The sequence below is a fragment of the Brachyistius frenatus genome, unplaced genomic scaffold (genome assembly GCF_029030835.1).
Source record: "Brachyistius frenatus isolate BFR_SWC_R1_liver_20210118 unplaced genomic scaffold, ASM2903083v1 Contig_28, whole genome shotgun sequence".
NCBI classification, from domain to species: Eukaryota; Metazoa; Chordata; class Actinopteri; family Embiotocidae; genus Brachyistius; species Brachyistius frenatus.
This window is the reverse complement of record NW_027210627.1, coordinates 1,742,590-2,030,947: the sequence shown is the minus strand read 5'-3', so window position 1 is coordinate 2,030,947 and position 288,358 is coordinate 1,742,590. Positions and strand designations below refer to the sequence as shown.

The following is a 288,358-nucleotide window of genomic DNA, read 5'->3' as shown; positions in this document are numbered from 1 at the left end:
ACCGAGTGCCACTAGAGGTTGGCTCCAAAACGCCTCTGGCTCCGTAGACTCCCATTCAACTTCTCTCATAAAATTGTCAGTCAATAAAATTTCTCCATGCGTTATCTCGGTTTTGTTAGCTAAAGTCGTTCCTTCTCATTAGTTTTCTGGTGGTCCATCTGAAAATAATCCCGTCATTAATTATAAAAGAAGCTTCATAAAGCCGTGTTTCTGGGGGCGTGTCTGTCTGATTGACAGTGCTGTGCTGTTACAGCTATCGATGGGGGGGGGGAGACGTAGTATCCAATCAGATGGAGTCAGATCCACTACTCGCTCCTCCCCCAGCTCGATCAAACATGGTCACTACCGGCCAAACTCGAGGCTTCAGAACGGTCGTTCACAAACCAACGGGTGAAGTCTGCTGGTTGCTGCTTGGTTGAAACAAGAATGGCATCGCAAATGTTTGTTGTGTTAAAATTTCAATATACTTGGGCCAGACGCAAAGAAAAAACATACCAGAAAATGAAAACAAAAAAAAACAACTACAGCTGAGGGCTAGTGCTGTGCTATACTGTATTAGCATGCAGATACAAACAAGATAGCAACATTGTCTACGTCAGTGAAATAAAAAGAGACATTGTACGTAAATATATATATGTGTGTGTATATATATATATATATATATATATATATATATATATATATATATATATATATATATATATATATATATATATATATATATATATATATATATATATATATATATATATATATATGTGTTCTTCACATCCAGAAAATAAAACAAAAACATTTACATTCAAACAGCAGTGTGGAGTCAACGCGTCAAGACTACAAAGTTAGATACAGTACAGTACAAACAAAAACTACTGACATTGTCCTCAATGCTTTTGTCATATACTTTACATATTTTACCAAAGTGTCACTGGGGACTTCACAAAATCTTTGGAGAGTCAATTTCACACATAAAATACACAACTGAAATGATACACACATTTTTACTACATTTGCCAAAAAAGCCTCTGGCTTTTCTGCAGTTCTGGTGAAATTACTGTAGTTTCATAAATGACGCATCACTACACTGGACATGACTTCATGAAGGCTTCATAATTCTGTCATTGAACATTAATCACTTGCTGCAAAGCAAGCCACAGATGTAGGTCATGTAGTTGATGTCTGAATGGAGAAACTGTCCTGCAGATCTGACATAGAAAAGTACAAACTGGTATGTGTGATACTACAGTTTGATCTCATACCATAGCAATGGCTTTCAATACTGTGAATATATTCATGTGTCTGAAATGATGCCTTTCCCTCAAACATTGGCCACCAAGAATATGTTTTCTTAAATGATGTTTCTTAGAAATATTGAATTTTCCTGTTCTGTGTAGAATCAAGTTCTTTAAGTCATCACAGTTGGATTGAAGACTGAAAATGGTGACATTTAAAAATGATCACAGATAAACAAATAGCCAGCTATGTAAGTGTTAATTACATTTTGTTGGAAGATGGTTATTTTGAACTATTGTGTGTATTAATAATTGAGTTACTGTATCCGACAAGAAAGAATTAATAAACTTGAAAAATTGGGACATAAGAGGTGTGTTTTGGTTTTCAATACTCCGATTTGAAACGGTAAAGAAAACATGCCCTTTGGGAGGTTGAATGTGACTCTTCACGTAGTCAGACTTGCGCCATTTCTGTGCTGACAGACAAAACAAAAAGGTGACAGAGCCTAATGAGGAGGGTGACGAGTAAAACGGGCAGACAGATACAGTAGCATGTTGAGAGGTCCCAGGATGTAGCCCCGTCCCTCCCATTGTAAAAAACAGAAGTCGTGGTTGAATGCTTGCGAGTACAATATACTCATAAATACTGTAAATATAAATCAGGCGCGCACATGCACACACGCACACACACACACACGTTCAGCTTGACCTCTTCAGAAAAGTTAGATTTACAAAAATATTTACATCAACTGATCGTGACTCGTGTTCCCTGCATTATGGACAATGTGTTAAAAATGCTAAAAAAAAATAAAGACAAAAACAACAATAAAAGGTTGTGGGATGTGGTTGAGTGAAATGACTACATAACTGTGAAAAAGTGCAGTGATTATTGAACAGGTTTGAAAACATCCGGATGCAGCTAAATGCTTTACAAAGACTTAATTTTGTAGTTTTCTTTTTTTTTTTTTAAATATATTTTGCACAGCTTCTCATCCCATGTACTTCTGAATGAGGCTGTGTCCATACTGACTTTAAAGCCAAACCAGAAGGGCTCCAGCAAAAAACAACAACACAGTGTTATCTTCCAAAATTTGACCACACTTATGCTACAATACAGCAGCATTATCTTAAAACACACAATCGTCTCTTTACCTCACGCTCAGAGAGAGAATGAAAATAACCGTTGCCTTGAATAACCACGTTTAGGACATTTATAACAAATCGGATAAAAAAAATACAAATCTGTGCATCCATTTTATTCTGCCGTTAGGAGGATTTGTTTTATTGTGGTAAGCTGGCGGTGTCACTAATTCTCCAGTCAGGTTCCAGGGCAGAAGAATTGTGCTCGACAAGATGAAAGTAATTGAGGGAGTGCCCCTTAGACAAATCAATCAATCAATCAATCAATCAATCAATCAATCCACACAGATGTGATGTTTTTGCTCTTCTGCCATTTTTCCTCTTTAAAGTGTAGCGGAAGCTTTAATAGACATTTAAGTCAATGAATTAGTCAATTCAATTAATTCATCAATGTCATTATTGCCAGACCAACATCTTTTTTTTCCAAAGTTAAAAATATTTTGTAGTTGAAGATTGCATGAGCATATGCTTATATTCGAATGATAATATTTTGACAACGAACGTGAACCAAACCAAAGTTTTTCCCCTATTTTAGTGACAATAAGTTGCACTGTGATGAGAGTACAATCACGCCTCGTACGAACCGATGGGATTATCAAACAACTCTCGCAATTGTATGTGAATATTGTATTGAAATGCATGTAAAAAAATCTTAACCTGTTCCTTAAAAACTTACAGATGTACGCATCAACAAATCTAGACTTCCTGAACCGTTGTTCCTCGTGCCACCAGTAACTGAAGCAACACGGCCTTGCTGATGCAGCGCCCAGCATTTTTTTTTTTTAAACCCTATTCTTTTTTTCAGTCTTAACATGCAAAAATACTCATAGCTCAGTTAAATCTTCAGGGAAAGTGTAAAGACTGCAGTGAGAGGGAATGTGATGTACTTATGTTCAACAGAGCCGGCGTCTGTAAGCTCAACTGTTACATTCAAGTGTTGTGAGCAGATTGTAGAGTACTCGTAACTTCACGATGGCTTCTGTGTAAACATTACGAGCTTCTGTGTGGTTTAAAGGATGCATGTCGGTAAGGATCACTTAAAGACGGTCCAACGTTATGAAAAAAAAAAAAAAAAATTCCCCAAATGTGTAGAATCGAAACGTACAGAGTTACGGTGTGATTCTGTAATCATCATCTGCATTAACTACACGCGTAGCGACAAACCCTGAAACACAAGATACAAAAAAAAAGAAGAAAAGTTTACATGTAGCTGGCAACAAGTCATATTAGTATTAAATGGACTAATCTTGAATTGTGTGTCAACTTTTTATAAATACTGTATGTTATTTATTCTGTTTTCATTTAATAAACAATATACTGTTTAGATAAATTAAGTTTAACATGTGAAAGATATAATATAGCTTTAATATATTATTATGCACCTGTTAGACGTCCTATCGCCGTTCTGGTTCTTTATTGAAAGTAAAAAATTTTTTTAAATGAGGCAGGCAGAGAGTTCTTGGTTTGGCACTAATCGTGTCAAAAGAATTTACAGTGTAACCAAAAGCTTTTTTTTTTGCGCACAACATGACCCCCGAAGGGAAAGCCAAGCAGTCAGTATTCATCCATTTAAAAAAAAAAAACAATTTTGTCAGGCAGAAAAATCGTAACCATATTGTGATTATCGTGAATGTATCTTAGTCCAAGTGAAGCAGTTCAGGTGCAAGTTGGAGACAAAACACGGCGCAGGAGAAGCTGCATTGAGCCCATCTTACAGTACTGTTAAAGGGCCTGTGTTGGCATGAGGCGATTGATTTCCTTCGTGTGGGTGTACGATCCTTTTCCTCAATCATTTCTTCTGACATTATAGCTGAAGGAAGAGGCGTGTTTCCCCCCCCGGTCGCCACGGAGCTCCGAACATGCTGCAGATTTTAAGGGGGGCGTGGCGGGACGGACGAGAGTTTTAAGACGGGTTGTCGGTGTCAGGCGAAGGGGCTGTCCGACTTTAAGATGGAGGCGTCTGCGTCGTGGCAGCCCTTGCCGTTCATGTGTTCTGTGTGACTGTCGATGCTGTAGCAGCCCTGCACCTCGGTGATGGAGGAGGCCGTGTAAGAGGCCGAGCGCAGGGCGTCCGAGTGGTTTCCTACGCTGCTGCCAAACTGGATCTGATACTGGTTCCAGTGTCTCCTCAGAACCGCTTGGACCTGAGCAGAGAAACCACATTTTAGATATTAATGGGAGTCTGAATCATTAATTGACGTAAAAGCTAGAACTGGTACATGATTAGCTCAGAGTAAATTATGCATAAACGCTGTAGCTATAAAGACCGGGGAAGTCTGCCAGCACGGCTCCTCTGAGGGAAAAAACAAAAACAAAAAAACATCCATACCATCAACTAAAAGCTGACTAATTAGCAAACCGTATCGCATTTAAAAAAAAATCTGTACACAAACAGAAAAAAACAACACTGCGATTTTAGAGGGAGTTGGAGTAGTCTAATAATTTTTTCATGGATAACAGTTTATTAATTCACCCGTTCTGTGCAATGTTGAGGTACACTGTGACAACACCCCCGGATGTCACAAGTGGAAAGAAATGCCAGTGATGATTCAGGACTAGCCGTTACGCACCGTTTCCAGTATGCAGTTAAATCAAACTCCTACAGTCGTGGTTACAACAAGGGAAGTTGTGTTAACTGTATACTTAGAGTTCAAGTGGTCAAGTCATAAAAACATTGTGCTCAGCAACAGCAATGTGGACGGCGCCTCGAAAGCTAACGTTTTGGCAACTTAACTGATGTCACGGGTGGAAAAAAGGCCCGACATGCCATTTATGCTGTTTCCAGTCTTAATGCTGAGGTAGGCTAATAGCCTATTTGTCTCTATTTGCATATTGGTATTTTTCTATTCAAACACAGCTTTGGAAAGAAGACCACGTATTATTAAAAACAGAAGGCCGATATAATGTTCAAGCTTTTGGACTGATGTCATCTTTCGCTTTTGATCATGTCTTGAATTCTCTCTGAAGCACTTTGAGACAACCGTGTTTTGATCAAGGATCTATAGGCTGTGCATCCATTTCTTCTCTTCCTGCGTATAGAAATAACAACGTCAGTGCTTCTTTGAGCAAACAATGAGCGCGGGTTCAGAACACACAGCAGCAAATTATACGAGATAGCAAGTAAAATTACTAATCTGTGCTAACTCCTTTTCTTTCCACATCAAAGAGGAGTAATTCAGTGGTTCTTGTGCGCCATTTACAGTACCTCAAGCAAAAACAAGCTATTCTGTATGCAGATCTATCACCTGCATAATTGATAGGAATCTGTTTACAGCCCATATATATAGCTGCTCGCCAACAGAAAAATCTTTAGTGTCTGGAGTGCCTATTAAGCCGCCTCCTCCTCCACCATCCAGTGTAGAGGAGTTTTTGTTAGGCTGCTCCTCATTATTCAGGGAAAGTGTGGAATAGAGTTTGTGTGGATGCATGTATTACAACAACAGCAAAAAAAGGGCATGACCCCAGCTTACTTCTCCATTGAAAAAGCAGAAGATGGTGGCCACAAGCAGACCCTGGAAGAGAGACGACATACAGCTTAGTAAGTAGTTTGTAGACATTATCTAAAGAGCTGTGAAGTACAAAAAAAATTAAAAGGGGTCAATCTGAATATATTTTGAGAGCGGATACGGCCTTGTTGCTCAAGATGTTTTCGCTGCCCGTGCTGGGACGAGCTCAGGATGATCAGATAACACCTTGTCAACATCCAACTAATTTCAGCCCCTTTTTGGGCTCGGATAATTCATGCCTTCCTTCCCGCTGTTCTTTGAGTGGTTCTAGAACATAAACAAAGACCACCTCGGAGGCCAAAGAGAATGTTTGGCTTTTACTAAAAGCTAAGAAAATAATGAGGTTGAACTGCAGGCAGCGGCTCATTTCAGTGACATACATTCCTGAGAGAGAGACAGACTAACGTGTCGTCAGGTTTCATGATACATGTTATATACACTACAAAGACAGCAGGGCTTTACAAACAGTGCATGCAACAGGCAGCAACCTTTGAATACCTTCCTAAAAATATACATTTGACACGCACCTACATATCGATGTACAGCCGTTTGTGTACTCTTTTTAAATGTCCGAAGAAGCATAATGACTCGGTAACGACTTGACTGGACAAAATAACACATGACTCAAGCCCTTAAACCGTCCCTCCAGGAAATCGTGATAATTAACGCAAATTGAAGCAAACTTCGCAATATCTGCTGCTGTTTTCTTGGCACCAAATAAAACTCAGTGCACCGGAGGAAACCAGAAAAAAGCTTGCGTTAAATGTTGTCTTCGCAATAAAATGATCAAATTAAATGCTTTTTATCAAAGGAAGTGATTACATATTACTGCATGTTAAAATAATTGTATACACGCATCAAGTTGTAAGAGACTGCACTTTACCTGCGTGTTGAATTAATTATAATTAAACAGCATTTAAAGCTCTTATTTTGACAGCTGACGTAGTGGTTGTTTTCTGTATTAGTCAGACTGTCTGTTCTGCAAAGCTACGTCAGAGTTGTTTTACTTTTAGCCCCATGGTTTTATAAGTTCAATAAATGGCTAAAAAAAAAGATTCCAACTAAAATATTTCAGTGATGTGCAGCATGATTATAATGAATTATTCCTTTATCAGGCAGTGCTTTCTAGACTTGGAATTTTTTCTAATTCTCGTAATTTTATGAGAAAAAAAAAAAACCTCACTTAAAACTTCACAAATCACACTGAAATTTTTGGAAAAATCCACCGCATAATGAAAACATTTTTTGAATTGCAACAATCACAAAAAAAAAACTGCGAAATCCTGGAGGGACTGACCACTGACCATCCTCTCACCTGGTAGTGCATTAGTATGTTCATGATGTAGTCGTATATTTCCGAGGAGACCCGTCCCTCTGGCTTGTAAGGAAGCAGGACATACTGAATTCCCAGAAGAGGCACCAGGATGAGGGTGGCTCTCACTGCCTTCATGTAGAGACTCGACTCCGCCTGATGGGTCACCTTCAATTTGGTGATGAGAACTCGCACGATGTTCAGGAGGAAGAACAAGTTGACCTGATGAGAGAAGAACGTGTATAAATCAGCATAATATTCTGGCTTTTAGGATAAATGTAAATTCATCCTCTAAATACTGAGCAGTACTTTGTCATAGAAAGGTACAAAGATATAAAAAAAAAAAGTGAAAAAAGGTGCACCCCTTGATAATTGTTGAATTTCTTTTTGACATATTTGAACAAGAACAGCTTTCACCTTTGACTTCCAAAGGAGGTTTTAATGATTTAGCACCTATTGTGTAAACCCTGATTCAAATTTAATGGATTTGAAGGATTGATTACATTTTTTCCATGTAACTAATACTTTTTTTTTAAAATTTGAAACTGACTACAAAATGTAAATTCTCTGTGATTTGTTTGAGTATAGTACCTTACAACAACATTTTAACGAGGCTCACGTGTTTCCTTGTTCAAATGTAATGAAAAAGTCATCAATTTCTGTTAAATATTCATGACTGCATTTGCTCTATCGATAATGGTACAACTCACAGACTCTTAAGTTAATTTCCACATAAATCAGTTCTGAAATTGGATAAGGTTTAAATAAAAACAAAAACACCCAAACCTGTTTTTGGATATGAAACCTGCAAAAAAAATAAATCATTATAAATGTTGTTCGAGGCTGAACATTCAGTGCTCAGAGGGTCTTTAGGGACCAGCATTTCTCTGAAGCATGCCCCACTGTCCTGATTAGGTGAATTCCTAGAAAACAACACTGGCCTGGGGACCAGTGGGTGGATCCTCCGAGGGGCAGATGCATTGATTTCACAAGACAAACACAATTATGCGTGCTATGAAACTGTGGCCTTCTTGCAGCCCCCCCCCCCCACCCCCCGACCTCCCCTGCAGTGTCTACTTCAGAAGAGGACAAAAGCAGCTTTTTGTGCTCATTGTGCAATAAAAACAGTGCACCAGGAGAAACATGGAGCCAATCAGATGATTTGTTTTAGTGAATATTGTAAATATTGTGTTTTACTTGAATGCTGTGAGGAAACAGAGCGAGCCTTTTTACCAAAAGAGCAGCGCAGATGGGACCGTGGATGATGTAGAGTAGCGATGTTTTGGCGCTGATCCAGCAGCTACAAGTGGAGTGCAAAAAAATAAAAAAAAATAAAAAGGTTTACACAATGGTATCAATGCATCACATGACAGCTGACTCATCATGCAGATCAGTGCGTTTTCTGGGGAATTAATTGGCAGTTTGCAACAGTTCAGTGGACAGATTCATTAGAGAAGCTGAAAGTGAGGTTCAATGCTTTGTTGAACTGTGAAAGATGCAGATAAACAAACAGCAGATCATTTCAGACGATCTATACCATTATCAGTCCCTCCAGGATTTTGCAGTGTTTTTTTTAGTGACTGTTGTGATCACAAATGTTTGATTTTGCAGAAGATATTCTCAAAAACTGCGATGTAAAATGTGGAGTTTTTGCAGTAAAATTGAGGGAATTACAAAAAATGCAAGCAGAGATAAAAAAAAAAAATAAAAAAAAAAAAAATAAAAAAAAGTCAGTTCCTGTCAAATTAATCATGCTGTTCAAATGCGTTTTATTTGAAAACACGACTTCATACCATAATACTTTCAGCACAGGTTCTGTTGATAAAAAAAATTGCATGAATTTGCGTTAATTATTGCGATCGCAACATTTCCTGGAGGGACTGCATATTTACAGAATCTATCGGTTTTAGGTTTATGTAATTTTTGTACTTCATCATATTTAGTGTTGTTTTTCTTCATTTATTGATTTAATCTTATATACTGCGCCCCTTTGTAGTGTTCGCTTACTTGTCGTTGTAGTAGTAACTCCGAGCAACGGCATGTATGGAAGCCGGAATAAGAGGAAAGCCTGCAGAAAAAAAAAGAAAAAAAAGAAAAGAATAATAATTAGTAATGAAACAAAAGATCTTTAAAAAAAAAAAAAAAAAAAAAAATGTTATTGTGCTTGTACCCCTACGTACCCCAGCCTAGCAGATAGTACCACATCAGGTGCTGCTTCTCAGCAAACACGGCCACTACGATGAGAGTGTGCAGATATATTCCTTCACACAGCATCCAGAAGTAGTTACAGCCAAACAGGTACAGATGGATAAACTGGGACACTTTACAGCTCGTCTGAGGAGGAAGAACATGCACATAATAAATATGGATGCTGGCTGCACCCAGTTGTGCAACTTCAGTGGAGCTTTTTTTTTTAAATTTATTTTTAAATACATTAACTAAAATGGCAATAAAAAATAAATAAACAATTAATAAATGGGATAAAACATACTGGATTCCTCTGCACCAGCTCCTGGTTGTTTGCCACTGCGGTCAGCGAAACGATGGTGATCACAGAGTTCAGAATGAAAGAGAAGAAGAGGTTTTTGTGGAGGGTGATCCTTTGGCAGCTCAAACTCCTGCACGAAGAGAAAGACAAAGTTATAGCTTTTAACTCGTGCAAAGACTGAGAAATCGGTGTCTGTGAAGCATGCAGAGATATGGGATGTCGCCTCACCTGAAATGGAAGAATATTCCCAGCGAGATGAAGAGCGAGGTCAGCGACAGGCTGTGTCCGATGAGGGCCAAGTAGAGGAGATTCATCGCCGTCTGGAAGGAGACAAAAGCAGGAAATTAGATGATGTGGTTCGGTCTGATAGTTAATCTCCTAATGACTACGTATTTGAGACAAGATAACACTATAGCATCAATGAAAATACGGTGCTTTTGTGGTGGATAATTATAATCCCCAGCTGGTGAATATTAACACTAAAACGGCACATTTTTAGCACCACTAGAATAATTTTGGAACTTTTTTAGACGCACAATTCGGCTCAGTATAGATTTGAAATACAAGTGTCTAAATTTACCTAAATTCAAAATGACACTTATTATATGCACATTAACGGCCTTCTATACCGTCTTCTTGTCTTTGTTAAAACACAGTAAATTCACAGACATTTATGAAAAGATTGTTGCTGATCATGATTCAGTTCTTTATTTTCTTAAATGCATTAATGCAGTTTTATGCGTTGGCTCACCACTCTGCCTTCGTTGGTGTGTTCATTGCAGCGGGTGTAGTTGGTCCACGTTCGGTTGCTCTCAGGATGCAGGAACCAATGACCGCTGTCAGTGCAAATCTTTGTGACCATCTCTGCAGGAAAAAAAAAGAAAAGAAAACACTTCATCCAGGAAGCTGATGTTTACACCATTCATTTCAGAATTTTTAAACCATTTATGCGCTGAATTTTACAAATATTTATTGGTATTTATGCAGGGTATATGCGGGTAGAAGGTTCCTGTGCCTTTTTAAATAAAATGCAAACAGAAATTATTGTTGTATTCTGAAAAAAAAAAAAAAAAAAAAAAATTAATATACAAGAAACTGCTAAAAACAGCTATTTTAGAGGGATTGAATCTAATCGTACAAGTGCATATCCTGATAAAGGACGTGCTGTACTGAAGTTTTGATTCAGAATCTTGGACTAAAAAAACACTGGTGCATTAACACCAATGCAATCATGGAAGGACAATTGATAAATGCACATAAAAGCTTGCGCCATAAAGAGGAGCTATAGCCATCTTTTTTAGACATCTCAAGCATTATAAATGCACATCTATTTACTCAACAGCAGAAGGCCTTCATGCTTCATTGCTGTAACTGGGTTGTATGTTGTCTCCGAGCAGCCTGTAAGGCACAGTTTTCACTGTCATCGCTATAGAGTCCTGGACAGCATTCAGAATTTAAAGTAAAAGTCTGAAAACTATGGATCAGAATTTCATCAATATCAAAGACTATAAAAGTCAGGAAATCTCCACACCTGCTGATTCAGCTTTGTCAAACTTGAAACTGAACCCAGCATTTTTTGGCTCTTACCAGCTCGGCAGATCTCTCACCTGAAGGATCAAAATCCTGGAAGTAGTCCGGGCAGTGCTGCTCGGGTGTAATTCCTGCTTTGGTGTCGTCCCAACACAGCCAGCCGTCCCACGTGCGATTACACATGGGCTCTAAAACCACGGAGATGTTAGTGTAGTCAGTTTTTTCTGATAAAACACTTTCTTTACAATAAAGTTGATGCGAAAGAAATCATGTTCAGTATTTCAATGTCATTTTTAATAATCAATAAATACTCTCTGCAGACCGCTTCGGTGCAGTTTGTTCCTTACATTGTGATTTTAACAGACACTACATATATGCAATATCGGGAAAGGCTTTATTTCACTTTAAAAACTTTCCTATTAAGACTGACAACTTTCTCTTTTCTGTTTGGACCCTTTAACATTTATTAACAGACCACTGAATACACGTGTAGAATTTTTTTCAAGTAGTATTTCAAACTTATTTATTTTGCAATCAAAACAGCTTCCAGGTGTAGAAACTTTAAACGTCGCAGCTACCTTGTCGGATGTTGGTGTTGTCCTTCATGATTTTTTGATAGCACTCAAACTGCGCCGTCACGATCTTGTTCCTGGTGAGTCCCATGTCGTGGTAGACGTTGGTTGGATGCTGCGTGTCGTTCACCTCCATGCTGGCCTTCACCAAAAACTGCAAGAAGGAAAGAAAAAGGGGTATAAATCATTTTAGCCACTTATTATAACCAATTGATATAATTCCTGGGAGGTCCTGGAATAAGTAGCAGAACATATCTGTTGAAAATCAGCATTATAGAACAAAGATTGAGAGACAACAGTATTTTGGACTGTATTCTACGTAATGTCTCTGCTCTAGCTGAAGAAAAATCTTAAATCATATTTGAGAAATAGTGAAATTACCTGAAAAAAACCCTTAAAAGCAGAACTTCTATTGACGTTTTATCAATAAGAACACCTTGACTGATATTCCTAAAGAAATATTACGAATTTTTAGTGTTTTATTATCCTATTCCTGTCAAATTTCCAGGGTTAAAAAAGAAAAAACAAACTGTTTTCTTTCAAGCAAATGCCTAACACGAGTATGAACCGTCTGAACCTTCTTGTAGCTGTGTATGTCAACCCGCTGGGCATGCATTTAAGTAAAGCAGTCATCATATCCTTCTTAATGCTGGAAAAGGGAGTCTAGACAACGTTTCATTAAGTCCATTTGTGCTACATGACATCTACGCAGAGGCATTGCTAATGAGATGCGTCCAGCAGCAGATACCAAAAAAAAAAAAATCTCCAACATAATTGGACCTACAGTAAATAAGCCTGAGGTTCAAATAAGTCATGATGGAAAAGAAGATGCAGTGTTGTTAAATTTAGAAACTGTAGTCTGTGTGTTATCCCCCCACGCATGTATGCAGTGGAGTGTATCGAGTGTTTAAGTGCAGGTCGTCCTACCGTTGATGGATTCCACAGCAGTACGAGTGTCAGCATCCAACTCTGTCCAAAGCCATCCAGCTTCCTCTCAGCCATGTCGGAGCTGGTTGATGATAAGCTGCAGATATGTAAAATAGAAGGAACAATAAAGTTCAACCATTCAAAATACACTCACTGCGTGCACTTCACAGAGCTCCTTATCGCTCATACTGTTGATTAATGTTTTACTAAGTGGCTTTAATCAGTGTGGCCGTGACTGTAGGATTATTGAAACCTTGACTGAACAGCCGCCACATAACGATTCATTCAAAACAACGTGCACAGATTTTTAGATCAATCCAACTGACAGGTAACTGTGTTTGATTTACTGGGGCTCTCACAGAAGCAACATTTTGAATTAATGGGTGTCTCAAAAAAACTAATAAATAACGATTAAAATTCCTCATGTTAGATCGAAAGGAAGTGAATGGCCAAAATGAGGCCATTTTTCCATTTGCTAACCGTTTTTGGCCTGTTCTGATTTCTTACACTCGGAAATTGTTACATGAACAGTTTCAGAGTCATAAAAGTCAAACATGATCAAAATCATTTAACTGGAAACAATGAGCAGCAAATGAACCACAAAGTAAACAAATCAGAATCATTTAACACAACAAACTAATTTGATCACCATTGCTAACTGTGGATTTTGTCACCAACATGCTCCAGAGTTGCAAAAACATACAAAATATCTCACTTGATCTGTGCGGTGGCGGGGTGTGGTTTGGCTCAGCTGCAGGAAGGACTGATTGGGGGAGTGGTTCAGGGACCGGTGCCCGGACGGGGCTTGATTAGCCCCAGCTGAGATCAATCACTGATTGACTCTCTCTTGCTCTTAAAAACCCAAGCAGCAGGACACCGGGGACTCACGCCGGAGGACACGGAGCAGCGGGCGGGCGGGCTGGCTGGCTGCGGACGGTGCGTGCTCGACTGACTGAGAGGAGAACACAACGGAGGTGTGAGATTGGCTGTGTGGAATAAAACACATTAACACACTGTACTTTGGCTGGTTGTTGTGCGTTCGGGCCGGAAGAACCCTTGGTGACGGCAAGATGTCTTTCACAATCTGATGTGTCATCATCTTACCAGCAGAAACTCCTGTCTCATTCATCAGCGTAGGTCTTGGCTGTTAAATCCAACTCGACTCGCAATCAAAGTTTTTTTTTTGTTTCGCAAACAAAAGCTTTTGACTTGCGACCAAAAACAATTTGCAATCAAAAGTTTTTGTGAGACATAAAGAGTCTAGTTTCTTGAGCAGAATTCTGAATTCTGTGAGCAAAACTGAACAAATTTGTTTGCAAATCAAAGATTTTTGTTTTTTTGCCTTGCATAATAAAAGATACCTTCATATAATCCTGCCCAACACCCCACGTGTGTTGAATGTCTGCCCATTTACAAGCAACATAGCATGCCATCACTGTACATGTAGTCACTTTGAAGTTAAATGCTCCCACGATGGAGTATCGTCGCTTGGTGATCAAAGACCAGCACAGCTGAAAAAATAAGCAGCTGGAATCAGTCCAACAAGAACCCTAACGACCCAAGTGAGATCCAGTTCCCTCACAAAAGTCAAACGCACCTCAGCACACCTCATCTAAAATATCACATTCTCACTACTGCCATGTGTTTTCTGAGCTACAGCTCCTTCATAAACTCTCCACCGTGACAGCAGCTGTAAATCTGTTAGTGGTTTGTGTTAATTTCACTTTTAAAGTTGACGCTCACGTCTCATCAAAGCAGAAAATCCTACAAGGTTGTCTTGAGCAAAGCTGCGGGCAGGTGGGATTTCACGTTAAGGCCGCTGCATACCAGATGAGACCAAATTAAAACAGACACATCCCTTCAGGTTGTGCAAATTTACTTTTGGCTTTACTAATGCTCGGATAGCTTCAGACCGTTTAAGCATGTTCGACTGTTAAAGAGTCACGGGTCTGAAACTGTTCCACAGCTGTAGCGACCAATTCATTTATGGCTTTTTTTGTGTGTTTTTTTTGTTATTTGTGCCATAAAAACATCACAGCATCAACCAAGAGTTCCATACTGGCAGCCAAACCAGAACCAGGTTGTTAGCATTGTGATAATACCGGACACAAACTAGTCTAGATTCTTGTGGCAGCAATGTGTTTCAGTGTGAAACGATGCAATAAGCAGGAGGATGGCAGAGACGGAGGGAGAACCTGAAACCAGGATGAGATGCATGCGGGGTATATGGCATGCCGGGGTGGATTACATCTCATTCAGAACTGAAATTTAATAACGTCCTTCATACCCCAAAGGAACTAGGTCATCACTTTTATGTGCCACATCGGAGGTCTAATTAAATTTGGTGGAATGGAACGAACACTGCAGCGGGAGAATAGTAAAATAAAGGTGAGTATTCACAATGCATTTAACTATAAACACAAATAAAAATGTTCTATCACTGATGATAAATTGATGGATTTTACCGCTCGTGACGGCTCAGAATACGAATCTGCCGATAGAAAATGCAAAAAGAGCTGCGAAGAAAACTGCAGTTCAACTAGTGTTCTTCTCCCCAATCAATAATGAACAATCAATCGTGAAACAGTATAGAAGTACAACGTGAACACTATACTGTTGAGTTGATGTATGCTTTGTGATGTGATGTAGTCGTGACATTTGCCGGCACTGCACAGGTAGTTGGAAAACAAACCGGAGTAAATATGTTTATGACGAGATCATCATGAAGAGTTGTTTTTGTTCCGTAAACTGCGTGAATCAAATGTCAGAAAGATGATTTGGCTGTTTGCATCTCTCGATGTGATCAGAACTCTGGAATTTAAAAGGCGTGTGCAGAAAACCTGCTGAGGAAGAAACACCCAATTTAAGATAAGATAACCTAAATCGTCACTGCATATTTCCAACAGTTAAATACCGTGACTATTTGCTCTTATGTTTAAAGTTTCATTGAGTGAAGCAACAGAGGAGCAGGTGGATAACTTTGGATGGAAAATGGAAAAGCATTATAATTATTATTTATTAAAAAAAAAAAAAAAAGAATCACAAATAGTTAAGCGGGGTCTATTTCTATGATCCAGTGAGGCTAATAAATCCGGTCCCCTTGTAACTGCCAGTGCAACCTTCCTGTATTTCAGGTCAGCAACGGGGACCCTTGTAATGCTTTAAAAAGCCTACGGCAATGAAGCAATGAGCCGGGCGAGGTGTTTTAAGCGGCAGTTGCGTTTCAAGACGGCCAGAACGTCACTGTCCAAGACTGAGGATGTCGTGTCGGTAGCTAAGGCTTTTCTTTGACGCTTTTGGGGTTTTGCACCGTGCATTTCCCCCCCGGGGCCAAATTGTCAACACCAAGTTCTACTGTGATGTTCTGAGGCGTCTGAGGGGAAAAAAAAAAAAAAAAAAAAATTCTGTGCAAATGACCTGAGCTGTGGTGCTATGGCAAGTGGGCTCTCCAACATGACATGGAGGAGATCCAGCCCAAGTCACAGATGGCCTTTTGACGCACTCGCAGAACACTATTTACAGGGAGTGTTCGGAGTGGGATCGATCGATGCATCACTGCACAAATGGGTGTTGGTACCAAGCAGCAACCAGCAGTGACGTCACCCATTGCTGTTAGAACCGACGTCATGAAGCCTCAAGTTTGGATTTTGGCCCTGCGGTTCGGAGCCAGAAGTGACCATGTTGCTGGGGGAGGCGTCAGCAAGCAAGGGATCGGACTCCATCTCTAGTGGCACTCAGTGGTATTGCAGCTTAAAGCCCTTCCGCATCTTCCTAACTTTGTTAGCCCAGAAGCTATGTCCGCTTTTATATACAGTCTACAGTTGGTACAAATTATGCAAATGGTTCAACTTTGTACAGCTTCAACTGAACCAAAGGCCTAAAAATTCATTGTTTAGATACCAAAACAAACGCTGACGGAAATTTTGCAGTCTTCGAACACACTGAAAAATAAATGAGGGGGCGAAGCAGGGGTCGGTACATTAGAGAAGGATGTGACCCAGTTAATTCTCGCAGGTCTCAGTGCAGCTCCGTCACCACAGGAAGTGTCTCAGTGGCTCCTCAAGTCTGCTCAGAGTTAAAGCAGCATAATGTCGGGGAGGGGAGGGGAGGGGGTGAGACAGGGGAGGGAGGAGGAGAGGTTACTGAAAGTGGGATTGTAAAACATTATAGTGATGTGCAAATTAGAAACAGCCAAGAAAAGATCAGCTGCTCTGTCACACATGCATGCAAACACACAAAAATGCACATGTGCGAGTACGTGCACCCCCCTCACCCCCCCACACCCACACACACAGATAGACACACAGCGCTCTACTTTGCCAAGTTCCCCAGCTGTTTCTTGGCAGGGGCTGTTATTCATACATTAGCAGTGATACAGAGGATATATCTCGTCAGATGGCAACACAGACGTCAAAGACTGCTTTCCCAATAGTTGCTTCATTCTTGCTTATGGTTAAGAGTCATTTTGATTTGTTTCTCATTTAATTTTCTTGGGCCTGCGTTTGTTTCAACTGGTCATACATGTAACTGATCCTGAAGGTGGTAGAGGGTAAAAAAACAAAAACTCCCCACCCCTCTCATCTAAATGGAATCCATTTGTCGTGGTGGGAAGTTACATTTTGTTCAGTTTCACCATAAAAACCTTGTTCATGACGGAAACAACAACAACAACAACAACAAAAAAACAGATGTACTCTAGATGCATGGTGGACTCAGGATAGATATTGAACGGCTCACAATGAACTCCAGACCGGCTCTTCTTGAATGATCAAATGTTGGGTAATGAATGCCATGAAGGATAAAGAGCGCTCGGTCTTAAATACCGTAGATCGTTTTCAATTATCTCCGAAACCACACATCAAATAGCCAGTCCTTATTCAAACCAAATGAGACTGTGAGAGTAAAGTTTTAATTTTAAAAGTCCCAAACCGACTCTTTTAGAAAGTATGCAACTAACGTATGACAGCATTTTATGCTGAATGGCAATAATTAGTCCCGACGCAGGAAGCGGTGTGATGTCCCAGTCTAACCTCGAACATACTGCACTTCATCCACAATGTTTCTTCCATTAGCTTGAAGCTGATTTAAAAAGTTGTCTAAAGTGGCAAAAGAACTCCAAAACCAGTTCACATCATTACAGTTTGCCATATAAAAATATCAATACAACTGTTTTATAAAACAATTAACAATTGCAAAAATGAGGGGAATTAAAAAAGTTTGTAGACTGTTCCTAAACCGTGGACTTAAAACTTGAGCAGAGCGCACACGTAAAAGTTTAGGTCAAATTTTTGAGGAACAAAAAGAAGTCGCAGGAAGTCAAATCTGGTGAGGATGGACGGTGGCGAACGACAATTATGTTGTTGCCCTGCGGCAACCAACAGTGACGTCACCCGTTGGTTTGTGAACGTCATGAAGCCTCGATTTTTGGATTTTGTCCGGCGCCATCTTGCTAGTTCTGAGCGAGAATTGACCATATTTGGACGAGCTGACTGAGCGAGCGGTAGTTCTCACTCCATCTGACTGGAAACCCGACGATACTACGTCCCGCCCACCCATAGCCGTAACCTGACTGTACCACAGGCCTGTCAATCAAATACGCACGCCCCCCAAAACACAGCTTTTGAGGCTTATTTTCAAATTAATGACGGATTATTTTCATATAAAAAACTGTGACTTTAGCCAGCAAAACAAAAAATAAAAAAGATTGACTTAGAATTTGATGAGACCGGTTGAGTGGGACTCTATGGAGCCGGAGGCCTTTTGGAGCTCCTGAAGCTGTTTTCAGTTACTTTGGTATGGATATCTGTTGTGGTTTTTTTCTCAGAATCTGCAGACATCCTGCCTTTGCCACCACCTGGACCACATTTCTCCTCAGGAAACAGGAGTCAGACATGTCTGTTTACATGACAGAAAATGGTCATCAGAAATATGTAGACAGTGTTAAGTCAAGTTAGCTGTAGTTGCTACGAAAATACACGACCTATGAGAAGTTATCTCTTGATATAAACTGTTCGCAGCTTCCTGAAGGTCAAATCTGGAAATTCTGAGAGTGATTAACTTCCGCTGCCTTTTCCTGCCTGAAGTCTAAAACTATTTGGATATCTCAAATTGTTCATCGTTTAAATTGTTATCGTTTCCTCAGTTTTTTGCAACCAAACACCCTAAAGGTTATCATAATTTCATTAGGATTTTGTTTCTTCTGCCACTAAACAACCGGAAATAAAATGACACAAAGAAGAGATAAATTGGTCCACAAAAGGCCTTGAAAAGAACTAATAGAAAATATTTGTTTTGCTAATTGCAGCTCAAAGCAAAGAGAACAACCTCCACAGAGGATCAACACTCGATTATTGATATGTTTTGGTCAACTTAATCCAAACGTAGACCAGCGCAAACTGTGGGTGGTCCACTATTATCTGTAGTACCTCGGAGTGTTTCGCTCAAGCGGTTAGTCACGTACACTTTGCACAAGAGCTGACATCACCTATTACATCTGGCAGCGTGCAGAAAAGTTACCCGGAAAAAAAAAAGCCCATGCATAACATCTGCTGTCTTCCCACCCGGTGCCAGAGCCCAGCCTGTACTTATCAATTCCCACCTTCCCTGCAGAGATGTTGTGCTGCACTATAAACATCCTTTTGCACTCACAGGATGTTTGGCGCCCCACACGCCAAGTTCCGCCCAGTGGCATTCGGATGTCCATTAGGCTGGTGAGGGGCCCATAACGTCATTACTCCCTCGTTCTATAGCAGGATACGTGCTTAACGCGAGATGAATTGATGGATGCTTTGCTCGCAGAAGCACGGGCGATCAATGCGTGGACTGCCGGTTTTGCATTGTGCGTCTGTTTTTGCCGTTTATGCTGTGAGGTTTTCGCCTCAACATTCACAACGAGACGTATTGGAGTACACATGTGCTGTGAGTGACAAATAAAAGATTCTTCAAGAAAACATTACACTAGTTCTACAACCTGCAGTCCAGCTGGAGTATAATGGCAATTAAACAAGAGAAAAAAAACCTTTGACATTTTTTTTTTTGTCCAAATATGAAGCACATTGATCCTTTTTTTTTTTTTTTTTTAACCAAAGTACTAAAAGACAATCTCAGATGATACTCTACGCCGTAAAATTAATACCGGCACATCTGCTGGGAAGGTAAACAAACAACGTACTGCCGTCTCACTGCAATGTTTGCTCGACTCTGTTATCAGTCTTTGAGAGACGAACACGAAACTGGTCGCTGGGATGCAGCGATCTTGAGAGTCTTGCGCTCGCAGTCCAAACAAGAGATGAGGAAGGGAAGTATCACGGTCATTGCTTCTGGATCTGATTTCAACTGTCAGATCATCAGCCATCCTTTCAATGGACGGTGGGAGTCACGGAGCATTTGGTGCAGGGTCATGTTCCAAGCACACATTTATATAAGCATATAAATAGACCATATAGGAAATTATATTTCCAAAGCAGAATGCACCTCTGAGACTATTCGTAACTCGATTGAAGGTGTAAGAAGAGAGCAAAATTAAGCAGGAATTACATTTTCCAAATAATCAAATTTGAACGAATAGGTGTTTGTTTGAATTCATATCGAAGCCTGTTCAGCATAATTCCTAACTACGTTGCTAAACTGTTGGTTTGCAAAGACGCGGCCTTGACGGAGTGACAAGCTTGCATTATGGTGAAGGCTGGATTCTAATGTAACCGATCGCTGCCATTCTCAACAATGCTTGCGATTCCTCCAGACGCACTGCAGAACATTTTAAAAGCGTCCCAGAGGCGTCTGCCCGCTAAAAATACGCGCCTAGTCTATCATCCAGGTCTTTCAAGTAGGAGAAACAATGTGTTGTATTCCTGCTAATAGGCACCGTGGATGAAATATAGATGCAAAATAATTATAAGGATGAAGGTTTTCACACGTTAGCAGCACAAAAAACTATAAAGGAAAAATGACAAAATCAAGAAGTCAGTTAAATCGGGCAGACAAAGTGCTTTGCTTCTGAAAACCCTTCCAATGGGGTGTGAAACTGTGCTGAGGGTGGAACACAGAAGCATTGCAGACGGAGACATAACCGTGACCGTGAAAGAGCACGTTTAATGTCCCTTCCTCCCATGTTCAAATTTGAATAAAAAAAAATACTAGACCTTGACCTTCAAAAACCTGCAGATACTCTACAAAGGTATTGATGTATGTCGTGTGAGAGGAAACCGAGGCAACAAAAACGCCAACAAACCAATAAGCCAATTAAATAACAAAGACAACAATGTCATCATTATATAGTTTTTACGTCAGTAAGCACTGACAAGTTGATTCTTCAACTGCAAAGTCTCATGTTCCATTTGTAACCTGTGTACGTTGTCTGTGATTAAAGCATAAAAAACACACACTATTGACCCGTTTTTTTTTTTTTTTTAAACTTCTGAATATCAAGATCAGTATTAGTCCAAAAGTATCAGTAAAAATCAAAAATCAGTTGGGCCATAAAAGCTAGTGCTAATCCGAAGACTTCATTGTTCAGCAGTTGGGAAACTGTCCAGTACCTGAGGTCTACATCAGGTGAATGAATGGAGGATGACACTTTTTTTTTTTAGTTTTTTTTTTTAGTTTTTAGTTCAACTTAAAACTCAGAAAGACTTTATAAGAAGAACAACAATAATTTGATCAGCTGGACAAAATGTGGTGATGTAAAAAAAAATACTCCACATTATCACAATGAGCTCCCACGAAGATATTTCAACATGTCCTACGCGTATTAACTGCATTACGTCACACGGATATGAATCTGTTAGTTTTAAATTTCACTGTATTGTCAGCCTTTAACGCCGGAAACGCAAAAGACAGATTGTGATAAATACGAGATTAAATGTGCTCATACTGAGAGCAATCCTCTCTCTCAGGACACTCTGTATCATGATGTGTTCACTTGAACGCTGACGAGCCCTGTTTTGCTGTCCATGCGGCATGTGTCTTTATCAGTGAGGCTTATGTTACCTTAACATCAAACGTGTTTGTTGGCAACAACATGAGCGGTGCAGGTGTCTGCACAGAACATCACCACAAACTAATGAGCAAGACAATACTGCTCATCCAGCTGAGCCCTTCTGTGCATACATGTGTTTGCTGTTAAATCACAACGGTGCAGATAGTTAAACATTATTCACGACCTCTCTTTGATGGTGATAGCGGCTGCTGCATGTTAACTTCCATGTGCCTTGTGGTGTTTGGCTTTTTATGTTTTCATTTTTTTTTTTCTATACTGTACTTTCTTACACATTTACTTATGCTGCGTTACAAATGGGGTCATATTTACCTTGTACAGGAGAGGAGTCCATATGAACGGCCCCCTCGTGGTATTCACGACATCGGAATACAAATTTTCTTTCAGCCTCACGTCACAACTCGTTAGAAAATTTGTGTTTGCTGACATTTACGGAAATGTCAGAGGCCATGGAAGTTCATGTTTCCTTGGATGCTGAGCTAATATGTTGTAATGTAGAGTTTTCCTTCATAAGTTAGATAACAGCCTGTCTGAGGGAAATGTTGACCTTCCCAATGGCCTCATCTTTTCACTCTGTGTCTTTGCATTTCCTGCATTATGTTACGCCCCTGTTAGCTTGCGAGCCTCTGGCTTCTAGACGCCGTCCATTTTACCATTGCCCACGGTGCACATGACCTCCCATGTTGTAACCATGAGCTTACGAAATTCCATTTGAACACAGCATTATTTTCTGATAAATAATTTACCCGTACTAGGGCTGCTAAAAATCGAAAAATTCTCTATTAATTCTATTAATGAACGATGGTTTTTTCCGACTATTTAGGGGCAAAGCTAACCTTTACCTCATCTAATTTATTTGACATGTATAAGAAAAAAACAAATTATAATGGATTCTGACAAGCCCGCTTCGTCTCCTGCTGTTTTCTGTCATTTTGTAGGAACAATGACAGCTAATGATTGAACAGTGTGGATAGAAAAGAGTCGACGAAAAAGAGAGGAAACCCACGTAAAAACCTACATCTGTCTGTCTGCAAGAGATGCTGGTCATGTGAAAACAACGCTGTCAAAACAGGGTTCCTCTGAGAGCTTCCTCTCTCAATCAACAAGGCCAAATATAGCTGGTGGACCTTCCCTCGGGGTCAGCTATACATCCAGATCTCTCCCGTGAGAAGAGAAAAGGCCTGAATTAGTGTTTACCATCGCAGCCCCTCACGTTACCGAGGGCAGGAGATGAGAAACGATCTCCGAGCTGCAAAGGGCATCACCACCAGATGTTGGGAATAACAATAGCGGTCCCGACACAGATGTGAAGGAGGAGTCGGGTCTTTGTTGCATGAAAAGACCTCCTCGAGTACCGCTCCGACCGATGCACGGGGCAACAGGGAGGTCGTGTTGTCGCAGTTTTCAAAGCAGAAAGCAACACCGAGATACCAAAGTATTCATGCCATTGCATTCACGCCCTCGTCAGCATGCCAGCGTCCTCGGGGCAGGCACATGGATCCATTTACACCTGTGGTGCTGAAAAGAGGAAAAGCCGGCATTTTCAAACTAATGTACATATGCTCATGGGAAAAATAAGACGGGAGAAGCTCATGCTGGTGCTAAATATTGTTGGGTGGTGTCAGCTGTTATGAAGCTAGAGTCTATAGTCCTCCGAGCCCTTGAGGCTGTTCGGTCAAAGGAGAGATGACGCAGCCAAGTATCCCGAGGAATTATGAATATTGAAAGATGGTGTCGCACACAATCTTCATCCAATGCCAATGTTCAGTGGCTAAACAGAACATAGCATGTCCTTTTTTTATAGCAGTGGAGAGGGTAAATGTGTCGAGGTGGGCTGGTGTGTGGACATATAGAGATTACGATGGAGTTGTTGTTAACTGATAAACCAAACCCCAATTACTGATGCGAGATTTATTTTTCAAACAGTATCTGCAGTCTTCAACCAGTCTTAACCAATCATTCGGATCATGAATACGACAGCATTTTTCTTCGTTGTTTGGACACTCATCTAAAAATGGTGCGACCTTTAATTCGTGTGCATCGACTTTGTAGAAATATAGTTGCCTTAATTAGTTCTTATTGGCCTCTTGGGCCAAAACAAGATGGAAATATGATCCTGTTATTGAGGTGAAGGGATTAACGTGTGAGCAACAACGTTTCCACATCCAGTAGACACGGAGCAACATTAACATGTTTGTGATTTGTGTGTAGTTCAGAAAACTCTTAACTCCAATGTAACTAACCTCTAAGAAAAAAAGTATTTCATTTAAACACATTTTTTTTTACACTGTCTGTGCTGCGGAGGAACCTAATGAGAGAATTTGTGAGCCAGAACATCAAAAACAATGATAAAAAAAAATATACCAATTGTTGATATAAAAATAGAACTACAAATAAGAGGTACCATGTTGACATATTTGAATGGATATGTTTCAACCAACCTTTCATAAAGTCTCTCACATTTCACTGATTAAAATTTAGCCAAGTCAAGATTGAAATATTTTTTTACAAGTTTGGTAGCAATTAGGGCAACAAAACACGGGTGCTCTTCTGCACACCTGTTGAACATGAGGTAAAAGTTCCACGCACGTCCCTACAGGATGTGGTTTCACGGCCTTATTATCTATTCACTGTCTGAAACTCCACAGCAGGTGTATGAGTCACAGTCCAGAGCTATTTCATGTGGTGAGTGGAAAAACATTCTGAAAAACTGCCAAACACAACAGCATCATCAAACAGCAGACACCGGTCACGGCTCACTGATAGCGATGTTATTGTGTCGGGACAACTGCTTAACACGAGACATGTCCAAAAAACTGGAATCAATCCCCACCTGCCACAGCGTCACTGTTACACCATCCAAAATGATGATAAGAAAGGAGCCCCTGTCAATATAAACTCCCTGTTTTTCTTCATTCTCTCAGCCTTTAACCAAATAACAGATTTTTCTTTCTAAAGGAAAAGTTAGAAATTTCAGAAAATGCACTTATTTGCTTTTTCGTCAAATTAAATGACAATTGACCCCAATTATACATAAAAATGTGGCTGGAGCTAACTGCTAGTTAGCTTAGCTTAGCATTAAGACTGGAACTAAAGGCCAGGGCTGGTCTTCAGTACAATTTTGAGGTACTTCTACTTCACTACATTTCAGAAGGAAATATATTTCCAACAGCTGTAGTTAGGGTTACTCAGAGGTATCCTGTGGAACATTTTTGTAAACAAAGTTCTATTGTCACTGTTACTCACTAAAAACATATGGCATCTCCCTGAGGTTTATTAAACCCAGTGAATCCCCTTCCTTCCTCATGAAACACAACAAAGCCAATCTCTTTTTTTTCACTTTTAATCCTGTATTGTTTATATGTATGTTTATAAAAGAGCGGTCTTGTTTATCCTGCCTTTACCGGCATATTGTTCCATTGCTTTTTTTGCTGCGTTCGTGCATTACTACCATCTGCAGATCAGTGAAAAAAAGAGTGTGGCACAATTGGCAGGACTGTGTCACCAACATGCATGTACACGTGCACGGGAGTCTTCGTGCACGAGTCAAGCAAAACAGACACAGACACAGAAAAAACAGCGATGCGATGAGTGAGTGGATGCGTTGTTGGGAGCTGTAGAGGTGTTCGAAAAAGTCGTCTGATGCAGGACGACTGGTGAGAGACAGTGAGAGGTCGTGCTTTTATAGCCTGGAAGGCCCAGGTGAACCACATCGACTGGCGATCCCATCGTTTAAACGACTCCTTGCCGAGGTCGCAGCCTCTGGGAGTGCGGGGGAAGCAACAATAACTTTGCCAATTTGTGTGGAAGGATATAGCACCCAAGCCAAAGACCTGAATTCTTCTTTCACCACTGCCTGATAAAACAATCCACTGATTAGCACCTCTAAAACTCACAATCTAACATGATCTTGGATAAACCGTCCAAAACTACAGTTTGCCTGGCGGTGCTTTCTGACCAAACAGTTCTGGGGACTCCCTGAGACGAACTACCCATGAACTTCGTTGCGACATACAACAACAACAGTCCGTTTGCTCGTGTTTGGTTCCATTTTTTTAGGGCTTTGCACCCGACCGTTGTTGGTGGCGCACTGGCTCATGTGTTCAACTGATCAACAACCGACGTACAATCGTCTTCAGTTCCTGCCCCGCAAACAAAAAACGGGGGTACTTCCTCAAACAGATATTAAAACAATGAAAAAGTTCCATCGGCCCAAAAGTGACTTTTTCTTAAGCAATTAAATAAATAAGTGAGAAGTAAAACGTTAGTTATTAAAATAGTGAACATACATGAACACGCTGCAGTGTGACAACAGACTGTAGTTGTTGCATGCAATAGCATTGGCTTTAATATCGAGCCCTTGTCAATCAAACTTGACAACAAAGCACGACAAACACCACGTTTACCTTCGGTTACATTTAAAGGGGGCCTTGAGTACTAGGGGTCTCGCCGTAGAAGAAGGATCTTATTCCAGCGGCCTCTGGTCTACGTAAAGGAAAAAATAGGACAAATACCTTGACAAAAATACACCAGTTAAAAATAAGCCGGGCTCCATCGTGCACTGCACCTGCATAGCGGGGTTAGTAATTCTCCTTGGTGCTAATGTAAATGTTTTGATGTGCACAGGGCTACTAGCGGGCTGCGTTTAAAATAGACTAACCTGCTGAGCATGTGCTCGCTGCTTAACCTGGGGCATGCAGTACAGTCTGGTGGGAATGTGTGGCTAATTCCACCGATTCTTTCCACTACACAGAACCACATTTTCACAGGTCACTAGATTTCCTTTGTCAAGTGCTTTAGGTGCACTGACAGCTTGACAGCTTTACACAATAGCCTAAGCTGCCTTTGCAGGATTTTTTTTTTTTTTCCCTCCACTTTCTGTGGGAAATTTCTGCATCCTAACAAGCTGTTGCTCTGCAGAGAATTAAGTTTTACGACTGTGTTTGTTGCAGTGATTAGCGGTCATTAAAGTGGCATGCAGCCAGAGAAGAGGAGAGTGAGGGGGGATGGCGGCGGGGATTTTCAGGGCAAAAACTGCCCTGAGATTAAACAAAAGGCGTTGACACATTCTTCGATAATTCTTTTGGGAGCATGAAAATGGCTCTTTAAATCTGTGGATTTTAATTAGCTCAGTTATCAGCTACATTATAAACCCGAAAAGACACCCTTTGGGTTGTCTCCGCAAGCCAATCAAGCACCATTCCCTAATGCTCCCTGTGTTCAGTGTCATTCTCTCCATCCAAACATTTCCGCAGCTCCATATCTCACTCAATTCTCGAATTTCCAAGGTAAGGTATGACACACTTTGCTCCGGACACTGATCCCAGTGAACATGGACGAGCAGTAAGGTCGTTAGACAGCTATAACTACCAACTAAAATGATGTCACTGATGCATTATTTATTTATTCTTCTGGCAGAACACTTACAACTCTTTTTAGCAATTTATTGGAGTCTGACTATGTAAACAGTGAACCCAGGAGCCTTCAGGGACGAGTGCGAGTGGTTCCCTGTGGGTAGTGCCACGATAAAAATAACTCAGTCAAATTCAACGTCCCCAAGGAAGCTCAGGAATACCCTTCATGTGCCTGCTGCGAGCCCTGGACTTGACCTCCAAGAGTGCTATTCACGTCGTTACTAACAGGTTCAAGTTGCTCTGTATGCCTCGGGTTTGTGTAACAAAAACATTTGACGGCTCACATGTGGGAGCTACGATATACGGAGATGTAAAAACCTCTGCGATATTAGGATTTGTGGAAAATTTCTATCTGAACGATCAACATAAGCAACAACAATGGAGCTACAAGTAGGAATTGTTTTCATTATTTATTCATCTGCTGATTCTCCATTAACAATTTAATTTAATGTTTGTAAATGTAAAAAAAAAAAAAAAAAAAAAAAATGTCCTAAAAGGCCTCTGTGATGTTTTTAATTGGTTTATTTTGAAGCAGTCGAGAACATTAAGATCAAGAAAAAGCAATTGCAGTAACGAGACAATTTGAGGTATTTTTACATTAAAATGTACTTAAGCCATCAATCAATTATCAAGATAGTTGCCTATTAATCATCTTGTCAGTCAGCTAATCAATTATTTATATGTACTACTACTCACAGCAGCAAGCCTTTACATAGCCAGAGGAGACTGGCTTATATTGGGAGAATATTAATATGAATAAAGGCCTTAAAAGTTTATTCTAAAGATAAACAAATACAAATAATAATTACTACTATTAGGAAAAATAAAGTGATATAAAGGCCCATTTAAAGTTCATTTGACAGTCATCCCTTTTTGCTGTCAAAAATAATGTCAAAGTGATTTTAAATACATTATTAACTATTTGTTTTATCAATAAAAAGGAAGAAATTGTTCCTTTTTTTGTGTCTCATTGCTCTGATTAGCAGCAGCAGGCAGGTTGAGGATCGACAGGCAACCAAAGACTTAACTACAGAAAGCAAAGACACAGAAAGGGTAAAGAGATCAGTGGCGATTACAAGGCAACAAAAGACAGTCGCTAGTGTTGAAGAGTTGACAAGTATCGAAACGGACCACGGTGACATTTGCAGGTGAGCTGTTTATTATGTAGCAGCAGATCAGCTCACGAGCTAACTGGCCTGCAAACCGATGTTGGCAGAGCACTTTTTCCTCAGGGGATGTCTTTTTGGATTCTGGTTCGACAAGCTAAGTTGCAGAACAAGACATGATCGCGTAACATGGGTTACTCAAAGACTGTAGCTCTTGTGTTGTGTAGCAGGTTGCTGGCTGGTTGTCTACAGGTGCAAACCAAGTGGATGCGCTTTGAGAGTTTCGCTGCGTTCAAACAGAACTCGCGAGCTCGTGGCTACAACGTGGAAAGTAGTGCTCACGGTATGCTTGGCGGCTTGGTCGTGAGAACACCGCTGCGACGCAACAGAAACATGGAAGGCGTCTAGAAGCTACAAGGGATAACGATTATAGCAAGCTAGCAGAGGATAACGTAATGCAGGAAATGCAGAGACATAATGACAGAGGGAAAAGATCAACGATAACATTTTCCTAGGACGCATTATTTAAGATATAATGAAAAATTTGACTAAAATTACAATATATTAGCTTAACATCCAACAAAAATGCAACTTCTATAGTCTCTGCCATTTCTGTAAATGTCAGCAAACACATTATATGACAAGAGGAGGGCGTTCATATGAACTCTTCTCGTGTACATTGTATACATGACCCCCATTTGAATGCAGCATTTGATGCAGCGTCACCACTCAGCCTTGGTTCGAATATTTTTTTTCCCAGTGGTCACTCACAGACCGTCGTTATCATGAAGCCGTCATATTTGTAAAAAACGTCCACGTTGCCTTCAAAGTAAACTTTTTGGCAATCGCAAATGCGGAAGTCACCAAACTTTTTTGGGGCTTACACGCCAGGTGAGATGATTTTTTATTACAGTGTGTGGGTGCCAGACTTGAGTCTGCTATCCAGTTCTGTGTAATACATCAATGTTCAGTCTTCTGGACATGCAGGAGGCATTCAGGTACATTATGGAGTGTCGTTCACCTGCATTTTAGTAGCATTCTGACCACGACATACAATCACTATGGCGATTATGCATGTAAAATGGAAGAAAATATGCTTTGGCTCATGTTTTTAATGTGTATATACCTACTGAATTGTAAGGCGTTATTATTATTATGCAGCCTCTTTACACAGAATAGCTGGATTGATTAAAATAACTGCATCAGTAACACTGACAAGGAAAAAAAGTGCTACATTAACTTAAGTCCAACTGAAACTGATGTTTTGCAATGAGTGCAATGACAATGTATTTAAAACCAAATTACCAACCCGCTCCAAGAAATGTGTTATGGTCACGCTATGAGTAGTGATAATGGCCATTATAAAGAATACCCACAATAATATACTATGTTTTTCAAAGGGGAACCAAGCAATTTGAGATTTTTATTAACTTTGGAAACCAATTAACGGCGATAATATGGATAGGTTTTTTGGCATAGCTTAGGGCAGCCCGAGCTCGACAATAATGATAGTCATATTTTCACAGTAGAGTAGGTTAGCTAATTGGGGATCCAACAGAAATGTCTGCTGCAGACATTTGCTCGCAGCAGCAGAAAAAACAGGGTGCATGGAGGACAGATCCAGAGCAGTGTAAACTGGTTTGAAAGGGAGCTTTTTTTTTTTTTTAAACCAAAAATCTCTACACTTGAAACCACATTTTATAAACTTTTTTTTGGGTCAAATCCTCCCCAAAAATAAGAAAACCAGAACTCATTTAATACTCATTTGCAGGACTATTCAGTGCTGCAGGTTGGTTCACCTTTGGAAGATAAACAGACAAACACGCAGAGCATCACAGGGGCCGTTTCCTCTATTTTGTATGCTACCAGCCCCTTCCCACACAATAAATCAGGAAGGTTGTGACACTGACAGTTTGTTTAGCTCACATAAACATGGAGCACCCTTAGAAACCGCACAGCCTCTTTCCACTATCCCTCCATAAAGCACTGCAGCTCAAGAGTGCCAATCACTACACGAGGACAAAGTTGCCCAGGTGCTGCTCCCGAACACGGTCGCACCATGACGGGTCCAATCAGGCACCTTCGTGACCTAAAACTAAACTGGAAAAGGGGGGTGGGGGGATATGAGCCTTCATAATGTATGAGTTGAAAATTTAACCTCCAAAGGTTTCACATCACCGAAACTGAATCCAGAACCGGGGCGGAGCGCTGCATATGTACATCATTGTGCTTTTGTGTAACGTGATAACTTCAGCCTGGGGTAATATATACATGCTTGCTGATTTTAATTTGAGCTGAAACACAATAGAGAGTCAACTTGAATGCATCTAAAAGGACTGTAAAAGACGCTGCAAGAACTTGAAATTGGTGATCATAACCCTTAATAAATACTCGAAAGCTGTGCCGAGTCACGGCAGGACAGGGAACGTAACGGGGGAATCGATAAGGAGCCGGCCGCAGGAGCCCACCGGGCCTCTGTGATTTATGAAGGGTTACATTCATGAGAACCAGGTCGCCAGCATTGTTTACAGGATGAATCCCTCACAGAAGCATCACTTCAACACATATGATCCCAGCAAAGTGCCAGACGACAACTTCTAGATGAAAAGCAGAACAAAAATAATCCTCCGTTTGCTGCTTCAGTGCAAAGAAATTATCCGATATTCAGCTTCTTTTTTTTTTAACACTACAAAGCTACTGTATGTCTGAAACAGCAAATCCAGTGTGAATGGGATGCCACCGGCAGCGGCTTTTAAATGCCACTGCTTCGGGAAAACATCCACCATACCATGGAGATCGCGGAGAGCTTTGGGAGCTATGCTGCCAAGACTTTTGTCTCACCCACATTTAATAGCTGTTTTTTTTGGACTCTGGCAGTAAACACTCAGCATGATAGTTTAGAGGGGTTGACTAAGACGGCTTGCACGACATTCCTGCCGCACAATCAGCTCATGTAGTCAGTGAAGGCCCGGGCCACTGGAAGCTGTCAGAGCAAAAGATTTCCTCATCTGACGGCGCTGCCAACTGGCAGCTACAATACGTTCACCGTCCAAAGAGTCCTGACAGCTGTCATGCAAGTAAAAGCTTATTTTTGTTTTATTTCTCAACATGCGTGTCCTTTAATAATTTTGATGAAAGAAAAGTTGGGGTTGGGATACTTGTTATGAGTTTGCATGGTAAATCTGAGGTGCTGTGAGATGATCAACAACATTTTTCTTAAAAATAAAATCAAAACTTTAACTTTAGTGGCTATTTTGTTGTTCTTGTCATAAACATTAAAGATATCAGAATAAAAAAATGGGTCACTGGCTTTAAACTGTCACATTTTTAATGCATTTTAAGGGACCAACAATACTTAATATTTAAGCATGGCTACAGTATTTCCTTAAACAAATATTTTTTGTTTCCCAAACTCTTTCTCTTGCTGCCAAAAATCAACATTGTGGTGGGAAAAGTCAAATAATTTATTAGGGTTATTTCCTGCTGGGTTTAAAACGTGCAATTCAAAGCTTAAAGCAGTTTAAAAGGCAAAACAGCACATATAAGACCTGTTGCTTCAAATCTTCACACAGAGCTGTGTCGACATTATAATAGTTAATATACATAATGATCAGTCTGAAAAACGCTCTGCTTCGTCATTACAAACACAACAAGAACTCGGCAGTGTCATTGCAGTTGTACTGTAACAAATTAGACTTGCTGCATCCACTGAAGTCCAGAAACTCTGCTGTGGAGAACCAAGCGGCTGTGGACTGTGTGTTACCTCTGCTCTGTCACCTCCCTCCTAATGACTCCTGTGCATCTTTCCTCAGCTCGGCATACCCAGCCAGTGGTGACCACCGTCATCACATCCTCCTCCTACACACCATCATCATCATCATCGCCATCATTCAGCAGCATCATCCCTCTCGTTTGCACTGTCCAGCCCACAAACTTCCAACATGTCCAAATCTGCTTGCTTATGTAACCGTGCAGATGATTTAGCAACCAGTGACCGTCCGTTACATCAAAGGTTCAAGTGGCGAATGAACCCTCAATCATTGCTTTCCAGTTTAATCAACGTGAAAAGCCTGGGTGCGTTTCATCTCTTCATATTCTCTACTGGAGATTATTCAATCTATACAATGGATGTCAAGTCTGGTGGAGTCCACATGAGCCATCGGTGGCTGTGTCAACCACAGCTGATTCAGCCGTGCAAGCATCTGGAACATTTTGGTTCGTGTAAATAGGATCAGGCGTAGTTTTATTATCTTTAAAAAGGAGCTTTTGCGGTTTTCCACTAAGCGTGCACGCTACATGCAGAGTAAAACCCCTCAATGCATCACTCGACGTGTACATCGTGAGAAAAAAACCCTACTTTTATCGGATAAAGGTGGGTTTCAATATCTAATAGGAACACGTATGTGATATAAATGATCGTGCACTACGACTAAATGGTGTCCAACCCCCCCCCCCCCAAAAAAAAAGAAACACTGCTGTTTCGTTATATTCTTCTGTCACAGCCAAAATTTCCACATGCGTCTCCTGACTGAGGGACAATGCAGTTTAACTGGATGCTCATGCTGCTGCTTCAAATTGGATTGAGGCCATATAACAGCATATTGTGCTCAAGTAATCAATATATGTAATCCGTGCAGTTACAGTTTTAAATTACCTCGATAATCATGCAACGATGAACTAAACGCCGTGTCAACTAACACTACTCGACATCACTGCGGCTCACTCACATTGCTGGAAAACATGGAAGTATCACAAACGCAACACAATTCTCGCTCCGTCTCAGCGTGTCCTACCTATCAGAGAGTAAAATCCTGCAGCGCTGCAGCGGGGTTGAACCGGAATAAAACTCTCGAGGCAATCAGCCCTCCTCCAAAAAGAAGCGTCTCCTCGCTTTTGGGGCTCCGGTGCAGAGAACCAAACGCGGCGGATCTCCGGCGCTCAATGAGCGCAGCTGAGGCGGCTGTCAGGTTGACGTTGGAAGGCAACCCACTACTTCCTGTTACATCACACTTGGAGCCTACAGCTGAAGACCTGGAATCCGAGGCGAGTCTTGCACGGTGCACTCTCAACTCCCACACTGATACAGGCTTTATAAATGCAGTTCATTGTAATTTATCCCGGAAATATTCGGTTTCCACCTGCCTCGCCGCAGTCTGTATGGGCACCTCAGGAGAGAAAACTGTCTGGAAACGTGCAGAGTTTGCAGCTGTTGACTCGCTTGTTCGCCCCTGGTCCGTACAACCGGTCCGATAATGGGTTATGAGGGAAAGCAGGGCCGTAGCAGAGTTTTAAAAGTACTTAGATCTTGGATCTGAGGCTCCCCATCAGCCCACACAACATCAATAAAAGATGACATCCAGACTTGTAATTATTTGTATTTTACTTATATAGGGGAACTTTGACGGACAAACAATAATATATTAAAATGTAGGCTTTCTGGTGGTGATGTTAGTGGCAAGACATCTTGCAGACTTCATTTGTAGCATATATGAATGTAAGTCCAATATTCATTCTCATTTTAGCTCTCTATTAAGATTTATAATAAACACTCTATATTTCACTTAGTAGTGAGCAGTAAATTGAAGTGTCATCATCACTAACGGCTGCTGAGTTTCTCCACTTTATTTATTTTTTTATTAATTGCATTGTGGGATAGTTAGCAGAAAGAAGTGTGCATCCAATAGACACTACTGTTTTCAATCCAATATGACATTTTTATGGGCATTATATAATGAATAGATCTTTGCAATCCCATTTGAGACACTCACATTAAAAATCAGGTTATGACGGAAGTATAACCTTATTGTTATAATACAGAGCGAAACCTCCCACGGTGTCCACAAACTGCTGAGGTAAATATATGTGTCTTTAGCTGATGAATGTTCCAGCATGTTGACCAGCTTCTAGCTGACTTTGTCTGTCAGCCCTTTGGTTCAGACCCGGTAGTGTACAGTGGATTTATCAGCGCGTCTTTTCGGAAAACGACTTCCTGTTGCTGATCGATACTGTACACTGAATTAAGGAGCAGAAAGTTATAGAACTAAATGAGTGGCTAGACACTGTAATCTCTAGCTGTGAGGAACCAAAGAGCCAGGTGGTCATTTTTCTTCCACTACGGTCAACCCCTTTCACAATACACGCAGACATTTGGTGTTACACTTGCAGTTGTCTCCCCCTCCTGCCAGTGAGAATCATTACAAAAACAGTGTTGACGTGTGCTTACGTCAAAGACATCCTTATATGCAGATTATAAATGTTGGCAGCATGACTGGTTCATGATCAACATTTGAATCCAATTGGTGCGATAACATTTGGAAAAAGAGCTAGACTAGTGCAGGTTTAAAGTGACTGTTGTAGTTGTATTGTTTTGTGAGTTGCAAAATTTATGTCCCAACATAAAAACCTGAATGCGGCTCCATAAATTAAATGCTGGGGAAATGCAGAATAATTCACATGTATTTATCGGTCAGAGGTTTTTCAAATTTCAATAAAACACTCAACAATCATCAGCGTATAAAATAGTCTTGATTGTAGAAAGTGCAAAAAAACTTCCCAGATCCCCTAAAATATTACACAGGACATGACTTCAGTGGTAACTATGGTCCTGTATAGAGGCTGACAAACGTAAGCACTTAGGTCGCTTAACACAGTTGGATTTCCTTTACTATCCAAAAAAGGAATTGTTGACAGTTCGAAGGTTTATGGAACTGATGGAAACTATTTTCTCTCGTCACATACACACGAAAGACTGGTGGGATTATCAAAACAGATCCATAGGAAAGAGGAAGAAGATTAGTGACATTTATTACACAAACTCTTACAGTCCAATGTATTACAGCCGTGGTTATAAAATGAGACAGTAAAAGTGGACACTGTGCAAACAAGAGAAACACTGCGGCTCAGAATAATACATTCTTTACACAACACTACCCCCTGCTGGTTCTCTTCACCAACAACATTAACAGGACTGAACAGTCACAATAATGATCGAAAAGGTATAAAGTCTGAGGATATTAAAGCAGTCATTAGCTTCCTCATGTTGATTTACATTTGTGAGGACATGCTTCTTTTGATTATATGCATTCTTTCCATTAATGCAGGAAAAATGATTGTCCTTCATCTTTAATCTGCAAATGCTGTTCTCATTGATCAACAACAGTAAAGCTATACCAAAAACATTGTAGAAAAAAATATCACTTACACACAGTAAATATAAATTCATTTTGTGATTGTTGGTGCAACTTTGGTGTTTCCCGTAAAGCTTACAGAGATGTTTGTCTAAGGATGATTGTAACAGAATCTTAAAACAATAAAAGCCACTAATATTTGCGTACAAAATAACCACACATGCAAAGCATCATTGCAGAAAACTGCTATGTTTGATATCAGCAAAACAAAAGCTGTTCTTTGTCAGTGAGAGACAAATCTACATAATGATTCAGTCATTAAAAAGCTAATTCAGACATAATAAAAAATTATCTCTACACAAGTACTGCAATCACAAACCAAGTGTTCAACAACCTGTTTTTAATCACTGTTTTTCTTTCTTGTTTGTTGTTCTGGGCTCAAAATTGTGGCAAAATAGGCTGTTCTGAACAGTATGGCTCCTCACCTGCTGTTTAAGAAGCAATATAGCAAGTTATCACTCAAAATCCACATATAGAATGTTTCTTCCTTCTCTCTACGTCTTTTAGTCTTTCATGCATGTTTCTACACCACTGTTTTACCGAAGTAATTAGGTTCTAATCAACTATAAAATGATGAGACGGTACAATGAATGGCCTGTTACACTATTGATAAGTAGCCAACCTTTACATCCTACATGCAGATTTTGAATGATGACTCCCTAAATTGCCTATTAAACTCAGGTGAATGCATGGTGAATTTGACCAAATTGATTTTTTTTTTTTTTTTTACATTTTTATTTAATTAACTACTTAACCCCAAAAGGTGTGTTGCGTGGAATTAATAGAGTTCAGCAAAACGGTATTTTGTGAAGAAAAACGACAACCCGGGTTTTGGCAAACACTATGAGACAAGGGAAATGACTAAAGCTAAAAATAAAGTATGAACATAAATACAGATGACTGCACAGCAGTGCAGGATCTCATGCAGAGCTAAGTGTTCACACTGAGCGATTAAGAATGCTTCCTATGTTTTTCTTCCTTATTCGGATCATCCTCGTCCCATCACCTGCAAAAAGAACAACATGAAACAACAATCTTAACAATCACAATTGTTCTGTCAAAGATGTTCTTCAGTATGACATCTCAAACAACTACTCTGGGTTAATCAAATTCACTTTGACTGTCTATAATAAAACAAGGCACGGTAGTTGATTTTCCGAATGGTAACAGGCTGTTTCGAATCGATCTCCTCAAACACTCCTACCCTTTTTGCTTTTAATGCACTTGTGAATGCAGTGTTTCCGGAATGTGAAGTTGTTGTGGTTTCCCCCGCAGCCGCTGTAGGAAAACATCTGACATCTCCTGGTCTCTCGGTTGTAAGCAAACCTCCTCACTGAATCGTGACATGTCCCTCTGTCCACGGGACTGAAGCATAGATCGGAGGGAGGTCTCAAGTCTGTAAATGACAGCATCAGGCCGATAACAGTTATTCTTATTATCAATCAGTGTGTCCTGAAGCGATATTACACTCGAGATTGTGCTTTAATGACGTTAAAGTGTGACATAAGTGTAATATTGCGATTATACAACAAGTTATCAGCTAAATAAAATATGTAATCTAAATGTATTCATATTGTGGGGCAATTCACTCTCACAATATAAATGTTTTTGTTAGTGCGATCGCCGTTTCCATGGTAACACATAGGTAATGACTAAGAATTGGAAAACAATCAGTCGCGTCAGTAGACTCCTAGATGTATGCCACGTTTACTACGCCAGGAAGTAGTCCGACCCTTAGCAACGACCCTAGCAACAGAGGATTTCTGCTTAGTTTTATTGCTTTCAAGAGATCATTTTTCAAACTGAATAAAAACAGCACAGAAACACAAAACTGCTTAGTTAGCTCAATCTTGTTGTAGGTGAGATATCCGCTGAAAAAAGATATCGACGGACTTATGTATTTTCAAGATTTTAGCACCGTGTCACGTGTTAAACATAACCGGTCAAGCTGGCCGCCGCCAGGATTTTATGTGCGCGATTATCCACGGTGTTATGGTACGGGTGCTCGGAGCGGCAAAAAAGCACCAAAAGAGACCGATTTTGCCAAATGGGTCACAATTAGTAGGCCTATAACAAGTAAAAACAACATTATATTGCATATTATATCAAATGTAATTCTAATTATATATTCCCACTGAGAAGGCGGAGGGATATTTCTAGTGATGAGCTGGATGTGCTGTTATGCTGATTTGAGCACGTTCCAAATGTTCAGTTGACCAATCAGATCGCTGAGTCGGAGCTACTTGTTGTATAATCAACAATTAGCTGGGACCCAGAATTCTACATGTCTTCCTTGAAATGATTTATCACTGCATTTATGCTCCAGTCCAGCTGGACTGCAGGGCCAGGAAGTGGCTGGAGGATATCACGGCCTTAAAGCGGCTGAAAACTAATGACGCCTGTTTGCTTTTCATAAGCTCCGTCTTAGCTTTTAACTCCACATGGGTTCGTACAGTCAGACGCAAAGCTTCGTTCTGACTGGAATAGATTTGGTCCAGTGTCTGCAGGCTATCAAGACTTCAATTGACAGATTCTTTTTTTTAAGTGAGAGTTGTTGTTGTGGCTTCCCACAGGGCTGTGCAAGCTCTTCCCTTTGATTTATTCCGTAGCTTTCTTACGGGTGAGACACAGATTCCTGACTGCAGGAGAACTTGTTAACACTCAGGAGTGGTCTTTTCCACAACTGATGCACACTGATTATCGTTGGGAAACACGGTGACTTCAAAGCTACAACATTTATCTTATTATAACTTAATATGTTGGGGTCAGCTGGGGTTAACAGGGACAATAAGTCAAGGAATTGATTACTGGTAACAAACCTATTCATACTATCTATACAGCTATTACTCTACTAATGTCACTAGTTGTAGTAAAGCATTCACTTTATGACCTAAAAGATTTGACACAATAAGAAATTCAATTAAACTTGTCTATCTAGTTTCTACTGTTAACCATCCCATTCATTCAATTGCAGGGCATCACCATTAGATGGCGCTTCCTTCACAGAAACATACTCGCACTTGAACCAATGTGTGATGACCCCACAGACTCTAAACTGACCTCAGAACTTAAACTGGATCTTAAACTGACTGAACCTGATCTGAAGGACCGAGGAAACCTGAACACTACCAACTCAAGTGCTAATGTCCAACAATGCGTCTGTGTTGATTTTGTAGCATCACACAGCAGCAGGAGCCATACTGTCCTCAAACACAAGATTGGAATCGCAGGATCACTGGATTGTTTTGCATTGCCAAACTATTTTGATAGCTGCAAAACAGTTTTGCAAAAGATCAGGGTTGTATCCAATCGGCAACCAAGCATGATGTCCCCCCTTTGGTTCGTGATTTTGATGCTTCAGTATTTTGGCCGTCCCCATCTTGGTTTTCTGGAACCAGAAGTGACCATATTTGGATAGAGAAACCCTCCAAATCAAAATGATTAATAATGATGTATGAATAGATTAATTGTTGTAACAATAGTTCTTCTCTTTCGACACATGGGTCCACTGCATCTTCTCCCAAGTGTGCACCCTTGTTCTGCCACAAGATGTCAGTCTTTGGTTTCAACATGGAAGCATTTGCTTGGCAGACATGCATCAAAATACATGCCAAATTCTCGAATGCAAATTTTTCAACTTTTATAACTTTGATATTCAAATACTGCAGTTTATCTCAGTGGTGCCACCTGGTTTTTAGTACGGGCAAGAATCAATGCCAGTTTTTATCTTGTGATTCTGTTTAATTTCAGATCAGAATAATAGATTGTTATATCTACATACGTATTGTAGTTGTTTAATTCTAAAAGCGATGTCATCTCTTAGAGGTATTTTGCTGCACACTGGAGATCTCATCGAATAATTGCACCTCAAAAAAACAGATTTATAAGGAGGCAAAACTACTGAATCTTTCCCTCTCAATATTTTCTGACAAGTGTTAAATTGAATTTGTTGAATTATAACTCTTTGAATGAGTTGGCCCGGGTTTCCCTGCGCTCTCCCGCTGCAGCACTAAACAGCCTTGGAGCACAACAGATGTGATATACACTCCCCCACTGCTAACACAGAGAAAATTAGTAAGTGGAAATATATGTGACAAATGGGACCTGGAAAGGAGACACTGATATACATTGTTTCTGCCCTTTGATTTTCACAACAGAAGCAATTTTGCAAGCTGTCCACCATTTATGCATCAGTGTACCCTGATGTTTTTTTCTTTGGCTTTTCACAAAAAGATACTGGTAGCGCACGGTGGTTTAATAGATGGCCTGAATTTGCTTACTTTGAGGTCTGAACATATTTTCTAGAATTCATCGGGGATTGCTTGCTACTCTGATGACAAGATGAGTGATTTAATTATCCCTTTCAACAGTTAATCTATCCCACATGTCTGGTGTAATAAATGAACACTGCATTTACTAATTCTGGCTTTCTGCCTTGCTGTCTGAATTTATTTTTTACGCTATTAGTCACAATATTTTTCTCGCTGATCAAAGTTACTTAAGGGAAAAAGAAAAGTAATCAGCGACACAGCAGGCAGTTGTTTTTGATACAAAATTTTCACCTCGCATTATTTACATCTGTGCGTTGGCCTAAAAAAAAACAAAGTGCAGAGTGTAGAGTCAATAACTAGAGATAACTAGCTGTGAGGATCATGAGTTCGGGTCTCTGACTGATTTCAGAACTCAGGAACTTCAGTCTGTACTTTTATGAAGCAAACATAGATGAATTTGTGCTCGACCCATCTTCCCCTCAATTTGCAAAACATTGGACTAATTTTCATGAATAAACTCAAATTCAGCTCGGTCAGCTTTCCATTGACTTTGGACTGTGTACCATGTCTTAAACTGGCCATGCGATGTGTCTTAACATAACATTTAAAGTCATATTTTCTTACCTCTTGTCTGTTGATTAGTGTTATTCCGTTGCACCAGAGGTTCACTGACAGTCAGTTCTCCTGAAAAACAAATGAGATCAATCACTCAACTCTCCTATAGTGAGTGAACACTGATATCAGGTTCATGTCTGTGTTTAAAGTACACGACTGTAACTGTGATCGTATAAAGACCAGATACAGCAGGAAACAAAATTACTTGGGTCGCTAAAAAAAAAATTCTAAAATACATCTATGAAACCTTTGAAAACTCTAACCAACGGTTTTTTTTTATATGTAACTATTTCTTGCTGAAGACCAGTGTATCCATCTGCCCAGTACTTCTGTACAGATTTTTTTCAGGTTGGATGAGTGTTTGCTTCTTCTTCCAGTCATGCTAAGTTAGGCTAAAAACCTCCATCAATCTTCTCATTTCACTTTAAACTAAGGCTGTGTCTCAATTTGTCCACCTCCATCAGGACACTTAACTATTAGTACACTTAATTGCAAAGTATGTGAATTTCGACAGAGTATTGTTATCTTAAATCGCACACAGCCGTTGTCCACTTACTGTAAATAACGGCCACAACATTTGAGTGCATCACTTGTCAAAATATCTGCCTTCTTTGATAACTTATCTTACTTAAAATGAACGCGTCCCCACTGTTTCACACTTTTATGTAGACATATACAACTTAAGTTGGTAGTTGCAGCTTCTTCAGGCGGTAGTTTCAGTTTCAGGTGGCCCCTCCCTCTTTAGTAAAGTAGCCACGATGGCGACCGTTAAGGGTGACAAATGTCCACCATTTCATATTCAGTTTTTTGACGGGCTGAGTGCACTACATGTTTCTATACTTGTCCACTTGAAAGCACAAAAAATTGTGTAAGTACTGAAGTATGTGAATTGAGACACAGCCTGTGTTTAACTTCTGCAAACCTTTGCCGTGGGTGGATGATTTGAGCATTTACTGGAATTATGTTTACTAGGATCTTCAAAAAACTGAATATCACACACTTGTTCACATGTAGGGTGTGGTGTACATTCAGTTTTACCAGTTAGTACGGTTGGCTGCACAACATCGGCCTTCCTAATGGGCTGCGTGTGGACTTCTGGTGCCGTCGTAGGTTTCGCTATAGTGACACACAAAAAAGGGAGGTACAATTTGAGAAAGTGTCTCCACTGCAACATGCAGACCATCAATCAATATACCTAAAACAAATGTCATTAAATCCCACAGATCAATCACAATTAAAGTAAGTTTCATGTCATTAGTATCAGACTGTATAAAGGGTGTTGGGCAGCAAGCATATCGTCGACAAATGAAGCCAAATAATCATCTGTCTTAAATTACTATCCTTTTTAAAAATAAAACTTATTTAATTGATTTTGTGTACAAGTCTGGCTGCTGGTGTAATTGGTCACAGTCTGGCGACTTGCTTGTTATTTTCCTCGACAATTTCAATATCTAAATGACTTCTAAGGTGGGCCTACGTCTGGCATAATTGAGTTTGCATTGGTAACTTTAAAACTATTTAAATGCTTAATCAAGGTGGAATGTGATTTCATGGCCAGCTAAAATTAATCAGAAAGTTAATTTTCTGAAGGTAGCGCTGTTTTGATTATGTCACCTCTCTGGAATTATTTTTCAATTGTTATGCAGCAACTGTGATCTGCCGTGCTGCGGCCGACGACGGACCCTGAAGTATACATCATGAGACCTTGCATACTGCTTTAGTTAAAGGCGGGAAAGTCATTATTTTTGTCGAGCCAAATTAAAGAGTTTAAAACGACAAGGTAAAAATAGCATAGACTACAATTACAATTCTGTAGCTAGACTTGTGAGGCTCAGACACATTGTGGGGACCTGCCTCCCTTTTGGGCTTTAAAAGCAAGTCTCTATAATGTAAGTCAATGTAATGTCACTGTATATTCACATCGATCAGTTCAAACATCATCCGATTTATACTCTGTAGGTCCCCTTTGTGCCACCAAAACAGCTCTAACTTGCTGAGACATGGACTCCAGAAGACCTCTGAATGTGTCCTCTGGTGTAATGTTGCGTTCAAATGGATCTCCTGAGGTCATGGTTACAAAATGGGAAGTCATTTGCACCATATGCTTGGCGTTAAAGTGGTTAAGTTGGAAAATCACCATTGCGAGGCAATGGCAACATGGAGGGCATCTAGAAGCCACACAGGCTAACAATTTAGCAAGCTAACAGGTGGTAACATTATGCAGGAAACGCAAAGGCACAGAGACAAGATGAAGCCAGTAGGAAGATCAACATTTTCCTCAAACATAGACTATTATGCAAGTTATGAAGAGAAACTCGCTTAGCATCCAATGAAAAAGGAATTTCCATGGCCTCTGACATTTTCGTAAACATCAGCAAACACATCACAACTCGTAAAATTGAGGTTTGGAGTTGATGTGGACTCTTATGGACAGGGTAAGAACAACTCCATTTGAATGCAGCAAAACTGTGGCCCGAGTCAAAGACGCTCAAATCTTTACTCTTGCCATGTTTTGCTGCTTCCAACACATCAACTCCAAGAGCTGACTGTTCACTTGCTGCCTAATACGGTATATCCCGCCCCTTGACAGGTGCCATGGTGATGAGATAATCCGTGTTATTCACTTCACCTGTCAGCAGTTTCAATGTCGTGGCTGATCGGTGTAAATATACATTCCACCAGATGATAGCATCTGTGTCGTTTTCACGGCTGCTGAGCTCAGCGGCCCCTCCTGATTGTATTCATGGTTTCGGCCTACCTGGGTTCTGACACTTTGCCTGGCAATCGGCCATGATCCTGAAATTGTTGGCATTGCCAAAGCAGCCGCCGTAGAAGAATTGCTTGCACTGTTGACTCTTGCCGTCAAAGAAGTAGCGCATCAACAGGCCTCGACAGGGACCCGGAGCCTCTGCTAAATGACACGGGTTCTTGTCATCTAGGAAAGGAAGAGAGAGAACAATTGTAAGAAACTGAGAAAGGACTCCATCACAGCGTGTAATTATCAAGTCTGTCTTCAAATAAATAAATAATCAGTGAAGTTTCTCATCATCAGAGTGCATGTCGATCCATAGTTTTGTTCCCAATTCATCTTTGAGCCGAAATAGAAGATGTGCTACTTGTGCTACTAAGTTATTGAACATAAACTTCTTTCATGGTGGGCTTGTCTTACCAAGTTAAGAAACCAAGAGTCTGATAGAAGTGTCTAACTGTCTCCTGCATTCCACATGATACAGAACTATCCTTACTTTGTTTGGATGGGATCAATAATACTTTTCAGTTTCTGTTATTTGTGTTCAGAACACAAAAGCTCCAACAACTCTGAAATCGACTTCTCTTCAAAAAATTTAATAAAACCAAATAAGGAGAAAGAAAAAAAAAACATGACTCACTTTGCTGCTTCAATGCGGTTTTTAATGTTGGTTTGAATCTATTGTCCTGATTGGTAAATTATTTCTTTTTAAAGTGCGTCACAACAGAGCCAGAGATTCTGCTTATATCTGAAGGCCATGAACGGTAAATTACATATTTGAAAGATGAGTTCAATACAGTTCAGTGAAGCATGCTTTGAAAAGAAAACCCAAGCAAGGAAAGGTCGCAACCATAAAGACAAGTGGAGGGAGGCTATTCAAACCTGTGTATGTCATATAGCCTGTATATGGGGTGCAACAACAACCTACACAGGCTGTGACCCACTTTACAATCACCGGGCAGTCTCTCTGTGCACAGACCACTTCCTGCTTTCTCCAGCGGTGCAGTGACATTTCCACTCCAGTCAGGTTTACGATACGATCCACTGCAAGCTGAACAGTCAACACTTGCAGCTAAAACTTCCTTATGTTCCCTCGTCCCTGGTGAGACACATATTCCCCTCCTCTGCCAGGAGTGTGCTTTCTTTTCTGTTATATCTTTTCTACCACTCACCTCGACTCTTATTCCCTTCTCTCAACACCCGTTGCATACGTTATTACCCCTGGGTCTTGGGTGTGTTGTGCCTCGGGCCTTAAGGCGCCAAGCGACAGTTTGATGCTCATCTAAATTCTGTCTCTGTTAATATGTACAGTACAGTTATTTTTTTGGTATAGTAACACAGTTTTGTTTCACTTTCGAGGCCTTTCCATTATAGATTTAAGCAAAATTACAAGAGAGGGTACAATGACGTTAAAGCACACCCTCAAGTGTAATATTACGATGATACAACAAGTTACCAACTAAATATAATATGTAATCAAAATGCATTCATATTGTGGGGCAATTCGCTCTCAAAATACAAAAGTTTTAGTTAGTGCGATCTCTGTTTCCATGGAAATACATAGGGTATGACTAAAAACTGGATTGCATCAGTAGACTTTTATGTAATCTATGCAATGTTTACATCTCCAACAAGTAGGCCGACCCTTAGCAACGACCTAGCAACAGAGAGGATTTGAAGTCCGTTTTATTGCTTTCTCAAACTGAATAAAAACAGCACATAGAAACACAAAACTGTTCAGCTAGCTCAATCTTCTAGTAATTAAGATATCTGCTGAAAAAAGAAACCCGGACTTCGGTCAAGTTAGCCGTCATATGTTAAAACCAACCGGTCAAGCTAGCTGCCGCTTGGATTTTAGGTGCGCTGCTATGTGTGGTGTTACAGTATGGGTGCTCGGAGCAACAAAAAAGGACAAAGAAAGACCCGATTTTGAGTAATGGGTCACATTTAATAGGCCCATAACTAGTAAAAACAATATTATATTGCATATTATATGCAATATAATTCCAATTATATATTTGTCCGATATGGCAGAGTGATATTTTTTAGTGATGAGCAGGATGTGCTGTTATGCTGATTTAAACACGTTACAAATGTTCAGTTGACCAATCAGATCTCCGGGTCGGAACTACTTGTTGTATAATTGTACTTAAAATCAGGCATCCCAAACTGCATTCGCCGCTACTTCAATCTAAAATCTTGTTATCACCTTCTGCAGTGAGGAGCGCTCAGGATGTTTTGGGAGATTGTGAAGAACCTGCTGTTTATTTGAATAAGCTGTCGCAAAACCTAAAAAAAAGAAAAATAATCTATAAACTCTCGCTACAGGCTCCTGCCTGATTTGAGTTTGTTGCACAATCACAGTATGAAATGCACCACCACAGGTGCAACCTTGCAAGGCGTTACTGTAGTGATCAACATTTCTCAACACGGAGTAGAGAGTGTGTGTCTCACCATGGGAAGTACACTTTGTGGTGTATTCCATGACACAGGCGGTTTATCATTTATTCATTAAATATATGACCATAGGACAACAAATTCTTATGAGGTGTGCAAAGTATAATCATTATCTCCAGTTTCACATCTACAATGACAGTAATGGTGCATTTTACTCTCTGAATGTGTATGCCGAAGATGGTTGAGGCAGTGAAATAAATAAGTAAACACCCTAAACCTCACACACGCACCAGTAGATCAGTGGGAACAAAGACACGCTGTGATAAAACCCACAAATGTTATTTCATATTCTAGTGTGATCTCAAGGGTTCCAGAAATACCAAACACGTCAGGCGGCTTTATCAGGAAATGTGTCGAAAATGATGCTCAGAACAGGAGAAGATTTCGTTTCATGGACTGCTGCAGACCTGGGTTTGAATAGTGTTTTCCTCATTGTAAACATACAGCTTTGATAGAGAGCTGGAGCATAACACACACACACACACACACACACACACACACACACACACACACACACACACACACACACACACACACACACACACACACACACACACACACACACGTTTCTCTCCTGTAACAACACAATCGTCGCTAAATCATACAACCGTTACCTTCAGTAGCAACACATTAGCAACTTGTCAAATTCATTACATTGTGTTCATAGAAAGGGTAATCTGGTCAAGATAAAGTTTGCACAAAAAAAGATTTCAATTTTATTGCATCGAAACAGAGTTGAGCAAACGCAAAAGTTCTGGGACATTTTCTAAAGTACATTATGTGTTTGCCAGGACTTTGTGAGAAGATGCATCATGTGTTCACATCAAGACTGCAACAATTAGCCGGCCAGAGAGAGTGTGATTTACTGGCTCACAAGGCAACCAAACACAAAATCAATCACACTAGTTTGAAGCAAAATTAGAATTCTGTTGAGAGTTCCGATATGTGTGCGACCTGTCTGGACTCACTGCGACTCGGCATCTGAGGACTTTAATATGGCTGACGGGGAGGGCGAGGGGGGTATCTTACATCTACGCACTCTCTGTTTGGTTTATCAGTGGAGCTTCTGAAATAGCCACACTCTACTGGAGGGTGACCATGATTAAAATGCTATCATTGTAACATCTAAATACATTTTATGAGGTGACTTTGACTTAAAAGCACGGGCAGAGATGTGTCAAAGGGTAGTGGTGCTGTTCTGTCTGGAGCAGTGCAGCGATGAATAATTCAGAAACACAATTCTCTATTAAAGCTGTGAAGGTGGAAGAGGTGATTTGTGTTTTGAGGAGAACTATTGGTCAGTTTTTTTTTTTTTTTATTTCAAACGCTGGTTGTGATTCATACGGCCCATCACTGTAGGGAGGTCTGGCTGCTTTCCAAAGACAATCTCAATATTTCAGCAAAACAGACTTCAACATTGAAGACCGGCAATGATTTTGAGAACTAGAGCCTGGATTTTGTGTAAAATAAAAACATGTATTTTAATGTTTGTTTTCACATTTTTTTTGGCTCGTTTTCATGTCATCTGCAGAAAAATGACACGATGTGCAATTAAGCTAATGAAAACTAAAGTTAGGACATCACTTTGGATCCTTCCTTTATCTCCTCAGTTGCTTTCTCTCCTCTTCTTTATTACATTTTCTTCAATACACTTCAACATATCTTGAGATATTTTTGTTGTTGTTACCTCCAAAAGTGCTGACACAGCCTTGGCAAGGCCTTCCATGGAAAGAAAAAGACAGCTGACTTCTAATGCAATCTACAGATTACAGCAAAATAAATGAAATCGGGCCGTAATAATAACAGCGGCCACTGGATGGAGACAGATGTACTCCAATGCAACCATGACAAATACTGACCTCAACAACCACACAAAAAAAAAAAAAAAACATCTTCTATATTTCTGATGACTTTGTTATGATGTTATTTCCTGAAAAGTGACACGTAAATCTAGTTTGTGGGCCAGAAAAAAGACAATGTCACCGAGTGTTAAAGGCCAACGTCTGCAGGCTGAGCGCAGAGGACAGGGAATATGAGTGTGTTATCGCAGCACAAAAATTGAATGTCAGGCATTGTCTCAATAAATTGGAAGGGCTGAATCCCTCTCCGAGATGAGACATGCCAGTGATTTAGGCAGAGCAACAACTAATTATTATCTCCAATGATTATTTGTCATTGGGCAATTTATCTGCCAATTATTTTCCAGATCAATCTGATTAATCACTAAGTGTATGAAATGTAAACTAGATAGTGGGAAAAAGTCAATCCAGTTTTCTAAATATGACATGTTAAACCTCATTAACAGGCCAAACTCAACAAAACTTTTAAATTACTGTCACATAAGGAAAATAAAAACAGAAACTCCTCATCAGTGAGAAGCTCCAACTGTTGATAGTTTCAGGGTTTCGCTTGGGAAAATGACTTTTTTAAAAAGGAAAACAGTCCATCGTTACACTCTCCCCCACGGACACGAGCCTGATCCTTGACTCATGATGTCTTATCTTCTTCCCTCAGGTGCATCTGGTTTGGTCTGATTGAGTGGAAACCAATAAAGAAGGGGCAGGAACCATGGCTCACCTTCTTCCACCTTTCGGCCGCGGCAGGAGCAGAAATCTTTGCTTCGTGACCAAATGAGTTAGAGTTTTGTTTGATGTGGTTTCTGATGGGCCTGGTAGTTTTGTTTAGTTCTGATGTTTGGTTCAGGGTTAGAGGGAAGACACCATGACCTACAGCTCTCTGTAGGAACCCTTCTTTTTATTAATTTGATCCATCCCATCAGCCCTCTGTTGGTTGAATGTTGGCTGTGGTTATGTATTGTTTTTTCTTTGAGTAATACATGTAATATTATATATATATTACAACTCAAGCAGCAATAACATTGGTCACCCACAGCAGTATCATATCATTTGTTCTGTTGGCTATTCTTTCCCTCTTTACTTTATTTACTTTTCTGGGCTGACAGACTGAATATGGGGACAAAAAAACAAACTGCATCGGAGCCACACTGAGTCTCTGACCTCTTCAAAAAAGAGCTATCAAAGGTACAGCAGACCGAGGGAAGACTTTCTGGTCAACTTTCGTTGCAGTAAAACGTCAGGACGAGAGACAAACAGATAAAGAAACAAATAAAAGTACCCCATAAGCCTCAACACTCCTCCGACTGTTTGTAACCTTTATGAGAACATTCCTGTTAAGCTGCCCGTGACGGTGTCATCGCCGGGCGTTAAGAAGGGATAGGCGAAATAAATCAAATCAGTGTGTCAACTCGCAGTGTTTGTGAGAATTAAAATGTCACTGATTTGATGATACCAGCGCCGCTGCAAAGGATGAGTGACGTTACGTAAAAATGCACAAAAATACATTAACCCGTAAGATCTTGCTGTCTGCAAGTTAGAAGTGCAATGACATTTTCAAACCTCTGAATGCATCAGTAGAAAAGTCTCAACCTCGTAGTGTAGAATTTGATGTCTGTATTTCATATTATTACACAGGCAAGCATAGGTGGTGATGATCAGTAATAATTGAAACCCTATATTCTTAATATAGTTTGATTTTCAAATTCATTTACAAAGTCACTAGACCAGACTAGATTAACGTGACATTAGTTTTACTGCAGTGGAGCTCAAGGCGAATTCATTTCCTCATTAATGGCTTCAGATGTTAGAAAGCACGCACACTCATATCTGCTGTTTGTAAAATACTGGTGTGTCCCATTCACACACTGAATACTAATTGCATACTCATACTTGTAGTGTATTGTTTCAGACGTTGGTGTCCAAGAAAAAACATATTTTACTCAAACAGGAAATTATATAAGATGCAGCTTTGGAAAGATCAAACAGAAAAGAAAGAAACGTCCCTTTAAAGATGGCTGTTTTGAGGGAACTTAAAGGTGCCCTGTGGAGATTTTTGTTGTTGTAAACAAACAAAACTGATGTTTACATTCAGTGTTTCTCACAGAAGTGCATTGTGTGTATCCTTGAGGTATTTCTTCATAATATCAAAATCCTGCATTGTTTACATTCCCATATTGTGCACATATAGTTTAATGCAGTTGTTGTGTGTAAAAGTGTTTCCACGGCGCTCTCAGGCGCACGGGGCGCGTCGTCATGGAGACATCGTGGTGGAACTTCTATCAATGCAGCAGCAACACGTGACCACTCGCTGCATTTTCTTTTGTTTTTGATCCCACAGCTGTGACCACTGAACAAATATGAGCTTCACATCCTCCACCTCGTCCAAAAACACTTCCAGTTCTGTGTCGGAAAAATCATATTTTCGGGTTTTCTCCGTTGTTTACACGATTCACCGAACAACCACTGATCCACATGGATAATTTTATATGCATCAACTTTTATCATATGCTTTGCATTGACCATTCATGGTTGAATGAAGGGTGCGTGAGGCTGATCTATGTGCGCACATTTCCAAGGGGATTGTGATTTATAAAGGGAACATTGCGTGCGGGTGGGCGTGCGCACGGTTTTATAAATCTGAATGTTTTTATGCGCACACCGTTTGCTGCTTTTGTACACACGTACACTTTTAGTATGGATGCCACGCAATGTTTTATTAATGAGGCCCCAGGTCTGAAAAAGTGCCTTAAACTGCAGTACCACTGACTGCCACTAGGGGCCGGCTCCAACAGACTCCCATTACAAAAGCGTCAACTTTTCTCATGCAATACAAAGTCAGTAAAAAATTTTTCCACAAGTCGTTATGGTGTCATTAGTTAAATTCACTCCTTCTGATCAGTGTTCTGGTGGTCTTTCTGAAATTCATTCCCTCATTAATTGGATATTAGCCCTCAGAGAGAGGGATGTTTGAGGGTGTGCGGCGGGCACACGGTCCTCGAGGTTCTTAGCATTGACTGTGTACAAAAGTGGACGTAGCTTCCGGGTCTGAAAAATGAGGCCGATGTGGAAGTGCCATGAACTGCAACACCATCAAGTGCTACTACGTGCTGGTTTCAAAAAGGGTTCTTCTCCATGTCGCCAACGTGCATGCAAAAGTTGCAAGAAATTCCTTGCGTCTATTTAATTTTGTCACTTTTCCTGCTTGAACACTCGACAGTCAAAACCCGCTCAGAATTACTTAGCAGGGAACTGGGACATTTTATTTCTTTTCATTGTAGTTTCTACTTTGAGTATTGAACCAAAGTCACCACCCAGCGCAGCAAAAACGATACACTCATGGATGTAAGATTCAATTTAGATAAAAAAGCAACCACTACTGTTATCCTGCGCTGTAACATGCTTTTGTTGTCGCTGTTGCTGTTGTTCAACCATGAACCAATAAAAGCGGTCCTGAAAGTGCCCTTTAGATGCAATCATACAAATGTATGTATAAAAGTACGTTTTACAGCTCGGTTTAACGCGGTGTCGTTCTTTATGATCGAAAAGCGGCAAGTTTCTAACTCATGACACACAGACCAGCTTTATGACCCGACACTAAGTCATCTTTACATTTCTTGAACGTCATCACTGGATCACACTGCAGCTAAAAACTCCGACACACCTGATTTGTCTTGACTGAACTGTTTGTGTGACGACTGCTAAAAAAAAATAATTAAAGCATCAATTGCATACAGCAACGGCTGCAGGATTATGATCCTCTTGTCTCGACTGCATAATGCATCCCACGGGCGAAGGTTACAGTTTTGCCGGTGGGAGAAAGCACTTCGTCACGCCACAGAATAACATGGCATCGAAGTACTTAGATGTGTTATTGCGGGAATATTTTGAATGTCGCTCACGCGCCTTTGTTTTTCCTGCCGCACACGGCAGATCCCATTACATACTTGCGCCAAAGAAAACTGTCGGTCTGCCGTTCTCGAGTTTCCTTTTGTTGACTTCAAGTGTTTTTCGAACGCGTATTTCGCTCACCTGAAGCGTGTCTGAACTGAGCCGGTGCATCCTGTGAGGATCGACTCACAGTACACAGATCGAGCTCCCTGAAAGAGTCTTAATTGTTTGCAGCTTTGATTGCTTTTCAGTGCTGCAGTTTTTGATATTCCTGACCTCTAACAAAAAGCTAAGTGGTGAGTGACGGGATGTGTTGCTGCACAGGCAGGGTTGCACTTAGCAGGTATCACCGTGCTTTTAACGGCAATTGATCAGAGGGGATACAGCGAAGATCGATGAAGGCATTCTGTTGTTCCTTTTTTTTGTAGGCCATTGCCTTAGTTATGCACGCACACGCACGCACGCACGCACACACACACACACACACACACACACACACACACACACACACACACACACACACACACACACACACACACACACACACAGTGACCTTTACCTCTCTACTTTTAGTCATCCTCGGGGTACTCTTACAATGTTATAAAACATGAAATGTAAATGTTGCGTGTGATCCGCAATTTTCTGTTGTAATTGAGCTTTTGTGTGTGTGTGTGTGTGTGTGCACGCGCGCACGCGTGTCCCAGTCACGCCACACCACAGAAAAAATAAGCAGCCTCATAACGTGTTTGAACTTGTGTCACTGCACGAAGGTGAAGAGGACCACAGCAACAAAAAATTTCCATCACGATCTACTGATGCCTGACAATTGGTGCAAAAACAGCTGCTGGGATTTATGCCAATACTGATAACTTTAAAAAGTGCATAAATATCAGTAGTAATAGTAACTTATAGACGCATGTTTCGTTGGTGTGAGAGAAAAATAAACTGCACGTGATGAATATCTGGAAGTTTTGAATGTGCGTTTTGAACCCCATACCTGGGAACACTGCCATACAGACTCTCTCCACCCATCCAGCATCCAGCGGGACACAAGTATTTTTAAACTACATTTTTCTTTTCACTCTAATTGAGCTGAAAAAAGCTTCTCCTCTGAATCAGGATCTTTTACAGCTTGAATTATTCAAGCAGCACGCTGGCACGAACACGTGCAACGTTACAGATGTAAACCACAAGCAATACTTCATTTCTTCATACCCTCTCCGCACTCTGTACACATGGTTGGTGCAGTTCTTCCCCAGTGAGAACTTTTATGTAATCTAATTGCATAATGAATTGTTATATTGCCTGTAATGACAAAATTACCACGTTTGTGGAGGCTGCCAACATAATGTGGGCAGATTCCTGTCAAATCTAGTTTGAGACGTTCAACAGTGCATTGGCATTTTTGGGAATTATGTTTTCTGGTCAAACCACTTGTTCACGAACCACATCCAAGAACAATAATGCTCCAGTCACAGCTAACTATGTCCACCAGTGCCATAAAACCCTTTTGTGTACAGTGGCATTTGTGATTTAAACATGGATGTTAAATTTGAGCAGAGCGCACATCCAATTTTGTGTCAACCTTGAGAAATCGGCAACGGACAGCCTTGAAATGCATCAGAAAGCCGACGGCAAAGAAGCAATGAGCCGGGCGAGGTGTTCTGGGTCACATTCACGTCTCAAGAGGTGCAAGGCGTCGCTGTCCAAGACTGAAGAAGGCGCGCCGGGTCAGGAGACAGCAGGTGGGTTTTCTTTGATATTCACGGGGGTTGTGCTCCATGAATTCATCCCCCAGGATCAGCCTGTCAACACCGAGTTCTACTGTGACCTTCTGAGGTGTTTTGAGGAAAAACAGTCAGCAACAACGACCTGAATTGTTGCGTGATGGCACCTCGGCTGTGCAACATGACAACACGCTGAAAACTGAAACAATCATTGTCCCACTGCTGCACATGTGCAACAGGTACTTTTAGATTTTTTTTTTCTTGTATAATAATGACACTCACAGGGGTCTTTTTTCTATAATGAGAATTTTTACATTTTATGCTTATATACATCTTACTAATGATTATTATTATCGATAATTATTTATAAAAGTATTTTTACACTGTTGTATTTCTGTTTTTAATTAAAGGAAACCTATATGCCCATTTTCAGGCTTGTTTTAAACTTTTTTTCTTTTTTAAATACTTATTTCCTGTCTCTCATACTGGCCCTTTTTCGACATCCTTTATCTGAATCAAGCCATGATAGCTCTGTCTCTTTAAGGCCCCCTCCAACCTCACTTTTCTTTGACTGGCCAACTTCCAGGAAGCCCGCTGAGTTGCAGCACTCTGCCGGTGTGGAGGTTCCGACTGATCCATAGATATTATATAAGTTTTCTCAAGGTCACAAACATCCAGCATCTGTTGCTGTTCAGGGCTTCGTTAACTTTTTTTCATTTGAAATGTTGGATTACACATAAATATGATCAGTGAGAATGAAAATGGATTTTTAAATCTACTGAGGACTCATGAGAACTGTGAAACTCACTTGATAAGAGTTTGAGCACTCTGCTTTTAGTCATGATCAATTAATTCAGCTGCAATGTATCATCAGTTTAGTATTTGTAACCTATAAATAATACAGTGCTGACTGGCACTCTCAGAGGTTTTTCTTTTTCTTTTTCTTTTCATTAACCAGATGCCTTCAGCAAAACTGTTCAGAATTAATGTGCTGGCAACGTTCCATATTAGCCGCATACCAACAAAATGACTTTGTAATAGGATTTTATGCCCAAGGTGGCAATGAAGTCTAATGAGGAACAACAGTCCTCGAAAAGAAAACTGATCAGTTGCCAACAACAACACAACAATACAAAGCTATAATACATCCTTGTCCCGTGTTCAGTGATTATGACAAATAAACCCGTCTGTATCGGTGATGTCTGGGAATGTGCTCGCCGGTAAAAAAAAACTTTTTCTTTCTCACCGGAGTCGGTTAAAGGGTTAGACTCACCTGACACCACGCAGGTCTCCTCACAGGCTTCCATGGTCTGGAAGTTGTTGGCGTTTCCCCCGCAGCCGCCGTATTCGAAGAGCTCACAGCGTCCCGTGTTGACGTTGAAGAAGAAGCGGTCCTTGATGGCCTTGCAGGGTCCCGGATCGTCCTTCAGGGCGCACAGCTCATTGAAGATGAAGAGCTCGGGTTGTTCTCCGTGTGCTGTGGTGGGACGGGAGGACAATTTTTAGCACTCTGCTTGTTGTGGAATTCAGTAAAAAAAAAAAAAAAAAAAAAAAGGATTATTTTTTTTTGGGGGTGTGGGAGAGAAATTAGGTCACAGCATCAAGCTCTAACCCCGGGCTTTGAGATAAGGTAAAGTTGCATGGCAGCGTGATTTCCAAAAGACTTCAGACGGTTTGACAGCTTACTGTCTTTATACACTGAGTTGCAAAGGGAGACGGTGAGAAAGACTTGCAGAGAATGAAAAACTATGTGACCTGACTGAAAAGCCACTCGTATTGCAAAACATTTATTTTGAATTTTTTAGGAAATAACCAAGCGGCAACCAACAGTGACGTCACCCATTGGTTCGTGAACGGTCGTTATGAAGCCTCGAGTTCAGATTTTGGCCGGCGCCATCTTGCTAGTTCGATTTGGAGCCAGTAGTGACCATTTTTGGACGAGCTTGGGGGGAGCGAGTAGTGGGTCTGACTTGGTCCGATTGGAAACCCAGCGATAGTACATCCCGCTCAACGATAGCTGTAACCTGACTGCACCGCAGGCCTGTTAATCAAACAGACACGGACCCCAAAAAAACCTTTTTGAAACTTATTTTATAATAGATGACGGGGTAATTTCATATGGACGTGCAGAAAACAAAAAAAGGAGCGACTTTAGCAAACAAAACTAAGATAACTCATGGATACATTTTATTGACTGAGAATTTTATGAGACTAGTTGAATGAGAGTTTATGGAGCAGTGGAGGCTTTTTGAAGCCGACCTCTAGTGGCACCCAGTGGTATCGCAGCTTAAAGCGCTTCTGCATTGGCCTAATTTTTCAGAGCCAGAAGCTAAGACCACTTTTACATACAGTCTTTGTAAAATAACTTAAAATAAAACCGGTTTTTTTTTACCTAAAGTTCTTTTTTTTTTCTTTTTTTTTTGGCCATGCACTGAGAATAAGGAACCATCAGGGAGCACCTAAATCTGTCCAGCACATAAAAGCAGATCCAGGCAGGTGGCAGCTGGGAAGAAAAGACAGCATGCAGCACACAGCGATTTCACTGCAGCAAATCAGGCTATTTATTGCAAAGACTGAGAGACTGGATCATCGGTGTGTTGAATAATCGGCCCTGTTTTTGGAAAGCGAGCTCGCTCGCTGCGAGGAGGAGACCGAGGTCACATTTTTCATAACTGTCCAGATCTGATGAAGGTGTGGACAATGAAGCTGTGCATAGACACAGCTCCCTAATGTCATTATGTCATAAAAAGCGGGATTTGTCAGATCCAGGAAGACGTGGAACCCTGTGTGCTCGGCTAACTATTGTTGCTGAATGTTAAATCACTATCTCAGTGTGATGCTCGAGAATAAAAAAAAAAAAGGCTTTTTCTGCCCTCAATCCTGCTGTTTTTAGGTCAGGCCTCTGTTATTCTAGCCTGCAGTAGTGCAGTTACTTCAAAAACCGAGAGATCTCAGTCCGGTCTCAGATCTCTGTGGAAGCTTAAGTGACAAGTGTTTAAAAAAAATGTTCTTTCTTCATTGCAAAGCCTTGTAATCAATAACCTTAATCTTATGTGATTTCTTCACAGAATTAATAATGATTTTAGTCTCCCAGTTGTGTGAAATCAATAGTCACGACAAAAACAAAGAAATCACAAAACATACAAAAATTGATTGCTGTTGCTATGGATCCCCAGCATATGCTTGTCATATAGTGAGAGTAATAATTCAGGCAGAAAAAAACTCTACCTATATTACCTGTTGGAGACAAATAAAGCTTAAATTTGATGTCCAACTGGCTGTCACTCACTGCTTCTCAGAGCTTTTCCCACAGCTGCCAGAACTAGAGGAGCACCTTCTCAGATTTATGTGGCAATAATTTGAAGCATGCCACAAAAATGTTGGGGGACTGAAAGACAGACTCCAGAGCGGGTAACGATGGGTCTGCTTTATCCGACGAAACGTGGGTGACAGGCAGGAGTAGACCATTTCAGCCCTCAAAAGTTTGTCTGGCACAGAAAAACTCAGCTAAAATATTTGCGAGTTTGGTGTAAGGTAATCAGCTTAAACTTGGTCTGGGTCACAAAGACTACGCAAGGGTCTATCGCTTTGGTTCAGACTAAAAGAACATGGCCTTTGAGTTTGTACATTCACGGTGCTTAGAGAATAAATTATAGACTGTACATAAAAATGGACGTTCTCTCCAGGCCTGCAAAGTAGAGCCATTTCATAAAGCGCCTTAATTGTACTGAGCGCCACTGCGGGCAGGGTCCAACAAACCTCACTGACTGTTACGTGATGTTCAAAAGCACTCAAATATACTTTAATTCAAAAGGTGGTTTAATGTCAATTCAAGTAAATTCTTTTCTGACAACGAACTTGAAAAACAAAGGTCAAGTTTTCTTTCCTGCAATGTAAAAAGTTCCACGAAAACATCTCCTCTAATGGGAACCACACTGTCCTCTCCTATCGGCACAGCAGTCAACAAACAGTCCCTCAGCCGGGCAGAGTAATGATGGCAGCGGCCCACCACTTCAACCTGGTGTCCTCCTTTTATCCGTCCAGCTCCAGTTTATAGGCAGGCTGCAGGGACACCAATCAAATATTCCCAATCTCCTTCCCTCCACCAGACCTGTTGCCTGCGGTGAGGGCAGTGAGGTTTCCCTGCAGCATCTTTCGATATTTCACATTTACGTTGGTCTTTTTGTGGCTGATAAGAACCGCAGACTGGGTCATCTAGCAGGGAGGGTGTGTGTGTGTGTGTGTGTGGGGGGGGGGTGGCAGGGAGGGTTTACACAACAACACCACACCGGTGATGCGGGCCTTCGTCTGGTACCCAGCCCATTCTGGCTATGTAAACACATATTATTGGTGAACCTCACTGAACAAACTTTACAGAGAAATGATGGCAAGTTGGGATTGTTTGTCCTTGTCTTTGTCACTGAATGCCCGGGAGCTACCATGGCTGCAGCAAAGTAATTCCTTTTAGAGAAAAAAAACAGTGCAGACATGGAGCAGACTGTGAGAGACTGTTCAATGAGGCAAAATTTGTCCATCCAAAAAGGAGAAGGAAGAAAACAAGTCCTTCCTATTGATTTCTGCTCCTCTCGTCTCAGACAGACCAAAGTACAATAAGCAGTGTGTTTCTCCATCATTAGTGTTCCACAGCCAGACTCACACACACTGGGAGGCAGTCCATAAGAAACAAAACAGGAGACAATGATGACAGACAAAGTACAACATTTTTGCTGCAAGGAAACCAAAGAAGAGTGCTTGAAGACACATTAACATGGACTCACAGAGATGCATGCAAGGGTTTAATCATATTTTTTCTTTTAAATACAGACTGCAACTTATAGTACGATAAAAATAAATTGCTAAAACAGTAGAACCAGCACATATAGGTGCACCTATTAGTCAAATTAATAGTGTCTAGTTATGTATTTAAATCTTATTTGACACCCAACAGCAAAGTGTAATTTTGCGTAACCTCATGTTCCCTGACTGGGAATACATTACTACCAAAATACCATTTCCCACAGAAAAATGCATCAGCGAATCTCACACCGAGCTGAAATGAAATGGTAACGCAAGTAAATAAATAGTAGTTACTGGATGTAAGTGCAGTTCAGTTCTATGAGTATGTTCGCACTGTATTTCTTTTTTTTTTTTTTAGGGGGGGGACACTAGATACAGGTAGAAGTTGTATGGATGTACATTGATCTGTGTATATTTTTTCCACATAAATTCAGAATATAACACATTTTCAGTGTCAGGTGTTCCAAATTGCTTTTTCTCAAAACAATTTGAAGCTACCATAAATGAAACACAGCCTTTCCTACAGAATTTTACTTTGGGAAGTCTTGCAGCCTTGCCTATATGGGCAAGCTTTTTACGTGAAAAACCATCTGTACGATTAAGTTCAGTTAGGAGAACAGCAAGAGGAGGTAATCAGACCCTGAAAACTACATTTTTGTGCATAAGATTGGCAAGTGTGATGTGACTGATGTGCCAGCCTTTGTGCATCTTAAAGGTCTACAGTTACTCTGTTTAAAGTTGAAGTTTCATGGTACAGCATGATGGTAATGCAGTTAGAAGTGCTAACAGCCAGACAAATATTAAACATTGAAACAAAGGGAATAAACAACACTAATATCTAGTTTTTCCTCCTTTTTTAAATCCAAAACTCGTGCAAGTGGAACTGGACACCCTCTTGCTCGCTTAGAATTATATAAAGAATCATTTTTAAATTAATAATGATATAAATGGCTTCATATAAGCTATATTATGCATAATACAATTTGCAGACGAGAAAGTATGCAGTCAATAAAAAAAAAAAAAAAAAAAAAGTCAATAAAAGTCGAATACACACCCCTAGCAAAAAGGCTCTAAACGCAAACCTTTCAGAGCATTCTACAAATCCACCCAAAGCTCCAGATCTGTCATCGGGAATCCTCCGCAGTGTTGTAAGTAAATATAGTCCCGTTCACACAATGCATCAGCAGAGTCCTTGGAAGCCTACCAACAAATCAGCCAGCTCCTTAAATTCTGAACCGCGCTGAATGGGGAAGCAGATTCTAGATGCATCACATTTCCATTGGCAGCTGTAGTCCCCTGAGTGATGCTGACAGGTTCAGCTTTGGCCGAGATTTGCACACATACATTTGGATAAAGATCTGAGTTTCTCAACATGTGGACTGTGCCAAGCACCTCTGTAATTCCAGATACGGGCAGGTTGAGTCTGCTCGAGGCCCAGTCCCAGCTTGCCTCGTGTACCCAGAAGATTATCTTGCATCTTCTTTTCGGGGGGATTGAAATAACAACTGTAAAGAAGCCATGAAGCAGCAAACAACAAGACACAGCCCATTACTGAGTGACTCAGTCAAACACAAAACACCAAAGAGCACTCCACACTTCAACCCCGTGCCCTCCCCACTGTACGAGTGTCTTGTAGCATTTGCCAAACTCTCTTGTAAATAAGATTTTGTTCTTAATTTCCCTCATACATTATTAAAGTAAAATCAGTAACACTTTACCATAAGGGTACATGACTTATCATGAATGAATGTATGACGCAAGCATTACTGCATGCATTAATACCTCATGGATGATCAGGAAGTAACATGAGTTCAAAGTCTTGAATTCATGATCTCATACATGGACAACCTATTTATTAAAGCATTAATAAAGGTGAGTACATCATCAATGATTAGGATTTATTAAGCATGATTGTGATGAATTTTTGAACCAAATTTAGCAGCACAGAGCACATCTTAAATCATCATGAAGTAAGCATTAGTTACTTAAGAGTTTGTCATGTTTGTGGGCTCTGAAGTGAAGAAGTGGTGAACATTTAGTCTTTACTATCCAGTGTGGGTAAAACTAGAACCTGTTAAAAGAATGAATGCGAGAACAAATGTTTTGCAATCATTATGATGTCCGAGTTATTACGTCCGTGTCTTATTCATGGTAACCTGGGTAACCTCGTTAAAACCAGGTAAATGGACTGATCCAAAAATTGGCCAATCACAGCGCAAAGCTCATCAATGCTGTTAAAATCCAAACACTGCAGTCAACAATAACTCAGCGTTAGCTTCTCACGACTTGATCGTGATTGCGGCCCGTCAACATGAATGAAAGACTTGGAAGTAATGTTACTTCCTAATGATTTCATGAGGTATTAATGCAGCAATTAATGCACGAATCCTTGATAACTCCTTCCCGCTTAAGTGTGGTGTTATGGTGAAATCGAATTTGTAAAAAGCATGGTGTACTAAGAAAGTGAAGCAGACAGAAAACAGAAAACAGAGAAAAGGAGCGGAGCAATGCCACGGTCTCAACATCTCCTGGTGGTTGTGACATTTGTAGCCTTACCTCTATGACTTTATGCTGCATTAGAGAAAATAGTCCTTTCTTAAAATACATTTTCCAATGCTCAGTCGCGTTTAAAAACAAATATTTGCTCACTAACATGAATAAGTGTAAAACGACAATACCAGAGTATCAAAACAATAAGAAATGAATAAGAGCATGACCTCTATCATTAAGGTACAGGAGGCCTATTTGTGCTGATCATTTTGTTTTTGTTTCTTTTGCAGTGAAATATTTGAACAAAGGATGATTTCAAATGCTGCAATAAATGTTTTAAACATAGTTTTCTTCATCGCAAATTTGTCGTAATAGAGCCTTTTGAATGCACCACCTGGCGGCAATCTGTTATCAATGACATCATCCAGGAGTCTAAAGGTTCACCTGAAGTCATTGTTATTGTTTTCAAATAGTAAAATAACAACAACTTAAAATAAAAGCTCATGACTTTTAGGGTTTGACCGAATAAGAAGTGTCATATTCATTGAACTAGATGATGAACTCCTAGTCTGCAAGGAAAGTACGAATATATAGAATAAATATACATGTACTCAGTCTTTATTCTCTCTTTACCGACTCACTTCATTAAATAGCTCAAAAGTACAAATTTCTTTAAATAAAAGTGATGTTAGATTGCATTAGTCAGAGCAGTATGTTGTTATGAAGAAACCAAAAGGGCGATTCGGCCGTGCCCGTGCAGATAGGACTGAAACCTAAGAGAGGCTGTCAGTGTTTATCAGAGCCGAGCCCTGAGGCCGGCGGACAAAGGGCTGACTGTGAGTCACAGCCTGTCTCATGGTTTTACGGCAGACCTCTCAGTAAATGAGGCCATCCTCATTATGTCTTTGTGTGTTACTTTGTGGTAACACTGTCGTTGTTCGGTTTCATTTATTTATCTCACTCTGAATCAATATATACGTCTTAGAAAGTCACATTAATTGTCTCTGTGTCAGACATTTCCATACTGGGCCTAAATAAATACTATTATGTAATGATCTGAGTAAATAGTGACATACTGGACATGCAGATGCAGAAGCACACTCATACATCAACAGTATTTGTTTACGTCAAGCAGTAACCAACGGTGACGTCACCCATTGGTTTGTGAACGGCCGTTATAAAGCCTCAAGTTCAGATTTTGGGCAGTAGTGAGCCGGCAGTGACCACATTTGGACAGGCTTTGGGGGAGCGAACGGTGGATCTGACTGATCCGATTGGAAACCCGGTGAAACTACGTCCCGCCCACTGACAGCTGTAACCTGACTGCACCACAAGCCTGTCAATCAAAAAGACACGCCGCCAGAAAATGAATAAGGAGCGACTTTAGTTAGCAACACCGCGATAACTCGTGGAGAAATTTTATTGTTTTAGAATTTTTATGAGCGAGATTGAACGAGAGTCTACGGAGACGGAGGCTTTTTTTGAGCCAACTTTTAGAAGCTCTCGGTGGTATTGCAGCTTCATATGAAACATATGCGTTTCCACATTGGATACATATGATCACCACATGTTGCAACATGTGAAAACACGGGGAAAATATGTGGGAACGTTTTTACAAGGGAATCTCCACGGGCTTCATACATTGTAAATGTTCCAAAACCCCATGTATCATGTTGACAATCTACATGCGTCATGTGGTCAAATCCATGCGTTATGCTGGTTCCGTGTTGCACAATTTGTTTTCCACCAACATGTTGGTTTGAAATCTTAGTGACAAGAGGCTCCAACAAATTGGCTGAAATACAAGAGGAGCAGACCTCACGCAAATGAATTGTGACGGTAGATACTTGAGTGGAGGATCAGCTCAATGGTGAACCTCAAAACGAGGGTGGGGAACAGGAAATATATACGGAAACAATGACCATTTGTCATGCAGCTCATTAAAGCTACAGACTATGGCTTTTCAGAGAAGCTACAGAAAAGATGACCTCATTCCTGCAGCAAACAGGAGAGAGTTCCTTCCGATGGCTCTTTGTGTTGGCGAGATCAAAGTGGGCTTCGAGCACCTTCCGAAAGCATTTTCACCAGCAGAGCAAAGGAATCCCACTGAAACACGGACACGTTCGTGCCTCCAGGAGAGGAACGTGTTGCCATTTCTAGAAACGATAAAAAGCTGCGAGAGCTCTGGTTGTGTGGTCGGGAAACAGACTCGGGGGCTGCCCTGAAGCTATTCATGTTTGGGTAGCGGCAGGCTTGGTCCTATATAGCTCAATGCCCAGCAAATAACACAAACTCTGCCTTGTTAAGCGGTTTGATTGTTATTTGAGACAGCAAAGAAGAAAAACTGTGCAGGGCCACATGAAAATTCACACTATCTTGTGCCCATATTATCTCGTCTCTGCGTTTTATCGGGGAGCTGCTAAAAAAGATTGCATTGCTATAAGTTGTGAGGCTGCAGGAGAGCCTTCTTAATGATCTAAAAGGCTGGTAAGAGCCATGCATTTTTAATCAGAGCCTGCATGTTGGTATGGCAGGTGGTGAGGGAGGAGAGACGCAACGAGCGAGATAATTGTTGCTCCGAAAGTCGATAGCGTTTGTGGACTCATTTGTCCGTGCCAAGCCGATTTCCACATTTATCTCGAGTTGCCTTTTCCACAGACAAGCTCTGGAGTTTTTTTGGTTTTGTTTTGCTCTTTCAAACAGTTTCTGGTCAGACAAAATAAAAATCTAACTTTCTGTCTGCCTTTTTTTTTTTTTATGGCTGTAACTTTCTTCCACATATCCAGCAAACCCGAGTAGCTTATTTATTTATTTTTTTTTATCAATCCAACTTCTCTGACTTCTCTCCAGTGTCAGCTCAGTGGTGGAAATCACTCCACTCGGCAGCGGCATTATCTTTGCCTGGCAATATCTAAGTTGAGCCCCTACCTGTTTCCCCACTTGGTCTGGATAACAAAACAACATTGGGAAGCAGAAATCCCTCCCGCTTCGGTGATTCCACCCAAATCCGCGCTCTGACATTTGCAAAAGTCCAAGCGCCGCCAAACCGAACAATCCTGCTCAATGCCAATTAGAGTCTGTCTCCGCCGGTTCTCGGCCAATCAATTGGACAAAGTGTGTTTCCTAGACGACTCTCTAATGGGGACGTGTGCGTGATTAGCTTAACGGCAGGTTGGATATCCGTAAACCTGCTGGTGCCGTTGAAAGAAATCAAGCGTGCATCTGTAGGAGCAAAAACCAGTCGTCTGGTCCCTTTAATTTGACAGAAGATGGTGACTTCTCAGTCCAGAAGGAGCATATGGCAAACAGTGATGTGGGCATAAGTTGGCCATAAGCTGCATAGGCCTCTGGGGGATGGGCGGGGGCGGGGGGGAGGGGGGTTGTACCACAGCACCATCTGCCAAACGGAGGAAGTCCCAGTTACAAAACACTCTGTGAAATATTCATCACGTCACTCGTAATGATTCTCAAGAACGGAGGTGTTGAGACCAGTAATAGGAAATGTTCAAACGTGATGAAACCAACGGCAGTCATTAAAAAAAGAGGACTGGTGTGTTACAATGAGATGAGAATAACGTGTCTGTAACGGCTTGAAGTAAACAGAGGCTTTGGAACAGTGATTTATTTTTTTATCATTATTATTTATTTATTATTTGTGATTTATACCTCAAATCTAACCACATTATTTGAATTTCTATCTGATTATTTATAAACCTGTCCAATTTCAGGAATTGCGTTATTGTGTCGGCATGGTTTTATTAAAAAGAAAAAAAAAAAAAAAAAAAAAAAAAAAAAAAAAAAAAAAAAAAAAAAAAAAAAAAAAAAAAAAAAAAAAAAAAAAAAAGCAGATCTACATTTATTTTGTGGTACAAATAATTAGCGTATCATTTAGCAGCAGTTGTATGCATCATCCTTCATTTTATGTGACTTTACTACGCCAAAAAAATGCTGCGAGGAACAGAAATCAGAAGATACAGGAGAGAATTCAGTCCCTGGCCAGCCGGGCCGCATACTTAAAGGGAGGATATTTTAAATCAAAAGAGACAGTAAAAATCTATGACACTTTCTGAAATATGAATTTGTGTTTTGAAGCTTCACGCATCGGAAAGTTTAGTAAGATTAATTATAAACTGCGTGCTCTTCCGGTCTGTACGTCCGGTGCATGTGAAAGTGGATCAAAAAGATCTGAGACTGCTCTTGTTACACGCATTTTTATGTCCACTGCAACGCGTACATTTAGGATTACCACGAGCTTGAGCAGAGCGCACATCAATTTTTTTATATTTTTTTCGGTAATAACCAATATATCTACCGCACAGTAAGGCTACACACCTATGTCTATTAATGATTGATTGTGTGACGTGAACCATCACACATATACTGCCCCTAGTGGTGTGGCATGCTAATAAAAAAATATATAAACTTGTTTTTCAAAAAAGAAAACCAGAAAAACATCCATATAGTCTCAAACTAATTCTTAAAAATGAATGACCACAAAGAAAATTTCACTCACCTATTTCTTGCATGTATTTACCGCATAAAGTGGAGGAAAAATAAGAACTTACATCTGACATACGACGCCATTTGTTTTTATACACAGCCGTGAAATAGAACAGGATCTCAAAAATGTAAAGTCTAATTCTGATTCACCTGCAGATAAGCTCTAATTAAAATAAGCCACAAAAGTAGATATACGACATAAACAACAAAACAACCAAAGAACTATTGAGCCTTTAAAGACAAATACACACACTACACAGTCTCCTTCCAATCCACTCGTCTCAAATGCAATTACACTCATGAAAACAAGCTATCAAGGCCAATTAGTTTTACAACAGAGTTTTACATATGGTATGAATGTTTAAAAGTGGTTTCGTACAACTGGGGAACCCTCAATTTTCGAAAGAGGAATATAAAGTACATTCAAAAACTGGATAATGCTTCACTCTAATTTTCAATGCAATTAGAGATTTTAGTAGTACTGACAAAAAAAAGCAGTATTTCAACAGCTGTGTGATAAAATACCGGCACAACTAACGTCAAAAACAAAACAAGTAAAATTCCTCACTCTTCATCCTCTCACAATCCGCCCTCTGCTACTCATTCTTATTGGCTATAGACACCTTGTAGAAGAACAACAGCCGTGATGTACACAGGAGGGTGTGATATTAAGTGTTATTGGTACTGGCACCTCTGCTCCTCAATGGCGTGTTTCAGCATCGAAACTCATTTAAAAGACGAATTTCAAAACATCCTGTACTGCAGGCTTTGCAATATTCTGAATGAATTCAATATAAGCTTATTCCCTGTCACTGCTATCACACCGTTACGATGTGTGTGAGCGGTGTTTATGGTCTGCTGTTTGCTATGGGGATAGTTTTTGTTTTTTGTAAGAACCTCTGAAAAATAAGAAGCAACATCAGGGAATCCCATAATTTAAAAAAAAAAAAAAAAGGCGGCCACTCAACGACAGCAGGAAACCTGTTGGATTGCACATCGCAATCATCAAGCCAGGTTGGCAATTTGCTGATTTTGTTCGGCCTCAGGAGCCGATCTTAAAAACTCAGTTTTCCTAAATGTGTCAATACTCGGCATACAATGAAGCTGTCTTTTGTAAGACACTGAACAGACCCTCAAGGATTCTACAGACTGCAGCCATTCATGTTTGTGTCACCTCAGCTTTGATGTGGATCTGATTACACAAAGCTGAATCGATGGGTCAGACAGCGAGCGAGAACAAGTGGCTCATTCCCCCGTCTGTGCAAATGCCATCCTCAACCGATCGAGCTGTAGATGCACTCCTCATTAGATTAGGGGATCAATGCAGCGGTTCTTTTCTGCATTGCAAGTTATCATTCAAACAATACAGATGAGGAAAAAAAAGGAAGTGGATCTTGTGTCGGAGAGTAGAAGTCTGACCGAAAGTTAAGTTTGAAAGCATGCTTTCCGGTGTGGGACTAACCCTGCTGCTGATACTGCAGCTGAGCAAACGATTACATACGAGGGGGTACTGAAAGTTCAGATGAGATTACAGTTTGCTTTTGTTCCATCTCCAGTTTGTCCAAAATAGCAGCATCCGTTTGTCCTCTCTCTCTCTCTGACGCAGGTGTATTTCAAGATTCGCTGGAAAGCAACGATTTGACAGAGAAGAAAATGATGTTCTAAACTTTACAAACCTGGAATCTGTGATCATTTGGGGACTTACTGTTTAAATCAGACAAGCCTCAAAACACATTTTAGGGACCTACGATTGCATTTGAAGTGAATGGAAAGTTAATATTTGACGGAAATATTGCCCACGACGTCAGGCCTACAAATTTACAGAAATTCACACACGAGCTGGAGGAAATGTACAAAGACAACACAACACAAACGGTCCAGCTTAGCCAGGTGAAAAGTCACTTCCGTTTGTGTCTGAACACGCCTTAGCACCGATCACCCTTGGACACGCTTAGCCTTGCTGGGCACTTAGCGAGGTATTTCTGCACAGCTGCAATTTGAGCTAAATGTTGATGCCAGCATTGCAAACATGCTCACAATGATAATTCTAAAATAGTTCACGGATATAATGTGCACCATTTCAGTTTAGCATCAGTTTCCCTAATTATCAGTTGACACAGTACAGCTGAAAATTATATTTTTGCAAGAATTTACTTCATGTATTGAACATTGAAGTTTAAAAAAAAAAGGTTGATTGTCCATCCATCCATTTTCCAAGGTTGTGTTGTGGTGGCAGCAGGTTGCGCAAGTTAGGACAGACGTCACTCGCTCCTGTTTTCTAGCTCCTAACGGGGGATTCTGAGGCGTTTCCAGGCCAGATGGGATATATAATCCCTCCAGCGTGTTCAACTCTACTTCGGGGTCTCATACCATGACGACGTGCCTGGAAAACCTCCAAAGGAAGGCGCCCAGGGGGCATCCTAATCAGATGCCCGAACTAACTCAACTGGCTCCTTTCTACACGGAGGACAAGCGGCTCTACTCCGAGATCCCTCCGGACGTCGGAGCCCCTTTTCCTATCTCTGAGGCTAAACCTGGCAAAGCTCCGGAGGAAACTTATTTCACATGCTTATATCCGCAATCTCATTCTTTCAGTCACAATCCGAAGCTCTTGACCATAGATGACAGTCTGCACGTGGATCGACTGGTAAATCAACCAAATAAAAAGTTATGGGGTCATCAAAGATAATCTAATTTATCCAGAGAGGGGACATTCATGACAATCCTTCAGACCGTTGCTGTCGGTCTCATGGAGGCACAAGATGAAAAGTCACCAAAGTATTAGGATTCATCCTCTGGTGAACATGAAATCTGTACAAAATGTTGAGAATCCATCCAATATGTCTGAAGATTCACATTTATCCAGGTTACGCTATATCCAAGTATTATCTGAAGGCAACTGGACTTGCTAGAAGTTCTTGCAAGGACCTCAAGCGTGTCGTACAAACCAGATGAGCTAAAATTATAGAAGACAATTCCGATTTAATCTTTTAGGTAGTTAAAGTTGACCTTGTGTAAAAAGTAACAAACAATACATTTTTTGTAAAAACAAAAAAACTACATCGGAGAGGAAGATTCAATAGAAGATTTAAGAAGCAGTGTGTTCAGATGCAAACGTATATTATTTGATCTTTCAACAGCTGTCTGTCTTTCTGCGTTGGCCCTTTGATGGACTGCCGATCTGTCCTGCGTGTACGCCGCCTTCACTCAAAGTCAGCTGGGATACGCTCCAGCTCCCCTGTGACCTTGTTCAGGATACAGCTGGTGTACATAATGGATGGCTGTTTCAACTTGCTCAGAAGCCCGGATATGTCCTCATCCTGCTGTTTTAAATCATTTTATTTTATCCGAGTGCGTATACACACATCTCGGTATGGATTTTAAAATGTCACATTTCCAATAATAAATTGTTCAATTGTCACAGTCGTGTTTAAACTGCGTGCAATAATTGAGTCCCACAAGGTTACATAAAAGTAACCATGCTTGAAATATCAGCCGGCAGTGACATATTTCATCTGAAAAAAAGAGCTTGTTGACGTCTTTCTATTATAGTTGGCTTTCGTTGTCTCTTTCTCGTGTTCATCCGTTTAAAGATGTTCTACTAGATATGAAAGTACCGCCCGGATGAAGCTGACGACAACAAAAGCATGGTGGACTGGTGCAGGGTTGTGCAACATCTTTTAATTTTGAATGGACTTGCATTGAACCTGACACTGCTCTGCACCTTGACATGCATTACATTCCCAAGGTTAAAGGTTGTAGGGCTAAATGTAAACAATGGTGACATTAATTCAACCCACTGGCGTAAATATTGACGTAGACAGAGCAATGCGCCGGGGACCCGAAGGTCCATTGCGACAGTCCACTGTTTCAATGTTGGACCCCAATGACATTCAAGACCATGCACAGTGATTGGGTGATAGATATACTGTATATACCCCATTCCTACAATATCTTCTTGTGGTTTGAGACATCATTTATTTCATGTTTTTATATTTGTCTTGTCTTTGTCTTTTTAAAATGTTCCAAAACTGGATAGTTTATTTAAAATACATTTCCACCCATCACTTAGGCTTATTTGATATTTTTTTCTTTATTTTCAAAAGTTATGAAGGCATGCTGGGAAAAGGAATGCTGGGAACTGTTAATTGGTTTGTCCAATGGCCTTGCTCCTTTGTTATTTGTGATAACTTGAGTCAATGTTGTAATGTCAATTTTTTTCTCAGCGGCTGAAGCTGAGAAAATCTTATTTAAGAAACAGCATGGGACAAGAACAACACGGTGGATTGGCTATACCCTCAACAGACCACAGCAGAGCTGAACAGAGTGAACATAAACTCATACAGAGCAGCAATGGAGTGCAAAAACAACATAAGCTGAGTTTCATAGTCAACTTCAAGCAGACAGAAACAGGTAGCCAGGTCTACTTTGTCTGAACTTGAACAGACTGAAGAAAAAGTGATTACATCTTTGGATCAAGTAATGTGTTTAAACGCACCTTCAACAAGTTCAGACTTAGTTCACCTCTTTTCTTTTGTGACATTAGCTTTTATGTTTGAGAGCAATTAGTCTGCAGAACTCCTTATTATAACGGTAGGTTTTTCTCCACCATATGATGTGACGGCATGCTGGGATCGCTTTTTTATGCTGCTTGCAAAATGCATTAAAAAGGAAAGAACACAGTAACACAAGTCATTTAACAACATTGCATATCTCAGGCCACATTTCCATTTTCGACATCTGAACATTGCTCATTTCCATACAGTGCTCTGATAATAACCGTTATCTCACAAGTTCAGTATCCTGCAAGACACATAACTTCCTGAAACTGTCTTCCTTAAATAAAGCTTACATTTATCGTCAATACAACTCAAACAGGAAACTCTGCCATGGCCTTATCCATCGGCAGATTTCCAGCTGAACTCAGCCGCAAAAACTTTCCACACTCTGAAAAGATACCGCTATCTTTTTTTAAACAAAGTAAAGTGAGTGAGTCATGAAGGCACACATAGAGCAGGGCTCCATCCCTAATTAGTAGACATATTCGTGTCATTCACCCCTTGCGCAAAATGCCAATTATGTGTCAACATATAAGAGATTAAAGCTTCCTGTAAGCTACAGAGAGACACTAATAATGTGTCCTCAGCTGCAGACTCCTTCAAGTTACAACGCACCGTGCATGTATACAGCTGAAGAGGACATCTGCACAACAAGCCTGCTTTGTCTGGTTTGACTCCTGGAATGATAAAGCAGTCTCCCTATACTTGACGTTGATTGGTTTGTGCATCTGACGTCTACGTATTGTTAATTTGGTTGGTAGCCTTTACATCAATTGAGAAAAAATAATGAACACATTCAATAGCTTGCCACTATTTAATATTTATTATTCCATTAAAACCAGCAGAATAAGTTGTTTCAACATTTGTATGTTTTTTTCCCCCCAACTTGGCTGATGATTTATTTGTGAGACTAATTTACAGTTAAATACATGAACTAACATGACTCATTTTTTACTTCTCTTGTGGTCTTTTATCATCTAATTTTGTTTAATTTTTGGTGATAACTTGCTTGTACTTCCTGTAATTTGATCCGAAAGTCTGAACCATCGAAAAACTACAAACTATTAAACTATTTTCTATGAAATGTTTCTAAATGTTTCTAACTTACAGTTCCCATGCAAATGAAGAACGACCATCGGTTATCGCACAGCCTCATCATTCCAGTAGTAACAGCCCATCATTAAACTCGACTGTCGGTTTCGGAGTCGAGTCTGCTGAGAGCGAAAAGGCTAACTAAATACTGTCAGGCTAGTCGAGAAATGACCGAGGAGACAGCATCTTCTCTCTAAGTGGAGAGCCAAGGGAGTATCGTTTGCCAATTTCTACAGGCGACAGCGCTCAGGAAAAAAACAGATTAACCTGTGGCTGACGCTCCTCCGGGTGCATTTGTCATCTCCCTGGCCGTGTCAAACTCAAGTGGACAGGTATTTTTCTCTCGCAAGACACCATCCATTCAGCATACTGCAAAGTAGTCTGCCTTTCATCTGGAAGTAGGGTAGCAGTGATTCAAAAGGTTTGATGCCCAGAACAGCTTCCCCCTCCTCCCCGAGAGCAAAATTCGATAAACTTAACATCACATGTGGAAATGTTGTGTTTCTGTCTATTGTTAACTGACTGGATATTGTTCGGAATAATTCACTCTCTGACTCAACGGACATTGTCTCTCCTCTGTATTCTTATCTTTGCGTCATTACACCCACTCATGCCCGAAGAAACACACTCATAGTGCCCTTAGCTGTGGTCACGTCACACACTGACGTGTCCATTATTTTATATTCTACAGGAGGTGAATCAGTGAGGACTTCTGAACTCTTCCTCTAATGTTGGTTAAGTCAAATAAAATCACAAGTTGCTCCCCGTCAATTAAATGACATAAGTAAGCGTCACTGTGGGTTTACGACCCCAACTCAGCTCTGGGGCATCCTGATGTGTACGTGTATCAGAACACATTTTAAATATTAACTAGATGGGAATCTATACTGTAAACTCGCTGTGCTTCATTCGGACGGTAAGAGGTAAAGAAAAAAACGACAACCGTCGTCGTAGCTGAAGGCGTCACCTCGAGCAGAACTCAGACCATTTTTCCTCAGATAACCTACAATGACACAGTGTGGTGGGAGCAAGCTGGCAATATCAATGCTAGACCACAGATGGGAATCAATCAAGTCTATGTTTCTACCTCTTTCACATATCGATCGTTTTGGTGATGTACCAGGCAGAAAGTGTCTGGAAGCTGAGGAAATTTGACAAAGACTGGAAAGTGGCTGTTGTTAATGGGCTAAAAATTAATCTGAGATAGTAAAAATCATATTTTTTGCTGTTTTTAGGACTCATCTCATTTACTCTGATGATCATGATTATCTTAAATAGTTTCTGACAGTAAGTGCTGGGACTTTTTAATGTAAGACGGAAATAAAGTTGTCTACGTTACCATTCTTGAAGAAATTAAAGTCAGAGCTGATTAAAATCTTTTGGATCAAGTCCAAGTTTTTTTAAAGGCCAAGTCCATATCCAGTCTCAAGTCTTTAGAGCTCTAAGTACAAGTTTTTAGTCTGTTTGAAAAACTAGAATTTCTATGACATTCATCCCAGGATTTCATCTTAATGCACCCCTATTAACAGTTCTGGAATGACTTGAAAGGGGCAAGGGACCGTGTTTGAAATGCTAGTGAGCTTTATATTGAAGAACTTTTCATCTCATTATGGTGGAAGAAATGGAAACTGTTATGTTGTCGCTGTATTGGACTGTAGTGGTGAATAAATACACGATACACACCTTACTATTTATACTATATATATAGACTGTATATATATCTGCATTTCATATCCATTGTTTATACTGTTCATACTGTTTATACTGTATTTATCTAGCACATTGCACTGCACTTTTACCGCTTTCTTTTGCACTTCTGGTCAGATGCTAAAACTGCATTTCGTTGTCCTAGTACTTGTACTCCGTGCAATGACAATAAAGTTGAATCTGAATCTGAAAGAGCAGAGCTGTAAGGTACGACTCTCTTTACTTGCTGGTCTACATCCCTGTCTTCACCTGTCATCATCAGGTTCATGACCGAAAGAATAGGATCCAGTGGTGAAAGAAATACTCAGGTCCTTTACATTAGTAAAACTATGAACACCGCAAGTTAAAGTGCTGCATTCAAATCTTAAGTAAAAGTATGTAAATATTCTCAGCTAAATATACTTTAAGTATCAAAAGTAAAAGTACACATATGTAGTGTACTGTTATTGAATTATTATTTCTGTTCAATGAATGTCCATTTCAGTGCACTATTTTTTGGAAGTTGTGTTTATTTTAAGTACTTTATGTACTGTTGGTTAGTTTCATCTACAGTAATGCATCATATTGCATGAGATGATCATATACTTGCATTGTTCACGGTCTGCAAGAACCATGTATCTTTGAAAAAGCCAACAAGCTCAGGAAAACAATGGATATTCCAATGAATCCAAGTGGGTTTTAGACTGGTACATTTAGCTTAAAAAGTTGGGAGCATTTCCTAACCTATAAAGGAACATCTAATCCTTGAATTTAGCAGAAAAATTAGTAGTTGTGGACCTGCCGTTACAATCAAGCCAAAATAAACCCAACTGGGAATCCGGCTGCACAAGCAGCTCTTACCAGTGGCAGCTGTTAACTAAACAAAATCTTAAATTTGTCTAACAACAAGTCTAAAGAAAAAAATTGATGATATAAAAACGTTTATCAAAATTGTTTAAGGCAGGCTGGTCACTCATACTTTCAAGTTGAAACAACCTTAACATTTTTACATTGTTTATAATTAGTATTACTATTTTTACAGTTTACAGAAGAAGTTTCTGTAATCTGAAGCTTTGAATTTTCCCCTTTTTATTCTGGTGCCAGCGGCTGCAAATGCAAGTGTGCATGAGACTACAGAGATGTTCTGAATATCCCTCTTATTTTATTAATTATTCATGTTTCACCCCAAACATTATTTAAACTATGCACTGCACAGCATTTTTATGTATCTATGGGTCAACAAATCAAGTCTCCTCAACCTTTTGGACTCAAGTCAAGTTGAGTCTAAACAGTCAAGTCTCACATCAGGTGAGTCCAAGTTGAGTTATTAAACCTCAGCAACTTGAGTCAAAGTCTAAATATTACACTGTGCTTTTATTAAACACTACGGATGGATTTGGGGACGACAAAGACTGCAGTCATCTGTCACGGTAAAAAAAAAAAGGCATAATTAAATGAGTCAGAAACGGCAAACTAAAACCCAGACTTTGTTAAAATGTAAATTAAAACTGGAAAATAAAACAAGACTGAACACAAGCCACAGGCAGACACTGACACACAAATAAAAAAGTAGGAGTGGGTGTGTGAAAAAACAGCAAAAAGCCAAGGAATAGTGAATCACACTAGTCACAGGAATACTCATGAACAGTCTGTGTTATAATGCTGCGGTGACCCCCAGGAAGGACCGCTGCTTTTGTCGCAGTGAAGTGGCTTCTTAATGAGATTCATGTTGAAACATGAAGACCTGTCAATCAAACAGAAACGCCCCCAAAAACACATCTTTTTGAGGCATATTTTCTAATTAATGATGGGATTATTTTTAGATGGACCACCAGACAACTAATAAGAAGGAGCGACTTTATCTAGCAACACCGAGATAACTTGTGGAGAATTTTTATTGACTGAGAATTTTATGAGACTAGTTGAATGGGAGTCTACGGAGCCGGAGGCTTTTTGGAGCCAACCTCTAGTGGCACTCAGTGGTATTACACCTTAAGGCACTTCTGCATCGGCCTCACTTTTCAGAGTCGAAAGCTACGTCTACTTTTGTATGCAGTCAATGGTTGAGAAGTAAGAAAAATCTTAAGGGCCTGCATATTTGGATAATAGCGGAAAGCATTAGGCTACACCTGATAATAGTCATAGCCAGAGAAGACTTTCCAGTTATTTATCTTATGGTAAAATGTTTTTACTGACAGTATTAGACGGTACTTCTAAAGTCTACCGTTAATGAAGATATCACATGCTCCACAGTTTCCTCGGTCTACGGCCCAATGGCTCCCCAATAAAAGGACCACTTCAAACAGCAAGCGAGCATCTAATTAAATTTCTCCACAAATTAATGAGACACAGTGTTTACACCTCCATGAGACGATTAGTGGAGCACTCAGGACCGTTGGTCCGGTGATACTGATGTTTTAGTCCAAACTGAGTGCCTCATTGTTTTTACCTCTCGAGAGCACCTAAAACATATGCAGATAGTCAAAGCTAATGTTGCTCCATAAACAGAACCCTAATGAAGGCCATGCTAATGTATGGAGCACAAATTGCCTTTCTGGATTTACCAATGGCTTGCACTCTCACATCTCTGATGGATGAAAGGTGTAATCGCCACTGGTGTTGTTTGTTGTAAAACTGTCTGGATGCTGCAATGTTGTTTTGGAATATTTAAGCATATTTATCCTTATGTGCTTTAAGGTTGAAATGATAAGCATGATAAGCATGTTTTCAAATGTTAAGCATTAATAAATGTCAGCTCATGGCTTGTGGGGAAATAGAGCCTCCTAAATGCAAAAATGTTGAGTGCTTGCTTAAGGAAACCATATAACGGATTCAATCCTATAATAAATAAAGCCAAAGTACATTCAAGTAGGTTATTCCAAGCATGTTCACTATTAAAGAAGCTTTGTCCATTACGAAGCTACTGAGGTGTTTTACCCAGGAGTGACCTGGCTACTTAAGGTGTGATGCATTCAATAAAAGTCCAAAGGCTGTTCTTAGTTTGCAGGAAAAAAATGCATTTGTTGCATCCTCTGTGCATAAATTTGAATATCCATGTAACCATCAAAAGAGTCCACTTAACACACACTTAAAGAAACAAGCCCCAAAAACGGTCAAAAACCATTTGCCTTTCCGAGGTTGAACGCCTGACCACAACAATCACCTTCCTACTTATATACCTTGATACTTATATATAAAATTTAAGGACTTAATGTTTTAAACTGCCATGTGTTGTTGGCATTGTGCATTGTACCTAACTGGTACCCAAACCCAGCAGGATAGATACACAATGCACAGAGAGTGGGAAACACTGAAGGAGTCAAAAGGGGACCACAGTTAAATCTTGCCCCCAGGCCCAGTAGGAGTTTAATCCAGCCCTGGCCAAGGTGACTAATGTGAAGCGAATCAGGAAGGGAAAAGTAACCTGTGGTGGATTTTTGACGAGTCTTTACCAAGAAAATGTTAATGATAGACTATACTAAGACATATCTAGGGCATTTGTATTTGAATGTAAATTTGGTGTGAATCTAGGATCAAAGTCCTGACATTGTGAACGATGGTTTCCAGGCTCCAGGGATTACAAACTCTAACTCCTGAAAATGTTATTTCCATACTGGGAAATGGTGTATAAAACAAGCTGTATGTCAGCAGGAGATAAGAGAGGGCAGACGCTGACATTACAGGCTTACAGTCCGTCAACAAACCTCTCTGCAGCCTTTAGCCAATATCTGACCTGCCACACTCTTGAAGTGACCTTTCTGCACTTCCCCTATTAACTGCATAGCTATTCATTAGTGAAACCCGCATATGCCTGCAGGGAAGAAGAAATAGAAGCAGAGAATTTTCACATTTGGACCAGACCTGCCTCATCTCAGACCTTTTCACTGCTAGTTGGGTATCTTGACATCCAATATTCCAACAGCCTCATTACCGCCCGCAGAGGCTGTTGTTGCGACATGACAGGACGAGGAAGGAGGTGCACAGGAGGATCAGGTGTGGGTCGTGGGCCGGCATGAGAACTGCAGAAGTGAGCTGGACTTTGGCCTCGATTTACGCCACATATCTCAGCTCACTAATCAGTAGAGGCAAAAAGCTTCCAACACAACAAACAAACTCAGTAACAAAACAAACTCAGTAACGCGTGAACAGTGGTATTGATACGCGCAAGACTGAAGTAAATAGACTGCTTAGATCGGCTGCTATGAGGAGTAGACACAAGGATCGATCATTTCCTCAGTAAAACTGCAGTTTTACAAACGTTATCTGGTTTAACAAGTCACTTTAAAGCGCAAATATGCCGTTTGAGAACGAGTTTAAGAAAGAAAATTCCGCATTATAAGAATATATGATAAAAAAATAAAAAAATAACACGTGTTATAAGATAACAAGTCCAAAAGCGACATTCCAACAATAATAAACTACAGCCAGGACACAACAGTAGTCTGAAAACGGACGCAGTTCCCTTTTACGCACGAGTTAGTGGCAGGAAACTTTCTCCCCTCCGCGGTCGTACAACAACAACACAAAGGGAATGTGAACACGAGGAGACCCGGTCGAAATAACAAATCTGCACACACTTTTAGTTCCCCCCCCCCCCCCCCCCCATCGTCTTACCTCTATCTCTTCGGCAGGACCCGAACCGGGCGAGACAGGAGAGCAACACGGCGCACAAAATCAGCCACTTGTTGGACAGAGGCATGCTGCTGAACTGGAGGAGCTGATCCGGCAGGAGTGTAAAAGTTTTGAGGAGAACCTGATCAAGCTGAAGGGCTGAAGTTTGTGAGTGACCGTGTGTGTGTGTGTGTGTGTGAGAGAGAGAGAGTGTGTGTGTTTGGGTGCGTACTTCCGTTTGATAACACGGTGACAGTCTGCAGGCTCGATGAATTTGAAATACTCAGTAATTTCCTGGTGGGACATTTCATTATAAGACAAAAACAATAATCCATGATATTCTTAACGATGAGTGAGAAATTAAATGGAATAATGATGTTGTTTATCATCGTATTATTGTTACAATCTCTTATCATTTTTGCTGTGTATGACGTAACTGCAATCATAGTGAAGATCTTTAACCTCCCGTTATGGTTTAATTCCACCTCCCTAAATTAATCCTGCTGCGCCATCTTCTGCGTCACTTCCGTTTTCCCACGCTGTCAAATCACTCCGTCATCATATTTGCCCAGTGATCTCGCTGCACGCGCTTTTGAGCCAATCAGTTTCTCATCCCTGTTCTTTAAAATATCCTATTTCTATCATTCTGCCTTTCAGACCTCCTGATGTGCAACACTCCTGATTCGTCTGGTTTTCCTGGGAATCTCTCATTAGTCATCACTAATCTCTGATCTCACCAACCAGTCCAGGCAGATGACCCCTCATCTCTGAGCCAGGTACTCTGAAGTTTTTCTTCCTTTTTAAAGGGAGTTTTTATTTCCCACTGTCAGAGGTTTATGTTCTGTTAAAAGATGTTTTTTCTTTCCCTGTCAGAAGTTTTTCTTACTGTTAAAAGGGAGTCTTTTCCTTCCCACTGTCGATGTTTCTTCTATTTAAAAGGGAGTTTTTCCCATTCCCTCTGTCGGAGGCTTCTCTTCCTGTTAAATGGGAGTTTTTCTTTCCCTCTGTCAGAAGTTTTTCTTTCTGTAAAAAGGGAGTTTTTCCTTCCCTCCTTTCCTGTTCAAAAGGGAGTTTTTTCCTCCTAGCTGCCGCTCGTGTGGGATTTGTGCCTGAGATGTCTTATGTTATGATTTGGTGCTACATTAACTCAAATTTCAAAATCTGCCTACTCCACTCCACCACCTCCAGCGTTTAGGCCCTGGTTGTCCCTGTCTCATCTCCCTACATCCATCTGGAACATCGCTTTGAAGCGACCTGTCATCGTCGGAATCTAACTCCCAAAAGTCAAACTGTCATCACTTCAATAAATCGTTTTCCACTCTTAATGATCTCTCCTTATTGAAATAACAGGACTGGGCACAGCCTTTACTGTAGCATATCAGCAGAAAACATGATCTTGCTATTTAACACACACACACACACACACACACACACACACACACACACACACACACACACACACACACACACACACACACACACACACACACACACACACACACACACACACACAGTCTCTCTCTTTGTCTCTCTGTTGGGAGCTGAAGAACTGTTGCACTCAGAGCCCCAGGTTGCATCTTTTCAACCCCTCAACAACACTTTAATCTGCAGAAACTCATCTCGCGGTGATGAGAAATTTTCACCTGAAACCCATTACCCACACTCGGCTGTCTGTTTCATTCAGGAAACACGTACTTGAGTTATGGCCTTTAGAGAGCTTCAGAAACCCCCTTTCCAGCTCCTCCAGGCCACTGCTGGTGACACGTTCTGTAATTGAGCTTAAAGTTGGCACATACGCACTGAAATTATAGTCCGCCTGCCTCTTTGCACTCCATACTTTCATAAGTTGAATGAATTCATTACGCTGTGTTAAATACCTCACAGGATTTATGTACAATAACACACCATGTAGGATACGGATGGTCAAACTGCTGCCAAGGCCGGGGATTTGATTCACAGTTGGGGGTCGACCAGAATAAAAATTCATACTGTGACTGTCATGCGAAACGCTTTAGTGGAGTTTTTTTCTTCGTGCGAATCAGAATCTACAGACATTTGTAAAGCCTCATTTAGTTACAATCAACAGAATGTCAAACAAACTTAAACGCTCAATATTAACATGTTTTGAAAAGGGTTATGTTTAGCAAACAAAGTATATTTCTTCAGATGAACTACCATTCCCGATTAATCAGAGTTTATTTACTGGCCAGTGTAGATTGGGCTGCTCGTCACTATTTCAGCCTTCCTCAGGATTTTGGCCAATATAAAGTTTGAAAGGTGCACATTTACATGCATTTCATCGTTAAAAAAATATATGTTTCACCGACAGTGCTTTTGGACAGGGGACCTATGATTTGGGCTTTGCATCTTAAGTATGAAGTGATCTTATGCGCTATACTGTTCTTATATTTTGTGGCAACAGCCGGTTGCACAAAGTACGAACACACTGTGGCATCACCCATTGGTTTGTGAACTGTTTTGAAGTCTTTTGAGGCCGTCGCTATCTTGTTTTTTAGAGCCAGAAGTGACCGAATTTAGACGAGCTGTGAGAGGAGCAAAGGGTGGATCTAACACGATCGCCGAAGACACTAAGGCCCCGCCCACCTGTGCCGGCAACCTGACTGCACCACAGGCATGTCAATCAAACTAGAGGCGCCCCCAAGCATACCTCTTTTTGAGGCCTATATCCAGGTAATGATGGAATTCTTTTTAGATTGAGGTATTTTGGAGCCAGCCCCTAGTGACCATCAGTGGTATTGCACTTAAAGACACCTTGGCAGTTGCTTTACTTTTCAGACCCAGAGACTACATCCATTTTTTTACCGTATATTCAGTCTAGGGTTTAAACGTATGCCAGCCTTTGTAACACAATCATTTCTGAAACTTAACCAAGTGATTTTAGTTGTTTATCTTTAACCATACTTTAATTTTAATGTACTATATTTAAATTCACATGTTCCTATATTGTGGGAATAATGTGAAAATGTTGGACATTTTGCAGATTTGCATTACAAACAAATTAAATATATTTTGCCTGACTTGTCAGCAATATATAGTATTTCAATTTAGTCTCATAATTTCCTTTGTTGCTATATTGTAGAGCTTGAGTGAGTTTTTTAGATGAATCTTACACTACAACTAAGGGTACACTAGTTGTTTTCCGTACTCTATATATAATCATTTCTAATACACCGATACAGTTAAAGTGGTTTTAGAATGTCTGACTGTAGTGTAAGCACATATAAATAGTAAGATTATATATGGTGAAAATGCAATGGAGACCTCCATTCTGTCTTATTTAATGATAATAACTCACTTCTAAGGTTCCTTAAACAAAAGAATCCACACTGGGAAAAGAAGCTTAATTAGAAGCTACGGGCGGATTTGTTCTTGCGTTTGGAAAAATGAGCCTGGAAGGCAGCAAAATTTGAGTGAGTCACTTTTACCACATTAGTCTTCGATCTTGGCTTGTGAGTGTTTTTTTTTTTTTTTACATTTGTTCACTTGTATGTTATGTCAGGGGACAAGAATGTGCCTGTCTGTGAAACTAATCACACAGAGCTATTACTCATTGTGTTCAGGGAAACTGCCTCCATGGTCCCATACCTTCTGCGTGGAAAGTTGTAGAACTGACACAAAGTAAAAGTCACATGGTCAAATCTGGAGAAAAGCTCTAATGGAATTTCCTGTGCGCTAATTTTCCCACGACATCATGACCTCAATATTTCTCGCTCGGAACGATATGTCAGAGGAGAAGATCTCGGACACTTCGGCTTGTAGTGGATGAAGTGATGATATTTGCTGTTCTGAAACACGGTGTGAATATGTGTTCTTGGTTTTATCTGTCTACTGGGAGAAAAGTATGTATTGGAGAACCAAAGGGCAAAGAAAATACATAGTACATTCTTACCTTATTGCTGTTGGCAGAAATGTTTGTGAAGAAATAGAAACGAATGATAAATTCATACAAATGAATACAGTGATGACCGATACATCAAACACATGCATAAAACAGCTACAGAGAAAACACTGCAGCTCTAATATTCTTTGCTTGCATGCGGTGAAACCATTAAAATAGATATTTCCATGTCCTGTAGGGGAGAGTTTCCCCCATTAGGTGCTGGAAATAAAGTGTTGTAACATAAATCTAAGATGCCCTGAGAAAGGAACATTTCTCTTTGGTTGTACTGTTCACAAATCAAAGCACGTATACAATCTGTGATGAGGAGTTGTGAGAAGATAATGGCCAAGTATCCATATTTAGTGCAATATTTGGTTGTATGTTGTTTCTTTCTATTGATACGCTGTTCCATGTAAAACCTTTTTTATTTTTGACATTTTTTCAACCTTTACACACTGGTGTTGAAAATACACATAAAAACAAGTGGTTTTCACTTATTTCCACGCTATAAAAAGTCATAAAATTATCTACAATTTGAGAGCTAAATTATTTCTGCTATTACTTTGCTTTCCAGTCGAGGTGAGCAAATAAACTAGTCTGACAATGAGTAAACAAGTTCCCCTGTGGAGACTCAGCAGGCTGTTTGAGGCTTGTTAGTTAATGAGTTACATGCTAGTTAGTTGAAGTTTTCGTATCTAAAACAATAATAAGCAAATACATTTTTTTATTACTCAACATGCTGGGCATCTCTGTGGATTTTTGTTCGGTCATCATTCCCTGTCCTGTTGCCAATGGACCCAAAGAGCGCGATCTCATTCCCAGGACGTCAAATAGGTTAGGTTAGGTTAGGTAGTTACTTTATTAATCCCGAGGGGACATTTTTTAAATTACAAATACTGCCCTTTGTCAAAGCTGTTGGTGTCAGAGAGATATTCACAATGCGCTCTTTAGCTATTGACCACACGGGTCGAAGAAGTGACCAAGTAAAACGTGCCAAAATCTGAATAAGGAGGAGGTTAGGGGTGGTTGGGTGGAACAATCATGACTTTCCTATGGTTCAAGTCCGTGAGAAAAAAAAAACTCTATGTGGATTTAGTGAGTGATAATGTAGAAGTTACTTACGTAATTTATTGACACAGACATATAATGTTACTTAAGTCAAATGTAACCCTAACTACGATCTTTCCGGAAACCTATCCAAGTAGTTTTGATAGCTAAACCTAGGGTATCTTGAGCGTATGTATCAGATGGCAGCAGGATGTGGTGAAACAGCAGTATTTGATGCCCTGGGATTAGAACAGGATGGCCAGGCTGAAGACCACTTTACTCTGTTGTACCCTGTTTGGCTCACTTGCAGTATTTTAGCTCCATTAGAAGTCCTCTGCTGCAGTAAAATATGTCACGTCATAAGTTATAATGGAAAAAAGTTTAAAAATTGTCAAATGACTTTGGTCGGACAATTCTGTATGAGTGATTGAGCAACTACTAAATCGTTGAGCAAAGGGCGTTACATTGACTTTATTGTGTCATTATATTTGTGTTAATGGCACATTCCATTCACAAAAGGTCGTCTTAAAAAAAGAGCTCCATTATTACGTTAAACAAAGCAGCCAAAAATGTATATAATACCCGTGGTGAGTTAACCTTCCGATCAATAATTGATTTAATGAGTCAGTAAAAGTCATCGTTTGACAAAGGATGGTCCTGTCGGCTGTGGATGAGACAGCAGATACTTTAGCACAGGATTAAAGTGCGAGTTGAAATATGTGGCCACTTCTAAATCAAGGTACAGACCATGAGTCACAGCTGCAACACCTGCTGGCTTTAATGTGAGCCTGCCCTGCTGGATACTATAACCACCTGGTGCACTTCATTATCCGTCTCAATGCAGTCTTTGTAACTTCTCGGCGCTCAGGGGCCATTGAATAAAGCAGCTCTCTTTGATGTAAAACGGCTCCACGAATACGCTCCAAAAAAAATTGATATCACCTCGCACAGAAAATGTCTGAGCCTGTCCCTTTTTTTTTTTTTCCCCAAGACCAAACCTCCTGATACGTTTGAAACTCAGACTTGGATGTCAGCCCTGACAGAAAGGGGATAAGTAAAAGCTCTGTCATCTGGTGTTGAAATACAAGCTGCTGTTGATTGGATGTCAAGAGGAAACGCAGCATGATCGGGCTGTACATTGATGATTATAGGTCCAGTACATCTGTTCCCTGAGCACCGTCTAAACCCAGGGTACATTGACCTGAAGTCTCAGTTAAATATACGAGACGCTTTTAATTGCATCTTCGAGACACGATGACTCATTTTGCATGACGTGGGAGACGAGCTAATGTTATCTTTAAATATGATACAGGAAAAGCTTTTGGTGCTTGTTGACGCAAATGTAACACGTCAGTGCAGAAAAGGATTAAAGTATATCGATGGCTAGGTGCATTTTGATTGGATTTTCTTCCCTCGGTAAATATCATTTAAGTTATGCGAGTGAAACAAGGTCATTTATTAATTGCAAAGCCTACCCTCCTCATTGACATCAAATATCATGCTGTTATTAAAGACTATTATTGTAATTTTTGAACGGGACGACAAAACTCTCCTAAAGTTAGAAGGAAAAATACCCTTTTAACCGGAAGAAAAACCCTCCGGTAGAACCAGGTTCAGAGGTGAGCAGCTATCTGCCTCGACCGGTTGGGATGAGGGAAGAGAAGAGAGAGGAAAGAACAGTGCAAGGAGACATGACGATGAACAGTTGGTAGGTTGGTGGAGCCGGTAACCGCAGATGTGGATGCGAGGAGAAGATTGTGATGAGCTCGGCATGGGCACTATGGGTGAATGGGGTGGAGGAAGATTGCCCTGATGTGACAGCTGATGCAGACGAGAGAAGAACAGATTTCAATTTTGGCCACAATGGAATGATTGCTTGATTGAGACTGGGGCAAAATCTGATTGGTTTACTGGAAGACACAGAGGCCTGATTGAACATACGATACGCTTTATCATTTTAAATATTTACCACAGACTGTTTATTGTCAGTTTTAGTGATACTCTGAGAGGCAGAAGCTGGACCTTTTGACCATTTGATCCATTACTTCTACTATTTTAACTTCTCTGATTGCTGTTTTCTTGCTCTCTGAATGGTAGCATGCAGTTAAGGTGTCACATCTGATCGTGGGAGTCATTTCCTGTGCTGTCAGCCACGTCGTATCTTACTGGTCAGCATCAAATGAGATTAGCTCGCTGTATTTACGTAGTCATTTTCTACCAATTACGTTTCAGCAGCAATGAAGTTGTGCAACTTGCATTATTTTGTCTTTAAACTTCCTGTTTACACCGAACATATGCAGCTCGTGATGACGTTGCACCTACATTTTTACAAATTTCTTACCCAGGCTTATTACAACGTGTCCAGGACGAAGGCCGGCCAGAGCTGGAAGAAAATGATTTTCTCCGGGAGAAGCCGAGCAAACATCGACTGCTATTTACATTGGAGAGCTAATTAGGTCAGTTCTCCTGCACAGTGTGGGGATGAGCTGATCATATTTTTCTCCAACAATCATGATGATTAGAATGTGTTGGTCGGATTGAGGTTGTTCAAAAATATTTCTTCATTCAGGGGAGACTCATTTGGTTTTAGTTATGCTGTCAAATTGCACCGTCCAGCTCGTACATTTCATGTTCCATTGTGATGTGATGTGTTTCAAAGGACTAGTGTGTGGGATTTAATGGGATCTATATGTAGAAATGGAATCTATTTTTCATAAATATGTTGTCATTAGTGTATAAACGGGCGGCACAGGGGTCCAGTGGTTAGCATTGACGCCTCACATCAAAAAGGTTCCGGATTCGAGCCTTTCTGTGCAGAGTTTCCATGTTCTCCCTGCGCCTGCGTGGGTTCTCTCCGGGTACTCCGGCTTCCTGCCACCGTCCAAAAACATGCACCTCAAGTTAATTGGTGATTCTACAAATTGCCCTTAGGTGTGAATGAGAGGGTGAATGGTCTTTGTTTCCGTCTGTCTCTCTGTTGGCCCTGTGATGGACTGGTGACCTGTCCAGGGTGAACCCTGCCTTCGCCCAATGTGAGCTGGGACAGGCTCCAGCCCCCGCCCGTGACCCTGTTCAGGATAAAGCGGGTGTAGATAATGGATGGATAGTGTATAAACACTTGAAACTAAGAATCATTGTGTTTTCATTACCTTAAAATGAACTCTTCAAATCTACATAAGGAGTTGGTCCTGGAGCACGGCGTGTTGTGCGGCCATCTTTCAACAGTAGCTACAATCAAACTAGATTTTTTTTTTTGTGAGTTTTGCGGCCACTGTAGAGTCTTTCAAGCCGGCCTCAGACAACACAAATTCATCCTGACTTTGACACGGTTCAGTCGTTTCTGACAAATTTGCGGTGTTAAGCACGATTAACGTCAAAGGGCCGTGTGTGACATAATTGAAGACCAGCGACATGACACGACGCCTGGACAAACATGTCATAATTTGTTTTAATTTGACCTGCCTTATTTGACGTATCGCACGACGGGTTCACGGGACCGTTAGCATTAGCGTTACTCATGGTGCCTCTGAAGCCATGATTGATACAGGAACTCACGTACTGACATATATGATGATCGGTCTGGGTCATACTTGCCATAATCGCCTGTTTCCTAACAAAGACACGGAAAGAATCTATGGCACTGTGGTTGCCTAATCCGACATAGTGACCATCGTTAAGAACAAATATATGACGTAGTCTGATCCCAGCTTGACAAGCACGAGAGGGTTTATTCAGTTTACTTGGTTTCAATCTGCACACAAAGATATTTTCAAATGTCCTGATTTGATGATTGTTGGGAGACGAATGTCGATAACTTAATAAGAACTCGCATTGTCAAACTGATAAGTTCAGCTTCAGAGCTATTTGAATTGTCACCACTGAAACAGCTACTGGAACAAGTAAGTTAATAGAACTTTTTAATTCAATATTGATAGGGAATGTGGTGATGTCAGGCCTTACGAGTTCCTTACAAATGTGGCCATGTGAGAATTACTTACTTGCATTTACTACCACCAGCAACAGCAAAAAGAGTTCACAACATAAGACTGCAAATGGAAACCCCAGAAATGGATGGGCCACATTTGGTCAATACAAAAATGTGTGTTTATGTATTTGTTTTTTAATGCAGTGTATTTGTGTTTTGTACTGTGGAGCTGCTCCAGTCTCCTTGTGTCCCACACAGACTGCGTAAGTATCCTCTGGAATAACCTTGGTTGTGAATCAAGACTCAAAATCACATCACCGTCTACACTTAGAAAAGCATCTGTTGTTGTGTCTGAGCCAAGTTCATGGAAGGACACCTTCACATGGTTTGAAAGATAGATTTCTGTCAGCGAGAGTAGGTCAGATTGCACATTCATTTCAAAGCAAGCATCTAGTAGAACCTGATTAAAATGGATTTACGTACTAGGCTAATGTCAAACAAAAGTGCCTAGGGGGGATTTCTAGCTCTTACAATTACTTCATATAGTCTACAAAGGCTGTGGTGTTCAATTAAGTTCCATGTGCTATTCCAAGTTATGAGTATCTGATTGTGGTTATAGGGCAAAACTAAAAGTAGGAGATTTAAAATCAGACATGACAGAAGCACTCATAAAGTCAGTAAATTTTATGCTTATTCTGAGTTTTCCGATGACACAGCAGTTTGACTTTCAGTAACTCTTAATTCAAACCAAATAGCCTCAGTTGGATCACGGACAAATATACACACATAGACACCATCTTTGTTTCATTTGTGCTTGCAGGCATCTACTGCTAAATGATTTTTCCTTTTCTATTGTTCTCATCCTGTGAGACTGAGGAACTCCATCTTGCTTGGCTGCCCTCAGATCAAACATTTTAGGAACATGAAATTTATTCAAATTGCATTAAACTTTCCTCGCACTCTGCACACAAATCTGATAATTAACCACAAGTGCATTATACACAGGCTACAAAGAAAATTAATTTACTTTTGACTCCCTGTCTGTTACAATAAGTGGCCAACAAATCATTATGGGCCTCCAGCCCAAAGTACAGGTACTACAAATCCCTCTGCTAATGTGGATAACGGAATCCTCTAGAACTTTCATAGAATTATTTTGGTTCATTCATGAGACACACGAAAAACTGAAATTCTGTCAACACCTGTTTCCGCTTGGGAGGTTTATTGACACTTCAATCAAATTCCACAAGCATAAAATACACCTGTCTGCGGTAAACGACAAAGCATGTGACGATCACTTGTGGTTTTGTTTAAGAGGGTCACACTGCCAGTCAGAGCTTTCCCACGCTGAGCTGTCCAGGAATGAACATACAAATGACAAACTATGGATGAAATGAGAAAACCAAGATTTACAAAAAGCCTTTTTTAGTGTTTCAGATATTAAATAGAAAACAAATGATTAAAATTGTATCTTTAAAGTTAGGGTTGGTTAGTTAATCAAGTATAATAATATATATATTTTTCAATTAAAATATGTATTAAGTAGGAGAATTCTCTTCCGCATTTTTTTACACTGTCGAAAATAGTAAAAAATACAGAAAAACCCTTAAATGAATCGGTGTCCAAACTTTTGACTGGTCACAAAAGCCTTTTTAGTTTATTGGTCTAGTTTAGCTGTGTTTTTGTTTTCAATTTAGCTCATCACTATGCGTATATTTAGTTTATTCAAAATTTTATACACTGTATTTGATATCGTGCATAAAATAAAGTGTCGTTACTTTTGAATTTGAATTTTTAAAAGACATTAAGGATGTTACACAAATAAATCTTAAAGAACTTATATGCTTTTTTTCAGACAAAACTCACTGAGTAAAAAGTTAAGGAGTTAACAATGAGGTAGATGTGCAGTAAATCATTGTCTCTGAATCAATTTCAAAGGTTTAATAAAAAAACAGGCTCAAATTTCAACCCCACTGGGCAAACAGTATTTTGGATTGATATGTGGGAGCTGTTCTGACAGGTAATAGTGAATCATCACCTCACAAAGACAGTTTATGTTGGCTTCCCCTTTAATTTGTTACTTATTTCTGAATTATATCAAGCAGGTTAGGCAGGAGAGAGCTATGTCGGTCCTACTCTTTGGATGTCAGTAAGGCAAGTTGTTATATTATCTCCATTGTTGTTTAACGTGTACACAAATGACTTGTTCTGGCAGTTAAATAACTGTGGAGGCAGGTTGTGTTTTTAGTAATCTCATAACTTTTATATGTTTGCAGATGATATGGCTATATTGTCTCCCTTAAGTGCATTTACTGATCAATGTCCAAGTGTCTTGTGGCAGTTCAGTGATCAAAACTCATAAAATAATGTACAGGGTGTTGCATTCACTTGTGATTCTTTGAATAAAAAGGGATTTTACCGCCAAAAGGAAAGTGGAGTGAACAGTGCGATGTCCCCTCGTTTCCCTTTCAGCAGGTTCCTTTCTTGCTCTGTCCCTACATTACAGATTCATAAATGACAAACTTGATTAATGCAGCCAGCTCGTGTGGGAATGCCTGAGAGGCGACATTAACCAGTCTGCCTTTCAGTCAGGGAGGACATGCTGATAAAGCTATGCTGAAATAATTACATTCCAGGCTGAAATTAGAGGCCATCCCCTTGACAGATTTTACCAAATGGCAGTGATTTCCCTTTATAAGCTATTCTGCTCCGCTGCAAAAATAATAGGCTTCCTTTGAGGTGATGCAATCACGTCGGGCAATGCAAAGCCACATCTCCAAACCCTTTTTAATCATCTCCTCCTTGAAGATTTCTCTGCATCGACCCAAAGTACGAGGATGAAATGTGCTGTGACCCATCCGTGGACGCATCCACACCATAAATCAAAAGTTTAATGCTGATGTCTTTATTGTATCCTGTGATGGCATCGTAGATGAAACACTATTCAGTGTCAGCATATATCTGTACCACTGATGCCTTTGGTGCAGACCGTGCCTCAAAATGTGAAAGACTGTGTACCACACCTTGCCAATTAGGACCAGTAAGCCCCAAACAGTGTGGTCATCATATACTCTGAGACCTCCAAACCCAGAGGTCCGCTGAAAAGTCAGTAATGGGAACATTCTCTGGAGACAAAACTCTGAAATAGCTGGAGAAAACATTCAGCCAAACAAATAGCCCCCAAAAAATGATGCTATTGTCATGTTGTGCTTCTGGACAAAAATATGACTTCTTTGAAAAGGTGCGCAGTGTGCTAAAATGTTGTTGGCAAACAAGCTAAAGATGTTAGGGAAACATATAGAATCATATCTTAGTCGGATAAAGTGAGGGATAACTTGTGACACGTGACTGTAAGTAAGTATTAAACAAGTACTGGACTTTGTCAGAGGAGCAATGGAGCAACTCTGCATCCTTTTATAACTCAGCATGAAAAAGTTGGGACACTGTTTAAAATGTAAATAAAAAGGAACAGGGCCATGTTTACCACTGTGTTGTATCACCTCTTCTTTTATCACACTCTGTAAACGTTTGGGAATTGAGGAAAGCAGTTGCTGGAGTTTTGAAAGTGAAATGTTGTCCCATTCTTCTTATATAGGATTTAGCTTCTCTACAGTCATTTGTTGTTTGTTCTTTTGTTTTAGCATTGTTTTAACCCGCATTTGGGGATGCAGCGATTAACTTCTGCTACAGGTGGTTGTCAAAATGATAACATCTGTAAATTCTGTCGATTTAACCTCATGTCAATGTGTTTTAAAAAAACAGAAACATGCTATTTTGGAGAATTGATGTTTCAATGTGTTTAGATTAACACTGTTCTTTTGTGTTAATGTGCTGCATATAAAGCAAATAAAAAATATATATATTTCTATCTCCAACTTTATGGGTGACCTTACTGCAAAAAGAACCAAACAAAAGAACCAGAACAAAATAATAATAATACAAAAAAAACAGCCTGTATTGCATAGAGGCTTGTTGTATTTCAATAATGGCTTTCCCAAGAGGATATCAGTAGTCAGGAAGAAACATTACATGGTTCAGCTATGTAGACTTGTTCGCCTGCAAGAAGGATCTCTTATTAAATTAAACAAGGTATCCAATAGCTGAATCTGACACCACCACACTGAGTCATCTCTAGATAAGCTACAAATAATAACTGCTGCTCCCTGCTGCCTGAATCAGGGTACAGTTCATACCAGTGGGAGGCACAAAACAAATAAACGCAGATCAAAGAGTGAGGAGGAAACATTTTCAAAGGATGAGATCATTCAGGGAGATGACAACAGATGACATCATATAAACAGAGACAATACAATCTTCGGTGAATAATTTACTGGAGCAGACTTTTAAACTTTAAACTTTTTTTTTTTTAGCTTCAGCTGCAAAAATACTTGACAGTACATCCCTAAGTAATCACAATGAATCAACGTCAGCCTGGAGCTGCAGCCTCCTTTCATTTTAATATGTTTCTTGTATTTGCTCTGAAAGTATCCTGGTGGGACTTACGTATGCACGCTGTCAATACTCAGCTCGATCCCTCATTTGCTACCTGTCACGCACTTCAACAACATGACTAATGAAGTAAATAAATAAATCTCTCCCCTCCTCTTTTAAACTCTGTTCCCCCCCCCCACCACCACCCTAGCCTCCCTCCTCCTCCTCCCATGTCCTTTCAACTAGATGAAAAGCAGCTCAGCCGCTGTGAGATCTATTTTGAGGTTACATTTCCCTGATGCATCTGCCAAGCCTCATCAAGAAGCATTAGCGACGAAAGAGCAGTGTTCGAGAAGCAGCGACAAAATGCTCTCGTAATCGATGCAGTGTATGCCGTGCGACTGACTTCTTGGGACAAACAGCGTTTAAACATGAAAAGGGCGACCATAACCGACCTAATCCTGACAGAGGCAGCCGTGCAGGAGGGGAAGCATCCATAGCATGTCGTATATTAGATTCATTCACTCTTTCAAACTTGCGGGGGAAACCTTAACCATTTTCATGCAGAACACAAATAGTCAAATATGGTGATGCACACTGGCAGCTGCAGCAACGTACCAGAAGTCTCACGTCCTGATTCGGGTTAAACATGCAGGATGCAAGAACTGATTCTATAGAAATGACCTCCTGTATTTCCATCCTCCCATTTAACTGTGCATTATTTAAAAAAATAAAAAAAAAAAAAAAAGTTCTGATGTCACTGGAGGGCATCTTATCGCAACCATGATTCGGCATCATTTCATATTAACCTTCGGGGTTTACTTGGAAAAAACAAAGCCATTATGACGGCAGAAAAATCCTCTGCTGCTGATTTACATACGTCGGTTTCTACGGGAAAAGCATATTTCTACGGAGATATTAGCATAGTGGGAGTCATTAACATATTTGACTGGGTGGTCCTGTTAAGATGCAAATAAGGAACACTTTCAAATTGACATGTTTGACTGATTTGTGAAAGTGGACATCATCTGCGTGCCCTGCAGGTGAAGAATGTATTTTTACACAAAGGACAAAAGAACACAGCAACTTTGACAACTGCTGCAGAATCCTATGAAAACAAACACAACCAGAACCAAATGAAATAGAGCCACGGACTTATGAGTCACTTCATCTCCTTTATCGTGTCATTTCCACACAGACAGAATCCAGTGAATAGTTGCGTGCATTTAAAAGGAATGCATGACATTTATCAGCTATTCACATTTTCTTTGATATTTAAAAAAAAAACATTTCGGGAAACCTTAAATATATAAATAAATGCACAATAAAATCCATTTAAATTTGTGTTATAGCTTGTTATTGTATAAAAAAAATGAGGGGCAACAAGAAATATGAATTGTAAATACATGTAGTAGACAAACTTGCACTTGTACTTGGTGCCCTATATACATTTATTAGAGATGCTTCAAATTAATGAACATTTTGAGACTGCAGTCTCAAAAACTCCAGCAACTGTTTAATCACTGAAAATGAAAAACCCCAAAACAAACACTGGAATCACTCGGAAAAGACATAGGAATAGAGTAAGAAATACAAAATATCCACATTAATTATTCAATATTTGACTTTTGGTTTCACCTTCAATGCACTTGGGATATGACTGATCCCTTTGTTTGTATTTGCATACTGACTATTAAGCAAAGCCCGTTCAAAATGAAGGAGGCGCATTTTCATTTCAGATAGGTTTGTTCTTGTAAGGAGTGAGATGTGAGAAGCACACCAGGACTGTCAAGTATGAACATCAAAGAGCCGTTGAAAATTTGAAGTTGATTGAATTGTGGCATTTGCCAAAGCTTTTTTTTTTTTTTGTTCCTTTTAATTAGTTGCCTGGGCTTTCCAGCATTATCACATTTCTTAGCAACTTGAGAGTGTGAGGCAACGTACCATTTGAATTTTTTCTTTGAATTTTTTAACATTTCCTCCATCAGTCTGCTTGTGCAAACACGTTTTAACTGAAAAGGTATTGCCCATCTGCCACTGAATTCTTCTCGTCTTTTGAATACGGTGACATCCACAAGGCCAGCGCGCGTAAATCATGTAACACTCCTTATTTTCTTTGTGTGTGTCTTTTTCCGCTAAACCACGCACAAGACACGATTGGGATCCGTGCCCGAGGTCTGCGGCTCTGCACGAGCCGGAGGAGAGAGTTGAAATGCCGCTCGTGGGGCCAGTTGTTGGCATCCAGGATGAGATGCAGCAGGCCTGCAGTTTGCTGGCTCACTCCCACTTCAGAGTCTCCCAGTGGCCCTGAGGATTAACCCGGACCCTTCTGCTCTGCCGTCGCTCCCCCCCCCCCCCATCGACCTCCCGTCCCACTCCCCTCCAGCCAAGCTGCTCTAAACAAACCAGGTTGACATTATAGGCGGAAGGGGAAAAAAAACAAAAATACTCCAATATTTATCTTACTGAAGGTATGAGATTAAAAAAAAAAAACAGCATTTCACTTTCTGGTAAATACTTCAAAAAGTCTTTCGTCCGTCAAAGTATTTTATTTTCATAAACCATTTTTTTTTGGCTAACCTTGTGCATTTTTCTTTAAAATACAGATTTCTGTTCATGTGGAAGTGTTCTGGTGTAGCCTTCATTTCAGTTCATGCGTTTTCTTGTGCTTTGTCCGGTAACAGTCGCTTCCATTTTCATTACTGCCGCTAAAATGGACTCACATGTTATCACCATTTCAAAGGATCAATACTTAAAGTTATTCATTTTTTAAATTAATTATTTAACAGTTTTATGAGAAGAAATGTATTAAACAGTGTTTATTAATGTGTTGCTTCAGCACGAGAAGTGAAAAAATAGCAAACTCGGCTAAATAGCTTGATACCAGTCCTGCTTTAAAATAAGCTGTAGTAATTAGAATACTTAGATAGGTTGATACAAGTTTTGCTTTTATACAGTTTATAAAGGATGAGCAGCATACTTGCTAAGTTGATATCAGGTTTGCTCCAATATAAGCTGTAAATATTTGCATATTTTGCTAACCAGCTTGATACCAGTTCTGCTTTAACATAAGCTGTAAAAAAAAAAAAAAAAAGAGCTTGCTCAGCTAACTGGCTCAATGCCTGTTCTGCTTTAACGAATAAAAACGAGCATACTTGCAAAATAGTTTGATACCAGGTGGGTTCAAACATAAACTGTAAAGCTAGTTAAGTGGCTTAGATACAAGTTCTACTTTAATATCAGCTGTAAAAGTTAGCATACCTGCTCAATAGCGCACATAGTTCCTGAATTTAAAGTCGTGTGCCTGGTGTTCAAAGTGATTAAGTCGCTAGGCGAAGGCAACATGGACGCCAAAACATGCAAGGTAGCAGGCAGGGAAGGCAAAGGCATAGTGACAGGTTGAAAAGTGGTTCGGAAAATCTGCATTTTCCTCAGTTATATTATAAATTATGAAGAAAAACTCTATACCACCAAAACTACAAGGCATTAACACACCGTCCAATGACAAGTGAACTTCCATGGCCTTTGCCATTTCTTAAAACATCTTAAAAAAGTTCAGAAAATTCCAAGGTCTGAGGTCATGAATACCACGAGGGGAACCGTTTGTGGATTATTATTCTAGTCACAGTGAAGTGGGACTGGTACTCCAGCCATAAAACTTAACTTAACTCTGAGTAGCTGCTAAGAAATCTAAAGGATATTACCATGAAATAAAAATCATATAAAAATGTCAGGTATTTCAAAGGGAATTTAATTTGTCTAGATGCATTTGCAACATCTAGGGAATAGCTGCCTTCCCACACAAAAAGAAATCCCTTCATTCAGCCGTGTTGATATTTCAAGGATGACAACAATAAAAAAAACAAAAAAAAAACTCATTCATCATTTGGTTCAGAGTAAGACACTCGGTTTGATTTGATATTGTTGCGAAACTTTATGTGTCCACATCAGCGCTTCACCCCATCATTAATTATCTCTACCTGATGCCTCTCTGGCTGACAGATTTCTCTCCGCCCGTCACTGCTGAAGTCGAGGAAAAGTTTAAACTTCGGCGAGCCGGCGAGTTCATGTATCAGAGACGCCACGAGGCAGGATGCTGATGCGTCGTCCTGTAACTCAATTAGAGGGTGGAGTGGTGGTGGTGGTGGTGGTGGAGGGAGGGGCGGGGGCGGGGGAGTTGGCTGCAAACTGCAGCTAACGAATCAATTTCTGCCTCGGCCCGGTTTTAATCGGCAGCGATGGATTCTTCAGTGTCAGTGGGTGAAGCGTTGTTACTCAAAACACCTGAGGGAAGTGACAGTGGATGTAATGAGATTCCCAGCGTCCTGTCTCTCATACGCATCAGCAGCACTAAATAGCATGAAGCGAGCGGAGGATTATGTTTATAAATGTTCCTCGCATGGCAGCCTGTAGATGATAGGCCCTTTAAATAGCGCTCGTTCTGTCTCATATCTCATTTGTCCTCCCCCCTCCCCCCCCAGATTTTGATTACATCATTATAAACATCCACATGACTGATGTTGCGAAGGAGTTTTGCGTCTGAATGAAATGGAAAAATGAATTCTGGGGGTCCTGCTGCCTGGTCTGCCGAGGATCCTGTCCGCACAAGATATTTTTCCTCAACTGATATTTTCCACCTCTGTTTAAAAAACAAAAAAACAATTAAAAAAAAAAGCAAAGTCGTACGTCAATGACCCAACAAGAACCAGAGAAGGCAATTTTGACCATTTTCCTTTGGCGGCAGTGACTTAAAAACAAAAAAATGGAAGCTAATTATTTGTAAACAAATAGCTATCTAATATTTGTTTCTTCAACTTATAATTGCTAGAGCTTACCACATTAAAAAAAAAAAACAACCTGCATATATGTGCCATTGTTGTTGTTGTGCATGCCCACTCCACAAACAAACAATGGTGTGACGCCATTTTTTTTTTCTAACACTTTGTTTCACATGTTCATTTTACATGCGGATAAAAACCAGTTCAGATCAGAATCGCAACGAAACAATTTAAAATCTTAATCCGAATGGTTCTAAAACCTGCTTGTTTACACCAAAGCAACCAGAAGAGGTGAAACATGACTTTACTTCGGTTTCTATAAGCGCCGACATCTTAAAACACAATTTAGGATAGTAGCTCCATTTACAAAAGTAGCATTTTGTCGTAATGATAAAATGGTAAAAATGTAAAAACAAAAAAAACATTTTGGACTTGCGCAAAAAAATGGATGCCGTGAACTTGAGACAAGAGATCGCCTCTTTTTTCTCCATTTCTACTGTGTTTTTCCGATACAACACCGGAGCAGTTCCGTCGTTCAGAGATGTTGGTGATTCTTCAAATAAACTTAAAAATACCAACTATTGTTTTTCATTCTGAAACTGCCCACACGCAGTTTGAAAAGTTGAGTCGTAGGTTTGAGTCCAGCTGAGACGGTCCAGCTCACACCGCCGCAACGTTCGAAGACGGTTTCGTCGAACGGAGAATCTTTGGTCTGAACCGGGAAGAAGCCAAAACGTTAGAGGAAAATGTGCGTTTTGCGAACTACAGTGTCAGTCTGGACACGGTAGCAAGAGAGCACACTTTGTTTGTTGTTGTTGTTGTTGTTGTTGTGGTGCTGGCTGACACGCCGCCCGGGTGGCCGACAGACTGTCGAGTTGAAAAGGTCGTTGCTAAACAGCTCGTGTTTAACCGGCATCACGGAGGGTTTAAAAAGGTCAGGAAGTACAGTACGCGTTTCTGTCAATTCTAATGATGAATCCAAAAAGGAATAAAGAAATAAAATCAGTATTTACACCCAATGAAAAGGGATTTATACACGATTTGATGGGTTAAAGCAAAAAATATGGAAGCATCACGCGTATTCAAAGCCATATCGTGCATTATTTATGTCCCCTCACTGTAATTTGGGTTTACATCATTTGTGATGAGAATGTTTGCCTCGCCTCACTACTGGAGAGGAGAACGGCGCTCTGCACATATCAGCCAGAGTCTGTTTACATGCCACTCAGTGCTTTTGAGCGCAGCAGTTGCTGCCAGGGATTGCAGAGGAAATAGTTTGGCCTGAAAGGAAGACAAGGTACCGAACCAATAATATAACTTGCTGAAAACGGTCTTCATTTTAAACATCTTCAAAACAAACAAAAAAAGTGGAGAACATGGACGCAGATCAAACTGATCACAGTAACTTGTGGTCTTCACCTGCTGCTGCACCCCAGAGACCAGCTACAGTCCAACCCCACTACCGACCAAAAGGTCGGTGTCGGCGTTTTTTGTTGTTGTTGTTGTAAAATCCTGCTCAGTGTTTTTTTTTTTTGCCATCCAGTGCCAACATTTTCCAATTTTATAGGTTAGGCAACGAGCGCACGAAGGACAATTACGATTTATTTCCTCTCGCTGTATTTCCCATTCACGTGGTCGTCTGGGTTCGGTGGGTCATGCTAACTTTGCACTCTGCTCCTTTATTGTAGAGATTCAGGGAAATCAAAAGTGACACAAAAACAGCGCATATCGGAACAACTCAAGCTCCGCTAGCTCCACGCAGGTTTCCCCAAAAAAATAAAGATGCTTCCACGAATCATTTTGAAAGTTTGATTGCGAGTCTGACTGAAAGCGAAAACAAAAATTACACAGCTGGAACAACAATTTTTGTAACTGCAATAGGGATTTCCATATGGGCAAACCTGCCAGCTGACTTAGACACCCTGAATGTTTATCCGTGCACCCAGGTTTGTTTACATGTGGGAGGGTAACTTTCACTGGGGTCATGGTGTCCCCTGAGTAAACGCAACAGCTAAGTGCAAACCTTGATTATCCAACGGGCCATTATGAGGATGATTACAGGTCATTTCAGTTTGACGGTGGACTCTGCGCGCGGAACCGGAGTTCACCGACGAGGAGCTAAATCGGATGGTGGAAATGTGCTGCCCCTGCTCTGCTTTGTCAGCTGGGGCGGACAGCGTTTTCTGCCGAGTGGGACCTGTTGATGCACTTTCACTTCCCCCCCGATTCAAGTAAAAGAAAAGACTGAACGGTCAGTTTGCGGTTTTACAAGTAAAAAAGTATTTTCATGCGCCGGTTTAACATGAAATTTATTCTTAAGGATGCTGAGCTGCGCATTACGAGCCAAACCACAACAGGGTTGCATTATCTGACCCAGAAAAAAATTCCACTTGACTCAGGGCTAAAATGTTCAGTAAAAGCTATCGTTTGAAAACTTGTTATAAAAAAAAAAAAAAAAAAGGCCTTTTTGGCAGCGACAACACTAGTGTGCTCTATAAAACTAATAGTTAAACCACAACAGCAAATGAAGTAGAGATACCGGTCACCTCGGGGTGAAATAAAAGAGAATCTTTCTGATGGGATGCGGCACCTTGTAAACTCACTCGAGATTTGTCCTTGAGCCTATCAAAGATTCCGTAATGTGAACACAGGAAAAGCTTCTATGTAGTGGAAATCTATTTATCTCCCCGAATGGGACGTCTCATCTGACATCCGAGCCTCCCGTTTAACGTCGTCTTCGGTGATACGGCCCATTTTAAACCCACGCTTGTTTAGAAAAAAAAGAAAGAAAAGAAAGCGAGGTAAACGCAGAAGACGTCGAAACACAAACACAGATAAAGACACACAAATTGACAACAAGGCCGTTAGAGATGCTATCACCCGTCCAGAATGATTAGTGACGCCGCTTCTTCTTCTTTTTTTCTCTCTCTCTCTCATCGGTTTTGCCCAAAAGCAACGTGGAGAGAATTCTGGTGGGACGTTCTTTTTTTGTTTTCCTTGTCAAGATAAATGTGCGCCTAAGTTTTGTTAGACAGCATGTTCCTATTTGTCTTGTGCTGATATTGACTGACATTTCTGCCTTCTGGCATTAACCTCAATTTGTTTGTCATTAATTTGTCTAACTGGGACATTTTAACATAAAAAAAAAAAAAGAAGGTCCAAAGCAAATATTCATCAGCATTAACAGAGATATCCCAGATTAGATGTCAACTTGTAAACATATCTTTAAATGTAAAACAGCCTGTTACTGGTTGTATTTTTCACAGCCTATAAGCTGCTCTGCCTCAGGTTTGGCGCTTAACGAAGCACCTGCAAAGTTCATTTTGTGGAGGAAGATGTAGTTTACTGTATCTTTTTTCAGGACCTAATCAGTACATCTGCTCTGTTTCCCAGAGGAATAATTTCCCTTGTCAATAAGGTCTTGTCTTTCTAATTACCCGCAGGTGCTATCTGGGTAGTTTTAATTTAGGTTGAAGTTTTTAAGCAGAAACTTTCTTTCCACACTGGAGCTGCTGAGCTTCGAGTACCTTGGAGGTACTGTGATACATATGACACGGTGCTTAGGTCTTACCAATGATTTCTATTATTTATTTTTCAGCGATTTTCCTCTCCACGTGATCTCGTTCCACGGGGGGCTGTTTGGCTGGTTTGATTGCGGAACACGTTTTATAGTTGTGTGCAGCTGACTGGTCTCTAAATCTATTGAAGAATCTGTGAAAGCTGAGTATCTTGGACCCTACACCGTATCTGACATTGTTGGTAAAAGTGTGGATCTTGTGGACAGTACAAGGAGTGAACCCCCCCCCCCCCCGCCCTCCCCCAAAAGGGCAAGACATAAGAGTTACAAAATAAAAGCAGAATCACCAGGCTAAAGGCAGCAGACCTGACAGGGACCATGACACATCACACATTAGAGACGAGCTACCCCTTATCTTAACCTAGTATTACAAGCGAACGCCTTCCAACAGCATAATATCAGCTAACTGCATCACTTTGTAGGATTCGGGGCAAAGTTAGAACAAGTATGAATCATGAAAACTACACTGAGAAAAAAAAAAAAGACGCACTGGAGTTACCTAATTCAATCGTGGACATTGATTGCACACAAGACATTTGCTTTGGTAGCAAATTACAGAATTGTGATTAATCAAGACAGTTTTTACAATCCCTCAACATCAAGTACAAAGTGTTGGTACAAAGTTATTGAAACGTGATTGAATAAAGGAAATTAACCTCTTCGATCATTTACCCCGAACACAATTTGATCACTTTATTCCTACGCTACTCACTCCCTTTAGTTCCAATACTATTTGATCACTGAACACGGACACCATGTTTTTCGACCTTAAACACGAGTAAAAAAAATTTTTTTTTTTTAAAAAACACAACAGCATTAAGGCCGGTTCACCAATGCGGAGACGTATTCACAGAAATAAATGAACAGCTCGGCGGTCGTTAAGTAGCAGGCCGACAGTAATGGCGGATGCCCGGAAAAGCTTCAGGAGAAAACGCGGCAGATGAAGTTGAAGTTCTGATTTAACAGCAAATAACCTCACAGTAATTCATTACCTTATGTTGGCGACTCTCGGGACCTTATACTAGATACCATATCACCACGCATCGCCTTATAGTCACATGTATCCGCCCGTACTTACCGAGCTTAACCGTCCAGTCCGAGGGGAGGTCCTTCTTCCTCAAATGCTTTGCGCGGGATGCGCGATTGTGACGTCGCGAGAAAACTGGTATTTTTTTACAGTTAATCGTTTCACTCGCTTTATCGCGACATCAGAGCCCAACGTGAGTTTAACATGTTCATGTACTTTATGTAGATTCTACACAATACTGTTACATGTGTAAAACGCACAAAAGGTGTATAAACTAATCCAACAGAGGGCGAGCCTTCTTTTTTTTTCCAGTGCGGTCTGTGGGTGGATCTTATTGGCGATCAAGCGGGATCGTGTGACCGTTTAAAGAGTTTATTCTCAAATACAAGAAAACGACGCGTGAACAAACAAGGAATTTACCCGCGGCGAGCGCGGTGACGGCGGTCGTCCCGTCTCCGACTCCATCGGCCCGAACCTTCGACGTGTCTGCGGACGCGAATATTCTGATGAACGCGGGGTGATTCGATTCATTTAACAATCTGCGTCAGACTGCAAAATCTGTAGATTTGAGTTTGAAAGTCTTCTGAATCTTAAAGCTGCGGCAGAAATATAAAAAAAAATTAGGGCTGCGGTTTGACAGCATTTATATTTGATTTAAAGTCAAAGATTCAGTTTAAATCGCCTGTTTTGGGGAAAGAAGGTTTTACTGTTAGTGATGTAATCAATCAATATTAATAATACATAATCCTAATTGATGTTCACATACATTTACAGATTTTTTTTTCAAATTGGAATCATTTAATTAGCCGTTTAGAATAATACAAAAAAAAACTAAATTCAGTTCTTTGTGATGATTTTTTTTTGTTTTTAATTTTAAATGACTGCGAACTGAATATTTTGAGGTTTTAGAAATTGTGCCCAAAAAAATGTCTGACATTTTTAAACACTCGGAAAGTCATCTGCAGATTAATCAAACATACTTTAATCCTTTAATGAGCAGCAAACGTCGATCTGCTGCGTGTAACGCTGCGGCGTTGCGTTGATGCTAACTTTTGTTTCGCCAAAGATGTGTAGCTGTAACCTCTGATTGTTTATTTGTCTGGGAACTCCTTTAGACACAAAAACCAATGACATAATTAATCGCACTCGCAGATCATTAAATAAGTGCGTGGACAATTAAATGAATGCGTAGCATCACATTGTTCATCGCATTGATTGCCTTTAGCCGTTCCTCAGTTCATGGGTATTCAGATCACCTGAGGTCCAGCCAGGAGTAATTTGCTTAGCGCGGCCTTTCCTCGCCTGACCTTTCAGTGATTAATGCAGAGCCGGTGCATCTGCGTTAACCTCCTCACACCTCTGACACAAGCTCCCCCTCAGCTGTTGCCTCGTGCGTGGCCCGACGCTGCGAGCCAGATGCTGAGGCAAAGAGGGGCTGCAACGATTTGTGGGCAGTGTGTAAATGAATGTGTTTGACAGCATATTAAATCTAGACCACTTAAAGAGTCCAACGGCTCTCTGAGGAATACACGCACGCGGTGTTCTGCCTAGCTTCATGCTAATGCCACCTGCCAAGGATGGTCAGGCTGTTTACGGCAAACAAGTACTCAACAGCTGCAGCTTTTTTCAGGCATTTTGTTTTGGATTTCAATTATTTTAGTTTTTTTTTGTATCCCAGCCAGAGAGCTAAGAGGATTCAGACATGAACTGTCAATGCCTTACTTAAGTAACCATTAAAACACCCATTGTTATTGGCAAGTTAAAAGAGGAAAACAACTGATCCTGCCCTGAAAATGTACTTGATCAAACGGCTTTACATAAACAATTTAGTTGTACTCAGTTCCTTGAAACAAGTCAAGATATATTCATTAAACATTTGGGAACTTTGGAATAAACGTATCTTATTTCTGGACGAGTGTCTCAGGTCAGAGTGTCCACGCTGCGTTGGAGGGATAATTACAAAAGATTGAATTTAGTAGTGTGGCGGCTCTGTGTTTTCTCTGTTTCTCTGAACCTTTCTCCTCTAATTATCTTAAATTCTCCCCCATTGTGTCTGCAGGAGTGTGAGAGGTCTGTCGGGGTTAGTTGGAGTCACCTGAGGAGGGAGTGGCCTCAGGATATAAAAGGGTTTCTCTCCTAGAAGTTCTCTTTCTTTCCCCTGCTGAGTACTAAAAAGCAGTTAAATTAAGAAAATAAATTCCATATTTGCTTCAGATGAACTTTAAAAGACCTGTGTGAATTTTGTTCCCCTTCAGTTAACCCTTTACCCATAGGAAAGGGTCTTTTAATGGTCAATGTCATCATGAGGAACAATCACTGCATGCAAAATTATTCTTGTTTTTGTTGGGGAAACTATTATTGCTTTAAGACAGATTTTTTTTTTTAAATTGAGACACAATCCTTTACACTTTTTAACCTGCAAAAAACAGCTTCTGAATGACAAAAGTCAACAGGATACTTATGGTCTATGAATGATGTCAGCCTGTCAGTAACAAAGTCCTCTAACTTCACCTCATAATTGTGGGGGCCACTTGTAGGTCACCACTCTCTGTAACTTTGAAATTACTGAGGGTGTGATGGCGAGATGAGTCGTACCACTGGTACCTGTTAGAAGTCGGTAATAGGTGTCTAGCCGACGGCAGATGACACACGACCGAAGTAGCGCCGCTAACATGTGTAATGGGATTCATTTGAATCTGTTCAGCAATGTCCGAGATAATGCATTTGATTAACACATGAACAGACAGACCTGATGTGTGCTCGTCTCCCTGATTTCAAAGAACGTTACGGAACAAAAGCTCCAGTCAGATCACAATATTTTCACTCATCTTGTGCATTTAATTAAACAGGCTTGCGCTGGGTTATTGAAGGTCATCATTTTACAAAAGTTAATTTCTGGGGGCCCATTATACAGGGTTTTTATTATGTATAATCGGCATATTATTACATTTGCACACAATATGATAAATCCCATAAACTGGAATAATGTTATGGCAGCTCCAACTCAACAAGACCTTGTAGGGTCCGCGCCTCGGTGGAGGTGGTTGTAATGTTTTGGCTCAGCAGTGTGTCTCTTTTGATGTCTCAATAAGTATTGGCCAAACGGCAACCAGCAGTAACGTCACCCGTTGGTTTGTGAACGGCCGTAATGAAGCCTCGAGTTCAGAATTTTGCCGGCGCCGTCTTACCAGTTCCCGAGCAGTTTGGAACCGGTAGTGACCACATATTTGGACGAGCTGGGGGGGAGTGAGCGGTGGATCTGACTCCATCTAATTGGAAACCCGGCGATACTACATCCCGCCCGACTATGGCTATAACCTGACTGCACCACAGACCTGTCAATCAAACAGACACGCCACCAAAAACCCGGCTTTTCAAAGATTATTTTCTAATTGATGACGGGATTATTTTCAGATGGACCGCCAGAACAAGGCAGGACTATAGAAGATTAGGTTCCAGTCCAGTAGGTGGCAGTAATGCATCTTAAGGTTGGTCTGGCGAACGACGAAACCCAAGAAGAAGACGACGGAGCAGGTGAGGGGGATGGAGGATAGGTAGGTGCAGACCTGGCAACCCAGGAGTGCGTGGTGGCGTCACGGGCAGAGACTTCGAGCCTTGTACCGAAAACAATCTGGTCTCTAATCATCTCAGCCCCATTAGGGTAGCTGCAGTCTTTTACTTGCAGCTCTAGCTCAGTCGCAAACTGGTCGAAAATTTCACAGTCCCTTTGTATCGTTTCATGGAACTTATATCGTGTGAAAACCGGGGTTAGCTTTGGGCGTTCCTTTCCGCCACTCGCTCTTATTTGCGTCATCTACATCCTACATTTCGTTGTCAACTGGAACGGTGTCACCTCTGCGATCAACCGTACCACCCGGCCGAGTTTCGGTTCCGAACGGCCGCCGTTCCTTACGCCAATCTTTGTGGGTCCTCATGGTGGCGGATTTTCTCCGCCAAATAGCCATCTTATTAAAGCAGTTTTTCCAAAACTCCCTCCATCATACCCTGACGCAACAGAACCATCATCGCTTCCTTTTCATGGGAGTAGAGACCATGATCCACGATCCATTCCAGCGACCTCCCCGTCGTCGACATCAATGGCAGAGAAGAGGAGGCTCCCTCGCCTTCACGTCCTCCGTGCGTTGTCTCGCGCGGCCGTTACTCGCTCACTTTTCATGCCCGAGTCGAACATGTTCTCGACCTTTTTCACGCCTTCGATGTATTCCACTGCTGCATTTCCACCCTTCCTTTAAACTACTTTCCGCGTGCCCAGGAACCAATGCTCTTGCTCCTTCTTCTGTGTCCTGTGAAAGGCTGAATCAACCCTCGTCAATCAATTAGTTCTGGGTCATCCTGGGCCACGTTCAGATTGGCTTCCAAGGTGCTCCTCGCTCATCATGGCTCCAGGAGCTGCGCATGGATTGGTCGTCACTGCTTTCTCTGAAGGCTTTTTGGGGATCTGCAAGGCCCGAGAGCCGCAGTGGATTCTCAGCTGAGCCTTCCCCAAACCGCATGTCTTGCTCAGCTCCAACGCATACCACCGTACCATAATCGATAAATTATGTTCATACCCAACCGAGGTGGAGGTCCTTGCTAGTTAAATACAGTCTATGGTTTTAGCACATGTTTACAGTGTGCAAATGTTCTATTGAAATATGTTATTTTCTTTCCTCAAACTCTTTATTTAAGTGGTACCTGCACAATACGTCCAATCATATTGGCTCAGCTGATAAATTAAGTTGAAAACACTTATCTCTTATCAATAAAACTGAATCTATTTCATATTTTCAGGTGGAATTCAGACCATCAAGTCCAAACCCACACAGCACTTAATTGAAGCACATTTGATTCAAGTAGCACAGAAAGTGAAACTGCATTTGCATGCTTTTATTGGCTCCTTCCATGTTTGTGTAGTTCAAGACAACCTGAAATTACTCGTGCAGAGTCTGTTCTCATGAGTTTGTTCTTGGCAAAGAATGCAATATTTGTCTTTAAACAACAGCAGATTCCTCGTGATGAGTATTGTTTTGGCATCGAATTGCCATTATGGGGGAAATCCAGAGTCGCGAGCTTCTCAACATCGCAAACATGTTCCAACACCACATGACTGCATGAATAAAATAAGTCCCCTTTGTTGCTTTCAGTGTCACGCAGAGTGTTGGACTTGGCAGGCAGACGCCGGACTGTTTTGCATCTGTGACCAACAGGGTTCTTCCTTTGAATAACAAGTACACGCTCGCATCCTGCCACATATATATATGATTGTGGACGGCGACTGTTGAAAAGACTTTCTCTTCATTATGTAAATCTCTTGGGTCACGGCATATTTGCAGCGGACTTTTCTAACGGAGGCCAAGCTGCACTTTAACATCTGAAGTTTGTTAAATCATTTGTGAGGCGAGGCTGCATCACAGCATTGTGCTAAGAAAGAGAAACACAGATATGCAAGGGAATGACTTTCAAATAGGAAAACCTGGTGAAAGTCAATCTACTCGCTACAACAAAACTCAATGTATTATGTAATTTCATGAAGTTCTTGCCAGTATTGACCCAAGTGGTGCTTTTTATTTGTTTAAAATTAAAACACTAGTTATATCTTTCATGTGCTGTTTTAAGGAAATCAAAATTTTAAAACTTCATTTAAAAAAAATTAGGAAAAGTCTGAAGATGAAAGATTTACATGAAGAACCAAGAATTCTTTACATTATGTAAATGGAATCTGTCTAACGCATCAGCATGAGGCCATGTCCTACTCGTATTGATTTCCTATATCTGCACTACCCTCAACTCATTCCACCGCCTGAGGGGAGAACACAATCTGTATGCATGGAAATGCTGTTCCATATGTATGACTTCAGTTGGGACAATGTGCAGTCAATGCTTTTTTGTTTTTTTTGTTTAGGCATAATGTACATTTTTAAAATTAAATATACTTTATTGCTACTTTACAGCGGGTACCTAGAAAAATATAAAAAACGATTTTTCCGACTTTACAGCTGCCTTTTGCCTTTTTTATTGCCAGTAATGCTTCGATTCTCTCTCGCTTGCTCGGAGCGCGCGCACGCGTGTGTGTGTGTGTGTGTGTGTGTGTGTGTGTGTGTGTGTGTGTGTGTGTGTGTGTGTGTGTGTGTGTGTGTGTGTGTGTGTGTGTGTGTGTGGCTTACAGACAGTGCTGTGGGATTTGAAGTGATTGCAGAGGTGCCTCATCTGTTGATTGGCAACGTGGTACCACAGGTAGGCTTCGCTCTCATTCGACTGCAGCAGATGCTTGTCAGCTCCGGTGTGATGCTGCCTGACAGAAAGTCTTTCACTTGAGGGCGGATAATTGACAGCTTGAAGCTCTGGTTGTAAGAGTGCTGTTTAATGTAAGTAGGTATTAAAGGCAGCTTAATGCTGTAATTTTAGAACGTGTTGATGTGTCAAACACAGGTGTAACTGATACCGTTTATGTCTGCTCGGGTGCTGTGCAGCCTCACTGTCGCCCTAAATGGAATGGAGCCATTGTTAATGGGATTAGTTACACCTATGTGTTTGCTCCTTTGACGAGTTAAAATAAGTGTGAAAAAGGTCTTTATTACCTAAATGGGAAAAATAATAACTTTTACAAAGTGCCGCACAAGGTAATAAATACACAATCTATGCAAAGATAAAGCATTTAAAGCATACAAGATTAAACAGTAGATCCAAAACCAAGTTGGCAACTTTAAATTTGAACTTTGCTGACTCATGAATGGGTACTCCAAGGCTTTTCCTTTGTGTTATCAGTGGTACGCTGTAATGATGCATTAAAACAAAACACGGGAGCTTGTGGTTACATCGTGGGAAGTCGTGCTCACTGTATGCTTGTCGTTCAAGTGGTTAAGTCGTGAGAATACCACCGCGAAGCCAGGCAACAAAGACGGAGTCTAAAAGCTACAGGGGCCAAGCTCGCGGACGGGTAACGCAATGCAGGGAATGCAAAGACACAATGACAGCATGAGAAGATAAGGCTGTTGGAGCTTTAACATTTTCCTCAGACATTATTTATGATATGATAAAAAAAAAAAATACAATACATTAGCTTAACAGCATAAATACAGAAAGTTAAGATTTGGTATTGTTGGTTTACAGTTTTTTTTATTTCTTTGGGCGTGCCATCATTATTTTTTTTGGTAGGCCAGGAGATAACACTTGGTTATATGACATAAAATGGCAAGTAGTCTGTATTTTCAGCCATGTCAGGTTTGATTATGTTCTCCAGGGTCTTAGGGGGCTTCTGTTTTCTAGGATTAAGAGCACCACTAACAGCGAACAGACAAAAACTGAATTTATGTCTCCGGTCTTCCTGAAACCCAAATGTAAGTTCATGAGCACCTGGGTGCCAACAAAGCCAGATTCCCTTCAGCACTCCAACAGTGACATCAACGTTATTGAAGCTGACAGTGCCAAGCCTCGACTCTTTTTTTTTTTTCCCCTCCACCTCTCCCCTTCAACGAAAATCGAGCGAGAGCACATTCAAATGTCAGTATGCTGCTGAAATAATAAAAACACGCTGTGGATCTGTGAGGCCTCCTCCACACGTGGCATTCAGTTTCAGAGCTGTGCTTGGATCTAAAAACATTTTAAAAAATGTGCTTTTCCCATTATATTCTGTGATAGCTTTAAATGTGCTTACATTTAATGCAATATTAAAGGAAAAAAAAAAAAAGTCATCCAAAGAAGAAATACACCACAAAGTGTATTTTTGGAGTGTACCTTTGTTTTTAAGTGCTTGATGCGACACACTTTAAGCATCCTTTTCCTGTCCATTTTTGATGAAAGTGATTCCACTGTCAATTTAGATGAAAAAGACGTGATTTGAACTGCATTGAAATAAATAGGCTTCAGGCAGAGATGGGGGGTCTGTTATCTAGTGTCCATCAGAGCTTCTTTTTCCTTGTCAGCGGCCCTTTTTTTCCCTCGTGGTTAGGTTGGTAAGTGCAGCTGCAGCAACAGGTCCGTTGAAACTTGTGTAAATAATGGAATAAAAAAACAAAAACATGTTTGGGGACATTTTCCATTGGAGTCAGATGATCAGGGACAATTTACAGACGACCAAAAGCCAGAATGAAAACAGCGCATGCGACTTCCCATATTGTAACCACGCGCTCGCGAGTACCATCTGATTGCAGCGGGAGTCGCACAGGGTTTCGTAACACTTCAAACTTATCTGAGCAGCTCAAAGACAGACATTCGATTCTGTACAAGGAATTGAAGCCGGGCATCAGTTGTTAACTTTACGCAACGTGTCATCAGTCACATTCATACTCTGAAATCATACCGTCAGTGTTTGTGAACTGCGGCAGCTACTTGTATTGTTGCTGCTCTCCACATACGAGGCTAACCTTAGCTGGTTTAGGATGTTCTGAAAGGAGCAGCTGCAGTTGAAGTTGAGTTTTGAAAAGTGAAAACGGGACCGAGTTGAAGACGCTATGGATTCGCGTCACGCAGCAACCTGCTGAATCAGCATCACGGCAGATGATGAGAACACGTCAGATGCAATTTTAAAAAAGCGAAGAACATTTCACAGCTGTCGAGGACACACTGTGCAATTTCCTTCCTGACCACTCAGGCTGACCTGCTGGCTCACTATGTCTAAGCTTTTTCCAATTATATACCCTGTACACTGCACATGCTACAGTGAGCTTTGCAAGGTCTGCTGAGTGTTAAACCCCAGGTCCGGTCTTACTGTACCGGTGCTAACAACCTCTCATGGGACTGCAGCCGCTGACGCTCACCTGCTCGCACTCGGCCTCCTCCCCTCGTCCGCTCAAACCCGTGTCTCCGTTTCTGACGCGCTTCACTCGCCTCCGAGTACAAAGGTAATTCGGAGAGAACTGATAGCTGTCTGCTTAAGTCTAAATTGCTTCTCCCAGGCTCCTTGACAATGTGAATGTAGGCTGTCAAGAGCTCTGACCTTGGGAAGCATTCACTCTGCGCCCACAAGTAATTTGTCAAAGTGTTGACGGTGGCTGCGTGCAGCGGGAACGTTGGGTCTTCGAAGTGGCCGGCTGAGTTGTTGAGACCACGGACACGTCCCTTATCAGATGACATAAGCGATGTTTCGTTTAAAACAAAAGTGCTTCATCTTCTTGACAATTTAACAGGTCGATTGTTTGCCTCTCCATCACTGAGGATTTTCCTCTTGTTGCTGTGTACTACATTTGAAAGCCTTTTTTTTTCCCCTCATCTGCTTTATTAAGAGCAACAGGGGAGCTGTAGCTCGGGCGCAGCAGTAACAGCCTGACAATGTTGATGCCTCAAGTGACACTGTAAATGTCGTCAGCACATTTTATATTCCATTTTTATTGCACTAAGGTCTGGATTTATTTTCATTTCGCCACCGACTGAGAAACCTAATTTATGCTCGAGTGTATTTGACTTTAAAAATCACAGAAAATAGTACTTATAAATTTCATTAAGACACAGCTGTCCCTTAAACGCGAGTATTTTAGTGTCCTTCAAGAACATAAAGGCATAGACTCCAGTGAACCCACTGATTTCATTATCAAACCTGCTATGTTGATTTATAGCTTTAAAGGACAAGGCTTGTATGAAATTATGTTTTTCTATTTTCAACAAATTTGAATTAATTCACATCGTTGGTGTTTGTCTCTTAACTACCGAGGTCCTGAGAGCTCAACACATGAAACTTAACACAGAACAAATGCACAGACATAGGTCACATAGACAATAATAAATAAATAAAATAATATAAGAGAGTGTCCTCATCAATTATACAACATGTGCAGCAATTACAAAATACATTCAATAATTCAGACAACGCAACACATTACAGGAGTGCGTTGCAAATTCGGACAACAGGTCGCAGAGACGCTTCTTTCATTTAATGACATGATTAAAGTCTGTTATCCGAGTGTTTTCTGTTAAACAATGTGATTGCATGATTCAGGTATTAATAAAGACATCTGCTGTTAAGCTAACATTGGCCTTTTGCTTATTATTCGCCGGCCAAACAAAATAACCGGGTTTGCTGACATGAGTAATGAAATTAAACCAATGAATTTGATACATTTTTTCAATAAGTTAACATAGTTGGTCATCTCCAACTCAAAGATACTAACTGAATACTGGTTAAAGTAATTTGTTGGGGACTAATATGAAATAATACAAAATGGACCAGCTTCACAAGCATTATTTTCATTTTTTGTTTGAGTATTTTTCTCTGATTCATAGGCTAAAAGAAGATCATCTTTTATCCTTAAATGGAGGAAGAATAATCATTTTCAGTTCATATCACAGAGGTTTCGAGGACGACATAATAAACAAGCTGAGGGTAAAAAAATCGTTCTGAAAACTATCAAGCGTCTCATTACAGACAGAAAAGTAAAGCAAAAAGTAGACTAAACTGATGGCAAATGGAAATGAAACAGACCTTCAGTAGGTTTGTTTCACCCTGAAGTGTGACTGACTGAAAGTGTTCAGTGCTCCTGTTTGATCATTTTATTCATTCCTTTCCCTCATAGAGTCTCATTTCTTTTAATTCATGCAGCGGTGATGCCTGATTTGAGGCTTAATTGGTGAAGCGGTGTATCACCCTCACTGCTCACCCACCCTCCTCCCTCTCGCCCTTCCAATTTGACCTTCCAAAAAAACGACAAATGTGATAACAGATTAAGGTCAAGAGAAAGGACACGAAATGCTTATTTACTCAATTGCACTACACATTAAAAAAAAAAAGGTCAAATTTGCATCTGTTTCGACAACACTAAGCTACAATCAGTGCTGCAGATGTGCTTTACAACTGCTGGATTACGCTGACAAGGTTGGCGTGTTGAAAATAGCCCGTCGAGCTGAGCCTCCCTCGCAGCGGCGTTTCACAATGATGGATTCAATCTGTGATTTTAACCAACCGTTCAACGCTCAGTGGAGGAGCTGTGTGAATAATTAGTTCACGCACAGACAGCGTTTACTCTGCTCAACGGGGGCACCGACGCAAAGTAGCAACAACCTGTCAGAAGAAGTCGAGCCCTTGACTACCATAACCTTTGAGAACAGAAGTCTCATTCGAGGGTGTCAAGTGTTGTCAAAGTTTAGGTTTAAGCACCAAAACCACTTGGTTCTGTTTGGGAAAAGTTACTTCTGTAATTAACTTTGCGTATGTGAAGTTACAAGTTACATTATGAGTGTAAAATGTGTTAAATAAGTCTACATACTTCGGTGACTTAGGTTACTTAAAATAAATCCATGTTGACTTTCTTTTCCATCATGTGCTCACGCCGCTGGCACCTTGTTTGTCTCCCTGTGTTCTGAATCGCATACTTTTTATTTTTATTTTTACTTCGCACTGCAGCTACCTGTAGAAATGATGTACTGTTGCATGTAGTATGTATACTACTGGGACATACGACTTCATCCTAAAAATGCGCCTTGAACTTTGACCCTCTTGGTCACATCCGTCGCCATCTGTGGAGCGACGTTAGAAGTAAGAAGTAAAAGGACGTAATTTGGAACGAGTAAACTTCCTTTCAATGCTTCTTCTTCTACGTCTTCTTTTTGTGGGCGGGGCATTAGAGCCACCAACTGTCTCGGTGACTCAGTTGAAGTGACGCAGCTTTCGCCGCGTAGAGGATTGTGGGTCAGAACAGCCAGAGTAGCATGCTGGCCTGCATGCTGCGAAATACGACCGGATGTAGTAGGACATCCTGGATACTTTTGGCATTACTACATTTTTTTGGGGACATACCAAATCTTTTTCCAGCTTACTAAATAGTATGGTAGTATGAACATTGGAACGTACGTCCTGTGAAATAGTGGCCTTGACAAAACGAGTGGGCTGCTTTTCTTGACAAAATATTCAAATGTGCTTTTATGGTTGGTTTAGGACCATTTGAGGAAATATGCTTATTCAGATGAGAAAATATATACCAACCCCATATTTCTGTGTAAGTATAGTTTTTTCAAGCTAGGAGGCAATTTCGCCTCGTTTAACACAGCGTAAAAGCAGGGGGAACAGCTGGGCAGTAGGAGGCAGGTAGCCTCTGCAAATAGAAGAAGATGTAACCTCACGTTTAGTAATTTCACGTTAGGTTTCCTGGTTATTGAACCATTATTTCTTGTTCTCCGAGTCTGCATGTGGTGCATGTGGTGCATGTGGCACGCACTGTAGTTATGGAGATGTTGGAGTTTAAAGACGTGTTTGACAGCTTTGAGCTGAGCAATCAAAGTAAATAATTCAAGTTTTCTGGTGATTTGATGTTTATGTTTTCATCTATCCCTTGTTGACCGGTTGCCTTCCTTTCTACTGTGTTCTGTTTCTTGTCCTTCCACATGTAACCTCTTTAATTGGTTAAATATCCATTACAGTGAGAGCAGCACGAGCTGTCTCGTCCTGCTTGGATGTCTGGCCGGACTCTACAGGCTCCTCAATAACAAGCCGACTGGCAGCCTGCACTCATTGACTATAATAGTAACAAATACAGCAAATCAAGACAGTGATGGAGCATGGCAAAGGTCACTAATGACTTTATGGCGTCTGTGCACTGTTGCACATAATTTAGATGTCCACAGTAACAATGTTCTCACTAATATACGCTATAAATCAAATATAGGTCATTAGACCCTTTTGAACAATATCTGCCTTCTCATGTGCAACAGATTTTCGGCCACTCTGGTGTCTTGAAAATGTATAACAGAAACAGTTTGGTGGATTTCAGAGATCCAAATGTACGTTTTTCTACTGGGAATCAAGTCATTTCATGTTCAGGTGAATCTTTCATTTAACCACGATGGTGGAGATCCTTACTTCCACCAATATTCCATCATTTCATATGTTGCATGACTGCAGCAACATTGTGCATTGTGTCAACCATAAACATATGTTCGTTTAGCATGTTTTGTTCTCGCTGTTTCTTCTCTTGATGTTGCGATGTGTTTTCTTAATTTTATTCACGGTGCCAAAATAGAATCTGGGGTTACAGTTACGAAGTTGTTTCACCAAGTTCTATAAAGAAAGCATGTTTTGGCTTGATTAGATGTCATTGCAACTGTAAGATATATTTAACTAAAGCTATGTAGAAGTTTAAATAATTGTTGGCTATTTTTTTTAATTTTATTATTATTATTCAAAAAGTAGCAGCATGAACTGCTACCTGAAAGTGTCTTTTTAAAAAAAAAAAAAAAAAATTGTATAGTACCACTGGGTGGCACCGCATTTGGAAATCTTACTTTTGAGATTTTTTTTTTACCACATTCACTTCATACCCAATATTTTTTTTATCCAATTTAAGTTATATACATTCTATTAAACAACATTAAGTGGGCTCAGCATTTTTGGTTTTCTCTTTGTTTGTCAATTAGAAAGCTAAACTGTGCCTCTGTGTGTGTGTACTTGTATTATTCATGTTGTGGGGACCTGAATCTGTTTAAACAGTCACATTGTGGGGAACCCACCTACCTTTTGGAGTCAAAAAGCAAGTCTCCATCATGAAATCGTTAAATTTCAGTATAAAAACTTGGGTTAAGGTTAGAAAAAGTATGGTTTAGACAAGTGTGGATAAGGGTTAGGATTAGTTTTCCCGTCTTTTAAATGTCCTCTGAAGTCATAGAACAACAACTATGTGTCTATGTGTGAACACTGAAGGAAAAAAATGATTGGTGGCACTACAGAGATCATTGGCCATCACATTAATGCAGCCAGTGGAGTCTCAGTTATTAAATCCTGATGTGTCCAGCCAGCCCGCAAACTCAGCTTGGCAGTTTGTCATTGATTTCATTTACCTTCACTGTATTCTGTACTGTAAATTGAGTCATAAAATCGTTCAAAACACAAAAAAACGTTAAATAACACATTTGCCTTTAAAGCCCCGGAAAAGCTCGAAACTGCAGATTTGCCTTGAATATATTTACTTGCTATGTGGCTTTGTGTCATTTATTCATCAAGTAAAAGACACTGCACTGTGTCTTTCTGTCTCAGGCTTGTCGGCGACAACAAAGTAGACCTTATTTCCTCAGAAGAATGTGTTTGGATCTAGGGTGTGCCCCAAGTGGTTCCCTAGAACAGTTTCAATGCCAGCCCAGTGTACAATGCACTCCCGTCACAGGCACGAACAATGGAAGATGTCACGGCATACAATCTGTGTGTTTAGTACAGAACGCCAACATACCTGCTGCCCGAGGCAAGACAGAGAAGCAAGGGAGGGAGAGACTTGGCATGGAAAACTCAGCAGATGCTCTGGCACTGCTGTGTCAGTCAGCTCTGGATGTAGGGTGAAGGGAAGATATCTTTTTTTTTACTGATATATGTATTTATTTATATGGGAGTGTATCGGGTGCAGTGGACCACAGTCTGGCTTTGACTATCACCCATGGGGTTCAATGGATTTTGATACAATACAAGAATACGTATTTCAGAATAAATTATGTATTCCAAATATACTTATTTTGGTCAGAATACATCAAGTACAATACATCCTGATCCTGCAGAGTACAATAAATATATATACTGTATATATATTGGCATTTTTCAATTAAGACATTGTTTGTCACTAAAAAAATAAGTCCGTATACCTAAATCAGTTAAACTCAGACCCTCATAAATCTTTTATCAGACTTTATTCATGAGATAGGTTTAATTTCCTCTTGCCAAATTCACTGCGCAGTCAGCAAGGCTGCAGTGCAGAAGTTCAGGTCTCAAATCCCCATGTAAACAATTTTGTAGAATTTTCAATAATGTCAAGTACTCCCTGTCAATTACAGGGACTGGTTTTGCAACCCATTTTCACAGCAAAGCGTGAAATAGACACGCTGAAGGCTGAACCTCTGCCTCCCGCCTGGTAGTCTGTGATTCATACCATCAGGCCACCCATCCTTCCTACTAATAACAACATAATGTGAAACTATCACGCCTAGAGAGACCAAAGCATGGCTATCTCATGTTTTGCTGTAATGGACCGTGTCTATTTCACACTTTGAAGTTATACTGAATTGGTTTTTAGATATTCTACTAAAGGCTGTTCATTCATACTTGTTGACTGAGATAAAGAAGCGTAGACAAAGTCACAGAAGAGAGAAAAAAAAATAATGTTCTGATAGCCAAGTGGTCAGGGCATATGCCACTTGGGTATTGGTAGCCTTAGCACAGTGCTGACTTTATCAGCACTTTTTTACTTGACAAGTGGTTCTTTATGAAAAAGGCAGAGACACCTTTTGTCAAAGTTGCACTCTGGCACAACAGTGCACATACAATCCCCAGAGAGCGAAATAAAATGTACTATTTCTTTGACTCTTCTCCCTTTGTGTTCTTGTCTTGTCACTGTCATGTCATGGAGACTTAACCTACCCCGAACCATAACTACTACTCAGGAGAACGGTGTGATTTCTTTCAGAATATTAGCAACAACATTTGGACTGTTGAAAGTGTTTTTTGTTTTTTTAACAAAGGTTTTGTAACTTTATTTTTTTTTAAATATTTAACTTTTTCAAGTTTTGAAAATTGTATGCAGTGCTGTAACAATAAATAATCTTAAAAATCAAAAAAATACTAAAAATCAAAAAAACTAAAAACCCAATAAAAAGACAAACGACCATAAAAAACATGACAATGAGATTTAAAAAAAATAAATAAAAAAATAAAAAATGGTTAGGTTTCATGATGATTCAATAGTAATGCCCTTTGCAGTAGATCACTGGTTTAATCCCAGGTTGGTCTGACCCTTCTTTCATGTTGTTCCACTTTTCTCCTTTTCAAGCATGATGCAAATGTTGCAAAGCAGCAAGACCGCATTCAACACTTTCAAGCAAGCTCTGGCAGCATTCACGCCGCATCTTCTTCAGGAACATTAAAAAAAAAAAAGAAAAAAGGCTAGTTTAGTTTGTTCCCTGCGTCACTCCCTCCACCCACTAGAGGTCCCTAGTCTCTCTTTCTATGCCCATCTCCTGCCTGACACACCCACCCGCACCTGTAGTTACCAAGCCTGTCTCAGATGCAGCCACTCTGCAATCAGCCAACTCACTACATGCATATATCCCCAGTTTGTCACTGTGGTTCCTCCATAGTAAGCCTTTGCCTTTTGTTGTTATAATGAGGCTCTGGCTCTAGTCTTTGTTTTTTTGGATTGTGACCTCAATTTCCTGGATTTATGTTTTTGTTGTGTTTTTTTGCTGTTGTGTTCACCTACCTGAACATTGATCTCTACCACTTTGTGTTTAAAGTAACACACTAATAAATAATGCACTGTAAATCAGTTTTTGGATGTAGAAACACTTATTTTGATATATTTTCAAGGGATAATAAAATATATATATATTACACCTTTTAACATGATATTTGATTAGAATTTGAATCTTAACATACATTCAGATGTCTTATTTGATGAAGTCGAAGAGCAAGCTAAGGTTTAATCATACTTCGTGATGATAAAAGGATTACGGATCGAGCATTTTTGAATCACGTTAATCACGTCCGACAAAGGGAGAGATGAATCTCATCGCCGTTGTAGAACTTTTAATGAGTAGCTTTACCACTCTGGCCTTTCCAGAGAATGGCCACACTGTGTGTCATTTCCAGCCATGCACACTGACAATAAGCACTGTGCTTTTTACTTGAGGCGTGGGAAGTGGGGGACTGATTGCTGGCCCATGCAAAAATCCCTGAATGCTTTATTCACCCGAACCGCGGTGGCCTCAGAACTGGGCCTGAATATCGGACCACTCGGCTTTGGAGGGAAAGGAAACAGACAAATCGCGTTTCTTTTGTTTTGTTAGTGGGTCGTTCCACTAGGGGACAAGCTCTGCTGGTGAATTGCCAGGAATCATTAAAGCCCTGCTCCACATTCTTGCACAGTCATTTGGAAATTAGCAGCTTTGTTGTTATTTTTTCACATTCATCTTCCTCTCACTCTCCTTATCTTTTCTTAAGTTCTTCCTCTCTGTCTCTGTTTGCAGCTGGCTCGCTCTGTGACACCTATAAGCCAAAGGATGTGGTCTCAGGACATCAAAATGCCAAAGAACTGTTGATATAGCAGAAAATTGCTCATGTTGGTCCCTTAAGTGAGGCTGGGAAATTAGATAGCCACGGCGATACACTTCTGTAGCTCCACTTAGCAGCTTACCAAACTGGGCAAGCATCAAGCATCCCCTTTTTTGGGCACCATACTGGCCTCTGCTTTTGCCACTCGATAAAAAAAAAAAAAAAAAATCTAAATGCATTGGGACTCAGGGCATGATGGGAGGAAAGCAAAGGGCCAATTCCAGCAGGACTCTGAAAAGAAATGAATGAAAGCTGTGATATGTGGTTTTCTTTCTCTCTTTGTTTGCCACTTTTTGTTTTTCCTTTTTTTTTGGCTGGCATCTCGAGCGCGAATAGCCATCGGGTGAGAAAAAACAAAAAAAAGTCCTCAGTGTGGAAAGATGTTGAAGAATATTTGTGGATGAATTCTTCATTCACCCCATTGTCATTTCATTTCCCCAAAGATGAGTTTTTCTGCTGGCCAGTGCGATACTGCTGCAGCCCCCCCCCCCCCTGCCCTGCCACACACACACACACACACACACACACACACACACACACACACACACACACACACACACACACACACACACACACACACACACACACACACACACACACACACACACACAATGAACAGCTTGGGGTTGGCTTTCCAAACAGGCCTGATGAGCTGACATGAAATTGTCACCATAATGGAGCTTAGGCCGAGCAGTATGTTGTGTAGCCAACAAAGCTGTTATTCTTACGCTCATTTTTCAAAGCACTTATACTTCAACATTATTCGGCAAAGAAAATAAACCAATTTTCCCCGTGTGGTCTTGAGTAATTAGTTACTATGCACACAAACACGAGGCCACACTGAAGCACACATACGCTCGTTAACCTGAATTAATATGCATGAAATTAACATTTTGGCTGCTTTATCTCACTTTATAAACTGGGTGACAGGTGGGAAATATGTGATTTTTATTATGCTGATTTCATTTTCTATCAGCCCCGTCTAATAGCAGCAGATGCGACGAACAGATTTGACTGTCAACGGAGTTCATTGAATATCTGCGTTGTGTTTTCAAACACACACACACACACACACACACACACACACACACACACACACACACACACACACACACACACTGGAAATCTTAATGGTGTGCGAGCAAATATATTTTTGATGAAGTCTTATATGGTGTGATTACTCTTAATGAGGCAATCTGCCGGCACCCTGCTGTTAAATCATGCTCATGATAAGTGTTAACCCGTGCAAATGTGGACCACTTTGCCTCTCACCCAGTCTCACAGCTCCTTTTGGAGTCTTCATATGATACGGCTCCTCGGAAATTCTGCAAGGTTTGATTGATTAAGCGGTAAAAGATTTGGGAATTTCACATTTGTGGTTGTTTGTGGATCGACTTTTAAAAAAAGCTAAGTTGCACATGAAATATGACCTTAATTATTTAAAGAAATACTTTGAAATACTCAACTTTTACTTTCAGATATTTTGAAATAAGCAACAAGCAGAGGTGCAGCATATTGAGGCCGGCAGTGTTAGAAAACAATAAAGAGGGAGCCGCATTCGCCCCTGAGCACAAAATATTGTCTCGATAAAATGTCCTTCAAGTTCCCCCCGAATGCTGGCAATTGATCTTGAAAGCTGGTCATATTTTCTCTGGCGCATTTTTCCAGGTGGGAGGCAAATCAATGGCTAAGCTAAGTAATGAGTTCCTATCGGCCTGCAGCAGTGAGCACAGTGGCACTGCCAGCTGTGCATCCTGGGTAGTGAAGGGGTCTCCGAATACAGACTCACAATACCGCTGCTGGAAAAACAACTTCACTTCTCAAGGATGAGCCACAAGTCCCCTTTCAGAGTCCACTCTCACCATGACATCCTTATCAATGCCGCATGCTCCCCCAGGCTGCTATATCCTCATTTGACTCTGGACAAACAATCTTTTTCTTACAGTGGGGGGGGGGGGGGGGGGGGGGGGGGGGGGGGGGGGGGGGGGGGGGGGGGGGGGGGGGGGGGGGGGGGGGGGGGGGGGGGGGGGGGGGGGGGGGGGGGGGGGGGGGGGGGGGGGCAATTTGTTATTTCCTCTGCCGTTGGGAGGGGAAAGTTTCCCAACTGACAAGAGGAACACGCCCTTTTAATATATCAATGCCTCCACTTCCCTTTTCTGATGCCTTCTTAAATATGTTTTGACTGTTTTTCAAGAAGGATATGCAACAGATTGTTAGAGTGAATTTCATCATCTGAGTAATGTAAGTGTTGCTAAAGCATGAAGCTGGCTTCCCTCTTTGTTTCACCATTTTTGTGATACAACTGCTAATCTGCTTCCTATATTTGTTTGTGTTTTCTGTTTGTTTGTTTTCTGTTTTTACAATTCATAATTTACACATGTATTGTCACAGTGTTTCTTATTGCAAATTTGCTTATTGCTGAACACAAACTAAATATTATGTCAAATGGTTCAAGTTGAATTGTTATTTTATTCTATTCATTAAAATGAATTATATTGTGTTATATTGTGGTATTATGAAATTATATAATACAATGTAAAACTGTCAAAGGACTGTAACTGTTTCAAATCTTTCTCTGCCTCCCTCTTTGGCTTCACTGCCTTTGATGTCGGGCTACATCTCTGTAGGTGTTCTGACATCACTCCTTCCATCTCCCTCAGTTAGAGAAGGAATTGTTTTCTAGCCTGTGTGTAAGTTGCACTAATTAATATTTTATAAGAACAAAGTCTTTTTACCTCTGCTCTAAAGAGCGTATTAGTGTCTTCCACTCCACCGTTTTGGTTTTAGGGCATGCAACTTGGTTCTCTGTCACTGAATTTATCATCCAGGGTTTCCAGCAGCAGCAGCAGCACAAAGAAAATGCTGCCAAAGGCAGACAAAGTGAGTGACCAGCAGGGTCAATGATTTAGCCAGATAGTTCCCTCAGAAGTCGGCGCGGACCAAAACAGAGGTAAAAGGAAGATGAAGATCGGACTTTTATTCCTCCAGTGGAAACACTTCAGCAACTTTAGAGGGGTTTAACAAGCCAAGTCTGTGTAATGTGTGCCTCCATATGGAATAAATACTGTGTATGATAAATAATAATCCACATGAACTGTTTTGTAGTTGCCATGTGTAGATAATGTAACTATAATTTAAACTTTTGCATCACAACCCACCGTGATATCACCCATCATTGATGTTTGAACTGCCGTTTTGAAACATCCACTTCGATATTTTGGCCGTCGCCATATTGTTTTTTTGGAGTGACCATATTTAAGGGGGAGGAACAAGGGGGTGGATGTGACGGAGATCTCGAGGACACAATGCCCGTCCACCTATATCATCAAACCAGTCTTGTCAATCAAACCAGGCACGCCCCCAAACATAGCTCTCTTTGATGCCTAATATCGACTTAATGATGGAAATATTTTCAGAAGGAACAGCAGAACTCTGATCAGAAGGAATACATGCAACAAATGGACACCATAATAAGAAGTTGACGGTTTTTGGAGTTTATTGGAAACAGAAGTTCTTTTGGAGCCAGCCCCTAGTGGCCCTCAGTGGTATTGCCCTTCAAAGCACTTCCACATTGGCTTCTCTTTTCAGACCCGTAATCTACGGCCATTTTTATATCCGGTCTATGATCAATGATCACGGTGAAAACAGGACACACAAACTAAATCTCCACCTGATGAAAATTCCAAATTGTGCAATTGAGGAATGGAACACAAAAAAAAATAACCACAAATCACCCAGCACGCAGCCAGTTCATCGAAAACCAGCCCAAACAGCAAGCAGCATCACACACTGCACAGCAAGGAGCGATTTATGACTGTAATAGTGTCTCTGGGTTATGATAGAGCACTTGGAACATTTAGTTGAGAACAATAATAATGGAGGACCAAACATTCGGCAATCTGTTCCCAATTTGCAGATCCCACAGCTGAAAAAGCAACTAAGCTTGAGTCTTTTCAATATTTTACTTTTGCAGTGATCTTCACAGTTTCAACACTCGCAGTTTGTTTTTAGACCAAAAAGATTTGTAGTTTTGTGCATACATATTCAGTTGTCCTCACTTTCCAACTGCATTCCCATCACTTGCATTTAATGGAGAAAAAATGTTGAGGTGTGAAATTGGGAATCTCTTGGAGCGCTATGGACTCATCTCTCTTATCAGCCGACCCATTTTTTTTAATGGGATTTCCAATTCCACGTGCTGTGTGTGTGTGTGTGCGTGTTGGTGCCATCTTGTGCGATGTACACATTTGGCCATCGCCCACCGACAGAGAGGGAGATTTAAGGCTCGGAAAGACCATCCCATCCATACATACACACTGATTTACACTAGGCTGTGTGCACATGCCTAGTGTCAATATATATAAATATATATTTAGCAAATTTATATGTTTATTTATCATTCAACAGACATACATATGGACAAAAACTCAGTAAACACTCACACACTAAATCACATATTTAACCCAATACTCTGATGAACCCATTTAAGGTTTTATTGAAAAGGAATACATGTGGTAATCAACATTTTTATGCAATATTTAATTATTTATCGCATCAGCAAATCGGATTGTCTCCTTTTTTTGGCATTACGATTAACATGAACGGCGCCATTCACATGCAGACCATCGGTAGATGCTACAACTCGCTGATGTCCCTTTAACGCCTCACGTAAGGTATCACACCGCTTCGCACACAGAAGTGTCGAGTCACCACTGCAGTTCAACCCAAACAGGTGTGTGGCCAAAGACTAGTTTAAAAAGAGCGAAATATAGCCTTCTGACGTGAGGTTTCGAAGGTAAAACCGAGTGGTTTTATCCTTCTGAAAGGGCCGATGAGGAGCAGCCTTGTCAGTGTGTTTACACTGAGGTTGCTCCTTTAGTCTGTCTTGATAAATGCAGTGGCATTGAAGCTCATCTTTGCAGGGAATGTCTTACATGAAAGAAAAAAAGTCCCTTTTACTTTCTGCAGCCTCTTATGTTTCTTTAGCGGACTTTTTTTCGAGTACTGGTAAGAGGCTGAGAGTGCACCTCGTAATGCAATCATCTTCCCAACGTGCATTTCATCGATCAAACATCTTGAAACTGATGACATCATTGAAAACATGCTCATTTTGCAGAGTCTGATTGGCCAATTAAACAATTAACAAAATTAACAAACCATTTTAGTTGCCCCAAGCCGTCGGGACAGTGGTTATTTCAGGAACTGCTATTTAAAGTAATCTCTACAGTATACTGATTTTTTTTGTTTTGCTTTTGATCTCGCAAATGTAGAGGAACAACAAGTAATTAATTAGTATGTTTGTTGTACATGAACCTCTACTGTAACACCGATAATGAGTTTGGTATGTTGTCGGTAAAAACACTTATTACAAATAATTCATTTTACAAATTTATTAATTCCATCCATCCATCCAGTATCTATACCCGCTTTATCCTGAACAGGGTCACGGGGGGGCTGGAGCCTATCCCGGCTCACATTGGGAGAACATGGAAACTCCGCACAGAAAGGCCCAGGCCCGGATTTGAACCCTGGACCTTTTTCCTGTGAGGCGACAATGCTAATTACTGCACCACTGTGCTGCCCTCAAATTTATTAATTTACTAATAATCTTTTTTTAAATGTATATCGAATTCATCACAAATACTGTACGTAGACAGATATGTACACACACGCGCACACACTCACACACACACTAGCCTCTGCTGCATGTACCCACGACCTGAGCTCCAAATTTTGCATGTGAAATCAGTAACAGCCTACATCTATAAACTCCATTCACTGATATTTCATTCAAGGCTTTTTAAATCAAAAACAAACCATGCAGGAGTCTGAAGTGCACACACACACACACACACACACACACACACACACACACACACACACACACACACACACACACACACACACACACACACACACACACACACACACACGCACGCACACACGCCTGGATTCATCACACGGGCAACGAGCTACGGCAGCTAAGCCAAAACAAGTTAATGCTTTGACCTTACAGATATGTTACTGCACCGTGTATTTATATATATATATATATATATGTGTGTAAATCAACTTCCGAGTCACTACTGGCCTCCACATATGACCTTGTTAGTGAAATCAAGCCATGCAGAAACGTGTTCTATACATTACGGTTGAGATATTTCAGTTTACCGAGCAAGTCGTGGTCACTGCAGTATAAAATAGCTGTGTACTTTAGGGAGTGAACCATATACGTCATTAAGTGGACACTGAAAGACTGAACAGTATACCCTGGTAGCTCATGGGCTGTCAAGAGGAAATGATCCATGATGTCCAAGCAAAGATCTTTAAGCTCTAGCATGGGAGGTATACCAGAGAAAGAAGAAAGTGCAGGGAGGTGATAAAGCACCTATTCATTTCCCACATTAAAGCAAGAAAATTGGAAATATTTCATTTGTGCTTTTGAGGAATTTTACCATCGACCTTGTAGATTGATGTTTTTGAAAAAAAAATACTAATTCAAAGAAGCTGAAATCACACAAGATTTACACAATATGTTCGCCAAGTTATTAAAGGTCTCCTCACTGTAACGAGTGCCACGACTTTAGTCAAGGCTTGAAACCCGGAAAGGACCTCTGCGAGATTTGATTTTGATGCCTTTGACTTTGGTCACAGTAGTTATTATACAGCAGCCATGAGTCCCAAGTTTTAACACCTCAATAAGAGTAAAAGGAAATAACATAGTCTGGTGCCGACTATTACAAATCACAGGCTGTCACAAGCCGGCAACTAGTCACTGTTGAACAGAAAGTCATGAATTAAACAGACAAATTAATCCCCACCTTCCAAACACACACCAACACGTGCATTTTTCATTTCCACTTTTCATTTACGACAGCCGTCAAAAAGTTCTGTGTGAAACAAAAATGAGGTGCAGGGCAAACTGCCAGACAAAGCTCGAGTATCACAACTCTACTAGAGCTAGTCATATGAACACAGATTCATTAACAATGGTTAACTTTGTGTGCGCCGGAAGTTGGGGCGTCTTTGAATAATACTTAAATAGCCCCCAGTGAATATATTTCCACCGAGCGATTACATACAAAGTCAATCCAAGATGCAAATGTCCACGCAGGATGGAAATATCAGCGGCCATATACTGACACGAGTAATGCAAGCCAAAAAGAGAATCAACTATTAATGCTCACAAACAAGACGTCATTCAATCTGTTTTAAACAAGAAATCGCTTCATTATCCCAAAGCTGTGTTCTCAAATTACAAAAATATTCTTGAAAAAAATAATCTATTTATTTCATTTATGGACCATTTTTTACGGTGTGTTGCTTCAGTTTGCAAAACATTTTTCTACCACTCTGTTTGGAGGGTTAGATGATCACGACCTCGTGATACCCTACGTATGCACGTGCAAACAGAGGGGTAGGACCAAAGGGGGGAATTGGCAATGGGCCTAATTTTTGCTTATAACGCCGAACCCTTGCACTCATCTTCATGTCCACTTTTGACCTTTTTATTATTCAGCATGTAAAAGAATCTGTGTATTTAATGTCAAATGTAAGACCATTTATGTGCAGCATTGACTGTTTGTCTGTATTCACATTACCACAGATTTGGTAAAGGGGGTGAGGATTTCAAGCAAAAATTTAAAAAAATAACTTTTTGACGGATGTGGTCGTCTCTGCGTGTCTCGTCTGTTCACACTGGGGCATCTGGTCTCAAAGCAGCATGCAGTTTTAACTGGCTAAGCTCCGGAGCCTGTTAGCAACATGTTCTTGGCAGACATCTTTTAGGTGAATTACCGCCACCTTCTGACAGGAATAATGAATTACAACCAGGCGCTGGTTAAAACGGGAGCAGTAAGGAGGAAACGATAGTCGCAGCATGGTAGTAATAGTATTTCATTTTTTTATATTCTAATAACTAAACACTATACGGTAAAACATATTTAAGAAGCACCCTAAAAAAAATAGTTAATTTCTAAATTATCAACAGATTTTACTGGATTATTTTTCTTTTTTTATTCCAGACCTCAAAAGTTATCTTATTTTATCACAACAAATAAAGGTTGCAGTCACAGCTGCATGCTTTTGTTCTGGACTAGAATAGCATGACTTGGTCAAACAGAGGTGCAATGACTCAGAGCGGCTCCTGGTGAGATCAAGAACAGAACTTGGTACCTGCACTGAAGCAAAATGACAGTGAGCTCCTCTAATCCTCGGCTCTAATCCACCTCAATTGAAGGAAACTTGCCTGCTGTTAGCGGAGGTTTCACTTCTCGCCAGAACACCTGATTCAGCAGGCAAAATAGCCAAATGGGTTGAAATCCACAGAATACAATTGGAAGAACATCCTATTGTCATAATGTGACGACAAAAGAGAGGAACTGGTTCCAGGAGTGTGCAGACATGTGTTATTCTCAGCGACAGCTTTGCAAGCATTTTGTTGAGCATTGAAAAGCTTATAGTACCTATGATACTTTCACTGGAATTCCTTCTGAAGTATAGGAATATGAATTGAGAAAATGTTCACAGACTTTGAGCTTTTATATAATAATAAACGGGTCTCAAAATGTACTAGTATTTTATGTCATTTATGAGATGGAATAAGATAATAAAAACTATTGTGCAAAGCTACTGTGCAAGAGCTTCAACTGGTGATGCAGATTTACAGGTTTTTACATTTGATTTTGATTGTCTCCTTTTGTTCCCACTTGACATTACAGCATACATTGGGGGAGTTAATCTGTTTCCCATACAGCAACATAATCTCTGCTGTAAATGTAGTGCATTTGGGATGATCATAGATTTACTTATTTACTTACGCAAGCTTCTATTCCCAGGATTATCACGGTGACTGATGGAGAATGGTTTTACGGGGGGGATCATCGGGCCTGCGGGCCTCTGATAACAAGAACACAAATTGGCAACGTCTTTCAAGACAGTCAATTAAAATTAAAGGGATGGGTGTTTCTAAATCAGTCTCTGGGAGAGATGGTTTATTGTTTGACTGATGGCTTTTATGGAATGCGCAAAAGGCTGAGGACTCATTTGTGTGAACCTAATCTGTCACCCAAGAAGGGAACAAAGCGCAACCTTACATAAGAAAGCTGAAAAAGTGTGATTAGGGACATGTCTTTTGTTTCAAATTGACAGGGAATGTATTGGATACAAGGATGGAAAGCACAAACCTGCCTGTCTGCGTGGTATCTTCTATAACAAAGGCTAACAAGGTGAGGTGTGATTGAATAGTGGAGGTTGGACTTTGTGTTTTGAGTCATTCGCATTTGTCTATTTTGGACAGATAATATTCACTACTTTACCACATGTAATGCACTGCCTTTGGAACTCTGACTGAAAATAAGGCTTATAAGCTCCAGCTCTGTTCTCTTTTGTGTTCGACCAAGCGGCACAATAATGAGGGTAATACCATCTGCAACACAGAGACACTTCAACTCTCTGATGGAGATTTAATTTACTTGTATCTGCGCTCTGGGTCTGACGGTGCCCGGGGCGACAAATACGCTCGAAGCTTTTAGCTCAGTTCCAATTGGCTTCTCATGTCTCTTTTTTGGGGACTTTTTTTTTAATGTGTTGCTTTGTTGGCTGTAAACTTCTATTACTTCATACAACATGTATTAAATACATAAATTGAAAGGTAATGTAACAAACGACTTGCACAAGGGAACATATTTTAAAAAAAATTGTGTGATAAAGAATAGGAAAAAAATGCTGTTTTTTTTTTACAAGATATCAACTTGTTGCATGTTGGCTGATGTGGGAGACCTTGCCCTAGATCTGAATAGAAAATGATTCGTGCCAGATTGCATCAGCCGGAGGGACGCACGCTCTAACCTCAATGTTTCTTTGAGTGGTTGAAAAGTGTATGCTGCTATGATTCGTTTCACGCTCAACCAACCGGTCCCTTTCCAACAACGTAACATCCATTCACAGTGAGAGAGTCCCAACAGCTGATCCAATCTAGCACCAGTCATTGGAAATATGTCTCCATCCAATGATGACTGCTTAAATGAATTAAGTTAAGTTAACATAATAATCTGTGGTCATGTGTCATCTGCAGACCGAAAAAACCCCAACAACAACCTAAAATGATTCACCACCAGAACCTTCAACTTCCTGGGAGAAGATAATGAAAACAGAATGACCTTGAATTCAATAATTTGAATTGAAATGCTGTCGACCCACTTGAGAACATTTACATTAGCAGGACTAGATCTCTTTAGTGTCAGTGAGCCACATCATTTTATATATGTAGCCTCCACTTGGAAGCCCTGCTCCCATAGATGAATTCACTGGTTAGGAACTTAAGTGACAACCCATTTTTTGGTCACACTTGTCTGAGTTGCTAGGTTTATTCGCCACCAGTTGCTCGGTCTCCGGCTTAACCGTCTCCACGTTACAGGTGCTAAGAAAAATATTGTTCAGAAACCAGTTTCAAAGTCAATGTATCGATACCAGCATCGACATTTTTTTTTTTTTTAAACAATATCAAGCTGTGTTCTTGTAGCCTGGGAGCAATGGAGGAAGGAGGGTGACACAGGAGACCATGGTTAGCTTCCCTCTTGCCACAAATCGTCGAATAAATAACTAAACCACTATCTTTTCCTGACTATTCTTTGGCCCAAATTTAATCAAACCTTGACCGCAGCTTTGTCACATCATAAAACTTATCAACATTAATGGGTAAAAGTTTGGGAAAGATCCTTTTAATGATGTTAAGCTGCCCAAAGCGATGCCAGATCAGAAAATGCGTCTGGATGCTAATTATGAATCCACTTCCCACCTTCCTCCCCCATTTTTGCTTGCTCTTGATTCTCCCATAAAAACTGAGCGTTCGATCCAGTTTCAGCCTCAAAGAAAGGCAGAACTGAAAACAGCTGATAATGATGATGACTCAACACACATTGCAGCGTTGCATCACAAAGACCCAAGTTCATGAAGTAAGACTGATTATGACAAATCCAAGAAATCTGCGGGCTGAATAGTTTTATGATGTTGTTTATCCTGACGACGGCATACGGCATCGAGTCTCTTCCTTCCATCACATCTCCTCAATTTTCTATTCTTCAATGATTCATGAGAGGCCATTTCTTGGCCCTGGTGAAACTATTAGGATCTTGCCCCCGGGTTTGGCATATGGCTCGGCACTTGTCTCCCACTCTATAAAGAGGATAATACCACCAGCTCTAATTCTGATAACTCCAATCACCAAATTTCAAACTCAGGTTGAAGCCTCACCTGCTCCCTGCTGCAGACAGAAATAATACCTTTGAATGACAGCATGATGCGAGTTCCAATTATGGTGACATTACATTTTTTGCAGTGGTATCCATTTATATTTAGAAACATATCTTACTATTTAGAAATGTATAATCTTACTGGAGCTCAGTTTTGTATCAATGTCAGACTCCCCCTCTTTTCTGGATCTTCTTAGGAGAACGCCTATTGAGAGAAAGGAGAGGGGGGAGTAATTGATGTGAGCAAGGCATGACAATGCATGCAATCATGGTGACATTTCTTTGCCAATGACATTCTCACAAAAGCGGGTAAAGACTGCCAAAGCACAGTTCCATAATGGCTGCATTATGTGACATCAATACCCTCATCTTCTCTTGAGATGGCAATATACAGGGAAGAATGCTCTACTTCTGAAACAACCCCTCGCTCACTGTGCTGCTGCATGGTTATCAAATCCAATTATTGCAGCGGCAGATCACTGCAGAATAATGCATAACAATTTTGGTACACTTCAATTATTTTAAGGGGTTAATACCACACCTTTATGTTATGTTTTTGACTCTTTATATGCCTTTGATACAGGAAAGTACCTTTCCAACACTTTCAAAAAGTATATTGAAACGAGTGCGTGGGCGATATATTAACTTTTGAAGATATATCAATGTATTTCCAAACAACATCATTTTCTGTGGGGCAAAATGTCACTGTCCAAGAACAAAGAAGGTGTGTCAGGTCAGGAGTGCAACCAGGTGGGTTTTCTTTGACATTCGCTGGGTTATGCACCGTGAATCCATCCCGCCGGGTCAGACTGTCAACACCGAGTCTTACGGGGAACATTTGGTGCAAACGACTTGAAATGTGGCACGATGGCACTCTGATTCTCCAGCATGATAAGGAGGTGAATCATCACAGCAAGAAACAAAATCTATCACGTGTACCATTAGCACTTAAGTAGGGAGAGGAGCAACTAAACATAAGGCACACCGAGCAATAAAAGAGCCAGAGAGTGAGAGGAAAAGAGAGAAGCCATCGCTAACTGCCAAAGTAACCAGCAGATCCGAAGAACTTGGAAACAACTGTGGAAAAAAATCCACTAAAAGAAGGAGAGAGCTGTGGGTGCCTAAGCAGAACTAGTCGAAGTTTACGGCGGGTAATTAGCCGCTGTAATCAAGGATGTAGCAAATGAACCGGGTGGGAGAGAGCAGCTACTCCGCAACCAGTGATACGGACTCACTGGCAACCTGAAACAGTACAGTTGCTGCTGCACATCAGTCTGACACTGTGAGAACTGGAGGATCATTCTCTTACACAGTTTTTCACTTGCATGTTTTGCAGCTGTATAGTTTCAAAGAGGAAAAGAGCCTCTGCTTTCATAAAAGTGCTTTTATAATCTCACATGTTGCTTTGACAAATTAACATTGAACACACTGCAATGAAAATTCAGAGATAAATGTTTTGTATCGCACATTCAGCCCAAAAATACAGATACAGTTCTTGGTCCGTATCGCTCAGCCCTTTTTGAAGTCATGAGAAAGTGTCTCTGTAGAGCAGCTTACGGATCTAATCAGTAGAGCTGCATAGTAAACAAAGCAATCTCATTTTACTGGGAAACAGCGTTGTGAGGCAAAACTACAAGCAGCACGCTGGATAGAATTAAAGCCATAAAACTTGAGGCAGATAGTTTGATTATAGCCAATTATGGATCTCATTTTCACAACATACATTCAAAACCAGACTATCCTTTTCTTATCACCTCTGTTTAAGGAGTACTGAAAAAAACACAAACATGTGGCAATCCTCTGCTTGTGCACCTTCTCAGATTAATCATTTGAATGGTAGATCTCTTCTGACGGCTGCGCTGATGAGCTGTTAAGATGATGGATACAAAGATCTGTCTTGAGCTCTGCTTTCAACGCGCAGCCTCCTCACAGCAGATGGTAATGGATTAGTTTGGGTGGTTGATGATGAGTATTTTCTTACGAAGAGACTCCTTGGTATGAACTGTGAATGGGATTGCATTGTATACATTGTATACATTGTATTGCATTACAATATATATATATATATAATGGAAGTAGTCGGAAACAGGCTGGTGCTGCATATAACAACATATCGTAATACATTCTCGTCTCTATGTAGAAAATAATGTGCAGGAGTGCGAATGTCTAATATTTACCTGGAAATAGCCGCGTTGCCGACAGTACATTAAAACATGTCTAAACAATCGACTGGAAGGGGTTCAGCTTGCAGTTAAAATCAGCCAGCTTTGACGTGATTCAGAGGAGACAATATTTCCAATGCAGGAAGCTCTTTTGAAAAAGCACATTTTTCTGTTCCAAGCTCTGTGAAATTGGAAAGCTAGATGACGAAAAGAACAGTAAATTGGGAGAAAATGGATGATTCTGTTTGTACCTTTGCCCTGCAAATGTAGGCAGCAGAGGTGTTTTTTCCACATCAGTATATCTGCAGCAGTAAATTGCATTGCCACACGTGCAAGCAGGCCTTTAACACATACAAATATACTGGATTTTAAAATTGACATAGCTGATATAGTTTAAAGGTTTCGGGGAGTCTGCCTGGCTCAGGGCTTTGTTAGAAGAATATGTTGCTGTAGGCTAAAAGAAAAAAGGATTTTTCTGCTGGGTGCCATCATTAGCTGATTTCACAGTCAGAAAAAGATACTTTTACTGTTGTAATGAAGACCAATCATGAAAAATAAAAATCTTGTTTGGTCTCAGAAGAAAAACCTGATCTTTTCACACGTTTTCATCCTCTCCATATGGAAATGAGTATACATGAGGTGAGATTCAGATTAGTGAGAAATACAGTGTCTTGATCAAAGGCGCTTAAGAAGCACTAAAGCTTGTTATCCAACCCGGTCCTTCAGAAATTATAAATATGGACTAATTTGTAACAGTAAATACATTTGGAGATAATAATAGTGCCGTCTGGATCTGTTTTTTCAATCATGACGTGATATAACACAGCAAGGATACGCTATAATGAACATCACTGCCAATTCAAAAAACATTCGAGCTCAACATGTTGGCAAAATGTTCACTGAAATTAGGGACAGACAATTTAAGCAAAAACACCAATAGATATTCACTAGGAACTATTTGACTATTATCAAAGAGATACTTTTTATGTCTGTAGTTTTTGCATGTAGGGTAGAATCTAGTCTCACAGCGTCACGCATTTTAGGGGTGCCTGGCAACGTGTACCTTTTCTTTTGATGCTTAATGACAGTTGATAAACAGCCTTTTGGAGAAGTACTGTCACCTTCTGGCAGTACTGTATTAATATATATTACTGACAGAAGATAGTTGCAATTACTTGATTTTTTTTTTGTGTGATTTAATGACTATTTTCAAATTCAAAACTCACAACCCATCACTAACTGATATTTTATTTATCTGCAACAACAATATCAGTTCTTTCGATAACAGCTGCAGCAAGAAACTTTTTCTATTGAAACCATAAAGGATAAGACTGGCAAAACTTGTATTCTTAAACAAACAAAAAAAAAAAACATAAAACGACTGCGCATGGTATAGTTTTTATAAAAACAGTGTAAGATGGGGCCTGCATTCAGTGGCAAATTATTACACACTAGATGCTCTGGTGATTATTTACAGCAGCAGGACAGGGTATGTGGGGTTGACTTCAAACAAAATACAGTGCCTATGATCATCACAATGAAGGAACATATCACTCAGTGCAACAGTATTGCTCACTGATGTTGTTTTAATAGTTTTTCAATAACAATGGAGATCTATGGCACAGAGGAAGAAACTAAATCAGGATGTGAATACATACAAAGCTGATTGCCAGATCTATTTTCTATTGGATTAGGACATATCATGGACCACTAACTATTTAATTTTTCACTGAGGTTTGTTAAAAATAAGAAAAATACAGAATATCATCAATCTCATCTTTTAACTGGGGTATTTTTGCTGCCTAAACACAACCAGACTTCACTGGATGCAACCCATGCAAAGCGGTATTAGCAGGGCATATAGCAAAGATAATTTAGGAGACAAATGTGTGTCATCATTCAAATCCAGACTGCTGCTGACGGAAAGCTAAAAAGATTTAACACAGATAACCGCACAAGATAAGAGTTCTAACTAAAAAAGGAAATGTGTCCACGCAAAATAAATCAGGTATTCATATTACTTATCGTCATGGACACCTTAATCCATCTTCACGGACAACAGAGTCTGTCCCGAACTGAAATCTGGAGGCCCGCACTTTATCTGCAATGTCATCAAAACAGTTTCTGAAGTTGGTCAGAGAGGGACAGACTATAAATACGGTGACAGTACCTAGGGTGATTCTCCTGTGATACTGGTGTATTTTTAGCAAACCTTAGACGAGGGAAAGTCATCTCAAGCCGACAACCTCTCTTGAGAGCGAGCTTTTTAATCCTCTGTGAAATATCTGAGCTAGACTCGGGCTGCCATGAAATAAACGTAATTTTCATGTAAATGCTTTAAACAGGAGCGTAAATTTGACTTACCTCTCTTTCATCGCCTCATCTCTCAGCGACGGACCTATTTGGAGTTTGTTTTGGGAATGAACGAGTCTCTTGGCCCTCGACACACCTGGTGTTATGGTCCGACCTCGGTGATCACAGGTAGTTAGCTTTAAGTAGGTGAGTGCACACCTGACGACTCGGCATGCGCCTCAAGTGACCGATTGTGATTTCATCTCACTTCTCACTCTGTATGCAAATGAACATAAATAAGCACATGAACACGTACAGAAACGTAAGGAGAGGAGTCAAAGCAACAGTCGTTTAACAAAATGTGACATCGTCGGTGGATAAATGAACTGTGCAAGGGGCCGGTGGCTCTTTTAACAGTTGTTAGGATGATTGTTAGGATGAGGAATTACACAAGAAACATTCAACAAAAAAAAAAAGGTAAACCCAGAGGAGGCTTCGGTGAAACAAGCGTCAGACACAGCTTTTAATCATCAAACAGCTGCTTTACAGTCCCGAGTTTGCAGGTAAATTTCTCCTGCTTTCTGTGTAGTTCAGCTGCGCTTAGCAGAATCACACAGGATATTTTTTTCTGGTAGCAAAAAAAAAAACTAAGAAAAAAAAAAAGAAAATGAAAAGCAGGCAGAGATGCTCAAGTGTAAAAGCTTTTTGAGTGGAAGAAGAAAAAACTAAAACCAAAACTAACGAACCTGCTGCAATGTGACGATAACACGTGGAAGCACAGGCTCAGATAAGAACGCGGAAACGTGGCATCGAAACCTGCATTTACTTTTAGTACTTATTCTTTGTTAATAGCTGACCACTTGTGATCTGAACTGCCTGCAAAGTATTATTTATCAAAGTATTCTACCTCTTATTTTGACTTTGATCAAACCATCAAATAACCTGTTTGTTTGAGTATATTCAACTATAATTGATGAATAACTGGTAAATACAGTTGTGATAGGTGCTTTTTTTTGCATTGGCAATTAAACTTCATACTCTGCAGCCCCCCAACGAACTCTGCTAAACTCACTTCTTTCTAACTCCACACCCCTGGATTCATATCATCTCAAACGTCAGCCCAAACTATCTCTCACTCCAGTGACATCACTTCAGGATGTTAAACTGACTCCATGCAGCCTTCTCCGGAGACACAAAAGTCTTTACAATTTTGTTTTCACATTTATGGCAGTACTTTCATAGACCTGTGAACAGACTTTGATGTGGAAAATCAGTTTCCCTTTAGGCCAGATAAATAATATACTAGTTTCTTTTTTTTTTTTTTTTTTTTTCACTTTTGGTTGACAGCTCCCCAAATCAAAGATTTTCTGAAGGGGTAAACTGCTTCTCCTTTTTAAATTTTTTTTTTTTTTTTTTTTACTGTTTATGGGTACAGAACTTTTTCAAAATGATGATATAAGTCTCACCAGTCATAAGGTAACTTTTTGTCAACATGATGATGATGATAGTTTTTTTCTTCTAACGGATAGTAAAAAAAAAATGAAATAAAAATATAACGGAATAAGAAACCATATTGTGACTTAAAACACAACATCTACAGAAAATAGGAAGGATGGAGGTTGAATGAGTTGAGACAACGATGCAGATGTTGTCTCACTTCCAGGATCTCATCTGATAATCTACAGCCAACATTAGTTCTTATTCCACCGTGCCAGTAAAGTTAGATAAAGGGAATGCTCCTATCAAATTAATCTCAATTTAATTAACTTCACAGATAACACACTTAACTTGTTAGAAACCACTTTCTTACAAAGTGCACCATTCTTACAGTCTCATTAGACAATATGACATTAAGACACAGAACTTATTTTATCTCTATTGGAAATTTTAAAACAAGCACAAGACCACTCTAAGCAGTGTAAATTGCTGTCTACCAAAATGACCAATGGTCACCCGAATGACCATTGGTTATAAATAGGAAGTTAAAGAAGCAAGAGCTTCCTTCTTCTCTAGTTTAATTTTAGATAATCACTCGAACCCCAGAGTTTTATTCAAGGTCATAGACTCGGTCATAAACCCCTCCCCGTATTATTTTACTGATGCCTCACAAGAGATGTGTGAGAAGTTTTTAAATTATTCTAGTAATAAGGTAAAGGAAATAAGACAACAAATTACCCCCCCAACCTGTGTTTTACATGCCAGTAGGGACATTCAAAGCTATTTTAGTAATTTTGAACCTGTATCGCTCTCCTTCTTATCCCAAATCATATCTCACATGAAATCAACCACATGCAGCCTTGATTTTATTCCCACTAAATTTCTCAAAGAGGTTATTGGCACTGTAGGGCCCAGTATTTTATTGATTATAAATAGCTCCTTAGAAAATGGCAGCTACCCATTGATTTTTAAACATGCTATGGTCCAACCTCTTTTAAAGAAACCCAAGCTTGATCCTTCTGTTTTCTCCAATATTAGGCCAATTTCTAAACTTCCATTTTTATCAAAGGTTTTAGAAGAAGTGGTTTCAACACAACTCTTAGCTTTTATGAATCATAACAACATCTTTGAGAAATTTCAGTCTGGTTTTAGAGCACTACATAGCACAGAAACTGCCCTCCTCAAGGTTACTAATGACCTCCGTTTAGCAGCAGACGGGGGGAGAGTGCAGTTTCAATTCTTTTAGACCTAAGTGCAGCTTTTGACACCGTAGATCACACCATCTTAATCGATCGCCTCAAAACCTGAGTTGGCATCAAGGACGCTGCAGTTAGCTGGTTTTATTCTTACCTTTTAGAAAGAACCTACTCGGTCACCGTAGGTAATTACTCGTCTTCCACGACACACGTTACCTGTGGTGTACCACAAGGTTCAATTTTAGGTCCAATTTGATTTTCTATCTACATGCTTCCACTCGGCCAAATCCTCCAACGACACGATGTATCTTTTCATTGCTATGCAGACGACACACACAGATATACCTTCCGCTGAGACCTGGCGACCCAAAGAGCCTGGATGCTGTCTTAGATCGTCTCGCTGACATTAACTGTTGGATGGCACAAAACTTTCTTCAGCTCAACAACTCAAAATCAGAAGTCATATTGTTCAATTCCCCAAACAATAACACCGGTCTCATTAAGAGTCAACTTGGTCCTCTGTCTGCTTATTTAAAACCTGTTGCCAGAAACTTGGGAGTAATGTTTGACTCTCAGTTAAGCTTTGAAACACAGATAAAAAAAAAAAAAATGGTCGGTTCAATTAAGAACCATCTCCAGAATCAAACCCACGCTGTCACACTCTGACCTGGAAAAAGTCATTCACGCACTCATTTTCTCTCGACTCGATTACTGCAACTCCCTCCTTTCTGGCATAAACCAAAAATCGATCTCCCGTCTCCAACTAGTCCAGAATGCAGCAGCTCGGCTTCTTACTGGTCTGAACAGACGACATCACATTACTCCAGCTCTGGCCTCTCTCCACTGACTCCCGGTTGGTTTTAGAATTGATTTTAAGATTTTGTTGATCATTTTTAAGGCCCGCCTGGGTCTGGCCCCGAGCTACATTATTGAAACGTTAGCCCCATATGAGCCAACTCGCAGCCTTAGATCCTCCGGCGGGGCCCTTCTGGCCGTTCCAAAGTCGAGGCTTAAATCAAAGGGTGACCGTGCTTTAGCCATCAGGGCCCCTCGACTTTGGAGCGACCCACCTGAGGAGATAAGGCTCGCAGAATCATTAACTTCTTTTAAATCACTTCTTAAAACCCTTTTTTTTTTTTTTTTTTTTTTTATAGAATCTGGTTTACTGTCGCTTTTGCTTTGGTCCAGCCAGAACAATAAAGTTTTGGAAGAAGCAGCTGACTCAGCAACTCTTTTACAACACAAAAAGATAAGCTTGTTTGAAAAGAAGCGGCAATTGTAGGCTGACAGCTGGCAGGAAACTTGATCTAATTTAGCTTGTTTAATGTCAAACCTATTTCAAAAGACAACTTGCTGATTTCGAAGTGAATCAGAACAAAATGCTAATGCGGCTGCTCCATAACTTCCTTTAACAAGTCACGAATGGAACAGTTCATTAAAAAAACAACAAAAAAAAACCAAAAAAAAAATAAAAAAAAATTTTCATACGTATTTTAAAATGAGATTCAGCCACTATATGGACTTTACTTTTCTTTTCACAGCGGAGGAGAACTTTAAAAAAAATAAAAAAAAAAAAAAAATAATATATAATATATAGCCATTGTCTTGAACGGGGCAGCCTCGATGTGGAGCCTGCCTCCCCGATTCTTTCCGGAGGCGTCTTTTTTTTTTTTTTTTTTTTTTCCATGTATTATTCGACTTGCGACCAAAGAGCTTTGCCGGCTGAGACCGAGAGCTTGTTGACGTCAGCAAACTTATCCAGCAGCTGTAGAGGCAAGCCGAGGAGGAGGAGGAGGAGGAGGAGGGAGAGGAGGGAGAGGAGGACTAAGACTGCTGGATGTGGATGTGGAGCTCGGACCGCGGAGCTGCTGAGGACCGCGGGCTTCTTCTCAACCGGGACTGGTCGGACTTCCTCCTTGTTCCAGGGTGAGTCCGGACCGGCCGCTCTTCTTTTGCGTCTCTTTCCTCCCCTGCGGAGGAAGCTGAGATTCCTCTACCGCCGTCGGGAGTTTAGCTGTCGAGTTTTCTCGGCTGCTGGCAACAATGTTTTTGTGTACCGGTGACACACTTTCGCCTGGGCGAATTTTTTTTTGTCGTCTACTATCAAAACCCAAGTTAACACGCGCGCTTTGGGATATTTAAATCACATTTTTTTTTTTTTTTTTTTTGTCAAGAAATGTGCGATATCTTTTTGAGGGGTGGGGGTGACGAATTAATTTCACTTTTGAACCTAACGGGAAACTTTGTTGCGCAAGTCCGTGCAAGGTGGACTCCGAGCTAACGTGTCGAGTTTGTGGTCGAAAGTCGTTTTTTTTTTTTTTACCTTCTCCCGGTTTTCACTTTTAAGTAAAAAACAAACAAAAACAACAACAACAACAACAACAAAAAAAAACCCCACGGTGGATATTTGCATGGAAGCGGCACGTTTTGGACTCGGACGTTGACAGCTCGCTTTTCGTCACATTTGCATTTGAGGTTATTTTTTTGTTTGTGTGTGTGTGTGTGAGATTGTTGCCGGTCCACAGCGGGCTGTACTTCAAACTGGGGATGCAGTAACACGTTCAAACATATCTATCGCGTCTCTGAGCAAATGCAAAACACAGTCCGGCTGCGAGTGGGCCATTATATATATATATATGTATATATATTGAGAGTATGTGGCCGTGTGTCTGTAATGTGCGGAGCGCCTTATTTTTCTTCTCTTCTCTCCCAGAGAGCGAAAGGATATTGCGAGACGAGTGACATCCTACCTCAATAATAAACTAGGGTGGATTATTTAAGGGCCGTTTACCTTTCCGTCAAATCCTGCCCACATAACTGTTGTCGGCAGCGGGAGATCCAACGCAAGACAACAACTTTGTAAATAGTCTGCCGTTGTGTGATGAGATAACAATCGCTTGGGTACTTTTGATGGATGGAATCATGGATAGATAATGTCCACCATTACTTTGAGGATGGATCTTGTCTGTGTGTGTGTGTGTGTGTGTGTGTGTGGTGGTGTGGTGTGTGGTGGTGGGGAGGAATAGGGGAGGGCACTTCTGCTGCCTCTTCCACAGTTCTCATTTCATGGCTCAAGAGTCACTATTTTCTGTGGTTGTGAAATCAAGGTTTCAGTTCGACTTGTTGAGGTCAGCATTAAGGATCGTTTCACAGATGTACATTTTTCAATCTCCAGTCTGCCTCTTAACAGGTTGGTGGTGGAACACCCACTGACTGAGCTCTGCATGGTTTTTTTTTTGTTGTTTTTTTTTTTTGTTTGCAGCCACTGGAAGCAGTAACTGAATGGCTTCTCTTCAAGTGGCTCATACAGTATGCTGTGGAAATCGGCACGAATTAGCCTCGAGGCTCTCAGAAATTGCTGTTCAGGACAGGGTTTTTAAAAAAAAAATAAATAAATAAAAAAAATTTGATTTAAGGTTCCTTTAGTAGTCTGCCAGGACGATGGTGGTCATGGTGATCTGATTTCAAGCACAGTTAAGTAAAGGTCATGTGAATTTAATGACAAAGTCTTAATCAGCCCTGGGCAGCCATTGCTGTCGCCACCCTGTGATTTACTGTGTTGGATGAGCTTTTGCTGACTACACCGTATTAAAGATTCTGGTTGAACTATATCAGCTGGGAGATATTGTCTTTTGTAAACATGTGTGCTGTCAATTGTGCCCCCCAAAAAACACCATCAATACAGTAGTATAAGGTGCTTCAAATGTCCCAGTCCGAACAGTGACAATTGCTGTTGATGCTGAAAAGCAGGATACGCACAACTTGAAAGATTCTGCAGCAAAATACCAACAGTTTTCATTTAGTTGAGAGGATAATGAACACAAACAATACCAATACAAGTTTAACACGATAGCTTTCTTTAAACTACTGCACACCCGTGAAAAAGGACATCTGTTTGAGTCCATCTCAGTCCAGTTATTGTTAAACCTTTGCACCTTTGGCTGCTTTTCCTCTGTCTTTGCTTCTCTTTATCTGCAGGCTTTTGACATAGTCACTACATGCTGTCAAAATGCACTGATAGTGTATAAATTAAACGAAAAGGCAGTCTCCACTCCCTGTTGTTTATCTTTTTTCTTATGGACTGAATAGTTGCTCTGGATTTGCTCACAGGATTTACAGTGTTGTCATGGATTTATCTTATTTTAAGCCTGTGTTTGTTTGTTTTGGTCAAACAGCATGAGGGGAAACTGCATTAGTTGATAGTAGTGCCTCTTTACACTTTAATCCTGAATTTATGATTAACTGGATTACTTTAGATGCCGCCGGAAAGGTCTACATTTGATTATTATAGATAATGGAGCGTATTTTATATTGTTTCTAAGCAGCTTTATAGAGTTTATCCTCATTGATCGTGAGAGCTGGAAATGGGACTTGAAAGAGGAGGGGGATAAATCGTGATTTAACTTGTATGATATGACATCGTTGTGTTCAGATCTGACCAAATTATGACCCTCGGATGAGGCTTTGTGGGTTTTAATGGAAATAGCATGCAAAATGTTCACAGGGTTAAATGCATTTGTACATTTAACACCGGCAGCCATGTGGTCAAACGTCAGCTTTGGGTTACTTGCAGCGGAATTTCCTCAAGGAAATTGTTTGGTGCAGATGGCGCTCACAGTTGGTTACCTGCTCAGCTGAATCAGATATATCCTGACAGGTCTTGTTAAAAGTCTGCGTGCTGGATGACAGTTTAAACATCAGCCTTAAAATAAATGGGCTCTGGTGTGTGATCTCTGCTTGTTTGTCTGAATGGTTGATCGATGAATCGGTCCGTCCAGCGAGAAAAAAAACCCCATCTGCATCTACTTCTGCTGATGATCGATTCATTGTCGAATCATTTTTCATTTTAAAATAGTGGAAAACGAAACCTCCCAAACACCGTCTTGGTCCTGCCTCTGAACATCGAATATTTGCTGCTTTTCTTGTCTTCGTAAACAGAGAAGTTTTTGTGTTTTGGACTGTTGGTCAAACAAGATTGGGCAGTTTTTGACACTTTACAGATAGATATGAGAAGTCCCGCTTTCATATCAAACTTGATATACTGTCTGGCTGGCTGCATTTATTCTGACATGCTGTGGAAAGTGTGTTTAACTCAAGGCGCACACCCGAGTTACTCGTGTGGCCAAATGTTGGGGCTCGGAACCGAACTTTTCAAACTTTTGTGGGACCAACCTAATTGCTTCATTACTATCTAGTATCAAAAAAAAAATGTCCACAGGCTCGACTTTTGTGGCCGGCCCAGGTAGATAAAATCACCTGCTTCTTACTGAGCTAAATCTTATATTAGAACAATTTATTTCACTCCTTTCCAACTAACTTCTGACCGCATTACCTGCTTTAAGTTGCGTTGGCATAACGAAGTTGGGACTGGAGGCTCGTCTGTGCGCAGCTAGCTAGCCAGCTAGCGTCTACCAATAGCCTGCATGGGAGGCATTCAGGGGGCATCTGCAAATTGTAGCGTCTCCAAGTCATCTGCATGTGAGGCGTTCACAGGACATTTTGTAAACTGCAGCTACGTAAAATAACCTTTACAATCTCCACCACTAAACTGCATGAAAATGAAAGAAGATTAAAATCGGTATTAAAAGGAACTGGTATTGTTGTCAAGATATTAGGGCTGTCACTTTTTTTTAATTTTTTTTTATTGGAAATTCTAACGTGCATTCAAAAAGAATCACAATTTGAACTGCGGTGACCCGTTCCAATTCAAAATTTACAGTCTACATGTGGCTTATTAGGTTGGAAGTAATTAAGTTGCGTGTCATTTGATATTCGTTCAATGTAATCTTTGGAAAAAGTAACAGCCCTGCGAGATATTCACACTGGCACCGGTATTGGAAACATTTGAGCATTACGTAGCCCTCGGGAAAAATCGGACTCGTTCTGCTTTTGATTTGGAGGATGTTTATTCTGCAGAGTGAACAAGACATTATGAAGTGTTTTTTTTACTAACACGCAAGTTCACATGGTTACTCGTTTCTGCTTGAAGCAACGCCAACTTATCTGTTGTTATGCGAGACACTGACGCCAGCTTCTACATGCGCGCTGTCCTCTTGTCTGTCTGTGAGACACTTGGACCTCGGTTTGATGTATCCCTCCCGATTACAGGATGACTCTGGGTCACATGGGAGGAATGACTGTATCTCAGCGCATTGGGTTAGCTGGTTCAAAATGATCGCTCCTGTAATGTTGACGGCGCTCATCCTCACAACTCTCAGACCGTTCACTTCGTCTGTCAGTCTGCGATCACACGGCGACTGATAACGTCGTCACGATCACCCGCGCTCCCAATACCTCGCTGTCACCGCAAACTATTACGAGTTCATCTTCCCGCCTCGAGCTGTTTCCTGTCAGATTGCTGGAAAGCCGAAGTGACTTCAGCCTCACGCGCAGCCCGGAAACGTCGAGCAGCTTTTCATCCACTATGACAATTGCAGCTGTTACCTCTGGAATCAAAATTGAGCAGGGAAGATTATATTGCTTCTTATCACTGGCTCGGTCTTCTTATCCTCACCGTCGCGTCTACGTCAGAAGGAATCCTCTTCTTGTGAACTAAAACCAAAGAGGTGGCTTTGCTTATGTCGAGATAATTGATATTTTTGTCGAGCTCGGCGAAGGCGTTGACTCTCACAAATGTCAGAGCTTTTGGTCTCACCATGTCTGTGATTGAATTACTCCTCTGAGCAGTGGTTATACATCTCAATTAATCATGGGCTTTTGTAAATGAGACAGCTCGGAGAGCCTCCGGTCTGCGCGTGCTACTGCCTGTTTGCCATACTTGCGTCTTGCTTCTTTAGTCTGCCTTTTTCTTGCACGTGGCTGCTATTGTTTTAAAAAGCAGAAGCTCCTTTTCCTGTGCCAATGGGTCTCTGTTGTTCATATGATGTGTCGTTATGGGAGGATGCCAAGACCAACAAAGAGACACAAAATAGATTAACACAGCTCAAATCCAATGCACTTTCAAAAGTATTTGACACTCAGTACTTTGATGTTGGAAAATGACGCTTTCCCTGCTTCTTAAATCATTTCAAAAAGCCCCACGTAGCTAATCCAAAAGGTGCAGCAGTGTAAGACCTGCACAACGCACCGTGTATGACGGTCTCTGTTGGTGTGTGCGCGCTGCCTTCGTGCGGCCCTCGCCTCTCGTCCTTGCAGTTGTTGTCGTTGCTCTTCATCACTCTAGTGGGTGCTGACGACACATCTTCAGCAGGCATGCAGAACATCTGCTGCATCAGAAGGCAGGAAAAGCGGAACGTGACGGTTGCATAAGAAACTGACAGTTCGTCAGCAGTTCACAGCGCGTGTTGGTGTCTGTTTCACTATATGTTCTTGAATTGTTGACGATGGACTGCATATGAAATTGGACGCAGCCTTCGTGATATCACCTGTAGGTTTACTAAAGAGAGGTTCTGAAGCTCAGGTCTGGGATGCTCGGATTATCACCGTGTTGGTAGTCGTTGTCTCAGATTCACCTCCCTGCTAATCATCAAATGGAAAGAGAGGTGGTGCCTGGCTGGAGCTGAGGCTGGTGAAGTGTGGTTGCTGAAATATTGCATTGCATTACATTTAACTGACCCTTTTATCCAAAGCGACTTACAATAAGTGCATTTCAACCATGAGGGTACAAATTCACAACAACAAGAATCAACAAAGTCAAATTTTCTTCAAGAAAGCCAAATAAGCTGAAGCCTATCCCAGCTCACTTTGGGTGAAGGCAGGGTTCACCCTGGACGCGAAGCAGCAAAAAGAATAGTAAGCTGACAAAGGTATTGCATTTAGTTTGAATCGATAATGCCATGTGTGTTACCCAATCCTTTTGATATATAGTTTTGATACATATATACATGTATTTATTTTTATTTTTTTCTGTAATTGCAACCTCAATATCTTTGGGTTTATCATTTGGACAGAAGAAGCACATTAAAGAAGGTCATGGTGAAAAAAGAAATTGGATTTTTAGCAAACAAATTAATTAAAATTAGGTCAGCGTAGTCTTCAGTTAATTTAGTTTTTAAAATGTGTTCATCACTGACTTAGCTTACCCTTTGGTATTTCAGAAACGTTGTCATTAACACCCTTGTATTGCATAAACTGCAGCTCCCTGAAGGGGTTGCCAGCCCTACGAACATGGTGTTATAATGCTTTGTATATTTTTTAAAAAGCTATACTATATAAATTATGGTTTTTAGTTGGGTCTGACTGGATAGAGAGCAATGCCTGGTAACCCATGTCAGAAGTGCATAGAGGTTAATAATACAAACATGTCTAATAACAGAAAGTGTGACGACATAGAAGAACTTGGACATTTTCTCATCTGGATTGAATGTTTACAGCAGTTCGTACATTCTCCCTTTTGAAAAAGCCAAATGAGTCAAGGGTAAATAAGTCTGCCAAATAAGGAAATGGAACATGGTGCTGGTCCTAATGAAAACTTTCAGCATGATAAATGAACCATCTTATTGGCCTTGCTCCTGGGAAGCCACATTTTAAGACCAGAATGAAAATGGTTTTCCTGTAAGATACGTCCCATGGGTGGGCCTTAAGGTGTCCATGCAGGATCATCATTTGAATGCCTCCGTCTGTGCAGTCTCAACAATTTTTCATGTATTACTTATCTCAAGGTTGGGATTTATTATTATTTTTTTTTTATTTATTATTATTTTTTTTTAGTTTTATAATCCAAGTGAAGTTTATAAAATATACAGGATGAATAGATTGGTTGGTATTTCTCTGCTTATGCTATATAAAACTTCAGTCTCAGCAGCACGTATGGCCGGAGATGAACTATGCTCTGTAGCACACCGAGGGGGAGCGCTGACAACAGGACAGGCAGCAGAGCTATGCCGTAGAAGAAAAAAAAAAAAAAAAGATCTCTGTCAGTGCATGTCTCTTTTGACCGTTGATTGTGCACGATTATGTTCATTCATTTTCATTAATGATTATTTAACACACGAGTTGCGGCCACCTTACCGCTCTAATTTTTCTAAGTATTACACGGTTCTACAAATATATGCATCACAAGTCATTTTCATTCTCGAGGATGTTAGAACATGGTCTCTGTGTAAACTTGGTTTGTCGCCAAAGCCTTGAGATTTTACCGTAATTCCCGATGATGTATTAGAGCTTTTATTAACTTTGCTCACTGACACAAGAAATCACATTCAATAGATTTAGTTACGTTTCTCTGCCAATGGAAATAAATAAATAACCCGACTCAGGAAGAACCAGGAAGAACTTTTAAAGCCAATGTAAGCTCAGACTTTGGACGAGTTGAAGCTTACATGTTGGACACTCTACAGCAGTATAACAACAGATCTATTACCTCGAGTGTTCATCATCAATTTGTATCCCAGTTCTGCTATTTACAAGATCATGTTTATCCTACTGGTACGATTTGTGCGAATATTATTTATATTCCAGCCAGTAAGTCAGTGAGCTGATATTATTGATGGGACTTGGATGGGGTATATTTTACTGGAAACATATTTTTAGGTATTCTGGTCTCAGTTCTTTGGAGCAACATAAAAGGGATTGTATCGCCAATGAATATCAAAAAAAGAAAGCATTTATTCAAGTCCACTTACTGGAAAATTCCTGGAGCTTTTAGCTAAATTGAAGCCGGAGATTGTTGTTCTCAACTCAAACAATCTCCATGGCAACAGAACAAACTCAATCTATCGATGAAGGTCGTGAGATGATTTATCCAATCATTTGTCAGTTGTTTTTCTTCAAAACTATTTCTTTGAAATCAAAGTGCTAATTTGAATAATTTGCCAACAGACTCTTATGATGAAGGTGTTGTTTGAAGGTTTTTGTGCCCAAACTGCAGTCTTTGAGATTTCTTCTTTTGTCCACCCAGCTATCCAAAACAAAAAAGAGAAACACTTTTTAATAATAACGAAACAGAGAATATCATGAAAATGACACATTTGACAAAACAACTAAAGACTTTTTTTTAACCTTCTAAACGGAGATTTGTTGAATGATTGTTTGTTATTGTTGCAGATATCATTTCCTGACACTCATTTCATTGATTAGTTCATTTTAATTAGATATGTCAAAGTGGTATTTGTATAGTTCAAACATGTCACTTGAAAGTACGTCGCAGCGGTATTTGAATTCTGGACACTTGTAGTCAATGTGTATAATATATCACCGAAGCCCTTTAAATGTAAAAACGTTAAACGATTGGTGAGACACATGAGAAAAGGTGAATGAATACAAAATGTGCTTTTGTATTCATAACCATCTGTTGCCCATTGGCATTTGGGAGGAAATGTCTCTGACTGTCTCCGGGATAGCTCGGATTGATTTTGAAAGTAAATCACAACTGAGACAAGGGGAGCCAGTGATAGAAGAAATGAGACGACTGTCTGATGAGACCAAAGCTCCCATCGGCCTCATTACATTATTGCTTTCAAACTGCGTCTTCAGACTGCCTCTGATTTGAGGCAAATCACAACCGCTGATTTGTTTTAACGTGCTCTTCATCTTTGGCTCTGTGTGTGGCTCTGCATGCTGTGTGCTTTTAATGTGTCTTTTATTATATCTGAATCCACTGTACGAAATTAGTAAAGCTAAACGGCTCTAAAAACCGGTTCCCTTTTTTATCTTCTTTAGCCTCTCCGTGTCATTACGGTGTTTCTTTTTTTTTTTTTTAAATGGTCTCCGTGCTCAACTTTAATTCCTGCTTGTTTTTGTGTCCTTGAAGGGTCGGGCACAGCTTAATGTCAATGGGGATGGCTTGTCATACTTTTAGACATGGATAAGGTTATACATTTTGATTAATGAAAGTCTATCTGCAAAGCAATTTCCTGATGAATGAGCTCATGCGTTTGTAAGAGGTGAGAGAAACATGGCTTCCCACAATTAGCGCTCATCGATATCAAAGTTTAGCGATAGTAACTGTAAATAGACACAGCAGGCACGTGGACTGAATGTGAAATCTGTCTGCAGTTTTGACTTTTTGTGTCATTCCCTGTAGACATGTTGACAGGAGATGGCCTTTTAGTGACCAGGATACGTCAAAGTTGTTAAACTCCCCCCTTGTCTGCCTGTTAGTGGGTCAAAAACATTTTAAACGCCCGTACTTGTTCGCCTTAGACGAAGTTTGCACTGTTATAGCTGTGCGTGGGATCAAGACCCCGTGGCAGCTTAGTTGACTCATCGTGACTTATCCGTACCGTGCAGAATAAGCTCTCCAGCCCGACGTGAAAGTCTCACTTCCCTTTCTTCAACTGAACATTAAATGAAAGCACTGACCGGCTGAAATAATATGAAGTACACAGTAAGTCATTGAAACCAATTCGACCGGAACGCAAAACATCTGAAGGGAAGATGACTCAACATTTTGTTGTCTTCGGCTAATAATCAGGAAGTACTTGGCATTGACATGTTCCAGCAAAAGTAAAGGTGGAAAGGCATCGAGGGAGCATTGAGAGCCGATCTGCTCGGGCCCCGTTCGGAGGTGGTCTGGGACGCCCGTGAACACGTGTTCTTCGCGGCGGAAACGCAGTGTGTCCTCAATCCGTCCCGGGCCCATGAAGCAGCTTTTTAGCGATTTAAAACACAACGAGCTTGTTCAGGTTCCCGTTCTCGGGCTTATTTACGTGTATATTTCTGGTGACGTGGCGTACACGTTCATTTGCATACAGAGCTGGGAAGTGAGATCTGATCTTAAGTTGTCATTCGGGACGCATGTTGAGATGCAAGAAATGCCAGATGGGAACATGCGGCTTAAATCTTGCCAGGAGGCACGTTAACGCGAGGTGGACACTGCCTCAGAGTGACACGCAGTTCAGGCTCCTTCAGCGGGACACTGTAGCTTTAAAACGGCGCATATGGAAAGTATGTCGTCTCCCACCCAGCAAATGTGCATGGCTTTAGTACAGTGGATGACACCAGGGGTGAAAAGAAGACCAGGATGTCTTACTCGAGTAAAAGTACTGTTGCACGTCTTGCATAGTAAAATTAGTCTTGCCTCGCACAGCAGGGGTTCCCCTCTCATTCCTGAAATTATGGACCTGCGTGGGAGCTTGGCCAAGCATAGAGTCTTTGCCTGTAAGCCAAGTTGTGCCTTCCCTTTAACGTGTGGTAATCAGGCGATAGACTGCTGACACGTTCAGCTTTCAGAGGTTCTCCAAAAGGAGTTGTTGTGCCTTTCGTACTTGTCTCCCACAGCTGTGTTTGTGTTCTCACCTTCATCTTACAGGCTGCAGCTTCACTGTCTTCTGTGTTCCCTTCGCTGTGCTGAACAGTCATGTCCTTTTGTTTTACCTGTTCATGAAACCAGTCCTGTTTCTTTTTACACCTAATGTTGAACTAGGCTGACGCCGGTACATGACTGATAGTACAGTTCGAGTTTATCACAAGTATATTGGTATTTGCGCATCCTGTATGTTGGCCAGTAAATAGCAAGAATTTGCAGTGCAAAAGTGTCAACATACTCTGGTGGTCACTTGGAAAGAGTGTTGCAATTATCTCATCCGTCCAACAGATTTTCAACTGCGAAACCTCCTCAAAACATACCTCGGTAGCTAAAAACAAGTATACATTTTAAACAAATATAAGTGAGCCTTCTTTATGTATTGATGCAAAAACTGAATGTCCACTGATGCAATAGTTAGTGATAGTTTTTCTTTCAAATATCAATATCACCCGTAGACTGTACATAAAAGTGGACGTAGCTTCTGGGTCTGAAGAATGAGGCGGATGTGGCGGTGCCTTAAACTGTAATACCGCCGAGTGCCACTAGAGGTTGGCTCCAAAAACCCTCCGGTTCCGTAGACTCCCATTCATCTAGTCTCATAAAATTCTTAGTCAGTAAATGTTTTCCGTGCAAGCTAAAGTCACTTCTTCTTATTCGTTTTCTGGTGGTCCATCCGAATAAAATCCCGTCACTATTTAGAAAATATGCTTTAAAAAGATGTGTTTTGGGGGGGGGTATGTCTGTTTGATTGACAGGCCTGTGGTGCAGTCAGGTTACAGCTATCGGTTGGTGGGACGTAGTATCGTCGGGTTTCCAATCATATGGAGTCAGATCCACCGCTGGCTCCTCCCCAGTTCATCCAAATATGGTCACTTCTGTTTCCAAACCGCTCCGAACTAGCAAGATGGCGACGGACAAAATCCGAACTGGAGGCTTCGGCTTCGTAACGGCCGTTCACAAACCAACGGGTGACGTCGCTGTTGGTTGCCGCTTGATATTACCATTGAAAATCCTGAAACAATCAGCCTGGTATCAACTGGACTAACCAGGCCAAGTGAAGGCCAACTTGGAAGGATGTCAGTATCAAGAGCCAATGGTACCGTAGAGGTTAGTCACCAACACTTCTGTGATTGGCTGTAGATTGAAATGTGCTTATCTTTTGCACTTCTTTTGCTCACTGACCACTTTTTAACTTTTCACAGGAGGAATGCAAAAGAAGATTCAGACAAATTCAACTGGTTAGCTGATAATTACAGCTGACAAGCTCAGAATTAATTTTATGCAAATATTATACTGGAGCATTTCTGTTTTATTCATGAGAACCTGGGCAGGCGGCCTTGGTATCCCAACCATATAGAATTTTGGCACATCCGAGCCCTCCATGTTCTGCCCTGCATCTCTTGTTCGGTGGCTCTAGCGAAAAGCACAGTCTCGGGCATATAAAGGCTTCGGATAGCTCCATTTTATCAAACTATCACAGATTCTGTTCGGCATTTATGGAGCTGACAAATTGTATTTAGAGCTGATGGCTGTGAGCAAATCAGACAGGCAGACAGGCTTAACACTGTCACCATTGGTGTTCCAATTTGGCTGGGGCTGTATAATGCATGTCTTTCTCATCCAACACCTCCGAAGAATTCACTGGCACACGCCTGTCCAAGGCGTCCTCAGTCAATTCAAGAAGTCATCCCGTTGTGGGTGAAAACAGACCGGCTTTTTACGGCTCTTTTATTTCTCGATGAGTACCATTAATTTCCGAGGGCAGGCCGAGCTCTTTGCAGCTGCCATTTTTTTCTGTCCGCTTGAGACAACATGACTGCATTATCCTCCTTCCGGTAATGAATTGGCAGGAGTTATGTGTACTTTATTGATATTGTTTAGCACTTTTAGTCGGGAGGCTGATTTCACCGTTCATTCTCTGAGTAGACTGCATATCTCACCCTCACAGGCCCCAACGCCTATTTATGTGTCGTAGATGTTTTGCCAAGGCTGCAGTCTGGAGTAAATACTTCTCAAGTCCATAATTTATTTTCTTCTACACTATCAGCCTGGAAGCTTCCTCCATAAAGATCACTCACATTAAAACTAATTAGATTTATTTGGGCTCATTATAATGCCTCTTCCCTGTGCAAACAGGCACGGATTCTAGTGTTGTTCTGCCGCTGTTGTTTGTGCCCCACGTTGACTACAACATAAACCCTCCTTATGGCTCCGACATATTGGCTGTCTCATTTCGCCCACTTTGCACCATCATTGCGTTTTGTTTTCTAGAAACTGACGCCTCAAAAAGGCAAAGGATTATTTTACAAGGTCAGATTTATGTGACGTTTTATCTTTGGACACAAAAACAGCAATCCCCTTTCATGACGACGTCTTGAGTTATTTTGTTTTTCCCGCTTTTACAGTTTTTTGTAGTTTTACATTTAAAAAAAAGACATATAATAGAACCCATACCCTGGTGTTTTGATGAAATCTAGCCTCTCAGACATTTTTTTTTTCTGATCTGGCACATATCCAACTTTCAACACAGAATTATTTATCCTTTTCATGAAATTCTATCAGGTACCGCAGACCAAACGCAAAGTCGTTGCAAACATGCGAATGTTCACGAATTTGCATCTGCCCGAGTTGTTAATATTTAACTTGAGCGGGCGTATTTGTGCAAGTAACACAAGGCGAAAATTTGCTTGAGAATTTGTTGTTTGTGAATCTTAGTCAAATAACATGTCCTCTCATTCACAAATGCAATGAGACACAATTTACTAAGAGAGAAAGAAAAACTGTTCATGTTTTACAAATATTCTTTTGGTTTTAAATAGTTAGCATCATCAAGTGTGAAAAAAACTTAACACCTGCACTTGACAAAACCACCTTTTTATTGTCCAGAGGTCCTGTGAACTCGCTTTACTCACAGTTTTTTTTTTTTTTTTTCAAAGAAAATACATTTCTAATACAACGACTGCACATGAATCCGTTTTAGTCGACTTTTTGAGACATTGGACAATTTAACCTGGCTACATAACAACATCTCCTGCCAAATTAAGAGTTCAGCAGTTGTTTTTCAGTTTTTTTTTGGTTTCCTTTATCCAGATCACCAGCTTGGTGTAGGTGGTTGCTGAGGAAGCTTGTCTGGCGGTGCCGTTAAAAAAAATGAGGCCAGTGAGTAAATCATACTGTTTTTCCTCACTGGCCTGACTGTAATTGCAGCACTCACAGTAGTCTGGGTTGGCTCAGTGTGCAGGAGCCCAGATACAGACCTGGATGGTGACTCCACAGAGACTCTGGATGTAAGCTTGGCTGTATAAAATGTCAGTGGCCACAGCGGCTAAGATCTCTGTCCAGGAAGAATTATGAAATAGAATTGTCGCTGAATTATATGCTGTGCTGAGCTCAGACTAGAGATTCAATATTATTGACTCTTCTTTTGTCTCCATCTCAGTCTGTGCTCACCAAATTCAAACTGCTATATTTTCTTTGAGAAAGGAGACTGTGTTGCATTAGTATTAGTGTAGTTTAGAGACTGAAAATTTGAATATATGGACGCTAGCTCTATATATCAGTTTTTTGACAGTTGTATCGAGATCATAGTACTAGTGGTACTAACAGTATGAAGTGCAAAATCACATGTATTTATTCATCAAACTACACAAACAATAACTTTCCTCACAAATACACAGATGTCATTTAAAGAGAAGATACCATAACCATTGTCTTGTACTCGTAGAGCTGGAGTTACTTGCAGTAACTACTATTTACTTAGTTCGTGTGCACCTGTTTCATTTCGACTTCAGAGTCGATTATACATTTTGCTGTTACTGAAAGTCACATTAATTTGTCTTTTGACGCCTGCCAGTGCAAACATGTAGATCTAATTTTACAACTGCCACCAGGAAAGAGATCCATTTGTTAGAGTGTAATGTACTTTATATCTCATGTAGACAACACCTTGATGAACTTGCCACAGTTGTGTGTCTCAGTGACTTATGTCCCTTCTGGAGATGGTTCTTTATGACTGTGGCTTTAACTTCGGGGATGGTTGTCAATGCTGCAGAATGAATTTAAGCCAATTTTCCTGATGGGATTCTTTTATGATGAAGAATCTAAACATCTGAAATGCCTGAAACTTTTCCTCACTGGTTTGCTTATTTAAAAGTTCTTTGCTGATGATCTAAATCCTGCATTTTGCACAGTCATTGCACTTTTTAATTTTTTTTTTTTTTTTTTTAAAGCTGTCTCACTGTATATAGAGTAACATATGACAGTATGGCAGGGTGTGAACTTAAGTATCAAAAATACCGAACTTCAGAATTATCTGTGATGAGTGAGTCATTCCTGTTTGCTGTTTGATATTCAGTGGAGCTCAGCGTGACACTGAGCTCCACTGAATATTTGCGAAGTTGGCTGAAGTACTGTCGAACCAGAAACTGCTACATTCTCCTATATTTTGGTGCCATTGACTTTACAGCTGACTGCGCTTTTAGCAGTCACACAGGAGAAGATACTTTGAGAGTCTCAAGGATGTTTTTTTTTAAGCATGATCAGAAGGTTATATATATATATATAAAATATAAAAAAAGATCGTAACAGTTTTTTCTTGGTTATTTGGGTTCAAGGGTACAGGCCTAGTTTAGTGGGAGTGAATGATGAGCGAACGGTCAGATGACTTGTACGGAAGAGACCAAAGGCCTGCGGTTTGGAAAACTGATGTTTTCACATCACAGATGATGAATGAAGGTCAGGTCAGTTTTACAAATCTAAAACTTTTCTCAAGGGGCTCTTTGGTCCATATAACATACAAAATCCTGAAACCAACAATACAACCTGAGCCTTGTGACCTCATCCCCACCTGGCAGACTTGGAAACAACACAGGAGGCAAAACCCAAGCACAACATTTACATGTAGTACAGGGGAAACAAGGCCAACATGATGGCATAATACATGAGAGAGAGCTGAATATCCTCGAGGACCCAGATCCAGATCATGTTGAATACGGGACCGACGGCCAGAGGAGCGAGGACGACCAGCAGTCCGGCACGCTGCACTAAAACGTCTTTAAAATGTAAAAGATGTAGCTTTTGTAGAAGTTCAGTGGAGGCCAGCTGCTCTGTAGTGGTGTTGGACTGGACTGTAACTGTGTCTGAGTGACCCCCCCCCCCCCGACAGACAGTCTGAACTGTGTGCCGTTATCCCTAAATTTGAGGGATTATCACGCCGCCGCTCTCTTTGATGGCCGACTCTTCATTCAGCTTTTGACTTTGACTTTTTCTCAGCAGCTACGTTACAGTTTCGCCTCCTGACAACGTTGTATGAACTTGTTAATTTCGAGCATCCCGCTGACTTTAGGCTCCCTTGGGTTTTGGTTGTGAATCCATTAGAGTGTAATGTGGTTTTTTTGGTTGTTTTTTTTTAGCATGCAAAGTTGCCACTTACTGTCATTAGGGAACATAATCTTTCAAAGAGTTGAGGCTGATTCTGCACCACACGCTGTTGATGGAGAGTAAACAAACAGTCCTCATGCAAGATGATCAAAAACATCATCAAAACATGTTTGACTGAAAAATGGACAAAAGTATGGAATTATAGGCACTCTAAAAAAGTGCTGAAATAAATGTCAAATTTATTAAAATAAATCAGACGGTAGAGCGGGTTGGCCACTAATCGAAATGTTGGCGGTCCTGTCCACATGCCGAAGTGTCTTTGGTCAAGACACTCAACCCCAAGTTGCTCCCGATGGCGTACCGTGAGTGTGTCAACGCGTGTGAATGGGAAGCAGTGCGAAGCGCTTTAAGGCCGCTAAAGTGATAAAGAGCTGTATAAGTGCAGATCGTTTACCCCAATAATATTTAAGATTTATCCGCTTGGACATCACATGCATTATCATATTTTACATTCACAGTTACTTTGACATTTTTAGATTCCACACTGGCTCAGTCGTTTGTTTCTGGGAATACAAAATGCAAAAATAACAAGTGGAGCTCTTAAGAGCTTTTTCTTTCTTTTTTATAATGTCATTTAGACCAGAAATAGCCCATCCTTTAATCACTTTAAAAACACAGAAAACACCGCTTTGAAACTTTCCTTTTCAGAGGGAAATTTAGTCAAACCTTTTTAGACACTTTAGCCAAAGTCTTTAGTCACACTTGTGTGACCAAAGGAGCGCCACTACAAATGTTGAGGGAATGTTCTCGTGCTCCAGCTCTGCTCTCAGTGCAAATAACTTACAATTTCCATTGGCATATTTGTGCAGAACCCTTTGATAATTTGAGAAGCACTGTGATAAAATGGAGGAATTTCAGCAGTTTCTCATAATACCCCTGTATTAATCTCTACCTTTTTAACGTACGCTTTAGATGTTTCAGCAATGCATGTTCTAACCTTTTCCACACACCAACAAAGGCTCTACAGGCCCACGCTGACATCTTCACAAAGGACTTTTCTTTTTTCTTTTTCTTTTTTTTTTTATTCCCCTCTTATCTTGACCCTTAAAAGCTGGTGTTCCAACTTTGCCACTCCTCTCGGCAGACCTCCGGGTCATCTTCCTCTTCCCTCCCGGACCTCTTTTCTTCTGTCATGCTCTGTGTTTCAACCCCTGATTGTGTCGCCTTCATCTGTCACAGCCCTCTCGCTGTCTAAAAGGAGCAGACAGTGACGGATGCTAATCACTTCGCCCCGTGTGCCCGTCCAACTCACCGCCTAGTCAACGAAGCCCAGCCCAGGCTTCCCCTCTTTAAAGCCTATGAATAAATCAGCTGCTCCCTCTCCTCACTTCTACCGCTGTTGGTAATCTACATGCACTGATAGTAGTGGCGTTCAGACATATACAGTTGTCACTGCATCTGACGTAAAGACAAATGCAAACTGATTCCTGTGCATGTCTGCTCTATTTGCACTTAGCATAACACATCAGAAGCCTTGATTTCTGCAGATTTTCCCTTTGATATGACTTTCAGTGGCCTCTGATCTACTCTGCTGTTCATAAAGTGCAGGAAATGAAACACTTTACTGAGTCAGAGACAGTTGAAAATATTCAATATTGATTTCTCTGTGGCCCCAAAGCATTTATTTACTTAGCAAAAAGATGAGTTGCTGGCTACAGTAGGATGAAGGTCCCCTGATAAAACTACCTCAAAATAACCACTTTGATCTTGGCAGGCCCTGTGTGTGTGTGTGTGTGTGTGTGTGTGTGTGTGTGTGTGTGTGTGTGTGTGTGTGTGTGTGTGTGTGTGTGTGCGCGTGTGCATGTGTTTGTTTGCACAGATGGCTTTGTTGTGTTTATTTGCTACGATTTTGTTGCCTAGGATGTTTTGGAAGGTATTTGGTGGGCTGATTAAAATTCATGTTGCACATGTATTAGAATTGGCTCCATCTCAGTCCCAATTCATGCAGAATTTTATTTTCACATGAATGAATTTCATTCTGTATTTTCACTGAGTGGAAAATGCTTTGTAACTGCAACATTTAAGTTCAATCAAAGCGTGGTTTCATACAGAGTGGGAGAAATTACGAAAGTCTGCTCGCCGGCAAGCTTTGTTTCACACTCCTCAACAATGTGTTGTGTTTGAGTGCTGCTTCGGAGTCTTCATTTGGACTTCCCAGATCCATTTTCAGTTGTCAGCTGCTAATTTATTTTGTCTAGAAACATTTCAAGCCATTAAATATTGATGGAAGTCACTCAAACAGCACTATTCAAGGGAAAACGTCGGCCCTCTCATGTTAATGACTGATTGCCAAGGTTTTTTTTTTTAAATTTTTTTTAAATATGCTGCTGTTTTTTTGAGATATTGTGGACTATAAATCACTCTAAAAGAGAATAGTGCCCTTTGACAAAGGCAGTTTCCTGAACATGTCGAGCATTAAAATACAGGTATTATCTCCCACATGTTGTATCTGGACAAATGAAGGCTCCACTTCTTGGAGCCTCTGCTCTGGTCGGACGATTCTGTCCCTGAACTGCGGCACAGCTACCTTGTATCTTGTTTATCTTCAGGAGCCCTGAGCCGAACAATCAGGATTTCACTGAGTCTCATGGTAAGTAGGTTTACAGGCCAGTGAAGTGTATTGACCTGACACTTATTCTGCAGTAGAGCTTTGTAAATGATGAATGGGAACCATCTTTGCAGTCTCTCATGGCTTATTTACCTTGGGCTCAAATAGGGCTGTCACCATCATGGTGCTTCAGTTGACAATTGGTTGTCAGGCAAATAATTACGATTGACAATTTAATTTTCTTTTGCTGTTCGTTTTCTGCTGCTATGATTGTATAAGCCTAATCATGGTTTAATAATACACCTATTGAAAAAGCAAACCCAGTCACTGGCATTGAACATCGGAACATATCAATTGCACCTCCTGGCAAATCTGGCAAATCACCTCATCCAAGTTCTTGGGTTCTCCGCTGATATGTGCTCATTGGCTTTGGAACTAAATCCATGATGTTGATGTCAATAGATGCTTATCATAATGTGTTCTGCCGAACATTAGAAGTCGAGCGCCAAGAGGTTATCAGTTGGTGGTACTAATGCTCCACTCGTGTGCAGTTAAATCGTAGCAAAAGAAGGGAAACACCCCAATGAATTTCATCGAGCTGTCTTTGCACAAATCAATAGAAATGAATCCAGTAATTATACCACAAATAATCACGATCAAGCAGCAACCAACAGTGACATCACCCATTGGTTTGTAAACTGACGCTAAGAAGCTTTGAGTTTGACATTTCGGCCGTTGTCATCTTGTTAGTTCGGAGCGGTTTGGAGCCACAAGTGACCATATTTTCACGAGCTGGGGAGGCGCGAGCGGTGGATCTGACTCGATCTGATTGGAAACTCGAGAACACCACACCCCGCCCCCCTATAAGCGGAAATCTGACCGCACCTCAGGCCTGTCAATCAAACAAAAACACACTCAAAAATGTGACTTAATTAATGACGGGATTATTTTTAGAGGGACCGCCCAAAAAAAACGAATAATAATGAGGGACCGTAGCTAACAATATCAAAATAACTTGTGGAAAAAATGTATTGACTTCATGAGAGAAGCTGAATAGGAGTCTATGGAGCTCGAGGCACTTTGGAGCCAACCTCTAATGGCACTGTGTGGTATTGCCGTGTAAGGCACGTCAGATTTAGCCTCATTTTTCAGCCCCGGAAGCTATATGTCCGCTTTTATACGGTCGGCGATGATGTGATAGCTTCGACAGGCCTTGGCTCCCAGTATGGAGTTATGAATATGGATTGTGTAGCACTGTTAGAGTGTTTCCAGCACGAACCGCCTTTTTAAGGTCATGCCACAGTATCTCAATAGGATTGAGGTCATGAGATGAGTCGGCCAAAATTCCTCCACAGCGGTACAAGACTCATTGCAAGTTATCGCAAACGCTTGATTGCAGTTGTTGCTGCTAAGGGTGGCCCAACCAGTTATTAGGTTTAGGGGGCAAACACTTTTTCACACAGGGCCATGTGGGTTTGGATTTTATTTTTCTCCCTTAATAATAAAAAACATTCATTTAAAAACTGCATTTTGTGTTTACTTGTGTTTGACTAATATTTAAATTAGTTTGATGATCTGAAACATTTAAGTGTGACAGACATGCAAAAAAAAAATTGGAAATCAGGAAGGGGGCAAACACTTTTTCACACCACTGTATGCTTACATGCTTGAGATGCGCTATACCTACCATGGATAACAATTTGTTGTAGCTTCATAACTTGTTCAACATGGAAACTTTCCCTTCCAGCTCTTTAGGGCATTATTCAGCACCACGGGGAGCCCGAGCTCCTCATAAGAAGCGAGGAATCCTGACCCCAGAGTTGAACCACTAAATCAAGATGAGCTGGAAGAAGTCTGAAGATGTGTTTCGCTTGCTTAGTTACCCTCAAGGCCATCTCCTGTCACAGCTGCTCTGTGCACTGACAGAGAAGGATAGCCCCTTGGCAGATTGCTTTGGCCGGCAGCCCATACATGCATTGAACTTTAAAGTTGGCATGAGATCTGTCTTTCTTTGTCTGAGTGGAATCCGCTCCGGTGAAGTTCAGTTCATCAGGCGGCCGTATATACCAGGCTGCGCAGAAACATATGGAAAATGTCCCGATCAAGTTTTTGTTTTTTGCCCCGCTCGAGGTATTTAAATATTGAGTATGTGCCCCACTTAAAGCTCATTAAAACTATTAAAATCGATCCAATTTATATGCTTGAAAATTGAATAAGTCTGTAATGCATGAAGGACTGATTACCTGCATCCAAGCTGTTCCTTATTGGGTTATTTTATCTATATTTTCTTATAAAATAAAATAAACAAACAAAACATGTTTTTTAAAAAAAATTACAATTCTACTTAGTGCAGCTCCAGTTTTCATGTCTTTATTATTTTTTTTAATTTGTTTTTTTTTTAACAAAGTAAGCAAACATGTAAATAGCTCTTATTAGTTCCACTTAGTGCCGCATTGTGTACGAGCACATCTTAATTGACTGTCATAATCATAATTAAACTTTCAATTGGTGTATTGGCGTTAACATTTACAGTCACAACACATAAACATCTTAATTACGCTTTTGTTGAGAGTTTATGGAGACATTAAGGGCTGTTGTGCTGCTTTTGTTTTCATTTTCAACACATTTCCACACTGCACACGTTTTAGCTTCTGGATCCTGACACACATCTGTGCTCTCTAGAACCGGTGCTAAATATAGCTCAGCACGTCTGATACCAATCAGTTAGAAAGATGCCTTGATTGGACCCATTACTGATCTTTGAGGTCGGCGTGGGCCATCCATAACGGAAACCAATAACACCACCCACGTAATTCGATTCAGTTAAACATTTTTCGTTAATTCCTTCAGAAAGGCTGTAATCTATGTCCCGCCCTTTTAACGCACCTGAAAGTAAAGCAATCACTCACCTATGGCTGAAAGTGTAATCCTGTGTGACTTTCAGCCCGAGTGTACCTGTGTGTTTTGAGTTGGGTCATTCGAAGAGAAGTATTTTTGGCAATTTTCATGGTAGATTTCAAAATGATTTTCAAAATGGCTCCGACGTTGGAGAAACTGCTGCTAAGGGTGCAGATGGCGAACAGCCTGTTGTCACTATTCTTTCAACGTGATTAAAGTACAGAATGAAACTAAATGTCTAAAAATAAATGCTGTTTCAAGAGGAAACACAAGCAACCAGTTTCTGCTCCCCACCTGTGGACCAAGCTTCCTGAACGGTTGAGGTCTGCTAAAAATATCAGCCCTTTTAAATCAGGGGCTTACAATGTTATTGTTTGCTGCGCCAGTAAATTAGATATGAGCTTGTACTCATATGGCTTCATAAAGCTCTTAAAAATTGCCTTTTTAAAAATGCTTTCTCAAATTGAATTTCTTCATTGTTTTATGGTCTCTAAAATGCCATTCGTCTGTCTTCTTCATATCTTCTATTTATTGTATTTCTATGCCTCTATAAAGGACTTTGAATTGCTTTGTATCTGAATGGCGCTCCATAAAAAAAACTTTCCTTGACATCTCTTGCCATCACATAAATCAGAACAATATTACTGAATCTGACAAGCGTATGGCTGAAGAGAAAATTGCACATTTCAGACAAAGCATTACATTGCAGAATTGTCTGCTATTGACACAGCCTTAATCCCCCCCCCCCAGAGGGAAGGTGCAAATGTGCTTTTAGATTCTTTACATACTTTTAAGTAATATAGTTTGTGATAAATCTTGTGTTTGCAGGACATGTGACAGTTTTTCTTGTGTAGATTTTATGTTTTGGCACACAAAGACCAGGAGGATTCTTTTCAGAGATTTTTTTTTTGATATTTTTTTTTTGTGTTTATTGTTTAATGTCAGCAGTTGTAAGAGGTCCACTACGAGGACAACAATTCCTGTGCACAGGGGACTTTGCAAATGACAGCGTTTGTGGGGCTGCAGCTCTGAGTTGGTACTGCTGGACTGGCTGAGTATGTTTGTATTTTGTTTCTATTGTCTTTCATTCTCCCAAGATAATTATAGGGGAAGCACTGAATTAAATCTCAAATGTGTTGCCTGCCTCCTCCATCAGCCCCGCTGGAGCGTCACCATTATGAGATCTTTCCTTTTATTAAGTGTTTAGAGAAATGTACAAAAGAGTGATAATTCATCTCCGCATCGACCTTCGTCCCACTTCTAAGTTTTCCGAAACCCATCAGCTGCCTCTGTTTTACCCTATTTGTGTTGCTCAGTCTGAATTAGACCGTTGTTGTGCTATCTTTAAAGTGGCACACTTCACACGTGCTTGCCGAGCAGACAATAAAGATAATGAGAACTGATGATTTCCTGTCACCGTGGCTTCATGCTATCGTCGAACATGCGCCTGTCAGATTCCAAATCAACACTGAAGCCTGCCGTCGACACATCGCAGCTGCTGTGATGCCCGCAAAGGTCAACAGATTTTTAAAGGTCACTTTTCCCAGAATAGATTTCGAAAACATTCAGAGTAAAAAAAAAAAAAAAATCACTGCCGAGTTTAACCTCAAACTGAACCAGTAAGTGTAACTGTAGGTTTGCTGAGTGAGTAATGCGAGCGTATTAAAAATACAGCTTTACCCTCTCCGTGACACGGGGCTCGTTCAACCTGCCAAAGAATATTTTTCATTACTGTGACAAGTTTATAGAAGTGAATTCAATCGAAGGAACTCGTTTTAAGACATCTTGACGAGAAAATAATGAATGCTTGTGTTTTTGTGATCTATGGTTCAGCGGCTGTTTTTAGCAAATGTGACATTTTTCCTTGAAGACAGCTGCCATTAGTCAACCTGTCAGACTCTTCACATCCAAGCATCACCAACTTTGATTTTCCAGGTTTTGAAGGATTTATCAAGTCTCATCGTTCTTATTGCACAAATTTGGGGTTAAGGAGGCAATAGCTATTTCAGGAGCTTGCCTCTCTTTGTTTATCTGGTCCATATAAAGGCTTTTGATGTTACAAAAAAAAAAACAATATCTCAACCAACCTTTATTGAAACAAATATATAACACACTTGTTTGGCTGAAGGTTTGCAGAGGGGGGCTGCAGAGGAATGTTCCTGAGTGGAGATCAGAGGATTTTCAGGGGTGCTCGCTGCCCAGTCAGGAAACAAAGACGGTCAAAGTTGAACCCCTGTGGTGCTGGATCGGCAGCCAGGCCCCAGGAGACGTGTGCGGACAAAGGTTTTGACTTTTTAAAACAATTTTTTTAAAGGTAGTCGAACAGCAGTCTTGGTGTGCCAGTTTTCTTTCCATTCAGTAGAAAAATATGTGTTAACTTGCAGACAGCAGGATTCGATGTGACTGCAAGCAAATTCTTACAAATACATACTGCTCAGTTTCTTTAGGGTATGCAACTTCACAAAGAAAGCAAAGAAAAATACCATTCTTGTGCTGTTTTGTTTATTCAATAAAAAAAACCAAAAAAAACAGCCACCACAAAAAGAAAATTGTGTAGCAGAAAAAGAGAAAGTTCAAAATGTTAGTCTTGCTTTTAAGTTAATTTTAAAGGACATAATTCATGTAATGCATATGTAGTAATCAGAGAAAAACAACAATCAGAAACCAGAAGATCTAAGACGTCTGACCCATTTCTGACAAGTCTTTCAGAGTTACTTTGGAGCGAGAGCCTGTGGGGCTTTTTGGAGAGTAAGTCGATTATATTAATCAACACAAAAATTACCTGGAAGTCAATGGACTGACTCGAGGCCAGTTATGGTGTCCTCGGATGTAAAGTTTTTGTTAAAACTCTGGCTGCTATATTTAGAATTAATTACAGTACTCTAACGTACTTAAAGATAAATACATGTTTTTGCAGCCAGTACCATCAGTAGGAATTATCCAGGTTCAGGAACGTCTCGGCCAGCTTCAAGAGCGTCCTGGAGCTCTACCGAGCTGCCTGAGCTTGTGGTTGGTACCTACACGGGCAATTATGTTCCAGGTAGTTGGATCGATTTCTATAGCTGGAAAAGCAGACCTGCAAATTTTTTATTTTCACTTTGTCTTTCGGGGAGACATTGGGTTCATGTTAGCTGTTTTCAGCTTGTTAGGGGGGTTATTGTGCCTTAACCAATCAGCATCGACTCGTGTTAACTGCTGATGTAATTTTCCGTTGATAAAAGCAACCTTGTGGTCGTGGCAGCTCAGATCAATCAGTGTCTCGTGTTGATTGAAGAAGTTTGCCATTTTCAGAGTTGTTATTTCTGCAGTTTAACCTGCAGAGAAAATATCTCTGTTCCGATTGACTCTTCTGATTTTTTTTCCTTTTTAACTAACACCTGCCAATGAGTGCACTATTGTAGCTCTTTGAATTGGTAAGAGGACAAAAACACTAATTGAGTGACGATCAGGAACACTGATGACAGGATTTCTATCACAGCTGTTGTTTATTGTTTGCTGTAAATGGCCACATTTGGGGCAGCCCAAAGCATTTTCTGTTTAACTCCAGCCTTTTGGATGAAAGAAAGGAAAAGACAAAATTCTCAGGACCACTTCTGCCCATATGTTTCTTAGAATTAGCTGCCTCAAGGAAAAAAGGAGTACCGTGACATGGAGGCTGTAAAGCAGCTTGGCAGGTGTTGGGATACTGTACAGCTGTCAGTTAGGGAGGTTATTCATTAACATACTCAGTGAGTAACAGCGCAGCCATTATGGTGGAGTTATCGGACTCTAGGAGCATTTTAAGGGTACAATCATAAATGCAAGTAAAACTGTAAACAGAAGCAGTAATTAGCAGACAATCACATCAATGGGCGAGGTAGCTTAATTTACTGTGTATCGGACATTTGAAACACAGAGCCACTAGCAGTTTCAAAAGTAAGCAATGCCAATGTTATGAAATCAAAAAGGTCAAATAGCTTATAGTAAAACCAATATAATTTAAAGCAAAATAAATAAAGTGAAGATAAAATGCTAATGAACCTTAAATAATAAAAGACCATAAATAGAGCTTGAGTGTAGCTACAGTGCAATGATAAGTTGTCAGTCGCCCCAAATGCAACAAAGGAAATGAAAGTCAAGTGGAGAGTTTTTAATTTAGACTTGAAAGAAGCTACAGTGCAAGCAAAGAATGTACAGGCATGGCTTTAGGTATGATTTTGTATTTGTTTTAATCATAAACTGGATGGAGGTTCTGAGCCTGAAAAGTGAGGGCAATACAGAGGTGTTATAAACTGCAGTACCACCGAGGGCCACTAGGGGTTGACTCCAAAAAAGCTCTGGCTCCATAGACTTCTATTTACCTTCTCTCATGAAATACAAAGTCAATAAAAAAATGTCACAAGTCATTTTGCAGTCAGTCACGGAAGTCACTGCTTCTTATTAGTTTCCTGCCAGTCAATCTGAAAACAAACCCATCATTTAATTAGATATTAGGCCTCAAAAAGTGGGGCAAAGGTTGAAAACTGTCAAAATGAGTCAACTATTGTATTCATAATTTCCTGTTCTCTAGTCAATGCAAAATTAAAATGAGAATCATTTTACAGACCTGGCGGCTCCAATGGCAGGTCATTTTACAATGAGGACAATGTTATGGAGGGGAAGTGGTTATGGTTGAACTATACTAAAAAATATATGTATTTTGATTTATGCTTTCAGTTACTGCTACTGACAAGTAAAGTAATTAAAGAATTGCAGTGCTTGCATAACACAAGCTTCATTAGATAATTTCATGGTGGTTTTTTTTTCCCACTTCACCAAGGTCATGACAAAGAAAAGAGGAACCAGTCTTTACCCGTCTTGGTATTCACTTACCTGCCAGTTAAACATCAAAAAAAAAAAAAGCTCATTTGAGTATGACCATGTTTTCACATCAGAACTGTAAAGCTTTGTCGGTTTGTGAGACATGGTGAGACAGTGACGAATGGAAACAAGATCAGTTCAGCTTTTGAGTGTAAAGCTCAGCTGGGGGTCTCTGTTGTCTTTCGAACGCCTGAAACCACATGAGAAATCAGTGGTATTCCTCTCCACACTCGGAGGTGCAGATGTTTACTGTGCTCCATTAGCCCGGCCCAGCAGAGCCGGAAATGTAGAGCGCTTCTATATTTATTCCAAAATCGAGGAGGTGTGCTCGGTAACGTTTTATCAATAATACAAACCCCTCTTGTTGCGTTTGCTTGTCTTGCTGTTTGCACACTGGAGAAGCTGATTAACTTGTCTTTGCGTGGAAATACCGTTCAACCAAGCCTCACTGAGGTTGACATGGAATATCAGTTAATGTTTTAACTGGGTCAGGTTGCGCATTAAAGCTGCTGTAGGTTTCTTCTGAAGCACACCAAACAGGATTGCAGTCGGCTTTTGCTGCACTAGAATTCTCTTCAGTGTGTGTGCGTGCATACGTACGTGCGCATGTGCGTCTGTGGCTCATAAGCTTTCGAGTCTTCAGAGATGCAGCATATGATTTAATAATAAACAATGTTTTCATCTCTTACATATTCCGCAGCTTTTCAATGGATTTACTCGCACCTTATTTTATTCATTAGATCCTCAACTCAATTTCCGCCTCCGAGGTTCTTTATGCCCTGAAAGACGCCTGCCGCTCCGCTCTCACCACGGCGATGGAAAACCCCCCCAAAAAACAGGCTTTTCTTTTCTTCGCCTTCCTTTCTTTACTCAATTACTTAATTCAAACAAATACCATATTCAACAAAGATCATTTCAAACCACAAATCGGCGATAGGAACAAATGGCAGTGAACATGCAGTGTGTTTCTTGCGCATGAATGCGGACCCCCATATGAGACACAGGTTCATGTCACCCATAAATGCATGTATACACCCACGGACAACTGGGCGCACAGATGCCGACCACGTCTATACTCGCACCTTATTTTATTCATTAGATCCTCAACTCAATTTCCGTCTCCGAGGTTCTTTATGCCCTGAAAGACGCCTGCCGCTCCGCTCTCACCACGGCGATGGAAAAAAACAACAAAAAAAACAGGCTTTTCTTTTCTTCGCCTTCCTTTCTTTACTCAATTACTTAATTCAAACAAATACCATATTCAACAAAGATCATTTCAAACCACAAATCGGCGATAGGAACAAATGGCAGTGAACATGTAGTGTGTAGTGTGTTTCTTGCGCATGAATGCAGACCCCCATATGAGACACAGGTTCATGTCACCCATAAATGCATGTATACACCCACGGACAACTGGGCGCACAGATGCCGACCACGTCTATAGTACATGCTTGCTGTATTCCTGAGTACTGCTGATCACACGCCTGTCTGCATATGAAGGTCATAAAGGTGTTCATTTAGTACGGGAGCGGTTCATATCACATGACGGAGTCTACTCTTTTGTCATAGAAATGCAGTGCACCTCATATCAAATCTTGTAGAATGCTGTCCCTATAATGGCACATTTAGTAGCTGTCAGTCATAACGGATGATCTTCATCAGCGGGGGAGGAATTTCCTTTTATCAGCGATAGCCACAGCTGGAGGTCGTGTTTTTTCGGGTTCTCCGCCCATCCGTGAACACGATATCTCACAAACGCCCAAAGGGTAATTTGGTCAAAATTGTCAAAAACATTCACTTGATACCAAGAATAAACTGATTACATTTTGAGGGTCAAAGGAAAAGGTCACTGTGACCCCGATTCGACACATTCACATGATACCTCAGAAACACCTGGATGGAATTTCTTCAAATGTGGCGCAATCACTCACTTGGCCCTGAAGGATAAACTGATTAGAGTTTGGTGGACAAAGGTCAAAGTTCAAAGTCACTGTGACCTCACGTTCCCCCTCATCTGTCCGTCCCATTCTTGTGAATGCAATATTTAGAATTTGTCACAAACATTCGCGTTAACTCGGCAATAAACTGTTCAGATTTTGAAGGTCAAAAGTCAAGGTCACTTTGAGTTCAATATCTATATGGTTTTGGACAGATGTACATATAAACTACTACTTGAGTGGTTAGCAGAGGCAAACAACAGCTACGCGGTAATTCTGTTGTTATTTTTCCCGGAGCACTTCAAAGTCTTCAAAAGCTACTGTTTTGGTTGTTGCACAAGAATCCTCATACATTTTAGTTTGTTTGAAGAAAATAAACTTCCAGCAGTTACCGTCATTCGTGTTCTCGGCTCATAATACAGTCAAACTGGGGATTGTGTGATGACTTCTGTCGCTTGTTCTCCTGGTTGCCATCGTACAGCTGCATCCAGTAGGTGCAACTTGTCCCTATATCTCGGCAATAAAACTGGTAAATAAAACCTTGTCATGGCCAAAATGAATGATGGCCCAATTTAATAAAAAATACGATGGATGTTTGGGGAAATAAATCTGTCATCGAGCCGTCCAGTTTTAAAATCAAAATGATTGTTGGGCGGAAGTCTCTGCACATGGTGGCCACATATTTCACGGTGGTGTTATTTAAAGCACATGCACATAATTTTCTCTCATTGTCATTTAATGCTGTGGGAGCACTAATGTACCATGAAGGGCGAGCTATTCAGAAAGCCCACGAGTCTCAAAGTCTGTGCTTGGCTTTTCACAAAAAAAGCTGATGCATTTTGACTGTCTGTCGTCTCCGAGTATGTCGGCGCGCTGCAGGTTTTAATGTGTTCATGCCAGCTTGTACCTTTCGTACAAAAAAGGAAAAAAAAAAAAGAAAAGCACACCCTGACATCTGCCCGTTCTGCCCCTCGGGAAGTAAGATGGGCCAGAGCCAGTCCGGTGCTGTCTGTATGTTCCCTGTCTCTTATCTACCACTTCCAGCATGTAAGGTGCTGGATCTGTGCTCCCTGCCAGCATGATGGTGTTTTTGCTATCAGAAAGCGACTCAAAGGGAAGAAGAGGGTTCAAGACCTTTAAGAAAACATTATTATTTTCAACAGGATTATTACGTGGTAGCACGATGGACAGTGCTGCCCACCGTGACCTTAACCATTAAAACACACACACCCTCCACATCTACTTTATACACTGATTTATTTTGGTCGAAGGCCCGACTACTACCGGGGCCTGGAGCAACGCAAAGAACATTTTATTATAGATTTTTTTTTTTTTGGACTCTGGTCGATGTGATATACTCTTTTTGAATTTACTACATTAGTGCTATACACGAGGTGGTGTGCTTTATCGTCATTTTTGGCGCGACAGTGATTCGGTCCGCAAGCATCATATTGTGGAACAATTCACTCTGAAAACATACAACTTTTTGTTAGTGCGATTACCGTTTCCATGGCAATACACCGGGTATGACTAAGAGCTGGAAAACGATCACTCGTGTCAGTCGACTTTTGTGTAATGTACGCAATGTTTACTACTCCGGGAAGCAGGCCGACCCCTAGCAACGACCCTAGCGACAGAGGATTTCTAGTCCGTTTTTCTTTCTTTCTAGATATTGTTTCTCAAAGTGAATCACACAAAACTGCTTCGCGAGCTCAGTCTTTTTGTAACTAAGATATCCGCTGAAAAAAGATGTCAATGGACTTATGAAGTTTTTAAGATTTTAGCATCTTGTTGTTAAAACCAACCCGGTCAAGCCGGCCGCCGCTCGGATTTTAAGTGTGCGATTATTCGGGGTGTTACGGTACGGGTGCTCGGAGCAACAAAAGAGCACCAAAAGAGACCTGGTTTCACTAATTGGGTCACATTTAACCGGCCTATAACAAGTAAAAACAACATTATATCATTATATTGTATATTCTATGAAATATAATTCTAATTATATATTCCCACTGAGAAAGCGGAGTGATATCTCTAGTGACGAGCAGGATGTGCTTTTATGCTGATTTGAGCACGTTCCAAATGTGCAGTTGACCAATCAGATCTCCGTGTCGGAACTACTTGTTGTATAACTATTGATATCCTCTTGTTGGATTATAATCCCATTTTTCTGCAACAAATATCTCTTTGGTTTCTTTTTTGAATTGTAGTGACAAATACAAAGAAGGTCGCCATAGCAATCCAAAGAGTATGTGCCTTGTTATTTTATTCTTTTGAGGAGCTTTTTGTTGTCCTAGAAACGTCGCGCTGGGTTCATGTTTTGGGTCTGTAAAACCCTTTGAGTCATAATTAATATTGGACCGTACAAGTAAACTTGACATGACTTGAAATTTCAGATCAAGGCTTTTTTTTTCACCGAGTTTGTTTTTGGAGTCAACTTTCTGCCTCGCTGTCAAAATTGGCCTAAGAGGATTAATCCGGTAGACCTCCCCTCCCTCACATGAAGTAACCCACCCCTGACCTCAGGGCTTCAAGCCCCTCGTTGTCAGTGTGAATTACTGTTTTGGGGTGATTTGATTTCTGCTAATGAGGAGGAACAGGGTAAAACAATTTCATCTGAAGGAGTGCTGTGATCCTCTTCCATTTTCATTTAATTTTCTATCACGAACTCATTTCAGTTGGCAACGCATAGACTGAAGCCTGTCGTTGTTGTGATGAATGTTGAACGAAGGTTGATTGCCTGGATATCAGATATCGGTTTAGATATTCACCTCCATGCAAATACACCACTTTTAATTCAAGTAATGGAACAGTCAACAGAAATCCAGTATATTTCACAGTATAAGGCACCAAATAACACCTGTTTCCTTAATAAGATTCAGCTCTCTGGTATGTAAAACCTCATTTCTGAATCATAAACTCGTCGCTCGAGGGGAGATAGGAATGACAGTTTTTTTCTTCTTTTTTTTTTCTTCTCAATTCTCCTCTATTATTCAGTATGATGTATGCCGTGGGATGCGAAAAGGCAGCCACTTCTAACAGTGAGAGAAACGCTGAAGGAAACCCATTTTGCATTATCCCTCAGCTGGGGATGGATAGGAGAAATTTGATTGTCACCTTTGTTTTGGCTCCGATGGAAATGACAATATGGAGATGGAAAACGATTTGATTTTGAGAGATGATTCTGTCTTCGGATATGATAAAAGTACATTCAATAAAAAAAATTAAAAAAAATCTTGATTATAAATTACAACGGGTTATTTCATGGCACTTAACATATTAAAGTCCTAACAGCAGAACGTTATAACATCATACAGAGAAACCCAACAATTCCCACATAAGCTAGGAGGGAGAAACTCCTGTTTAAGGGAGAAAAACCTCCAACAGAGGGAAGGAAAAACTCCCTCTTAACAGGAAGAAACCTCCGACAGAACCAGGCTCAGAGGTGGGCGGCCATCTGCCTCGACCGGTTGGGGTGAGAGGAGAGCAGAGAGAGAAAAGGGCAGCATAGAGGTGTAAAACATGAGCTGCTGGTGGGGGCGACAATTACAGAGCAGAGACGTGCAGCTCAATGGCCGAGAAACCTGTAAGAGAAAGAACACAAACTATGCGAGTGTGGGAACTGAATGGAGAGGCAACAGACAATAAGCAAAAACTATGGGAGAGAAAAAGCATGAAGTTGATGAGATGTAATGGTGTGAGATAGGAGTTATAGAGAGTGAAAGAGTGAAGAAGCTCAGTGCATCACGAGGTTCCCCCAGCAGCCTCGGCCAAGAACAGCAGAACTGCAGGATGGTTCAGGGCCACCTGAGCAGCCCTAAGCTTTACCAAAAAGGAAAGTTTTAAATCTAACCTTAAATCTAGATGGTTTCTGCGCTTTGAATCCAAACTGGGAGCTGGTTCAACAGGAGAGGAGCCTGAAAACTGAAGCTCTGCCTCCCATTCTACTTTTGGAAACTCTGGGAACCACAAGTAGACCAGAGTTCTGAGAGCAAAGTGCTCTGTGAGGATGATGTGGTTCAATAAGATCTGTCAGGATGATGTGGTTCTATAAGATCTCTGTGAGGATGATGTGGTTCTATAAGATCTCTGTCAGGATGATGTGGTTCTATAAGATCTGTCAGGATGATGTGGTTCTATAAGATCTCTGTCAGGATGATGTGGTTCTATAAGATCTCTGTCAGGATGATGTGGTTCTATAAGATCTCTGTCAGGATGATGTGGTTCTATAAGATCTCTGTGAGGATGATGTGGTTCTATAAGATCTGTCAGGATGATGTGGTTCTATAAGATCTGTCAGGATGATGTGGTTCTATAAGATCTGTCAGGATGATGTGGTTCTATAAGATCTCTGTCAGGATGATGTGGTTCTATAAGATCTCTGTCAGGATGATGTGGTTCTATAAGATCTCTGTCAGGATGATGTGGTTCTATAAGATCTCTGTGAGGATGATGTGGTTCTATAGGATATCTGATCACGATGGAGCCTGGTCATGCAGAGCTTTGTAAGTCAGCAGGAGAATTTTTAATTCTATTATTGATTTAACAGGAAGCCAGTGAAGAGAAGCTAAAACAGGAGAAATGCGATCTCTCTTGCTAAATCCCGTCAGTACTCTTGCTGCAGCATTTTGGATCAGCTGCAGGGTTTATAATGAGTAATTTGGACATCCTAACAACAAGGAATTACAATAATCCAGCCTGGAAGTAATACATGCATGATTTAGCTTTTCTGCATCACACTGAGCCTTGTGGAACTCCATAGCTAACTCTTCATTGTCTGGAAGACTCATTGAAATCGATCTAAAAAGTAGGATTTAAACCAGTGTTATGCAGTTCCCTTTATCCTCGTAACATTTTCCAATCAGACATGCAGTCTTTTAGTTGTGGATTAAACGGAGAACGCACATTCCCTTTCCGTTTTCACACATTGGCCTTATCTCAGCAGTTGTTGGACAAATGCAACATCTCAGGATAAAGTTTTTTTGTTTGTTTCTAGATCCAGTTGTCTGATTTATTTTGCTGATGTATTTGAGTTTTAACGGTGCCAGGACCATAAACTTGCAAGGCTAAACAATACATATTATGAACTCTAAATGTGTTGTCAGTAACCAGCAATGCCTCGTATGCTCGTTTTCAATATCACATAACTTCTATGAGCAGCTCCAGTCGTCTTATTATGTACAAAATCTCACACAGAAGTCACCCAGCTCAAATTAATGCAACACCTTCCACACTCTGCGCCCTTACATCTATCTCTGAATGTCATTTCCCCCTAAATTCTTCAGTCACTTTCATGATAACTATACAATTCTGCAGGGTGACACATAATAGAAAACGTTGGCGCTCATATATCAAGTGTGCAGACAGCCCACTTTAATCTGGAGTGTGTCCCCTATTAAAATACTAATTTGAACTCTGACATAATCGGCTATCATGCTGAAAAAGGCCAAAATACAGTGTCCGTTTAGGAAGAATCACCTCAATTCTACTGTAGAGTGAAATCAGGACCTACTGGGAAGAAACTGAAGAGGCTCGAGGTTTTGTTGGAGACAAAACAAACATGGCTTTCTAATGAATGTGCTCAGCTGTTTTATGGCTTTTGATTTCAGATTTGCCAAAGAAGGACATTATTGATTATTTTTTTTCTTATTCTTCAACGATGCACTTTTGATAGTGATTGATCAATGTGTTTGTTTAGCTTTCTTCAAACCATCAATAAACAATGACGGCTCACAAATCTCCCACACAGCTGTCACTGGGCTATAAATTGAAGAGATTTATATGAGCAATTATGTGAACAAAAATGCTTTATAGTGTTGGATATCATGCAAAGCTCATGTTGCTTGAATAGGAACATTTTTCCTGAGTGAAAAAGAGCTGAGTCGGCACCTCCGTCATCAAGCACACACTAACGTAATAACTATAGTTGAATATATTCACTAATTACATGTGTTTTGTATTTATTCCATTTATTTAGGTTTTTTATTACTCTGTCCTTTGCGCTTTGTGATACTGTATCTTATGTTGCCTCCATAAATGTAGGCTTAAACTTCATCCACTCATCAATTCTGAGAGGTTGACATAATTCAGTGGAAGAAATGGTGTATTCCCAATAAAACAGTGATTGCAACAGCGAACCTGTTTATTTCTTTAATTCCAAAGATGAATTTTCTTACAGTGAAGGAAATTACTAAATTTAGAGCGATAAATAACTTTTTTTTTTGATTATTTTTTTTATGGCTTAATGTACTTATTGTAAGTCGCTTTGGATAAAAGCGTCAGCTAAATTAAATGGAATGGAATCACATCAGATGTTCGACTCGCAGCGGGGTTTGCTCCATCCTTAAGTATTTCTCTTCTCTTTCTGCCTACAGAAGATGCAGCGCTCATGAGCATCCATCAGCGCGTAGATGAGTGAGGCACAACAGCCAAACCTGAACATCCACAGTCCGCAGTAACCGTAAGTCTCTTTCCCAGCGTATCTTCCCGGCTGTCTGCGAGTTTATAATTATATATCATTATCATTGTATAGCTGCACAGCCTGTTTCAAATCCCCCTCCCACCTCAGCCAACATCCTGCACATGCTTATTGTTCTGAACAGAGACTGTAACTATGTGACTGTGGGAGTAAAAGACAGCAAGCACATGTTAGCGATCACACACACGGAGCTCAGACACATAATTCAGCTGCGTATATTCTTGTCAGGGTTACTTTGCTTTGTGATGAACGTAGACGGGAGCGAGGTGACATTATGATGCCACGCTGTTTATCTTCTCAGGGAACCTATTGATGCTTAGCTCTGACATTCCTACATTCTACTTTTAACAGCATCTTTCAAATTCATACAATACTGGTAAATATCACAGCATAAAATCCACTTTTATGCTCTTGTCCATATACCCTAGCAGTTTCCAGTGTGTTTTTTATTTATTTATTTTTTAAATTTTTAGCATTAAACCCTTCCATGCACGCCCCCACACATACAATGTCACATGGGATTTGCAGTATGCTGTATGACCTATTATCAACAGTAGGCAATCAAAAATGAGCCACCTGTTTTATATTCCTGTGCAGATTTGCAGATGAATATGTGAATTCAAATAAACGCACAATACAAATGAAGTATTCTAGTTCATAAACCGGTGTGTTTAAAAGTAAAATTCATTAAGTGTTTTCGTTTTCAAGGAAGGAACAGGAAGTTTCCAAAGCAGTCAGCCAAGCAGCTTTCAATGTCACCCCAGGTTTGATCAGCTCAGACTGTTGCGGGACGAGATGTGTTCGCATTTCTTTGAGCTCTAATACTGTGACAAATCTGTCCGTGACTTGCTCTGACCGTCACTGTTCCCGACTGCCGCTCGTCTGGAGAACAAGCCCGCCACTGTGAGCTGTCATTACCAGCTTTAGTAGCGTTAGAAGTCGTTAGAGTTTCAGTATTTATTGTGCCTGGATGAGAGTTATGTTTAAGTGTGGCGATATGTACATTAAAACCACTGACAGGTGAAGCACTAACAGCAATAAATCCTCATTTCATACAGATCATAATGTTCAGTTGTTATTCAGTCTGATTGAGGGAGGTTTTGATTTATTTTTATGGTCACTTTGGAAGATATAATTTGTGCTATACTAAGAAGTGTTCCTAATTTTTTGCCCTTACCATTTAAATTAATTGAGTTGAGAAAATATTAGGAACACTTCTCGGTATGACAGTTTGACAGCACCACAAATTTCAATCTCCAAAATGACTGTTAAAATCTATCAACACAGCTTTGAATCAGATTGAACAAACAACATACCATTATATAATCCTTCAAATGTATTGCTGGGCTGTTGTATTATATTATGTTGTATTATACTATATGCTTCACCTGTCAGTGCCTTCAATATTATGGCTGATCGGTGTGTATAACATGCTTATGTATTTGCGATCACATTGAGAGGTGTGTGCAATTGTAAATTGTAATAATTTGATTGAATTGATGGACAATTGTCTGTTTTATAACAGTCTGGCATTATTTTCACTGAAGATCAAAGATTAGATTAGTAAGTAGGCACTGAAAAAATATCAAAATCACATTACACTGAGCCTTTTACAACCAATCTCCCTCCCTCTTTGTAACCCTGTTCAAAGTGGTTTACTTTAGTCAGTGGCTTTATTTCAGAGGCAGGACGGAGAGGGATCAAGAGAGAGAAAAAGGGGATCGTGCTTTAAATTTGGCAGTGTTGGAGAAAAAGTGATTAAAATTTTTCTTTTCTCTTATGGGATCGACTTCACACGAACGTTGTGCCTCTTTAGCAGCACCTTGTTTTCCATTTAAAAGAGGACAGTTTGTGCTGTTACAGGAAATCTTTTATCCTTCAGGTCCCATTTAAGCCTCTGCAGACCTTTTATATTGAGTGCCTTGTCTTCTTACTAGTGCATTTCGAGTGTCTGTGCAAGTCTACATGCCCTGAAAACTCCTTTTGATAATAAAATAAAGGCTTGCCTGGCTCTCCAATGTAGTCAGTACATTTTAAAAACAGTTGCTGACAGTAAAATATGGCCTTGTATAAATGACTTTGGCCAGATTTTATGTTGTAGCCGGGGGATGTCTTATCATGCAGAAACAGGGGTGGAGATTAGAAGTAAATTATTGAGGTAGATTTGGACCATAAATGGGCCACTCAAAGGCTTCTTCAAGATTTATGAGTGTGTCACACCCGTTAAAGAAGCATTTTAATTCTTTATAAAACGTTTACGCGGCCCTGAAATGCACGGAATTGCACAGTATTGGCTTCACTCCTCCTACAGAGATTTATTTATTTCACAAATGAACTTGTTTACTACTTAAAATTTGACTTTATTTAAATAGTCCTGGCTGAGTGTAAAAATGGTGGAAATCTATCAATCAATCAGTCAAACTTTATTTATATAGCACTTTCATACATTTTGGTGCAGTTCAAAGTGCTTTACAGATGATTGACATTCCAATAATAACACAGAGTTGTAGACCAGAAAAATAAAATCCATTTGAGAACAAATAAATAAAAAAGACAATTAAATACAAATGGAAAAATCAAAATAAGACGATTTAAAAAACACTTTGAGACCAAAACAAAAGTAGAAAATAAATTAGAAGCTAAAATGACAATAAGAGTGTTATAATAGAGGGTGATGAGAACTAGAAACTAAAAATGAGTATAAAAACTAGGACAGTGCATTGAAAAGTTTCAGTTAATCAGAACACAGGATAAAACACGAGATAGGACAGGTGAGAGGAATTAAAAATATCTAAAAGCTAAAAAGATGCTGAAAGGTATGGAAGTGTGGAGGAAATAGATAAATAAAAGCAAATAGATTAAAAAAAATACTTTTAAAAGTAAGCAGAATAAAATGAAGATATGTGTAAAAGCCTAGCGAGGTTAAAGAGGAAAAATATTTTTGCCAGTTTGCCTGGATTTTCAGAAGGCAGTGGTCGTTGCTGACTTGGATGCAGCATAAGCATTGATTCATCATTTCTTAAGATGAAGGCCCTTGAAGGATCTGTACGGTCTTTATCCAAACACGTTGGAGAAGCTGCCACGGCCCTTTCAGATATGCTGTGCTTGGTCAGCTGTTTCCTTTCCCCAGGAATTCACATTCACACTCCGGTCAGGAACCAGGCTTCTCCATCTGGGCTCAAAACTCCAGAATCTGCTCTCAAATTTAAGGACCAGTCTTACATGCAAAATCAGTAATGCACTGTTTTATCAAGGGAAATTCTCTGATATTGACTGCTGGCATAAAAGTCAACGCACTGTTGACTGTTTTTGAAGCTCCAAATAAAGTTAAAAAAGAGCCTTATTTACACACTCATGTATAAAAGAACAAGTGTAGTCTGGGTTGCCAGACATGGTCAGTGAGCACATTTTTTGGTTTCTGCAACAGCATCAAATCTGGTTGCATAAATGGGGCGACAAGCCTTTTGGGAAAGCTGCACTCGAGTCCCGTGCCCAGCTGGAGTTTTCCAAGAAATAGCGTTTGTATTTAAAACAAAATTTTTTTTTTAATACGTTATAAAGACAATGAGGCTACGTCCCATTTGGACATTTTCTCAGATTTAAAAAAATGCATGCCATAAACATTATAGCTGCAATAATAGTATGCTGGTGAATGCATTATTGAAAATGTCAGGAAATAGTTTCAGATTACTGCAATTGCCAAGTTAGATTAAGGTTTGGCTTTAAAGTCAGGATTCTACTTATTCGCCTGGGAATTCATTAGAAGAGGAAACTACACCACTGAAAGAAGCTTTATTACAGTAACGCAGTAATGGGATTTCTCTTTGTGAAGCCATCGCCAAGGCTTTTTTTTTTTTTTTTTTTTTACTTCTTTAACGTTAGTGAGTTATCTTAATTAGGTTCGGTGGCAGATTTTCTGGGCTCTTTTTCAAGGCTGGGGACATTTTATTTTTTCACAATGCAGACATTTCTGTGCTCATTTTAAGCTGCAAACATGATCAGGACTGTTCAGATTGCAGCTCCATACTGCTATAAACTTTAATGGCCTCATAGTCTCAAAGGGTAAGGTCTTATAATTTCGGTTTCAGGTCCTGCTGGCACTATTATCAGTGTTACTGCACAATTTCCAGCAGTTCTTTGCAGTTATTCTCAGAAATATAAACAATGTAAAAAAATATGAAATATTTGAAAATGCACTTAACAGAGTTGTGCAAGTCAAAACATTGCAGGAAAGTATAGATACTTTTTCCTTTTTACAAAGTTTAGTAATCAATGGAAAAAAAAATGCTTGTTTTGGTTAATATTTAATGGTAAATAGATTAGAGTGCACCAATCCAATTAGTTCCCTGGACATGTATCAATAAACAGATGTCCGATCTGGAATTTGATTCTTCTTGATCAAAGCTACAGCAACTGAAATTTACACCACCATGCTTTCTACCTGATCTATAAACATGTTCTTCCTTTTAAATGCTTTCCAAACTAGCAGTCACGTTTCTATACAACATGCAACAGCAACGACATCTTGAAAGAACCATAATTGCAACTGGGTTATCTTTTTCTATCAAAAAAAAAAAAACGAGGAAGCGTTTCTTCATTAAATCCCAAATATGTAACTTTGACTTACTGAACGTTGGTCAACCTGCCACTGGCCGACGAGCTCAGTCGATATATTTCTCCTCTTCCCCTATCTGTGTTAGCGTTTTCAAAATCCCCATGGCAACGGTAAACAAAGACGGCAACCTCCACGTGCAGAAAAAGGAACGTTTTAACCGACCTGCTTGGTTCTTGTAAGTCATTAATCGGGATTTAGCCACGGACTCTGAATGTGAAACTCTGGCCTTCGGTGTGAGAAAGAAGCTTTGTACACCTGCCATCAACCCCAACCACCACCTGCCAACACTGATGCAGTTCACAAATATGGCACTTCAAAACAAAAGCTTTCCTTTGATAGTGATCCAGTGATTATGTAATAGTTGTTTAGGAATGTAATTTCTATGGTTGGTCCTTGATTAACAAAAACATGAAACGGCAACAGACATCAATGGGGGTCGTGATCAAGGTAATATTACATATTTATGTGCAACATAAATATTGTTATTTTCCTTTTCTGGGATACACTCTCTCTCTCTCTCTCTCTCTCTCTCTCTCTCTCTCTATATATATATATATATATGTGTATATATGTGTGTGTGTGTGTGTGTATATGTGTGTATATATATATATATATATATATATATATATATATATATATATATATATATATATATACACATATACACATGTATATTTATATATATATATATATATATATATATATATTTAAACACACACACAGGGTAAGCAGCATATTGTTAGTCAGAAAACCTGCTTCCAGTTCAGACACGCGCTGTGTTCATGTTTTTACTGCTCAGTTCTTAAACATATTTTCATGGCATGGTTTTACATGAACTTGTGTCTGAGACCATTACTTTGAACAGGCAGGGAATAAATCCAGCTGCTACCATTTGGTAGACATCGTACACATCGAGCCTGTGGCGCAGTTGCTGCAGTGCATGTTTGTAATAAGTACCATAAAACTGAGTGATGACTAAGCACATGAAAAGAAAGTAAGTCTACCATCAGTTCTTCTACAGACATCCCAAAGGGATAAACATGTCAGAGTCAGAACAGACAGGAACGCATTTCTTTTGCACCAGTCAAATGATATTTTACCCTCCCCCCCTCCCTACAATCTGCAGAAGCGTCTTAAGGAATCATGTAAAGTGCTGCTCTTTGAAATTTTTGCAGACTTGCGTCACATAACCTGGAGAGATCAATCATATAACAAAGAATATCACGGGAAACGCAGTTGCAAATATTGTAGGCAAAAGTGTGACACAGTGACACACTTGTGCTTAAAGTGATTTGATCTGCAAACAGCATCCATACATGTCACAACAGTTTTTTCTCATGAGACACCACAGGCTTGTCTCGCCCATTATGTTTTGACTTTTGAAGTCTTAAGCTGAAGGGCCACGAGTTGTATCAAATAAGACAGCATGAAAATAAAAATGTCTTTCACATTCAGTGACCACAACTGTCTCACGACTAACAGAAAGTTTAGTTTCACTAGAATTGTTTTTACTGCTCCAGTTTTCTTCCCTCTGTAACTTTCCATCGTTAAAAAAAACAACGTGTTTTTCCATCATGATGTGGAAGAATGTTTTTCCATCTCGTATCCAAACCTTTTGACTTAGTGCATTAATGTTTGTAGAGCATGTTACGGGTCTGAATTTTATAATTCTGCACCTGCGTTTTGAGTTATTTACTTTAAATATAGTAATTTAATTACGATTCATGAAATGGTAATGAGGCACTAATTCTCCAGCATATTTTAATTCCCGTCATCCACGTTTGACTTTTATCCTCAACATTCTCTCTGTTTTCTCACCCTGCAAGCAGAACTAAATCGAGCTTCACACTCGAATCAAGCTTTGATTGAGATGAGCAATCGCACACAGACTGAGAGACAAATGTCATCAAACTTCAAAAACCCTCACCGTCAACAAAGCTGATGAGCAGTGCATTTTTAGCTGTCATCATTGAGGTTCTGATTATTATTTTTGCCCTGCACATCCAACTCCAAACTCCCTTCACCTGATGACAAAGCAAGTCATCGATTGTTGATCTGAGGATGGAGTGTCTGCTCGGGGATTTACTCTCAAATGACTGCATTGCTGTGATGGATATACTGGCTTTACATGACAGAGTTTACACTGGACCTCCTCTTTGTTTATTTCTTAATGGCTCTCAGAATTTCTGGTACGACGCTTCCGTTTGTACCGTAGCAGCTAATTTCACAGCGCCGCACTCGTTTTCCTTTTGTTCTGTAAAGCTGTTATTGAATTGCCAAAAAGCCTCGAGGTGCACTACTGCCACCTTCTGGCCGTAATAACACATTACTACCAGATTCCTGTAACATCACGGGAAATAAGGCAAGACAATTGTCGCATAAATTATGAAAGTTTTTATTTTCTACGATTTGAAAATTAAAAAAAAAAACTTGCCCTCCTTTATTAAAATACACAATTTACACCATTATATGTGAAGTTTATGAGTGTATTTATATGCAAGTATGTGTCTAGGGGAGTTATGCTTTATATAAAGTACTGTGAGACCAAATTTGTACCTTGCCTGCAGCTGTCCGTCCACCCAACCTTGTTTTTTGAGTAAAATCTTAAGTGGTCTGATTTTGACTAACCCCGGAAGGACAAAGCAACTTTGAACTTTGCATCAGCGTTTAAAAGATAAGCTAATCGGCTTAAAAAGGAGTGGGAGGAGGTCCAAATCTGGATCTCAGACATTGTCTTGGTCCTGATTTGCCTTGAGAGCTTGATACCATCTGATGGTTGAGTGGTGGAGTTATCTTGGTACACTTGTGACGTGTCCGATGTAATGTAACTGATGTTTACTGTTAGTCATTGAAATGAGTACAGGAATCATTTATAGCTAATTAGCATTTGGCTGAGTTTCCCCCCCCAAAAAATAAAAATGAAACTCTTAAATGCTAAATGTGCTACAACATTGATAGTGTGTGTGTGTGATACACAGTTGTAGTGGGTTTCTCTGAAAACAAAACATCCCAAACTATTGATGGATGGAAAGTTGAAGACTGTATCCGAGCAGATCCGTTAGCCTGTGAGATAATTTCAGTGTTTTATTTGAGCTGTCGGTTGTAACGGCGCATTAATGCCTCGTAGATAAACAGTTATATAGACTCAGCCAGCGAGCCCCGACTGCAGAGGCCTTGAAGTATCTGATATGCCTGCAGGTTTCTGTTGTATTGACTTAGGTGACATGTGGGAGGATTTGTATAAAAAAAAAAAAGGATTTGAATTCACGTTTCCCTGATGTATGTGGTGGATTAAAATTCCAAGACTAACACGACACTGATGTTCTCTGACTAAAAAAAAAGATGTTCGTGCTCAGCTTTGTAAGACATTTTTCCAACCAAAGCCAAAATAAATCTGGACACTCCTGAAATGTTTTCCAAGGCTGTGGTAAACTTTACAGTAAGAACAAACTTAACTGTTTGTGTTGTTTTTACGTGAGGCCAGAAACACACAAATATTAATAGGAGTCTTACGTCTATACAGCATTTCATTTCATGTGAATTTATATCCATAGTTATAAAGATTTGCGTTGAATAACAATAGGTACTCATAATGTAGCCTACATGATTCATACACACTCACTGAGGACTTGATTAGCAACACCTGTACAGTCGAATGCAATCTAATGCAATAGCTCCGCCATCAATTCTATTTCTATGAAGCTTATACGTTTTCCATTTTTGTTGGCTCTGTATGAAAAGTGATTGTTCTACTTGACGTTTATTGTGGCGGTATTTGTCGTGATTGCGTCGTTGCTTTCCCCTGCTCCGTGTACATTACTGACCTCCTCTCCATTCTTGCGCAACAGGAGAAAGTCTCAACTTTTTGATCGCATCTTGTATGTTTGAAGAACTATTGGATTGGGTTGGATTGCATTGCAAAGCTGTCCTGAATAAAGTTCTTGCTGAGTGTACATTTACTAGTTATGTTTATATCATTGGTTTAAAAAAAAAAAAAAAAGACAAATGCAGTTCATCTAGACAGTTAGTCAACAGTCGCAATTAATCTTCCTGGAGAACATATTGTTGCACAGGTTTATCTGTTTTAAATTGCACGTCTCTGTGACCTGTGATGCAGAATATAATCCGCTTCACAATTCCCAAATTTAGTGCTGTTGGATCTAATTGTGCCTTTTATGACCCAGGAGGAGATCTAGTCTCCTACCAAATTTATGCAGCAGAACTGAGGATGCTTTCACTGTTGGTACTCCAGGCTGCCCATACTAACAGGAGTCCAAGGTTTGGTAACTGCGAACGCTGTACTGTATGCTAATCTGTGCCTGAGTCTGTTCGAAAGAGGCGGACTCGGGTCCCTATCAGCATATTTGGAAACAATACACATCGGGGGGGGGGGGGGTTAAAGCTATTCCATCCTGCTGTCGAGGATGTAACATCAACATCACTTGACTGTCTGTCGAGACAGGCTTTCAAAGCTAGAAGAACGGGCTTCTCTGCACCGCCTGTCTCCCCACAACATCAGCATAAGCGGGCAGACCTCAACGCTGTTATCCACTTCCTGACATTACAAATGAGGTTTGAAGACAGGCACATAGTGAGATGGCATTACTGTTGTCTTTTCCTGGTTTTAAGGCTGCATTACAGTAAAGTGTTGTCATTTTCTGAACTTACCAAAGTGTTCCAGCTGGTCTGTTACTTGCCTTTACCCACTTCGCCATTACAACCTCATTACTGAGGATTATTTATCAAAAATGTAATCATCTAAATATTTTTGTGAAAGCACCAGTAGTCATTCCTACGAAATCGTTGCAATATTGATATTTGGTCAAAAAAAAAAAAAAAAAAAAATATTGTGATATTTGATTTAGTCCATCTCGCCCAGCTCTGGGCAACAAAAACAGAAGTAACATGCTCCATTTTAATGTTTGCTGTAGGAACTGCATCAGTTGGATTTCCCTGTGTGGATGATGATGAGAAAACAAGGAGTATTCTGGTGTGGGACATTAATCTGATATGAACGCTGGTCAGCGGGGGGAGTTGTGAGGTCGAAAACCTGGGCGGTACAGATTAATCATGCCTGATGTGGAAGTACCCAAACGGTGAATTAAGAAACCAGTTGAACGAAAAACAAATAATTTATTCGTATCAACTGTCGAGCATAACGGCAGACACGGTGTGACCTTTTGAGCAATCGAGAGCAAGCGTGTAGCTCTGCAGTACAAGAGGAATATTAGCAGCAGACACCCTCCTGCTTTCACCTTGCACCTCATGATATTGCATTGCCTGTCTCTTTTAATTAGCTTCCCTGTGTAGAATCAGCACAAAAAAAAGAAAAAAGGCCAGTTAATGACCTATTGAGTTTTCCTGCGTACAGTTCGGAGGCAAATGGATGCGTTTCTTTTTTAGAAATGAATGTTAATGCACTTTGAGGCTTGTTCATTGCCTACAAACAATTACCTGCTGAAGACGGAGTTCACGATTGGCTGAGAACACATGCTGTCACAAACGCACTGTATTGTTAGAACACGTTCATTCCAAGCCAAACTCACGTCTGTTGCGTAAGATCGTCCTCTCTGACCTCACAACCACACACCATTTTGAAAAATAACCTTTTGGCCGCTAAATATAACATTTCTAAGATCCGGCTTAATTGAATATTGTGGTATTGATTGGGGTCACTGAAGTAACAACTCTGAGCCTAATGCATTGCAGAAACTTTTTATTGACTTTTTATTTTACAAACTGTTGGTTGGAAGTCTGGCATGGTTGTCATGAAATCGATAAACACATAGGAAAATATTTTAGAGCTGAAATGATTAGTTGACAAAATGATTTGATAATTGATTCATCGCACATTTCATTTTTCAGCCAAAAACACTTCCCAATTTCCGACTCCTCAGTCGTGAGGATTGAGGTTTTCTCATGTGTTGCTGCATATTTCCAGGTTTTTGGGCTTTACACAGCTGGCAGCTGAGATGCGTAACTCTAAATAATGAATGTAATTTACTTTCAGAGAGCTGAGACGGGGAGGGGCAGGCGGGGTAATTATTTTACAGTAGATTGCACTTACAATATGTTCCCGTTATGGGGGCCCATCGGAATATGGAAGAATAGAATACGAAACATGTAATGCTGCTTTTGACTTGAATGATAATACTCTGGCTTTTGTAAATATGCCTCTTCTATACAGCAGATATAAACATATTAGTTACCCTTATGCCCTCTATTGGCCCATATTTTGGCCCATAAACTGACTAAAGCATCATTGTTTACATTTTGACACTATTTATCATAGTCATTTCTTACCCAACTGTAGTCCCGCACTTTGATCCACATACTGTAACAATTGTGTGGACTATCATGACATTTTGTACATTCACATACTGTGTTTAAATTTTGCATACTTTCGTTAGTACACTTACTTGTGTGATACGTTTCATTTTGACGGGGTGGAGTTGTTTCAAATCGAACACCTCAATTTGAATGTATCACTCAAACATACCTGCCGGCTTTGTTGGCTCATTTTAAACAGTATTGTAGTACTTAGTAAAAATCAAAAACTTTTGTGTGGATCTGTAAAACTTGCACAGATAGTTGTGTGATGTTTCGCAAAGGCTGCAGGTTCCTTGGTTTGAACTAAACAGTGTACCTATTAATAATAAGCAAATTATTGCGCATGTTAGTATAAGGTGATTGGCATTTTTTGTCAACATAAATAGAGCCTCACCCAGCCAATAGGATGATTGTTGTTCAATTTTTTTGTTTGTTCATTCTGCACCTGATTGGCAGTTTCTGCCTTTTATATTTGAATGTGAAAATGCTCCAGGAGGATTTAATATCGAGCTTTGTTGCAACATTTCAGCAGGGATTATGATTCTAATGCTCCCAAGTCTGGTTTCTTAAGACTTAAGGTCGAACTCAAAATGATTTTGACCAATTACAACATCATTGTTTTTATTTCCGAGTCTAACCTAATTTTCTTCCTCCTGTATTTTGCTTCAAGTCAAGAGCAGGTTGGATATAAATCACTTCAGCTCAACATCCTGAGTGGCGGACAGAAATGATTGCATTCACTCTTGGCCGTAGTCATCCACATTTTTTGGTGCAGGGGACGATGCAGAGACGTGCACCGGTCATGCCAGCTGAAAATACACCCCTGGTATCACACATTAATACTTTGCTTTACTGCTTAGAGGGAACGCAAATCATGTGGAGGCTGCAAATCTCAATGGAAATCCACCGAGAAGCTTCTCATTGAGATGCACATTCCTGCTTCTCCACCCACTCCCACAAACACACTCACGCTCGCAATCCCAGGCGAGGATTGAAATAATTGGAGTCTGAACTTGTATGAATCTGTAACGCAGCACTAGATACTGCAAACATTGGTAGCAGAATGAAGATACTTTTTTGCAGTGCATTGTTTTATTTATTGCGTGCTGTATTGTCCAAATGGATTGTTTGTCCTTGTGTTTTTTTTCTACTGAACACGAGACAAGGGGGGAAAAAAAAGATACGATGCTGCAGCCGAGTTACTTAACAAAGTCTGAAAATATGACTCTAGGATTGTTTTGAACTGTTGACCGAGATGCATTTGAGTTGTTTGTGTCTGTCATGCTCCTTTGCTGCTGTCTTGAACGGTCACGTTTCATCAAAATGACACGCATTTCTCGGACATTTTATTTGTCTCGTAAATCGACGCAATCTGCAAGAGACGACTAAGCTTTTACTGGATTTACAGAGACAAATATTCTCAACAAAATCTTGATGCTCCAGAAACGTTTTGTTAGGGTAACAATCCGATCAGTCACACAGTTTATCTCACTCTCAATTTCAGAAACTTAACATCCTTGCAATTTATGATATTGATATTTATCAAATGGGCTTTTATCTATAAGACACACTCAGAATAATAATTAAAAAAAAAAATCCTGAACAGTTCAAGACTTACTTTCAAGTACAATTACAGGTTCATTCTCACGCCACTTGTCAATTTTTAGATCTGCATCCTTGTTAAATTTCTCACCTGCAGAGGTCAGTTTTCTATATGATATAGTGCCACCAAATTATGGAATGGCTTTTCCTGCACTGTATCAAATTTGTGCAAAATAAAAAGAAAGAGGGGGGGGGGAGATGTGGAAATTTCAAATTCAATTCAATTTGTCCACTTACATCTGCATAATGAGCCTTTTTCCTGTCCTTTTATTTTTTTTACCCCACTTTATCTGTACCTAAAAGGGCCCCACTTTCCCGGAAAATGTCTGGGCCAGCCACTTCCCTTACCCCTCCACAGCTGTTCATACAAGAGGCAAACATGAAATGATTCAGGGCAGAGCGAAGAAAAACCCAAAGAAAAATAAAGTGTCAACAGAACAGCTCAAACCCGGAGACCCTCCCTGTTTTTAAACGCTCTCTCAGGCAGAAAACCAAAAAGTCTGGCGGCCAGCAAAAACACACCACCACTCAAGGCTGGATCTCAAACCAGACCTTTTCAAAATAAAAGAACAAACAATGTCCTCTTTTCCTTTGAAGGACCTTTGTAAATTGGCTGGCAAGTGGTGGTGACCTTTTGTGTTTTTGAAGGTGCTTTGTAAAAATCTGGATTACTTCCCCAAACACTTCAGAGCTAATCTTCTTCTTACTTGCTGCGGTCCACATCAAGAAAACCAGTTCTTTGAAGCTCATGTTCAAGAAACACAGCACACTTGGAGCGCATTTTATTCACATCAGCATTCAGTGTTTCCCCGAGGCACTCAGCCTTGGCGGGGCAGTACGGGTCGTCACCGCTACTCGTCGGGCTCTGCAGCTCTGGTTAGGACTGCCAGCTCGATGCTAACATCAGCATCCTTACCACTTTGAGTAGATCGATGTCGGGTGCGTTTTAAGAATTCTGATATTCTGGTCTGGTTCTCAGCAGCTTGAGTTCGAGGTTTCTCCTTTTGATAGCTTAATTTGAGCCTTTTACTGCGCCTTTTCTAGAGTCACGTAAGCTGTTATCAACTGCAGTAACGGTCACCGGTCTACCTTCTGCACTGCAGTGCTGCACAGCCTTCATGAAACGCAGACACGCAGCGGAGCAGAGAAACAGACAAATTAGCGCGCTAACAGAAAAATGCACAAAGGACTCTCACACTGAGCTGAAATAAAATGGGTGCACAGGAACTAAGTAAATAAATAGTAGCTACTGGACGTAACTGCAGTTCTACGAGTATGTTTTTTTTCTTTCAGGGAGGGCGGGGGTTCCCGTTGGCGCGGGGGCCCGCCCTCCCAAGACAATGGTAGGGGAAACACTGATTATTAATACAGACATGAATTAATGTACGTCTAAAGTAGGCTCATTATTTTAAGATGAATTTATTCATTGTTGGGGAAACCTGCCGAAGCCCAGTATCTAAAATTACGCTTGAACGCTTGACCACTGACAGCGCCAACATTTTAGTGAAGTTTTTTTTTTTTTACATGAACTTCAATTCCATCCTATCTGGATCAAATTTCACCTTTACCCCTAGTTTGTTTATCCGCCTTTCTTTGTTTAAAATGTGGTTCGTTGCCCTTCCTTAAGTGTTTGCATGTTTGCACTTCATTGAGATGCATGCAAGTTGGTGAAGGAGACACGCAAACCACAGTTTCCCTGATTAAACCCCTGGGACAGAACATTAGCATGAGGTTGTAGATGTCGAGATTGAAACAAAAAAAAGATGTCCACAAGCCGAGTAACAGGGCTACAGTTTGAGGTGTTTGTCAGTTCCTGTTTCATCCTTTTTGTCCTGCCCCGGTGCCCTCTGGTCTTCACCTTCTGGCAGTTCATCTCTACGTGATAAAAAGGACGTCCGGGTGTCAAGATTTTTAAAGTGGTGTGACACGGCTTCCGCTGCCAGCATGCACACTTCGAGCCCCTCAATGTTTCTGGAGTGCAGTGGTAGAAGAAGAAAGGGTATTATTAAGTTTACACAGGGGAGGCTTTTAGCACTTTAAGTCGGAGGAGTATTGTGACTCCTGCTTTATAATGTTTTGGCCATACTCTGCTGCCTTGATCGATGCTAAAACGTTGACCTAAGGCCGTTGCCAGTGCACATAGTGTGATGATGAATCATGCACTGCGGCAAAAGGGTCAGACTGCAACCTCTGGCACGATGGCTTTTATAGGTCATCTCCGGTATGCCTCGATGCATCGTGGTGAAATAGTTCATGTTGAAAAAATGGGGGTCTCTTTTTTTTTTTTTCGCCCATGCAAAACTCCTTTTGGCCAAACTGTGGGCGGAGGAAGTTGGGTTTGAATGTCAAGTATCTTGTGTCAAGGCAAAAAGCTTCTTGTTGAGCTCGCAAACCCCATCATCTCTCCTTACTGCAGTCCTCAGTGTACCACCATCTGGCCCACAGCTGAAAACTATTAAGACCCGCTGGAACTTCCTCTCCACTATTCCACTCCAGTTTGAAGGCAAAGTAAGTCGCTTTTATCTCAGCTCTGTTGTTTGCATGTTTCTCTTCCATAGATCTATTTCCTCCCATCTTCTCCCCCGTAAAGGGTAGAGGTGCTTTTTACCCTGATAAGAAAGTATGTCGAGGAAGCTGCATTTGATCCACCGGAGCTGTGAGCTGTGAGAGTGAGCGAGCCTGGCTTTTAGATTAGACTCCAAGACACCACGGTTTGATTCAAGTGAGGAATTCTGGGACCCAAACTCACAAGCAGATTGTAGTTGGGATGTTTTATGTTTTGCGTTTTAGCTAGCGAGGAAAAAAAGTGAAGAAAACAAAGGCTCTTTGTTGATTTTCTTTTCTGATGCATTCTGTTGAGACCCCAGTGCATGCTTCGCTTCTATGTTAAAAGCCTGCTGCCTTTTGAGTACATATGGGTCAGATTAGTGAGTAGCTGAAAGGCATTTATAAATGGGACGTTATCTTTGCTTTCTTTCCTTCTTTTTTTTTTTTTCAGCCTTTTTCAACATTACTCAAACTTTTGGATTTGTTTTTAGATTGTTGTTTGGGATCGACAGAAGTCGAAGTAGGTTACGCTCGTTTCCAGAAAGACTCTTTTTTTTTTTTTTTTTTTTCCCCAAGCTGAATTCCAAATGTTTGAGTCACTGAAGGTGAATTGTCAGACTGTGGACATGGTTTTTGCTGTGTTTGGGAGGATGGTTTTCTCAGTAAGTAAAGTGCTGGCTCATTTTGTCTCCATTGGTTTTACTAAAAGCTCACAAAAAAAGATTCTGACTCTTTAATTGTACACGGTAAAAGCAATTCATTGGCATTTATTCTTGAATTGTGTGCCCTTTTCCTTTTTGTTGTTGGGAGTATTTATAATAATGAAGCATAAATGCGATGCTCATTCACTGTGGACTGTTGCTGAGCAATACATTCATATCTACTGCAGACTTTTCTGTGGACGTAACCCCGGTGCTTCCACTGCGGCTGGTAAACATCGGAGGGAGACTGAGGGCATTTGCAGCTCCGTGTTAAGTCTCTGTGTGTGTGTGTGTGTGTGTGTGTGTGTGTGTGTGTGTGTGTGTGTGTGTGTGCGTGCGTGCGTGCGTGCGTGCGTGCGTGCGTGCGTGCGTGCGTGCGCGCGTGCGTCCGTGTGCCTTAGGGGTCGGCAGCTTTCTCAAGGGGTGCCGCTGACTCACCAGACAGGAAGCTATTAAAACGGGCCCAACGCTGCGGCTGTCAATCACAATGAGTGACATCACGGTCCAGTATCAGGTTGAGAAGAGTTGCATTGCATCCGAGTATGTCATAAACAAACAAACAAAAAAGTAGCCGGGCCTCGTCTGCCGCCTGACCTTTCCGCTGTGGTTGTCAGAAAGAGAAAGTCCGCTCGAAGATCTTAAAGCTCTTAGTGAGGAATTTTAAGGTTAAACTAAGCCCGTCTACACAAGTGACTGGGGCCAATTAATGCATTTTCTTTTAATGATTTACCCTGCGTTCCAATATCCATACTACCACACTATTTAATATGCCAGAAGAAGATTTAGTATATCCCAATACATAGTACGTTTAATGCAGTAGGCCAAAAGTGGCGGGATGTCCTGCTACATCTGGTTTGTATTTTGCAGTCTGCAAGTGAGCATGTTCTGACTGTTCTGACCCACAATCCTCTGTACGGCGGAAGAGACGTCAGATCGACTGAGCCGCCGAGAGAGTTGGTGGTGCTAATGCTCCGCCCACAAAAAGAAGGAAGGCGCAGAAGAAGAAGAAGAGGCATTTAAAGGAAGCAGTACTCGTTCCAAATCACATCCTTGTTCTTTTTTCTTCAGATGTCCCGCTATGTGGATCCCGGCGGACATGAATGACGATGGGTCAAATTTCAAGTCGCATGTTTATGATGAAATAGTACATCCCAGTTGTATACGTACTACATGCAACGGTACATACTTTTCAAGGGCAGCTGCAGTACGTACTAACAGTAAAAATAAATAGTATGCGAAAAGTAATAAAAAGCCCGATGGATTTCCAATCCTTTTTATTGGTGTCACGCATTTCACAGCTGTCAAAACACAGGTGGGAGATGGCTCCAGTGGGAGTCTATTTGCATTTTTTTTTCTTTTTTTTTTCTCACCTTTCCTCCCTCAGGTGCACCACACCTCTAGAGTGCTGCTTTTGGTTAAAAATGCTTTTTTATGTTCTTGGTGGGAATGAAAAGAGGCTGACCAGACACCCCCCACCTCCTCTCCACACTTCCTGCCACACTGACTCTCTCTCTCTCTCTCTCTCTCTCTCTCTCTCTCTCTCTCTCTCTCTCTCTCTCGCTCGCTCCCTCCAGCAAAAATCATATCAAAGTTGCTTAGAAGAGCACCCCGAGATCTCTGCTGCCAAGGTTCTTCATTTGGCAAACCAGATGCTGCTGAGTAATTTGATGCAGAGACGTGACAGAAATCACCGTCCCTGTCTTTGGTGAAATGTAAACAATAGTGGCGCCATCGTCCATCTGGCTGTGCTGTGCTTTAAACAGCAGCATGTTAAACCTGTAAATATGGAACACAAGTTGTCTCTTTCAGCTGCAAATATTCTGTTTTGGCAGACGGAGGAATGTCCCAGTCCCCACCCTGAAGCTTGTTCCATTTAAATTTTCTCCAACCCTTTCCCGGGCCTCTGTCAGAGTAAAAGATCCCCTTACAGTGAGAACCCACATGCATTGTATTTGTATTTCCCAAAATGATATGCCATACATCATTATGGTCTGTGTGAAGATGAACATTTTCCATTTCTCGGAGCCTTTTGGAATCAAGTTCAGAGATAATTGGAGCTTTCTCAGATCTGTCTAGTTTTTTTTTTTTTTTTTTTTTTTTTTAAGTATGGTCTATTTGTTTGTGTCTTTGTCACCAGCTCCTCCCATTTGGCCTGACAGCATGACTAATTATATGGTTGCACCTTGCTGCTATTCAGTCAAAGCTATTGATCCATTAATCTCCCATGTAACAGTGATCGATTTGGTTTCAAACACTCTGTTTTGTATCTTATTTCTCAGCTCAGAAGACTGAGTTGATAGTGATGTTCATCTGTAGGCTTGTTTTCTGAATGGCGCCAGTTATGTCAATTCCATAATTGGTATTTGTAGGTCATTCAATATTTTGTAATAATACATTCATGCATATTGAGCATTGGTAGATTTTCTGTAAATGTACTTCAGGTCCAAACTTTTGGACTTGTTAAGACCTCTAATTGATATATGCATCTCTGAAGATTGGGGTAAATACTGGTAGTTGTAATTAATCTCCCTCTTGACAACTACAGTTTTTAATTTTGATCTATATTAAATTATATATATATTAAATTTGGAAAATCTTAATCTGCCACCACACTAAATACATAATGCAGAAATGTTTACTGGCTTACATTTCACAGTTCCATGACTCCCCAGTCCAATGGATCTCCTTGGATGTTCATGTAGAGAACTAACATAATTTTCATTCACCAAACCTCGTTTCTGAAATTGTGCCAGTTTATCGTCGGTTGTAGCCTGTTGGCAGTTCGGTGCTCATTCTTCAGCAGGTTTTGTTCTTCCATTCACTAAAAACGTTTCACATCTCAGGCCTCCTATGATAAATGTAAAATGACTGTGATGGAAAAACTAAATTAATTTTCTAAATTGCCCAGGCACCATGTTAATGTGTATTTGCAAAGGCAATGACTGAAATAACTGTTATGCGGCAGGCCTTGCATATTTTCCAATGACAAAAGAGTGAAGAATATTGATTATGGAGCAGGCTGACAGCTATACCTAGTCCTGGACAGCTTGTCCTTACTGTCCTCTGGATTGCTGAACTCTCACGGGGGAATTGATGCAAAGGCCTGAAAAGCAGTCAAAGCAGTGTCACATTTACAGGCGCTGTGGAGGTGTTCGTTTTGCATTTGCAAAGGAAATTGCTCCTTTTCTGTAAAGTAGCACAGTCCCGGTGTACTGTACCAGGTTGTGTGTAAGGACACATTCAGCATGCATTGCTACAACTACTGAAGATTTAAAGAAAGACGAAAAAGCTGACTCTGGCCATAACCCACATTCAACATCATCGTCTTACTTTCGGAGAATTGAGTGGAATAATTGTGTGAATGCCAATGTTATCTTTGACTGAGATCATTTTAATATTGACAGAAATCTGGAGATGCTAAGGAACAACGCTGCCATCTCTTGTGATGACTAAACTATGGATTTTTAGGTTCGGTGCCCTATGAATGTTACGTGTTTGTGTAGCTGAAGCACTTGGGTAGAAAAATGTGCCCTAGTTCTGTTGGAAAGATTTGTATATGAATGCTACTGACTGCAAAAGGATCGTGGTAAACAATGTTACTTCTCACTGTGCGACATTGTTGCTTCCCTTCTGATGGAGATGATGAGTGTGATGCGGGTCAGTGGTAAACAAATGTAATGCAGAAGAACTGGGACTCTAATTTTCACACATTCTGACAGCCAAGCCTTGCCTCACTCAGGGAATTTTTCTTTTTTTTTCATAGTTTTTGCTCGTTTTGTTTTTTTTGGACGTTCCTTTTAGTGAAGGCCTGAGGTCAAACCCATTTTTTTTTTTTAATTCATTTCTCCCTGCTGCTTTTTCCAGGTGGAATATTGGCAGATACTCAGGAGGGACCTCCGAGACGCACATTTTCCACTATGAACCGCGCCTTCAACAGGAAAAAAGGTGAGCAGACATCACTTCATGTTCAGCTGATGGAAATTAGCTCGGACTGTTTTAGCTACAGCAGTACCACAGACGTCCTTTGTCAGAGGTCTGACAGTAGAGCTGCACAATTAATCATAACAAAATCCCAATCTCCATTCGGAACATCATCCACATCGAAGCAAGTGCTCCTACTTTCACGCTCAACACATGACCACGCTGGGTTACACAGCGTGATGCAGAGCAGCGGAAACCCGCGGAAACGTAAACCCAGAGTGACGGCGGGTGAGAGACACCGAATAAAAGACAGTGCTTAGAGAAATAGTGGTTCAAAGGTTAAATAAGATAACAAGAGACTACAGCTGATCGTTTTTATGTTCAGTGATTCATTCAGGTTGAAAGATAGCATTCCCTTTCCGTTGCCCAGAGTTGATGTGCAAGTATCATGACAGGTATCCTGCTGAGTTCTGCCCGCCCGCTGAGAATTACATGCACCTCACAGCACTGCTCACAGCTTCAGGGAAAACTACCTGATATTGGAATGATTTTTTTTTAACTGTTAAATTAAGATTTTATATTCTCTGTCATTAATTCTAATTGTCTGTAGTTTTTGAACATTTTCATTATCAGTGTTTTATTAAACTTAGTAGTAGAATTTCATTGATACAATTGATCTGAAATTTACAATGTTTCCCTGATTGATCTCAATATTTAGATTCATGTTTTAGTAGAACATCTTATGTCTTATAGCTGATGCACCAGCAATCAGGAATCGTGCTCCCAATTTTAAGCAAATAAAATCAGGACTCTCATTGTATCCAGAATTGTGCAGCCTTGTGTGGAAGAGGACCACTGTTCTTCCTTCAATTTTGGGCTGTTTGCTGGGCCGCTTACTGCTGAACATCTTCAGTGTGTCCTGGCAACTGAGTATCAATTGGCACCTCATACTTCAAAGGACCATTCCAGTGTTTTTTACACATTTTTATAATTTCCGGGGGCTTCACTGGTTTCAGCTCTTTTCAGTATGCAGTCAAAGTCGACTAATAGAGACTTGAAACTTCCTTGAATTAATGCATCATAATGAAGCACATGGTCATGCTGTTCTTTATTTCAATTGTGAAGTTTCAACAGTGTTAAAATCACATAGACCCGCGATTCCTTCCTGATGGTGCATTCAAATTGCTGAAATGAAGACCTGTCAACAGAACATCTTCACTCAGCTGTCACATGGCCCTAATATTAAGAAACTCAACAGGAAGTACAAATACATAATGTAAAAACTGATGTATGAAGATGATTTTGTTGACCTCAGAGTGGAGGACAGTTTTAGAGAGATATTACCAAATAAATGCACGCACCACTCATTTATAGAACTCAGATGTGTGACCTTACTGGATGACCAGAGCTGGAATGTGCAGACGGTAGTTCGTAAACAAACAGCAGCTACAAAAGAAGCAAGTCTGCAAAGAAGTGACTTTTAGAAGAGGCAGTACAATATAATGAAGGCTTTGATGAAAAGACAGTTTGAAGCAGAGTATGGTGGGACAAGGGAATGGTGGTGAAGCGATCAGGAAGAAGGCAGGAAGAGGGGACACTGTGGCTGCAACTGAAACTCTGAACTCTGGAAGAAGCAGGCCGCTGCTGGTGGTGTAGTTTGTAACTCGTTCCAAACTCTCCAGTCCACAATAAAATGTTTTTGCTGCCACGAATAGGATGATTTACTACCATATACACAGTAAAGCTGCATAGGTTGAGTCCTCCCGCATTGCTACATTATTTTGGTCAGAAATGTGGTTTGCTTCACAGAGCAGTCCAATCAGAACTACTCGTGGGCGGGACACCTTTCCTGCTAACCGGACAATACGCTACTGAGAAGAAAGATAAACTACCACTGGGGAATATAGTTTCAGTTTAAAAGTTTTACGAGCAAAATCATGATTACAATAAGTCATGAATGTAGATGTGGGCTTTGTAAAATAAAGCACAACATTTAAGGTGAGTGTATAACCTGAACATTTCATTTTTTTGGTCAAGTTTCTAAAATTCTACATAACACTATGTAAGCTACAGCATTGCTGCATCCTTTGGAAAATGACCGACACCAAAAGAAGGTAAAAGCAAATGGATATTTTGGTTTAAATATGGTGGTTTTTTTTTAGTTTTTTTTAGTTTTTTTTTTTTTTAAGTATTTTTGAAATAGATTCTTAATGCTTGCCTTCAAAAAATGAATTCTGTACATGCCATAGCAAAGAGGCTGGATGAATCCCTCACCGTTACAGTTTTGTTTCTCAAGACGTAGAAACTCAGATGGTGAAATGCAGGATTGCATTTGTCCAAAATCTTTGCCCAATTTTACCCTTCATAAATTTGCCAGGGCTATAAAGTGTTCACACGTCAAAGCTCCCAGTAAAAAACTGAAAAAAAAAACCAACCAAACAAACCAGAGTGATGTTTATTATTTTCTCTGAAATGATTTAATGTTTCAGATAAAAAAAGATCACAAAGTGTGTAGCTTCAAGGGCTGTTTCACCTACATAATGCACTATGATTAAAAACAACCGCAAACACAAAATGAATCATTCGCACAAATCTGTGAAGGACAACAAAACCCTTAGTACGAGTAGAAGTGAACAGACAACATGTACATCCTGCCTTTGGCCACATGTTAAGACAGTTATGTGGGTTGTGCAACACTGCAGACTCTTGAGGTGACCCTGCGCAGATGCAGAGGAGGAGATTGGGACTGCAGTTTGCTCAACAGCTTGATGTGTTTACAACCATCTGTCCTGCTCCCTCTGGTGTGAAGCAGCAGACCTGGAGAAGCCTTGGACAGTGTTGAGGAAAGTGTCCTGGGCCCAGGTGGTGCACTGGGTGGTAATGATATTTGGATTTAAATCACTTTTTTTTCCCCCATTAGGTCTTCTATTTTTGGAGCTAAAGATAGTAATCTGGAAGGGCAGCTCGTCCCCCCTCACCTCTCATTTTATTTGCTCAAATGGAAATGCGGCTCCATTAAAGTCATTTCTGGGAATTGCAACAGATACAGAGGCTTTACATATGCACCTGCCTGTGCCTACATTGCCTACACCAGAGGGAATTTTTGTATCTTTTGTACAACAAATTTGACTGGCAAATGGTTAACATAAATTTTAAACATGAACAAATAAACACATAAACACCGATTGCCCCCAACCCTATATCTCCACAGTATGAATAATAATGGCACTAAATCCATATTGTTAAGTTACAGTTGGGCATATTAAAGCCATTTCTCTATAAGAGTCAGTCCAGTTTCAGAGGGAAATAGAAGGCAAGAAATATATGGATAAAAGATAAATAATTGAATAACGGAAAGACAGAAGGAGAGAAAACCAGCCACCCAAACAAACAAACAAACAACTAAATAACCAACCAACCGGCCAACTAAACATCCAACTAAAGAATCAACCAACCAACTAAACAACCAACTAACCAACAAACCAACCAACTAACAGCCCACCAACTAACTAAACAACCAACTAAACAAATAAACAACAAATCAATCAACTAAACAAACAAACAACCAATCAACCAACTAAACAATCAGCTAAACAAACGACTAAACAAACAAAAATTTGATGGTATCTGTTGTGCACAATGGATGTGATATAGGATCAAATCATAGTCACTGGCTTCTATTGATAAGGTGCAGCACTGGTCTCCATGCAGCGATCCTGGCGTCCCGACAGTCTGAATCATTGTAAGGGCAAGTTGAAAAATTACAGTGGGAACAAGGCAGTGGGAACATTTGCTTTGGCAGCAGAAAAGGTAACGATGGTCGCTGGTTAAAAAAAAAAAGAAGAAGAAAGTCAATCACAGACAGCGCACTCACAAAGAGGCTAGCACACGCTGAGCGTTTCTTTACAGCTGTCTGAGCTGCATCCATTCACCCATCTGCCCTAACAGTGTGTTAAAGCCTTTTCACTCAGAGAAGTCCAACGGTTCCCTGACCTCCTCCACCTCGCACTATTCCATCACAGTGCCCACCGACGCCTGAGGCTCAGACTTCTCTTTAGATTTCATTTCTGCAGCACTTGCTCCAGTGAGATTGTAGTAAATGGTGCCAAAAAGTCCATAACAGAGAGTATAATAAAAGCTTTTCTCCTCCAGAAAGATAAGGCGTCTTTTATTGGAGAGCGTGAACCATAATGTACAAAAATATGCACAGCTGTTCATGTGTGCACAGCGCATTTTGCCGCTCAATGGACCTCCGCGTTGCCTCCGTCAAACCAAACTGATTGCTTGCAACAGATCCAATGACACTCCACCGTTCATCCTTAAAATTCCTTGATAGAAAAATGTGAATGAAGGCCTTTATTTAACAGCTATCTTAATGAAAATCCTGCGATGAGACAGGCGAGAAGATTTGAGTGTTTGGCTCCTTTGAAAACATCACTCGTGATCATTTGCGTGCAGTTGTGGATTCCTATCAGCCGCAAATATCTTCTGATATGGCACATTTCATTTGCAGCTGACGAGCTCCCACATGAGTTGAACAAAGCTTTATTTTCCGGTAATTTCACATTAGAGTGAATTTTTCCATCTCTGCTGACCTCCTAATACGTCTTAAAGAGGATAATTGCCTCGTGGTTGATCGCATTGTTTCCTTCCATTATCAGTTTTACATTTTTGTGTTGCTTAATTTGTTTTTAATACACAAAAGAGATTCGGACAAAGCTCTTCGTCTCCTGTTTTTCTGTCACATTTTAACTGGCAATATGTGACATAAATAGTAATCGACAGGTCCATAAATGTCCAAGCGTTTTCATGTATTTCCAATTTTCTGCCCCTTTCCTGACCGCATGCCTCTGCTTGCTTTTTGGCTGAGACTGGAGGCTGGCACTGACAGCAGGTCCATGAGACTGATTTACCTCCTCCTTTATCTCGGTGTCTGGCTGGGTTTTGTGGACTTGATCATGTCTCGCAGGTAACGCCAGCAGGGATCTTGATCATTTTTATCTCCTATTTTTATTACCTGCATGGTTCTGGCTGCGGCTCAAACTCTAGTCGGACTCCACAGAGTTCAGGAGAAGTTTAGAAGACATAACGTGTTTAGTGTGTTAGAAACCGTCATTGTAATCTACCCTGCGTCCTTTGAAAATGATTTCATGACTTGGCTGTTGATCATTGGGATATAGTTGAGTGTTTAAACATATTTACCTGCCGATTAGGTGCACATAGCTAAAACAAATGCAGTCCAACACCGCAGTCCTGCAATAAAGCCTGTCTTCATGAAGGGGATACTGTTCAGTAAATTGCAGAGGTGTTGATTCAGCATTATGGCCATTCAGAGGAGGGGGTTTGTTGTGCTTTGGAACCGTTTTGATTTATATTAAGATGTGTCTCACATATTTAATACCAGCTCATGGATATAATCAATCAATCAATTTATTAAAAGTGCAAAATTACTAAGCAATATGGTCCCAATGCACTTTTTACAATTACCATTATAGACCAAAATATACAGCAGGTGAAACTGGGACAGCCATGCTAAATAGTTAATGATGAATGCAGAACATAGAGCAACTGATAAGATAATAAAATTAAAATAAAACTAAAATTAGACACCACCTTAGAATATACAATATAAAAGAGAGCATCATATCCTTTATATTACTGTCAGATAGAAGTACACTTTAAACTAGCTGCTGAGTTATTTCATTACCTTTACATCCTGTTTCACTCAGCAAGTTGTAGTTACTTCTCTTTAAATAGTAAATATGCTAATGCCTGTTTAAATATGCCAATGCCTGTTTGCTGTGATTTGCATGGGATTTTGTGTCGGTTGTCAACAAATTACAGAACAATAGTCCTGAGTTGGCGAAAGCTGCACAATATTTTATATACATAAGCACTTTTATCATCTTCATTTGCTATTTTTTCCTTCTAAGCATTGAAATAAATGTACTTCATCAAGTCAGAGCATTTTAAGTACTCCGAATTCCGTTGCTCGATCTGAATCAGCACCTGAGCTACACATGCTTTTTGTGTCTTCACTGCCAATTTTCGAGAGTTTGGCACACATTTTGGTGTACGCTTTCTGCTGAAGTTTCAGGTGTGTAAAGAATCTCAGATGCAACCAGACCATTCCTTACAAAAGCATATGCAACTCAAGTGCTGATTTTGATCAAGTGACAAAATTTGGAGTACTTACTCACGAAGATTACAGCTTCTCTTTGCTCCATGCACGTCACGGTGCTGCACTCCGTTCACACGCAACAGGATCAGTCTGGGAATTTGTTCATCCACCCTCGTATGTTTCTTTGAAATGTAAGTTAAGGCAATGTAATGAAGCCATTGTTATTCATCCCAATGTTCTGCTGTTGCTTGGAAATACTATTATTGCTCATAGGGACCCAAATAGCACTTAATTATTGGTATCTAACTGCAGAAATATATATTTATTTCAACAAAATCCTGCGGTAATATATCTAGTAGAAAAGATGGCAGCAGATTTCATTGTCTTAATGCAGAAGAAAAGCCTCAGTATGATGCTCCGATGGATGAATATACAGTAGAAGAGAACGGAGCACCTTTCGCTCCCAGTTATACAGTATATAATTATGTTTTTTTGGCAGTTGAATCACAAATAAAGGATTTTTTTCTCTCATGTTTCCTCTTGAACAGTGACTCACTTCAGAAGTATTTTCATTAACAAAATAAACACAAGACATTGAATCGAGCCGCAGGGAAATGAACGTATTCTTCTGAGTTGTGTTATTCTTCTCTGTTGTGATCATCATAATGAAGATCAAATGCTTTTTTTCCCCCATCATATATAAAATGAGATGTGGATGAGGATGCATGGGCTTTTTAATTTCCTCATGGCCGTCTCAGTTGAATTGCTGGGCAACATAAATGCCTGTCTCAGCGATGTCCATTTCCAAAATGAACCCTGTAACTATTACATGAGCCATCATTAATGCTTTGTAATATGATCAGTGCACCAATAAGTGTTTTCTTTTTAAACCACAGTGTAATTCAAGCACGTCTGATTGCCTTGTGCTGAAAAATGATGTGATGTTGGAAGAGAGTCCAGAGCTGGAGACTTCTGTGGATGTCGCTGGCTGCTCTGACCATGTTGTTTTATAAAGCCATATGACCGTGTGTTTGATCCGTAAGCGTTTCCTTTTTTTGGCTCGCTATAATCCATATTAGCCCTGAACGAGCTTTAAATTTCTTCCAACAAAACAATATATTTCCTGTCTCTCCTTCAGCTGAAATTGAGCTAACCATTTACATAGCTCTTAAGCACAATGAAGGAATGTTACAGCGACGTGACACAAAAATCGCCAACGTTTGTACAGTGTAATTTACTCCAATACAGCAGCCCCGCAATAATAAACCACCGTTCGCCTTGTAATGTTCAGCGTTCACCCGCAAAGAGCTTCTGTTATCGTTTTGAGTTGCATTAAATTGCAGGGAGCTTGTAACATTTTATTGTCCCATTCCTCAAATGTACCGAATTCGATGGAGACAAAACCTCAAGTGGTTTGCTCTCGAAGGAGAAAATGTCCCCATTTCTACGCGATTGCAACGTTTTGCATCGCCTTTTTACCTTTTTCACTACTGACTTCTTTAATTGCGTCTCCAGACAGTAGTAGTTTAGTTTAAACTTTCTAATTCTTTATCTCACAGTAACACCTTCCTGCTAGTCCTGTGTAGACGTTGTGGTTTAGGCGCGTTCTGCTCGGCGCCCATTCGAAGTTGTCTTCTGCATGATGGAGAACTGTGCATACCCAGCAAATTCATTGTGTGTCATTGATTGAGCACTGCAATGAATTAGTCTATTGCCTCCCCACTTCTCGGGGCCCTGTACAAAACACTGTGCACTTACAGTGCAGCACTTAAGCTCAAAAAGGCAAAAAGCGAGCTTGGAGAATATTAAAGAGAGTTTTCTGTGACCACAGTACTTCATAAAAGGAGTTTAGTAGTTTAGTAAAGGCAATGTTTGACCCATGACTGCTATTGTTGTATCATAATTAATAAAAGCAGGTTTCCCACGGGTCAGGGAATTTAAGGGAATTTTAAAAACTCTTTTCCAGACAGGGAAAGTCTGGGAATTTTCCCATTTTTTTCTATGGAATATCAGGGAATTTTGTTAACATGTTTTAATTTCAGTTGCCATTTGTCAAAATGTAATATTTTCCATGTATGTAGCTATAACGTTAGTTAGCTGGTTATTGTCGGTGTGTATGTTTGGTACCATCAGTCACTGACAAAAATTTACAATATAGCTTGTTAGGTTGCGAGCTCATTCGCGTTATTGTTAGATAAATTATTTGCCTTGCGACCAGTATTTTAGACATTTCATTTATTTTAATATCTGAGCAACAGGAGGGGCATGTGGCAGCTCGTTTTTAACAGAAATAATGTTCTTGTCTGCTCAGCAAAACGACTGCATGTTTTTCAGTTCATTACAGGTCATGGAATTTCAGCTTTTTAGTCAATGAATTTGAGGGAATTTGACATTTGACTTAGAGTGGGAACCCTGCAATAGAAACTTTTATTTGCATTGCATATGGTGCATACTGTAATATGGGGGACAATTGACCACAATTAATGTAACTATGTAAATACAGACATTAGACAAAAAGTGGTTTTAATTTGATAGTTAATTTGAAGGTTGCCAAACACATTTCCAAACTTCCAGCTGCTCTGATAACAAAGGTCCTTGCTGTATATCTTGACTTTGAAAACTTCTTGTTGGCCATTTTTTGCTTCTCCACTTTACTCACGGTGCGGTAATAAGTAGAGTGCTTGTTTTCCGTGGTTGCATTGACATGGACACCTTTTATCATCTCAGTACCTGAATTCACAGTTGAAAGTGAGATATAAATTCATGAGATACAGCAGAATACAGCTGTTAGCTTGTAGATAAGGAGAGATTGTTTCGATAAAGGTCTAATAGCTCAAACCACCAATAACTCCACAGATTACCACAATATGCCCAACTGTCTCTTTCTTTATTATTTTTCTTCCAGTGTCCCAAATTAAAATGCTTTTGCTCATTAAAATTTCTTGTTGATTTTATAATGAACATCCTGAAGGCTACATTGCCGGGGGCTGAAACGGTTCAAAACGCAGTGAACTTTTGCTCTTTTTTTTACATCATTTGTATAATCTGCAGTTGAGGCAGATAAGGACCATCGCTTCTTCAAAGCTTTATTTCATTTGCATTTCTTAGGAATGAACTAGCGGTAGCTTTTGTTTCTTTTCTTTTTTTTTCCCCTCAAGCCAAACGATTAACCATTTATAACTGTGTGGGAAGTATTTTAGGCACTAGTCCACAGACTTGCCAATATATCGGGTCAGATTGTCAACAAGGTGCCATTTCAAAAAACAAGAGCCGAGTGTTGTGGAACAAAATGGACAACTTTTGGGTCGAGGTGTTGCAATTTACTGTACTTGCAACTTATCCAAATGACAAACTTCCATTCGTACGCTAACAAATAGTGCTCTTACATGTCAGGACTACTTATGAAAATCCTTTACGCCTGTGACCCCGCTCCTTCCTCTTCGTCGGGAAGATGGCAACCGTTTAGGGTGGAAAGTTTTCCAGCATTTGTCACGTATTTTTTGGACCGTTTTAAGTGCATCATCCTGGTACTTGTAAGTAGTCCACGATGCAGTCATGCATCGTACCTCACTGCATATTTCTGTACTTAACAGTTTGAAAGCACTTATGCACTCAAAATACTGAGTGTTAGTACGCAAGTACGCCAACACAGCACAGGACTCCAAAGCAGTGTTGCTTACTTATTTTTTTTTATATACTTTTCACCAGCTTTTGTACACTTCAGTGTATTTATAGAGCAATTAACTTCATGTTTTGCAGTCAGCAGGTGATGAAAAGTTATAAAACACCCGTTTTCAGAAAAGCCGGACCTGTAATGTGACATGACAAACATGACGACAGCTACGGCCGCTAACAGTCGCTGCTTCAGTGCAGCATGCATGAAGGACTTGTGACCTTTCTGCTGCCACACGTCCCGAATCGTTCTGCACAATACCGAACCCGTCTCCAGAGAAAAGTACATGACGGCGTGACAGAGGGGCGTTTGACACTTCTCCGGCTGTCGACCCTTTGAATTTCCCCCTTGTCTTCATCCAACACGCAGAGCGACCTTCACACGACTCTTCCTCACGCCCAAACACTTAATCTCCCCTTCGGGCGACCCCCGTACGTCGCTTTCGCCACTCTTTTGTCGCGCTCACGTGGTTGCCATTTTTACGCTGCGAAGCGCGACGGAGACGAATGCCCCACCTCGTCCCCTCCTTTACTCAGAACAGTGTGTGCTGACGCCTTAAAGAAATGTCGGCCTCTACCTGCCATGCCGCTGCGTCAGCGCTCACCACCTCTCCTCTTCTTGGAATTTACAGTTTCTTAGCCTCCCCGGCTGTAAAAGTAAGACAAGAGATGCATCATCCCTCCATCAAGAGTCCCGCTTGGAAATTAATTGCTCTTTGAAGGGGATGTTTGCGAGGTGCGAGCGGCTTTAATCTCATTGCCCAGCTGTTCGGTAGAGTTAGAAGGAGGACAGTTTAAGTGTGGGAAATGTTCACCTTGGAGAAAAGTCAAAACAAACTCACAAAAACCACCAGCGTGGTTGTTTATGTTAATTTGTTCACTTCTTGCCATCAAAATGATTTCCATGTTTGCCTCTCGGTTTCCTCGTGAATAATGTCGTACATTAGCAAACCACAAGCAAGACAATTACGCAAATGCGGGGTAACAAATTAACGCTAATTAGAAAAGACACTTAGCCACTTAGCCAACAACATCAATGTAAACAAAGTCATTAGCATACTCGTGCAGAGGACACGGTGAAATTGCTTCGCACTTTGCAAAGTCTTGATTAACGCAAACGACCTGCAGGAGTCGAGCGCCCCAAGGTCACAGTCATGCATCTTTTGTCACGAGATTCATTAACGGCGCAATGAGCTGTTTATGAATGGGAAATGAAGAGCGAAAAAAGAATCCTTAATCAGCGGATGATTACGAAAACGGCATAATGGGATGCTACGGATCGGGCTGTCAGTGACCCGTCATGATCCCTGAACCGCAGCTTTCTTTGCGATCGTCTAATCTTCAAATACCGTCTCCAGGGCGAATTTTTAAGTCGTTATCTTTGTGCAATGTGTGCTAATTTGTCCAGAATTATACTTGCATTACAGCGCAAATCGTTAAACATAGATTATTGCTTCTGCTGATCGTCACTGCAGTCAGTCCAGAAGAGTGTGTTTGTGCGAGGAGACATTTTTAAGTTTGAAAGGCTTGTAACGTAGAATGAAAATATTAAGGTTCTGATGAAAAGATGCTTGGTCTAAATAACTCCATGAATAGGGCATCACTCAAAGTTACAGACCAACTAACTGTTCAGAAATGCAGTTACCAACACGGGGACACTTTAGAGACAAAACACCTGCACAGTGTTGATTAAAAATAAAAGCGCCTTCAAAAAGCCATGTTCACTGCTACTGGTTATTATCAACCAAAGAAAGGATAGATAGATTAAAAAGTTGACCAGTTGACTTACAAGTTAACACTGGAAAGGTAGCGGCAGAAATTGAGATTTAAATTTGTATTCTGTCATACCTGAAAATGAATAAGAATCAAGATGTCGACTTCCATGTTTGTGGTCCACAAGCTGCCGACGCACGGACCACACAGACCTGAGGTCTGGCTAGCCAGCGATGCGTCCTCCGACCACGTGTGTCCCCATCTTCTGTCCTTTATAAGTGTTACATGCGGCATCTCGATGTAACCCTGGTTACAAGCACACACGTTTTTGTCTCATGCGAATCCATTTGCCACGATGCACCTTCGCCTAAATTCACTCCGTCTGTTGAACACGTTTACGCCTGTTTCCATCCAAGTCTTTGCATTTACTTTGAATTCAGTGCAGCGTCTGAAAAGAATTCGCTTTGCGTTTAGTCTGCGGACATTTTAAGAACTAGCTCTGTAACTACTGGATCACAGGGTCGATTATCTTCTAAACAAATCAACCTCATCGGAGCCATTGTTTTGCCCCTGAAAGAGGCCTTTAACCCCCAACTGCTGGAGTTCAGCTGCTGGACCAACAGATCTGTGGTGGTGGACTGTGGTTGAACTCGGAAACTTCCACATGTGGAATACGTGTGCTGCAGAATGATTTAAATGCGATGATGCGGGAGTGAAGGGGGTGTGGCCTGAGGAGGCTGAGTAGATTACACAGTAAGTGAGCGGGGCTAATTATAGATATAAAGTAGACTTTATTGTAATGGACATTACTTTAACACGCTGCTTTGATTTGACTCCGTGCTGTTTGAGTGGAATGTTCCTTTTTTTTTTTTTTGTCCTTTTCCTATTTTTCCTCGATGTTATGGAACTATTCTCCGACAAGTTGCTGAGAAGGGAAGCATTGCATCCTGCGGAGGCTGCCTGGTTCATACATATTTCCCTCTCTTAAATTCAGCTCACTCTTCTTTTTTTGATTGCGTTTTGTTGTATAACATTCACTTGTGGGAGATTTAACGACTTATTTATCTAGTTGTACCTCTGCCTGACTACGCTGAAGGCCGTACTTGACAGAGCTGTTTGTATCGTTTCAGATAAATCCTGGATGCACACCCCGGAGGCTCTGGCCAAGCATTACATCCCCTACAATGCTAAGGTAGGTATCGCCGTCAGCCTGCTGCATTTGAACGACTTGTATGAGAACAGCGTGAGTGTAAAATAAAAAATGTTGGGAGGCTTTTACAGTGAAAGGAACAGAGTTAAAAGCCAAATCCTCCCTTTTGTGGCTCCCACCTTTTTCGTGCATTTGTTCCCTCTAATCGTACCAATCCAGCCTCTCAGTCCATATGTCCCACAATGCATTTCTCCTGACTCGACTCCGTACTCCGGCTTGTCAAATAAATTCTCTGTGTGTTTTAGCCTTCTTGATTTGTTTATTCTTTAATGAGTGTGTGTGTGTGTGTGTGTGTGTGTGTGTGTGTGTGTGTGTGTGTGTGTGTGTGTGTGTGTGTGTGTGTGTGTGTGTGTGTGTGTGTGTGAGCTGGGGGATGCTTATGTAAAGTGACTCATGCTTCTGTCAAAACCAGAAAAAAAAAAAAAACCTTCTGGTCCTGATGCGAGAATAACTTTAAAATGAAGCGTCTCTCTTCGTATTTGACTGGTCTGTTACAAAATACTAAGAAAATCCAACAAACACCTCTTGAAGGAGGACGGTCCCTCTTGGGGGAAGAATTTTCCTGTCAGGCTCCTTTTCTGCCTCATTTCGATAAAGATTTTCTCTCCTATGAGGCACGAAATCTGTCATCCTTCATCCGGTGCTTCAGAAATGCATCGCTGGAACGGAGGTGCGACTCCAAAAGCTACCTCGTCCCCCAAATTGCTGAAGCTCCCTTCCTGCATAGAAGCAGGAGGACACGTCTCTGGAATCAAAGCAGATCGTCAGTTCCCGCACTCTCCGCTTATTGTCAGCTTCCACTGATGAGTCTCCTGTCTGGTTAAATTTGCTGAGATCTGAGTAAACCGCTCATCACTGGAGGAATTAGAGGGAGTGGGACAGCCGGAGTGCTGAGAGTGTGCTTGGCCTTTTTCTCCCCCGGTTTAAAGTGCTCACGATAAGCTCAGTTAGCAATTCACTGGAGAGTCTCCTGGCTCATTAGAGCAGAGAGGGATTTCTCTTTTACCCTAAAAAAAAAAAAAAAAAAAGGAATTTTATTTTCCCATCGATTCAACAAGGTCACAAAACCATCTGTCCGCAATCATTTTTATTTGATGTCACTAGAAAGCAGTTTACTCCTTCAATCTCAAAGGTTTGAATCGAGGCTCTCTCGACCTTGAACCTGGAGATAAAATATAATTTGTGAGGCAGCAGTATTGGAAATCAGAGTTGGAGCTGTTAAAAAGAACATTGCAGTTGGGTTTTCTCTGCTTTCTTGCTTTTTTCTTGTAATTTATTCTGATTATTTTAATTACATGATTATTCTTCTGATTATTTTCCCATGTAATCAAACAATTGTTGTTAATACAGTGAAATAGGCTCATTATAATTTGTCTGAGCCCAAAGTGACACTCTAAGATTGTTCATTTTTCAGACCAGCAGTGCAAAACCATAAAATATTAAATTGTTGCAAATCTTTACAGTAGGAGGTTGAAAGTTTGGCATGAGTGCTTAATTTTTTTTTTACTGAAATGATTACTTGATTATTAAAGTTGTTAGTTGCTGATTAATTTTATGACAATCAGTCAACACATTATTAAGCTCTAAATGTTTTATTTTACATATTCATATTTACAGATATTTCCCGGAAAGTTCCTGTAAATACATTTAGCTAATTACTTTTAGTTAATTAATTTAACTAGAGTCCATAAACAGTTTGATTTATGGGAGACATTTCCTTAAAAGAACAGTTCAATTTTGAGTCAAACTTGTCAAAAGTCTAATGAAACACGTAAATGAATAAATCAAACTCCCCCTTCCATTAAATTTAAATTAGATTGTCTGGGTTGCTGCTGTTTTGTTTCACTGCTTCAATAAGTTGATTCATTGATCAGCTGATTGACAGACAAACTATTTTCACAACTTTTAGTTATTTTTCAAGCAAAAATGTCTACAACTCTCTGAAGTCAGCTTCTCAAATGTGACAATTTGCTGCTTTTTCTTTGTCATTTTCTGCAATAAACTGAATATCTTTATGCTTTAGACAGTTTGTTCAATTAAAAATGCTTATTTGATAAGAAATTCCCTTGAAATGTTGGAAAATATAACAAGCTTTCTTTTCTATTTCCCGAGAGACAAAACAATCGAGAAAATAATCCACAGATTAATCAATGAAAAGTACTGGAGCTTTGATTGATACTTAAGGTCCACATATGTATTAGGAACCTGCCAATACTTCTTCCTACCTACATTGCACAGTTTATATTACTGCAGTTATGTTGTCATCCTGTCACAACAGCAGCCCGTATTTCTCAGTATTTTGCTCTGAATTTGATTATCTTTATGTTCTTATGAGTTGACAGCAAAAGCCCCAGTCAGCGTCTGTTTCGATGCTCGGCCACTTTTTTTTGGGCTCGGATCCAAAGTGCTATTGACTTGTTGGATGCGGAGAGGAGAAAACGTTGCGAGGTGAACTTCAGAGCTGCAGAGACCGCTGTCGCTGTCATCAACCATCGTCTCACATTCGGAAGTCTCTTAAATTAGACACAACGCAGACGCTGGCCTTTTATAAAGCTGAAGAAGAAAGAAAATCCCCCAAAAAGCACTGCACAGACGGCGAGGTGAAAACTCTGCTCGTTGTGTCATTTCAATGAACTTTTCAGACCTGCCACAAGGTTGAAACCTGTGGGTGCGCGTTTTGACAGCAAGACTCCCCTTGGCGGGCGCGTGTGTGTGTGCATGTGGGCGTGTGTGTGTGTGTGTGTGTGTGTGTGTGTGTGTGTGTGTGTGTGTGTGTGTGTGTGTGTGTGTGTGTGTGTGTGTGTGTGTGTGTGTGTGTGCATGTGGGCGTGTGTGTGTGTGTGGGGGGGGGGGGGAGGCAGGGCAGGAGGAGTGGTTCGTTTGCAGATTGTGCGCCCCGGGTGATGGATGAGCCTCCGTGCTCTGTTCGCCTCGTGAAACCTCCCCAGTCGCAGCCCAGAACGCGCTGGTCAGGAACAAGTGCTTCCCCCTTTTTCTATTTCTGGGCATCTGTCAGCCGACAGTTGTGTAGGCATGACCGCATGTGCGTGCGTGTGTGCGTGTGTGCGCGTGCGTTTGCGCGTGTGCGTGTGTGGAGTACATTTGTCACACCGCTGCACAGAATGCTGACACTTTCATATTAAGCCTCGATCTGTTTTTCTGGCACCGTTGATAAGCACCAGTTTGTCGGCGAGTGGAAGGAAGTTGAAGGATCCACGTTGCAGATTTAATTAGATGCAGCTCTCTTTATGTAATTTCTGTTAGACTTCAATTTTTGTTTTATTTATTTCTGGAATAAAATAAATCTCTGCTCTTAAAAACTAATGTTGGAAATCAGTGAATGCCCTAAGCGTCAGTGGGATAACAGCATCACCCCGACATTATTAAGGGGACAGCAGACAGCAGTCTGCAAAGCACACCCCGAGGTTAGATGGACATCAGCACAGCGAGGTCGTTGAGTGCTGCACTCAGATTTGACTGCGTTTTGGAGACAATCCACGTCTGTCTGAGCTGTTTGCTGCGTTCCACTGGGACACATTGTTATTTTGTTTTTGCCAACCTTTAAGGGGGCTGACACCAGTTGTTTATGAAGTCTGATATTGGAACAGGCTCCACACATTAAGCTCAGGAGGTGATGAAGTAGTTGTGTGTGTGTGTGTGTGTGTGTGTGTGTGTGTGTGTGTGTGTGTGTGTGTGTGTGTGTGTGTGTGTGTGTGTGTGTGTGTGTGTGTGTGTGTGTGTGTGTGTGTGTGTGTGTGTGTGAGAGAGAGACAGAGACAGAGAGACTGGAACAATTACAAGTGCTGCTAACAGACGGAAAGAAAAAAAAAGAAGGTGGATGTTCATGCACAAAAGGTTAATGGCTCCATCTGTTGGACAGCAGCAGAAGTGACTCCAGTGTGTGTGTGTGTGTGTGTGTGTGTGTGTGTGTGTGTGTGTGTGTGTGTGTGTGTGTGTGTGTGTGTGTGTGTGTGTGTGTGTGTGTGTGTGTGTGTGTGTAAACATGTAAAAGACATACATGTTGGTACATCAGTGCAAGTGCAAGATGACGAAGAAGAGGACGTATTCGTGCCTCTAGTCTGTTGACACACGTTATCTACATTTAATTATTAAATATTTAATATATTTACATTGAACTTAGAGTAACAAATACCTTTTAGTGGCTTAAATGTTAACTGTGATCAGAATACTAATGTACAAAGTTCAATCTTTATACTGGTAGAAAACGCTTCTTTATTCACACCAACCAAAATAAATTCCACCGTTTATGAAATACTACTTGGTCCAGTGTTTGTCCAATCAAAAGAACACTTCCAAATAACTCTCCCTATCATTGCCTTCTTGCTTTTCTTCGTGTAATTTACTGCACTAAACACTTACTTAGAAACCAGCATTTCCCCTCGGCAGATAACTTTGGCACAGACACGCAGCAGACAAATTATCGCGACTTTCAGTGACAGAAAAATGCACGAGCGACTGTAAACTGAGCTGAAAACGGGAAGTAAACGAACAGTAGTTGCTGGACGCAACCGCAGTTCTGTGAGTACCTTCGTACTTGGTTTCTTACTTTGTTTCCCGAGACGATGGTAGGGGAAGCACTGTATGCTCTGCATTGTCTTTATTGTGTGGCTATCACATCATAAATGCAAATCTTTTTTTCTGTTCTCTCTTCAGTTCCTTGGAAACACAGAAGTCGAAGCCCCGAAAGGCACCGAAGTCGTAAAGGACGCCGTCAGAAAGCTGAAGGTAAAGCCAGTCCTAGGAATAAGCTGCAGCCTAAAGGATAGGGAAAGTGTTCTCGAGTGACCAGATGGGATAAGGAAGGGAGGTACGGTGCGGGTCGGGTGGTGATGGGGGAGGGGGGGGGGGTGAGTGACAAACCCTCCCCTCTCTCGTCCGTTACCGGCAAGGTGCCCTTGGAGTTTTGCAGCTCCTGAGTGCAGGTGCCTGTAACTGCTGGATAAGCACAGCAGTTTGCTCGAATCAACCTTCCCCCGAGTGGATGTAAAGTTCAATAAAGCAAAATATTCATCTGCCAAGAAACCTGCAGTTTAGATCCCAAAGTGCAGTTTCCTCGTACTGTCAGAAATTAGAGACACAAATCCACAGTTAGCTTTACTTCAACTCTCCGGTAAACACATAAGCGTGCAATGCCTGTATGGAAACAATGCATTAATTAAAGCTGCAGTAATCATATCTTGGTTTAAATAGGGTTTCAATTACTGCATACTGTATGTAACGTGAAAGGTACTTTCCTCAGAGGATTATCGCGAAACATTACGTTATTGTATTGTCCATTAGCTCATTGGGTTTTGTTTGTATTTTCTCTCTTGTGGTTGTAATTAAGGGTTGTAGCGACACAGTTAGCATCAAGCTAGTGAACATAATGGAGCATTTGGCAGCTTAAGAGCCAGATATTTCCCTCAGGAGACCAAAACAGTGTGACTATTGGACTTACATTTGTCAGGTGGCCAAAGGAACACGGTCCAATGGATGCTAATGCTGAAATGTTGCACTAAGTCTTACTGTCGTTTGGTGTCTGGGCAGGTAGCTAATCGTGGGCTGTTTCACAACTTGTCTGGAAATGACACCATTCAGAGCAGAGAGACCGAATCGAAAACATAAAACCAAAACAACGTGCTGAAAGACACTAAACATATAGAACTCAAATGGGGATTTGTTTTTGTTTTTCCCATTGGTTTGCCATAGTGAGTGACGTCTATCCCATTACACATACATCAATGCTTAATACAAACATATTGATTCGTGCAGTTTTAAGATTACCGTGCAACAAAAAACAACTTTAAGTTCTGCTCTCATACCAACCTCGGTGTTTGAGTTTTGCACCACAGGCTTTATGTTTCATTCGTGTTTTTACGAGTCAATATTGGTTGTGTTTAACCAGGAAAGTACTCAGTGGGTCATTTTGGGGGAAAAAAAAATCACTGACAAGCGGCTTTATTTGTTTTTAGGTTTTACGGTTTAGGTCAGATTAACGACACCGTTCCACCAAACTCGCTCTGTGAATGGCAATTAACCGGACCTCCTTTCAGGACACGTAGTCCACAGCACTGCTGACATTTAACCAAACCTTTAAAAGCATGGGAACAGCCACCACCACCACCACCCAGGCGATCCCTCTTTCTCAGAGCCTCTCGGTAATGTGGCTTTGCTCGCTGCCTGCTGGCCTCCTCTCTGTCTTCTCCTGCCAAGAGTTGGATCTTTGAGGCCACTTTTAGGGGGAGGCTTGTTTTCCCAAACCCATACCTCTATTGTTACATTACATTTGATCTCCAAAGCCTGTTTTTGACTAAGGCTCCATGGTTACTCTCCCAGATACACTGGCAGTGAAGCCAAGCTGAGCTATGCTTCCATGTGCAGGGGGGAAAAAAAAAAAGAAAAAAAAAATGTGTTGCAGAACAAAGACTTGAGAGACAGCCATGAAAGCATATGTCTCTGGTTTAGGTCAAATCATGAAGTCTTCTATCAGTTACTCTGTAAATGTCTTTCTGCTTTTACTTGACTTAGATAAATCTCCCTGTAGCACACATTTATAGTTCTCTCTTCGGGTCTGGCCATGTTTGTGTCTGCAGGACCTGAAAATGAAATGTCTTCAAGTATGCAAGCATAACTTAAAGTTTATTCGACATATCAGTTTACTGTACTAATGTTAGAGACTGTGAAAGAATTGCAGAGTCACTGGCATTTTATCTGTCTCCATAAGTTTTCGCATTGGCAAATACAATAGCAGATACTACTTGAACATTTATTCCTATGTTTAGTAATGTGAACATATATAGGTCCCATATTGCATGAATTCAGAATTTGTGTTTATTACAAAACACGTGCAAGTGTTTTGCAAATACTTTGTAAGTGTCAGAACGCTCAGTCCAAGGAGAAATGCGCACAGCCTGTATTTAGCAACTGTGTCGTTTGGACTTCCTTGAGTTTGTGATGTCATAAACTCGCGCTTATGTCATATTTCCACTCTCCATATGGCCCACTGCCTGACTTTTTATGCAGAAGAAAACGCCCGGGCGGCCCTTCCACTGAGCTAGCAAGCTCCAAGACTAAAGAAAAGCTGTGATTAGTCTGTGTATGTGTCACTCAGAAAAGAGAGCCAATCAGAAGAAAGAGTCATTGATATCACTGCGTTTTAAAGACACGCACACAAAACAGTCTGTTCTTGGCGGAGCTGCAGGGTGAAGCTTAAGAGAGATGTCAAATTATGTTAAAATGTTTTGGGGTTTTTAAAACCACAAAAATGTCTTCTTATGGAGATCAAGACTGCAAACAAAGTACTTGAATTGATTTATAAGGTACCTTCTTACCAAGTGTAATAAAACAATAACACAAACCTAAATCATATTAGTATTCGTTGTGGCTACTGCTTTACCTTTCAAATAACATCAGTTCTCCTCAGCACGCCTTGTCTCTGTTTAAAAAGGTTGTTTGCGGGTTGGATGTTTCTGAGGAGCTTGGAGAACTTGCCACTGTTCAGGTTCTCTCAGAAGCTTCCGTCTCCTCACTTAAACGCAGACTGACTGGATGAAGATAAGATCTCGGGGATTTGTGGGGGTCAGACCGTGTGTCGCGGGACTCTTTTAGTTCTTTACGACTCTGGCGATAAGATCTGAGCTCGCTGTCACGCTGCGAAATGAATTTTTCTCAATGCCTCTGATGAATGAATGTAAACACCCGAAGTACCTAAATCTTTTGCTCATTATTGGGTATTTATGTCAGAAATAATCCTCGTGCATCATCATCTTCCTAAACTGCCAGCAAGCGCTACCCTTTTGATTTCATTGGTTATTGATCGAAAGTCGCTGCCAAGTTTTTATAGTTTTTATAACACTTGGCAACAAAACTGTGAAAGAACCTGAACGGTTTTTGGCAGAGTTCAAAAGAGGAATCTGCTAAGTGGATCACACATTTCATTTCTTCTGTACAACACGTAACCTTAATCATTACATCTCCCCAAGAAAATTCAAAGCTTTTTTTCCCCCAAGAACGCCTGCTGAGTGGGAGCTCTTTCGATTTTACCTTGAAGTTGTGCAAAATGCAACTTTTTTTTTTTTTTTTTTTTTTTTTTAGAGCTGCACTGATAAAAATGCTTACATCAACAATAAACCAAATGACTCTTTTATACGAAAGTGTTTGGTCCTAAGGATTAATGCAAAGGGAATTATTTGCCAATTTAATATTCTCTCAGTTTTGCAGATTTGTAATTTAGCTCATTGTGTTGGATTTTACGGTTTTGTTCAGTTTCCCTGCAGTCATTAGCGATCATGTCCAGATGTTTTCCACGGGAAAGAAACAAAACAAAAACCTACTGATTAATCCACTTTACTCTGCCAGCAGACAGACAAAGATGGCGATTAGCTCGCGAAATATCAGCCGCGAGGTCTTTAATTTCTCCGATCTGCAGTTTCAGAGGCACATCAAGAAGTCGGAGGGACAGAAGACCCCCAAAGTGGAACTGCAGATCTCCATTTACGGCGTGAAGATACTCGATCCCAAGACGAAAGTGAGTCCAAAAGATTTGAATCGTGTTGTTGTGGCAGGGTGCATTAATACTGCACTAGTTCTCGTGGCAACAGACAGCTTGCAGGCGGTAACTAATAAAAATGGATTGTGTTTGTTTTCCAGGACGTGCAGCATAACTGTCAGTTACACAGGATATCCTTCTGTGCCGATGACAAGACGGATAAAAGGATTTTTACTTTCATCTGCAAAGACTCGGAGTCCAACAAACACCTGTGCTACGTGTTCGACAGTGAAAAATGTGTACGTGTCTTCTGCTTTGACATTTGATTATTCTTCATCGTTGCGTAAATATGGTAGTCCATGTCGTTTAACCTCCGGTGATCGGGTCAAATGTGAACGACAGCTACACTGAGAGTCTCTGTTTCTTCTTTGCGCCTCAGGCGGAAGAGATAACTCTAACCATCGGTCAGGCCTTCGACTTGGCCTACAAGAAGTTCTTGGAGTCCGGAGGCAAAGACGTGGAAACCAGGAAACAGATCGGGAGCCTACAGAAAAGAGTACGTCTCGCGTACTGCCGACTCGGCTCGTTCGCTCTCCAGAGTTTTAATTTGAAAGCTTGGTGCCACCACCGCCGCGTTGACACATCGATGTTTTCGTTCATTAATGCAGCGCTCGTTTTCTATCGATTGTTTCAAATCATCCAGTGTGGACAATTAAGCTGTGTTGATAAAAATGCCAGTAATGAATATTAATGAGGGAAAGCTCTGTTGTTACCGATGCCAGTCTGTAATTGAATTATTGTACACCCTGCTGAAAAACGGAGAGCCGTTCCGCTGATTTCTCTTTAAAAGGTGATTTATGAAGACATTCGTAATAAATTTGACCAAATGGGTGACGGGAAGTGTTTCGGCTTCATTTGTAGTCGCTTCTAAAGTGTTGCTTCAGAAAACGTCCATTTAGTGTTTCAGCTACTTCGGAAAAGTTGCGTGGTTCTTTTTAAGTTAAACTAAAATTAAACCATGATTGGCTTTGAGAATGACAATCTTTACAAACAGACTGGAAATAGTTTGACAAAGCAAGCCCGTATTATTGTTTATCTTCGAGCTTTGTTCAGAGCTTTCAATCACATCTCATGGTCATCACAATTGTTCCATTGCTTTTTCCACATTTTGTTATGTTGCAGCTTTATTCTAAAATGGATTAAATTCATTTTTTTCCCTCAAAATTCTACACACAACACCCCATAATGATAACATGGAAAAAGTTGTTTTGAAATTTTTACAAATCTATTAAAAAATAAATAAAAGTGGAAAAAAGTGAAGCGCTGTGAATACTTTCCGGATGCACTGTGTTCTTACTGTTACTTAGGATATTGTTGTTGTTGTTGTTATTTGTATTCAGTCCCACACTCATTCCTGAGTGTTTAATCTGTGGTTGAAATGAGTCCCTAAAAAAACTCAGATCTGAGTATTGTTTGCTAAAAGGATCCAGCCGTTTCAGGAAATTACTTTTATTTGAATTTAATTGTTCTTGAAGATGTTCAGTAAGTCTTTTGTTTGAACTAATGGATTGCAGGCTGAAAATAATGTGCAGAAGGAGGGAATTCAAATCGTTTCATGGGTGTTGTTGACATCAATAGGCTCGTATTCAAAAGTGATATTGAACTTTGATGAGGGGGACTTGTGGGAGATTATGGTGTGTACCAGGAGACGGTGGTTTTGGTTCAGTTGTGTTTGTGCCTGTAATATCTTTGTGTGAGCTGACTGTCGCTAACGGCGCTTCTTATCCTTACATTTTTTTCAGCGTTGCAATAAAGTACCTTAATTTGTCCGTTTTTTTTTTTATATATATATATATATATAATTTAACGCTGTCAGAAAATAAATGTTATTTGCAATTTTAACTTGATTCCATGTCATTATAAGCTTAGAAATACACATTTAGTGTGCTGTAAAAGCTTTTTTTGTTGTTTTTGTTCATAATTTTATGCTCTTTTTTGTGTGTGTGTGTGTGTGTGTTTTTGCAGATTCAAGAGCTGGAAACAGAAAACTCCGAGCTAAAGAAACAACTTCAGGAGCTCGAAGAACAGCTGATGATCGCTCATGTGCCGCCAGTAAGAACAGACTGCACCGACACATATCGCACACGCTCAGCGTAACGTATTCAATTTGAACGCGTTAAAGTGAATCTGTGAACTGTAATACAGCCAATGAGTGTGGAAGTCGGTGACCTGACTCAATGATATTGGCTGCAGTAATCACCCAAAGTTAGCGAATATTAGCCACCAAATGCTGCCGTTAATCCAGACCGAAGCCGGAACAGCTGAGTGAACAAAGGTGTGTTTAAGAGCTCATGAACTTTATATTTTAAAGGTTGTGTGATTCCGTTTTTATTTACCTGCAGCATCTGCACACAAATTATAAACTGCGTACCGATGTAAAATGATGATAATCTGCGATTGGCAGTGTTCTGAATCAGCAACAACCTCCACTGGCTTTTAATTGCAAAAGTTGACTAAATTTAAAGTTGGAGGTGTTTCGAGTATTTGTGGGGACAGCTGGGTCGGGCCGATGCTGCCTCTGTGATTAAATGCACGGCCCCTCAGCCTTCAGTTTGGACCGACCGGGCCTACCAGGGAGCCCGGCGGCGAGGGGGAGTCTGAACTGTGTCTGAAGCGAAGCAATTACACACCTGATTGGTCTGATGAGGAATGCGATAGGTCGGCCGTCTAATTGGGGCGAATGCCAAGCACTCGTGACAGCCCGCTGCAAATGCAATTACCCGCACCTTTTGCCACTCCGCAGGCTCTGAATAATATTTTCCCCCTCTGCTCGTTTCTCTGTCTGCGATTCTCTTTCTCAGCCGCTGCACATAAACGCGGCTAACGAAGCGTACATGCTGCAGAGGCCCTCCTCTCTCTTCTGGTGTCACAGCATCACGTCGCTCTCCTGTCTGGAAATCTCCTCCGTCACGCTCACTCCCATGAGCTCGCCGGAGTCCAACTTGTCCTCCGGGCTACTAACTCCTCCGCCTGCCAAACCCGCTCCCCTTCCTTCTAAAGCTCCCGAGGGATGCAGCATCCCGCGGCCTCGCGTAAACACCCTACGCTTTCTTCTTTTTCCTGTGTCTCTGTCGCCGTCCCTGAAGCCGTGTTACTTCCTGCCTCTGTCTCTATTCTGCTTCTTCTTCTTCTTCTTCTGCTTCTTGCTTTTTGGTGCAAAAATAGTCGTGTAGTTTGTGAACATCCGGGTCTCTTGAGGGCGACGTTAACCATCTCCACCGCTTTGTATGCAGGCGGGGAGCATCTCCATGAAGCCCCAGTCCACAGATGTCTTCGACATGGTTCCCTTCTCCCCTGGGACACCGCTGGTGCCCACGCTGGCCAGTAACGGCTGCCCGCCACCTCCACCGACCACATTACCACCAGATATAAGTGAGCGAACAACTTTTAACACCTTTATTTGGCTTATTAAAGATTTATTTTACAGAATGAAGGGTAGCTGCTGTTAACAAATAAACGTGTCCCTTGTTTAAATATTCGTAGTGTACTGCTAGGGACGAGCGAGTGCTATTATCTGCATCTGGTAAACCAACTAAATTATCTGTGTTCGTCTTCGGAGGGGCGGGGCTTAATCTGGAAGTGGGCAGGAACGAACCGGAAGTGGTTTATATTAGCCTGAAACAGCCAGCAGTGTCATCTCCCAATGGTTTGGAAACGGCCGTTATAAAGCCTCGAGTTTAGATTTTGGCCGACGCCATCTCGTCAGATCGAAGTGGTTAGGAGCAGGAAGTGACCATATTTTGACGAGCTGGGGAGCATTGGAAACCCGGCGATACTACGCCCCGCCCACCAATGATTGATAACAACACGGCTTTTTGAAGCTTCTTTTCTAATTAACGACGGGAATAATTTCAGACGGACCTCCAGAAAAATAAGAATCAAGGAGTGACTTTAGCTAACAAAAACTGAAATAACTCTTCCGGTCTAAGGAAGTGGCTGTTCTGGGAAGTTGTTCTTTAAAGCCTGAAATTGCTACGGATTGATTTGCAATTGCTAAATGTATTATTTATTTGAAAATCATTTACAAAACAACCCCAAAATTGAGCTTCAGAGCAATGTTTTTCATCACAACAGTAAGAAAACGACATATTTATGATTGTTGAGCTTCAGTGAGATATATATATATATATATATATATACATTAAAATATGAATGTACCTTACTTTGTATTCTGTTCAGCAACTAATGTGTGCGTCGTGCTCGTCAAAACGACAACATTCGTACCGGATACTCGTACAGTACTCGTCTCATCCCTCTATACTGCACAGCAGACGTTCAATCCCTGTTTCCCCGTCTCTGGCTGTGATGTTTATCTGCTGTCTGTGTTTGTAGGGAAAGATCTGTTCGGCGCTGAGCCATTTGATCCGTTCACCTGCGGGTCAGCTGACTTCCCTCCAGATATTCAGTCAAAGCTGGATGAGATGCAGGTGAGCTCCTGTCTGCCTGTCTGCCCGTCCGTCCGACCCCTTCTTGTTTACTCCGCGGCGAGGCTGATTAAACTCTCCGGTCTCCTGTTTGTTTTCTACCGGTACCAATACTTTGAAGATTGAAGATTTCCACTTGTTTATATGAATGAAGGCTTTGTGTATGTCGAGCGATGCCTCACGACGAACTCCGTTCGGTTCTCTAGCAGATCATCATTCCACCGCCGTGGATGTTTTGGTCGTTAATTGGCCTGTTGCTGACTCTAACTGAGCTCCGGTCCGCTGTTTATTCAAATCAATACTGTTGAAATAGATCAAGATGTGACGGATCGTTTCGAGCACAAAGGCTTCCTCAGTGATGGATAAGATGAATTTCTTTATTTCCATTTGTCGGGGACATGAAACCACTTATGCATTCATGAAGAACCGCATTAACAAACAAATCTTTTGTGTATCAAACAGCTCCGACCTCATTTTCCATCAGCGTTCAGTGAAAACGTCTTCATATCTCAAAGGAAGGATTTTTCCTTTAACTGTATTTGGGGTTTGGTGGCGCAATAAACGAACAGCTGAGTTTTACATTGTGTCCAGAAATATTAGTAATAATACAAGAAGATGATTGCGACTTATCAAAAGCAACAGTAGCCCTCTGTGTAAGAAGAATAACTTCATCCGTATTTTATTGCTTTTATTAGAAACACCGTGGCTCAGTGGTTCTCAAACTGTGGGCGGGGGTCTCCCTGAGGGGTCATCGCAAACGAGGGCAGGAATAATGAAAGGAACTAGTTGCGGATCGTTTCATTCAACAGGTCGGAACGAATAATCAATAATGGTTTTACACAAGCGACGCTATCATGTATACGAAAAGAAGTCACATTTTAACGGTTGATACTCAAAGGTCAAAGTTGAAATCAGGAAAGTATGACAAATCTCAAACTTGTGCAACAAAGTTCTTGATGAGATGACTTGAATTCCTTGTAAAAGGTCAAGAGATACAAAAGTGTAGAAGGCTGACATGGATACCAACCCTCCTCATTTTCTGGCAAACTACAAAAACACTTTGTCTCTGGAGAATTTTAACTCGTCTCTTTAAAAGGCTGAATTAAATAAGTGAACATCTGCATTCAACTCGTCATTTCAAGTCACAGGATTCGAAAGCTTCTGAAAATTGTCTGAAAATGTAAAAACACAACAATTCTTAGTGTCAGGTGATTTTGAACTCACAAAAACAGAATTAGGAATATTATGACAATAGATCCTCTTAAATCCTTTACACTGAACCTTAAACTGATTTAAAATTTAAAAAATATATTATTCAGTATGATTTAAATGAATACAACTTGCATATTTTATTCACTTAATTCCAATATGACGCGTTACAGCTTCCACATTCCTCATTATTGTTAATAGATGAGACTCGCAAGTTTGTTGACGTGGTGGTTGAGGAGTGTTTATTTTTTTCTGCTTCCAATGAGGAACAGTTTGAGAACCACTGCTGCAGTTGTCACCAGTAGTTTATACCAGCAATCAGTCCTTCTGGGTCATAAAGCCACAACATTTTTAGAGACAGTTTGATTGAAAACATCATCATGAAATGCAGCTGCAGCATTTACGATTCTGCTTTTAGAAATACCTGTTGAGCTTCAGGCAGGCTGCTGCCAGTAGGAGGCAGCGTCGCTCTGACAAACGTCTCCTCTGCTTCCTCTCCTCAGTTACTAACAGCCGAATGTCTCTTGTCCTTTCCCACTTGTAGCGGCAGAGATGGTTCGTACTCTTTGTGCTCTGTCTGTGCTGTGACTTGCCGGCATGGCGGTGTTTTTATTTTTTTAATGTATTTTTTTGTCCTGCATGCTTCGAATGCTGCTGCACGTTTGTAAAATCCACCGGGCTGTCGAGTCATTAATTATCATATATTTATTTATCATCTTATCTCCGAGCTCTTTTATGGGCAATAACTTCTTAACTAATGTGAGCAAACACGCTTTTTTTTATGGTCTAAAATGTTTATTTGACTTGTTGTATCGGGTAATGTTTCATTATTGGGTTATAATTACTTGAATAATTGTCTCCAAATCTGTTTCTGCCATTGGGACAAATATCAAATCACGATTTATAACGGATCATAACAAAATCATTCGGACACATTTACACGATAAAAGTGACTTATTTTTTTTTTTCTCATCTGGGGAGTTCACCCATTAACGCGCATGCCTTGTTGTTTCTCATCTTGTATCCGACGCATGACTCTGCATGACGACACCGCTTCTTTTCATTCCTTCTAAACCTCTGAGGTTTAATTCGTTTTCTAATTGGCTCTGATCTGAACGACCGCCTCAGACCTCCTGTTCACCAATAATAATAATAAAAAAAAAAAAATTAAAAAACGGGACATGAGATCTCGCCGTGTGAACATCACGGCTGTCGTCTGGGTTTGTCTTCCAGGAGGGGTTCAAAATGGGACTAACCTTAGAGGGCACCGTCTTCTCTCTGGACCCGCTCGACGGCCGCTGCTGATGCCGAGAGGGATCGACTCCCCCGAGGCGTACTTTTAAACTCGTTTGTATGAAGAAGTGCCAAAACCCAACGGTCGAGTCAAGATGTCACGGTTTTCATCTTGATGTTTATATGCATTTGCATTTAGATTGGTTTTTCGATATTTCAAGGTAAAAATTCAGATCCATTATAGAAAAGAACTTATTTTTCTACAAAAAAGAAAGAAAGAAAAAAAACACATACGGAGGGAATAATTTGGAGTATCTTTTTCTGGCACAAGCAAATGAGAGCTGTATATAGTCCAACATGTCCAATGGTACACTCTGTGGCAGAATTTTCATGTGTGTGTATGCACCGTTTGAATTCTGTATTGTTGACACATTCCCGTTTGTGTGCCAAACACAAGCTGGCACGAAAAATAAATGGAATCTGTATCGTTAACAGGAACTCTCAGCTCACCCGTAACATCACGTATCTTATTTTACTCCACAGTATCTAGTTCATTAATCCAGCCTCATAGTTTTTGGCGAACTGATCTTTAAATCTTTTTTTTTTTTTTTTTTTTTTCATATTTCTGCATTTCACAAGCTTAAGTTGCCATTCCAGTATTTACTTTGTATTTTATTTTTTTTACTTATTTTTCTTTTTGTCATCTGTTTCTTCTCTTTCTTCTTTTCCTCCTTTTTGTCCTCGTGATCCGCCTCCTCCTTGTTCTTCCTCTCCTTTTCCTTCTCCTCCTCCTCCTCCTCCTCCTCGTTCTTCTTCTCCTTCTTTCCCTCCATCCTTCTCCTCCTCCTCCATCTTCGTCCCTCTTCCTTTTCTCTGTCCATGCAGCACTACTCTCATTATTTTACCTTTGGTTGCATTGACTTTGCTCTTTCACTGATTAAAAATACTCCTGTAAAAACTGCTGCTCATTGGTGTTTTTTTTTTTTGTATCATTTAATAACATTAATGTGAGACTTTATCTGACGTTTTTCTGCTTGAAATCATTTCTTCTAGGTTCAGAATGTTTTGTTAATTAATAACTGTGGATCTCCTGACTTTGCCTGTGGCGCCATCACCAGGATGGAAATGTTTGGCTTAGTTTGAAATGTCCCAGCAACTATGAGACGGATTGTCATCAAGTGTTGTACAGACCAAATCTTTACTTTATACAGAAGCACATTGCATTCACAAAATGGGGGGGGGGGAAGGAGACCGATGACATTACGACAAGAAGTGTTGCCATCGGTGGTTGCCATGGATACTATGGGCTGGATGTTGTGCCCCGTTTTATTTTTTTTTTTCTTATATTAGTTTGCATTTTTTGCAAATTAAGTAGCTCTGAGGGAGGCAACTTAATAACTTTGACACTGAAGACATTTTAAAAACCTGAGAATATCCATGTTATGAAGTACTCTTAACTGCTCCCCTATTTGTCAAGTGTACATTTTATCTGTCAGTTATGACCTTTTTTCTAGTCCATTTTTTTTTTTTTCACCAGTGGGTGTAATACAAAATACCTACAAAATGAATGACTTCCCCGTCAGCTCGAGCTGTGTTTTGTGTTTGGTGCTGTTGGCAAATGTTAGCACGATGTCTTTGTTAGCATTTAGCTCAAAGCGCTCAGTGTGCCGGAGTTTCCTCACACAGCTGCTTGCGTGGCTGCAGATTCTCATCCTCTGTTAATGTTTGGTAGAGACTGTTCTGACATGTACTTTTGATGAATTTCTCTGCTGTTGTCCTCATTTTCCAGCTCCAGTTTCGCTCTGAAAGTCGCATTGGATCGCTTTCACCTCTGTTTTGTTGGGTTTTTTTGCCCCCCAAAATTTCACATCCTCCCGAGGCTGAAATGATACATAAAGAACTTTAAAGGACCAAATGAACTCTTCCCAAACAAGAACAGGCAGAGAAATATTTTCAATATTTATTTTCAAAGGATGAAACGCATCTCCTTCCAGTGTGGAAAGCCCCCCCTCTTCCTCCTCTTCCTCCTCCTCCTCCTCCTCCTCTCTGCCTCTGGGGTGTTAACAGGCAGTCAAGCCTCGAAAAACTTTACAAATGTATAATAAATATACTCCAATTTGAACCAAACGGTCACAATAGACTTACTAGAAGGTACAGTCATGAAAAATTGAAGAAAAACAGCTCACATTAGAAACAACCTAAACTATTATCAAGTTTTTGTTTTGTTTAAACCTACAAAACATCTAAAAATGAGTTAATGTGCAAAATGTCCAACTTCCAGGACCTAAACTATACCTGAATTAATATGACAAGAGCTTTGGGGGGATTAACAAGCATTTTGTTTAATTTGTTGCATAGCAAGAAATACAAAGCAAACAGGCACTCACAGCCATCTTATTCTATAAAACTGATTATAAAAAAAAAAAAGGAGTTCAAGAGCATATAAGTCCAGGATACTGCAAAAGGGGGAACTGACATGCATAAAAATAGAAAATACTCTGTGCTACCTTTTACTGCACCATATTGAAGTCGAAAGGAAAAACACCATTTTTTTTTTTTTTTTTTTTTTTTTTTACAACTCACCACACACCACTCGGATGACACCTCATTCGTCTCTCTGTCGTGGACAGAAAGATCTTTATTGGCATCCCCCAAAATAACCCCGCCCCGTACCGCGTACCCGGGAGAAGTGCACAAGGACCACACGACTTACACAACAGCACCTGTGAAGCAATAAGATTTACACGTCGTGTCATCGTGTGTTTTTTTTGTTTTTTTTTCTCAGTTTCGGTGACGAGGTAGCTAACACTGAGTAACCGACAGTGGAAAACGTGTATTTTTTTTTTTTTAATGTCGTACGTGGTCGGTACAGAGTTTGGGAAACAGACACCAGTTCATCAAAACTGTCTTGAGAAAATACCAGTGAACGCATCACCGTCTTTATTTCCTCAATAGCACCACAATGATGTTTTCTTTATTCTAAACATTTAAAATAATTAGAAAAAAAAGAAAAAAAAAAAAAAGAATAGACAAATCTGTGAAAAGTTGTAGTGGTGGGACGTTTGTCGTAGCTTCGCTGAAATTGTTCCGGGCTTATAAACAGCAGTCGTAAGTAACGATTTAAAGCTTTTATATTCTTTGGCGACATTTTGCTAAATAAAACGAAAATCTTTGGACTTCAAAATGCATGAAGCCTAAAGTCAAACATACAAAAGACGACAAAAGGAATGATTCTGATTTTTTTTTCCAAATTTTTTTCTTTTTTTCTTCTGTAAATTCCAAACATTCATACTGACTTACAAATCGTCGATGTCTTGAACTGGGTTGAAAGGCACAATAAATATCTTGCCACAGGACCAGAGCAGTCCTCGCTACTCGTATGTACAATGTGGCTGATCGCGTCAGCTGTCAGTTCAATAGTCTCAGGATTCTCCTCGCCGCGTCCCCGCTGACGAATCTACAAGAAGCACACGGGCCCGATTTCGACGCCGAACTCTTGATTGGGGCCGCCAATGTCCACGGGGGCAATATCCACAATGGGAAGTCTTGCTGTTTTCTGTGTCCTGTACTCAAAAACTGTCTTGCCCCAGTTGCCGTTTGCTTGCTGTGAAAGAGACGCAAAAAAAAAAAAAAAAAAAGGTTCAACGTTAAAGCAACTGTGAAAAGCACAAGTATTCTGCAGGAATGCTGCCTTTACTGTATCAGATAAAGATGAATCTGATCTGAAGACTGACTTCAGAAATGTGTTTTCTTTGCAGAATCACTTTAGACACTGCATTTCTTTTCTTTTCTTTTTTTATTTCAGTTTTTTTTTTTGTCAACCCAGAAAATCCCATTAAAAAGACCAAAACCAACAGTAAATTTGATCATCCTAAAAACTTCAGACCTTTGGTTGTTAAGGGGAACTTTTTAGTAAACTGTTGCCTCTTTACACACCGTGCACACATGGAGCAGCTTTATTATTTATTTGGAGATGTGTTTGTGTTCACCTGATGGATTTAAGTCCAATGTTTACTCTCCTTTTAGCTCCATTTTGGTCTCTCCCAACACCAGACGGATATATCAGTCTCCTTAGCATGTTTAACTCTGGCTAGTCGTGTGTCCTGTGTGGGCCCTAAATCCAAAATGGAGGTGTTATCAAAAAGGTTTTGAGGCTGTTCCTATCGCACACAAACGGTAACGCTCGTAGACCCTCTTTGGTCTTTTGAGAGCGATGTTCTGTCCTTTCAAATACCTCAATGCTTCATTGCCATAGATTTTTGAAGCATTTCAAGGGTTCCACGTTTCTGACTTACTGAGTTTGAAAGACTTGTCTTTCTAACGTGTTGTTGGTTTTGGTCTGTTCATGGGATTTGCTGAAATTCAAAATACAGAACGATGCCAGCCTCAACTGCAGAGCCGTGACCCAAACATAGAAACACTTACTGAGCAGGAGTCCGCCACCACGGTATATCTGAAGCGGTTGTTTCCCTCTGCTTTGAGCTCCAGTTCGTTGGAGCCTTTGAGGATCACGGCTTTCTTCAAGTTGCCCGTCTTCCCGTCCTTGTAGCCCACGGTGTTCTTGCACTGGTAGGTGATGGTCTGGGAGGCCTCTTTGGAGAGCAGGCGGATGAAGGTCATCTGCACCGTGACCGCGTTGGCTGGCTGATCTTTGTTGCCGTAAGTGAACTGGAACCACAAATACAAGCAAGTTTAAACTACTCATTCTCCACAACTGCCTCCCTCCCTCCCTCCCTCCTTCCTTCCCCCTCCCTCCCTCCCTCCCTCCTTCCTTCCTTCCCTCCCACATCTTCAACATGTAACCGCTCACATGTGTTCCGCCGTTGATGTCGGCTCCGAACCACACCGGTTTGTTCCTGGAGGAGCTCCACCACACTTTACGAGGAATGCTGGGAGGGTTGGCGGAGATGCAGGTCTCTCCGGTGTCCATGTTGCAGTGCACTTTGATGGCGTCCTCCGCGCTGCCTTGGTTCGGGTCCACCCAGTACTCGCCTGCATAACCAAACAATCAGGATTTTAGAAGGACGGTCAAGTTTGGACAAGTAGCAGAAGTCGTTATTCTACAACTGCTAAGTCAGTCACAAGTATTAAGCTCTCTCAATATTTCTACCTTCATAAGATCAGGGCAAAAAACTAGAGGACAAAGATGGAGAAGGGTCTCTGAAATTCATATTGCAGAGACATTTCTGTCTTTAACAAATGCACGATGAGTTTCAGAAACCACCTCTTCCCCTCGTCAGTTTTGCTCAACAAAATCAAAGTGACAAAAATCTTGTTAAAGGTGAGATTGGCTGTTTAGATCAGTGTAAAAACCTTCCCGTCACCCCCACTCACCGCTCTTCTTCATGGGGTAGCATCTCTTCAGGTCGTCGCAGGTCCTGGCGGGATGTTTCCTGCTGCCGTCGGGGCTCTTCATGCTGCTGATCTGGCTGCTGAGGGCCTTCAGGGTGGCCTGAACGCCGGGGTCCACCGGCACGATGGTGGACGAGTTGCTGTTGGGCATAGCCTCGTCCTCGCTGAACTCGGGAGGAGGCTCCGGCCCGGAGTCGTAATCGTGGGGGCCGCCGAAGAGGTCGTCCATCGCCGCCATGGGGGGTCCTGGTGGGCCGGGAGGGCCCGGGGGTCCAGATTCTCCCGGAGGGCCCTGTGGATAGAGGAACAGTCGGTGTTTTAGCTTCTGGTTTTAGTTTAGTTTTATTTAGTGGTCAAAACTTTGCACAGACAACATTAAGACACATTAAGAACATCTGTTAAAAACGTGTTCAGCAGTTTAAGTGTCTGGCTGTTAACTTCAGGCGTTTTACAGACTCTGGGATTAATGAAACGATACCTCTGGTCCAATTTCTCCACTGAGTCCTCGAGTTCCTGGAGGTCCCATCGGCCCCGTCTGTCCCAAGTATCCTTCCTTTCCAGAGGGCCCAATAGGTCCCGGAGGCCCCTGAATCATTCCAGTAAAGAGGTTTTAGCTTTGAATTCCAAGATGATAGTTGGCAAATGTAACAAAAATTACAAACTATATGTTATCACAAAAGATGGAGGCCATGTTTTCCTCCTGTAACTAGCACTTACCCTCGGGCCGCTGGGTCCAAAGATTCCTGGAGCTCCCTGCTCACCAGTTGTTCCCTAAATGCAGGAAATAAATATTCATTAGCCTCTCGGGTGTGCTTGCCCTTCATGGCAGCGACCTGCTGAATAATACTAAAGCAGGAAACCTCACGTGATGGTTCTATTTCTCTATTGTTCAAATGCACTTTTAGAAATGAAGGGCAGAGTTTTGGAATAAGTGACCAAAAAAAAAAAAAAAAAAAATCACACGACCAACTGTTTTCTCAGTTTGATGGAGTGATGGGATTATATTTGATATATATTCATTTCCTTTTGTTTCTTCTGGTAAGCGTGGAGGTTTCTCTGGCAAAGTGTGCAGCCCGTCTCCTGCTGGATTTCTCACTTCCCTATGACCACTCAAGGCAGGTATACTGTAGCTGATGTATGGGTGGATGGTTCTCCTCACTGGTGTAATGTGGGCGGGGCTCTTTAAAAGATTACTTCACAAAAAAAGTTTGAGATTTGTACTTTTAAACTATCACAATACTGAATAATGTCAAGGTCTAATGTGTTTAAAGTTCAACTTTAAATAGTATTAGATCAATTTTAGGGTTTCTCACAGCTCCGCAGTGTGATGAAACCCAACACTGTCCAGTATCACAGTCAATGAGCCAACAAAGTAGAAATGTATTCAGTCGTTTAGGCGGGCTTGACTAAAGCTGAGTGGAAAGTACAGAAAATGTTGCCAAAATTCATTAAAGTGAAGTGAATGCATTTAAACTTTTGATCGCTGCATTTTAGTTTTAGAACAAAGTAGGTAATAGTGCATCTGAATAAAGGAGGAACGCTCAAACTGTAAACTGGGTGGGTCAGGAAATCTTCACGAGTCAACATGTGAGCATCCCTTTAACTTACTGGAGGTCCAGGAAGTCCCTGCAAACCGGTGAATCCTCGGTGTCCCTTCTGCCCTCTCTCGCCATGATCACCTAGGTCACCCTTATCTCCTCTTGGTCCTTGGGGTCCCTGGATTAGAAGTGATTGAATGTAAATTAGTCTGTCTCGAAATGGAAAAGGTCATTGTATCAGCAGTTCTGCACTAAAATCAGCATGAATGTTTCACCTAAATGGACCTGAAAAGTTCATTTACTTTTGTAAATGCCACCTCATAAAGAAGAATGTTTCACGGAAGCTCACGATGGAAACTCACCACTAATCCTCTTTTTCCAGCCGAGCCGGGTGGGCCAGCGGGTCCTCTGGAGCCCTGCAAGCAAGCAGAATCATTAGAAGGCCCTCGGGAGCACAGACCTCTGCCAACACTGAGAGACTATCCAACCTCTAATAATACCCGAACACATCATCCCTACCCCGTACAATTAAATCAAGCCTAACCCTGAATGTCCTCAGGTGTCCTCATTAAACCTGTTGATAAGATAGTTAATAAGAACAGAAACATCACGGAGCTGAAAAAAAAAAACAACACTTACAGATTCTCCTCTCTTTCCAGCGTCACCTGTAGCTCCAACAGGACCAGGGGTTCCAGGAAGTCCTTGAGGACCTACCAGGCCCTCTGGACCAAAATCTCCTCGGTCTCCCTGTAACGGTAACGCCTGTCAGTCACTTGCAACACGTAAAGCAACACTCGGGTCACGTTCTGACTCTCTTGGACTCTCACCCTTTGTCCGAGGACGCCGTCCTTTCCTGGTGGACCGTCAGATCCTGCAGGACCCTGAAGGCCACACAGAGAAATACATCAAGACAGCTTCGGGGTATGTAACGTCTAAACCACAACCAATTTTTAAAAAAAATGTACTTACATCAGGACCAGGATCACCACGAGGTCCGTTAGCACCCGGAACACCGACTGGACCTGAGGGACCTTTATCTCCACTTGGTCCTGTGGATCCTTGTTTTCCTGGTGGACCCTACAAAAAGAAAACAGGCAGCTAATAATGCAGCTGAAGAAACACGAGCTCCAACTAAACACTGTAGAACTGCTGAAATAAAAGCTGGGTATGATTTATGATCTGTAAACTGTAAACAGGATTTCAGTGACACACACCGCTGGTCCTGGAAGACCCGGCATCCCACGCTCTCCCCTCTGACCGGGAAGACCCACAATGCCTCTCTGTCCTGTAGTACCAGATGGACCTGGAGGACCATCAGGACCCTAAAACCAACAAAAGCACACAAAAAAGAATTTAGATTAAAATTGTCTTTACAACATTTACAACTTATTTCAAATGACTTTGTGTTGAAGAGGAATCAATAAATCCCATAATTGATCAATAATTGATTAAAAAAAAAAAAAAAACTTTTAAAGTTCCCATAAATTTTGAATAAGAACTTTAAATCTGTTTTACTGCATAGCTACAGATCTACATGTCGGTTTTAACAGTTTACCGTGGGGCCGTCCTCCCCAGAGTCGCCTTTGTCTCCTGGGCTCCCTGGTGGTCCTGCAGGTCCTCGCTCTCCTTGTCTTCCAGGGGGTCCGTGATCTCCGCGAAGTCCACCAGGACCTTCTTTTCCCGGAGGTCCCAGAGGTCCGGGTTCTCCGACTGGACCCTGGTAGGAGCGGTGAAATAGATGAAGCGAAGTGTTTATTCCTTTTCTGAATGTCCACTGCACATCATGTCTGTCGCAGAATGTGAATTTGTTGCAGAAGTTGGATTGTTTGTTTTGGAAAGTTGAACAATTCAAACACATGGAAATGAGTTTTCAGATACAGTTAAATTATTAATCAAGATTTAAAGAACATTGAGGCCTTAAAGTAGAAATATTTGACATACTGCTCACATCAGTTTAACATGTATAGCACAGAGCTGTTGCATGATTGATCACAGATGCACATCAACCGTGAAGCTCATTAAAGAGACAAACACCAGTGCTGAATGATGATGTAATTTTGAAATGAAGTGGAAGGAAACTGTTTGTAAATAGCAGCTGTTCCCAGTATTTAAATTTTGTCATATTTTCGATAAAAAAAAAAAAAAAAAAGCACGTTTTTAGAGAGAGATTCCAGTGTGTCAACATTTGTTCTACTTCACTAACAATTCCAATACCGTATTGGCATAAAGTTTACGAGACAATACATATGAATTTGATCACCTTCTGGTTGTATTTAGACATTTGTGACTCTTAAAATACTAAATCTTTATGTTAAATCCTTCTTTCTGTTACTTTGACTGTTATTTCATACACACTCGGGGCAGTACTTACAGTTGGGCCCGGTGGTCCAACTCTTCCTGCAGATCCGGGGAAACCAGTCGGGCCCTGCGAGCAGAAAAGTCCTCAGATACTGACTTTCATAACAAGACGCAATATTTACTTATTTTGTAGAAGTAACAACAGAACAGCGTTTTTAAATTAAAACATCATGTATTCAACTCTTGGCAAGATAAATATCATTTCTTTTTCTAATTCCACCTCGTAAAAACACCTCTGTAACGATAAACTGATCTTACTGGTGCACCCTGCGTTCCTCTTCCTCCTTTCAGCCCAGCAACACCAACCGGACCCTAAAAAATAAAACGACACATCATTAGGAAATAGGCACAAAGAAGAAGCTAAAGCTAGCTTATCTGAAACTCTATGAAGATGAGTACGCTAATGATACATAGATGTTCAGGGATTTAATTCGCCAAAACTTCCAGTGATAGGCGACACTTGTGAATATCATGTGGCTGACTAAATTTAAATGTGTCAGAACAACTTCTTCATGTTGTTTCTTAACGTTTGGAACTCACATGAGGTCCGTGAGCACCGGCCAAGCCCTGTGGTCCTGGAGACCCAGCGTCGCCTTTCTGGCCTTGCTCTCCAGGCTCTCCCTTCACTCCGGGTTGGCCGTCAGGACCCTGTAAAGATTAGGTAATATTGAGGACAGTGGTCCTCCGTTCACCTCCTGGTGCATCATTGTAGGTCACAAAAAGGAAAGAGGAGTGTTTCAGACTACTTACGGGAGGTCCAGCAAATCCAACTGCACCAATCGGGCCGGGGTCACCTCGTGCTCCCTGCAATAATATAACTTAGACTTAATATATTGCAGCACAATTAACATGGCCTTAATGTGCAAGATAAAACACTGTCCAGGTGTACGCACAGGCATTCCTCTGGATCCTGGAGGTCCGGATGGTCCTTTGGGTCCAGGTTCTCCCTGTAAAGAAGTCACAAGTTGACAGTAATTCAGTACTTTGTTGTATAAATCAAGAATTTGATGTTGGTAAAAGCAGCGCAAGCCGAAAACTGACATCACAGGGGGCATCCTGATAACCGACAATCACAACTTTAGATCTCTGTGAGGTGAATATCAGTGTTTAAACATGTTAGAAAATAAAGCCTGTACCTTCTCTCCGCTGGGTCCAGCAGGTCCGAGCGGGCCAACGGAACCCGGAGCTCCCTGTTGAAATAAAAAAAAAAAAAAAAACTGGTTGGGGATCTCCACTCATCACAATCTCATTGTTCAGAGAAACTTGTGCAGTCACGTCAGAGGACACATTTCTTGGAACAAGCTGTGACAAGTTTTTGAGCTTACATAAATACATCTTCAGTTTATTTTAAATGAGGACTGAAAGTGTTCAGAGGTGTTTTACTTACTCTCGCGCCGTCATTTCCAGGTGTACCTTCTGATCCTTTCTCACCAAGTGATCCCTGAACAAAAACAGGGGGGTGGGGGGAAGGGGAGGAGTGTAATGCTCCTTTATTTACTGGTCATAGTAGAGATCAGAGTTTGCACAGAAACTTTGACTTTCTTCTTACTAAATCGCAGGTTAGGATTTTTGCAAAGACGATGGCCAACTTACTCTGTCACCTTTAGGCCCAGGAGGACCAGAGATGCCCCTCTCTCCTGGCATTCCCTGCAGACCTGGAGGACCCACATCTCCCAGAGCACCAGGGGGACCTGGGCTTCCCTTCAAGGACAAACATCCAGGTTAGTCTGTACTCACCCAAATCCCTCTGTACTTTTGCTGTACACACACACACACACACACACACACACACACACACACACACACACACACACACACACACACACACACACACACACAACACATACACCATGCCAGTGTAATAGTACCTTTGACCCATCGGGACCAGGTGCACCAGGGATGCCTTTAGGTCCCTGCAGACCAGTTGAACCCAGTTCTCCTCTCTCTCCAGGAATTCCACGCTCTCCCTACAGAATTGACACCGTCAGGTAAGTTTCATGGTGTTCAGCATCACTATCTACTTTAGACTAATGAAAATGAAAGCAGGTCACCTACCCGTGGTCCGATTTGACCCACAGAACCAAGCTCTCCAGGAATACCCTTAAAGAAACACATAGTTGTATGTTGAAACAAAACAATACCACTTTTCAAATGATCTGAAACATGTTACAACTGTGAAGAACACTAAATATCGTCAGTCATGGAGCTAAAAGCTAGATTTGTGTTGTTTTTGTTGGACTCACTAGGTCTCCTGGTTTGCCGGGCTCTCCAGGGGGTCCTTGATTTCCAGGCAAACCCTAAGAGAATAAAATAATCCTCAAACATGAATGTTCAGCACAGATTCAAACACCTTCAACCATCACTTCCGCCCACATTTATTCAACATTTCACTACCAGCCTAAAACAATTACGCACCTGGAATCCATTTACACCGGGAGGTCCCTGCTCTCCTCTGTCTCCGGCGACGCCCTTTGAGAGACGGCAATAATCATCTTAGTGTCATTTGCAACAACAATAAAAGAAAAGTTTTGAGTTAATGATGTAATAAAAAAAGAAATCAGGCACTTACAGATGGACCAGGGGGACCTGCAGGGCCAACCTCTCCATCTTTTCCTGGAGGACCCTGAAGACAAAATGACAGTTAACAAACCTGCACATTAAACACCTGGAGGGGACCTGGTCTCCTGAAGGTGTGTGGGAGTTTTAGGTAATGTTAAATTACCCAACTAATGATTTCTGTTGTAAAGTAAACACAGTACAGAAATGTACCGCTGATTTATGAGTTAAATGTATATATTTGATCTGATAACGGTTTCTGTGTCCAACAAACAAAGTCTAGATTCCTAGACAGTACTCACTCTTTGACCCAGCACTCCAGGAGATCCTTGTTCTCCGGTCTTTCCTGGGTCACCCTGAGATTAAAACATGTTTTTGATTAGAAACGGAACAATAAATGAACAGACTAATCTGACAGTGACTAAGTAACTCTGCAGCCTCACATTGAAGCCCTTGGGACCCGGTACTCCCATGGTTCCTGCGGGGCCTCTGTTTCCGATGGACCCTGCTGGGCCTGGACGACCATCTTCACCTGGGGCCCCCTTTAGAAGAAGCAAACTTGGTTTTAACCAACACTGATGATTCATTGTAACCTTAAAACAAATGTCTAGTAATTGTAATGAAAACCCTGTGACCTACCAGTGGACCTGGCTTGCCCTCGGCCCCCTGGACTCCAGGGGTTCCAGTGAGACCCTGTGGAAAAGTGATCAGAACAAAACTTTTGGAAATTGAGGGGATAGAAATAAACATTTAGACGTAGTGAATGAGTTAAAAGCTAATGTTGCTAAAAAGTAAAATGCCAAGCTCTTGTGTTACCCTTGCACCTGGTAGACCAGGTTCTCCCGTACGCCCGGGGTCTCCGAGAGAAGCTTTTGGTCCTGGTGGGCCCGATGTTCCACGATCTCCTAGAGCACCCTTTGAAAAAAGACAAATAATGATTTCAATTAAAACAACAAGAATCATTACTATGTGATTTCCAGGAACAGAAAGTGGAGAATAAACTCTACCTTTGGTCCTGGCAGTCCATCAGCACCAGGGAACCCTCTGTTTCCTGGACCTCCCTGAAAAACATCATATTCACATTGGTAAAACTGTCTTGAACCAGATCCATGTAGTAAAATAACAAAAGATAATCTTCTGGACAGTTTAATTCTCCAATCCATCGAACTTTTAGACCACCACCAGAGCATCAGGAGGAAACCACACGGAGATAAGGAGAACACACCATCTATGAATAATTATACTAAACTGGAGCCATTCCAATTTCACACTGATTTATTGAAAGCGATTGATTGTGTCCTTGAGTTGTTGTTTTTTTCACCCTCGAAGTGATTACTTTTCTAGACTGAATTCATTACAGAGCTGACTGCTGACCCGAAGGTGCAAGTCTCTGAATGGATCAATGTTACCGCTTGAGGCAGAACGCTGACTCACTCTTTCACCGATGGGACCTTGAGGTCCGAGAGAGCCGGGGTCTCCACGAAGTCCTCGCTTTCCTTCCTCACCCTGAGGTCCGATCACTCCCTGGGAGCCTGGCGGGCCCTGGAGGTCATAGACATAGAGGACAGAACTGAAGCCAAAAGGTATGTTTCACCTGTTACATTTCTTCAGTTAAATCTCCTGCTGTAATGATTCCGAAAAAAAACAAAGCATTGATTTAAGTTTTTAATTTAAATCTTACAGGTTCTCCTTTAGGTCCAGCTTCTCCTTTGAATCCTCCGACACCAACATCTCCCTGTGACACAAAAATATAAAACTGTGAGTCTCAATTCAATTCAATTTCAATTCAATTTTATTTATATCCATAATCACAACAAATATTATTTCAGGGCACTTACAGCAGAAATGTACAACATTAAACTGAGGAACCCAACAAGTCAACAATTGCCAAGAAAGCTAGGAGGAAAATACTCCCCTTTAAGGGAGAAAAACCTCCAACAGAGGGGAGGAAAAACTGCCGTTGGAACAGAAAGAAACATCTCCTGAAACATTATAAAACTTACCAGCTGTCCTTTGATACCCGGCTGACCGGTGCTTCCCTGAGGTCCTGGTGGGCCAGACGGTCCAGAATGGCCTCCTTGACCTTGTGCACCCAGATTACCCTGTAAAGAGTCAACCATGTTAGTTTGACCTGCATTCATATGAATAATAGAAACTTTGTATTAAACCTTTATAATAACTGTGTACATACCACTGGTCCTTTGGTACCTGGGCCTCCGTCTGTACCCATGGGTCCCTGTGAGCACAAAAGTTCTCCAGTTAGATCATCACACTGGTAAATAAGATTCCTAACCTGTTAATAACATTGTCAGAAACATATTTATAACGTGCTGCATGAGATGTGTAAGTACAAGTAAAGTAAGGAATTCACCCTGATGCCAACTGGTCCGGGTCTGCCCAGGTGACCGCTCTCTCCTCTCTGTCCCTGAGCACCCTCTGGACCACGGACCCCAGTGGGACCAGGTTGTCCCTTTGGAAGACAATCACCAAGTACAATTAGTATACAGAAATGGGATACAAATCTGACTCTGACAGCAATGAAAACATTCAAATGTGAGAATATAAAAAGATAAAAACTGGACTTGCCTTCATTCCCGGGGTTCCTGGATATCCAGGGGGGCCGTTGAGACCCAAGGGCCCCTAATACAATGATAATAAGATGATACTGTATTAATACAACCCCAAAAATGTGCATTTACATGACAAATGTACAAACAGGTAAAGCACAGCGCAGCTACCACGCCAGCATCAATGCTTCTCTGTGTGTGACTGTAAGGTTATTAACAATGTACATATTTGACCAAATACAGTAGATCATATGCGTTTAACTGATAAAAAACAGAAGTCACTTAGATGGAGATGGATTTGAATTAGCATATTTTAATCAGGTGATGATTTATACCAATGTCTATTCCACTCAGATTTACCCTGGCATGAGTATCTATGTTGAAAAATGCCACGTTAGTCCCTGAACTGTACAGTGAATCCCCAAAAGTAAAGCTCAGTAAATGCTGACTCACCATCGGACCATGTTTCCCGATGTTACCAGGAGGACCACGTTTACCCTGAGAGACAAACACTGATCATTTCAGTTCATAAATCACAAAGTAACGACAGTTTATGAGTGCAAATCTTGAAAAAGAGCTGAACTTTCAACCAAAGAATACTCATATTAGTGAAATGTAGATAATCATCACTTTCACATTTTGGACATAAGTAAAAAAAAAAAAAAAAAAATAAATTGATTGGGGCGGCAGATGTTTGCACAGTGTTAGTGTCCTTACTGCGATGCCACTGGGTCCAGAGCGTCCTCTCTCCCCCGGCATCCCTGCAGGACCCTGTTATCCACAGACAGTGATGAATTACAGCTCTCCTCTGGTACAAGTTAGCACGTTCAGGGCATTATTTATAGCACGCTGCATGCAGCTGTAGCTAATTCAAGATAAGACCAAAAAGAAGGGAAGAAATTCATGTCTGCTCATTAGCATAAGGAACTGAATAATCTGCATGGGTTTGCTCCAGGCACTTTAGGAGTGTCACACTTTCACTGAGCTGTTCGCTGACTGTAACGTAAGTATTCGAAAATTTGGGCACAACTTAACTCACCATGGCTCCAGGTGCTCCCATTGGACCGGAGGGCCCCGTAGCACCCTGAAAAACACAGAAAACTTATTAGGACAGTAAACTAGCAATATACATGAGATGCTTAACAGGGATTTTTTTGTTTTTTTTGTTTTTTTTGAGTTATCGAATAAACTGACAGGTTGAAAATGAGATGTGGACTGTTTTGCTAAATGTATACCTTTGAACCAACAGCTCCGGTTTCACCTTTCTGGCCGAGTGGTCCACCATGGCCCTGTTAGCAAGAGAGAGAAATAAACGGGTAATAAACGCCGCTGTTTTAATGCCGCAGAGCTGAGTGATTTGTAGGAGAAAAGGAGTGACAGCAGAGGAAAACCAGCATAATTATGTCAATTATTTTTTATCATAGCTATTTTTCTGCAACAACATTTTACATGTTTTGCATTTGTTGTTGTTGTTGTTGTTGTTGTTTTTACAATATTCGTAGTGTTGTTTTCATGTATATTTTAATCTTTCTGCTGCTGCGTCAAGTACTGTAGAAGAAAGTTTTGTTTTATGACTTTCAATTTCAAAATCATCTGATATCTTAACTTTACTTAACTTATCTTAGCTCAACTCATCTTAGCTTAACTTATTTTATCTTAGTTTATCTAATCTTATCTTTTTAGCAGCTAACTGTGGCACCATTTTTACAAACGTTTCAGACAATTCAACACTCACTCTGTGGCCCTTCAGGCCCGGAGGTCCGGGTGTTCCAGGAAATCCTCTAGGCCCCTAAAATATGTAACACGGATGAGCATCGTCAGTTTATGTCTACTCAAGATTGAAAAAAACAAGACACAGGAGAATCCATCTTTGTTAGTTAGAGAGTTCGAGGAGCTTACAGCCGATCCGGAAAATCCAACTTCTCCAGAATTTCCTGCTTTGCCTGCTTCTCCCTGTGTGATGACATGGCATTTACACATTACACACTTATCTATCTGCAAAACGTTTTGCTGTGAAAGTGAAATAAACGCCACAGGATTATTTGTTAGATTTATTTTTCTTGGGTTTTGTGTTAGTCCAGCAGCTTTGCATCACATTCTCTGTTTGATACGAACACTGACCTCATATATCGTTTTGGATTTTGTGTCAGACACACATACTGTAGTTAAAACAACACTCTGACAGAGCAGTTAAAGTATGTAATTATCGAGAAGCTCCAGGATTTTCCACTTCAGAGTGTTCTGACTGCAGCCAGGCCTCTCTAAATGTGGGAAATACAAGTTCATGAATACTTTTTATACACACCTGCTCAAGCCTGAAGCCTTTTTTCCTTTCAATGTCCTACTGATTACAGTCTTAGCGGACACACAGAACAGTGTGACAGTAATATAAGAGTGCCTGCTTCCTTAACCCTTTAAGCCCTAGAGGCCCCCAATTGGGGCCCAGGGACTAAACTGTTATTAAAATATGGACATATATACTGATATTTACACATCTGAACAAATCTCACAAGTGTTCCCTTTATTATTAAAAATATTTTGTTTTATTATTTTTTTTATTGTGGTTGCAGAGATGTACTCTTTTTTTGCAATTTTCGAGCAGAAGTCTAAAAAAAAATAGGTGCGTTTTTAAAGGGTTAAGCAAGATTAAATATCATTTTTCTCTCTCTAAAGCTCTGCTGGTCAAGACAGAAAATATGACTTACATCTTCGCCAGGTTTCCCCATAGGGCCCTCAGGTCCTCTCTGCCCAGGTGGACCCTGACAAAAAACAGTCAGATTGTAAACATCCGGCAACTATCCATCATTGTGAAATTAAAATGAATTCCTGCTGTGTAAACGCAGCAGGTATGAAGTATGATGTTATACCATATGTCCTGGATCGCCGACATCTCCTGGAGACCCCTGTGGTCCGGCTTGACCCTGTAAAGGAGGGATAAAACATTCAAAACATAAACAGAGAGCACAGCAGAATAATAAAGTGCCATTCAAGTATTACTGGTGTTTACAGTAAAGATGTGGTGGACTTACAGGTGAGCCATTCGGCCCGGGAGGCCCTCTTGTTCCGCCCTCTCCCTAAAACACACAAAACACCACCTTAAATAATACGAATTTAAACTCATCCAGATCATTAATGTGCTCTCGGAGTGTAAAGCAGAAATTTGGACAATAATGAAGTCTCTGAGACTCTCAGCAGACGTTTCGTTTGGTGACTTAATCTGTGAAAGAGAAACTCCATGAATGCATGTGTAAAAAGCTATCTAACCTTACCAACGTTCACGCGCACCAACATTTTCTATTGAAACAATTGTCTTATAACTTTACTGCAATTTGACTAGACTACAGGCACATTCTCTAAAAGTCTACTTTGGTAAAGATTAAATGTGACTTATTTACCATAAAATGTCGTAAAAGTTACCAAAAACTTTTTATGTGAAGCTTGTTTGTCGAGTATTTAAAAACAAAAAAGCCCTAAAGATCTCACATCTCTTAAAAAAAAACATAACGTAAACTACATTTCCAGATGATTTAAGTTAGTTTGTAATATTTTTACTCACTTAATTAAGATGTACGTACATCAATTCGTTGCATTTATTTGTTTTAGCCCGTATACTTTCTGTGTTGTTACTCAATTAACGTAAAACAAACAAACAAACATGCGCATCAACGTCTTCACCGTTTAGCCCCTGGTGAGCATGAGTGAAGCAAGTTGACTAAACTCCATCTCTCAGCTCAGAGGATCTGATGCCAACATCACGTGACACCTGCAGAGGTCCTGCAGAGGTCCAGATGTCTGCAGGTGGGAGGCCCAGCTACGTCTTTGTGGTAGTTAATATCTATATGTTATCTGTTAATCAAGCTTTATTATTAAAGTAAATGTAAACTAATCCTAATCTGAAATCAGCACCTTGTGTCACAGGGCATATTTTATAAGTGCTCATCAGTTAGTTTGATTGTCAGTGTTTTCACCTTTTCTAACAATGTTCACAGACACTGATTTAAAAAGTCTTGTCTGTCTATTTGGGGGTGCGAAGCCCCCAAATTCCAGGAAGTTATTTCTAGAAGAACATAATGCAGTGTAATATCCATGATTAAAGGACAATTCCACCTATTTTACACATCAGGTATAATTTACATGTCCTTGGAGATTCACACTGTCTAAAAATATTTATTTTGTAGCTCTGGAATGAACGTTCTAAAGTCTGAAAAAGACTGGGAGCATTTGTAACGACCCACATTATTATTTTATTTTATAATATAATATTTGATTTTAAAAGGCTAAATAAATCTCGACCATGTCTTTACTATTTCTTAGTTTATTTAAATGCCTTACTCCTACTTTTACTACTGTTCCTATAACCTACCAGTAACAATTGTATTTAAAATGCTTAATAAATCGTTAGTTATGAGAATTATCATTGAAAATATTATTCTCTTCTTAAAAGCATCTTCTTCTTTGTTATCACCAGAAAGATCCAGTTTTGGGTCCTTTCATTTTCAGAGTAAACCCAGTAAGCGTGGGTGTGTGTTCAGACAGGGAGGAGTAAAATAAAGATGCAAGGAGCTGGGATATGGAAAATATATATATCAAGTACATTTTTGTATTTCTTTAACTCCTAATTAGTGTTAGTGTTTGGCTGACATCCTCTCACCCTCGAGCCGGTCATCATGCCCTGGGGTCCTGATTTGGAATCAAACCCTTCAGCCATCTGCGATCCCAGGCCCTGCAGGTAAAACACTTCAGGTTAAATCCGTTTAATCACAATGCTTTTGTATAGGAACAACAGTAGTCGCCTACGTCATGTCAGAGATGCTTAAAGTGTAGCGTTACAATAATTCTCCACATCCTCTCAGATCATTTGTCGTTCGCTCTCTCCGCGCCCGTGAGCACGTGATTGCGTTCGCACCGACGCGACGACAAGGCCGACGGCAAAACTCACCCCTGGGTGCGTCGGATGTCCGGGAGGTCCCGGCTCACCGGGTTGACCTGGCACACCGGGCTCTCCATCGTAACCCGCAGAGCCCCGCAGTCCCTACAAAATAAAAGCGAGAGATGCTGATCCACTCATTGATTTGTTCTGGCAGTGAAAGCACCTGGGGAGGTTTGTGTTTCCAGTTTTTGTTCTGATTTGATGCTCATTAACTTATGAAAATCAATCAGTTAATCAAATGTTGCCCAGATTCACAGTAGAGCTTGCAAACGACGTGGCTTCTTTTCGGTTTGTTTATGACCTGTGAGCTGTAAAGTGCGTGCAGCCGGTGAACTACCGGTCGTGTGCTAATAAATCACCAGCAAAACGCTGCCTCCCAGCTCCACTGTAACTCCACCACTCATTCATCACTGCTACGCTATGGTTTGCGAAGCATTTCATACATCAACTCTCCGCATTATATTACAGTTTGAACTTCAGTCTGTTGCCCTTGAACCGAATAGTTTTAATGCCGCACTACGTTTTGTTTTGTTTTCTATCGCTGGTTTGACAGAACAAGGAGTTGAAGAGTCATTCTCATGACCCCCGATAATCAAAGATGTCATGTGAAATGCTATTTTTAAGGGCAAAGAGGGAGTTTCAGATGGGTTATATAGACATGATGAGATATGCATCAGTCTGCAGACAGATTAAACTCCCATAATAATGTTGCTGAAGTCTAACGCACGTAAGCAGAGGATGCTGAGGAGGATTCATGCTGTGGTTTAATGCATCCAACAAATTCGGCAAAAATAATGAAAAGAAAAGCGCAATCACGTCCGATGCCTCTGATAACAGAAGAGGTCAGATATGACGTCACGTCAGGATCAATAACGCTGCCATTTTGATTTCCTCCGTGCGTAATTATGCTTATAATCTACTGACACTTGATCTGCATGTTTGCTTTATGTCTGTGGGGACTCGTGGATGTGACCTACAGGCCGTCCTTTGTGTCCACGAGGTCCCCTCTCTCCTGACGAGCCGGGAGGTCCCTGTTGACATAAAACAACAACAACAACAAACAATTAAAAATAATTACAAAAAAAATCGGACAGTGACAACATTGCAATCCCATCGCAGCAGCGTGTACAGCGTGGCTTCAAATGTCACCACGGCCCGGAGGACCATCCTTGCCGTGCGCGCGTCCTTTTAAGGTGAAGCAGCTATGCAGGAGTCCTCTTGTGCCATCTAGTGTCAAGTGAAGTGGATGAACATGCACACGTAACCCTGTCACATGCAGGAGCCTCAGAGAAGCTGCTGCACGGCAAAACAAACAGCCTACGGCGCTCACCATAGGTCCGGGACGGCCTCGGATACCAGTCACCTGCAGGGAAATCATCAGTTAGATCCTTCTTACTGAACCATTATTTTGGACTTCATATTGTTTGTTTAACAGATTTAGAAGTAGAAAACACTCACAAGCGGAACATCCCCGGGTTCTCCTTTCTGACCCTGAGTAAACACAAAGATATTAACTTTCAAACTCACACTCCCCGAAGCCGATAACATCAGCAAACATATGATGAAAGTGGTGAAATCCAGCGTCACAAAACCGGGGCCTACCTTATAAATTCTGCCCCCACCTGCATGGAAGAAAGAAAAGGGAAAAAAAAAGGAGATTTTATTGTTCGGAACGTTGACTTAATCAGAGATAGACTAAAAAAAATGGTCAATAAATCATGAAAGTGAAACCTGAGAAGACACTGAGGAGATTCATAAGTCATCATTATGCAGGTAAACAAAGCCAAATTTGTCAATTACCACAATCTGATGTTAATAAATCAGAATAAATGTCCTGATGTGCAACAGCCCGATACTGGCGGGGATCTTTCGGGAAAATAATTTGTGACTGATAAATGGAATATTTTATTATTAACCTGTCGGAACCACAAACCCGTTTCCAAAAAAGTTGGGATGCTGTCTAAAATGTAAATAAAAACAGAATGCAATGATTTGCAAATCCCACAAACCTTTATGAAATTGAAAACAGACCAAAGACAATATGTCAAATGTTGAAACAGAGACATTTTATTGTATTATGAAAAATATGTGCTTTTTTTTTAATTTGATGCCAGCAACACGTCTCAAGTTGGGACGGGGTCAACAAAAGACTGGAAAAGTTGTAAAGCTAAAAAAAAAAAAAAACACCATTTCTGCCTTTCAACTTTTGATATGTTGCCTTTAGTCTGTTTTCAATTTAATACGGGTTTATGTGATTTGCAGATCGTTGCATTTTGTTTTTATTTTCATTTTACACAGCGTCCCAACTTTTTTTGTTGGAAACGGGGTTGTAAAATATCTGTCACGATTAGGATTGCGTCATCATTTATTCCAGCTCTGAACAAGAAGATTTCTCTTGGCTCATTTTTTTTTCTTTTCTTTTTCTTCATGATATTCCTTTGGAAATGATTTCTTGTCCTCATTCGAGGCTGGAGTGTGTTCAATTGTTGGTTTGATGATTCAATTCAAATGTATTCTCCTGCATTGACATGTGATTCTACTTCCTAAACCTGACAAATATCTCTAGAGAGAGACTGCTCACCGAAGTTGTCCGTCCCTCCGCCGGTGGATGGGTTGCTCTGACAGACCGGGCAGCACTCGCCCTCCGGGACCACCATCTTCTCGCAGTTGTTCAGCTCGTTGCACTCGATCTCGTCGCAGAGGACCTGGCTGTTGTCGCACACGCAGATCCGACATGGCTCTGGCTTCCAGATGTCCCTGTTGGCGTACACCTGGCCGTCGGCCGTGCAGCTCATGTCATCTCCTGGGAACGCACACGGGCGGGGGGGGGGGGGGTTTGTGTCAACTTCGATGCAATAAACAAAACAACAACACAAGTAAACACTCCTGTTTTCAATCGTGATCTCCGTGAGACCTTCCTGATTTACGGACAGGACACATCTGACCTTTTTGTTTTTGTTTGAAGCCGGTGTCACAATTAACTGAAATACTCGTGTCAACAATTTTGCAAGAAAAGAAACAAGAATTTCAGGAAAGAATTTAACCAGGAAACCAGAACCTAAACATCCTCTTTACTCCACTTTATTTCTGTTGCAGCGGCTGAGGCCTATCCCAGAATGCACCGCACGTAAAGGAGGAACAGTATTAACCTGAATATTGCTGACAAAACCTGAACGCAATCATAGAAGCCTGGTGTTCTTGTGATTGGACGGTGCCAACCACCATGCCAGAGCCAGAATCGAGTGTTTATCTTCACAACTGCTCTGAGTGAGAGGAACCAGTTCATCCAAATGAAAAATCTACAAAAAAAAAACTGCAGAGACAGCATCATTGCACAAACGTGTTCTTCATGTGAAACAAAGGTTTCCAGCATATTCTGCACACACTCCGAAAGAAAGAAAAAAAAAAAAAGAAAGAAAAAAAAAAAAGGTCTGGAAAAACGTCTCCAGCGGTGAGACATTAGATCATTTCCTCCAGCGGCAGCGGCTCAGACACTCATGTTCAGAAGAGAAAACCGGCAGCTACCTATGAAGCAACTGTTTCTCCGGAAAGTCCCATGAGACACTTTTACTTTTAATCTTTTTAATGTGTACTTTACAACTAACAGACCATACAATGATGTACAAACTAGACCAAGAATCCCAACAACCCTGAAAATATTTCTAATACGTCAAGTTTATCTTTTTCTTTTGTAACATCAGGGGCAGAAACAATAGCGGTGAATGCAGAAGGAGCACCCTCCCCCCCTGTCGCCCCGCCCGCTGTAACATGGATCCTACATGTTTTGTGATCTGATACCAGGACTGTCAGGTCTGCAGAGAGGGAAGCTCTGAAAACCTTCACCTGTTCCTGGTGTAAACAGCAGGTGGCAGCTCTGAGCTTCACAGCAGGTAAGTCAGGTCGGCCACAGGCAGAAAGCAGGAAGTGGAAGAGACGAGGCCTAAATATTGACCACATTTAAAAAAAAAAAAAAAAATATATCTTTCTATTATTCCCAGGGACGAGGAGAAGATGAACTCAAACCTGAGGAGGATGACTTCACCCTACCTCTCTCTACCCTTCATGGAAGGATGACCTTCAAAAACCTCCGAGCAAAAATCAAAGAGCTGCAACAATCGGGTAAAAAAAAAAGGCTTTTTGCAACAAGAGCTCAGATCCACAGTTACAGTTGTGTAAAACCGAAGAAGCAGAGGGCAGTAGGAGAGCGTGTCAGCTACGTTTTCAGTCTCAGGAAAGTACAGCATTTACAGTTGACCGTAACGAGAAGCAAAAATGTGGCCACGTATTCTGACTCAAACATTAATATTTCCACTTTTCACCAGCTCTTATACTTTACATACAGATGTTTCAGCAAAAGTACAGGAAGTCCGATACCGATGTGCAACGAGACAAAGCTTGCAAAAAAAAAAAAAAACAACAACAACTAAACAAACCAATTGTTGACATTATTCAAACGTGCAAAAAGTTATTATACAAAGTATGATGTGGTGTAGAGGTGCTCTGTTTTATGTACATTTCATAGACTTGAGTCGTGCTCACTCATCGCAGAGAATCATGTCGATTAAAGTCTGATCAGTAAAAAAAAAAAAAAACGGGCACACATAGAATTAACTCAACTTTCTGCCAAGAACACCTTAAACTGGGTCACGAAAAAGTTGCACTAAAAATAAAAACTCAGTATTCCTGCTAATATATATACTGTGGATATAACCGGCCCTAAACAAGACAACCGTTCCTCTAATGAAAGGAAACAGGAAGCTCAGATGCTGCACAAGCGCACCGTGTAATCAGACACTCTTAAGGTAATTGCATTTCATCTCACAAATATGGGTAGCAGTGATTTATAATCAGACAATCAGACAGTCGACCGCCTTTATATTTCATTATTATTGTTCTCTTTCCTCCCAGTTTTGTTTCCTGTACTCTCATTTACTGCAGAATATATAAACATTTTTAGATTGCTGTAATTATAGATAGATGTTAAGAAAGTGGACATCTAAATTCTGCATTATTGCAGTTATAAAACAACAGAACAAAATGCCAATAAAACTTTTAAAATAGTCAGAATTATTATTATTATTTTTTTTTTTTACACCTTATATGTAACCTACATCTATGGAGTTTAAAAATAAAGTCACGTTCACTCAGACACAGAAGGCCCCAACAGTAACATGACCTCTTGACATACAACAATCATCACCTGTAGACTCTTTATCTCCGCCCTTCTCCCAACCGGCCGTGTACATTTAGAAAAAAAATCAGCACTGCAGCTAGCGAACCCATCCTGAGGGCGCGTCTTCTCCGCCGTCCGTGTTCGGTCGGCCGCAAAGTATTTGACGACACTGAAAACACGACATAGTTCGGCGTTTGAAATGTCCTGCCTTTTAAAAGACAGTTACTTTCCCACTGTCTGAAAATGAGAAGCAGCAACCCGAGAGTAAATTCGTCTGCATTTGCTCCGAGTCGCTCAAGCAATAAATCTCGATATCTCGTATGAAAACATCATTGTTTAACCTAAAAAAAAAAAATCTGTCTCTTCTTTTTTTTGTTGTTGTTGTCATAAGAACAAACTGCTGGATTTGTTGTTAATACGTCCTTTTATTGTTTCTTCTGCCTCAAACAAGCTCCTGTTTGACTCTCATTCAGGTACATGTTGTCTGTATGGGAGGTAAACCGTCCCCGCGTTCTGAATCGCATACTATTTCTTTTTTTTACTTTTAGTACGTACTGCAGCTACCTTTAAAAAAGTATGCACTGTGGCATGTAGTATGCATACTACTGGGAAATACTACTTCATGATTAAAAAAAAAAAAAATGCATCTTGAGCTTTGACCCTCTTCGTCATATCCGTTGCGTTCCGTAGCGCGACGTTTTGAAGTAAAAAGAAAAAAAAGATGCCATTTGGAACGAGTGCGCTTGATTTTTATTGCCTCTTTTCCTTCTTCCTTTTGTGGGCGGAGCATTAGTGCCACCAACTCTCCCTGCGGCTCAGTCCATGTGACGCATCTTTCCGCTTCGCAAAGGATTGTGGGTCCGATCAGCCAGAGAAGCATGCTCGCCTGCGGACTGCAAAATACCACCGGATGTAGTTGGACATCCTGGTTCTTTTGGCATACTACGTTTCTGTATTGGGACATCCAAAATATTTTTCTGGCTTACTAAATAGTATGGAAGTATGGATATTGGAACATAATTTTTTGCCTTTTTCAGCGCTGAGACATAAAAACGTCACACTGAGTGCGTCTGGCTGAGCTGTTGGCCACAGACCTGGAGAGGGATTTTTTTTTTTCTGTTGAGGTTTGAGAGCTTTCAAACACTGCGTGTTGGGAGAGTTTAAAATTTAATGGAAGAGAAGTGTAGCTTTTAGAGTGGTCTTAAACAACCCCACCGCAAGCCTTGAAGAAGAAGAAGAAGAAGAAGAAGAGGCGGAGGAGGAGGAGAATAGGGACATTCATTTTTTTTTCCCCCTCCTCCTCCTCCTCCTCCTCTTCGGCTAATTCCTTTCAGGTTCCACACTTTTCCACAGATGCCATAAAAACCCAGTTTGATCGTGACCACGGTGAAAAAGGAGCACTCCCCCTTCCTCCCGTCTCGATCTGGATTTTCCACGAGTCAGCTAAAACGCCAGACAATTTCCTCTGCTGGTTTAAAACACGCGATCTGCAGCTCTTCGACATGACTCACCTGTCTCCTATTCAGCTATTATTTAGCGGCCAGATAACAAAGAACCCGACATCCTCTCAGTCAAGTCACGGCACACACGCTGACCACGAAGTGAAAAAAAACCTGGGAGAATGACTTTTTGTGATGGAGCTGGCAGACTTGAGTCAGTTTATGGATTTTCCTGGGCTAATATGGAAATACTCCCAACGTGCTGCGTTCGGGGAGAAGCTGCGGCAGCCAGAAGTCGAGGGGTTAGAAAATGACCTTATGGAAACAATGAGTCATTTTAAACTGGATCTTTCATTTCCTTTAGAAAAACAGACGAGTGCTGGCCCCTCAACCGACGACCACTCTCTAATCGAATTTTTTTCAGAAAGATAGTACCCGCTCGGTTTTAGGTTTATAAAATCCTGTTTTAATTTATTTTATTTTTTTCGGGACAAGCTGCCCCAGCTGACACGCTTTAATACGGCGAGGAGCTCGGGCCGATTCCTCGTCCAGACGCAGATGAGTTACAGCTGCTGAGGGGTGGATCCTCCGCAGCAGCTGCAGCTCTCCGAAGCGCCTCGGCGTCGCGGCCGAACGTAAATCTTCCCTCTCTTGAAGGAGCCCTCCGCTCAAAACGGCGACCGGTCCACCGATAACGATGTCCGTAACAACAGCTGTTCTGCGAAAATCATATCGGCCCGAGGCTCGGGCTGAAAAACAACGTGTCGACCTGTCTGTTTTTACACCCCCACAGAGAAAGCACCGTTCCTGTTTAGTACTCTGGAAGGATTCTCTGTGTGAATCTAAAAGGACGCTCCAGTTGGAACATGCTCCCTTCACCTTCTGCAAACAACGCTGTGCGTCTGGAGGGAAGGGTTTGGAAGCTCGGGCCAGGAAAGTTGAGATGAATAAGTAGCTCGCTGATTACACGTCTCGGCTTTTCCATCAACAGGCCCCCGTCTCCGACGGGTCTTCCTTTTAAAGAGGCAACCGCAGTTATGAGCGCTGTTCCCTTCCCATGTGCAGCACTGGTGGTCACATCACCCCCCCCCCCTCCCTCCCTCCTTCTGCCTTTTACCTCTCGTGCTGCCTGATTTTTTTTCCTTCTGTTGCTTTGGATTGGATTCATCTCCGTCTTGTATTTCAGAGGAGAACCAGTCATTGCAACGTAGAGCTGCATTTAAGAGTTATATGAGATATATCAAGTACAAATCAACCATTTCTGAGGTCATTTAAATGATCTGTGAAAGGGGGACATGACAAAAGGAAGATGGAGCATGCATGTGGCTGCGTATTTATGTTATGAAATGCAGTAACAGCAGTTACCGAAAAAAGAGATCGTCAGTCGTCACAGTTCTAATTAAACGCGGCTCTGTGTCTTTGTGCCTTCATGGAAGATTACATATACAGCGGTTACTCGTTATGAAGTGTGGAAGAAAAATTGCACGCGCAACTCACGAATCAGGAAACAAGACGGGTGCGCGGTTACGACGAGAACGGGGACAAAAATAGCTAGAATGCTAGCAGTCACAGAGCAACATGCGAAATTTGATCGCGGGCAAAAAACACAAACTTGTTTTAGGCCCCCCCCCGCCCCCTCCGAGGCTCTCACTTTCAGGTCGGGTTCAAAGTTCAAGACGAGGGCGATCCTTTTTCTATTCGGGCACTAAACGCGTTCTGCGCTGCACGTAGAGAACGTTGTGCTGCTGAGTCGACAAAGTCCACACACTGATTCAACCCGGAGCGTGTTTTGTCTTTTCCCCCGTTCTGTCTTTGGTTTACACACTTTGGCTGTCAGTCTGATTATCTTCAGGTTTCTCTGTGACCACGTAACTTCTCTACCTTTGTTCTGTTTTCTCTGCAGTAAATATGTTGCAGATGTCTGATTGCGCGTAACAGTTTACAGCATACGTATCATTTACAGCAATTCATGAGGACAGCGTTGGAATAGAAGCTCTGATCTTTAGACGGTACGACTCGCCTTTACGTTCCAGATCTGTCTTGCACTTGGTGCAAAGCAGCACCAAATGCAACGCGAGTGTATTTGCTAGTTTCAGACCTATGAAGTCGTCGTTTTCCCCTCCGGCGCCCACGTTGTTCAAACAGTGACGATACATTGCTGTTGCGTTGCTCTCTCGAGGCAGCTGAAAATAAATGACCAAGAAAATCCTGCTCTTAAGTCAATGGTGCAGGATTTTACTGCTATTTTAAGAGTGCATTAATTAGTCATATGCACCCACATAGGTGAATGCACTACTCATCTCTCCTTGTTGTACACAGGGACATCCAGCAGTGCACAAACATGCAAATGTTAAAAAATACAGAATCTAGTGTGAAAGTTTTTTGTTTTTTTTAATTTTTTATAAAATGATTATAGAGGACGTCAATCTGCTCAGGCTGCGCACGAGCAGATCCGTGTCCTCTGCAGAGAAGAGATCTTTCCTGCCACTTCTGCTGGGCAGCTGTGAGTCAGATGGTGGAACCATCGTACGGTTGGCAGTTCGATTCTCACGCGTCCTCCTGTCCGCATGCTAAAGTGTCCTCGGGCAAGACACCTGACCCCGAGCTGCTAGTGGTGGCAGGCGGGCACCTTGAATGACAGCTCTGCCGCCATTGGTGGTGAATGGGTTAGTGGGTGAATTGGAGGCGAATTGTAAAGCACTTTAAGAGTACCAAGTTGATAAAGTGCTATAAAAGTGTTGACCACTTATTTTTATAGCACTCTGCCAGACAACCCCATAGAGTAATTAGCATGCTGTAACTTTTGGTTTCCTTTTGTTGGATGTTTTAGGTTGTGTTTGCGTATTTTTTTATGTTAAGGACTGAAATGTTCAAATTGCACAACAAAGTGTAAAAATTACTCTTTGATTTTTTTTCCAGATGGAGCTGTTTGATTTGACAATAAATCTGCTGCAGAGTCCTGCTTCACGGTCCAACATGTGGTTTTTATATCCTCTCAGGATGGTTCCAGTCGCACATCGATCAAACTAAACAAAACGTACTGACACACTGGAAACAAAAGTCCCAGCAATGAGCTGCAGCACCTGTCTTAAGTTGATGTGCACCAAACAGACAATAATGTACCTTAAACCGCTGTATCAGTCAGTGTAGACGTCCTGGTCATCAACTTATGACCAAACACATAAAACACCTGTTAGCGCAACTCATAACTCACTCCACGTACATTATCAGTGCTAACGAATAATATGAAAGGAGCATATCTTTATCTCGTCGCCACATTTGTTGTTCCACCAAACTTTTCAAATGTGTTGATATAAATAAACCACACGATGTTCAGCTGGTCCTCGTAAAAGTAGCTATGCAGCAAAGGAAAAATAGGTGACGTCAAACATTCCAGTTTACTGGAGCAGACCGTTAACTTATACAAGGCCTCAGGGCGGCCCGATGTTTTACATCAACTAAGCACACAGCCAGATGTGGAGGAATAAACCGTGCGTTCTGAACACAGAGGAACTCAGAGGAAAGATGTTTCCAGCTCAATGTGCTCTCTCTGACTGATTAAAACACAGAGATATTCAATGAAGGAAGATGATTCAGGACTTTGTGTTTAAAAAAAATCAAATATCTATGAAATGTAACATCTGAAATTTTACAGCATGATTCTGTAGATTTGTAACTTTAGTGAATGATACAAGCATTATTGGGTTTGTTCTCTCAATCCACATCTGCTCTGTGGTGGAAAAGTTTTCAGATCCTGGACTTAAAAAATACCAATACAGCAACGTAAAAATACTTTATTACAAGTAAAAGTCACGCATGAAAGATTGTAAGTAAAAGTACAGAAGCAAAATATAACTATTAAAGTTCTTGTTTGGTCCCTCTGACTGATATATTATTATGTATGACACAATAACTGTAATTATTATTGCTTGATGTCAGCCTGTGTGGCGCAATATGTTAAAGGATCAGTCACACAAATGACAGAAAAGATCTTAAAGCTTCTGAGTGGAAATACAAGACATTTTAAGAAAATATTTAATTGTAGCAGAAAAGGTTTTTCCATTTGGCAGAAAAGCAGAAAAACGTGACGTCGAGATAAAAATAAAATGAGACGGAATCCAGCGTAAACAGACTCAACCGATAAATCATGATGCTCGTGAAGCACGATGTCCACTGAGGAGACCGAAATCAGGCAGATGAAAACGTCGGATCTGTGTGAAGTGATGAGGAAACTTCACTGCGACGCTTTAATGACATCTGACGAGAAGATTACACACCCAGCAGCAGTTTATCTCAACCAGACCGATTCTCATGTTCACAGAACAGAAGTGGATGGAAACAAACATGAACTCAGGTTTTCTTTTGCAGATTTTCCTCAGGTTTTTAACAAATTGGTACCTGTGGACGTATTTTCTTCCGATATACTGATCGTGTTCCGTAGATTAATCAGATGTAAAAACAGGGCATGTCAAAATATACTTTTGCTAGTTTAACGGCACATAATCAAAGTACAAAGTAAGACGCATGGTTTAAAGGGGTTTTAGTTTAGTTTTTCAATTGGAGTGTCATCTCCCATTCCCTTTAAATGCCAGTGGGGGGTGGCACTTTGGCAAATTACTATTATAGTTAACAAAAAAATAACTCTCCGCAGATGAGCTGGAGCTGATTGATGTTCACAATATTAATCTTTCACATTGTAATCTTTTTATTTTCAATAATTTGCATGTTTGTATACGACTGCTGCATGTGCCTGTGTTTGTACATAATGCACACGCCTGTGTGGGCACATATTACTGTCCTAATAATGTGCCCTTAAAATGACAGTGAAATAATGTGACATTAAGTGAAGAGCAGGTTTTTGTTTGTCAATCGCTTTCAGCTGCCTTAAGAAAGCAGCGCTCCCACAATGCACCTGATCACACATTATTTTGAGGCCAACACAAGTACCTTTACTATTTAAACAACATGTTGGCTGGAAGGGAAAATGACAACTGCATTGGTTGAAACCGGCATACGTGCGTGTACACCAGGTGTAAGATCCCCATAAGTTAATGTGAAATCATCTGCATGTTTTGATGGGACTATGTGTCAAGTTTTGAGTTGACCAACAGTTAAAATCTTTCAAATCAATGTTCAGAACTTTTACGCTCGCTGTCTGTTGCTCACATCAGGGATGCGTTAATGTTTTCAATAACAGACTGCTGGTGCTGGCAGAAAAAGTAGGTGGTTGCATTAACAAGCATTTGTTTCCCCTTTCAAATGTCCTGAATTGATTGTCACATGCAAAGTTTCACTCCAACAAAAGCAACACAATCTAGTTTACAAAAAGTCTTTGAGTGCAACAACATTTGGTCACGATTTGAAAAGTAACAAACGCTTTTTTCATCTTTGAAACATTTCTACCAGTTTACATGCCGACTTGTGACGGAACACACATGCTCGGCCATTATCATTCTTCAGGTGGTAAAGAGCTGTTTTATGAGGCATCCTGTATTTGTGGCGAAGAGCAAACCCAAAGGCAAAGAGAGATTTATGGCCTCCACATTTTGTCTGACCTCAGCGCTACAGCGGTTTTAAGGACGCTGCATCCTCTCCTTGAACCAAATGGCTGCCGGAGGCTCCTTTTTTTTTTCTTCTTCTTCTTTTTTGTTTTTTTAAATCCCACTTTTTCTTTCGCATTAGCCTGTGTTTTCTCATATCCCCGTCAAGCTCTCCAATCTCCCTTTCTCTCTCGTTATCCCTATCAAAACACGTTGTATCTTTCCAGACTTTCCCTCCACACTCCTGTGTTGTTCTTTTCCCCTTTTTCTGCTTTCTTGTTCTTTCAAGTCTGTTTCTCTCTTGATTTCTTCCCTCCTTGCTTTTTTTTTTTTTTTTTTTCTGTCTCCATTTTGTTGTTTTAAAAGCTCTCTGAGAAATAATGCAGCTGTTTGGCGACAGCAGCAGCAGCGTGTATCGTACAGTATTTGCAGTCCAACAGGCAAAGAACGTCCGGCCATAAATATTAACATTTTAAACTCCGCGAGGTCAAAATCTTGCCATTTAGCTTGTGTTTTTACCCACAATGCCTTTATACTGTTCAAATTCCAACAAAGAGACAACATTATTTGCGTTCACTGTGGCACCAGCTCCCCTTAAACAAGCTACAAAATGTCCTTTAAGCAATGCATATACTTCTTAAATCAAAGGTTTTGGAGAATTTAAGGAATAAATGGAGGTAGTTATTGGAGTGAATGTTGGGCTTGAAGCCACAGCGCTCCAAACTTCTTCAAGGCAGGAAATCTCATCACAATCCATCCAAAAACACTGCTGGAGGACCCTCCTTTGAAACATGATTGTATTAACAGAAACGCAGTTTTGCAAAAGATTTCCAGTCCTACGGAAAAAAGAAACAGAACACAACGCCAATGTTACGGAGAGGTTTGTTTGGAGACTGAACCTGTGAAGAAAACAGTGTCCGAGCAGATGTTTAGGCCAAAAAAAAAAACAGCTCCAGTATCATCTCTGACATGGAAACAGTGACTTAATTCCAGGTGGACTACATCGAGTGTTCTGCTAGCACTTCCTGGTGTTATCTAGTATTACCTCAGTAAAAACAGATGGTTAGCATCTCTGCATTTGGGACTGCTGTTAGTCGTAGGTGACTTCTTTTTTTTTACAGATGAACGATGCAATGGCTGCACGGGGCAGCGGCCAGTGTTAAAGATAAGAGAGCCCAGAGAAGACTCTGAGATGAGGGGTCGACGCTGAGGCCCCGTCTCTGATAGGCTCATCGTGGGCAGAAACCCCAGAGGGGTCACAGAATTGATCACTTTCTCTTTATTGCTAAACGAAACCCTTGAAGTTTACCGCGGCCTGAATTTTTAGGGTGAATGCGGGACAAAGACAAAGAGGGTATGAGGTCAGAGGAGGGGTCTAAGGCAGTTTAGAAGGGCCACCGGCAAAGGAGTGGCCCCAAGGTTTTATCTTGAAAAGGTTGTATCGGTTAAACTCAGTAGAGCTTGAGTGCCTGGGTTTGACTGTGCTGACATAATATTATTAGGATAATGTAAGATATATTTTTTTAAACCTTTCGGTATCATGAACTTCCATCAGGCTCAAACTCTCCACAATTCAGCTACAACAAGAGACTTTGCATACAATAACAAAAGTAAGAAGCTGATGTTTTAACTTAAAGCTCCCCTCCAGTGAAGATCAAGTTTGTAAACTTAACACCACATAATATATCCATGTTTTTTTTTTTTCATATGCTGCAAAATGTATCACGAGAGCAATAAGCAGATAAATGGCAGTTAAGAACTGCAGAATACTTATGACAGTCTCAAAAACACGGATCCCGACAGCCAGGGTTTCATATGTCACATACCAAAACAACCAATCGCATCAACATGCAGGGTGGAGCTTTCCATATGTCTGAAGTGTCAGCTTGAGTTGCAGGCGAGCGGCGGAGGGGTTTGTAGAGGCAGAGATGCTGACTATTCAGATATTCTTTCATCAGCATGTGTTTGAATGAAGGCAAAGATTACACCTGAGCCTCTTTAAAGCATTGGTTAACATGAGTTAAAACATGATGCGCTTTCTCCTTCACATACACAGTGTACCGCTCAGTCTTACCTCTGACTTCACATCTTTTTTCTTTTTTTGTGTGCGGTTTTGCGCACGTCTTGGTCGTTTCTGCTTTGCCCTGCAGCTGTCACTCAGACTACTTGTTCTACCATGGTTAAATTTGAGCCTTCTTCTACCATTTCATTGTAGATTCACACACATATGACACACGTTTAAAATGTCATTTCTCACTGAAAAAACATTGTTTTACTTATTTGGCGTTGATGTTGGTTACACAAATAACCCTAGTTTGAAGCTCTAAAATAAGATCCAAGTTATCAGAAATAAGAAAGTTTTCTTGAATCTTTACAAACAAATATAAAAGTAAATGAGAGTTTAAAGCCCAAAGTACAATTATCAGAAACAATTGGGTCGACAGTTGACAAGAACTGTGTAAGATTTCACTTATCTTCAGTTTACCACTTAAAAGCTTTGAATTTAGTTGAATTTACTGCCATAAATATATTGGGGTTAAAGGTGGACATGGTCTTAACCAGTCACGATGGAAGGTAGCTGAATGTGAATCAAGTGCATTGCTGGCACATAAATGTCTTGCCAAAAGCATCTTTAATTTTTTTTTTAAATATATATGTGTATAAATAGCCGAAATACAGTCGATTGAGTCTAGTGTGCTTCTAAATACCAGATTATTTACCGTCTCAAGTTTTGAAGGAAATCAATGTAACTGTGCACACTCTCACAGTGAGCTCTTTTTTTTCTAATGAGAGCAGCATGAGGGCAATATTCCCACCCATGACATGTGACATGATGGCAGAACACCAAAAATTGCATCAACAAATGAACAACTTCATCATGCAGCGTCACCGGTGCCAAACTGTGGATTATTTCTTGGCAGACATGCGTCCGTTTCTGTGCTGAGACTCCTCCCCTCTATCAGTAACTGCGGCATTTCTCTCTCTCTCTCTCTCTCTCTCTCTCTCTCTCTCTCTCTCTCTCTCTCTCTCTCTCTCTCTCTCTCTCTTTCTTTCTTTCTTTCTCTCTCTCTCTCTCTCTCTCTCTCTCTCTCTCTCTCTCTCTCTCTCTCTCTCTCTCTCTCTCTCTCTCTCTCTCTCTCTCTCTCTCTCTCTCTTTCTTTCTTTCTTTCTTTCTTTCTTTCTTTCTTTCTTTCTTTCTTTCTTTCTTTCTTTCTTTCTTTCTCTTTTCTTTTCTTTTCTTTTCTTTTCTTTTCTTTTCACTTCATCCAATAAGTCATCAACAGCTGTGTGAGCTGCAGAAATCTCAAAAGACAGACTCCAACCAGAAATAAACTGCTAGTGTGTCCGTTCAAGAAAACATCTATATCAATGCACATTTCCTTTACTTTTACTTAATAACTTCACTGTTAGATGCACAAAAAGACATTTGCAGTTCAAATTTCCTACAAAACACAATGTTTTGATCTCGCGTCTGTTGTATCTTTTGACCATGAAAACACAAAACGACAACAGCCAGATATGAAACACGTTCCAGAGGAATTTCCACTTTGACACAACTTCCTGTGCTTGAGTTGGACCATTGCGATGCACAGGGAGGTGTTTGCCATTGACTACTGGCTTCAAACAATCCTCTGGGCTTCCCTCATTGCCACTTCTTCCACACCCTTTCCAGCTTTACAGAGTTTCATCTTCTGTCCCTGCCTCTTCCTCTTTTCTCATCCTTTTCCTCTCCGGTCTGCAATCTTGCCAGTTCTTTGCTTCCCCTTCCACTCTGAATACTGCTGATATAAAATTATGATGAAATGATCCCTTATTTAAAGCCCACGCCCCCCCTAGACACCAGGCCACATCAGCGGAAGGCTCATAAACAAAACGGGGTATGAGATTAAATGGATCTCAGGGGAGCTCGCAGCCTGTAGTTAGCACGCTAATGTAGCTCAGGTAAATAAAGACATGACATATTGTACAACACAGTTCAAGCTGTGTAAACCTGACGTATTTGTTATTGCGGAGCTGGTACGGCTGATTAAGTGAATCCTGAGCGAAAAATATCTAAACAACACAGCAGTTGCAAAGTTATTCTGCAGGATCCTGTTTCTTTAAGCAAAGCCATGTGGATTCACTTTAATGTTGTTTACCAAAATGCCAGTATTTGATGTCATTCGTGTGGATATCATTTTAAAGCGAGCAGACTGCAAATTACCAAGTCAGCGTTTTGGATTTGTTGTTCTTCTGTTTGAAATGTACTAACTTTCCACAATGTGCCGTAAATAACTGAAAGGCAGCGAGGATGCTGGATGTGCGATGGCTGCCAGTTGCTAGATGATGATTAGCTCATGAGCTCTTGTCTCTTTTGGCCACTTCCCAGCAGAAGCATTTCAGCCCGTTTGCTGAACTCATCGAGGTTAAACGGTGGCCATGATTCACCATCTACGAGCAGACGTTTCCACTTTTCACTGGATGGGCTCAATGTGAGACGTGTCTGTTGGGGAACATTTGACTGGACACCGCGGCCGGTGGCTAACGGGCAACACAGACTCGCATTGTGCTGAAAGAAAGCCCCCTTTTTACTGAATAACTCACTTCCCGACTGGACTCGTTGCGCGTCCGTCACTTAGAAACCTCTGTCAGAAATGGCTGTTTTGACGCAGCGGACCATGACCCAATGAGGAAAAACGTCGGCCTTTCATCCACAGAATCTTGTTCGTATAATTAATCTCACTTTTTCTGCAGCCAAAATTTTAGCAAGGCCTTATCTTTTCTGATGCTGCTTCCAGCTAACACATGCTCTCTCTGTGAGTTTAATTATAGTTGACTTTCCAAGAACTATCATATCCTCAGAGATCTGGCAGGGAAGCGCAGTAAAGACTCCAGCACTATGAGTGTTGGAACACCTTTAAACCTAATATTGTTTCCTTCAGAACATGAGCCTCTTAGAGAATACCCATGTTTGCACTAAGACAGTACATTCATTGTAATGACCCATTGTTCCGTTGTTTTAAGATTGTATTTCATTGGCTTGTTACACAACAGAGACCCCCCCCCCTTTCCCCGTCACCATCTTGCTATTTTGGAGGCAGAAGTTAACATATTTGAACGAGCTGGGGGGGGATGAACAAGCAATGAATCTGATCTGATTGGGAATCCGAGGACACTACGCCTTAACCACCGATAGCAGAAACTTGACTGCACAACTCCCCCCAAACATATCGCTTTTTGAGGCCTAATATCGAATTTATGATGGAATTCATTTTGGATTCACCGCCAGAAAACGAATACAAAAGAGTCCCCGGTGGCAAAACATTTTTTAGCTTGTATTTAATGAGTGAAGTCGAATGGGAGTCTATGGAGCAAAAGCCTTTTTGGAGCGCACCTCTAGCGGCGCTCGGTGGTATTGCAGTTGAAGGCAATTCCGCTTTGGCCTCATTTTTCAGACTCGGAAGCTATATCCACTTTTATACACAGTCAATGCGTCAGGGTGGCTGAGCAAACCTTAATGCGAACACAGATTCCACACAATCACCACGGCAAAGACTGAAGCTGTGAGAAATAGGCGGGCATAGTCAGGCTACTATTTCATTGATTCGATATAAAAATACAGCGCACAAGTCTTGACACTGAGCAGGGATTGTCCAATACAAGTGGTCCAACTCAATCAAGGCGTTCATGAGAGAAATCAACAGCAGATGGAGCTTTTATCATTTCTCCCTGTAAATTTCTCTTCTGTACAACAACATACAATTTAATACTTTTGTTTTGTCCAGACTGCGGTAACATAACTCCCACTTCTTCAGTTCCATGCAGGGACCACCTGCATTGAAAAGCGCCGGGGGGCACTCGACCGCACATACATGAGGCATTTCACTATATAGACAATCAGCAGTCCAACAAGCTGTTAAGAGCCTAAACATATCTTGAGCCACATTACTAACCCTTGTCACCCACCAGGCCCATGTAGCTCCACTCGTTCACCCTCTGTAGCTGTAATACACACAACCCGAGCAGCAACTTAGAATTTGGGTTGAGCCACAACCTGCAATTATGGCCGGCTGTCACCATTTTGTGGCGTTTAAACAAGTAGGCATAGCGCACAGACAATAGTGTCATAGTTTTCATTTATGAGGTAGTCTTGTCTTCTCGTGTTACCTCTGGGAGTTATTAAAATGTTATTAGATTAAAGGCAGTGTCCCATTATTATGTTTTAAGACCATGCATAACTCCTGCGTTGATTTCCTGTTATGACAATCATCATTTATAACTGGGAGTTCAGTTCAACAGAAACTGTCATTTGATTTTGCTGAATCATTACCTGCACCAAAACACTTCAACAGAGAGAGAGAGAGAGAGAGAGAGGGTCTCAGATGGGAAATAACATCTCGTGAAATTAGACAACTTAAAGCAATTCCAGCAGCCTTTGAAACAGTCACCAGGGGAGCGACAGGGAACATGTTCGGAGGGAGTGCTATATTACGCTAAAACCTGCCAACCTACCGAGGATACGCTCCGCAAGGCAAAAAGTCCTCCTGATCTCCTAGAAAAACCACAACCAGCTGTATCAACACTCAGTGAACGAGCGAACGACCAGCAACGGCTGACTTCTCCAGGGCATTATCGTGAAGGTCGTGTTTGTTTTCCTGGCATTTCAGAATGGACTATATTACTTTTTAATTGTTTACAAAGATAATCTTTGCCTAAAAACGAAAAAAAAAAATCAAAATATTTTTAATGCGATTAAAGGGATACCTTGTTTTGTACTTCCTTAAATCAGGGGAACTCATAAGAGACAGATTAAGAAAGAATGGACACAATTAAGAAAGGCTGAGACATATTTTTAGGCCCCTTTTCACAGACAGTACCGGCTGTGCTCGACTTGGCTCGGTTCTTCAAATTTTGTTGTTTTCCATTGGGCAAAAGTTCGTCCAAGTCCGTCCAAGAGTATTGTACCTGGTCCTATTTTTGGTGTTACCGCCATGGAGGTTCAATGGAGCTGAGCTGATGCTAAGAGGAGACGTGAAAACACTGCAGACCACTGATTGGCCGTAGACGATCATTACAATCATTGTGAGCGCATAAACCTGACTTTGGTAACCAGTCAAGCTACCAGAACGTATTCAATTTTATTTTATTTTTTTAATTCATTGGACTATTATTAATGAAAACACAGAAACCACGCTGTGGTAATTTGAGGAAATGCTGACGTTCCCCTGTTTGGTTACCAACAAGTGTTCAGCGAGTAAGTGTCCCGCTGAAGATGACATGGTCATTACAGCGTCATGTTGAGGGTGGTACTATCAGTGGTAAACAAAATCTCAAAAAGTACATAGTACTGAAAGCGAGAAGAGTCGAGCCAATACCAGCAGTGTAAAAGTGGCTTTAGTCCCCATGGGTACAGCTACAAAAATACTGGATCCAACATTTCCCACAATGCAATTGACCACGCCTTGCATGATGCTAACTTTTTTTTCTACCGCACATCTCCAGGTTATAACACCGACTTTTTGTTGAAAATAACGTTAAAAAACATTGCTGGTGTGATCAGAATTGTTTTATTTATCAGAACCACAACCGATATTATCCAACTGATTTCTAGAAGCTTTCCAGGCAAGTAAACTGAACCTACGTGTAAAATTGAAGTAGAGCACCTTTAATTTAGACGTTTTACACATTGACTGAAATTAGTCTATGACACTATGACACATCATGTGAATTCAAAGGCCAAGTTCTTACTCCACGATGTGTACGAGGAGCAGCGCTGACACATTGTTAATTAGAATGAAATTGGGACAATTACAGCACTTGGGAAGCCCGGCCTGTTCTGTGTTTTACGTTCTGTCCTGTCATCCTCCTGCACGGACAGGCTGAGAGGATCCCAGGACAGACGGCTGAGTAAGTGCCAATCAAGCACCAGGAAACATGTCAGGAGGAGCCCTAATTGCACAGCCTTTGAGCAAACAGTTACTTTAACTTGAACCTGTGAAGATGCAAGAGATAAATCGTCCACTTCAGAGTTTTCTGGGCAAACCACGAGCCACATCTGTCCACTCTCAAATCACCGCAAAGGAACACTGACACATTGTTTTATATCAGTCGTTTTAACTTCCTCCCCTTCCAACTATTTCTATTACTTTCTTTTCTTTTTCAAATACTGGCAAAGTGGCTTTTTTTTTTTTTTTTTTAAACATCTGGAAATCATCTCTTCACCCCAATCCTCCATTTGCTGACTGCAATAATTTGGTTTATAAGTAGTTCCCATGAAGCAGTCCTCAACAGGCACCAGCCAACTGCATTAACAACCTTAACATTAATAATCAGCTCCGTTGTCTGTGCAAACAACAAATCCCCAAATTCACGTCGCGTCAGACGACCGATCAGACCTCTTCGAGCGTGTACTGTACAATGTGGCGAGCTCGACCCCCTTTTACTCTGGAAGAAAAGAGGCATGTAATCAAGTCATAGCTCAAAAATGCAGCATGTGTTTCTAATCAAAGCCGTCTGTGGACCTGGTTGAATTCACATGTTTAGACGTTTAAGCTTTTGGTAGAAAACAGCTCATTTGTTGCGATGTCAGTGATGTGGCAACAGCGACTGGAACCAATTTGGGAGACGGGGGTGACCTCATGTAGGTTTGTTGATTTGGAATGCCAGATTTTTTTAAATGTTTTTTTTGCTTTCTGCTCACGTGTTTTCTCTCCGAGAGGGAAAAAAAAAAAAAAACCTCTTTGGCTGTGATGAATATTTTAAAAAAAAGCTGAAGATGATGAGAGAAAATGTGACTCTGCAAATAGAGTAAGCCGCTGGTTTTCACGAAGACTAGGTGTCGAGGCTCTTTGATGTGAGGCGCAAAGCATCTTTGAAGATGTTTTACAGCTATGACAGAGTGTAGGAGGAGTCATGTTCTCACATACACACACACTCACACAGACACACACACACACACACACACACACACACACACACACACTCACACAGACACACACACTGACTGAGGCATGATTTCTCTGGCTAACACTGTGGGCACAGACTGCTGTTTTTTTGTTATTGGAGTCAATCCTTTTATTGCTTTTTTTTCCATGTTCACATCCTTAAACCAAATATTATTCGAACACTTCTTCCAATGCAGGTTTTGTTTGAGGGATGCTCCATATTTTTTCATCCCGGTAATCTACGCTGGCGTCACCATTTCCAATTGTGAGCTTAAAGTCTGCTCCTTGATCTCATTTGCCAACTTGTGTTCCTCTGCAAGCAAACTTTCCACACATGTGCGCAGGCATATGACTCTAATCTGAGGCTGTATAACCCAACCGATGAAAATGTTCAACATTTGCTTTGAACATGTTTTCAGTCTTCAAAGTAACATATTTTATTCTTTATTTTATTTTTTTATTTTTTTGAATTCCACCAAAAATCTGGTCCCACAGAAACTTTTCCAAGAATCTCAGTGTCCTCAACAGACACTTTCGCTGAATTATTTTAGTTTTTCAGAACAACATAAAAAAAAAGGTGTCTGAGACATGGTGTCTGCTTACAATTATGTAGTTTCATCAACAGGCCACCACACTCAATTTAAAGTTGCAATTTTCCCTGTAAAAGTTTCAGTAAAGTGGAATAACAGTGGGAGCTGTCGCCTTGGGCATATTCAACATCACAGATGGAGTCTCTTGTGCTGGAATAATTACTTTATATCTTTATATCTTTCTGTTTTAGCCAAGCAAAGGACTGGTGACCTGTCAGGAAGTACCCCGCCTTTCGCCCAATGGCATATGGGATCGGCTCCAAGCCCCCGTGACCCTCTACAGCATGAATGAGGTACAGATAATGGATGGAAAAATTAGCCTCTGAAATCTAAAATGCCATTAAAAACCAATCCTGCGCAGATATAACTGGTCATTGTGTGCTGAAAAGCCCCCCCGACCCCCACAAACACACAAAAACATTGTGTCAGAGCGCTGGTGAACCACATTTTCCCTTCAGTCTACAGAAACCATGAACTTTCCACTGTTTTTATTTGGTGGAAATGCAATCACCTCACCCACCACTATTCTATGGAAAGAAGCCGACAGGATCACCGCGCTGTTTCATGAGAACAAAGACGGACAGACAAAACCTCAACAAAACCCACGAGCTGCTTAAAATAAAGCATTTTTCATTGGTTATATCACAACAGTAGAAACCTATAGAGATGTGTATAGTGTCATATTTTTGCATCTCATCATATAATTCAGTGTAAGGGAACTTAACTATCCTGATTGATAAATGGCAGCGTCCGTGTACGATTGTTTCTTCAGTTTAGATCGTGTGTGTGCACAAACAGGATGAGGCATGTTGCGTTCATCACAGGTTGGCGCTCTATCTAGTGTCACACAACAGTGTCTGCTTCATGTGAAACTGAACCTGAAGAGTAAAAGCAAACTCATTGTAGTTAACCATATAATGAAAGAAAAACCTACAATATCCAGAGGGAGAGACAGCTTTAGAAATAAATAAACTATTCTGTCTGTGCTGCAGCGTATAACTCCACGCTCCATCAGGAGCCCGTCACGTGAACTTTCCACAGCTCAGCGCGGCCTGTGACGTCACACGTAGAAACAACACGGTCCCAGTGACGACACAAGGAATCGAACACTCCTGCTGGAGGAAAAAAAAAGAGGTGGAAGCACAGCTCAAGTCAAACAAGAACACTCAGGTGTTCCAGCCGAAGACATCAGCAGTGACTCAGAGAGTCCAGCAGCATCTCCTCTGCTTGTCATGTCTCCTCACATCTGCCCTGCATTAACTCGCAGCCAGTGTTCCCTCAGTGAGCCGTGGTGCTGAAATTCTTTTCGCAGATGTAGGATGCGGTCCGAAAGGGGGAGGCGGGAGGAGGGAAGGGGGGGGAGGACGGACGGACGTTGTGGTGGTGGTGGTGGGGGGGCTTTAATGAGTAAAGTGTCGGAGTGGTGCGGGAGTCATGCAGAAAAACACAAAGGTGCTCATTTCCCCTGCATGCTCTGCACATTTCCAGGGCCTCAGGGTGACATCACATGCAATCACTGACAGATGTACGCAGGGTCTGTTTCTTCACATGCGGGGCTTGTTTTCCAATTGCAGATAATCCACACTAGAGCTAATCTCCTCTCATGTAACGCGTCTTAGCGCTAGAGAGGCTTTTCAATGACCAAGTAAGGTTTGTCTCAATCATCCATAGCGGAGATGGTGTTTGAATTAAGTTAAGAATGAAGTTTTCTTGTACAAAATCCAACAAAAGAGGCAGGAAATTAACACAATCTGACAAAACTGTTTTGTAAGTAGATTTTTCCTTCATCAAAATCACACTTTAAGAAAGTTTCTGTATTAGTTTCAAACAGAAGCAAAAAGGACTCAACTTCTGCTTCAGAGTTTGCAAACAACAAAGTCGGAGCTAATGCTTGAAGGTCAGACACCTTCACACATTTCAACCAGCAGTGATTAGGTGTTAAAATAAACAGCTTGAGGAGTTCACTTACCACTCGTCCCATCTTGACATGAAACAATCAAAACCTGAGCACCGGAGACGAGCAGGAAAAGGAAAGTCCTTAAATGCACAGAGCTCATCATGTCTATAATACAGACATGAGCCGTCCTTGTGTGCGAAGAAAAAAGGGGAAAAAAGGATGAGAAAAAAAAAACCCGCTCAGGTTATCACTGCACCACCATGAATACAAGAGTGCCTCTCCTTGTAACTAGCAAGCAGACCCAGCCCCGACTGCGTGAGTGCTTTTTTTTTTTTTTTTTTTTTGTGTAGTTACAGCTTTAAATGAGAAGAATGCTGGCTGGGCCTAATTTCCCTCCCCCTTTTGTCAGCCCTCTCCCATAGCCATCCTCTCAGGCTTTTGTGGCTGTGGGAGAACTACACCCATGTTCACAAGTTCTCATATTTTCCAGTGATTCTCTCTGTTCTAGATATCTCAAAGTGTCTTACCCAGAGTAAAAAAGATGCCAGAGAGCAGATAAGGAAAAATGACTTTGCTTGTTTGAAGGTAATTTTTTTCTGTGTGTCTTTCTTCAGAAGTGGCTTCTAAGCAAGATCATAAAAGTTGTGTTTTATTGCAGTCTCTGGTAGCACCAAACTAGAGTCACAGTAAGCTGTTTTACTAGGCAATTAAAAGTAAGAATAGAGTTTATAACTATTGTTGTGTAAAAAGAAAACCGGAGTCAAGAAATTGAATTAAAAAAACAACATTTGATTTGTGGAATCGGCAGCATCTTTGAGTCAAAGTGTCCACAGCAAAAAGTACAGAAAGAGAGATAAAAAAAAAAAAGTGGAGTAAACCTGTGTGTGACGGTCACCGTGGGTGGTCGTGATGGTAGGTGGTTATCCGAGTGTAAATTTAGAGAGAAACTTGAGGTCAACACCTCTTGATTTATGGATGGAACTTGGAATCTGCCAACAGAGCTAATTTTACATGAGATTAAAGTGCAATATTTATGTAGCACCAATGAGATTTGAAAGTTCCTAATCACCACTCTAGTCCCATTATAAAGTGTAATGCAACTTAATATGTTTCCGGCCCCACATGGAAACCCCATATACATCGAATATGGTACATATTTCGCAATAGATTTCCCAAAAGTGACAACTTGGAAAGACATTCCTCCACAAGAAAAAAAAATCGTACCACTACCAGCAGTTGACACCCCTAAAATTCTGAAAAACGAATTTGATGGCATAGAGTACCTGTTCACGTCTTAATTTTTAGCTGGAAAATGTAACTCAACTCAGACATGGTTGGATAAATAACCTTAAATACACGTTTAAATATTCAGTATTTGCCAAATTTATCTTAAAATCACATTTAGTTTTAAATTGAGACCAGGGTTTCCAAGCCTGGCTTTGCCACACGCATCTAAACCGGAACTGTTTGACAAGGAACAGCTGTGTGCCATGTTCACAAGGTGCTAAAAGCATCAGGTGATTGGCTATCCATCAGACAGGGTGTGTGTCAAGTGTGTCGAGTGTGTAGAGTGTGTCGAGTGTGTAGAGTGTGTAGAGTGTGCAGGGAAAGAAAGAAGGGGGTTCAACAAACTGGATTGAGCTGATGAGAAAGACAGCTGTTTTCTTGTTGGCCCTGCCCACAAACGGTGTCGGCCAATTCCCCCTCGAGTCCCGGTGAGCTACACGACTCACAAGAAGCATTGGCCGTATTTTCCTCTGGAAACTGAAGAATAGAGGAAACGTCGGGGCACTGCGAGCGCTTCAAGTTGCTGCCTGTTCGCCAAAGATTTTGTCATTGTGAAGAATGTTGCCAAAGGGAGTGAAGGTGATCTGGGTATCAAATGGTGTAAATCTTGGTTTGTCCCCCTGCTGGTTTGTTTACAAGCTACTGTGGCTCGCAACTGATTGGTTGGAGAGTAAACAACATAAATCAGCATTCAGAGTCAGTGTGGCGGGCTGCTTTGAATGTACTGTATGGACAGCAGTGTCTTTAACAGGGACATCTTTACAGTACATTCACTGGATTTCCGGTTTTGCAATTTCCTATTCTTTGTGTTTGTTATTGTTAATAAATCACATGAAACAATAAAAAAAACATCAACTTTAAAAGCAAGTTGTGTTTACTTTTAAATAATTTCCTAAAACAGCCTGGCAGTGTCATTTTTAGCAAACATTACTCACACAGGAGTGAATAGTACTTTCGTTGATGACTATTTTCAGCTGCGGATTTACACACTTTAGGTGCTCCAGTATGTATTTAAAGGTGCAGTAAGCGATTCTATTCCAATTAGAGTATTTTGTTAAATGTCCTTACAGTGTTTGTTCTGTCTGTGTGCTGCAAAATAAAATTAGCATTTGTACCAAGTGGCCACCAACAGTGACGTCACCTGTTGGTTTGTGAACGGCCGTTATGAAGCCTCGACTTCGGATCTTGGCTGGCACCATTTTACTAGTCCCGAGTGGTTTGGACCAGGAAGTGACCATATTTGGACGAGCTGGGGGGGAGCGACAGGGGGATCTGACTCGTTCTAATTGGACACCCACCGATAGCTGTAACCTGACTGCACCACAGGCCTGTCAATCAAACAGACACGCCCCTTAAAACACACCTTTTTGAAGCTTATTTTCAAATTAATGACGGGATTATTTCCAGATGGACCGGCAAAAAAACTAATAAGAAGGGGTGACTTTAGCTAACAACACTAAGATAACTCTTGAAGAAATTTTATTGACTGAGAATTTTATGAGACAAGTTGAATGGGAGTTACAGTTAATGGTTTGCACCACAGACTGTATATAAAAGTTGACCTATAGCTCCCAGGCTACTGCGGAAGTGTCCTAAAGTGCAATTCCACCAAGGGCCACCAGGGGTTGGCTCCAAAAAGGCTATGGCCTTAGTTAGTATAGGATCAATTTATTGATCGTTTTGAGATTTCAGGAAAAAAAAGTATATCACCAGCCAGTCAAAAAGTATTTTAATGTAAATTATAATGCCACCGGACTGCAAATGCGATATTCAATTAATCAGGCTAATAACAACAATAAACTGTCCTCTGCAAACAAATCAAATACAAAATAGAGCTACAATAAATTGATATAGGAGTGACATAGTGATATAGGAGTTTAGAATAAAAGGCGACTTGATGACAAGGAGTTCTTTGCTATATTAACTCTGCTTGAAGAAGGAAGGAATTGTAAAGTTTGACGAAGATTCTTCAAGCTTCGCCACCTTACTTTGTTTTCACATTTTCAAGAAATGATGTACCAATACTGTTCACTATACATCCATAACTAAAAACAGTATAGGATGAATGTTTGATTGCCTTTTAAAGCCTGCTGCAAACTTCATCTGCAGACACTTACACATTTTTTTTTAATGGAAATTGCTCATAACATGACTGTTTTGCATGCACAGTGTGCTTCTCCTTGTTGGGTGATCCTCTGATCTGTCCAGCAGGCAGCAGATCAATCTACAGCTCCAGGTTTCCTTTTACATAAAGGCTCAGAGTCCTGAACAAATGTCAGTTACTGATATTATCCTGTCATCACTAGCAGTAATTTAAAAAAAAAAAAGGGGGGAAGGATTATTTCGATACAGATTTCAGGGGTTATGTAGACAATTATCCAACTTTGCTTCCTGTCTTAATAAATCATAAATAGTTGTGACCTTTCATCAGTGGACTGTAACAGGAAACTCTCCTGTCTTTTGTTTAGTGCAGGTTTGATAGGCTGCAGGGTTTCAGGTCAAGGTTATATCCGTGTGGCCAGAAGGATGGAGACCCAGTATTAGTCAATGGACAGTGCTATAATTTATTGATTAACATAATAATCATAAAACAAGAAGTACTGTAGCTGACAGGCAAGGCAAGGCAAGTTTATTTGTATAGCACATTTCAACAACAAGGCAATTCAAAGTGCTTCACATAAAAGCATCAAAGCATAAGACAAAAGAAAAGGACAATTCAAAATTTCAAACGATTAAGACAGCAACATGTATTAGACTAAATTAACTAACAAATGCTTCATAGTGTTTTGAAATATCTCTACAGTCTATGACTTTGCAAGGTGAATTACATACCGTATAAATTATACATATTATACCAGCTAAAGATATTGTATTTAGCACCCTTTTCTCTCCAGCTCAATGAGTCTCTGCTGTTTTTGTGTCCTCTGATCTCTGTGTTTCTTGTGAAGGGCGGAGCCCAACCTCTGCTGCACTGACACGGTGCGGAGCAGACACAGATAACAAGGGGAGATTGTCCACTCATTAACCCATCACATTGATTGTGATGTTCTCTCTGACAGAAAGAAAATACATGAATAAAAACTGCTGAAATGGATCACCAAATATACTTGGGTGGCCGTTAATGTAGCTGAGCGGCCCCGCCCAAGTAAAGTAGATGCACAGGAAACACTGAATTCTGCATAAGGCCTGCAGTATCACAACTGTCCATGTGCTCAATTTTTGCCTTGGTTTATTCAGTCATTATAACAAATTTGGGGGAAATTTAACTCTCTATGTTTCATCTTCAAAGCTTTTTTGCTTTATTTGTGTTACTATAAATCTACTGATTTTCAACGAGCTCAATAATTTTGTTGGATTTACTGTGCTTTGATTGACTTTGTCTCCGTACAAGCTTTGTTTACAGAGGGACCGGTTGAGGAAGAGCCTAATCTTTGAGGAGAGAAATCTCAGCAGAAATGGCGGAAATTACGCTGCCACTAATAAACCACTGTGGACTAGCTGACTGGTGCTTCCCGTCTCTGTGGTGAGTCATGACACTGCAGAATTTCAAAATGTGGCGAAGATTACAACAATGCTGACACGGGAAAACTAAAAAAATTAGTAGGTAAAGTTTTTACTGTTCGCAAGCATCCATGTGAACGAAGTAGATAACAATCGATATACACTGATAGAGTTTTTTTTTTTTTATTGGTCACAGTCTGTGTGTCTTTGGTTCCACACAAAACACATGCAGGCAAGATTTGGACAACTTATCTCTGCTGTTTCTTTTGTATGATTCTGGGTTGGTGTTTTCTACTTTCAAGTTTTGAGGGTGTTCAAACTTTAAAGAAGGTAGAGTTTTATTTTGATCAAAGGACTTTATTTTGACAAGTCTGGTGTAAAAGGAAGTAGCTAACGCAAACTCTTCTCTGGTACAGCTTCTCTATCACCTCCCAGACTATTAAACTCCTCCCTCTAGCTTTTTTTTTTTTTTTTTTTTTTTTTTTTTCATTTTAATGAGGAGCAGGATGGTATCCATGACTGCCAACCCAAACCTCGAGCCCTGTAACTTTGCCTCAACTGCGTCACAGCATATTTCACACATTCTCCTCCTCTGATATGATGTTTAAACATCTCAGGCTAAAATTGATGACTGCAGCAGTTACAGAAAGTGTCTGCTGCAGTGCTTTGGACGACAGGCAGTTTGCCACTTGAATGACCTAAAAAAACACTTCTAACGCAGTGTGTTTAGCAGCTCTGAAAGGTGTGTTTGAAATGTTAGTTTTTTTTGGTCTTTGGGTTAAATGTGTGATATTTTTCTTGGGAAAAAGACAAACAATAAAACAGCTGTACATTGTGTGCTCCTTTTCACTCATCTGATGGTACTGACAGACGTGTGTGGGGGGGACGGAGGGATGGAAAGGGGGGCTTCTTTGATAGCTTAGCTTTGGACTCAACCGGAGAATGGAAATAATTAGCAGTGTCTAAGTCTCCAAGGCTACGAATGCCAAAATATCGCAGTAAACAGACTCTGCAGCCAGAGCCCGCATATCAGGAGGCTCACCGGTCCTCGGACGACGCAGCCGTCCATAACCAAGAACTAAGACTACGTAGGATTTTACAAGATCCCATTTTAATCCACGAGACAGGATTCTTTTATCTCCTGCTACTTGTAAACTCAGGGCACTGGATCAGACAGGAAGAATGTTGGAGCATATGGAGAGCACATGGGGCCCACAGTGAGATGCAGACCTCCATGATGTATACCAGAGTATATGATACCGTCAAACCATCACACTGAGATGAAAATAAACCTCGAGATGACCCACATTTTTGTAAATATTTGACACAGCTCATACTATGAATATATTTTATATACTGTTTGCCTTTAGAGGCCATCATAAAAAATGACAGAATAAATAACCCAGGATCATGGCAAAGCGTGGAATAGATACACCGGTCCACTACAGCAACACGTGAAAATAGCTACGCTTTGGCCTGTCTTAGCGTGAAATATATGTATAATGTAAGGTTTTAAAAGTAAGTTAACCATCTATCCTGTAGCTAGACGAGCCTGTTGGTGTTGGACTATTCTGCAAAACTCTTAATTACATTTTTACATCTATTATCATAGTCTATTTCGCGCAAATGCCTGGGGATACTGAGCTGTGACCAAAAACTGTTAAGCTGTCAGTATGATCCATTGGAGCCCTCCGACCCACATATCCCATCCACCACACACACATTACCAACATCGGAACTTTCCACAACCAACAAACGGACATTTTATTCCCATTTCATGCTATGACGGGCCGGCTGTAGGACAAAGAAGCTTTCTTTTTTCATTCTTTATCTTATTATCTCTGTTACTTTTCACGTGAACGGCTGAGAGCGGCACGATGATTGTATGGCAAACTTTTTCTCCCACCTTCAAGTTTGGCCGTTTGGATCGCTGACTTGATTAGGCAACACATTGTGGTTTCTCACTGCTATACTGAGGCCTTAGCTTCTCAAGTTTGCATCTGGCAGGGAACAAATTTCATGTCATTCCCTGCTGAATTAGTATTCATGCAGACTTAATCAAAGTCTGGTAGCTCTGACCACAAATGCACGATTACGCTTTGAATGTTTGGGAAGTTCAAGGAGAAATTTCTTGGCAGACCGAACGGTAAATTCCAGAGTGTAAGGAGTTAAGATGTCCAAACTGTGGATCAGAGCTGAGCCATTAACAAAAATATACTGTACGTAATTAGTAAAATCTTATAAAAATCCATTTGGAAGTCAGCTGGAAACATGTCGATCTAAATAGGAGTCTAGCTGCTGAGTTTTGGTCCAGCTGTAAACAGACGTGTTTTCCAGCTAAGGCCAGAGTAAACAGAGCCGGAGTTGTTTAGACAAGATGACATAAAACCATGAATTACATTTGTTTGTAGAAGATGGGAAAGATTTCATTGTGGTTATGTGTTATGGTGACTTTATGTTGGTATCTTTACCTTGACTTTTGTGTTGTCGAATTTAATTGAAGCGATGCCAGTTTTACACAAAATTACACAAAACTGAAATCCCTGAAAGAGCTGATTGGACAGGCAGAAAGCCTTGACAAGATTTAACCCGGCGATGTAAGATGTGAGCTGACTTCCTGCAGCGGAAAAAAAATCTCCCCAGTGCTATCTCCTACTTGTACTTCAACAACCCTTCCTCCACGCTCTGACTGCCAAGACGGTGATGACTTTCCCCTCTTTCCTAACATGCAGTTTCACAGTCTTGACTCATCTGCTAGAGTCATCTCGCCCCCCCTCCCCACTCTCTCTTCCAACCCTCCTTTCTCCCCTTCTCTTTACAAAATCAATCCAGAGGACATTGAAGGCCAACAAAAGAGACAATAACAACAGACAACTTGAAACAAGAAAATCTGATTTCCTTAACAGAAGAAAATTCATGTTCAAGGTACAAAATGTCCAACACAAACAACAGGAAGCCAGATTTTGTTGTAAATCTCCTCTGGTTAAACTACAGCCATGTGCCTGTATGCAGAATATCTTCGGTGTATTGTGTTGTTATAATACTTAACAGCCCAATTAGGCTAAAACTATTATTATTTATGGATTTTGTTCTCTGTTTTCAAGGGGATTATTGAGCTACCAAAAGTGTTTCTACTAATTTCAAAGGGAAAAATGAATAGCATTTTCATATTGGTCTTTAAAATGTTCTCAGTGTAGTTCAAGATTAGACTGTTTTCTCACCTAATTTGCTCCTTTGATCATGTAACCCAACACTCGTGTGGAGTCTGCAGGGATATGTTGTTTTTAGCATGAAGCACATTTCCCTCAAGCTCAAGTGCAGGAAACTTTGTAACCTACACCGGAGGCCCTCCTCGGTACCCGCATATGGCACCGTATGGTGCAGTCAACTTAGGGTCGACTTTCTTTGGCCCAAAGTGAAATGAATTGCTTCCTCGGTCTTCCTATTGAACTCTTGATGCAGATGCACAATATCTTTAAGAAAACAGGCCAAATGAATGCTTAGCAACGAGTTAGTTTCCACAATAACTGTCACGTAACAGGCAGATTAAATTATTTGTGTTTTATTTTATAACTCTGCATATATATATATATATATATATATTCACTTATCATTTACTTCAAATCACATTATTCTGCTGTTCAAAATGTAATTAGGCATTAATTGATTTTTTTTTCTGAGTGTCTGTAGAGGAGTGAAACTATTATGTGATCAAGGTAACATAACACACTTGTTAGCAAACAGTTGCTTATTTGCATACCCAGCAAATCTAGATCAACATTAGTCTGTTTGTTTCTGATCACTTCAAGTTTTTTACTCCTATTTTACCTGTGTTTTGATCTCCTCCAACTCTTTTTCTGCGTCTGCAGATGCTGAAAGTTCCACGATGTGAAGAAGCTGGCAGCTAACTTTGCCTGCCACACAGCGAATGTACATCGGCCTGAGGAGAGCTTTTTCACTGAAAACAGATTCCCTCGTGTCTGGAAAACTAAGCTAGCGACAGTGATAAGAGTAAACGATAAAACAATCAAGTTGAATGCTTTAAAAAAAAAAAAAAAGTGTTAAAAGATGCTAAAACGCTGAAACTGCAGACAGGTGATGATTCTCTGTAGGTCAGCTTGCACAGACCAGACGTTCATATTAAACGTTATTTACTGTAAATGCTATTCGGGGCAACTTAAAAGTTAAATTTCAGTCAACGTTGTTTTGCTCACGACTAGAAGCAGCCTCCTACTGTTTCTGGATTGCTCATGTGTGCTTTAGCTGTTATCACTCCTCTGTGTTTACTTACGGTATTTGTTGTCTTTATCTGCATGTTATTTAATTACTTAAACTATAATTTTTTTTTTAGTTGTGTTTTTGGCCACTTGAAAAATATAAAACCAATATTTGCAGTACTTTTAGCTCATCTTCGGTCCGAAAGTCGTATTCATCAACACCGCTGGGTCTACTTGAAAAGATATGCTTGCTGTAGCTGGAAAAAAAAAGCATGTTGAGAGTTGTGAAGCTGGCAGCTGAGAGTGACAACAGACTTGGGTAGTAATTGCCTGCGGTTATGCTGCTACAAGTGACACCCTCCACATTAAACACAGTCCTTTGACGAGCTGTTAATATAGAAATTTCAATTAGTACAACTTTCCGAGATTGGAAAGTGCTGTCTTCTTGGAGCTTGACCAAGTCAGAGAAATTCAGCTTGTTAGAAATACATAGACAGAAATACAACTTCTCTCCCTCTGAACTGCATGAATAAGCCATGTGTTAAATTCATTTCTGTTTTCACTCGTCCTTCCCCCATTTCTCCCAACAACGACTGAGCTGACTTTGTAATAATGACAAACGTTTTTAAATAGGAGTTATCGGGACAAGTCCCGACAAACTCCTCAAACAGAGCAACCAATGGGAATGTCAGGTGACAAATGCGAAAACGAAGCCATAACACAACAGTCATCAGTCACAGCGTCAGACTATCTCCTCCTGGCAGACAACAGGCAATCTGTGAAAGGGATTTCCTCAGCCAGTTGGGACGACTTAAAACGGGGCGTAAGCAAAAGATCCCATTTAAGGAGAAAAATAAATTGACTTCAGTGAAGAGTATTATGTACAAAACGGTCCATTCCCCGGTGTGTGTCAGTATCTGGGTCTATATCACTTTTTGTGCCGTAGATCATTGTTGCAGCCACAAATGTGTGATGTTGTATTGAGAAGTAATGAAGAACCTTCCTTCTTGTGCCTTAATCTCGTCATGGAATAGCTGGTTAAAGCTATTTTCAAATGCTATGGGAGATTGCACCATAGTCCCCGGCTGCCTCAGCTCTTGTTCTTTGCTTCTTTAAATGAGCAAGACCAACCAGAGAAGTGGAACGACCAGAGCAAATAAGTGGTATTAAAGGTTTTTTTTAGTGTGGCCTTATGCCGAACCACATGTACATTCGGTTTCACATGGTTGTGGGGAAATGATTTGCACCTTGTGGAAAATGTGAGGAGGACTGAGGCCACTGAGCATGAGTCATTGGCCAGCTATCTTTGAGGGGGGATGGAAGTCCTGCCTTTGAGTGCCGGACTCAGACATTTGTTTACTTTCCAGACAGAGGAGTCGAGAGGCGCACAAAGGGGAAAATGGTGGGCAGAAACATAACTTAACACACTTTAAGAGTTACAAGCAAAGGGTTAGATGTACTATTCCTTTCGCACAATGTATCAAAAGGAGCTAATATACATTGATTTTGTTTGGCTGTACATGATCATTGCCAGGATTGCTTTTCACTGATTTCAGCCAAAGAGAATTTGTTAATGGATGACAATAACTGATAGTCCTTGCCATACCAAGGCTCTATTTTGCATTTATTCGGACAGTTCTCAAAAAGAGTTTGATTTTAGATTTTTTTTTTCTTTTTTTTTTTTTTTCAAACAGTGGTTTTCCTCTGTGGATGGAGTTACCATGACATCATGGCTAGTCAGACGATCGTAGTGTCTGAAAAAGAGGCAAGAAGCAACAGTCTGGGAAATTACGACTGCCTCTCAGGAGTTCAACCAAGTCTTTTGAGAGATGTGGGGAGCAGCCACCGGAGAACTCTTGAGGGCCAGGCATCTAACCAAATGTTAAATATTCATGTACTTTTTATCTGAGTCATTAAATCTTAGTCATAATCATAACATTAACTGTGTATTTTAAACGTTTTGTTCAACTGGCACGATTGTGACTCTGGGCATCAGTCATTGGTGTTGGCGCTGAACCTTCTCAGCTAAAGTTAAAGATGATTTTCTCTTTTATTGAGTGTGCATAAAGAGTGGTTGTGCTAAAAGTGGTGCGCTTGTCCCGATCAACAACTAAGTGTGACATCACGTGTTGCTATTTTGGAGCCAGAAGTGACCACATTTGGACGAGCTGGGGAGGTGCCAGTGATGAATCTGACTCGATTGAGAACGCCAGTGCACTATGCCCCGCCCACCTATAGAGGAAACCTGACTGCACGAAAGACCTGTCAGTCAAACAGACACATCCCCAAATATACTTCTTTGAGGCCCCATATCTAATTCATGATGGGAATATTAAAAACGAATAAACTAATACGACAATAGTGACATTGGCAAATGACACTATAATGACTTCTGGGAGAAAAAAAAAATGCATTGACTTTGTATTTCCTGAGAGGAGTTGAAGGGGTTTTCTGATGGATTATGTTTAGAGAAACATTATGGCGTGTGTTTGTTTATTGTTAGAGGACCTTTGTTGCCATGGTAGCAATAATAAACTGTCACGGTCCCTGTCGCAACGCTTGCTTTTTGCCTTCTGTATCCCTTTTACCAAGTCTTTCCCATTTTATTTTACTTCACTTCCTGCTCTTGAGTGTCTCATTTGTTGCATGATTATTTACCTTGCCCTTAGTTTCATTTGTCCCTCTCGGTCCACTTCTCCGATATGTATTTCATCTGTGTGTTCCCCATTTCCTCGCGTCTGCCCCGCGTTGCTGTTTCCACATCCCCATTTCCATAATTGTTTCCGTGTCTGTTCGTGGTCTCTTTTCTGGAGGAAGATTTGCAGTTCATCATTTTTGCTCTAGTTTTTCTTTACTGTTCTACTTCCACTCTTCTCAATGCCTGTTAATCCTTTTGTGTTCTACAACTGGGTCTTTTTGGATAACCATCCCAGCCAACTCCCTTTGTTTTAGTTGACTGGTTGTGTAACGATGCTCAGCTTCTGTTTTGCTTATTTGAATAGCAGTGCTTGACTCCCTGTGTTTTTCTACTGGCTTTTCAAGCTAAGTTTGATTGTTTAATCCTTTCGCCTTCTTTGTTTTGTGTTTGGGTCTTGGGTAAGATTAGGAAATGATTTTGGTCTTACTTTAGACAATAAAATTATTGTTTGTTTTAAACAGGAAACAAACAATACTTTCCTTGATGTTTTGTTGACCCATCTATCCACACCAACCCCCTCCATGCAATGACTTTGTCACTATCAACATCATCTGGCTTTCTGTTTTACCTCTCTCATAATTACTATGGCCACTAGACGGCTTTGGCACTGGAACATACAGTATGCTGTAGCCTATATGTTTTTGTTTTTTTTGGCAACTGCTGGATTAACCAAAGCTGTTGCTCTTCAATAGAAGACGATCACTGAATCTTTTATATCCCCCATTTTTTTTTAAAACTTGTTTTAAGCCACAAATAAAGCAGCCTATTTGATAGTTTTGGTCACAACAGTCGCACTGTGATTGATAGCGCAGATAATTCAGTAACTAGAGGATACATTCTAAAAACTTCAATTTTTCCAGTGCCTTCGTTTATGACCATGTACCTGCAAAGGTAATAATATTTATATCAGCCTCAGCTGAAAATCTAAATAAAAATGTTAGCATGTTGCTGTTAGCATTTAGCGCCAAGCACCACTGTGCCTATAGGCAGGGTTTTACAGAGCTGCGAGCATGACTGCAATCTCTTAGTCATGTTGTATGACAATAATAAAGATATTCACTTAACTAATTCAATGCATGTTGTTGACACATTGTCATTAGTATGCAGGTCCAACACTTGCTCCAAAGCATGGCCTCTGGACAGTTAGTCGATATTCACAATGATGAATGATTCTTATTGGTCCAGAAGACCTAACCTTGGAAACTACTGGCAAGAGTTTCAGGAAATTTTAAATGGATATTCCCAATCCCAGAGAATTAATCTGTGTTGTTTTTTTTTAATAGCCTCTCCCAAACTGTCTTCTCACAAACGTCCCACTTAAGCGTAAGAGATATAAAAAGCTAAATCAGAAATTGCAAACTCTCCTAAAGTATCCTACAAAAAGCCTTGCATACGTAACAGGACTGAACCTGCATGTTTGTGAGTGCAGTGCAGGCTTTGTTCAGGCTTATAGCACTTTGCATGGCCTCTGGGTTTTTGCAGCACTCCTGTCAAACTTTTTGGAAACTGGCAGGCTGTTCGCTGTATACCTGCTGATGTTTGATGGGGCTCAAGCTCGACTCAAAGAGATGAAGAAATACTTGACTTCATACTTCTCGGCTTAATCCGACATGCCACGTCCCGGAGGCATCGAGGCATTAGCCGCGCGCAGGAGGACTTTAAACAATGATAGATGTGAAAGTACCAGCAGATCAGGGAAAGTCTTCACTTGGCAACAAAGCACTTCTTCAGATCACTGTTTCGCAGTTGAAGAGGCACTCGTATGATCACACAAGACAGATCTCTATCTTTTCAGCAGGTGCTCCTCCAAGCTATAGGAAGCTGAAGTATAGGAGGCTCTTTATGCCATCTTCATCGACAAGAGGTGTCATTGTGTGACCCCTTGGACAGACAGGAGATAAGCGCTGACAACAATCTGCAGTTAAAGAGAGATTTAAAAAGAGCTCTGGTGAAGGACCATTTATTTACAGATATTAAACCAGTGGTTTTAATAAAGTCCTGTCCCACATATGTGATGCAATCCCGTGTTTATTTACATTACACTTGAAATCAATCCAAATCATGCGTTCTTACAACCCCATTTTTCTCACTTAAAACTCTGCAAATTACGTCGCACTTTTTGAGAAAATCCACTGCAAAATTGAAGCATTTTTGATCCCACACTTTGTAGTTGCAACAAACTATTCCTAAATCTGCTTTGCTGGTTTAAAATGGACCTTTTCATTTAAACCAAGTCAAGGGGAGTACATTTTATTTGTTATAGCGCCAAATCACAACACTGGCTATTTCATGGCACTTAACTCAGTAAAATCCTTATAACAGAACTTTACAACATTGTACAGAGGAACTCAACAATTAAACAATTCCCGCGTAAACTAGGAGGGAAAAACTGTGACAGAGGGAAGGAAAAACTTTCTTTTAACAGGAAGAAACCTTAGACAGAACCAGACTCGGAGGTGGGCGGAGCATCTTCCTCAACCGGTTGGAGGGAAGGGAGAGCAGTATAATCAGGAATAATTATTTTTCCACACAGTAATCAGGTCAAAGAATAACTGAACAGTGTAATCCTGAATCTGACCAGATACATCTAAGCTCTAATCTCAGAGATGTGCCCCTGCTGGTGACGTTTGCATCCAACAGAAAGTTTCCAGACTGATGCCCTATAGTGTAGAACTGCAATAATCTACTCCACATATATGAGCCTAACTATGTCTGACTAACATTAAAACGTGAGGACCCAACTCTCCAAACCACCAGAACTTACTGTACATGATCAAATATTCCATCTAATCTCAGCAATAGGAGCTATCTGACCCATTCATTTCCATTTTAAAACTGTACTGTGCACAGAAGACCGGTCCAATTAGGAGTATTTGGTCTAACAGCAAAAGGAGGATTCATCCAAACCCATGTGACCACAAGCTGGGGAGCGATTCTGCATACGGAGACAGAAAACGTTCGGGCCTCGTGGAGCCTGGTGGTAATAAAGCCATCTCCCCTTACAACGCATGCCGAGGACGAGGTCAAGTGAACTCTGTAGTCTCTGAGAATGTGAATACAGCATGTGAGGTTCTGTAGGAGAGTAATTAAAAAAATAACACCTCGGGCTACAACTTTTCCGTCTGACTACAACCTTCCTTTTAGTGGAACAACGAACAAAGACATTTTTTTTTGTGTGTGCATATATACGATAGCTGAAGTGGAATGAAACGAATCTGAAGTCTATTTTCTTCTGAGAAAGTTAACCCCCCCCCCCCAACACAGGGATAATTACTAGGTATAAAACAAATGCATGTACTGCAGTGATGTCACACTTTTATTAGCATGTGAGCCTTTTCTTTCCACAGCTAAGGGGGGTGAAAAAAAAAAGAAAAAAGTGATGGAGCATATTCCAGTCGCTGATGGGTAAACCACCCCAGCGTGTCCGGTGAGTGGGGGTCTCCTCCAGCCCCAACTGGAATGTACCATAGTAATTTATCACTCTGAGGTCTGTGAGTCAAGGGGAAAGAAGAAGATGCATAATTCCCCCGCTGGAAAAAAAAAAAAAGAAAAAAGCAAGAGCCCTGCTTTGGGAAAATCTATGAGACATTTTAGGACTATAGGCTGTCCTGTTCTCTCTCTCTCTCTCTCTCTCTCTCCCCTCACCCCACCCGGTCGAGGCAGATGCTCCGCCCACCTCTGAGCATGGTTCTGTCTGAGGTTTCTTCCTGTTAAAAGAAAGTTATTCTTTCCCTCTGTTGCAGATTTTTCCCCTTTAAAGGGGAGTTTTTTCCCTCTTAGCTTACTGGGAATTGCTTAATTGTTGGGTTCCTCCGTATGATGTTGTAAAGTTCTGTTATAAGGACTTTACTGTGTAAAGTGCCATGAAATAACCAGTGTTGTGATTTGACGCTATATGAATAAAATTGAATTGAATTGAATTAAAAAGAAAAAGTTACAAAGTTCCATTATTGCGACATCAGCGCAAAAGGCAGGACATCTAAATTTGTAATGAATAAGAAAAGATCAAACTGAAACGGCTTTTTAGCCGCAGGTAACAGAAAGTTATCACCTCAGCGTCCCTTGACTCGTGACAACAGTATCTGTTTTGGTTTGAACTCTTCTTTGAAACAGGCGCTGCTGCATGCCTGTGCAGACACCCCCTTAATGTGTACACAGGCCTCGAAGCAGAGTGACTTCTCCATAGAGCTGAGTGATGGAGGAGGAAAGCTATAACCGCAGGCAGGTAATGTTACAAATAGCTGATAGGTGAGTAATGACAGCTCTTCAAAAAAGTTATTTATTCAGCCATGTCGGGATGTAGTCGGTACAGGCAAGGAGTGTTTCGCAGCGCTGCTCCAGTCTGCCGGCAGTGATGTGTGTGTGTGTGTGTGTGTGTGTGTGTGTGTGTGTGTGTGTGTGTGTGTGTGTGTGTGTGTGGGTGTGGGTGTGGGTGTGGGTGGGTGTGTGGGTGTCTTTTGTCATCTTTTTTTTCTTTTCTTTAACTGCAAGGCACTGATGATGTGTTTAGTTTACCTGCCAATAATTCTTGGAGTGCACCTTCCTCATCTTGTACTGACTTGTAAAGGTAAAAAAAAAAAGACAGAGAAGCTCAGTAAGTTTTTTTTTAATCTTGTGGAAGCTAACAAATACACACAGATATATAAATATATATATATTTATATTGACGGTGTGTTGAAGTCATTTTACTGGAGGTGTGATAAATAAACAACACAAACATGCAAAATACTCATCAGAGAATAGTTCACGTCAAAACTATTGCTACACGGCAGCAATGCAAATTTTCAACAGCTATTCAAAAAAAGGTTTGAACAGATTTGAGCTATCATTTCTTTGGAAAACAAATTGATTCAAAATGGCAAAAATATATTTTTAAAATAGTCGCGGCTGGTAGTAAAGTGTCCCAATGCAGCTAGAAATCTTCAATACTGTTGTAAACACGCGTTCCTTTTTCTTTTCAACCAACACAGAGATGCTTTAACATGATGTATCAGTCATTATACAGACTGCCTGGCAGCCGATCTGAGAGAGAACGAGTTGGTGTTTGGGAATATTTTGGGTTCAGGCCTGATGGTACAAGTGAAGCGTCCAACACGGATGCAGCTGTGTGCTTAATTAAAGTTGTTGCCGTGGCCTGTACATCCCTCTGCATGTGTGCTCCTGGTGCAGCACCTGAAAGAATATATTAACAACAGTGGAAACTGGGGTGACACGATACCTGAGAGGAATAATCTGACTGGTTGATGTGTTTATTCGCGAACTTAAAACTCTGACAAATCAAACTCCATCCGGAAAAATCAAACGTCACTTTTTCCCGCACAATATTTGCATTCAATATGAAAGTACTCATGACACAAACAACAGTGTAAAACATATTTAGACATGCAAATTAGTTGCATTTAAAAAAAAGGCCCGTTGTGTTTCAGTTTTGCAATATAGTTGCATAACAGTAACATGAATGTAAGTCACCATACACTGTTTGTAAATACCAGTGCCAGTAAATCCCTCCACTATCTACCACTCCCGGTCTCTAGACGCCTCCCAGTAACCCCAAGAATTAATAATGCAAAATATTATATTCAGTTGTGTATCTCTGCAGACTCAAACATACTCATATACATGTATACATATACATTTATAGATTTACATGTGCACACATATGCATACCCACATATTATGCATGTGCGCATGCACTGAGTGTAATTGAAAATCTCCCTACAAATAATAGTTTGCCTTGTCCTGTTCAATCCCACCATCCTGGCAGCAGGAGAGTCATGAGCAGCCAACAATTGTTCAAACCCACACAATTTTGTTATTCCCAAAATGCAACACAATGTCAGGCTGAATTCTGGGGAAATGTCTGTAAAAGATAGACGGAACGTTTCCATTTCCTGGAAATGTAGGAGTCATAACAAAAACCTGGATCTTAGAAGTTAGAATGTTTTCTTAACTGCGTGATAGAGCTTCAATGAAGAGCTAGAACTAGGTGATAAAGAATAAATGTGAAGAATTTCAGAATGTGATCATTTTACATCCTTAAAGTTACAGCACCTAAATGGAAATGAGAAGAAACTGGACATTAAGCGGTCATTTACTTTAAAGTTACTTCTAAAATGTAATAGTAAATCTTTGGACACTTCTTAATTTGAAGGATTTCTGTCTTTAATTTGGACAAATAAAGTCAAGTCAAATAGTATATTTCTCTGTTTTGTAGCTGCCTTTTATGCTTGTGTGTTTACATGACAAGAAAACATTTCAGCATGAAAGTCCATCACTGTGATTGGTGCACTGGCTCACATGATCCAGCCTTTATATCAAAACTCACAACTCAGGAATTAACACATTTTTGTGGTTCACAGCACCAACAACCAGCCAGCTGGCTCTCACACTGAAAAAAAAAAAAAAAATCCCGTTTGCTTCATTGGACTTGTTAGATATGCGTGCCTCATCATATCTGAAGGCACATCCAATGTTCCCTTAATCCAATTAGACATAATCGGAGAGCATCTGCCTTTTTTGGGTATGCGCTGGGATTATGTTTTCGAGATGAGTCATTTGAGTTTCGTTCTCTCCCTGAAGGGATAAAAACGGGATGAAGGTGGAGGATTGTCCACTATGACTGTAAAGTTGTGGTCATATCAGACAAAACTTCCATCTTCAAATACCATAACATCCTATTTTTGGTGTTTTCCTTCAAAATCGGGAGGTGGGTTGCGTTATCCCGACTACAGCCTCCATATAGCCTGCCAGTAATAACTCTATTTCTAAACTGCTGCAGTGCATTGTGTTTTGTTGTTTTCTCAGTTTCTTGCTATGTTTGGCCTCATTTCTCATTTCAGTCTTTCTTTAGAAACCAATTACCGTTACAACTGGCCTTCAGGAGATTCTTTTGTTGTTTAAAAAAAAAAAATATGAAAACCATCATATTTTAACTCATGGACTTGTGGTTTTTTTGTTGTTTTTTTTAGTTTTGAGTCTGCACAGTAAAAACATATGAAGAAATGTATGGTGCGAGGCCTCGTTCAAGAGAGAGTGAAGGAATCCAACCTTATCCAAGACGAATACTCAACGGTGACCTCAGTGCTCGGGTCTGTTTGCCACATTAGACTGGAAAGTCTATTTTAATTATCATTGTTTCTTGGAAATGCAGGGGCTTGGGCTGAATGCTCCTCCCCCCCTCCTATAAAGCGGTGTTTCACCGCTGAGTCACATTCCCTGGAGTGGGTGATGGTAGTGGGCTGAATAGCACCTCCACAACATGTGCTGCTGGATGTGGTGGATGTGTGTGTCTGCGTATATGTAGGATGTATAAAGTGTGTTTTCGGAGCAGCTGGCATTTTGACCTATGACCAGCAACATGCGTCTCGTAGCTTCTATCCTACAACTTTTCCACTGGCCTCCGCTCAAACTGATCGAATCCGCTATCTCGTTACTTCAGTTGTAGTTTTCAGACTTGACAATTGCTGCGTTTCAATGCAACTCTTGAGTTTGTAGTTACAACATGAGAAGTCTTGTGCACCGTGCGCTCTGCGTTCAAGTGGTTAAGTAGCAGATGGACGACAGAATGCAGGAAGTGCAAAGGCGCAGCGGGAAAAGACCGGGCCGTCGGGGAAGATCGACGTTTTCCCTCAGACGTAGGTTATTACCTCCGTTGTGAAGATATTTGCTGCCTTCAAATGGGGTCGTTTTTTTTACCGCGTCCACAAGAAGAGTCACGTGAACGGCCCCCTCTGGCGGTATTCACGACGTCGCAACTCAAAATCTCCTGTAAGCCTCAAGTTCATGAGTTGTGACGTGTTTGCTGACGTTGACAGAAATGGCCGCGGGATAGTCTTGACAGTGTTTACCCGCTTCCTCTCTGGCAGCAGGTTATGTTTTCCTCAATGTAGATGCGTCTGGGTTTGTGTTTATGTAGGAGTTAAGCCTTTATACTGCCATCCCAGTAAAAGCTGTCAAAACGCAGCGGACGCCTTGATGTATCGCTCACGGGCGTTTGTCATCAGTGTCCCCTATAATTTAGGGTGACTCGTCAAATACACCGAGGTCAGCAAATGTTTCTTGTTAAGCCTGAACTGACCCAAGCAGATACTTCAAAGATACAAACAAAATGCAATTTAAGGGACCAAAAAAACCAAAACATTTTTTGGTGTATTTCACAGTTTGTTACAGCCCCGAAACTGAGAGAAGGCAGCTAAAGCTCAGACAGGCAGCAAACATAACACCAATAAATAGCTCTTTTACTTCATTAAAAGGTAAGAAAAAAAACCTAATTTCAGCATTTACTTTGGCTCCAAAAAAAGACAAAGGTTTTATTAAGTTTCTTCACCACTGTGAGAGGAAATTAAAAACACTTTACTGGATAACATTTTATGAGTTCACTGTATTTTCCTTTTTTTTTTTTTTAGCTTTTTCAGCTCGACAAGAGACGTCCTTAAGAAGCTGAACTTAATTTCATTATGACAGTGTGTCATAGGTAAGCTTTAGCGAGCTAGCGTCATTAGTTATCTTACCATCACTCATAAATTCTAACAAATACTCTTTACCTACATGAAGCTAATTTAACAATATTTATTGACGTATTTAGGAAAATATTTGACTATGTTTTGCGCATATTTTCGTATTTTAGTGCAGTATACAAATTGTTAACAACTTCATAATAGGCTACATGCAAAAGGCATGCTTTTGCTGTCAAGTTCAATCTGTGTTTAATTCTTAGCAGACGTGTCCGGTGGATTGTTCAGCAATTCTTGGACAGTGAGTTATTTGTTGTAATCTGGGTCATTTTTGGCAGTATAACACGTAGTTTGTTCTTCCTCAGTGTAGCGTGGGAGAAGATGATTGTTGCAACACAAAAAACAGCGGAAAAGAATTCTATTGACTTCTGGTGAAACCTCCGGGGTGAAATGTCGGGGTTTCCAAATGGTCTGGTTGCACTACAGTATACATTTCAACCGGGCAGTCAGATGTTCTGTTCCTTATCAAACCCTTTGGGTTTTGTACGTGGGAGTCAGACAACATGGGGGTTGTTTGCCAAGTGGTAAGCCTCAGTTGTGTTAAAGCTCTTCTACTGTTCTAGTCCCTGTTTTGTGTGGCTCACCACAGAATTTTCTTTCTTCTCGGGGCGGGCCCGTCCTCTGCCTGTTGTATTTGGTGTCACAGAGTTTCTACTTTTCTTAGGTTTTTTTTTCCGTTTTTTTGCTTCGAATTAACTTCATATTCACTTACGTTGATCTAGTTTTCTCAAACTTAAAATCAGACCGTAATCCACTTGATATAGTACTTCACTTACATGATTTATCATTTTGAGCGAGACGATTATAAAATCATCTAAACTGTCGGACCCTTCCTTTTAAGATGTTCAGCTCAGTTGATAGCTAAGGGGCATGCTTTTCATCTTCTGAACATTTGCATTCACAATTCTGCCAACTTCCTCTCGAAATGTCTGCTTTGGGTTTACTGAAGCCCTTTTCCAGCACAGGCATGTATCTACTGGCGTCCCCCTCGACAAATCCTTATTTACAATTCATTGAAATGGTAGAGTACTGTGCTTTTAAAGGGAACATGCACTACTTTATTAAGGTGTGCACAGATGGAAATGGCTCCCAAAAGAAGTCATCAAAATGGCTGTTCCAGGCCGCTAATTTCTTTTCTTTTCTTTTTTTCCAACCAAAGTATGCATGCATGCAGTAAAGCCACAATAGACACATTAATGGGAACTATACCAGGCTGAAATAGAACGTAATGTTATCCTTTAAGACTAAAAGTGCAATGAGCAGATATGTCATTTGGTGCCATGGGAGAGCAATATGTTGTTACCCATGTTTCAGTCACCTCAAAACAATCACACACATCAGTCTCAAACATGAAAAGAAATATTATTATGTGTGACATGTTAGAAAACCTCATAATTATTCATTATGGCTTCTGATTTAAAAACATTTGGCATTCTTGATCGCAGCTTTCCTTCCAGATGAGATGCATTGACATATAAAGATCCTGTTTGGCAGTTGACACAGAATGAAGTGGAGGAGCGAGCTGCGACTTGCTTATCAGGCAGGAAATCTGTACACAAATTAAATTAATAGCCTCCATTAAATTCCGAAGGAAGCAAGGAGCAACAAACTGAGATTATTAGCATTGGAGAATCTGGATCATAACATGACTACTTGAAGAGATATACTTGAAGAGATATTCCTCTTTTGGAAATTTTACTATTGCTGATTAAGTTTGTACAGTAAAATAATGAGCTTAATTAAACTGATAACACAGTAGTACTAATACTGAACCATTATTTCAACATATGGTAAACTGACATTCTGCTGGTTAATACATACTTTTATGTTTAATAGTTAAAGTAACTTTTTGGGGGAAACGTTTTTTTTGCGTTATTGAGCAGTTTTGCTATGAATGAGTCCACACTATTGTTAGGTTGCAGTCCCATCTACGGAAGTAACAGGCCAATAATTGTCGCAAACACCTGGTAAGGAAAAAAAAAGACTCACAGTTTTAGATTTTTCTTTAAATTGTGAAATTCCTCCCTCTTTGTGTTAGAATGCACGTGAGCTAAACATTGTCTGTTCACACGTTCAGCAGACAACAAGCAACATTAGCATGCAATTGGAGTTGTGTTTCTGGCTGCTCGACAAAAGTATAACACCACCAGACTTTTGCCCTTATTTGGTTTCCGTCAGCTCCTGAGGCAAATATTTGGCCAGCAACTAAATGATCCATGTTCGTCGGGCAGTCGCTAGCTTGGGCCCTGTTCACACCGGGCATTAACATGTGTCCACATGCATCCTGTAATAAGATCCCACTTCCCCACTCTATATTTAAATAATAAATATACGATAAATAAGTAAATAAATACGTAAATGCATCCAGAAACATGAGAGGAGTCGAAGCAAGCGACAATTAACAAAATGAGCCATCCTTGCTCACTTGAGCTTCATTTTAATGTGCTATCAAACACTCTACTTTGTATTTCACATCTGTAACTGATTCCTCCCAATTAGCCTATTCTACCAAGTGGTCTTAAAGAAATCATATCAATCAACCCATATATCAACTGCTCTTCTTTTATTTCCACTCCACTTTGTTATGGAGCAAAACAGGTTTTAAAAAAAATATTGTATAAATAAACATTAAGATGATGAAGTCGATCTGTCCGAAAGCCTGCAGACCCTGAACCTGATATGTTGCATGTAGTCTATTGTGAGAAACGGTTTCACATTATTATCACTTTATTATAAGATAGACGCACCAAATTTAAAAAAAAACAAAAAAACCGTAAACTAGTGCCGCAGGATGTGAGTTGAGTCGGCGGTTGTTAAATGCAGTTCAGGAAACATTCGTGGACACACTGGTTATAAAGAACGTGGTCATATGTGGCCCAAACCACCTCCGAATGTGATCTGAGAAGATCGGATCTCGACGTGTCCTTAATGTGTCTTGTGTGCATTCACACCTGCACTTAGAGCTGCCCGCCTGCGCTGTTATTATAAAAGAAACTGATTAGTGAAGCTTCAAATGGGAAAAAAAAAAAAAAAAAAAAAAGGGGGGGAAAGGGGTTTGTAGCTCTAAGAATATAAAGTGATCACTGCTGAGTTGTCACTTTATCTCAGACGAAGAAAAGTGTTTGAACAGAGCGACATAAATGCGTGGTGGTCTTGAAGCGTCGTTTCCCTTTCAGAGACCTGTAATCACTCGACAGACAGACAGACTTGCCCCCTGGGCCGCGACGTCCGAGCCTCAGGTAGTGATGGAGCCAAATGAAACATCCTGTCAGGGCAGCTGAGGAAATCTGTCTGAGGTAACTGAGGAAAAATGAGCTCGAAGCAAGTGATGACATCCCCCCCCCCCCCGCCCCGCTCCCCACCCCCACACTGAACGTGCTGCGAGAAGGGTCTGTTTATACTGGATGTACACGCAGTATTTGAGCTGATTCACCTCCACAACTTTGAACTCTATTTCTTCTGTGGCTCCACATTTCAACATTTAAACAATCAATGATGCCGGCTGAAATCATCTTTACCGTCAAATCAAAATGAACTCACAACAGGAAACCTGAACGCACGATCCCTGCTATCAACACATTTTTCTTTCTCTCTCCCTCTGACAAGCAAACACGATGGAAACTGTTCCACCAGATGATCCGCCAGCAGTGAAGCGTCTGTCTTGCAGACCTCAACATATTGAAACTTCAAACATTAACAGTGTCCTGTCACGACTACAAAGTCTGGCGTATAATCCCTATTCCTGTCTTGACAGGATGGTGTGACAAATACTTGCCTTAAATTCATCTGCAGGAAAATGCCACAAGTGTTCAGTTTCCTTCCTGTTTCATATTATTGCAGATTTTTATGAACAACTATGAAATACTGCACATCATATACGGGTAACTCCTACCTTATGCGTGTTTTTATATTTAAAGTTAGGCTACCCTCTAGTGGTATGAACACGTATTGCATATTGGGACATCTTTTCTGTTCCATACACGTTTGCCCCTCATATCACAGATTTTCCGTTTGACTTTCCTGCCTCACAAAGTTTATTTAAAAATGATATTCTATGTATTAGATGTGCTTGTTTTGTGTGCAACCTTCTTTTAGAAAAGTGGACATTTTCGATTTAATTGTAAACTTAAAGTATTGACATCTATCCTTAAAATCAAAATGCATTTTTAGGTTAGGTTAGGTTAGGTAGTTACTTTATTAATCCCCGAGGGGGAATTTTTTTTAACTTTCTCTTCGTCCCATCAGGATTTGGGGGAAGTACCTGCAAAAAGGTAGTTTGTGCAATTGCTCTTCTATAACAAATTACACATGAACTGACACATCTTTGATGATTTGCCACTCAAGATATTCCTGTGTTTTAGCTGTCAGCTGTACCTCAACTTGCACATCATGTTCGCGTGCTGCTTTAAATAATTTAATTGTCTGTGTTTAAACTTCACAAGCAATACATCACCTCCAAAAGATACCAAAGGTGTCACTCTGAACAATATTTCATCGAGTTCATTCTACCACCTGATGAAAATCAAAATGCAGTTTTACTTGATGCTAATTGATTACAGGCAGTTGTCGTTTTCAGCTGTGACAACAAGGCAAATGTAATTTGTGCTGGATCAAGACACAATGTCACTACAGAAAGAACTCGGACCCTGAAAATTCTGAAAAACATGACATTAAGAAAAAAAAAAGTTTTAATGTACAACGGAATAGAACTTGATGTATGTAAAGATTTATCAAGCAGACATTCATTTATCTATGTTGCTCTTCTGACATTTCAACAGTTTATTGAACTATACAGTACATTCTCATACTGATGTGTATTTATATTTATAGCAACACTTTGATAATGTTTGCATTTTTAATAATAGTTTAATAAATCATTTTCTTAGATTTTAGTTGTTTGGTCTTTGTAAGTGCTGTGACCAGCAGAGGGCGAGGTATGTTATTAAAATTGGTTGGTGTCATAAGAGAATCTACTTCCAGCAGTTTTAAACGTTATTAACTGTAATTCTGATTGTAAAGTACCCAAATAGAAAATGAACTTATGTGTTCTACATGAGGAAAAAGCCGAATATTTGTTTGTGTGTTTCTGCAGCTGCTGGATAAGTGAATTGTTCAGTAAAGCTTTAAAGCCACGCATTGCCGACCTGTACCAATGTTTTGTGTTGAGTGCTACAGACTATAACAAACAGTGCTGAAACTGGGATAATCCCGCTGAACGGAGCTCACACTTTGTGAACGTTGACAGCGTGTACTGTCATAACTGGCAGGAGCCATTTGGTGCAAAGTTTGCAGTGAACTTGAAATTGTGGGTGAGAGAGAAGGCAAGCAGCTGGAGACCGTTTTGGAGTGGGAGGTTTGAGTCTTTTGAAAAAAAAAACTTGTCCCATTGTGGACTCAGAGTGTTTCAATCTCAGACAGGATCTGTTCAAGATTATAGATTTTTTTTTTCTTCTAGCCTAATACAAATGTTGTTGAAGTCAGCGGGGTGGGACATTCTGTGCTCTCTACTTTATAAGTGTTGGCAGGCAGCACATCAGCATGTCTTTCTCATCTGAGAAGTTGCTCAGATGATAACCGAGCTGCCCCTCAGCTAAACATGACGCAGTATACTAACAGTATGGTGATTTAAGGAAAATGTTCTAAATGTGTAAATCAGCATACGCCACCAGCAAAGTCTGTCTCACCTGAGAAGTCCCTCAGACAAAAATGTGGCAGGATAATAACAATATCCTGACTCAAAGGAGGTTTTTCAGATTTCAGTCCAGTATCGCACCAAAGTGTGTAATACACCTGCCAGTCCACTAGAGGACAGCACGTCAGCTGGCCTCGCCTCAGCATGAGGAGTAGACTCACATAACATGACACAGGATATGTGACACAGGATGGATGAAGTAAACAAGTCCTAAAGTCCCCTGTAGGAGATCGGTTTGGGTGATTGGATACGTAAAACATCATACTTTCACCCAGGAGATCAGTATTTACGTCTACGAGAAATCACCGTTAATTTGTTTCAAACATCTTTTCCCAATGCTGACCAAGCAGTTTTGGTGTCTGACCCTAAAAACGTGGTTTTGATTTCCTGAACCACTTGGTTTCTGATGCGGGAGGCCGACACGCTGTGCTCAAGTGTGCTGGCGGGTGTATACACGCACTTCGGCCTGATAACGGGTTGCAAATTTCCCTACGGTTGGCAAGAAGCATGTTGCAATTTCCCCGAAGTGCGAGCGCAACTTTTCATCCGAGATGTAACTCGGCGATAATATCAGGCGAACGTATACGGCAATATACTAATAGCCTCTTCATACGGGGAATGTTCTACGCTAAATGGATCTATACATGAAAAAACAGCAC

General features: G+C 40.7%; 4 protein-coding genes across 8 annotated transcripts; 1 reads left to right on the top strand and 3 right to left on the bottom strand.

The window, feature by feature from the left end:
• Positions 1–535: 535 nt before the first annotated feature.
• calcrla (calcitonin receptor-like a) lies at positions 536–33,281 on the bottom strand. The gene is made up of 14 exons (XM_069698848.1): positions 33,013–33,281; positions 13,408–13,656; positions 12,705–12,801; positions 11,784–11,931; positions 11,283–11,393; positions 10,427–10,539; positions 9,904–9,995; positions 9,679–9,805; positions 9,368–9,521; positions 9,195–9,255; positions 8,421–8,487; positions 7,191–7,409; positions 5,840–5,881; positions 536–4,513 (listed from the first exon to the last, which is right to left on the bottom strand). Exons 3-14 carry the CDS (start codon positions 12,777–12,779, stop codon positions 4,292–4,294), a joined length of 1,431 nt encoding a protein of 476 aa, XP_069554949.1. The 5' UTR covers positions 12,780–12,801; positions 13,408–13,656; positions 33,013–33,281; the 3' UTR covers positions 536–4,291.
• A 1,444-nt stretch (positions 33,282–34,725) lies between these two features.
• On the bottom strand, positions 34,726–76,887 carry tfpia (tissue factor pathway inhibitor a). The gene is made up of 7 exons (XM_069698844.1): positions 76,708–76,887; positions 54,243–54,446; positions 43,051–43,227; positions 41,331–41,408; positions 40,302–40,361; positions 36,611–36,802; positions 34,726–36,412 (listed from the first exon to the last, which is right to left on the bottom strand). The coding sequence occupies exons 1-7, from the start codon at positions 76,790–76,792 to the stop codon at positions 36,345–36,347; spliced, it is 864 nt and encodes a 287-aa protein (XP_069554945.1). The 5' UTR covers positions 76,793–76,887; the 3' UTR covers positions 34,726–36,344.
• Positions 76,888–136,463: 59,576 nt separating this feature from the next.
• Positions 136,464–220,166, top strand: gulp1a (GULP PTB domain containing engulfment adaptor 1a). 5 transcript variants are annotated; one of them, XM_069698839.1, is made up of 14 exons: positions 136,464–136,663; positions 158,779–158,885; positions 170,978–171,063; positions 190,741–190,821; positions 203,434–203,495; positions 208,188–208,259; positions 211,942–212,040; positions 212,163–212,300; positions 212,441–212,557; positions 214,027–214,113; positions 214,863–215,093; positions 215,295–215,433; positions 216,394–216,488; positions 218,928–220,166. In XM_069698839.1, exons 4-14 carry the CDS (start codon positions 190,794–190,796, stop codon positions 218,997–218,999), a joined length of 1,140 nt encoding a protein of 379 aa, XP_069554940.1. In that variant the 5' UTR covers positions 136,464–136,663; positions 158,779–158,885; positions 170,978–171,063; positions 190,741–190,793; the 3' UTR covers positions 219,000–220,166. The 5 variants fall into 5 exon arrangements, with proteins under 5 accessions (XP_069554940.1, XP_069554941.1, XP_069554939.1 ...); XM_069698840.1 differs by having other exon boundaries at positions 158,776–158,885; XM_069698838.1 differs by lacking the exon at positions 158,779–158,885.
• A 1,083-nt stretch (positions 220,167–221,249) lies between these two features.
• On the bottom strand, positions 221,250–262,105 carry col5a2a (collagen, type V, alpha 2a). The gene is made up of 54 exons (XM_069698837.1): positions 261,864–262,105; positions 240,810–241,031; positions 239,831–239,850; positions 239,687–239,719; positions 239,559–239,591; positions 239,206–239,259; positions 238,238–238,330; positions 237,950–238,021; positions 236,328–236,372; positions 236,166–236,219; positions 236,004–236,057; positions 235,198–235,251; positions 235,034–235,087; positions 234,534–234,587; positions 234,338–234,382; positions 234,016–234,069; positions 233,752–233,796; positions 233,318–233,371; positions 233,103–233,201; positions 232,923–232,967; positions 232,735–232,833; positions 232,413–232,466; positions 232,166–232,273; positions 231,739–231,792; positions 231,548–231,646; positions 231,371–231,424; positions 231,175–231,273; positions 231,034–231,087; positions 230,745–230,798; positions 230,591–230,644; positions 230,419–230,472; positions 230,231–230,275; positions 230,044–230,142; positions 229,769–229,876; positions 229,563–229,616; positions 229,312–229,365; positions 229,069–229,122; positions 228,926–228,979; positions 228,716–228,823; positions 228,434–228,487; positions 228,189–228,242; positions 227,373–227,534; positions 227,032–227,139; positions 226,787–226,894; positions 226,645–226,698; positions 226,457–226,564; positions 226,180–226,233; positions 225,888–225,995; positions 224,997–225,050; positions 224,758–224,865; positions 224,262–224,571; positions 223,738–223,919; positions 223,353–223,595; positions 221,250–222,531 (listed from the first exon to the last, which is right to left on the bottom strand). Exons 1-54 carry the CDS (start codon positions 261,952–261,954, stop codon positions 222,385–222,387), a joined length of 4,488 nt encoding a protein of 1,495 aa, XP_069554938.1. The 5' UTR covers positions 261,955–262,105; the 3' UTR covers positions 221,250–222,384.
• Positions 262,106–288,358: the final 26,253 nt, after the last annotated feature.

Excerpts from the sequence above, each read along its gene's own strand:
- calcrla (XM_069698848.1), bottom strand. The coding sequence starts at position 12,779 with ATGGCTGAGAGGAAGCTGGATGGCTTTGGACAGAGTTGGATGCTGACA. Across the intron at positions 9,522-9,678 it reads AGCTGGTGCAGAGGAATCCA|ACGAGCTGTAAAGTGTCCCA; the intron begins GTATGTTTTATC and ends CTTCCTCCTCAG. Across the intron at positions 5,882-7,190 it reads ACATACTAATGCACTACCAG|GGTCTGCTTGTGGCCACCAT; the intron begins GTGAGAGGATGG and ends TCTCTCTTCCAG.
- col5a2a (XM_069698837.1), bottom strand. The coding sequence starts at position 261,954 with ATGATGAGCTCTGTGCATTTAAGGACTTTCCTTTTCCTGCTCGTCTCC. Across the intron at positions 232,834-232,922 it reads CAGGTACCAAAGGACCAGTG|GGTAATCTGGGTGCACAAGG; the intron begins GTATGTACACAG and ends GACTCTTTACAG. Across the intron at positions 230,276-230,418 it reads CCGGCAAACCAGGAGACCTA|GGTATTCCTGGAGAGCTTGG; the intron begins GTGAGTCCAACA and ends TGTTTCTTTAAG.
- gulp1a (XM_069698838.1), top strand. The coding sequence starts at position 190,794 with ATGAACCGCGCCTTCAACAGGAAAAAAG. Across the intron at positions 203,496-208,187 it reads ACATCCCCTACAATGCTAAG|TTCCTTGGAAACACAGAAGT; the intron begins GTAGGTATCGCC and ends TTCTCTCTTCAG. Across the intron at positions 214,114-214,862 it reads TGATCGCTCATGTGCCGCCA|CCGCTGCACATAAACGCGGC; the intron begins GTAAGAACAGAC and ends TCTCTTTCTCAG.
- tfpia (XM_069698844.1), bottom strand. The coding sequence starts at position 76,792 with ATGCCTCTGTCCAACAAGTGGCTGATTTTGTGCGCCGTGTTGCTCTCC. Across the intron at positions 41,409-43,050 it reads GGCAAAGTGTCAGAACCCAG|CGAAACCTACGACGGCACCA; the intron begins GTAGGCCGAAAC and ends GTGTCACTATAG. Across the intron at positions 40,362-41,330 it reads GCAGCCAACCGTACTAACTG|GAGAACTGACTGTCAGTGAA; the intron begins GTAAAACTGAAT and ends TTTGTTTTTCAG.